The following is a 247,568-nucleotide window of genomic DNA, read 5'->3' as shown; positions in this document are numbered from 1 at the left end:
CATCTACAAGATACAGTGCAGAAACTCACCAAGGCTGCTTGGACAGCACATTCCAAACCCATCACCACTTTCATCAAGGGGAGCAGATATATGGGAACATCACCAACTGAAGGTTTGGCTCCAAGCTGCACACAATCCTGACTTGAAATCATGCAATTCCCTCCCTAATGACATTGTACATGTCCCTACACCACATGGACTGCAGCTGTTCAAGAAGGCAACTTACCAGACATTCTTAAGGGCAACTAAGGGATAGACAATACATACTGGTTAGGCCAGTATAGTCCACATCCCATGAATGAGTAAAATTAAAGTTCCCAGAACGCCCCCCCCAGATTCTCTCCCTCTTCCTAGTCATCCATGATCTCCCACAAGGAGCAAAAGCAGAGGGTTAAGTGTACATTAAATGGTTTGTGATGTCAGGATTGAAGGTTGTTATTTGAGGTGGGTAACTGTGAAGCATGGGAGTGAGATGGCAGCATAGAGTCATAAAGTTATAGAGATGTACAGCAGGGAAACAGACCCTTTGACCAAACCCATCCATCACGACCAGATATCCCAACCCAGTCTAGTCCCATCTGCAACACCCGGCCCATATTCCTCCATACCCTTCCTATTCATATACCCATCCAGATGCCTTTTAAATGTTGCAATCTTACTAGCTTCCACCACTTCCTCTAGTGGCTTGTTCCATACATGTGAAAAGATGCGTGAAAAGATTGCCCCTCAGGTCACTTTTGTATCTTTCCTCTCTCACACTAAACCTATGCCCTCTAGTTCTGGACTCCCCCACCCCGGGGAAAAGACTTTGTCTATTTATCCTATCCATGCCCCTCATGATTTTATAAACCTCTATAAGGTCACCCCTCAGCCTGTGACGCTCCAGGGAAAACAGTCCCAGCCTATATAGCTCAAAGTTTTGTAAGTTTAAAAATGATGGCATTTAGTTTGGGACTCCATTTTTGAGTCTTTTTATTCATTCTTTAAGTGAGTGGGCAAAACCACTTTGCTGTGGGTATGAGGTTATTTTAGGCAGATTTCCTTACCTTAGTGAACTGCTTGGTATTTACAACAATGTTATATGGCCCAACCAGCTTTTAATATTTTTTTACATTAAATTCAATAAGTTTGAATCCATGCCCCCATGGACATTAGTCTTATTAACCTGGTGAAATTACCCCTGTGCCATAGCCTCTGCTACAGTCTGTATTCTTGCCATTAGGTCAGTGAATCATCCTTGGCAACATCCTTGTAAATCTTTTCTGAACCCTTGCAAGTTTCACACCATCCTTCCAAAGGAAGGAGGCCAGATTTGCACACAATATTCCAAAAGTGTACATGACATTCCAATGTCATGTACAGTCCCAACATGATGTCCCAACTCCTGTACTCAATACTGTGACCAATAAAAGAAAGCCAAACACCTTCCTCACTATCCTATCTATCTGTGACTCCACTTTATGCAGCTATGAACCTGCACTCCAAGGTCTCTTTGTTGAGCAACACTCCTGAGGATCTTTCCGTTAAGTGTATAAGTCCTGCTAAGATTTGCTTTCCCAAAATGCAGCATCTCACATTTATCTAAATTACACTCCATATGCCACTTCTCAGCCCATTTGACTGGCATAGACAACATTAGAGATTAGTAATAAATAGAGACTTAAAATTAAGAGCATTGAGTATAGGAGTTGGGAGGTCATGTTGTGGCTGTACAAGATGTTGGTTAGGCCACTTTTGGAATATTGTGTGCAATTCTGGTCTCTTTACTATCGGAGGGATGTTGTGAAACTTGGAAGGATTCATAAACTATTTACAAGGATGTTGCCAGGGTTGGAGGATTTGAGCGACAGGGAGAGGTTGAATAGGTTTAGAGGGATCTGGGCCAAGTGCTGGAAAAATGGGACTAGATTAGATTAGGTTAGGATATCTGGAAGGCATGGATGAGTTGGACTGAAGGGTCTGTTTCCATGCTGTACATCTCTATAACTCAGATTGTAGTTTGCTCGCTGAGCTGGCAGGTTTGTTTTCAGACATTACCTCACCATGCTGGATTACATCATCAGTGAGCCTCCGGTGAAGTGCTGGTATTCTGTCCCGCTTTCAATTTATGTGTCTTGGTTCCTTTAAGTGGATGATATAATTTCTGGCTCTTTTTTTCAGAGGTTGGTAAATGGGGTCCAAGTTGATGTGTCCAAATCAGAACTCCGTCAATAGATCACCAGCGCTTCACCAGAGACTCTCATTGATGATGTTACCTAGTTATGGTGACGAAACATCTGAAAACAAACCTTCCAGCTCAGCCAGCTATTTACATCCATATCATTTAAAAGGAACCTGGATCTGCCCTGGACCAGGTGCTGAAAAGTAGGATTAGAATGGGTGCTAGTTTTCTCAGGCAGTGCAGACATGATATAGACTGAAAAGCCTCTTTCTGTGTTATAACTTTCCTATGGTTCTATTGTTCATAACATTACAGAATCATAAATGGTTATAATGCAGGAGGCAGTTCAGCCCATCTTCATGCCCTCTGCAAGATTAATGTACCCAGTGTCATTGCCCTGTCTTTTCCCAAATCCCTGCACATTTTTCCTCTTCCAGTTTCCTTTCGATAGCCCCAACTGAATCTGCCTCCAGGCATAGTTTCAAGTAGTGCACTGCAGACTGTAAACACTTGCTGTGTGTGAAAACTTTTCCTCATGTCATTATTGCTTCTTTTGCCAATTACCTTAAGTCTGGGCCCTCTGGTTGTCCATCCTTCTACCAACAGGAACAGCTCCTCCATATCTGCTCGGTTCTTCACTGTGGCTGGATCAAACTCCTGGAGCTCTCTCCCTGACATCTGACTATGTTCACACTATGGATTGTAGAAGTTCAAGCAGGCAGGTTAGCACTACTTCTCAAGAGCAATTAAAGATAGGAAATAAATGCTGGTATCCTGTGAACAAATAAAATTATAAATTTATTGACTTATTCCTGTTTTTGTATCAGTAGATCTACAAGAGGTTTGGTTAATGAGGTTTTCCCTTAGTTGCTCCACAGAAGCACTTAAATTTCACAAAAGGTACAATTTACTTTAGTCCCCTAGTTTGGCCCTTCCTGATGTTATTTATCTTTCTTACATCTTCAAGATATGGGTTACTGTTGCCAATTCCATATGGGCAGTGAATACTGTCTGACTAATTATGATAATAATTTAGCAAAATCTAACCTGTTCGTTGACAATGTGTACATTCCAACAAGGCCCATCAGAAGCAATCAGTAAACCCCTCCGTTTTCTGAAGGATATCTAAGTAAGTTATAATCTACGTAATCCTATTTTATTGAGGTCATCCAACAGTATAGGCAGAGGACTGAAACATACTGGTCTGTATAATCGGATATGAAGGACTAAACAGTCTCCATTGTAGACTGGTGAACTATGCCAATAAAGCACAGAATGTTCAACTCACTTGGAGGCATCACTAGGTGAGGATGTCATTCACCATAATTGTGATGTTCAATTTTACCATCACCAAATGGAAATTACTTCAGTTGGGTCTCTAAGATATATTCCAATAACTAACACACATTTGACTTTCATTCTTGAAAGAATAACCGATACTGTGTGCACTAGATCAACCAGCAGTCAAGAGAGCTCCATGAATTATCTTACCAGTTCCTCATTAAACATATCAATTTATTTGTCTCACTGGGTATCAATTAGGGATATGCTACTGATATCACAACACGTCATATCTGTACTTACTTGCAATGTCTTCCTTGGTAAAAATGTAAACAGTTACAATTTAGTTTGGGCTGCACCAGGCGTGGGAAGAGTTTCTTGGCTAGATTACTCAGTGCCTTTTTATCATACCCATACAGTTGTTGTTTTTGGAACAGAAACGTTTAACTTTTGTTTTGGTTCAGGAGTGATTGCTATAACAACTTGAGCCATAACATAGACATAAGAACTAGCAGTCAGGCTCAAAATTTAAAGGAACAGATTCCAAAGTTTTTTTTTGAAAAAAGTACATTTTATTGAATTTGTCACAATAGTACAGTTCTTGAACATCAACGATGAAGAAACAAAATAAAATTAATATTAAATGCTATGCCAAGATCTAAATGCATTTATAGCTGCAAACAATTACACCCAAGGGAATATACTTGCACACTCTTTAACTTCCTTTTTCTCCTTTTTAAGTAATCTGCAGGTTTTTCTTGAACTTTTAGCTGCTTCCATGAAGAAATAAGATCTCAACAATCTCCACAATTCATTGCAGGCTGTTCATAGGCTTCTGGTACAGGCAACCCAAAAACTAAGTTTTGCTCTTCTGGAGCATTTACACTTATTTACTGTAGTGTTCTTTTTTTTAATATAGCCTTTCTTTCAATGTACAGTATAGCAGCAACAAGTGGTAGGATAGCACTTACAGTTGGTATCATATCACCGACTCGCAATCCATCACTTTATGGAAAATAGATGGTGAGTCACGATGTGCAAGGGATGACCAAAAGCCTAGAAAAGAGGTTTCTTCTTTTTGAGGAGATTTAAGTGGAGAATTCGGAGTTTAGGAAGGGATTTTCTGAGGGTACAAGCCAAGTCATCCATCAATTGTGAAGCATTGGGGAGGAATGCAAAATAAACAGGACTGAGTGGAGCAAAGTTTCAAATTCTGGAACAGCTGATTTGAATATACACTGATGCACATGTACTGTCTGTGTAAATGGCAGTCAGCATCTAAATTGATACACCTACGTACATGTGAAGCATCATTTCATAGATCCTATACAGCAAGTTGGCTGGCAATGAACTCCAATACCATATGAAACAAAGTGAATTCTTGAAGATGATGTTGAGTCTCAAGTAATATGGATAGTCTCAGTGTATCAACATAACAGTAAATTATAAAGTATATAATGTCCAAGGTAGAAAGTAATTCCATAAAACATCTTGAAATTGGATTTGATTATTAACATTTTTTTTAATGCAACATAAAACCTGTGATAGGACTACTGACTATTATTAGTCCATTTATCATGTTTTTCTGATGCTTCCAGTATGATTTTCATCCTACAAGTTTAGCAGTATCAACCCGATTGCACCAGCTTCTAAAACATTTTTGTGGGTGTTCCCCTTCAATTGTTATTCTTGCAAAACGTCCTGATGAGCGTAAGGTGAAAAGTTTTGACAAAGTGTCTTCTTCAGCAGTGAAAAAAAGTTTTGATTAGCCATTTTCTTAAAGTACTCTTATTTCTCTTATTTGTATTTCAACATTAACTTTCATTCTTTTCCATTTCTGCAGCTTGGTTGTTGCTTTCTTGTCAACTATTTCTCATCCTCTCTGCTGAAATTGTCAATCTCAGTATCATTCCCTGTTTGATTCCTCAGTGTTGTGAGATAAAGTTACATTATGAACATATACATCTTTATCACATTGTGAAGTTTACTATGATCTGGAAAATCCTTTGGATTGAAATGATCAGCACGAAGAACTTTTTATAGTTTTCAATGTAATACTTTTTGTTCTTCCTACATATCCTGTGCTTCCATCCAACCGCTTTGAGTAAGGATGAGACTAGGATGGACAGACATACAAATCCAGGGAGATCTATGCTGAATCAAAAGACTATTTTCTTTTATTTGTAAACAATTTCAAATGGTCTCTTGCACTTATTCCAATTTTAGCAGCTTTTGTTAAGCACACACTGTGTCAAGCTGGCCAGTAGCGATCCTGCATAGTCTCGTCAGAAAGAAGAGAGGAACTTGGAACTCTCCTACTGAAGCAAGTGGGATGAGGCAGGTATCATCAAATCACAATTTAAAAAATTAGACTCTTGTTGTTGGGTATGGTAAGTTGAATAGATGGAGTCAAGAATGCTAATGAACTAGCATCAAATTGAACAGCAGAACAGGCTCGAGGGGTGAATGATCCATTCCGGTTCCCATATCCCTGAACCCACGAACCTCGAATTGCCAGGGCACTGGATAAATGTTATCATTTTCCCCAAGAAGAGGTTATTTTCCTTTTGCTAGATTCCCAAAGCTCCCTGTGCTATTTACAATCTTTCACTCAGTTTATGACGACAATTGACCTGTTCCCACTCTTCTTTTAAAATGACCAGCAGGATGAATTAGGAAATATTATACCTTTTCAAGTGCAGAATGGTGGCCATCCAGTTATTCAGATTAAGTGGAACAGGGGATAGGGTGTCAAAATTAAACGTCTCATCACCCAGTGTTCACAAATGTGCTCCTGCAATATTGATTGCTGGAACAAGAACAGCAAACCTGGTTGATTTTCCTCTCATGCTAAAGTATCATTGACAATTTTAGTCTTCCTTTTTGCAGCTCAGTTGAAAATTGGATTACTCAGCATTGACTGTGGATTGAACCTCAGACTTTGCAGATCCGAATGGCTCTCCTACTGATTGGCTAAATTAATTCATTCTTCTGCTAGGACATCTTAAAAATAATTTGTTTATGCAACCTATGCTCTGCTGGTACTGCAATATACACAGCAGACAACTAAACAAATCTGAAATGTGTTTTTAAATTGTTCAAAGACATTACCTTCTTTCCTCCACACCCCACACACCCAATCCCTATGTGCAGTTGTGGTTTTGCTGACGTTTCCTCATTATTTCAAATTCTTATGGGTGTCATGGCATTTTACTGAGCACAACTGCACTTACTTCTGGAACACACTTCATATTTACAGCAGGTATAATAAATTACACTTAGACTTAAAAGGAAGATGATTGAGTTTCTAGGAAAGGTGATAAACTGTAATGATCATAGCTCCTCTGCTTGCTGAGCTCTTGTAGGTCCTTGGAACTTTGTGGGTTTCTGAGTAACTCCCTGAAAATGAAAGAATATGTGGAACTCAGACACAAATTGTCATTGTCAAATGTATTAATTAGCTTCTCGTCCCTAAATAAGAAACAATAGATAAGATTATACAAGTGACCACATTGTCTAACAAACCCATGCTCACACTAACTTCATCTCATTTCTAAACTCTTTCTTCATCAATACAGCCAACAATGATAGGGGTTATTTGAAGATATGGACTTGACAGTTTAGATCTCCACAACATAATACATCATGTCACCAGCATGATTATTGGCAGCAATAATTTGTAAAAGATGTTGAAGTGATTTCACAGAATTGAAATATTTTTACAGTGCAGAAAAAGGCCATTCAACTTCTTGTGCCTGCACCAGCTCTCCACGTGAGCAATTCATCTGTTGTCATTCTCCCATTTTCCCCCCGGAACCCCACATATTCTTCCTTTTCAAATAATAGTCCAATTCCCTTTTGAACGCCTCTGTTGAACTTGGCTATACTCAGCCAGTGTATTCTAGATCTTAACCTCTTTCTGCATTAAAATGTGTTTCTTTATATAAATATGTTTCTTTTGCCAATTATTTCAAATCTGTGCTTTCTTCTCGATCCTTTCATAACTTTGAGCAGTTTCTTGTTATCCATCCAGTCCAAACCCCTCATGATTTTGAATATCACCAAAAACATCCCTTCTCAGCCTTCTGTCCTCCAAGGAAAACAGTTCCAATTTCTCTACTTTATCTTCATAACTGAACTTCCTCATCCCTAGATAGGCTGATAGGAAACAAAGGGTAGTGCTAAATGGCTCCATTTCGGAATGGCAGGCAGTGACCAGTGGGGTACCGCAGGGATCCGTGCTGGGACCGCAGCTTTTTACAATATATGTTAATGATATAGAAGATGGTATCAGCAATAACATTAGCAAATTTGCTGATGATACAAAACTGGGTGGCAGGGTGAAATGTGAGGAGGATGTTAGGAGGTTATAGGGTGACCTGGACAAGTTAGGTGAGTGGGCAAATGCATGGCATATGCAGTTTAATGTGGATAAATGTATGGTTATCCACTTTGGTGGCAAGAACAGGAAGGCAGATTACTACCTCAATGGAATCAATTTAGGTAAACGGACAGTACAGAGAGATCTGGGTGTTCTTGTACACCAGTCAATGAAGGCAAGCATGCAGGTACAGCAGGTAGTGAAGAAGGCTAATAGCATGCTGGCCTTCATAACAAGAGGAATTGAGTATAGAAGCAAAGAGGTGCTTCTGAGACCACACCTGGAGTACTATGTGCAGTTCTGGTCTCCAAATTTGAGGAAAGGCATTCTGGCTATTGAGGGAGTGCAGCGTAGGTTCACGAGGTCAATTCCTGGAATGGCGGGATTACCTTACACTGAAAGACTGAAGCGACTGGGCTTGTTTCCCCTTGATTTTAGAAGACTGAGAGGGAACCTGATTGAGACATATAAGATTATGAAAGGATTGGACACTCTGGCAGCAGGAAACATGTTTCCGCTGATGGGTGAGTATCGAACCAGAGGACACAGCTTAAAAATACGGGGTAGACCATTTAGGACAGAGATGAGGAGAAACTTCTTCACCCAGAGAGTGGTGGGTGTGTGGAATGCTCTGCCCCAGAGGGCAGTGGAGGCCCAGTCTCTGGATTCATTTAAGAAAGAGATAGAGCTCTCAAAGATAGTGGAATCAAGGGTTATGGAGATAAAGCAGGAAGAGGATACTGATTAGGAATGATCAGCCATGACATACTTTGAAGTCAGGATGATGCGTGGCGAGGGGAACTTACAGTTGATGGTGCCCTCATATAGGGCTACCCTTATCCTTCTAACTGGGAGTAGTTGTGGTTTTGAAAGGTGCTAAGGATCTTTATTGAATGTCTACAGTGCATCTTGTATATAGTACACACTGCTGCGATATTAAAGGAGATGTAAATGTGTGGCACAGCTGTACTTTTGGCGTAGGTGGGGAGCACATGAGTTGTCAGGCAGAGGGTATACAGGGTAAGTGATATCATGGGTGAGTGGGTGAATGTTGTAGGCAGTAGTGAGAGTGAATGATCCTTTATAGAAACTTGGTACTGTTGCCAAGACAGAGTAAATGCGAAGTGTCAGAGAGAAGCTGATGTCATGCATGTTGGAGGAGTGGAGAAGATCACTGATCTTTTCCCACATCGCTGTGCATTCCTCCACATGTCTGAGACTGCTTTAAACTGGGTGGCAACCTCAAGACTGGCTGGCGTGGTTTTGTATTGTAGCTTCCACAGTTGCTCCTAGAGGAAGAGCAAAAGTTCTGCCTGTGCACCACCTCCTCCAACAGGCCCTCCAGGGTGGGTGATGGTCTAATGGTATTATCCTACTGCTAGACGATTAATCCAGAGAACCAGCTCATGTTCTGTAGACTCTGGTTCGAAACCCAGCACGGTAGAATCAAATTCAATTATAAACTGGAATTAAAAGACCACTAAACCATTGCTGATTGTCAGAAAAAGAAACCCTTAACTGGCCCCTGGGCAAATCAGGGATGGGCAATAAATACTGGTCTAGCTTGTGATACCCTCATTCTAAGAATGCATTAAAGGTCCCTTTTCACAAAGCAAAGCACTGATTTTCTCTACTCTGCCATATCCACAGCAAATGTCAGGAATTAGGCAAAGCACCTCCAGACTAACTGTTTTGTCTTTGGGCACAACTGGTTTTTAAATATGGTGCCATTGTCAGGCTGGTCAGTTCTGGGGTTTCAGCTAAGTGATGAGTTGTTCTGGGATTGGTGTATAAGAGGGGCAGAAATTGGACATGATACACAACATAGCAATGGGAATGGCAAGGAATGTGCCAAGTCTAATAAGATCTGGGCCTCACAGCATGAATCCCTCCAACCGAAGCAAAGCGACTACCACTTAGCAAAACAAATTCAGCCCTATCACTATCATACACAGGGAGTTGGACCTAAGGTAGTATTTGTGCGTCAGTAGTTATATTCACCTCTGTGACTGTTCCTTTAGTGTTGCTGAGTCAAAGTCATAGAGCACCCTCCCTAAATGCACGTGGCCAGTAATGGCTCTTGAAGGCAGCTCATAAATGTCTATTCTAAGCATCTTGGGATGGGCAATAAATGCTACCCCAATCAGTGACCCCCACTGTGGAAAGAATAATTTTCCAGTGGCGAGATTAGAGCTTTATATGAAACTGTTATTCGTCACTGCTGAGAGACCAATCTTCCGTGAGCTCAGGAATGTGATAAGAGAGTTATGGACGGCAGTGGCTGAACAATTATGAGCCTCCTGGCGACTGGATCCAGGAATTCCACTTCAAGGTCAAGGTTGCATCAGAAGACGATTGCAGACCAACAATTTTCTGCTGCTATTATTTAAGTTCACCACCCGGCTGTACAGCCCACCTCCTTTTAGTGGTCGGGATGTGAAAATGCTGCAAGAGACCCACCTGTTGCTAGCAGAAATGCTTTATTCCTTCAATCAGTGCTGTTGAGCGAGTCACGCATTGGGTCAACTGCATTCTTGCTGCTGCCCAGAAGACATCACTTTTGTGAAGCCACCCACTGGAAAAACTATGTGCTGGCGGCAACAAGTCAGCCCAGCAGCAGCAGCACCCATACAGGGGTCATTTTGTTATCTCATACCTTTGGTATGAAGACATTTGATTTTACTACAACGTACCTTTTAAGGGAGTGAGGCAATGGCTTCATTGTATTACCACTGGACTTGTAATCCAGAGACGCAGGAAATATTCAGGGGGTGGAGAGTTGGGCAGGCTGAAATCATGCCACAGCAGATAATGAAATTTGGATTTAATTCTTAAAATAATCCTGGAGTTACATGTCTAATAATGATCATAAATCCACTATCAATTGTCATAAAAACCCACCTAGTTCACTGATGTCCTTCAGGGAAGGAAATCCTCCTTTGGTCTGGACTACATGTGACCCCAGACCCAAAGAAATGTGGCTGCCTCTTTACGACCCCTCTGAAATAATCTACCAAATCAGTCAATTGTATCATTCCACAAAAAAAAAAGCCTCAAAAAAAAAAAGGAATGAAACTGATCGACATAGGAAATGACAACAGCAAACACAGCCCTATCAACTCAAGGTAAGAGTGGTGTTGGAAAAGCACAGCAAGTCAGGCAGCATCCGAGGAGCAGGAGCAGCCTATCAATTCTGCTAAGTCCTCCTTACCAACATCTGGGATCTAGTGCCAAAATTGAGACTAGTCAAACATAGAGTCAAAGAGCCATAGAGATGTACAGCATGGAAACAGACCCTTCGGTCCAACCTGTCCATGCCGACCAGATATCCCAACCCAATCTAGTCCCACCTGCCAGCACCCGGCCCATATCCCTTCAAACCCTTCCTAATCATATACCCATCCAAATGCCTCTTAAATGTTACAATTGTACCAACCTCCACCAGATCCTCTGGCAGCTCATTCCATATATGTACCACCCTCTGTGTGAAAAAGTTGCCCCTTAGGTCTCTTTTATATCTGTCCCCTCTCACCCTAAACCTATGCCCTCTAGTTCTGGACTCCCTGACCCCAGGGAAAAGACTTTGCCTATTTATCCTATCCATGCCCCTCATAATTTTGTAAACCTCTATAAAAGGTCACCCCTCAGCCTTCGACGCTCCAGGGAAAACAGCCCGAGCCTGTTCAGAGTCTCCCTATAGCTCAAATCCTCCAACCCTGGCAACATCCTTGTAAATCTTTTCTGAACCCTTTCAAGTTTCACATCTTTCTGATAGGAAGGAGACCAGAATTGCACACAATATTCCGACAATGGCCTAACCAATGTCCTGTACAGCCGCAACATGACCTCCCAACTCCTGTACTCAATACTGTGACTAATAAAGGAAAGCATATCAAACACCTTCTTCACTATCCTATCTACCTGCGACTCCACTTTCAAGGAGCTATGAACCTGCACTCCAAGGTCTCTTTGTTCAGCAACACTCCCTAGGACCTTACCATTAAGTGTATAAGTCCTGCTAAGATTTGCTTTCCCAAGATGCAGTACCTCGCATTCATCTGAATTAAACTCCATCTGCCACTTCTCAGCCCATTGGCCCATCTGGTCCAGATCCTGTTGTAATCTGAAGTAACCCACTTCACCTCCAACTTTGGTGTCATCTGCAAACTTACTAACTATATCTCTTATGCTCACATCCAAATCATTTATGTAAATGACAAAAGGTAGAAGACCCAGCACCGATCCTTGTGGTCACAGGCCTCCAATCTGAAAAACAACACTCAACTACCACCCTTTGTCTTCTACCTTTGAGCCAGTTCTGTATCCAAATGTATTCTCCCTGTATTCCATGAGATCTAACCTTGCTAATCAATCAGTCTCCCATGGGGAACCTTGTCGAACACCTTACTGAAGTTCATATAGATCACATCTACTGCTCTGCCCTCAATCTTCTTTGTTACTTCATCAAAAAACTCAATCAAGTTTGTGAGACATGATTTCCCATGCACAAAGCCATGTTGACTATCCCTAATCAGTCCTTGCCTTTCCAAATACATGTACATCCTGTCCCTCAGGATTCCCTCCAACAACGTGCCCACCCCGCTGAGGTCAGGCTCACTGGTCTATAGTTGCCTGGCTTGTCTTTACCGCACTTCTTAAACAGTGGCACGTTTGCCAACCCCCAGACATCCAGTACCTCACCTGTGACTATCGATGATACAAATACCTCAGCAAGTGGCCCAGCAATCACTTCTCTAGCTTCCCACAGAGTTCTCGGGTACACCTGATCAGGTCATGAGGATTTATTCACCTTTAACCGTTTCAAGACATCCAGCACTTCCTCCTCTGTAATTTGGACATTTTGCAAGATGTCACCATCTATTTCCCTACAGTCTATATCTTCCATATCCTTTTCCACAGTAAATACTGATGCAAAATATTCATTTAGTATCTCCCTCATTGTCTGTGGCTCCACACAAAGGCCGCCTTGCTGATCTTTGAGGGGCCTATTCTCTCTCTAGTTATCCTTTTGTCCTTAATATATTTGTAAAAACAACAGCCTGATAATTCCATAAGTATGCCTATATATCTCACAGACAGTGCCCCAGGCACCACTGTCATCACCCCTGGGGTATGTTCTGTCCCAAAGGCAGGATAAACCTACCAGAGATGGCACCTGTCCTGAAGCAGCTTAGCTATGGGCATGGCAACTTCTGGAGCACAAGTCTTCTGGACTGTTCAGATAAAAGCAGATTTCAAGCATCCACAGTACTTTGAAGTAAAAACAAAGTGCTGGAGAAACTCAGCAGCTCTGGCAGTATCTGTGGGGAGAGAAACAGAATCCAGTATGAATTTTCAGAACTGAAAAGGGGTGGAATATTGTTGTTTATTCTTTGCTTTTTGAAAAAAGGGCAAAGGGAACAGATTTGCACTGGGTCTCTGCACAAAGACAGGAGGATGAACGAGAAATAAGAGGTGTACAGAATGGGTGTAAACTGGGTGGAAGGGAGAGAATGGGTCTTCTCTACTAAGTGCAGAGCTGTGGGATGGTAGGGGAGGAAGAGAATGTTCTCCATTTTTCTTACACTACGTGTAGTTGCTCCAAGATTCCATGCATGGTGATTGGTGTCAGCATGCCAATCATAGCATTGGCTTTTAGTTCCAGAAGTTGTTGCTACCCAACCCCCATTCTTCAACTGGAAAGAACATTAGAAGGTACGCTGGTTGCTATATCTGGTCAGAGCCGTACAACACAAAGGTGTTATCAGTGTAAAGGTGGGACTTTGTCTCGATATGGACTATATATTTATCTCTTACCAATACTGCCATGGACAGGTGCTTCTGCAGGTGGCAGATTTGAAAGGATGAGGTCTGGTGTGTTTTTCCCTCTAGTTTGTTCCCTCATTACCTGCTGCAGACCCAGTCTGTTCTTAACAAAGTGACCAGCTCAGTTCAGCTAAGCCACTCTTGGTGATGGACATTGAAGTCCCCTCATAGAACACATTTCGTGCTCTTGCCACCCCCTATGCTTCCTCCAGGTGGTGCTCAATGTGGAGCAGCACTGATTATCAGCCAAGGGCAAGGGTGTGTGGTAACCAGCAGGTGGTTTCCTTGCCCATGTTCAGAGCCACACAACACCAGAGAGTTACACTCAGGACCATTTCCTCCGGGCTGTATCCCACTGTGGTGCCATCGATCGAAAATATGGAAAATTGCCCAGATAATTTTTTTTTTTAAATATAAAAATCAGGGCAAATCCAACCCAACCAATTACTGTCCCATCAGTCTACTCAGTTGAAAGTAGAGTGATGGAAGGTGTCATCAACAATGCTATGAGTTGGCACTTTCGCAGCAATAACCTGTTCAGGTTCTGACCTCATCACAACCTTGGTTAAAGTTGGACAAAACAGCTGAATTCCAGAGGTGTCGTAGTGTGATAGTCCTTGACATCAAGGCCACATTTGACCAAGTGTGGTGTCAAGAAGCCTGAACAAATTGGAGTCAATGGGAATCAGGGGATAAACTGCCCACTGGTTGGAGTTATACCTAGCACACAGGAAGATGGCTGTGGTTGTTGGACATCAGCTCCAGGACATCTCTGCAGGAAGTCCTCAAGGTAGTGTCCTAGACCTAAACATCTTCAGCTACTTCATCAAAAATGACCTTCCCTCTGTAAGGTCAGATGTAGGGATGTTTGCTGATGATTGCATGAACATTCAGCACCATTTGCAACTCCTCAGATACCGATGCAGTGCATGTTCAGATGCAGAAAAGTGTGAACAATATCCAGATTTGGGCTGATAATTGGTAAGTAACATTCTTACCATGCAAGTGCAGACAATGATCATCCCCAACAAGACAAAATCTTATGACTGTCCCCTGGTAATCAATGGTATTTTCAACACTGAATCTGCCTCTACCAACATCCTAGGGATTACCAGAAACTGAAATGGACTAGCCATATAGCTATTGTGGCCCCAAGAACAGGTCAGAGGCTTGGAGTCACACAGTGAGTAACCACCTCCTGACCTCCCAAAGCCTGTCTGTTACGTACAAAGTACAAGTCAAGAGTGTGATCGAAAACTCCCCACTTGCCTGGATGAGGGCTGTACAAACTTGACACCATCCAAACAAGGCAACCCAATTGATTTGCACCACATCCAAACATTCATTCTCTCCAACACCTGTGCTCAGTAGCAATAGTGAGTACATCCTACAAGATGCACCACAAGACTCTAAATTTAAACAGCACCATTCCTAGATCACAACCACTCCATCTAGAAATTCAAGGGCAGCATGGGAATACTATTACCTGCAAGCTCCCCTCCAAGCCACTCACCATCCAGACTTGAAAACATTGCTGTTCCTTCAGTGTCACTCAGTCAAAATCCTGGCACTCCATTGTTGAATGCATTGTGGGTCTATGTACACCAAATGGACTGGAGTGGTTTGAGAAAGTAACACACTGCCACCTTCAAGGGAAAAATGCTGGCACAGCCAGTGATGCCGACACCCCTCAAATTAATTAAAAATATGATTAAACTTTCAATTTAATCTAAAAGTATCCCCATAGCCACTTCAGGTTTTTTTAATACACAGAGTCATAGAAATGTACAGCATGGAAACAGACCCTTTGATCCAACCCATCCAGGTTACAGGTTTGTCTTATGTTATTCCTTTTTTAATGCCTCATCCAAGTGAACAGTGCATGGGACAAACTATAGAGTATGTGTAGAACATAGAACATCATCGTAGTACAGGCCCTTCGGCCCTCAATGTTGCGCCGACCTATGGAATCAATCTGAAGCCCGTCTAACCTACACTATCCTATTCTCACCTATATGCCGACCCAATGACAATTTAAATGCCCTTTAAGTTGGGTGAGTCTACTACCGTTGCAGGCAGTGCGATCCATGCCCCTACTACTCGAGTAAAGAAACTACCTCTGATATCTGACCTATATCTATCACCCCTCAATTTAAAGCTACGGCCCTTCGTTCTAGCCATTGCCAACAGAGGAAAAAGGCTCTCGCTGTCCAACCAAACCCTCTGATTATCTTATATGTCTCAGTTAAGTCACCTCTCAACCTTCTCAATCCCTCAGCCTTTCCTCGTAAGACCACCCCATGCAACATCCTAGCAAATCTCCTCTGAATCCTTTCCAAAGCTTCCACATCCTTCCTATAATGTGGTGACCAGAACTGTACACAATACTCCAAATGTGGCCGCACCAGAGATTCATACAGCTGCAGCATGATCTCATGGTTCCGAAACTCAATCCATCTACCAATAAAAGCTAACACATCGTATGCCTTCTTAACAACCCCATCAACCTGGGTGGCAACTTTCAAGGATCTACGTACCTGGACACAGATCTCTCTGCTCATCTACAGTACCAAGAATCTTACCATTAGCCCAGTACTCTGCATTCCTGTTACTCCTTCCAAAGTGAATTAACACACTTTTCTACATTAAAATCCATTTGCCACCTCTCAGCTCAGTTCTGCAGCTTATCCATGTCTCTCTGTAACCCACAACATCCTTCAGCACTATCCACAACTCTACCGACCTTACTGTCATCCGTAAATTTACTAACCATCCTTCTATGCCATCATCCAGGTCATTTATATAAATGACAAGCAACAGTGGACCCAAAACAGATCCTTGCGGTACCCCACTAGTAACTGAACTCCAGGATGAATATTTTCCATCAATCACCACCCTCTGTCTTCTTTCAGCTGGTCAATTTCTGATCTAAATCACCCTCAATTCCACGCCTCCCGTGGAGAACCTTAGCAAATGCCTTACTGAAATCCACATAAACCACATCAATCGCTTCACCCTCATCCACTTGTTTGGTCACCTTCTCAAAGAACTCCATAAGGTTTGTGAGGCACCACTACCCTTCACAAAACAGTGCTGACTATCCGTAATCAATGTACTCCTTTCCAGAAGATTATAATTCGTATCTCTTATAACACTTTCCAAACTTTACCCACAACCGAAGCAAGGCTCACAGGTCTATAATTTCCAGGGTTGTCTCTACTCCCCTTCTTGAACAAGGGAACAACATTTGCTATCCTCCAGTCTTCTGACACTATTCCTATAGACAATGATAGCATAAAGATCAAAACCAAAGGCTCAGCAATCTCCTCCCTGGCTTCTCAGAGAATCCTAGGATAAATCCCATCCAGCCCAGGGGACTTACCTATTTTTCACACTTTCCAGAATTGCTAACACCTCCTCCTTATGCACCTCAATCCCATCTAGTTTTGTAGCTTGTATCTCAGTATTCTCCTCGACTACAGTCTTTTTCTACTGTGAATACTGACAAAAAATATTCATTTAGCACTGCCGTATTTCCTCTGACTCCAGACACAACTTCCTACTACTATGCTTGATTGGCCCTAATCTTACTCTCATTGTTCTTTTGTTCCTGATACAGCTATAGAAAGCCTTGGGGCTTTCCTTGATCCTATCTGTCAATGACTTGTCATGTCCCCTCCTGGCTCTTCTTAGCTCTCACTTTAGGTCTTTCTTGGCTAACTTGTAAATCTCAAGCACCCTAACTAAGCCAGCACATCTCATCCGAACATAAACTGCCTTCTTCCTCTTGATGACAGATTCAACTTCCTTAGTAAATCACAGCTCCCACGCTCGACACCTTCTTCCCTGGTGGACAGGTACATACTTATTTGGGACTACAGTAGCTGGTCCTTGATAAGCTCCACATTTCAATTGTGCCCAACCTTCCCCATCCTATGCATCCTCAATCTTGCTTAATTGCATCATTATTGCCTTTCCCCAAGCTATAAATCTTGCCTGTGGTATATACCTATCCCTTTCCAACACTAAAGTAGACATAACCAAATTGTGGTCACTATCACCAAAGTGCTCACCTACCTCCAAATCTGGCCTGGTTCATTACCCAGTATCAAATCTAATGTGGCCTCACCCCTTGTTAGCCTGTATACATACCATGTCAGGTAACCCTCCTCCACACATTGGACAAAAACTGACCCATCTAAAGTACTTGAACTATATAGTTTCCCAGTCAAGAACGCTATTTAACCACAAGTGGCATAACCTTGAATTTGGTCATCATTCTGCATTTTCAGTGCCAGTTCCAGGATAGAAATCCATGTGTCAGGGGAAATAAAAGCAATCATTTGCTCCGACACCCTCCTTGACTGGGATCACCTCATTATGTATGGACTAAGCATAGAGACTGGCAAGCCTCCTTGCCTGTATGGCTCAGCAACTCATTGCCTTTATTAGGGAGCAATCAGAGTTTCTTTGGATCAGACTTAAAATTGAAAAGCTTTTATAAAATATAAAATGCTTACAGATTATGAGCAGACACTTGGCCTGTCAATGACTTCTGCTGCTGAATGAATGGCAATATTTCAAGGTACAAGCTCCTCCAGTCACACAAGCAAGAACTAACACCACATTAAATGAGTACTGGTCATTATCTTACACTGTCAGGAGTTGTTTTTTTCCGGTCTGCTAATTGCAAGGAGTCTGACTTGCCCAGTTAGTTGGCTTAAGCACTTAATGCACTCTTAATAGATTTCCAGAACTTCACAATAATAGTTTATTTGCCATTTTAAAAATTGAATTTCTAAAATATCTATCAGCTTGGTAATGACCTACCGCCACAGTCGATTCTGAAGACTGCATCTGCTTGGGCCCTTCAGGTGGAGGTATAGATGCCTGTAACATTTGCAAAGACGTAGAAGTCTGATTTCTGGTTATACCTATTAGCGATGATATTCTATTCAGTTAGTAGGGCAAACACTTCTTCTCTTGCTTATGGCTGGCTGTAAAAAGCCTGCATGAAATGGATCAGGTGCAGTCTCAATCCACCTTGTGGTGTGTGCAAGTACACAGGTCTATTGACATAGGAAACAAAAACATTATTCTGGTGCAGAGGGTTGCCCTTCTGAGGCTGGTGTCAAGGCACATAGTCGGCTAGTAATTTGTTAGGACCCACTGAATAACAGAGTCATGGCACTGTTCAAGTTAACTGGCCAATACTTCCTGGCATGCCATGATAGGGAAATTATCTAATCTGGCCATGCTTTGTGAGCAGATGTCGGTTGTCACTAAATCATACACCAATGTCCCCTGTAACAACAGCTGCACTACTTGGCTACATTTCAAGTCTAACAAATGCAATGTGCATCACTCAAATGTTTTTATATCGACTGCTGAAGCAAACAACAACCAATAAACCAAAGCATCCAAGCGTTGCAGAGTTTGGTAGGTGAAAGATTTGATCAAAATATTCACTCCTGTGCTTTTGGGTCAAAAGAAATGGACAGTAAAAGGAAGCAGAACTGCTTCGTCTGGTCAGTGTACCCACACACTTGTGAAAGTCCAGTCAGTTCATCTGCCTTTAAATGATTCGTCAGTCAAGACAGACTGAACAAGCTCTGCTCCTTTGCCCTTAGGCAACAGGTTCCTTTCTTTCAAGTCTTCGAGCAGGTTGCTGATGCCTCTCCATTTCTTGACCACTCGTCGTTCTCTCTGCCTGCTGATTCTTATTTGTTGGCGGAGGTAGTCCACTTCATCCTGCAACTGGAATACCTTCCTCTTGGCCACGACAGGATTAGCCAAACAATAGCTATGTTCTTGGAAAACTTCCGTACTGCTGGTGGTGCAAGGACTGGTGCTGGTGCTAGTGCCAGTAGTCCGAGTGCTAGTACTAATAGTCCTAGTGTTTGTGCCAGTTGTCCGAGTGCTTGTGCCAGTACTACTGCTAGACTTGGATGGGTCCTGTTGGTTACTGATACCTGCAGAGGTCAAAGGGGTTTTCCTGGATACTAATTTCTGTAAAAAAAAACAAAAATAATGTTATAACATCCAGATGTGGGTGGGATGCTATTAACTAGAGTAGGGTCAGCTACAATTAAGGCCAATCCCTGCTTATCCAAGATACTTTATGGACAGCATATAATAAGCAGGAGGCCCAGCTGATTACTATATTTCTATCAAGTTATACTGAGAAGGATTATAGTGACTAGACTGTTAATTGGAGTCCACTGCTCAATCAAGTCAATTCCTCACTGAAAGGGGGACCCAGTTTTGAAGCCTGCCAGTGACTGTTTCATATTAGTTTTCCTTCCACCCACACTGTTGTCTATTGATTCTTTCTCACCACAATCACATCCGATTGCTGGTCCAAGTTTGGAATGTGCCTTGCTGATAAATTTTAATTTATTTTGGAGATGGGTGAAGGAAAAAAGTGACAGAGGGAAGCAAGGGGATGCAACAGGGACATGGATGGATGGAGCATCTTCAACCCCACAAAATCCAGCCAGATATACTTTAGGGATGGAGTAAACTGGGTCCATAATTTCTGGTCTTTTGGGGTCATCTCACTGAAACATGCAAGATTCTGAAGGCAGTATAGAAACTGAGAGGTTGTTATCCCTGCAGCACGCTGGGAAATCTAGAACACAGGGCAGTCAATCAGGATAATGGGCTGGTCATTTAGGACAGAAGTGGAAAAATTTCCTCACCCAGAAGGTTGTGAACCTATGAAATTTTCTGCCCCTGGATTGTGGATTTTCCTTCATCCTATATTTAAGGCTGAGATAGACAGATATTTTCTCTCACAGGAAGTTGTGGGGTCTGGGTAGTGAGCAGAAGAGTGTAATTGAAACTGAAGATTAGCCATGACTTTATTCAAGGAGCCATACAGTCTACTCCTGCCCCTATTTCCTAGGTTTACAACTAGCACAGGACTTTTAAAGTGGAGCACTACCAAGATCCAGGCCTTACATTTTGCATGTGTGGTGGGAAATCAAATATTGTAGGGACAGCATCTTCTCGCAGGCGCCTAGTTTGTCCTGTCCGGTCAAAGCATGTTTGCTCAAAATGTTTCGAGCAAAGGAAGGTGTGTTTGCTTGGCTTGAAGTTTTCACGTCGAACAAGCCGTATCCATTCTGTCCGTCTCCAAGGGTTAGATGGAAACCTTAAAATAAAACAATAACAAAAACATTTTCTTTCTCTGATATACAAATTTGTACATTCAAGCTTTTCAAAAATGTAATTTTTTTCAAATTATGAGGGCCTTTGATAAGAATGGAAATAGAGAAATTGTTTCTGCAGATGTAAGGGCTAGTAAGCAGACAGCACAGATTTTAGACAATTAAAGATGGATTGGAGTTTTGTTGCTTTTTTAATAAAAGCATGGAAAATTGCTGTGATTGGAAATGCACTAAGATTTAAGGAAACAGATTGAATAGCAACTTTCAAAAAGATGAGAGAAAAGTCATTGGACTCGAAACTTTCACTCTGTTTCTGTCTCCACAGATGGTATCAGACCTGCTGAGTTTCTCCAGGACTTTATTTTTATTTCAGTTTCCAGAATCTGCAGTATTTTATCTTTATTTTAGAAAATGAATTGGAGTGTAATATAGTTGCACAACATAAGTATAAAAACAAAACATTTGCGTGGCCAATCGAGTAGACTTTAAAACGTAGGGAAATGATTCACCCCTTCTCACCTGTTCATAACAGATAACAGAGGGTTGATGAGAAAAGTGGTTATGATGTGTGCACATGGACTTCTAAAAGGCATTTGATAACATGCTACATTTGTGACCAAAGTTAGAGCTTATGAAATGATAGACAGTAGCAACATGGATTCAAAAATTGGCTGAGTGACAGGAATCTGACTGGAACAAAATTTACAGTGGAGTTTCCCAGGTTGGAATTCTTGATATATATTCTTGATATATATATGCTTGATATATATTATTGACATAGACATTAGTAGACAGGACACAATATAAAAACTTGTGGATGATACTAAACTTGGAAACATTATGAACCAGAAAGACAATATAGAACTTCAAAAGAAAATATATAGGTTGACAGAATGGACAGACAAGTAATTAATATTGTAAATGTAGAGAAGTGTGAAGTGATTCATTTTGTTAGGAATAACACAGACATGGTCTACAATTAAGGGTACAATTCTAAAGGAGGTACAGAAGGACACAATCCTGGATGTACATGTGCATAAACCATTGAAAATGGTAGGATAGTTTGAGAGCACAGTCAATAAAGCATACAGCATTCCAGGCTTTATTTACAGTGCCACAAAAAGGTAGGAATTTCTTTGTAACCTGCACAAATCGGCACCATACTTTAGAAGGATGTAAAGGCAGCAGAGAGAGTGCAAGAAAGATTTGTGAAAATGATTCCAAGGATGAGGAAATTCAGTTATAGAAAGATTGGAGAGTTGTAATTTTTCTCTTTGAAGTAGAGCTGCTTTGATGTCTTTAGAAGCTGCTTTGATTAGATTCCCTGCAGGATGGAATTAGGCCCTTCGGCCCAACAAGTCCACACCAACTCTCTGAAAAGTAACCCTCCTAGACCCATTCCCCTACTCTATATTTACTCCTGACTAATGCATCTAACACTATGGACAATTTAGCAATGCCAGTTCACCCAACCAGCGCATCTTTGGATTATGGGAGGAAACCAGAGCACCCGGAGGAAACCCACGCAGAGACGGGGAGAATGTGCAAATTCTACACATCGAACCCGACTGACTGGCGCTGTGAGGCAGCAGTGCTTTGGGGAAATCAACTTGATAGACTTAGAGAAATGCTAATTTTGTTTAACTGTAATCGGAATTCCTGATCCCATATCCACTTCTTTATACAGATTTCACCTCTGTAACGTCACCCATGACTTTTATATTTCAGACTTTGTATTTTTGAAATCCATTCTTTAGTCTTCCAAAACCCTACTGGCCACTCTTCCATCTGCCAACTCCTGTCTGAAGTTTGCTTTCAAATTCTGTTATTGTGAGCACCCTGTGTTTTTCAGTTCATGTTCTTTTAAATTTTTTTTTGCATGACTGTGCCCACGCATTAAGTGTAACAAAACACGGGCTAATCAATACTTCAAGCTGTCATCTTCACAGCCTAGCTACAATTTCTCCCAGCTCCCACAATCTCTTTGGCCAAGCCTCTATTAACTCTTGCAGAGTCTTAAAATGATCCGATAAAAACCTCTAATAACACTTGCTAACCTCCCTGATTTGAGTTATGAGTTGATTTAAAGATAAGTAGAGATGTACAGCATAAAAACAGACCCTCGTCCATCCTAACCAGATATCCTAAATTAATCTAGTCCCATTTGCCAGCATTTTAGATGAGATTCTCTACAGTATGGAAACAGGCCCTTCAGCCCAACAAGTCCACACCAACCCTCCGAAGTGTAACCCTCCCAGACCCATTCCTCTACCCTATATCTACCCCGACCAATGCACCCATCACTATGGGCAATTTAGCATGGCCAATTCACCTGACCTGCATATCTTTGGATTGTGGGAGGAAACTGGAGCACCCGGAGAAAATCCATGCAGACAGGAATCGAACCAGAGTCCCTGGCGCTGTGAGGCAGCAGTGCTAACCACTGAGCCATCGTGCTGCCCATTTAGCCTGTATCCCTCTGAACAGATCCTGTTCATGTACCCATCCAGATGCCTTTTAAATGATGTAATTGTGCCAGCTTCCACCACTTTCTCCGGCAGCTCATTCCACAGGATCAAAAGTTGCTCCTCACCCTCCACCCTAAACCTCTGCCCTCTAGTTTTGGCATCCCCTACACTGGGAAAAAGACCTGACTATTCACCCTATCCATACTCTCTCATGATTCCATAAACTTTTATAAAGGTCACCCCTCAGCCACTGAAGGTTCAGGGAAGATAGCCCCAGTCTGCTCAGCCTATCCCTACAGCTCAAACCCTCCAAACCTAGCATAAATCCTTGTACATCCTTATATAAAATGACAAAAAGCAGTGGACCCAGTACTGATCCTTGCATCACAGGCCTCCAGTTTGGAAAATAACCCTCCACCACCATCTTCTAGCTCCTGCATTCAAGCCAATTTTTTAATGCAAATATATAGCTGTCTCTAGATTCCAAATGATCTAATCTTACTAACCAGTTCTACCATGTGGTGGAACCTTGTATGATCCATTGCCTGTCCATATAGACTTCGGTATAGCAAAACATTACATGTTGCAGTGAAAAATTTACGTCATTACTATTGTAACAGCAGTTTCTATTATAATTACAAACATGGTGCCGTACGAGAGGCGCGTCAAGTTTGGGAGACGAGGTGAAGGGTCACAAGGAAGTGCAGAGGTGGGGAGGCATCAAACGGCAGTGATACGAGAGGGGGCGAGGCGAGAAGGGGGCGGCACCAAACTGTCAGGATAATGAAGTGAGCCCCGAGGGGGGCGGGGCCAAGGGATGGCGGCGCGGGGGCGGGGCCGGGGCCAAGGGAGACAGCGAGGGGGGCGGGGCTAAGGGTAGAGGCGTGGGACAGCGGTGAGGGCGGGGTTGTGGTGAAGAGAGGAGAGACCCGAAGGAAAGGGCAGGTCTTGGGGGGGGGGGGGAAGAGCTAAGAAAGGCGGGTCGACTCGGGGTGGGAGACGGTGTTGGGGAAAGGCGGTCTGGGTGTGGGTAGGGTAAGGGCGGGCCCGGTGGAAAGGCGGGGATGGCGCGATATACCCCACTTGTCCTCCTTCCTGCACCTTTCCGTCCATAACCAACGTCTACCGGAAGTGATTCCGCCAAAGCGCGCGCGCGCACCGGGACCTGTACTTCCGGCTGTACCTCCCCTCCCCCACATGCCGTCAGCTCCCCCTCTCTTTCCCTCCCTCCCCCCCCCATCCATCCATCCATATCGGAAAGTGTCAGAGCCAAAAAAAAATTAATATGCCGCATGCGGCGGCAGCGGCAGCAGCGACAGACTTCAATGCCCTGACTGCCAGGTAGGCCCCGCACTGACACTCCGCACGAATTCTAACTCTTGAAGAAGAAAACGGGATAGGGGTAAAAGTCACGCAGAAAAATAATAAACCGCCCTCCTCACACATAGGCAGCAGAACGCAGGCGGCCGCCATGGGAACGCCGCTCGAGATAAACAGGCTGCAGGCCCGGCCTCAACCGTCGTCTGGGGGGGGGGAAGGGAGACCTGCCCGCTCGCCCCTCCCTCCCCCTTCATCCTCAACACGGCAAATCACGTTTTTTTCGGTTACTCTCCTCACCCACCTGTGGAAGCTGGTGTTGGTGTTTTTTCTGTACACCGCTGTACATCCGTAGGCCGCGCAGCTGGTTGGCATCTTACCGAGACGTTTACTTTCAAACACGAAGTCCACCGCCACCTCCCTCCTTTTATTTTCCCCCCCGCACGCACACACTCGCACACACGCAACACGAGCAAAAGAAATGGAAATAACGGCTCAAAAGCGTGAACGATTCTTTGGGCCGGCCGGACTCTTCGCCTCGCCACCACCAAATCCTTTACTAAGATGGCAGATGTGTGAGTAGTTTTGATCCTGAGGGGGCAGGCAGAAAAAGGGGGAGGAAGGATCACGTATCAACGCGTGGCGTCAAAACACACGTCTTCTTCCCCCCCCATCGCTTCCCTTTTCCCCTCCCCCCCCACCCCAGTGGGTGGAACCTTGTGAACGTTCATCTGTTGTTGTCGTGCCCCCTCCTTATCCAGCTCTTGATCTGAACTGCGAATCAATGCACCTGAGGAGACGGGGTGAAAAGCACCTGGCACTAAATTTAAACGTCAACTGGAAACCTACCCCCTCCCCCGAGCTAGTGTCGAAAAATAAAAAAAAAGTTGCTTTTTCAGCTCGTCTGTCGTGTGTGTTGGGGAAATCGCACTTTTAAGGCTGGTGTCAGAAAGCAGCCTCAGGCTCGTTTGAATGTAGCTTCTGAGTTCCTCATGTATCCTGATCAACCCAACTTAAGTATATTTATGAACAAAGAGGAAATCTTTCAGAAAATCACTCCGTACTAACCCATACTGCGATATACTATGTGTTAATTGGTGAACTAATTTGGATAAACATAATTGTTTAGTGCCTTAAGTATTTTGATTTGGAGGTGCCAGTGTTGGACTGAGGTGTACAAAGTTAAAAAAACACACACCAAGTTATAGTCCAACAGGTTTAATTGCATTTCAGAGTGCTGCTCCTTCATCAGGCGTTGTGTGATTTTAGCTTAAGTATTTTGTTTCTCTTAGTGGCCATTTTAATCTCAACCAGACAACAACATAGAATACTCCAAGACAAGAATAGGCCATTTGGCCCACCATCTCTGCACTGACTATGATGCCATTCTAAACAAATCTCCCTGCAGGTGGTCCATATCCCTCTTTGCTCTGTCTAATGTTTTTTAAACATTGCAATCATACTTGTTTCTCCCAATTCCGCTGGCAGTGTGTTCCGGCACCTACTGCCTCTTTAAAAAGAAATTTGTTGCACATATCTCCTTTAAACTTTCCCCCCTCATTTTAAACATGTGCATCCTGTTATTTGACATTTCTATCCTGGGAAAAAGCCTCTTGACTATCCAAGGAACAGGAGAATCGACGTTTCGGGCATCAGCCCTTCTTCAGGCTGATGCCCGAAACATCGATTCTCCTGTTCCTTGGATGCTGCCTGACCTGCTGCGCTTTTCCAGCAACACATTTTCAGCTCTGATCTCCAGCATCTGCAGTCCTCACTTTCTCCTCTTGACTATCCAGCCTAACCACACATCTCATAATTTTATGGACTCCTATCAGATCATCCTTCAGTCTCTGAAGCTCCAGTGAAAACAATCTGAATTTAAGATTTGCGTAAAAATTTGTAGCTAGGATGCTGGTTGCACTTGTTGTGGGTATGTTCGCTGAGCAGAGAAGTTGGTTTACTGATGTTTCATCCCCATTATAGGTGCCATCCTCCGCATTGTGGAGCCTCCTATGAAGCGCTGCTGTACTGTCTCATTTGGAATTTATTTGGTTTTGTTCCCACAGCTTCCAGTTGCTGATTCTACTTGTTTGTTGCAACTAGCTGCTGAACACCATGACCAGCTGTCCCCAGTGGCTTTGTTTTTGTGAAAGGGTTTGTTATGTGTATCTCCAGAGTCTTACCAGACCATACGGGCTGCTCTCTTCATTAGAGAGAAGCGACTGGTGGCGATTTAACCTGAGGGCCACCAGACCTCAGTCGAGGGCAGAGGTTGAGAGGAGAGTTTTTCATGATAATCTCAAACCAGTGATGGGAATTGAGCCCACACTGTTGGTATCACACTGCTCTGCAAACCAACAATCCAGCTGACTGAGCTAAACCAATGCATCCCTAGTGGCTATGCATACAAATTAGACTGGGACAACGTAAAACAGAGGACAGCCAGAGAATTTCAAGAAGCATAACACTCATTCACAGACTCCATCAATAAAAACATTGATCGAGACCCAATGTACAACCAGAACCAGCAACTGGAAGCAGTGGGAAGAAAAGCAAATTCCAACCAGCACAGTACAGCAGCACTCCACAGGAGGCTCCACAGCACTGAGGATGTCACCCAGAAAGGGGACAAAACGTTGGTGAACATACCCACGACAACTGCAATCTGAGTTTGTCTGACCTCCTTATACCTAATACACTCCAGTCGAGGCAACATCCTGGTAAACTTCTTTTGCAACATCTGCAATCTCCGCCTCCTTGTTATAATGTGATGACCAGAGCTGTATGCAATATTCCGAATGTGGCCAAACTGAAGTTCTATGCAGCTTTTATAAGAGTGCCCTGACCAACACAGGCAAGCATGCCATATGGCAGCTTGACCACCTTATCCACTTGCCATTTTCAGGGAACTTGTAGACTTACACACCTGGATGCCTCTATATGTTGATGCTTCTAAAGGTTCTGCCATTAACTGTATGTTTCCCTCCTGCATTAGACCTTCTAAAATGCATTATCTCACATTAAATTCCATTTTCCCACCCAACTTTTCAATTGGTGTCTATCCTGTTATGTGCTTTGACAACTTTCCTCACTATCCACAACTCCACCAATTTTTGCGTCGTCTGCAGACTTGCTAACCAGGCAACCTATATTTTGTTCCAAATTATTTGTATCTATATGACAAATGACAGAGGTCCCAGCAGTGATCCGTGTGGAACACTACTGGTTACAGACCTCCAGTCAGAAAAAACACTTCTCTCTGTCTTCTGTGACCAAGCCAACTTACCAGTTCACTGTGGATCCCATTCTTGACCAGCCTACCATGAGCGATCTTGTAAATGTAGACAACATCCACTGCCCTACCCTCAATCATGTTCATTCCCATAAGACATAGAGCAGAAATTAGGCCATTCAGTCCATCGAGGCTGCTCCACCATTCAATTGTGGCTGATAAGTTTCTCAACACCATCTACTGCTTTCTCCATGTAACCCTTTATACTCAAGAACCTATCTATCTCAGTCTTAAATATACTCAATGACCTGGCTTCCACAGTCTTCTGTGGCAATGAATTCCATAGATTCACTATTCTCTGGCTGAAGAAGTTTCTCCTTCTCTCTGTTCTGAAAGGTCTTCCTATTATTCTAAGGCTGTGCTCTCGGGTCCTAGTCAATTCCTCAAAAAACTCAGATTTGTGACACAAGATCTTCCCTTCACAAAGCCATCCCTGATAAGTCCATTCTTTTCCAAATCTGAGTAAATCATATTCTTAAGAATCTAATAATTTCATTGATATAAGGCTCACCGGACTATAATTTTCTGGATTGTCCTAGTTGCACTTCTTAAACAAAAGCTCAGGATTGGCTATTCTCTAGCCTTCTGGGAGCTTATCTGTGGCTAAAGAAAATACAAAGATCTCTGGCAAGGTGCCATCTATCTCAGTTGTCTCTCTCAGTCTCCTTTGATAGATACCATCATGCTCTTGAGACCTATCTACCTTAATATTTTTCAAGATACCCAATGCCCACTTCCTTAATTTCATATTGCCCACAATACCCGTCCCTAATTTTACCATCACCAATGTTCTTCTCCTTAGTGAATACTAATGAAAAGTACTCTTTAATAACCTCACCCATTTACTCTGGCTCTATGCATAAGCTCTCTCCTTTGTCCATGAGTGGACCTACCCTTTCTCAACTGCCCCCTTGCTCCTAATATACTTATAAAACGGTTTAGGATTCTCCTTAATCCTATTTGCCGAAGATATTATATGGCCCCTTTTAGCTTTCCTAATTCCTTGTTTAAGTTCTCTCCTGCTTCCTTTAATTCCTCATGATTGTTGTCCAATTTGGCCTATTTCCACACTGTAGAGATTCTATGGATGTCAGTTTCCTCAACCTTATTTATGCTTCTCTTTTCTTTTTGACTAAACTTTAATATCTCTTTTCATCCAAGATTCCCAAACCTTGCTATCCAAATCTTTCATCCTCCCAGAAACATGCTAGTTTTGAATTCTGATTTAACTGGCCTTTAAGCAACTCCTGCATGTCATATGTGGATTTCCTCTCAAACAGCTATTTCCAGCCTAATTTTTCCAGTTCCTGCCTAGTACTGTTGTAATTAGCATTCCCTCAATTTAGTGCTTTCACCCAAGGACCAGCCTTACCTTTATCTATAACTACCTTAAAATTTAGGGGATTATGATCTCTGTTCCTAAAATGTTTCCCTACTGAAACTTCAGATACTTGGCTAGCTCATTCACACATGCAAGGACTACTACACCCTCTTCTCTAGTTTGACTATCTACATACTGCTTCAAGAAACCCTCCACGATACATCTAACAAATTCTGGCCCATCTAAGCCTGAGCACTGAGAGAGTCTTAGTCAATATTGGGGAATACCCCAAAATAGTCTTTGCATCTTTAATCAGGTTCCTATTGTATCTTGTAAAGAAACGCTACTAAATCTCCAGTTGACTGCCTTTGTTCTTAGAAATAAGGTTAGCATCTTAAGTGAACCAATGCTGTAGTTTTGCTGTCTTGGAACATTACACTTTGTCATGTAACTGGCCGAGCCATTGCATTGTACAAATTGATCGTGTTTTAACGGTTGTACCCTATGTCCCTATTTATCAGTCCAAAACACAGCTACTCAGAGGGAAAAACCAGCAAAACATAAGAGCTAGGAGCAGGAGTAGGCCATCTGGCCCTTCAATCCTGCTCCGCCATTCAATAAGATCATGGCTGATCTTTTCGTTGCTTCAGCTCCACTTACCCGCCCTTTCATTGTAACGCTTAATTCCTTCATTGTTCAAAAAAATCTATCTTAACTATAAAAACATTTACCGAAGTAGTGTCAACTACTTCACTGGGCAGGAAATTGCATAGGTTCACAACCCTTTGGGTGAAGAAGCTCCTTCTCAATTCAATCTTAATCTATTCCCTCTAATTTGAGGCTATGCCCTCTTGTCCTAGTTTCACCCGCCAGTGAAAACATCCTCTCTATGTCAATCTTATCTATTCCCTTCATAATTTTGTATGTTTCTATAAGATCCCACCTCATTCTTCTAAATTCCAATGAATATAATCCCAATCTACTCAGTCTCTCCTCTTAAGCCAACCCCCTCAACTCTGGAAATAACCTAGCATACTTCCTCTTGTGCCAGTACACCCTTTCACAAACAAGGAGACCAAAACTGCATGCAGAATTCCAGCTGTGGTCTCACCAGCACCTTATGCAGCAGCAACATAACCTTCCAGCTTTTAAACTCAATCCCTTTAGCAATGAAGGGCAAAATTCCATTTGTCTTCCGAATTACCTGTTTTACCTGCAGACCAACCTTCTGTGATTCATGCATAAGGACACCCAGGTACCTCTTCAAAGCAGCATGCTGCAACTTTTTACCATTCAAGTAATAGTCCATTTTACTGTTACTCCTACCAAAATGGACAACTTCACATTTGTTAACATTCCATCTGCTAGACCTTTGCCCACTCACTTAAAGTATCTGTGTTCCTGTGCGAAGTTTCACAGTCCTCTACATGCTTTGCTCTGCCACTCATCTTAGTGTTATCTGTAAACTTTGACACACTACACATAATCCCCCAATTCCAAATCGTTTATGTAAATTGTGAATAATTGTGGTCTCAACACTGATTCCTGAGGCACACCACTCTTTGGTTGACTAATGGGAAGCAATCCTGTGTCTATACTAAAACTTTACCTGTAAAATGCCATGCATCTTTATCTTATGCAGCAGCCTCTTGTGCAGCACCTCTTCGAAGGCCTTTTGGAAATCTAGATACACCATATCTACTAGGTCCCGGTTGTCCAGCATGCTCATAATATCTTCATGCCCTTCGTGAACCCATGCGGCATCTGCCCAACCGGCCAATTTCTATCTAGATGCCTTGCTATTTCTTCCTTATTAATAGACTCAAGCATCTTCCCCACTACAGAAGTTAAGCTAACCAGTCTATAATTCCCCATCTTTTGTCTACTGCCCTTTTTAAACAGTGGTGTCACATTTGCTGTTTTCCATACTGCTGGAACTGCTCCAGAATCCACAATACTTGGAATTAACTTGCTGTAGTTGTATTGAACCTCTATGTTTTGAAGTATAGAAGACAAATTGGATCAGTGATTCTCATTGTCCAGTTTTACTGGTTTCTCCTCATGAGTCGCACTTGCAATTTCAGGAAATTATACACTGTCGTCCTAGATATCTCTTATTGTCCATTTCCTTCCACGTATGATTTTGAAAATAATCTTTACGGCATGGATCCCAAATAACAATTATTTATTGTCCATATTTATTGTCCATTACCAAGTGTCTTTGAGTTGGTGGTGAGTTGCTTTTTTAATATCAAAAGATACTTCAATGTAGCACTGAACGTCTGTTTACCATCACCAAATTGCCCCTGCTATATTCTTCTTTATCCTCTACCACTAAGTCGCTCATGTTTCTGACTCAATTGCCAATTTGCATGCACAACCTGTCAGAGCAGTACAATGACAATAAAAGTGAGGGTAATTTAGAGAGAAAGGGAGGAAGTTAAATCAAACTAAAGCAGACCCCCCCCCCCCCCGCCATGTCTCTAAAGACAACAAGAATGTTGTGAGCTGTTTTCTTGAACCATACCTCCATAAGGACTGTGCGATGGCCACTCCTACCAACATTGTCATGGGCAGATGTATCTGTGACAAGGTAGATTAGTGAGGACAAGTTCAAGAAGGTTTATCCACCCATATTGTTTCCCTCACCATGTGCCATAGGCTCAATTTAGCAGCGGTGTTCATTTAGATCAGAAGTGGTGCCATTGAGCCACAAATTCTGTGCCCTTGACACCTTCTGCATCTTCCAATCCATGTTCAAACTGGAGGGATTCTGATTCATGATAAGGGCTGAGTGGTAACCAGCAGGACGTTTGGATCTGTCCTGATGGTGGAACATGTATCTAGGGATTGTATTGTCTGGGACATTGTAAGATATAATTCTGAGAATGTGACTGTGTCACACAAATGCTTGACTAGTTTGTAGAACTGATGGCCCAGTTTCTGGATAAGCCCCCAGGTTTTAGTAAGGAGGAATTTGCAGCGTCAACAGTCCTGGATTTGCGATTGTCATTTCTGGTCCCTAGTTCAATGCTGGGTGGTCTGTGGCAGAGTTTGAAGCCCAGGGCGTTAGCCTTGTCCTTTTGATTATTATCACTACACCAACACCTCTCTTTCCTTAAATAATTTTGAAAAATTATCAAGCAAATGGAGACTGAGAGAAGCCTTCAGTGATTTGACTTATTTAAATGATGCTGATGGAAAATTGTGTGCTTTTTTAATTTAAAAAATACACTTTATTTATACATAGTCCCTGAAGCAGTTTTGTTCTGCACAACAGTATAAGGAGAAACAAACATTGCTCTATCCAGCAAACCAAAGGCATTTCTTACTTGTACCATGCTGTACTTACGCACATTAGAGACACTGGGAGGGACAAGTAGTTGAATGGGGGCCCATTTTGCTTTAGCTGCAATACCTCAAACGGTGGTCTTTCCCACTGCGTCTTGGCGGCTGCTGCCCCAAGCTTTATTGTGACCCTCAGTACATAGTCTAGGACCTTGGAATGTGTCAGTCTGCTACATTCATTCGAGGTCAACTCCTTGCTCTGGAAAACAGGCAAGTTCTAGGATGAAGAACAGGTGATACGGAATGGTCCAACCACTTGGAACACTCTGTGGCTAGTCTCCTCCTTTGCAGCACCGGGGACAGGTAGAACCTCAGTACATCGTGACATTTGGTGTCTGCGTGCCAAGGGTTGATGCACAGCTTGATGCAGCCACACACAAAGGTGCCCATCAGGATGTGGGTGGGGTAGTTATATTCCCCCCACTTATCCAGAGTTTTGTACATGGTATCTCTGTGAACACAATCTATCTTAGACCTCCTCCACACGATGTGGAAGGTTGTTTGGGTGACTGCGATGGGGCAATTCACAAGTGGACCTTCCTGGCTTCGTCTTCGCCCCGACATCACCGGAACAGGGCAACATCCCCAGGGAGGAACAGAACAGCCACCTCAGTGCTGAGAGTGTCCATCAGTTTGCCCACACAGCAGGGTTGCTGTAACTCCCCCAGTGACTGGGCTGCAGGTGAATAGACATTGGGTCTACGGGAAACTCTCAAAATGGGTTTTAAAATTGCCAGTATTAACAAGAGTAGTGTTAAATCTACAACGCGATGTGTCTCCACGTTGATTTACCTGGCCAATGTCGAAGCGGACCTCCTGTTTCTGCAGGAATGTGGAACATCACACTTCAGCAGCTACAGGAAATGGTCAAGCTTATGATTTGGTTGGGGGAAAACAATTGTCATTCCTCTGGCCTGGGTATTCTGCTCTAAGGAGGCAACTTCATCTCCGAGGTTAAGGAGATGGTGGGTAGATACCTCCTTGTAGCTGATGTTACGTAAAAAAAAGTTCCTGAGACTTAATTAAAGTGCACACCTCTGTGGTAAAGAGTGAGCGACTGGCTGTATTGCAGCACCTCTCACTGATGCTGGCGACATCATGCCAGTCATTCTGACTGGAGATTTCAACTGGATCATCGCTACACATGGATGATTCTGAGGGACTGACAGCAAACTGTGTGCCATGCCATTCCTGATGGAAATGGTTAAAGTCACTAAGCTGCATGATGTCCTCAACGCCCTTGCAGACAATGCACAGTGTAGATACACCTGGTTGTGGTTGGATGGGTCTATCTGCTCAAGGATAGATTTGCTGTTTACGTTCTGCACATTCTCAGTCAGACCCACCGACATCAAGCTGGTGTTCTTGTCTGACAACTGCTTCCTGCTGGCCAACTGTCACCTACAGGATGACCAATGGGCTGACAGGGGAACATGGAAGCTAAATCTGAAACTGCTGACCCCAGAAAACATTGATGAGCCCAAGAGGGATTACATAGATTGGAGAACCATGAACCCTTCTTTGAGATTCCAGCGGACAGGTGGGAAATATCAAGCGGTTCTTTATCCTCAATAGCTTCAGAAGGTGAGTGAGAAATGGAGAAAACTGTCCAAATTCCAGAAAATCATACAGAACCTACTCCTGCGGACAATAGGCGTTGATGTCTTCAAGAATCTCCGGAAGATGAGGAGCTAGTAAGCCTTGCTCTTTGCCTCTGAGGGCTCCAAGATAATCTTCTGGTCCAAGGTCTGCACCATGGAGCAGGATGAGACATGCTTGGTTTTTTCTTCCAGATTGTGCACAAGGAGAACTCTGTGCTCAGCAGTCTGTAGGACTCTGTGACTATATGAGCTTAGCCTTGGTGGACATTTTGGTCGGCATGGACCAATACAGTCCCATGACTATATGCGCCTCAAGTACATGTTTGTACTTTTGGGTAAGGTTGATGTTATTCAATTATGACATTAAGAGTACAAAATCTCTATGGATATATGTCAACCTTGTGAGATGTTTACTTAATCTAAAAGTTTAGTCATTCAGAACCAAAATTCTTAGTTGAAATTTTATTGAAAGAATTCTGAGTAAACTTGTAAATTTATCAACAAATAAAGGGAGGTGATGGCATAACAGTAATGTCACTGCCCTTGCAAGTTAGAGTGCCAAGCTGATGTTTTGGGTACTGGAGTTCAAATCCAAACATGATGAATGTTGAAATTTGATTTCATTAAACAAAACATCTGCGGTAAAGTTATTAGCCAAATGGTGAATGTTGATTGTTGTAAAAACCCATCAAGTTATTTAGTATCCTGCAGAGAGGGAAAATACATTCCGTACCTGCCCTGTCCTATATGTAATTCCAGACCCAAATCAATGTGGTTGACCTTTAACGTCAGTGACACTCACATCTCATGAATGAAGAAAAGTGTGAAAGCAAGTTTCATTTATAGAAAGTTCTTGTTCTCACTTTCTTAAATCATCCCTGAACGCCCACTAATTTTAAGGTTATTTTCCCTCGTCATGGATTCTACCGTACCAGTAGCAAAGGTTTCTCTCTTTAAACTCCTCTGATTCTTAGTGCCTCAATTTCATCACCTTTTAATCCTCTATATCCAAAGGCATACAAGCTAAGTCTGTGAAAACTGTTCTCACGATTTGGCCATTTTTGGTTCATTATAGTTCTGAAGCATGTGCGTTGCTTATTCTCCAAGTTCAAAATATCTTCATTGAGATGTACTAACACTAGATAGTTAATGGGAACTTTGCATATTCATATCCTAACCTCCACCTTTAATATTCTAACCAGTTTGTGATGAAGATAATAATTTCTTTTAAGCCTTTTTTTTGTACTTGTCCAGATTTTGGATGCCTGAGACCCATCAGAGCTATAGGACAGCAAGTGAAATGACTGAGGAGGAGTAAGGTACTGAAGCCAGTAAGACTAAGAGGAAGAACAGGCAGGGAGAGGTTACTGAACATGTTGGGACTGGCAGTCTGAAGTGTTTTGTTTTAATGCGAGGAGAATGAGAGGTAAGGCAGATGAACACAGAGTCAATATTATATACACAGCAGGTCAGGTAGCATCCAAGGAGCAGAAAAACCGACGTTTCTGGCAAAAGTCCTTCATCGATTTTTCTGCTGCTTGGATGCTGCCTGATCTGCTGTGCCTTTTCAGCACCACTCTAATCTTGATTTTAATCTCCAGCATCCACAATAGTTGAACACAGAGCTTGGATTAGTGCATATAATTATAATCTTGTAACTATAACAGACTAGACTGCAGCTTAATATTTTGAGATCTAGATGTTTTAGATGAGTTAGAGAGGGATATAAAAGAGGTGGAAGTGTTGGATGAAGATTAGGAAGAATATCACAGCTGTACTGAGGGAGGATACCTTGGTGGGCTCATCTAGCGAGGCCATAATGGTCGAGCTCAAGAATAGGAAGGGTGCAGTCACTTTGGGTTGTACTACAGGCCTCTCAACAGCCAGCGGTAGACATGTGGATAGATAATGGAAAAGAGTGAAAACAATAGTGTTGTCATAGGGAAAGATTTTAACTTCTCATGTATTGACTGGAATTCCCTAGCTCCAAGGGCATGGACGGGAGGGTAATTTTGTTAGATGTGTCCAGCAGAGTTTTTGGAGCAATATGTAAATAGGCCAACTAGGGAAGGATGCCATACTCGACCTGGTTTTAGGGAATGAATGAGCCCTGCCAGGTGATTCAAAGTTTCAGTGGGTGAACACTTCAGGAAGAGTGACCATAATTCCATAGATTTTAAGTTACCCATGCATAAGGATAAGACTAGTCCTCAGGTAAAAGCACTAAACTGGGCGAAGGTGAACAACGCTAATATTGGGGAATGTAGATTGGGATGACTGTGTGAGCGTAAATCCACATCTATCTCATGGGAATCTTTTAAAAGCCAGAACCAGCATATTCCTATGAAAGTTAAGGATAAGGATGACCAGATTCAGGAACCTTCGATGACAGTAAAAAATGTGAGCTTAGAGAAAAAAGAAACATATGCAAGGCTTAGGAAACTGAAAACAGACAGATCTCTTGACCTAAAGGAAGCAGGAAAGAACTTAAACAAGGAGTTAGGAGGACTAAAAGAGTCCAAGAAATTATCTTGCAAACAGGATTAAGGAGAATCCCAAACTCTTTCATAGGTGGTTAAGGAGCAAGAGTTTGGTTTGGGAAAGGGTAGGTCCACTCAAGGACAAAGGAAGAAATTTATGCATGGAGCTAGAAGGTGTGGGTGAGGTCCTTAACAAATACTGCTTTGGTATTCACAAAGGAGAAGGACATGGTAGATGGTATGTTGATATTCTGGGGCATGTTAATATAAAAAAGGAGGTGGCATTGGATGTTTCAAAAAGCTTGAAGGTAGACATGCCTCCAGGATCCAATGGGAGATATCCAGGAATACGGAGGGAGGAAACTGTTGGGGCCTTGTATAAAATCTTTGTATACACTTCAGTCACAGGAGGAGTCTCAGAGGACTGGAAAAAAGCCAATGTTGTTGTTTGTTTAAGAAGGGCAACAGGATAATCTGGGAAATTACAGTCGGTGAATCTTACATTAGTGGCAGGGAAATTATTGGAGAAGATTCTTTACTCACTTTTGGAAAAATTTAGACTTATTTGGGACAGGCAGCATGGCTTTCTGTGGGGGAGTTTGTGCCTCACAAACTTGATTTAATTTTTTTAGGAAGTGGCAACGATGATTTATGAGGGTGAGCAGTGGTTGTTGTGTACGTGGATTTTAACAAAGCCTTTGTCAAAGTCAGTCATGGCAGGTTGATACAGAAGCTGAAGTCACATAGAGTCCATGGTGAATTGGTTAGATGGACACAGAACTGGCTTGGTCATTGAAAACAGAGATTAGTGCTAGAAAGGTGCTTTTCTGACTGGAGTTCTATGACCAGTGGTGTTCTGTAGGCATCAGTGCCGGGACCCCTATTGTTTATAATATATATAAATGATTTGGAGGAGAGTGTAGGTTAGTAAGTTTACAGGTGGCACAAATTTAGGGCAGGTACTGATAGCGAGGAGGTTTGCCAGGCATACAGCAGGTTATAGATAGACTGGAGACTTGGATGGAGAAATGACAGATGGAACTTAATCTGGACAAATGCAAGGTAATACACTTTGGAAGGTCTAATGCAGGAAATAAGTATATAGTTAGCGGCAGAATCCTTAGTAGCATCAGCGTATAGGGAAATGTTGACAAAAGGATCCATAGTTCCCTGAAAGTGGCAATACAAGTGGATAAGGCATAGAGTATTGCCCAAAACGTCAATTTTCCTGTTCCTCGGATGCTGCTTGGCCTGCTGTGCTTTTCCCACACCACTCTAATCTTGACTCCAGCATCTGAGGTCCCCATTTTCTCCCTGTGTAGAACTTCAGTTAGGCCGCATTTAGAATATTGCATACAGTTCTGGTAGCCACACCACTAGAAGGATGAGGAGGCTTTGGAGAGGGAACAGAAAGGGTTGACCAGAATGTTTGCTTGGTTTTGAAGGTATTAGCTATGAGGAGAAAATGAACAAATTTGGTTTGTTTTTACTTGCACATCAAAGGCTGAGGGGGCGACCCAATAGTTGTTGACAAAATTATAAGAGACATGGATAGAATGGATAGTCAGAAGATTTTTTGCAGGCTAGGAATGCCAATTACTCGGGCACATAGATTTAGGATAAAAAGTGGGAAAGTTTAAAGGAGATGTGAGAGGCTAGTTTCTACACAGAGGGTAATAATGGCCAGGAATGCCCTGCCAGATGAGTTGGTGGAAGCAGATAAATTGTAGCAGTATTTAAGAGGCATCGTGACAGTTACATGAATAGGCAGGAAATGGAGCGATACCGAATGTGTAGAGGTAAAAGGTTTTTAGTTCAGAAAGGCTTCATGTGTCGGCGCAGGCTTGATGGGCCAAAATGCCTGTTCCTGTGCTGTGCTGTGCTGTACATTGTTGGGAAATTCTCTGCAACTGATTTAATTAGATGTAGGTGAGCAAGAGCAGTACTGACTGCATCTTCCCATAGAAAAAAAAATGAAAAGAATGATTAAATAGTTTTTGTGATTGGATTATGAGACTAATGGGTAGAATGCATAGGAGAACATGTTAGACAATCAGAGAAAAGGATATTTGTATTTATCTAGTGCTTTTAATGAAATAATTCCAATTCCTTTCATGGGAGACATAGCATATTTAAATAAATAATTTTGTGGGGTACTAAAACTCACTGTTATAGTTGTGTGCTTTTTATGGTTGTTCAGTGAGCCATATCCAAGTTCAAAAGGCTAGATAGTAATCTTTCATATTTCCATGGAAAACTACTTTGAGCTAAATGTGGTCATTGCTACCCAGATGATCACCTAAGAAGCTGTACTAAGTGACACAATTTGTAAACTAGTTTTTAGTAATTGCTGCAGTTCCCTGATTGGCCTGTGATATTGCTGTTGGCAGATTTAGTTCAGAGTAAGGTTAGAGACATTGTGCATCATTTCTTAAATCAGCTATTCCTCTAACTAACCAAAATAGCACAGAAAACTAGATTTGAAATGCAGGACTTACAATTTAAAAAAAGAAGTTGATTCATGGGATATGGACGTTTCACAGTGGGGCAGCATTTATCGTTTGTGCCCAGTTACTCTTGAGAAGATAGTGGGGAGCTGCCTTCTTAAACCATTTAGATATAGGAGCAGAACTAGGGCATTCGGCCCACTGAGTTGGCTCCACCTTTGATTGTGACTGATGTGTTTCACAATTCTATTATCCTGTCTTTTCCCTGTAACTTTTGATCATCTTACCTAATGAAGAACCTATCTATCTCTATCTTAAATATGCTCAATGACTTGGCCTTCACAACCTTCTGTGGAAATAAGTTCCACACATTTGCCACCCTTTAGCTGAAGAAATTTCTCCTCATCTTGGTTCTTAAGGGTAGTCCCTTCCATCTGAGACTGTTCCCTTGACTATTACTGGAAACATCATCTCCATGTCCATTCTCTATAGGCCTCTCAGTATTCTGTAAGTTTCAGTGGGACCCCCACCCCTCTCATTCTTCTAAACTCCATCAAGTACAGACCCAAAATCTTTAGCCGCTCCTCATATAGAGTCATAGTTCATCCTGGAATCATTCTTGTAAACCTTTTCAATGGCCCCCACGTTCCTTCCTTAGATATGGGGCCCAAAACCACTCGCAGTGTTCTAAATGCAGTGTGAGCAGTACATTCCTGCTCTTGAAATGAATGCCAGCAGTGCATTTACCTTCCTAGTGGCCAAGTGAACATGCATGTTAACCTTAAGAGAATACCGAACTAGGACTCCTAAGTCCTTTTGTGCTTTAGATTTACGAAGTCTTTCCCAATTTAGAGAATAGTCTACACCTCTGTTTTTCCTACCAAAGTGCATAAACTCACTTTCCCATATTGTATTGTACCTACCACTTCTTGAACCATTGTAATCTTGAAGTCTGCCTTGGAGGATACACAACAATGCAGAATCACTGAACAGAGACTGATAGCCAGGTTCTCCACCCATGAAGAGGACCTCAACCGTCATCTTGGGTTCATGTTGTGCTACATGTGACCCCAACGTATTGTTCTGTATCTGTAGAATCTTCCTTACTGTCCTGTTTTGACACCATCACTTTGATAAATTGTTATGATCTCTCTACCTTAATGAGTTTGTACAGTTTTGAATTACTTATTTCTTTGGTTAGACCTCAAGGTGCGACTTTTATACGATTCATGGGTGGCATGGTGGCACAGTGGTTAGCACTGCTGCCTCACAGCGCCAGAGACCCAGGTTCAATTCCCACCTCAGGCAACTGTGTGTGTGGAGTTTGCACATTCTCCCCCTGTCTGCGTGGGTTTCCTCCGGGTGCTCCGGTTTCCTCCCACAATCCAAAAATGTGCAGGTTAGGTGAATTGGCCATGTTAAATTGCCCATAGTGTTAGGTAAAGGGGTAAATGTAGGGGAATGGGTCTGGGTGGGTTGCTCTTCGGAGGGTCGGTATGGACTTGTTGGGTCGAAGGGCCTGTTTCCACACTAAGTAATCTAATCTAATGTTTTTCCAGTCATTTAGTTTATCTCTAGCACCACCTTATTTTTAATTTTTTAAATAATTATCTCTCTGCCTCATTTAATCGGATTATAGATCATCTCTTTGCTGGTTATTCAGCTTTTGATACTTCACTCACCATGTAACATTCTTGGTCACTTACAGAGATTATGATCTGACACTTCACTCACAACATGATCTTTTGATTCCTCTGCCCTTGATCTCTCTGCTGAAAAACTCTGTGCTCTTCTTACTCACTGCACCTGATGAAGGGGCTGCGCTCTGAAAGCTTGTGACTTCAAATAAGCCTGTTGAATTATAACCTTGTGTGACTTCTGACTTTGTCCAACTCTGGCACCTCCACATCACACCTGTTTTAGTGTCTGGTGAATTTTACACACCTGTTATAGATGGTATACATCAATAGTGGAGGGGGTGCATGTTTGTGGGTGTGATGCTACTCAAGCAGGTTGCTTTGTCCATCTGCAAAGCATTTTGAAAGGTTTTGATGACATGAAAAGGTGCTAAGCAAATTCAAATATCATATTTGTGTATTCATTAAATGAAGATGTGTAACAGTGTCCAAAATTGTGAAGTATTGATCCTCCAATCACTACATCAGCTGTCAATGAAACAATTATGAACCTAATTCAGTATTTGCTGTACTTGTCAGGTCATCAGCTACACAGAACTGTCTTAATTCTTCCCGGCACACGTTTATTGTAGTGCTACTGATGTTTATATTTAAAATGTGGTTTTACCCTGATCAAATGGTGCTAATTTACTATTGAACTTATCAGATGTGCAAAATGTAGCAACTTATCTCCTTGAAGTTAGCTGAAATCCTGGAAATGTTTCCAAAGTGGTTGTAGAATGGGGGAGTTAAGCTTACGCCTGAAATGTCGATTTTCCTGCTTCACGGATGCTGCTTGACCTGCTGGGCTTTTCCAGCACCACACTCTCCACTCTGATCTCCAGCATTTGCAGTCCTCGCTTTCTCTGGTAGAATGGAGGAGGTTGTGTCTCTCAAACATGATGGAGGTTTTTTTGAGGAACCAAAGATGGTTGATGAAGGCATGGCAGTGGACGTTGTCTATATTAACTTTAACTAATGCTTTGATAATGACTCTCATGGCATACTGATACAGAAGGTGAAGTCAGATGGAATCTATGGTTAATCAGTAAGATGGATACAAAACTGGCTCAGTTATAGAAGACAAAATGTCATGGTGGATGGGGGTTGCTCTGACTACAGATTTGGGGCTAGTGGTGTTTCACAGGATCAGTGCTGGGTCAGCTGTTGTTTGTAAGATATATAAATGAGAGAGAGAGAGAGCACAGTGATTAGGTAGACAAAGAAATGGGTAAAGGTTAACCTGGGAGCTCCATCTCCACCTATCATTTACTTGTTTCCACTCAACCTTTCTCTACGTACAAACAGTTCTGAAGAAGGATAACTGGACCTGAAACATTAACTCTGTTTTGTTTCTGTAGATGGTGCCAGTGTCATTCTCCACACACACACACCCCCCCCCCGCAACTAAGTCGAAGAAAAGTGCTCAGAGACACGGTATAACAGTATAGTTTTACCTCCTTCAACTTTATTTTGGGCCCTGGAGGGAGGGAGAACGATCGCCCATGTGCACTGAGCCATGAGTTCTCGGTCTTCTCTGGAGCAGCAGTTTCTCAATGAACTATATAGTCATTTTAGAGGGAGGAGCATACATACTAATTGGGTGGCCATTACAATCATAGAACATAGAACAATACAGCGCAGAACAGTCCTGTCAGCCCTCGATGTCACACTGACCTGTGAACTAATCTAATCCGTTCCCCCTACGCTATCCCATCACCATCCATATGCTTACCCAACGACTGTGTAAATGCCTCTAATGTGGTTGAGTTAACTACATTGGCAGGCAGGGCATTCCATGCCCTTACCACTCTCTAAGTAAAGAGCCTGCCTCTGACATCTGTCTTAAATCTATCACCCGTCAATTTGCAGCAATGCCCCTTTCGTACAAGCGGACATCATCATCCTAGGAAAAAGACACTCACTGTCCACCCTACCTAATCATCTGATCATCTTGTATGTCTTTATTAAATTCCCTCTTAGTCGTCTTCTCTCCAATGAGAACAGACTCAAGTCCCTCAGCCTTTACTCATAAGACCTTCACTCCAGATCAGGCAACATCCTGGTAAATCTCCTCTGCACCTTTTCCAGCGCTTCCACATCCTTCCTGTAATGGGGCGACCAAAACTGTACACAATATTCCAATTGAGGCTGCATTAGCATTTTGTATAGTTGCAGCATGACATCACTGCTCTGGAAGCCAATCCCTCTACCAATAAAACCTAATGCACTGCCTTCTTAATAGCACTATCAACCTGGGTGGCAACTTTCAGGGGTCTATGTACATGGACATCAAGATTCCTATGCACTTCCACACTACCAAGAATCTTTCGATTGACCCAGCCTTCCTGTTAATCTTCCCAAAGTGGATCACCTCACATTTATCTGCATTGAACTCCACTCGCCACCTCTCAGCTCAATTCTGCAATTTATCCAAGTGTCCCTGTAACCTGCAACATTCTTCTACACTGTCCAACACTCCATCGACTTTAGTGTCATCTGCAAACTTGCTAACCCATCCACCTATGCCTGCGTCTAAGTCATTTATAAAACTGACAAACAACAGTGGTCCCAAAACAGATTGTTGTGGCATACCACTAGTAACCGGACTCCAGGCTGAATATTTTCCATCAACCACCACTCGTTGCCTTCTTACAGAAAGCTAGTTTCCAATCCAAACTGCTAACTCACCCTCAATCCCATGCCTCTGCATTTTCTCCAAAAGCCTACCATGTAGAACGTTATCAAAAGCTTTACTGAAGTCCATGTATACCACGTCAACTGCCCTACCCTCATCCACATGCTTGGTCACCTTCTCAAAAGAGCTCAATGAGGTTTGTGAGACACGACCTGCCCTTGATGAAACCATGTTGACTACCTCCAATCAATGAGTATTGATAGCAGAGACCCCTTAGTGTTATACAATGAATATTCTTAATCTTGTTAACTGGATTCATACAATGGATACTTTTCTCCTTGTTAGCTGGCCTTGCATACTGAATGCTTCCAATATTGTCAAATGGCTTTACATAATGACTGCTTTTCCACCTTGTTAACCCATTACCCTTGCCAATAGCACCCCATTGTTAACTGTAAGTTCTTATCTGATCTGAGTCATGCTCATCTGAACCTCTTGTTTCACAAAATTCTGAACTTAACTCTTTCCCTGCCTGCTAAACCCTATATATATTCTCACCTGCTGAGTTTTTCCAGCAATTTCTGTTGTTTTGTTTCTCCATGTCTTCCAATCCACGCCTGTCATTATTCTGTAAGTTTCAATGAGATCTTCCCTCATCCTTATAAACTCCAAGGAGTACTGACCCAGAGTCCTCAACCGCTCCTCAGATAACAAACCCTTCATCCCTGGGATCATTCTTCTAAATTTCCTCTGGACCCTCTCCAAAGACAGCACATCCTTCCTTAGAAATGGGACCCAAAAGTGCTGTCAATATTCCAAACATGGCCTGACCAGAGTCTTATACATCCTCAGCAGTGTGTCTGTACTCTTGTATTCCAGCCCACTGGAAACAAATGCCAGGATTGCATTTGTGTTTCAACTGCCAGCCGAACATGTATGTTAACCTTGAGAATCCTGAACTAGGACTCCTAAGTCCCTTTGTGCTTCAGGTTTCTACATGAATGCTTTCCCTGTTCAGAAAATGGTCTACATCTCTATTCTTCCCACGAAAGTGCACAACTTCACACTTTCACCTTTGTATTTCATCTGCCACTTATTCACCCATGCTTCAAGCCTGTCCAAATCCTTTTGCAGCCTCCCAGAGGTGGTACAGTAGCTCAGTTGTTAGCAGCGCTGCCTCACAGTATCAGGGACCAGGGTTCATTTCCAGCCTCAGGCAACCAGCTGTGTGGAGTTTGCATCTTCTCCCCATGTTTGTGTGGGTTTCCTCTGGGTGTTCTGGTTTCCTCCCACAGGTGTTCAGGTTAGGTGGATTGGCCTAAATTGACCATAGTGTCCAGGGATGCGCAGGCTCGGTGGATTCACCATGGGGAATGCAGGGTTACTGAGGTAAGAGATGGGTCCGGGTGAAATGCCCTTCAATGTGGACTTGATGGGTCGAATGGCCTGCTTCCGCACTGTAGGGACTAAATGATCTTCTATGATCTCCCTGCTTCCTCAACACTACCTGCCCATCTACCCATCTTTGTGTCATCTGCAAACTTAGCAACAATGACCTCCGTTCCTTTGACCATATTGTTAATGTCTAGTTTGAAATCCAGGTTATTTAGTCATATTTTTAAAATCATACATTGGGAGTTTGTTGGAAGTAGAGGAGAGAGTGGAGTGATGAGCCTGTAGAGTTCTTTGCCACAGAAAGCAGTTGGTGTCTAAATGTTGAATATTTTCAAAAAGAAGTTAGATCTAGTTCTTGGGCCTAAAGGGATCAAAAGGGTGCAGGGAGAAAGCATGAGCAGTGTACTGAGTTGGACGATCAACCATTATCACATTGATTGGCAGTCAGGCTCGAAGGCCTAAATGGCCTACTCCTGTTCTGTTTTTATGCTTCTAAAATGGAGTCCAAAAATACCAGAACATATTCAGCGCAAATCAGGAGACGTAATGCTTTTGTATTTAGCCTCATTAATCCTAAATATAAAGTAGAGTTGTGTTTAATGATAGTCCACAGTTATTTACATGTTTTGTCGACATGTTTTTAGTTTTGTTAAATAATACACAGTTTGCAAAACAGTTAACATTAACAGCTGTATACAGAGAAACAGCAATTTTACAAGGGAGCGAAACAGCAAAGTCAGCCCCAAACCCTAACAACCAATTTTCAGGAAATGAGGACAAGCCTCAAATCACGTTGTCGACATTTTACTAGTTATTTGGCAATTCCCACTGCAAATGTAAGTCTCCATGATCAGTAGATCATGTTATAAATTATTTTATTTATAGTATTCACATACAATCTGTTTACTGAAAAGTACTAACTGCTAATGCGCCGAAAATAGTACATCATATTATTATGGAGCTCAAATAATTTATAAAGTCTGAAATATGAAATAATTAATGCAAAGTTAAAATATTTGCAGTATGCACTGTGAATGGCTAATACAATAACATAAAACAATGTAAGATTTGGCAATTTAAAATTATAATTAAAATTTTAGTTTCTGGATTTTATGGACATATATGTATCTTAAGACCTTACATGAAGAAAAAAATGGCGTTTGTTTTTCCCCTCAAATTAAGGAGGAAATTATTTTAGAGTCATAGAGATGTGCAGCATGGAAACAGACCCTTTGGCCCAATCCGTCCATGCCGACCAGATATCCCAACCCAATCTGGTCCCACCTGCCAGCACCTGGCCCATTTCCCTCCAAACTCTTCCTATTCATATACCCATCCAAATGCCTTTTAACTGTTGCAACTGTACCAGCCTCCACCACTTCCTCTGGCAGCTCATCTCACACACATACCATCCTCTGTTTGAAAGAATTGCCCCTTATCTTCCAATTAACTACCCAGATTTGAAATCTGATAATTTATCAATGGAGTCTTGTTTTAAACTTGTTTTAGCAGTCCCTAATAATCCAAGAAATAAACTAATGTTTTCTTTTGGCAAAATTATATCTCTGGCTTACTTTATTTATGCAAAGATGGTTTGTAATCGTCCAAAATCACAAGTTACAGCCATTGTAATCTCTTATCCTGTTTGTACCCATTAACCATGTCATCTTTTTTCCTGCCAACTTGAATAGCACTGCCCTTTTTCCATTTCATTCAACTATCAGAAATAGCCAGAAAACTTTCAATAATGGCTTCTCCTCCCAAACAGAACCTATACACTGTTAACTAATGTCCCGTGTAATGGCTATGAGGATTATGCAATTTATATTTCAGAATATGCCTTAAAACCTAGATTAAAGTTAAACTGATCATGAGACTTCTGAAATTGGCCTGGTAATGAACCTATTTTAGTCATGGGACTGGCTGAGCACGGTGAAGCGTCCTCACCTGGGAATAAAGGAAGAGGGCAGCAGTGTTAATAATAAATAGGCTTATTGGCTGTATGTTTTTGGGGCAGAAGGAAAAAGAGAGAAAATAAGAGAACAATTGGTATAGTCAGCAAAGAGAAGAGACTGCAGATTCTTCAGGACCTACTGAAGCCAAATGTGGGTATCAGTGAGGTGCATTCTGCATTCTTTTAAGGAATCTAAATGATTTGTCCTGGCATGGTCTGACAGAAGAGCTTTACTGTTGGTAATGGATTTGGGAAATTTCGAAACTGAGGTAAGTGTCTGGTGACAGTGACTTGAAGTTGCTACTGGATGAAGTGGCAAAATGTGGACTCACTGGAAGCTTGAGCAATTGTGGTCTGTTTATTTTAAGGACTGTAATTCTGTGGAAAGTGCGATGTTTGACAAGTATAAAAGGAGACTCCCCTTTCTGCAGTTTAAAGCTGCCTTCAGTTCACGTTTTTAGTAATTTGTTACCTCACCACTTCTCCCAGCTCCTCCACTACCTTTGTGTTATGATGATCTGCAATCTCTTTCTTTTGAAGCACTGGGATTTTAAACTAGACCTTTGCCAATAGTTCCATTTAGCTTTCTTGAGCCACTGTCTGGCGCGGAACAGAATATGTGCAGCTGTTGAAGCCAGAGCTAAATTTTCAATCTGACAGACAGGTACTATCCACCATAAAGACTGCCCATTTCTTTAACATTGGTGGCCTCCATCCTTATTTCTGTCTATGAACGTTTACCATTTATCTATGCCTTCCTCACCTCGTCTCAATTTTTCAATATTGCCCATGCTGTCCGCATTCTTTCTTCCAACCCCCCCCCGCCTCACTTGTACACACACACACAACTGATCAGTTTATCCAAAGTTCCCACTAATGTCCTATTTTATACAAAATGCTACTAGTTCATCAAATGCTACTAGTTTGTCCTCACTGACCTGTACTGGCTGATGGTCCCCCACCTTAAAATTTTCAACATCTATAATTAAGAACAGCTATGAATCCACACGTCCCTGCTACTTTACCATCATCCAACCTACAAACATGCTGTCTGATCTTTCTGTTCCTTTGACTCTGATGCTTTGTGCATGTTTCCCTCCATTCACTCTACCATTGATAGTTGTGTCTTCAGCCAACTAGCTCCTAGCTTTGAAACTTCATTTCTAAACCCTCTCTACCTCTTTCTTCTTCAGCTTTAAGACAGTCCTTAAAATCCACTTCTAAGATCCAGCTTTGATTACATTTCCTAGGGCACTTGCATTTTTTCCCATAACCTCTGAAGTGCCTTAGAATATTAAACAAACAAGCAAGATAAAAACAAGTTGTGGTCATCATGAATTTTGGTGCATTTAAAATTTGGGTAAAGATTTGTTAAGTTCTGGGTAAAGGTGCCTTGTTACTTTGCAGTAGGAAAATCACACTTTTCAGGCACTCTTCCAAACAAATAACTCTGCTACTTTTAACAGACTAATTTTGCTTGGCACGTTAAGACTGTTCGGAAAGTGTTAACATTAAGTGTCACACTATGTTCTCAACCAGTATGCACTATTCATAATACTAATGATTTCTGACCATTTTCAGATCATTATTAATTTCTTAATAATGTTTGTTTCTTTCATTAGATGAATAAAGCAACATGCTTCATGCTTTTTATGAGAATGAAACTGCAAGTTACATAGCTGGGGTAAGTAATTTGGTGATTTAAGCTGATTCCTAATTATTTTGATCATAAGACCTATGAAGTAGGACATTCAGTCCATTGAGTCTGATCCAAATTCAGCGAGATCATGGCTCATTTGATTACTCAATTTTCTTGCCTTATCCCTTTTAACCCTTGATTCCTTTACTGATTAAAAATCTGTCCAGCTCAATCTTGAATATACTTAACCACTCAGTGTCAACAGCTCTCTGGCGTAAAGAATTCCACCGATTCATTATGTTCTGAGAGATGAAATTCCTCCTTGTGTATGTCTTAAGTGTGCAAACTTCTCTGAGATTTTTCCCTGTGGTCCTCGACTCTCATGCAGGGAAACAACCTTTCCACATCTACCTTGTCAAGTTCTCTAAGAATCTTAAATGTTTCAATAAGGTTGCCTCTTATTCTTCTAAATTCCCATGTGTATCAGCCCAATTTACTGAATCTTTCACAAGACATTCATTTATGTTTGGATCAATTGAGTGAACCTTCCATGGTTGCTTTCAATGTCCGTATATCTTCCCTTTGATTTTTCTGCAGTGTTTTTCCACTTAAATAATATTCAGCTCCTCTATTCTTCCTGCCAAAGTGCATAACTTTACATTTTCCTACATTACATTCCATCTGCCAAGATTTTGCCCACTTGCTTAACCTGTGTTTATCCCTCTGTAAACTCTGTCATCCTCACAAAAATGCAAACAAGGAACAAGAGTAGACCATTTGGCCCTTCATGCCTGCTTTGCTATTCAATAAGATTTTGGGTGATCTGACTTTAACCTCAACTCTGTGTTTCTGCATACTCCTAATAAGCTTTCATTTCCTTGGTAATAAAGAATCTATCTAACTGTGCCTTAAAAATATTTCAAGACTCTGCATCCATTGCCTTCTGAGGAAGGGAATTGCAAAGAGAATCTCAACCCTTAAGAGAAAAAAAAGTGATTTCCATCTCTGTTTCAAAATAAGGAGTGCCTATTTAAAGCAGTGATTCTGAGTTTTAGATTCTCCCACGAGAGGAAATGTGTTTTCAACATCCACCTGGTCATGTACCCTCAGGATCTCCTACGTCTCAATTAAGTCACCTCTGACTCTTCTAAACTCCAGTGGATACAGTCAAGCTTGTCTAGCATTGCCTCATAATAGCCCAGTCCAGCTATTCGTCTAGGGAACCTTCTCTGAATTGCTTGCAATGCATTAATACCCTTCCGTAAGTACATTGACTTGTAAAGTACACACAGTTTCCTCATTTCCCCTTCCCCCACCTCACCCTAGTTCCAAACTTCCAGCTCAGCACTGTCCCCATGACTTGTCCGGACTTGTCCGACCTGCCTATCTCCTTTTCCATCTATCCACTCCACCCTCTCCTCCTTGACCTATCACCTTCATCCCCTCCCCCACTCACCCATTGTACTCTATGCTACTTTCTCCCCACCCCCACCCTCCTCTAGCTTATCTCTCCACGCTTCAGGCTCACTGCCTTTATTCCTGATGAAGGGCTTTTGCCCGAAACGTCGATTTCGAAGCTCCTTGGATGCTGCCTGAACTGCTGTGCTCTTCCAGCACCACTAATCCAGAATCTGGTTTCCAGCATCTGCAGTCATTGTTTTTACCTTGTAAAGTACACAGTACTCCAGATCCAGTGTCACCAATGGCCTGTATTACTGAAGCATAGCTTCCTTCCTCTTGCATTTGATTCCCTTTGCAATAAACCTGTTGCTAGCTTTTCTGATTACTTGTATTTGCATGCAAACCTTCTGTGATTTTTGCATCAGGACATCCAGATCTTGCTGCATCTCAGAACTCTGCAACCTCTCATCATTTAGATTTTTAAAAAGTTTTTTCTGCGACAATGGACAATCCCACACATTCCCATATTGTGCTCTATTTGCCACATCTTTGCCCATCCGCTTAACCTAGCTTTATTCCTTTGTCGGCTCTTAATGTCCTCTTCACAACTACATACCTTCATTCCCTTCATCCAAATCGTTTATATAAATTGTAAAGAATTGAGGCTGCAGCATTGAGCCATGTGGCACACCACTTGTGCTTCCTGTTAGTAAGTCAATCTTCAACCCATGCAGATATGTTAACCCCAATGCTGTGGGCTTTTATTTTCTGCAATAAGCTGTGTCACCTTATCAAATGCCTTCTGGAAATCGAAATACAATACATTTGCTGATTCCCCTTTATCTAAAGCACAAGTTACTTTTCCAAAGATTTCCAATAAATTAGTTAAACGTGATTTTCCTTTGACAAAACCATGTTGGCTCTGCCTGATTATCTTGAATTTATCCAGGTGCTCTGTTAGAATATTTTATTAGCTTCTAACATTTTTGCTATGTCAGACGCTAGGCCAACTGGACTGTAGTTTCCTGCTTTCTGCCTCCCTCCCACACTAAAGCAATCTTGTCTGAATCTAATGAATTTTAGAAATTTAAATCCAACACAACAACTATTTCATTGACTACCCTGTAAGACTCGAGGATGGAATCCATTAGGACCTGTACACTTGTTAACTCATATGAGTTGGGAATTGGGGTATATCTTTACACTGGCTGGAGCCAATCCTAACACGAAAGAAGATGGTTGTGGTTGATGGAGATCAATCATTCAACAAATTAGTCAGTGCTCCTTGCCTAGTGATTGTAATTTTCTTGAGTTCCTCCTTCCCTCTCAATTCCTGATGAACAGCTATTCATGAAATGCTATTTGTATCTTCTGTATTGAACACTGACACAAAATATCTGCTCAATTTGCCTGCCCATCAACTTTTGTGTCATCTACACAAACTTGGCAAAAATACATTTGTATCAGTTATAATAATTGTGGTCCCTAATACTGATCTGTGTTGGTCTCCATCATTTAAAGGTTGCCATCTTGAAAATGCCCCCTGTTTAGATTCACTCTCTGTCTCTATTAGTTAAGCTATCCTCTATCTAAACTAATATAATTCCTCCAATATCATGGGCTCTTATATTATTTATAATTTTTTTAATGCTCGATTAGATATGCTATGTATCTTAAAATACATGGCCGGGCTGGGCTGGGCTGGGATGGGCCATTGGGCCAGCTCCATTGAAGCACTGTCCCCTTTGCTGACATTGGCAGCTGAATGTAGCCAGTGTGACAGAAGCTTTGTGAATGACAACTACTTACAACCCTACCAGGCAGTTCCAGAACAGCTGCAACATGGGTAACCACTACTGATGTAGAAAATTGTCTGAAAAATGCCCTAGCTGTCCAGATCAGGACAAATCCACCGTATACCTTTGATCCAAGCATGGACAAAGAGCTGAACTCAAAAGTTGAGGTGTAAGGAACTGACAGGCAGTGTTTTACAGAGTGTGATGTTATTGAGCCTGAGCTAAACTGAAGTCATGAGGTATTGGGGTAAATCTTTATACTGGCTGGAGCCAGTCCTAACACAAAGGAAGATGATTGTGATTGATGGAGATCAATCATCTCATGCCCAAGATATTGCCAAAGGGGTTCTTCAGGGTAGTCTCCTATGTCCAACCATCTTGAGCTGATCTTCCCAACATCATTACAGCAGAAATGGAGACATTTGCTGATGGTTGGCTAATATTCAATCCCATTTGTGATGACTCAAATACTGAAACAGTTCTTGTCCATGTGCAATAAAACTTGGATAACATTCGCTCTTGTGCTGACAAGTAACATTCTCGCCATACAAGTGTGAAATAATGATCATTGCTATCAAGAGGGAATTTTTAAAAATTAATTCACACGATGAGGGCATCGCTGGCTAGGCCGGTATTTATTGCCTATCCTAGAGGGCAGATAAGAGTTAACCACCATATTGTGTCGAGAGTGTGTTGCTGGAAAAGCACAGCTGGTTAGGCAGCATCCAACGAACAGAATTGACGTTTCGAGCATAAGCCCTTCATCAGGAATGAGCAGTTCCTCATTCCTGATGAAGGATTTATGCTTGAAACTTCGATTCTCCTGCTTCTCAGATGCTGCCTGACTGGCTGTGCTTTTCCAGCACTACACTCTCAACTCTGATCTCCAGCATCTGCAGACCTCACTTCCTCCACATTGCTGTGTATCTGGAGTCATATGTAGGGCAGACCAGGTAAGTTGGCAGTTTCTTTCCCTAAAAGATATGAGTGAACTAGATACGTTTTTCCAAAAATCAACAATGGATTCATGGTCATCATTAGATTTTTAATTCCAGATTATTATTGAATTCAAATCTGTTATCTCCTGTGTTGAGCTTCATATCAGATCCCCAGAAAATTATTTGGGTGTCTGGAATAACAGTTCAGCTATAATACCACTAGGCCACCACCTCCCCATCTATATCTTCTTCACATTCAGTGATATTACCATTAGTTGTTTTGTAGCACAGAACTTGAGTATTGCTGATAAAGGACATTTTGTTGAGGCTTTTTGTCTTGCACCAAATAGGAAAGTTCACAAGCATGTTAGTTCAAGGTGAAAACCAGCATTTATATTGCAAGAAAGGTCAGTGCTGACTGGTTAGCGTTTGGTCTCTGGTAGAAGCATTGCAATGGAGAATGCACCAAGTGATAGTTAACAGCCAGGCTTTGTTTAATTTTAAACTGGCAGGTTGGCTCTGATTGGTCAGAGTATTGATCTAAGCTGTGAATCACCAAATGGCTGTCATCTATTTTGTTGGGTCGATAAAAGGGACTTTCTGTGAAGAACAGGGCCTATGTTAATATATATAGATTCTAATGCATATAAATTGTGCTAAGCTGCAAATGTGACTGATACAATTAAGTTGGTTGTCAGTGTAGACCTTTGCAAATATTGTCTAAAGTTGGACTGAAGACAAAAATGCTGGAGATCACAGCGAGTCAGGCAGCATCCATGGAGAGAAAGCAAGCCGACGTTTAGAGTTAAGTTGACATTTCAACAAAGCTAAAGTGAAATGTGAACGGGGCAGCATTTATTCAATAGTTGAGGGGTTTGAGGGAGGAAGGTTCGGGGGTGTCGGAATCGGAGGGGGGAGCAGTTGGAGTGTTGGGAAGAAGTGACGTTGATTGTTCAGATTAAGTTATTGGAATATGAGAAGAGCAGAACAATGGTATCGAAAAGTATGGCTCTGGAAAAGCATAGCAAGTGAGGCAACATCCGAGGAGTAAGAGAACTGACATTTTGGGCATAAGCCCTTCATCAGGAATGTGGGGGAAGTGGGGTGAGAGATAAATAGGACAGGGAGCTGGGGCTGGGGCGAAGGTAGCTGGGAAGGCAATAGGTGGATGCAGGTGAGGGGTAATGGTGATAGGTCAGAATGGAGGGTAGAGCAGGAACGAAGATGGACAGGCAGGACAGTTCAAGAAGGCAGTGATGCATTGGAAGGTTGGATCTGGGATGAGGTGGGGGGGGAGGGGCGATGAGGAACCTGGTGAAATCGACATTGATGCTGTGTGGTTGGAGTGTCCCAGGCAGAAGATGAGGTGTTTTCTTCCGGGCATCGGATGACTAGGATTTGGCAGTGGAGGAAACCCAGGACTTGCATATTCTTGGCGAAGTGGGAGGGGGAGTTGAAGTGGTCGGCCACGGGGCGGTGGGGTTGTTTAATGCATGTGTCCTAGAGGTGTTCCTTGAAATGTTCTGCGAGTTGGCGTCCTGTCTCCCAATGTAGAGAAGACCACATTGAGAGCAACGGATCGAGTAGATGATGTGTTTGGAGGTGCAGGAAAATCTCTGCCGAGTGTGCAAGGATTCTTTGAGGCTTTGGATGAAGGTGGCGAGGGAGGTGTGGGTGTAGGTTTTACAACTCTTGCGGTGGGAAGGGAAGGTGCTGGGAGTGGAGAGTGGGTTGGTGGGGGATGTGGATCTAATGAGGGAGTCGAGGAGGGAATGATCTCTACGGAATGCTGATAGGGGTGGGGAGGGAAATATCTCTTGGTAGTTGAGTCTGACAGTAGGTGGCGGAAATGGTGGAAGATGATACACTGTATCCGGGGTTTAGTGGGGTGGAAGGCAAGGATCAAGGGGGCTGTATCCTTGTTGCGGGTGTTGGGGTGGGGTTCAAGCATGGAGGTGCGGAGGGCATTGCTGACCACATGGGAGAGGAAATTGCGTTCCTTGAAATAGGAGACTATCTGAGATGTTCTGGAGTGGAATTGCTCCTCCTGGGAGCAGATACAGATGGAGGCAGAGGAATTGGGAGTAAGGGATAGCGTTTTACAGAGTAGGGGGTTGGGAGTAGGTGTAGTTCAGGTAGCTATGGGAGTTGGTCTGTTTGAAGTAGATGTCCGTGTTGACTTGGTTGCCACAATTGGAGACTAGAGATCCAGAAAGGGAATGGAGGTGTCCAAGATGATCCAGGTGAATTTGAGGTCAGGCTGGAAGATGTTTGTGAAATTGATGAACCGTTCACCCTCCTCATGGGAGCACGAGGTGGTGTTGAAGCAGTCATCAAGGTAATTGATGTAAAGGTGGGGAATGGTGCCAGTGTAACTATGGAAGATGGACTGTTCCATGTATCCGACTAAGAGGTGAACACAGCTTGCACCCATGCAGGTGACCACGGCTACCCATTTGGTCTGAAGGAAGTGGGAGGATTCAAAGGAGAAGTTGTTTTGGGTGTGGACCAGTTCAGCAATTGAATGAGTATGTTGGTGGAAGGTTACTGGTAGGGTTGGCAGGAGAGAAAGAAACGGAGGGAATGGTGGCCTTCACCATGATGGATGAACATGTACAGGGACTGGATGTCCACGGTGAAGGTGAGACATTGGGAGCTGGGGTAACGAATGTCATGGAGGAGGTGGAGGGTGTGGGTGGTGTCCCAAATGTATGTACGGAGTTCCTGGACCAAGGAGGACAGGACAGTGTCAAGATATGAGGAGATAAGTTCAGTGGGGCAAGAGCAGCGGAGAACAATGGTGTGTATAACTGCTAGACTTGAAAGAACAGACCGTCCCACTGGGGTGGAGGAAGGACAGAGAGGGTGGCAGAGAATGTAACAAGCAAAGCTAAAAGAAAGGGATGGATTAGTTCAGAATTTGAAGATGTTGAACTCAATATTGAGTCCAGAAGATTGTAAACTGCCTAGTTTGAAGATGACATGCTGTTTGCGCTGTGATTTCCTGAAACGTTGCAGCATACCAAGGACAAACAAGGGGCATGCAAGCGAGACACTGTGTTAAAATGACCAGCTACAGGAAGATCAGACTCATGCTTGCGCACAGATCGGAGGAGTTCTGCAAAGCAGTCACACAGTCTGCATTTAGTTTCTCCAAAATAGAGTAGGCCACATTGGGTACAGTGCATACACACAAGCTTGGAAATGCAGCTTCACCTGGAAAGACTGCTTAGGTCTTGGATGGTGAGCAGGGAGGAGGTGAAGGGGCAGGTGTTGCACCTTCTATTATGTGGGAAGGTGCCATGGAAAGGAGGGGGTGGTGGTGGTACAAGAATGGACTAGTGTGTCGTGGAGGGAACGATACCTGTAAAATGCAGAGGGGGAGTGAGGGGAAGATGTGTTTGATGATGGCATTTTGTTGAAATTGTCTGAAATGGCAGAGAATGATCATTTGAATCCAGAGTCTGGTGGGGTGAAAGTGAGAAGGAGGTCCTGATCACACTGTTGTGAGTGATGGGAAGGGGCAAGGGATGGAAGCATGGATGATAGGCTGGATTCAGTTGAGGGCCCTGTCGACAAGTGGGTGGGAAACCACAGTTGTAGAAGATCTCTAGCACTTTTTGTTTTCAGTTCAGATTCCAGCATCTACAGTAACTTGCTTTTATGTTTAATGTTGGATACTGGTGCAAAATTTACCATTGTGGGGTGGTTGGGTGCAGTCAGTACCTTTTAGATGTTGCAAAGAGCTGAAGCGATATGCTGCTTGATACAATCCACCAGTCTTTGGAATGTGTGGTCTAACTTGGCATCACACCACAGAAATTCTTATACCATATAACTAATTAATGTCAAGTCTATTTTGACTTGATGGCATCATTCTGTTTGTGAGTGAGTAAGGTATTTATTGTCACATGTCTAGACAGATACAGTGAAAATTGTTTTGTCGACACAATCCAGCACCATTTTGAACTTGCAGGAATAGATTTCATCTTTTGTACCAAGATGTTTTCACTTGCAGCTCCAGCATTTCTGCAAGGTCTCTTCAAGGTGTCTCGAGGAGTCCATGCTTCAGGCCGACTGCAGCCAGGAGTCCCTAGTCCAGGCACCATCACTGCAATAGCCAAAGACCCAGTGAGTCCCCGAGACCATGCTCTGGGCCTACCATAGTCAGGATTCCCTGCTTCGGACACTCCATTACTGTAGCCGACGACCTGTCAAGTCCACACTTGGACTAATACAACCTGGAATCACCGCTGCAGGCACTGTCACCACTTCAGCCAGTGACCCAAATCCATGTTCCGGCCTACCACAGCCAGGAGCTCTCCCTCCAGGCATTACCAACACTGCCCCCAATGCCCTGCCAACACTGATCCGGCTTCTCTGTGACATCAGAAGGTGAAGAAAAGAATAAAGAGAAAGAAAAAGATGAGAAAGGAGAGAGAGAAAAGGATGCAGCTGGCCTGGAGTGGATTGACTCAGGAACCTGGGCAGTACCTACCTTGCTGGCGCTGCATCTTCAATTGTGAATTGTGTTGCTACTGCATAGCAGAGTGAAATGGCTCATTTTAGCTGTTGGTCATACTTTTAAAATATCTTTTAATCTGAGGTAGACTGGGCATTTTTCCAACCAAGAATGATCGCCCCTCAGGTTCTTTTTGTGAATTTACATGAGGCACAGCAAGAAAATATCTGATCGGTGTAGCTGTTACCATGCAGGATGGCTTTCATGTGCCCAATTGTGGCATCAAATTTGAAGGATGAACAATTGGCTTGAGCCTGATTTACAAGGGTCTGATAAGGCCAATCTTGTTTATTTCTCTTGACAATGATCTGACCAATCAGAATGAATATGTTTGGTTTTAAATCTAAATGAAGCCTAGCTCTTAACTGTCAGTTATCAATATCTGCTATATTTTCCACGGCAGCACTCGTACCAATTGGAGCTTACTTATGAACCGACTCTCTCAGACAGGATGAATGTTGGTTTTCCCTTTTATTGGTGTCCTATCAAATTGTTCTGATGAATGCAAGATGGGAAGTTTGACAAAATTGGGTGTTCTTTAGCACAAATCAAATTGAAAGTTCAAAAGTTGACCCTCCAGCAATCAGATTGGATAATATGGAAGTGCCTAAAACGGTTGCAATATTATGCTGCCTTCCTTATGGTGAAAGGAAGGTATACAGAAAATGTCAGGACCTTTAGGAGCATTGATATACAGACGTATCTTGGGGTGCAAGTCTATAGCCCCCTGAAAGTGGCAATGCAAGTGGATAAGTGGTGCAGCATGAAAGCGGTACATAAGAAAGTATACAGCATACTTGCCTACATCGGTCAGGGCATTTTGTATCAAAGTTGGCAAGTCATATTTGTAGCTATACAAAACTTTGGTTTGGCCACATTTGGAGTGCAGTTCTGGTCACCATATTATAGGAAAGATATGGAGGCTTTGGAGAGGGTATAAGAGATTTACCAGAATGTTGATTGGAATGGAGTATATTAGCTATAAGGAGAGATTGGTCAAATGTGGAGCGTTGGAGGCTGAAGGGTGATCTGATAGAAGTATACAAAATTATGAGAAGCATGGATAGAGTAGATAGTTTTTCCTAGGGTGGAAATGTCAAATACTAGGGGACATTAGTTTAAGATGAGAGGAGGAAACTTTAAATAAGATGTGCGAGAAAAACTTTTTACAGAGTGAGGTTGTTTCAAGAAGGCAATTCACTACCATTTCCTCAAGGACAACTACAGCTGGGCAACACATGTTGGTGAAGCCAGCAACACCCATGTCCTATGAATGATTTTTAAAAAAAATGCACCAGAAGCATTTACATTTTACTCATAACATGAACAGTTCTATAATTTGTGTATCAGGCTAACATCGAGCTTGTCTACTGTCTTTGGACTGGTATACATCAAGTCCCAGAGCTGCATTCTGCTCAGTTGAAGATCTGATTAAAGAAAGGAGTCCAGCATCTAAGAGTTTAACAGCCAATGATTGATTGAACCACCATAAAATGATGTGGATGACTCCATGACAACAATATAACACAAGGGAGACAAAACATGGGCAGTCTAGTTATTTATTAGTACTTTCCTGTTTTGTATTGATGTCATACATTTTGTAAGCATCTAAAATATGATCACCTTGGTATTGAATTTTATGAAGTAGTATTTGAACTGTGTCTTTCCAAAGTTACGCAAACTAAAATAGATTCTCTTGTGGGCATCATATTTATCAAGTAAACAAGGAGCAATATTTATTTTCACTACCTGTCAGTTATTTTCCCAAAATTTATTTGTAGCATTGCAATTATACTGATTATTGTTAATCAGCTTTTTGTGCTGCCTTTTTATCTTTTCCTTGTTACTCCCCAGTTACATTCAGTACTTGAAGTTTGATGTCTTTTCATTTTAAAGATGAAGATTTCAATGATCTAGGTTGTGCATTTGTTATTTGTTATTTGTAGTATCATAACATATGTAGCACCTAACTTGATGAATTGTGGCTATTCCGTATTCTTTGGTGACTTCAGGCTGAATCTCAACTGTCAAGAAAAGCAGAGCCATATTAGAGGATAAAATGCAACAATCCACTCAGTTTGGGCTTGCAGGACAAGGGGCAGCCACTCAGAAATTGGATTGGTTATTTCAATATATGCTGAAAATGTGTTGCTGGAAAAACGCAGCAGGTCAGGCAGCATCCAAGGAACAGGAGAATCGACGTTTCGGGCATCAGCCCTTCTTCATGAATATTTAAATATATGGTTTAATGGCCATTCTATTTTTAACCAGAGTCAGGTTTTCCAGGCTCTGGCAAACTCAGCAGCTTAAGGAAGGTGAGAATAGCTTTAACCAGGTGTAAATGCCTTTACAATACTGCCTGTTGACCAGAAATATTTCCCAATGTGTATACCCATCCACGTAAACCACCCTCCCATTCCACAATCTGTTCCGATCTTTCACATCCTTGGCAACAATGTGCATCTATCATCCCCCATATTTTTCAATGATCTCAGTTCCTTGCCAATGCATCTTCATACCCACATCATCTTTGGTGCTATAAGTAGGCCTCCTTCCTGGAAAGTGTTGCCTAGTACTCAACAGAAAAACTTGAACTGCTGGAAATACTCTGCAGATCTGGTAGAATTTATAGAGAGAGAGAGACAGACATAGGATTAACATAAGAGTGAAAAAATAATCCTTCAGAACTGAAGGAAGGTAAAATTGTGATGGATTATATTCTTGCAGAATGCCTACCTTGAAGAAGTTTCTCTTTCCATTGGGATTTCCATTTGTCTCTTTAACCTTGTTCACTTTCAGTGCTTTCCATTTTGCTTCTTGTACTTGATGAATCTTTGTCATTTAATCTTTCCTATCTATTCCATAATCAGACTTTATCTTTTGTTTTTCCTCTTCCTTCCTCTTCTAACCCAATAAAATTTCTACCTTCTAAAGAGTCCTATTCAACTGCTGCAGAATCTGTGGAGTATTTGCAGCACTGTTTGTTTTAGATTTCCAGCATCTGTAATATTTAGCTTTTTACCTTATAGGCTCATGCTCTTGTTATATGTTATTCAGCTTTCTATTGGCTTTTATGTTTTGTCCCACCATCGAGATGTTTGTTATTGACGAATGAACCATCACTGGATCTCTTTTTGATTTTATCAGTATAATTGTACCACGGAGATATCCAAAGAATTATTTTTCCAAATTTCTGTCCTTATTAGAACATGTTACCGTTGCAAGGATACAATGTGTTCTCATATCCCCATATGCTTTCAAGGAAACTGTTTGTACTGGGGATACAGGCTTAAGCTAACGTTTGATTGGATCAGTACATGTAGCAATATGGGATCAAGGTATCAGAAATTGTGAAAGTTAAATGTGAGTTCAGATAGGTTGAGCTGAAAGGCATGATTTTAGTGTTTGTATGTTCTATCTTCCGGATGTGTTCTAGGATACTATCAGCCTTATGTGATGGCGCTGTCCTTAGTTGTCTATTCTTGATATACAAGGACCTTGACATCACAGTTATCAAAAATCTATCTAACTTTGCCTTGAATAAACACTGACACAGTGTCCACTGCTTTCTGCGGAAGAGAATTTCACAAAATAACCACCGTCTGAGAAAAACATTCTTCTCGCTTGCATCTTCAAAGGGAGATTTCTTAATCTGAAACTGCATTGCCTTATTAATGCAAGACTAGAGGTTGAATTTAGTGTTCAACATGGAGAACTGATTTATCATTTATTGGAGATTGGGGAAAAGCAGCTCAGTGGTAAACTGCAGGTTTTTTTTATTCACTAGTGGGACAGTGGGCTTTGCTACCTGACTGGCCAGCATTTATTGCCCATCCTAGTTGCCTTTGAGAAGATGGCGTTTAGCTGTCTTTTTGAACTGCTACAGTCATTGTGCTGTAGGTAGACCCTCAAGGCCATCAGGAGGGAATTCAATTTTGACCCAATGATATTGAATGAACAGTGATACGTTTCCACGTCAGAATGGTGAGTGGCTTGGAAGAGAACTTGCAAGTGGTAGTGTTCCCATGTATCTGCTGCCCTTGTCCTTCTAGATGGAAGTGGTCGTGGATTTGGAATATGCTGTTGAAGCTGAATTACTGTATTGTTTCTGTAGATAGTGTACACCGCAGCTACTGAACATTGGTGGTGGAAGGAGTGGAAACTGGTGCCAATCAAGCGAGCTTATTAAGTGGTATTGGAGTTATACTCATCCAGACAAGTGGTGAATATTCAATCACACTCCTGACTTGTGCCAAAAAGATGGTGTACAGGCTTTGGGGAGTCAGGGGATGAGTTATATGTTGTAGTATTCCCAGACCTGCTCTTGTAGCCACTGTATTTATGTGGCTAGCCCAATTCAATTTCAGGTCAGTTATTTCCTTGCCCATATTTGATTTGATGCTGTAAATCTTCAAAGGATCTGGATGTTAAAGACTCCTAGAACAACTTCCTTCCAACTGTATACCGCTGTTCTGTCACCCCTGCTGAGTTTGTCCTCTTGGGGGGGTACAGGACATACACAGAGATTATGAACGTGGTGTCTGAGCTTTCCCTTTAAGATATGATTCCATGAATATGATTATCTCAAGCTATTGCTTGACTAATCTGTAAGTCAACTCTCCCAATTTTGGCACTAGGTATAAAATGTTGGCAGGCAGGACTTTAAAGAGTTGACAGGGCTGGGATTCCAGTGTCGTTATTTTCAGTGACTAGATTGGTGATCTTTCTTTTGATTTAACAATGTGATACAACTGAGGGCTCTCTCGGCCACTTATAAGCCAACCACATTGCTGTAGGTGAGGTGTTACAAGTAAGCCAGACCAGGTATAGGTGACAGTCTTTCTTCCCTGAAGAAGATTACTGAACTAGGTAACTGTTCCAACAAAGTGTCATGGTCAACAGATGGTTTCATTTATTAAATTTAAATTCCACCAGCTGCTGTTTTTACAGAGCATCCTTGGAACTCTGGCTTACTAGTCCAATAACATTAACACTGCAGCATCACCTTAGCTTTTAGGCAAAAGGTATGTATGCTGTAAGGAAAGTACTGTGTTCTTTAGAGATTGGAATTGAGGCATCATTGTCAGTTGTATGTGAGGGCTTTGATCAAATTAGTTCCTAATAATTTTGACACTGGATTTGAAAGTGGTTTAGTATTTTGTCTGCTATCATAGAAAACCTCCAGTGTGAAAGCAGGTCATTTGGGTCCACACTGACCCTGCAAAGAGCATCCCACCCAGACTCATACCCATACCCTATCCCTGTAACCCTGCATTTTCCATGGCTAATCTACCTAGCCAGCACATCCCTCGATATTATGGGCAATTTAGCACAGCCGATCCACCTAACCTGCAAGGCTTTGGACTGTGGGAGGAAACTGAATCACCTGGAAGAAACCCACACAGTCAGAGGAAGTATGTGCAAACTCCACACAGACAGTTGCCAGAGGATGGAATTGAACCCAGGTCCCTGGCACTGTGAGGCACAGTACTAACCACTAAGCCAACGTACGAAGCAGAATACATTTACAGACACCAAGAAACCTGTCTGCCATCTATCTGCAAGGCACAAGCCAGGAGTGTGATGGAATGCTCCTGACTTGCCTCAGATATATCAACTTTATTAAAACATTTACCAACTGAACGAATATGTTGCAGAGTGAGAGTTGAAATGCTGGATAAATGTCATAGAAAAACTAATTTACCAGAGTATGTTCTTTCATTCTGTAAATGGTGAATTCATTCTAAGCTGTCCATGTGCAATTATTGTGAAGAAATTTGGTTTTTTTGGGCCTGGGGTATAGCAGCACAGTCAATGTTGTAGTTTTTATTTCATTGCCTTGTGTTGTTTGTTGAAGGATTTTATTGATTTTAGTTTGATAATAGACCTTGAACTTGAATCAGACTGCACGATACTTCTGCAAATTATTTACTTGTAGTGTCGTTGGGCTCAGAACTTCATTATTGTTTAGTCTCTCTGATATTCAATGTTTTTATTGTGTTTTTTTTATGAAGCATCTGGCTTTCATGAATCATCTTTCATGTCATATTGAAGTGGTTCAAAGCTTCCATTTTTTTAAAGAACATAGTAAATGTAAGTACATTACTTCACAAAGTTTGAAAACTTTTAAATTGAACATGGGAAATAAGAGCAGAGCAGATCCTATTGCTCCTTAAGCCTACTAAGTTATTCAGTATGATCAGTGTCCAAACCTCTCTTTGCTGTCCATTATTTATATTTTTTAATTCACACGTGAATGAGCTGCCAGCGGAATTGGTGGAGGCTAGCACAATTACAATATTTAAAAGGCATTTGGATAGGCGTATGAATGGGAAGGTTTTAGAGGGATAGAGGGCAAAGCTGGTAAATGGGACTAGATTTATTGAGGATGTCTGGTTGGCATGGAGGAGTTGAACTGAAGGGTCTCTTTCTGTGCTGTACATTTCTATGACTGACCCAGTGAAAACAAACTCTGTGTCTCAAAACCTGTATGCTTGATGCTCCATAATCCTTTTGGGTAAAGAATTCCAAAGATTCACAAACCTCTGAGGGAAGGAGTTTCACCTCATCTGCATCCTAAATTATTTTGTTCTGAAGGTATGTTCCTATGTCAAAGATTGTGAATTTGAGCAAATTATGAAGAGTTTTCTTTGATGTTCAGGGAAATCAAACGGACATAGAGACAGATACCCTTGATTCACAAGCTCTTCAATAATGCAAGCCCTGACACAAACAATTCATTCACATTTGAGCCATTTGATTGATGGAATGACAAAATCATTCTTACAAATGTATTACTTGGGCTTGAATGTCAAGCATAATCATACATAGGAGTTGGACCAAAGGGTTTGTTTTCATGCTGTACATCTCTATGACTCTATGAATAATACAATATAGATGCACTTGCAAAAAGTGATGGAACTTTGGCTGGGACTGTTCTTGAGAACTTTGTGTGGATCTGTAAATCAAAGAACTGAAGATGTACAATGGAGCAATTGCCAGACAAAATTTCAGTCATTGTATCTTTAACACGAATCAGAATCAATGAAAATTGAACCTAAATTAACAGGCAAATCATGGTTTTTACAAGCTATGAATTGCACCTGGAATAGCAGGATTCCGGATAGTTTGAAGGCCTAGAAAAATCATCCCTCATAGTTACAGAGATCTACAGTACAGAAAAAGGCCCATCATGGCTGTGCTGGTCAAAACTGACCACACAACTATTCTAATCCTATTTTCCAATGGTGAAGGTTTCTGCCTCTACCATCCTTATAAGCAGTGAGTTCTAGATTTCCATCATTCTCGGGATATAAAAATTTTTCCTCGTATCTCCACGAAAGCTTCTGCCCATACCTTAAATCTAGGTCTCTTCCCTCTCACTCCTTCTCGAGCCTTGAGCAGATGTCCCAAACAGGAGCATTGGACAGGCAATACAGTCTCCTGAACATGGGCTCCTGACAGTGGAGGAGAGTGTCAATTCCCCTCACTATATTGTCCCTACTACTATCATATTCCTTCTTGCTCCCCTCCACTTGAATGGCATCCTGTACCATGGTGCCGCTATCACTTAACTCACTAACTCTACAGCTCTCACTGGGACGAATTTTCCCTCACCCCCACCATGAGCCAACCAACAGCCCTTCTCCCCAACACACTGCCTCCCTTGTTGCCAGCCCTTCCTTCCTAACCTTACCTCATTGATTGCCACCTCCTCTGTTCTTCACCGGCAGCTCTGACCTCAGTGACACACATCCTTGACTCTCAGGCATCTCAATATTGCAAGCCCTCACACAAACAACTGATTCTCATTCACAGACACACAAACACCCACCCCGTCTCCTGCCGTGCCATCTGATACTGCTGTGGCTGAGTTATCCTGTTTAGTGGAGCTCGAGTTGAAAGAAAGATATACCTCCTCCAGTACACATCACCCCCACATTAACATTGTGTGAGAACCATGATTGGTATTAGTTGGTTTCAAGGTGCTATGCTGTACCATCTTGGACCGTCCATGTCGAGCAGGGAGACAAAGCAGTTTCTCTCCTCTGCTGGGGAGAGATGTTTTTCTAAAGTCTACAAGACATTATCTGAGAAGGTGGTGCTTTTATAATACATGTTTTGTCTTAACCGATACAAAGTTAGTACGTTCAACTGACCTCCATAATGCACACATAAATTCCTGTTTTAAAAGATAAAAACTAGCTAGAAATAATGCTGGACTGTTGCTGAGAATTTTCCCTCAACCCCATTCTCCACCCCAGTCTCTTCTTCCCACCCAAATCCCCCAGAAAATTGCTTCTGCCATTGCCCATCTTTAATTACCTTTGAGAAACTGGTGGTGAGCTCCCAAAGATCAGGAGTGCTGGTATTAATATGAACTGGAAATCAAAATAACCAATATATTTTAAAAAACTACATAAAATTTACTTGATCAGTGGACACCGAAAATTGCTAGTCGTTCATCAGGCATATGAGCACTTAGATAAATACATCACGCTGCTGCAACTGAAATCAGTGCATCAATTATTTGTTGCACGGACTGCAAGATTTGCGCAATTAATATATTATAACTGGCATCATATGTTTATTGGCCATTGTGCATGCGAATAATATTTACCTGTTTTGGTGGCACATTGTCACAAACATGGATGGTGACAATAACTATTGAAATTATGGGCACATTCCTAATAGCAAATAGCAGATGGTATGTTTACAATGCTGAAATTACAACCATAGGAAGCAATCAAACAATAAGTGTCAGGTTTTACTTAGCTGTATTTCTTAATATTTACTGCTACTGATCTTAGAAATCAGGTTTTGCAGATTCTCTGTCAGCTGAAGTGCGAGTAAAATAGTTCTCACTTTCCCAGCTTTCAAGGCCAATGCTATCACATTGATAAAACAAATTGCTTACTGAGGATTTTTTTATTATTCATTCCATGGAATGAGGGTGTGCATTTCATGTCCATCCTCAATTGCCTTGGTGGTAGATTAGCTGCCGTCTTGAACAGCTGCATTTCATGAACATAGTGATATCCATAGTCCTGTTAAAAAAGGATTTCCAGGATTTTGACACAGGGACAGTTAAGGAACAGCAGTATAGCTCCAAGTCAGGATGCAAGACCCAGATACCACTGAGGAAGTAACATCAGCTCTGAGTCCTTCCATCAATTAGTTTGATTTGGAAGCAACTGTGACAACTAGTTGAGAAATTGTCTCCTGCTTTGTCATCAATGTATCTCCATTGACCAGTTAAAATCTGGTATGTTTTAATTTTGCTAACTGAAGTTAATAATCTGTTCTTAATGCCTTCCTAGTCAGTTAACATTTCTACAGGTGTTATCCGTACTTTTCTTTGGTCAAACTATTAGGTTTGCATGTTGCAAACTCCAGGAAATTTCTTTGCCCATTCCTTTGCTAGTGTTGCTCTTTTTGCCAAGTGTTGAGAATTTCCAGGGCTTTTATTGAGGCAATATCCCATTTTTCTACACATTAATACAGAAACGATATTGCACGGACTGCAAGATTTGCGCAATTAATATATTATAACTGGCATCTTATGGGATAAGGGAAGGGATTGGCATGATGTTAAAGTGCTCAGAGAGCTAGTGCAGACACGATGGGCTGAATGACCTTCTACCACAGAATAATTCTGAAGCCCTGTTACTATTCAGAGCTATCGTCTACTGAAGAACCTGTGCCATACAAGCAAATATCCCACCTTGTTCACAGGAATCAAATTCTAGACTCTATGTAGTATTGTAGTTTACTTTTTAAGCACTGCATTTTTATGCTTTGAAATTTGCTTTGATTAGTTTGACGCTTAATTAATGGATTATTGGTATTAGGACTGACAGATGGTATGTGATTTTACATGGAACTATATTCCGGTTTTGTCAGAGTAGGGACCTCTCTTGGCTTGATCTTTCAGTTAGACTTGTGAGTTTATGTTTATATTTTAACAGTTTTCATTCACAAAGCTGCTGAAAGAACAGACGCAGCAGAGCGTTTGGGATCTTCGTGTGCAATGGAATAAACTTTTTATCTGAAATGAGTCTTTAGGATTGAGAAATGAACAGGAGATCTCAGAAAGAGATAAATTCAGAGAGAAATAGAGATTGCATTTTAAAAAAAAGACAGAAAGAGAAAGTCAGAAATAATGTGAAGAGTTAAAACTTAAACTTTTAAAATCTCAAACCAACCTAAAATAGTCAGACCCCATTCTTGTTATTGTTCCCTCTGAGTAAGGAGTGTTGGTTAGCAATCGCTGATAACTTTGTTATCAAATGTTGAGGACTTAATGAATGGACATGCAATGATAATTATCACTTCATTAAAATCACATTCGCTGCTAGTTATTAGTTTTAACTTCTCAAGTTAAATTAATGAACAGTTGCTGTGACTTCATGAGAAATCACAGATGCATTTTATGGGTGCATTAATCAGAGAGAAATGGGTCAGGGTGGGTTACTGTTCGGAGGGTTGGAGTGGACTTGTTGGGCCGAAGGGCCTGTTTCCACACTGTAGGGAATCTAATCTAATCTAATTTGCAAGATGCAGAAAAATTTGTGCATTATTAATTGTACTGTTTAGATACCAATGTGTTTTGAACAAAATCTGAGCCATGAAAAATACAATCCAACAACAAGCGATCTGGGCCAATCACTTACTGCTGATGTTAATCATCCACAATTTAAATAAAGGTGTAAAAGTAAATGTAAAGTGCATCTGTTGTTTTGGTAATGTTGATGGAGCACATGATAGTTCAGTGCATTTTCATGTGTAATGATCTCCAGCATTAATTTAATTTCTTGAATCACAACGAATTCTGCGACTTGTATGCCCCATTTTATGGTAATTAGAATATATATAGATTCCCTTTCACAAAGATGGATTGAAGAAGATCTTTTTCATTCTTTTGAGTTATAACCCAAGTTTTCAAGGAAAATGGAATTCTGTCTCTTTATATCTTGAGTTTTACAGTGCATGACAAGTGTAATTTAAAAAGTACAAACATAATTTACCTAACAGCCCTTGCTTGAAAGCTGTCGGCACAAGTTTTTGGTCAGTTTAATTAATCCAGTGATGGCTGGTGTGCTGTGTAATTTTCTCCACTGTCACTTTCCTCTTGATTTAGAGGGGTTATTTTCACTGGTGTCGCTGTCTGTTGATTTAGTGATGGCAAAAGCTAATTTTGACTGGTATGTCGGATAACTGCACTGATTATACATCCTGAGAGATGAGATTATTTAAATTGCACAGGAACAGAGCACTTCTGCTCTGGTCCCTATGCTATTTAAGTTTTTTGTGTGTATTAAAAGGGAAATTTCTTGAATTTTATATTTGATTCAAGGCCAAGCATGTTTAACATGCATCTTGTATCAAACTTTGCTGAAAATCACAGATTCGCTTACAAGTACGGAATGAGACTGATTTATAATTCCACGACTGCCTATTTTTTCGCTAGTGAGGCCAAAGCTGTATGTGATGGGGAGTATTCACCCAAGTTAACCACTGGAAGTAAGCTTGTATAAATTTAGGAAGTTTTATTTTGGGCAGCAGTTTTATTTTGGCTCAAAAATGAGCAAGAACTAAATTAATGTTTAGGGGTTGACGTCAGCTAATGTCGTCAAGATCATATTGTTTGAACAATGTCCAGGTGTATAATTGGGAGGACAGTATCTTTAGCTGCAATGTCTTCTGCAGTTTCCTCTGTATGTTGAGCCTTAAATGCTTCAAATATCCTATCATTATACTGTTTTGATACTGCTATACTGCAATTTGACGGTTTCGGAAAGCAGTTACTTCATTTCATTTTCCAATGACTCCGCCCATCCTCAAGAGATTCTCCAGACCCATGTCAGTCAACTTCCCTGTGTCTGCATCTCTCAACAGTCAGCCTGTCTTTATAAATAACATTGCAAGCAACTTTTAAACAAGCGTCACAGAGTTTGTAGCAGGTTACGATTACATAAAATAAATCTGATCATAACTTTCTTCACATAATAATGAACATGCTTTGCTATCCCCCACAAATGAGTCATTTTGCTAGACTTAATATTTCTTATCTTATATTTGTCTTATTAACAAAACCAAAGATGCCTCGAAATCTTTATTTAATAATATGACAGATGAACTCTGTCTCTGTGTATTCGCATCTGGGAAGGCCAGCTAGACAACTTGTGTAAAGTACTTGGAATTGTAGACTTCATTGTAAGTGATGGATGGGCTTTAGGGAGTCAGGAGGGGAGTTACTCGTTGCAGTATTCTTGCCTTTGACCTGCTCTTGTAGCCACTGTGTTTATGTGGCGAGTCTAGTTGGTTTCTGGTCAATGGCAATGCCCAGGATGTTGATAGTGGGGGATTCACTGATTGTCTCTCATGGGTGATGGTCATAGCCTGGCATTTTTGTGGCACAAATGTTACTTGTCAGCCCAAGCCTGGATATTGTCCAGATCTTTTTGCATTTCAACATGGACTGACTGCTTCAATACCTGAGGAGTTGCAAATGGTCCTGATCATTGTGCAATCATTGGTGAACATCCCCACTTATGACCTTAAGATGGAGGGAAGGTCATTGATAAAGCAGCTGAAGATGGTTGAGCCGAGGACACTACCCTGACGAACTCCTGTAGTGATGTCCTGGAGCTGAGATAACTGGCATCCATACCCACAACCATGTTTCTATGTCCCTGGTATATTAGGAGAGAGTTTGCCCCCCCCTACCCATTGATTCCAGTTTTGCGAGGTCTCCTAGATGTTCCTATCAGACTCAAGAACCATCCTGACTAGGCAAAGTTCCAGATCATTTTTCTATGTTGTGCAAGCCCAGGCTGGTTAAGTATGCCCATACCCTGCCTGTTAAGAACAGCTGAAAGGATATGCTATTTCATACAATCCATCAGTCTCTGGAACATATGGCTTACATAGCTGGCATACAATGGCAGTGAAATTCATGTATCACATTTGCCCAATGGTAGAGTGATTTTCTACAACTAGATCTGCCAACAGTTTCCATATAAACCGTGAATGTTTCCTTCACTTTTGAGAGGACAGTATGAGACCTGCATATCAATAACAGTGACATATCTGTTTATACAACTTTCTAGCTTATTCACTGATATGTTGATCCAGGAACTCTGAGACACTTTAACTCTATCACTACATCATAGTGGTCTAGATGTACTATTGTTGTTTGTGAACAAATTTGAACTGCACCGTGTTCTGGTCGCTATCGAACACTTGTCTGGCTTCTTTCCCCAGAACCAGATACAGCACTGCACCATCCCTAGTTGGGCCTTCTACATATTGATACAAAGCATTGCCTGGAAACATTTCAAGAAATCTGCCCCCTCTAAACCCTTAATATTATGACGGTCCCAATTTATGTGGAGTAATGACTACTTTTAACCAATTATTTCTGGATGTAAGTTATACAAATTCACGAACAGGCTTTCCAAAAGTACTAAATAATTGTTGATTGGGGAGCAAATAAATACAATGACTATCACCAGAGAAAGAAATGCTAGGGAATCTAATGGGACCAAAGGCTGATAAGTTGCCTGAATCTGATGTATTACATTCTAGACTATTATAAAAAGTAGGTACAAAAGTAGTAGATACACTGGTAGCAACTTACCAAGAATCCTTAGATTCTAGATAGCCCCAGAGAATTGGAAAACTGCAAGTGTAATATCCTTATTCAAAAAGGGAGTGAGACAAAAATCAGGTAATTACAGCTTAACATCTGTGATTGGAAAAATGCTGGAGTCTCTTATAAAGGATATAATAGCAGACATTTAGAAATGCATAATGTAATTAAACAGAGTCATCATACCTTCAAGATGGGGAAATCATGTCTCACATTTTTGCTAGAATTCATTTGAAAAGATAACAGGCTGAAAATCTGTAGATGTAATATATTTGGATTTCCAAAAGGCAAAGGATTATATACTGCGCATACTGTTGGGGTAGTACATTCTCATGTTTGGAGATTAGCTAACTAATAGAAGACAGAGTTGGGATAAAGGGGACATCTTTAGATTGCAAACTGTAATTAGTGGAATGCTACAGGAATGCGAACTGGGACCACAATTAGTCATAGTCATGGAGATCTACAGCATGGAAACAGACCCTTCGGTCCAACCCGTCCATGTCGACCAGATATCTCAACCCAATCTAATCCCACCTGCCAGCAAGCGGCCCAAATCCCTCCAAACCCTTTCTATTCATATACCCATCCAAATGCCTCTTAAATGTTGCAATTGTACCAGCCTCCACCACTTCCTCTAGCAGCTCATTCCATACATGTACCACTCTCTGCGTGAAAACGTTGCCCCTTAGGTCTCTCTTATATCTGTCCCCTCTCACCCTAAACCTATGCCCTCTGGTTCTGGACTCACCAACCCCAGGGAAAAGACTTTGTCTATTTACCCTGTCCATGCCCCTCATAATTTTGGAAACCTCTATAAGGTCACCCGTCATCCTCCGACACTCCAGGGAAAACAGCCCCAGCCTGTTCAGCCTCTCCCCTTAGCTCAAATCCTCCAACCCTGGCAACGTCCTTGCAAATCTTTTCTGAACCCTTTCAAGTTTCATACCTTTCCGATAGGAAGGAGACCAGAATTGCACACAGTATTCCAACAGTAGCCTAACCAATGTCCTGTGACGTCCCGACTCCAGTACTCAATATTGTCACCAATAAAGGAAAGCATACCAAACGCCTTCTTCACTATGCTGTCTACCTGCGACTCCATTTTCAAGGATCTACGAACCTGCATTCCGAGGTCTCTTTGTTCAGCAACACTCCCTAGGACCTTACCATTAAGTGTACTGCTCTGCTCTCATCAATCCTCTTTGTTGCTTCTTCAAAAAACTCTATCAAGTTTGTGAGACATGATTTCCCATGCACAAAGCTATGCTGACTATCCCTAATCAGTCCTTGCCTTTCCAAATACATGTACATCCTGTCTCTCAGGATTCCCTCCAACAACTCTCCCACCACCGATGTCAGGCTCACTGGTCTATAGTTCCTTGGCTTGTCATTACCATTGTTCTTAAACAGTGGCACCACGTTTGCCAACCTCCAGTCTTCCAGCACCTCACCTGTGACTATCGATGATACAAATATCTCAGCAAGAGGCCCAGCAATCACTTCTCTAGCTTCCCACAGAGTTCTCACATACACCTGATCAGGTCCTGGGGATTTATCCACCTTTACCTGTTTCAAGACATCCAGCACTTCCTCCTCTGTAATCTGGACATTTTGCAAGATGTCACCACCTATATCCCTACTGTCTATATCTTCCATGTCCTTTTCCACAGTAAATACTGATGCAAAATACTCATTTAGTATCTCCCCCATTTTCTGCGGCTCCACACAAAGGCCACCTTGCTGATCTTTGAGGGGTCCTATTCTCTCCCTAGTTACCCTTTTGTCCTTAATGTATTTGTTAAAATCCCTTTGGATTCTCCTTAATTCTGTTTGCCAAAGCTATCTCATGTCCCCTTTTTGCACTCCTGATTTCCCTCTGAAGTATATTCGTACTTCATTTATACCCTTCTAAGGATTCACTCAATCTATCATGTCTATACCTTACATATTCTTCCTTCTTTTTCTTAACCAAACCCTCAATTTCTTTAATCATCCAGCATTCCCTATACCTACCAGCCTTTCCTTTTACCCTGACAGGAGTATACTTTTTCTGGATTCTCGTTATCTCATTTCTGAAGGTTTCCCATTTTCCAGCTGTCCCTTTACCTGCGAGCATCTGCCTCCAATCAGCTTTTGAAAGTTCTTGCCTAATATCGTCAACATTGGCCTTTCTCCAATTTAGAGCTTCAACTTTTAGATCTGGTCTATCCTTTTACATCACTATTTTAAAACTAATAGAATTATGGTCACTGGCCCCAAAGTGCTCCCCCATTGACACCTCAATCACCTGCACTGCCTTATTTCCCAAAAGTAGATCAGGTTTTGCACCTTCTCTTGTAGGTACATCCACGTACTGAATCAGAAAATTGTCTTGTTCCACTTAACAAATTCCTCTCCATCTAAACCTTTAACACTATGGCAGTCCCAGTCGATGTTTGGAAAGTTAAAATCCTCTATTATTCTTACAGATAGCTGAGATCTCCTTACAAGTTTCTTTCTCAATTTCCCTCTGACTATTAGGGGGTCTATAATACAATCTCAATAAGGAGATCATCCCTTTCTTATTTCTCAGTTCCACCCAAATAACTCCCATGGATGTATTTCCGGGAATATCGTCCCTCAGCACAGGTGTTTGCCTTATCAGAAATGCCACTCCCCCTCCTGTATTGCCTGCCTTTCTATCCTTCCTGTAGCATTTCTATCCTGGAACATTAAGCTGCCAGTCCTGCCCATCCCTGAGCCATGTTTCTGCAATTGCTATGATATCCCAGTCCCATGTTCCTAACCATGCCCTGAGTTCATCTGCCTTCCCTGATAGGCCCCTTGCATTGAAATAAATGTAGTTTAATTTATTAGTCCTAACTGTCCCTGCCTGCCCTGACTGTTTGACTCGCTTCTGTTCTCAACTGTACCAGTCCCAGATTGATCTCTTTCCTCACTATCTCCCTGGGTCCCACCCCCCCCACCTTTAAATTCTCCTGAGCAGCTCTAGCAAATTTCCCTGCCAGTATATTAGTCCCTTTCCAATTTAGGTGCAATCCATCCTTCTTGTACAGGTCACTTCTACCCCAAAAGAGATTCCAAAGATCCAAAAATGTGAGTCTTTCTCCAATACACCAGCTCCTTAGCCACACATTCATCTGCTTTATCCTCCTATTCCTGCCCTCACTAGCTCGTAGCACTGGGAGTAATTCAGATATTGCTACCCTTGAGGATCTCCTTTTAAAATTTCTGCCTAACTCTCTGTAATCTCCCTTCAGAATCTCAACCTTTCCCCTTCCTATGGCATTAGTTCCAATGTGGACAATGACCTTTTGCTGGTCCTTCTCCCCCTTGAGAACATTCTGCACCCTCTCTGAGACATCCTTGCTCCTGGCACCAGGGAAGCCACACACCATTCTGCTTTTTCGCTGTTGGCCACAGAAACGTCTGTCTGTACTTCAGACTACAGAATCCCCTAACACAATTGACCTCTTGGAAGCCAATGTACCCCTTATTGCATTAGAGCCAGTCTCAATACCAGAAACTTGGCTGATCGTGCTACGTTCCCCTGAGAATCCATCACCCCCAACATTTTCCAAAACAACATACCTGTTTGAAATGGGTATATCCACAAAAGTCTCCTGCCCTAGGTGCCTACCTCTCTTACCCTTCCTGGAGTTAACCCATCTATGTGACTATTGTTTACAATATATTAAGAATATTGTTGCTCCATTTTACTACATGCTAATGAATTGGATAAGTGAAGTGAATGTACTCTCCAAGTTTGCAGATGACAAAAGTAGGTGTGAGGGTAAGTGGTGAAGACAAAACAAAGAGTCTACTGTGGAATATAGTCAGTGAGTGGGCAAAAACTTGACATATGGAGTATATTGTGGGAAAATGACATTGTTTGTTTCAGATAGAAGAACAGAGGAGTTGAATATTATTTAAATAAAGAAAAACTGTAGCACAGGGATTTGAGGGTAGCACTGCATGAATCACAAAAAGCTAACATCAATGTTTAGTAAGTAACAGAGATGACAAATGGAATGTTAGTGTTTATTTCAAAGGAAATAGAATATGAAAATAAGGAAATCTTGCTAAAACTGTACAATGCACTAGTCAGGCCACAGCTGGAATGCTGTGAACAATTTTGGGACTCTTTTTGAGGACAGCTGTATTGTCATTGGGGTGACCCAGGAAGGTTCACTAGGCTGATCCTGGGCGTGGATGTAATTTCTTATGAGGAGAGATTGAGTAGTTTGGGCCTGTACACATTCAGGTTAAGGGGAATGAGAGGCAATCTTATTGAAAAGTTCAAGATGTTTAGAGGACCTGACAGGGTAGATGTGGAGCAATTGTTTCCACTTGTGGGAGATTCTAGGACCAGAGGACATAGTGGAGGTTTGCTCGCTGAGCTGGAAGGTTCAGCAAGCAAACCTACATTCAGAACCTCAACCTGAGCTACAAATCTTCTCAAAACTCACCAGAGGACATAGTCTCAAAATAAAGGGGTGCCATTTAAGATAGAGATGAAGAGGAATGTTTTCTTTCAGGGTAGCGAATCTAGGGAATTCTTGAAGGGATAGAGCTGTCAAGACTGTTTCTTTAAGGATAATCAAGGCTGAGATAGAGGGACTTTTAAGTAGTGTAAAGATCTATCTTTTTATTTCCCTGTACTTTTGATTGTTATTACTTTCAAAAGTGAATGTACTAGGAAGTACAGTTTACACTGGAAAGTAGGGGAAATGATGATCTTGTAGTATTATCGCTAGTCAATTAATCCAGAACTTATTAATTGAATTAATTAAGTGTTTGAATGAGATATGGTGAATTTGAATTCAGTAAAAATCTGGAATTAAGGGCCTAATGACGACCATGAAATTATTGCTGATGGTTGGGAAAAGAACCCCATGTGGCTTACTTAATGTTCTTTTGGGAAGAAAACTGCAGCCCTTACTTGGTCTGGCTTACATGTCATTCCAAATCCACTGCAACATGTGGTTGCCTTTAAACCACTGTCTGGGCAATTAGGGATGTGTAATAACAACTGGTTTAGCCAACGCAACCACATCCCATGAATGAAAAGAAAAAAAACTATGTGTACATGTGGATGAAAATAACCAAAGCTATCCCAACAATTTTCAAATCGAATATGTACAAAATTGTCAAAAAAATCCTTTCTCTGATGCAACTTCACAATTCCTTTAAATAACAAAAGACTGGAAATTGCTTATGTATCATTGTATGTGTTCATTAATGGTGAAGTGCTAACTAGGCAGTTGCAACAGATTTCAACAGGTGAGAATTTTCCATCATTTAAGCGTGGAAGATTTTATTTTCAGAATATCTAAATACAGTAGTTTCAATTGTGGTGATGCACAAAATCTTGTTTTAGATTTGGTGATATGAAGTTTTTGTTGCAAACATTTATTATTTTAGATAAATGGACTTGCAGAGATTTTTGCTTTATCTTTAGCCACTTGTGAAGTTCCAGAAGACTGAAGAGTGGCTAATGTTGTTCCATTAAGTTAGCAGAGACAAGCCGGGGAGCTTTTAGAATTTTTTGAAGAGGTAACCAAAGGACACATGAGGATAGGGCAGTGGATGCTGTCTATGTGGACTTTAGTAAGGTCTTTGACAAGGTCCCACATGGCAGGCTAGTCCTGAAACTTGCATGGGATAGGTAGCTAATTGGATTCAAAATTGGCTTGATGGTAAAAAGCAGAGGGTGATGGTTAAAGGTTGTTTGTTGGACTGGAGGCCTATGACCCCTGGTGTGCCACAGGGGTAGGTGCTGGGACCTTTGTTATTTGTTGTTTACAAAAATGATCTGAACATACAAGGCATGATTAGTAAGTTTGCAGATTAGGAGGTATCCCCTCCTAATGCATATTGTTGAGAGTGTGGTGCTGGAAAAGTACAATTCTCGATTCTCCTGCTATGACCCCTGGTGTGCCAGGGGTAGGAGCAGGAAGGCTCATGCCTGAAACGTCGATTCTCCTGCTCCTCGGATGCTGCCTGACCTGCTGTGCTTTTCCAGCATCACACCCTCGACTCTGATCTCCAGCATCTGCAATCCTCACCTTCTTCAAAATGCATATAGTCTTTTCCCCAGGGATGGGGAATTGAAAACTCGAGGGCATAGGTTTAAGGTGAGAGGTCTTTTAAGAAAAACCTGAGAGGCAACTTCTTCACACAACGTGTGGTATGTATTTGGAATGGTCTGCCAGAGAGAGTGGTTGAGGAAGGAACAATAGCAACATTTTAAAAACATTTGGATAGGCACACGTTGGGAAGAGTTTAGAGGGAAATGGACCATATGTGGGATTTGGAATGAGCTGTGTGGGCACCATAGTTAGCATAGACCAGTTTAGGCCAAAGGACCTGGTTCGTTATGTGTTACTCAGTGACTCTACGACTTGCAAATTGCAGTGTCCTTAAAATGCAAAGGTTGTGTAATAATGGTATTCTAACCATTTTTCATTTTAAAAAAGTCACATTTGCCTCTCATACCACTGCTGTGGGGAATATCTGACTTCTACTCTCTAAGAATGATGCAGGGCAGAAGGAGATCATTTGACCATTGTACCTGTGCTGACTCTTTAAAAGAGCTATCCAGTCAGGTCCGCGCCTACTATTCCTACACTATTTATATTTTTCTCCTTTAAGTATTGAATTCCGTGAATTATTATTGAATCCTCTTCAAGCTTCCTTTCAGTCACTGAATTCCACAGCATAACAACTCTTGTAGACAAAAATCTCTGCACCTGGCTTAGTTTTTTTGGTCTTCCCAGTGCTGATAGTTCTCCTTAAATCTGTGTTTTCTGGTTACTGACTCTGCTGTCTCTGAAAACAGTTTCTACTTTATGTAAAAACTATATAAAATAAAAACAGAAAATGCTAAAATTACAACAGGTCAGTCAGCGTTTGTAAAAAAGATAATAAGGCAAATCCCAGGATTTGGTGTTGCAATTATTATTTGGCTTCCTTCAATTTGTTATTTTAAAGTGTAATATCCCATTAACTGGCTCCTAATAATCTTTGCAAATTATCAGTGACAAAATAATTGCCAATGAAACTTATAATTTTGATCATTCGGGGAAATCCTAGAATGCTAAAATCATAGAAAACCACTAAATCCTCAGGGATCCAACAGGATTTGTGCATTGAAACTATCTTAGTAATTCTTTTTCTAAAATGGAAACTTAACTCGTTTCAGGTGTACTTGTAGCACAGTGAAATGTTGAGCGCTCCAGTTGGCAATATATTTTTAAATTACACGCTGTGTTAATAATCTTGACTTGTTCTTTGCTTTTGTATTTCAATTTCACAGATCATTGACTTATTAACAAGTATAATAATTCAGGTTAATGACTGCATTTATTTTGGCTCAATCATTTTTGAAACCATTCAAGTACTTTCATGTGACAGTTTAATGACAAAAGGTAAGCAAAGATGGCGATAGGTTAGCAATCAAAGCATTAAATTAGTCACAAAGTTTCAGTTTTATATTGTTAGGTAGTGTAGGACCTCTCCAAATCAATGTACCTTTGCGTTTGAAAAATACCTTTATTTAACACCATAGATGACTGCATGGTTTATAATAATTCTTAATATCACAAAACAATTGATGTTGATTGAAGTACAACATGTGCAGTTGTAAGATTCAAAATAAAATTGGGAATGAACGGGAATATCAAAGGTACACAGAGGACTTATGAGAAAAGACTGGCAGCCAACATGATGTGGTGACCCAAAGTCACCACATGTGATCATATAAAATAGTAAAAGGGTGGTAAAAGGAGGAATCAAAAACAGACATTCCTGGAGAAATTCATGTGTGGAGAGAAAGCAGAGTTAACGTTTCTGATCCAGTGATCCTTCATTTGAAGTAATTTCTGTTTTTTTTTTCAGATTTCCAGTAACCACCGTTCTTGTTTTTGTTTGGTAAAAAGATATAGGGTTGATGAGGGGCCAAAAAGGGATTTACATCTGGAGATAAGGCACATGTCTAAGGTGTTAAATGAATACTTTGCATCTAGATTTTACCAAAGCGAGAAATGCTCACATGACGACAGAGGAGGGAACTAAATAATTAGATAGGTTCAAAATTGATAGAGCAGAAGTGTTGGATAGATTGTTGTTATGTGTCATGGAGATAGACAGCCAAATTGTGCCTGTAACACCCTAAAATTAAAATAATCTGACCCTCAAAATTGACCCCAATGATTTCTAACCAGACGTTTTGAATAACCAGTACCAGTCTTTCTGAATAATGATACTAGACACAGGGTTTATGACTCAAACTAAGGACTTAACAATTTATTCATAATACAGTAACTTTAGCAAAGCAAAGTTAAATAATAAGGTAATTTAATTAATATCTAATTTCGCCAATCCTCTTCAAGTCTTGCTACCACTCTCGCAGAAAGACCAACACAAACGGATAAAGTTAAGGGATAAATCAAAAAGGAAAAAGAAATGGGATGTAACGGGTCTGTTGACTTAAGCGGACTCCATGATCATGGTTTCTGACAACAGCGATGCATGAAAATATTTTCCAGTAGACTCAGAGGAATATTCATTTAATTCTTATAATGGAGATTGTATCTTCCAAACTTTCAGTAAGCTCACAATAAGAGGACAACCTGTAGTCAAGACGAACCTTTTCTGTTTGATGATGGAATTAGTGACCAGGGATCATAGATTTAAGATAAAGGGGACAGAAAGTTTAAAGGAGATGTGAGGAAAAGCTTTCACCCAGTTGTTATGGGTATGTTTGCTGAGCCGGGAATTTGGTTTTCAGACATTTTGTTTCCTTTCTAGGTGACATCCTCAGTGCTGTGGAGCCTCCTGTGAAGTTCTGCTGTACTGTGTCAGCTGGAATTTATTTGGTTTCATTCCCACTGCTTTCGGTTATCGGTTTCAGTTGTTCATTGCAGTGGTCGGTATATTTGACCTGGCCCATTATACCGACCACTGCAGCGAACAACCGGAAGCAGCGGGGATGAAACCAAATGAATTCCAAAAGACACAGAATAGCAGCGCTTAACAGGAGGCTTCACAGGATTGAGGATTTCACCTAGAAAGGTGATGAAACATCTGCAAACCAAATTCCCAGCTTGGCAAATATACCCACAACTGCAGTCAGGTGGTTTGTTTTTGACCAGCTTGGATGTGATGGTTCAAAAGGCCTTGCTATAGGTCTCTATAGCTGTAATCAGGGGGCAATCAAAGCTCCAACCTGTAGCTTTTGCAGGCACAATCCTTCTGACTTAAAGGCAATTCAAAAACCAGTTCAAACTCTGGCCTTTTCCTGCCACAATGGCTGCCTTTGTATAGAGCCTGTTTATTTTCTTTTAACACACAAGCTACTGCTCACAGTCCAAAGGTCAGCTTTCAGCTCACATCTCAAGGACAATGCACTGTGCTGTCAGGATAATGAAAATGACAAGAAATGGAACAATGCTATGGTTCCAAGTCAGGATGGTGTGTGACTTGGAGGTGCACTTTTGGTTTGCGGTGTTCCCTTTTATCTGCTGCCCTTGTCCTTCTAAGTTGTGAAGGGGTAAATAAGGAGTCTGTAAAGAGTTACAGGTGAGTTAAATATGTAAGCAGAGATTTGCCAAATGGGGTATAATGTAGGAAAATGTGAACTTGTCCATTTTAGCTAGAAGAATAGAAAATCAGCAAATTAATTAAATGGAATTATATGGTACAGAGATATCTGGGTGTCCTTGTGTATAAGCCACAAAATGTTAATCTGCTGGTCCAGGTAAATGGAATGTTATTATTGTTAGAAGGGGAGTGGAATATAAAAGTAGGGATGTTTTGCAGCGTTTGTCCAGCGTATTAATGAGACCACATCTGAGCATTGAGTATAACTTTGGTCTCCATATTTAAGAATCAGTACAATTGTATAATGGAATCACCATATGTGAGAGGATTATACAGGTTAGGTTGAATCTATTGGAGCTTAAAAGAAGGGGAGGTAGAGTTATTGAAAAATCAAAGATCCTAAGGGAACTTGTTTTTAAGACACTTACATAGATCCATGACTAACAAGGGAGTCAAAGGGTCATGGAGATCAAGAGCACAGAAAAAGGCCATTGCGTCAGCATCTGTCAAAAACAACCACAGTATTGGATTAGGCAGGGAAGTGGAGTTGAGGCCATAATCCAGTCAATCACAATTTTACTGAATGGTGGAGTAGCCTCAAAATACTGAACATTGTACTCCTGCTCCTAATTCATATGTTCATACTTAGATGTTGCCTCTCAGAAACAGCATGAAACTGAGGCCTTGCCTGCTAATTCAGTTGGCAGTAAATGACCCCATTACAATATTTTTAAAAATGCAATCAAGTTTTTGTCTCCCAACCAATATGCAGCCTTCAGTCAACTTTACCAATTTGCAGGCAGTACTGTGAAACGGTTTTGGAACATGTATATGTGTTATTTAAATCGAAGTCCTGTCGTTTTATTTCCTCCCCCAGTGAATTAACTAGAAATAGTTTCAGCTTCTTAATATGGCACTCAACTAGCAAATCAAAATACTGAGTTCTCATAGTAGGAGTTATGAAACTGAATTGATTAAATTTATGGACTATGAGGAAATTGGTAAATAAAGCAGCTGGGGTGTTGTAATCATTCAACTGGTTCACTAATGTTGCCCCGAAGGACACTAGTTTTCAACCAGTGTGCTGTGAAATTTTCAGGAAGTAGTGCCACTTTACTTGTGCATTGAAGTCATGTTCATGCTTCTGATATTGAAGGCACTATCTGCTGACACTGGTGCTCCTATTGATTGCACATGTGCTGGCTTCCACAGTTGGGCATAAAAAGACATCAATACCGATACCGTGCATTTGCACAGATTTGACATCTCATATGCGTGGACATTCACATCTATTCAGCTGAAAAAATGAACATTATCCGAAGGGAGGAAATGTACCAGAACTGGTCTGGCTTACACTGGCCTCCAAAACCACATTGTGTGGTTATCTTTAATGACTTCAGATCAACTTGGTACAGAAATAGATATGGTCTTGCCAGTGTCACCCCACATTCCAGTTACATTTGTTTTGAAAACAATGGAGGATGTCCTCTAATTCAAAAAAATGCTGCTAATAATGCTCATCAGCACAGGATCTTTATTTTCATTTGCTCAGTTAATTCCTGCCTAACCCAATACTCTGATATTGTGGTTGTTTTTGACAGGTGCTGACACAATGGCCCTTTTTCTATGATCTTGATTTCTGTCTCTTTGACTCCCGAGTTAGTCGAGGATTGATGTAACAGTCTTAAAAACAATCAATAATTCTGCTTCCAACATTGCCTGGGAAGAGAATTCCTCTACCTTCCAACCCCCCCCACCCCGCCTTCCTGATTAGGCCAAAACATCGACTGTCCTGCTCCTCAGATGCTGCCTGATGTGCTGTGCTTTTCTAGCGCCACACCTTTCGACTGACTGTCCAGCATCTGCAGTCATCAGTTTCTCTCAGATCAAAAGTAGGCACCTTAAATATCTTTTTTGAGATTTTTCACATTTTAGATTTTATTGTCACATGTACTCAAATACAAGTACAGGAGTACAGTGAAAAGTGTACAATGTTGCCACATATGGTACCATCATGGGTACCATGGTATCTAGGTACAAAAAAACTTAAGTAGTAAGAGAAACGAGAGTTAAAAAGTTAAGCATTACTTCGTAGAGTAGTCAGAAAACAAAGGAATAGGTAATAGTTTACATTAAAGTCATTTGTAGATTAAACTAGGAAAATCAAGGAATAAGTTAAAAGTTCTACAGTCTGATGATTCCTCTACTTATCTCACTCTGCTGTCTGTTCTTGCTGCTGCCACTGAAGATATCGTTGCTGCTGCTGAATTACTAATAAATGTTATTGGATATTAATAAATCTAACATGTATAGATCATATCTTTTTATTTTACTTGATTTTGGATTGTGGATGGAAATGGGAAAAGTGTTATTTTACAACAAAGGACTGAGGAAGAAATTGCTATACTTTTATAAAGCAAGTTACTGAAATCCATTGTGGGTAATGTGTACACTTTGCAAGCAGTGGAGAAGGTGTAAGATGAGCTGGTCCAGCACTTGGTGTATATACAAATATAATTTGCCCAGCAATAGGTTGCTGATTGGTTTATGGAATTGTGGATATCATGGGTCATCAGACTGATAACAGTTTTTTGATTCCTGAATAACTGAACAATTTGGGGCGGTGAATGATACAGTGAGAAGCTTTTGGACCTATGGAAGGGAATTAGTGTCTCTCTCTCTTGCTACTGTAAAGTTACTTGCTCCCACTAGTTACTGTAACCAATAACTAAGGAAAGGTTACTTATTACTTATGTCTCCTGTGAAAAAACAAAAAGGACCTGGAGAAAGAGATTGAAATACAGGAAGTCCTAGCAAGTAGAAGGATCATCACAACAAACTCTGTGCACTGGTGCTTTTGATCAGTGATTCCCAATTTTCCCCCTCCACTAAATCACTTTTTGTTTGTTTTTCTGTGTGTGTGTGTTTATGGAGTTTAGAAGGGGTTAAAGTTTCAACTATCGTTGTTGTATGTTAACATTTCATTGTTTACCTATGGTTAGATTCTTATTTATTTCTAATACATAGGTTTCTGTACATAACAAAAACACTATATTAAATTCAATGAACATTGAAAAGTACAGCACAGAACAGGCTTTTTGGCCCACGATGTCATGCCGAGATTTAAACCTAATGTAAAATATAGTAACTTAACCTACACACCCCTCAACTCACTGCTATCCATGTACATGTCCAGCAGTCGCTTAAATGCCCCCAATGACTCTGCTTCCACCACCACAGCTGGCAACGCATTCCATGTGTTCACAACTCTCTGCATAAAGAACCACCTCTGATGTCTCCTTTATTCCTTCCTCCTGATATCTTCAAACTAATGACTTCTCATACCAGTCAATCCTGCCCTGGCGAAAAGTCTCTGACTATTAACTCTATCTATTCCCCTCATTATTTTAAACACCTCGATCAGGTCTCCTTTCTTCCTCCTTCTCTCCAGAGAGAAAAGTTCGAACTTATTCAACCTTTCTTCATAAGGCAAGCCCTCTAGTCCAGACAGCATCCTGGTAAACCTTCTTTGCACCCTCTCCAAAGCCTCTGTATCTTTCCTATAGTAGAGCAACTAGAACTGGACACAATATTCCAAGTGTGGTCTCACCAGGGACTTGTAGAGCTGCAGCAAAACCTCACGGCTATTAACCTCAATCCCCCTGTTAATGAAAGCCAAAACACCATATGCTTTCTTAACAACCCTATCCACTTGGGTGGCAACTTTGAGGGATCTATGTACTTGCACACCCAGATCCCTCCGTTCCTCCACACTGCCAAGAATCCTGTCTTTAATCCTATATTCAGCATTCGAGTTAGACCTTCCAAAATGCATAATTTTGCATTTATCCAGGTTGAACTCCATCTGCCATTTCTCAGACCAGCTCTGCATCCTGTATATGTTGCGCTGCAGCCTGCAGTAGCCCTCAATACTATCGACGACACCTCCAACCTTTGTATCATCTGCAAATTTACTAACCCACCCCTCAACCTCCTCATTCAAGTCATTTATGAAAATTACAAAGAGCAGAGGCCCAAGAACAGAGCCCTGCGGGACCCCACTCAACATTGACCTCCAGGCAGAACACTTCCCATCTACAACAACTCTCTGCCTTCTGTCAGCCAGCCAATTCTGAATCCAAAGAGCTAAATCTCCCTGTATCCCATACTTACTGACTTTAATGAATGATCCTACCATGGGGAACCCTATCAAATGCCTTGCTGAAGTCCATATGCACCACATCCACTGCTCGACCATTGTCGACCGATCTTGACACCTCCTCAAAGAACTCAGTAAGATTTGTGAGGCATGATTTGCACCTCACAAAGCCATGCTGACTGCCTTTAATCACACTATGAAGATTAGATTCCCTACAGTGTGGGAACAGGCCCTACGGCCAACAAGTCCACACTGACCCTCCGAAGAGCAACCACCCCCCCTACATTTACCGCTGACTAATCCACCTAACACTACGGGCAATTTAGCATGACCAATTCACCTAACCTGCACATCTTTGGACTGTGGGAGGAAACCAGAGCACTCGGAGGAAACCCATGCAGACATGGGCAAAAATGTGCAAACTCCACACAGACAATTGCCAGAGGTGGGAATTGAACCCGGGTCTCTGGCACTATGAGGCTATGCTTTGCCATATAGTCATAAATCCTATCCCTCAGAATTCTTTCCACAACTTTGCTGACCACAGACATAAGACTGACTGGTCTGTAATTGCCAGGGATTTCCCTATTACCCTTCTTGAAAAGAGGAACAACATTCACCTCCTTCCAATCCTCTGGTACGACTCCTGTGAGAGGGAGGAGGCAAATATCCTCACCAGCGGCTTAGCAACCTCCTTTCTTGCTTTCCGGAGCAGCCTAGGATAAATCTGGTCTGGCCCTGGAGACTTAACAATTTTAATGTTTTCCAAAATGTCTAGCACATCAACTTCATCAATCTTGATCTGGTCAAGACTGTATCCCAGCTCCGCTGAGTTTTCAATTACCACAAATTCCCTTTCCTTTGTGAAAGCCGAAGCAAAAAACTCATTTAGGGCTTCCCCTATCTGCTCAGACTCCATGCACAAGTTCCCTCCGCTATCCCTGATCGGCCCTACCTTCTCCCTGATCATTCTCTTATTCCTTACATATGAGTAAAATGCCTTTGGGTTCTCCCTAATCCTTCTTGCCAAGCTGTTTTCATGTCCCCTCCTGGCTCTCCTCAGTCAAATTTTGACCTCCTTTCTAGCAAGCCTGTAATCCTCTAAAGCTGTGCTAGATCCTTGCTTCCTCCACCTTACATAAGCTGCCTTCTTCCTTTTGACGAGAAGTTCCTCCATTCTCGTCATCCAAGGTTCCTTAATCTTACCCCTTCTTACCTGTCTCAGAGGAACAAATTTGTGCATCACTCACAACAACTGCTCCTTAAATAGTCTCCACCTGTCTGCTGTGCCCTTTCTGTGGAACAATTGCTCCCAATCTGTACTTCCCAACTCCTGTCTGATAGCGTCATAACTTCCTTTTCCCCAATTAAATATCTTCCCTCAGTAACTGCACCTTTCACTCTCCAATGCTATGGTAAATGTGAGGCAGTTGTGATCACTTTCACCAAAGTGCTCTCCCACCGTGAGATCTGACACCTGTCCTGGCTCATTGCAGGGCACCAAATCCAAAATGGTCTCTCCCCTCATCAATCTGTCTACATACTCTGAGTAAGGAAACCCTCATGAACACACCTGACAAAAACTGCTCCATCCAAATCATCTGCACTTTCGGAGGTTCCAGTCGATATTGGGAAAGTTGAAATCACCCATAACAACCACCCTGCTACTTTTTCATTTTTCCAGAATCTGCTCATCTATGAGATCTTCAATCTCTCTACTGCTATTAGGTAGTCTGTAGAAAACCCCCAATGCGGTGGCTGTTCCCTTGCTGTTCCTAACTTCCACCCATACTGACTGAGTAGACAAACCTTCCTCAACAACCTTAAGTTTTTGTAGCTGTGATGCACTCTGATTAGCAATGCTACACCCCCTCCTCTTTTTCCACCCTCTCTGTTCTTTTTAAACGTTCTAAACCCTGGAACATCAAGCGATCAGTCCTGTCCCAGTGAAACCCACATCTGTTATGGCCACAGCATTGTAGCCCCAAGTACTGATCCATGCTCTAAGTTTGTCACTCTTGATTTGGACAGTCCTTGCATTAAAGCAGACACACTTTAACCGATCCCTTTGTTTCATCTTGTGAGAAACCTTCCTGATAGATTCAGTATACCCTGTCACTGTCCTGTCTGCAACTGACCCCCTCTCAGACATTTGGCTCTGATTCACACCTCCTTCCCCCCCGCCAAACCAGTTTAAACCCTCCTAAACCACAAGAGCAAATTCAGTTCAGGTGCAATCCTTCCTTCATGTACAGGTTCCACCTTCCCCAGAAGGTATCCCAATGGTCAAGATATCTGAAGCCCTCCCTCCTGCACCAACCACGTGTTAAGCTGCATTCGCTGACTGTTCCTCACCTCACTATCTTGTGGCACTGGTAGCAAACCTGAGATCACTACTTTCCTCTTCCTGCACTTCAGCTTCCAACCTAACTCTCTGTAGTCACTTTTCAGATCCTCAATCCCTTTCCTGGCTATATCTTTGGTACCAATATGTACTACGATTTCTGGCTGTTCACCCTCCCCCTTCAGAATCTTGTAAACCCAATCGATGATATCCTGGACCCTGGCACCAGGGAGACAACATACTTTTCGGGAGTCCTGTTCCTGACCACAAAATCTCCTGTCAATCCGTCTAACTATTGAGTCCCCTACCACTAGTGCTTTTCTACATCACGAATTAGGAGTCTAATGATGATCATGAATCCATTGTCAATTGTTGGGAAAAACCCATCTGGTTCAGTAATGTCCTTTTGTGAAGGAAACTGCCATCCTTATCTGGTCTGGCTTACATGTGACTCCAGACCCACAGCAATGTGGTTGACTCTTAACTGCCCTCTGAGCAATTAGGGATGGACAATTCATGCTGGCCTAACCAGTGACACCCTCATCCCAATGAATAAATCATCCATAGCGTTTACAAATGTGTAGGTTAGGTGATTAGCCATGGGGTTATAGGGATATGGTAGAGGTATGTGTCTGGGTGGGATGCTGTTCGGAGGGTCGATATGAACTTGTTGGGCTGAATGACCTATTTCCACACTGTGCGGATTCTATGAAAAAAAACTTCCCTATATCCTTGTGGTGTTTTATAGAGTATTACATAGAATATACAAATCTAATATCTATGTCATTGAGAACTCATGGTGTTTGGGTAAAGTACTGGCATGGAACAAAGGAACTGACAGCATTGTTGCTAAACTTGCAGATGACATAAGGATAAGTGGAGGGACAGGTCGTGTTGATGAAGCAGGATAGCCTAGGAGAGTGGGCAGAGTGACAGCTGGAATATAAAGTGGGAAAGTGTGGGGTCATGCACTTTGATAGGAAGAGTAGAGGTATAGACTATTTTCTGTCTTGAGAAAAGCTCTAGAAATCTGAAGTACAAAGGAACTTGGGAGTCCAAGTTCAGGATTGTCTTAAGGTTAACATACAGGTTCACTTGGCAGTTAGGAAGGCAAACACAATGTTAATATTCCTTTTGAGAATACAAGAGCAGAGGTGTACTGCTGAAGTTATAAAAGGATCTGGCATTTGGAATATTGTGAACACTTTAAGGCCCTGTATCTAAAGTAAGGATATGCTAGGCTTGGAGGGGGTCCAGAGGATGTTTACAAGAATAATCGTAGGGATGAAAAGCTTGTCATATGAGGAGTGAATGAGGGCTCTGCATCTACACTCAGTGGAGTTTAGATGGATGTTTTGTTTTGGGAGGGTGCGTTACTGAAACTTATAGAATACAGGCCTGGGTAGAGTGGATGTGGAGAGGATGTTTTCCTAGTCAGAGAGACGAGGACCCAAGTGAAGTTATGACCATTTGGAACAGAGGTGAGGAATAGTTTTTTCACAAAGGGTGGTCAGTCTGTGGAAGTCAAGTAACTAAGTGTATTTATGACTGAGATAGTTTCTTAATTAGCAAGGGGATCAAAGTTTACGGGGAGAAGGCAGAAGAATGGAATTGAGAAATGTATCAGCTATGATCGAATGCAGACTCAATCAGCCAATGGTCTAATTTTGCTCCTATGTCTTATGGTCTTTTCCTAACATTGGTTTAAAATAATTAATTGTAATAAAGCAACATATAGTTTTATTTTCTATATTAACAGATTGAAGTGGCTAATTGAATGCTAAAGTAACTCCAGTTTAGAAAACAAAATTTACTCAGCTCTTGGATGCACTAAAAAATCCAATCATGTTTCCAAACATTACTGTGTGAAAGGAAACAATAAAATGACAAATAATTATTGTAGCTGATGTGGGGTACAATCGCTAAAGAATATTCTTCAACTTAAATATATGCATAACGCTTCTTTTATGTGACTAAACTAAGTTGTTGTTCTTATTGCTGTTTTGCTGTCAGAAATATGCAGACATATAGACAAATCTCCACAAAATATAGACACCACACTGGAAGAACAGATTGTAAATTGCCCAACAAACAAAATCACAAAAGGAAGGCCAGGGAACCTAACTGTAACCAAGCCAAGGGCAAAATGTTGTTTTCAAAACCTAGGTTATTGGAACATTCTGCCAAATTCTCCCAATTAGTGAAAAGTGGAAGAGTTTTGTTTTCCTCCTAGCCATTTATTTTTTTCTGTCCAGTTCTTGAGTCATCAGTCAGCAGTTGCTTCCTCTAATCCAGGAAAATGTGCCAACGGTTGCCAAATCTCAAATATTGCCAAATCATTGTTCAGTCAAAAACAGTAAGTGGAGGGAGGCAGAAAGTGTAAAAGTGCAGTAGAATTGAATTTTAGCATAAACAAAATTTACTGGAGACAGCAAGTAGGCATGATGGAACGCAGCCTTGTAGAATCAGATGGGAGTATCTAAACAGAGTAGACATAGGGAGGTTGTTCCTTCATATAGGGTGTGTTCATATTAGGATGTGTTAGCAGATTAAAAACAGAGATGAGGAGAACCTCTCAAAGGGTTGTGAATCTGTGGAATTCACTACCCAAGACTGTGGTGCAGGACCTTGAACAAAATTTGAGGAGGAGATAGATTTTTAAAATTACGAATGGGTTGAAGGGTTATGGAGAACAGGTGGAGTCAGAGATTGAGATGAGATCAGCCATGTTAGTATAAAATGGCACTGCAGACTCAAGGAGCTGCATTGCATATTCTGCTCCTTGTTCTTAAATCTAGGTACCACTATCACGGTTCCTCATTTAGGAAGAACCTGACGCAGGAATTCTGCTGCCTGGTAGCAGAATGTCAGTTAATGCTCAGTGAGCTCTTCAAAGCTCACCAGGATTTGATGGTAGGTCGATGATTTAATAGGATTTATGCTGTTGTTCATTCCCTTGGAGGCTCTTAAATGCTGCCTCACATTGAGAAATGTTGCACCAGGAGGAGATTTGAGAGTGCTGAAAGTCTACCCCAACAGCATCTGTGGTGCTTTCCTGCTCACTAGTTCTCAGGTATCTGGTGATAACTCTTGATGAAGGCCTTAGCACATTACCAGTAGCAGTCACAGTGCCTGTTGGTACTGCTAGCTTCCAATTGGCAGCTCTTGGGTGGAATTTCCGTCCCGTTGAGGCCTTGATTGCATGGGATGCATGATGCTGGGGCCAGTTATGTGCTAGAATACACCTAGATGACTTGCTTCCTCAGTGCCTGCCTCCGTAACCAACTCATCCCACACGGACTCCAGACCACCTTTTAAACCAGCAGAGTTCGGACCCGAACAGGACAAACAGTACAGACTACAGATTCAAAAACACCAGCAACAGTTCTCCTTCAAGATCCTCCGCTCCACTCTCGCAGCAATGCGCCGGCACCTAACCTCTCTACAGTCAGCCCTGCCTCAGCTGAGGGCCACACTCTCTCAGAATTGCAAAGGACCCACTCTGTACTACATCCTCAGGAGAATTCATACTCTCAACAAACAGTATTTCAATTCCATCTCAAACATCAAAAACTGTAAATACAACAAACTTTTATCCACCCACCTCCATAACCAGCGCTCCTCAAACATTCCAGAAGATTCCCCTGGCCTCGGAAACGCCATTAGCCATGCGGCTGACGCAGCTACCAGCCCCATGCTGCGTGATGATGTCACTTCCGCACACATCATGGCCACTCCCACAGCCACTTCCGCCCCTCACATCATCGCTGATGCCACACGCTCAGTGACTCCCGCCACCCCTACTGCCATGATCACCACCAATTCCGCCTCCACCAGCGCCACTCACCTACATTCTGCTGACACGCCCCCCCACAGTCCCCACTGTCACTATCCCCACACCCCAGAACCACGAGGGCAACATTACCCCAGCTCATGCCTCCACCCCCATTCCCCCCACCATCACACCCACTCCAGGTACTGGCTCCGACCCCACTCCCAGCTCCACACCCACACCAGATCCCAGCTCCCGGCCCTGCCGAGTTTTCACCATCCCCCCAGACCTCCCCCTCACTGAGGATGAACGATCAGTCCTCAGCAAAGGACTCACCTTCATCCCCCTCCGTCCACGCATCAATGAATTTAATACACGACGTGACATCGAACAATTCTTCCGTCGCCTCCGCCTCCGAGCTTACTTTCACAATCAGGACTCCCGCCCACCTTCCGAGGACCCCTTCGCCCACCTCCAACACATTGCATCCACCTGGACACCCCGCGCTAGCCTATTACCTGCCCTTGACCTCTTCATTTCCAACTGCCGCCGGGACATTAACCGCCTCAACCTGTCGTCCCCCCTCCCCCACTCCAACCTCTCACCCTCACAACGCGCAGCCCTCCAATCCCAACCTCACCATCAAGCCAGCGGATAAAGGGGGCGCAGTGGTAGTCTGGCGCACTGACCTCTACACCCCTGAAGCCAAACGCCAACTCGAGGACACCTCTTCCTACTGCTCCCTCGACCATGACCCCACCCCCCCATCACCAAACCATCATCTCCCAGACCATACAGAACCTCATCACCTCAGGAGATCTCCCACCCACAGCTTCCAACCTCATAGTCCGGGAACCCCGCACTGCCCGGTTCTACCTCCTTCCCAAGATCCACAAGCCTGACCACCCTGGCCGACCCATTGTCTCAGCATGCTCCTGCCCCACTGAACTCATCTCTACCTACCTTGACACTGTCCTATTCCCCCCTAGTCCAGGAACTCCCCACATACGTTCGAGACACCACCCACGCCCTCCACCTCCTCCAAGACTTCCGTTTCCCCGGCCCCCAACGCCTTATCTTCACCATGGATATCCAATCCCTCTACACCTCCATTCGCCATGACCAGGGCCTCCAAGCCCTCCGTTTTTTCCTCTCCAAACGTCCCCAACATTACCCTTCCACTGACACTCTCGTTCGTTTGGCCGAACTGGTCCTCACCCTTAACAATTTCTCCTTCGAATCCTCCCACTTCCTCCAGACCAAAGGCGTAGCCATGGGCACACGTATGGGCCCCAGCTATGCCTGTCTCTTTGTTGGCTATGTAGAACAGTTGATCTTCCGTAATTACACCGGCACCACTCCCCACCTCTTCCTCCGCTACATTGATGACTGCATTGGCGCCACCTCGTGCTCCCGCAAGGAGGTTGAGCAATTCATCAACTTCACCAACACATTCCACCCTGACCTTAAATTTACCTGGACTATCTCTGACACCTCGCTCCCCTTCCTGGACCTCTCCATCTCCATTAGTGACGACCGACTTGACACTGACATTTTTTACAAACCCACTGACTCCCATAGCTACCTGGATTACACCTCTTCCCACCCTATCTCTTGCAAAAATGCCATCCCGTATTCCCAATTTCTCCGCCTCTGCCGTATCTGCTCCCAGGAGGACCAGTTCCACCATAGGACACACCAGATGGACTCCTTCTTTAGAGCCTGCAATTTCCCTTCCCACGTGGTTAAAGATGCCCTCCAACGCATCTCGTCCACATCCCGCACCTCCGCCCTCAGACCCCACCCCTCCAACCGTAACAAGGACAGAACGCCCCTGGTGCTCACCTTCCACCCTACAAACCTTCGCATCAACCAAATCATCCACCGACATTTCCGCCACATCCAATAAGACCCCACCACCAGGGATATATTTCCCTCCCCACCCCTTTCCGCCTTCCGCAAAGACCGTTCCCTCCGTGACTACCTGGTCAGGTCCACACCCCCCTACGACCCACCCTCCCATTCTGGCACTTTCCCCTGCCACCGCAGGAACTGTAAAACCTGTGCCCACACCTCCTCCCTCATCTCTATCCAAGGCCCTAAAGGAGCCTTCCACATCCATCAACGTTTCACCTGCACATCCACCAATATCATTTATTGTATCCGTTGCTCCCGATGTGGTCTCCTCTACATTGGGGAGACTGGGCGCCTCCTAGCAGAGCGCTTTAGGGAACATCTCCGAGACACCTGCACCAATCAACCAAACCGCCCCGTGGCCCAACATTTCAACTCCCCCTCCCACTCTGCCGAGGACATGGAGGTCCTGGGCCTCCTTCACCGCCGCTCCCTCACCACCAGACGCCTGGAGGAAGAACGCCTCATCTTCCGCCTCGGAACACTTCAACCCCAGGGCATCAATGTGGACTTCAACAGCTTCCTCATTTCCCCTTCCCCCACCTCATCCTAGTTTCAAACTTCCAGCTCACTTACTGTCTCCTTGACTTGTCCGACCTGCCTATCTTCTTTTCCACCTATCCACTCCACCCTCTTCTCTTTGACCTATCACCTTCATCTCCTCCCCCACTCACCCATTGTACTCTATGCTACTCTCTCCCCACCCCCACCCTCCTCTAGCTTTTCTCTCCATGCTGCAGGCTCACTGCCTTTATTCCTGATGAAGGGCTTTTGCCCGAAACGTTGATTTCGCTGCTCGTTGGATGCTGCCTGAACTGCTGTGCTCTTCCAGCACCACTAATCCAGTACACCTAGATGACTCCAGTTCTTCCTGCTGGATGCAGGAACTAATTAGAGTCATAGACATGTGCAACATGGAAACAGACCCTTTGGTCCAACTCGTCCATGCCCACCAGATATCCCAACCTAACCTAGTCCCATTTACCAGTACGTGGCCCATATCCCTCTAAACCTTTCCTATTCATATACCCACTCAGATGGGTTTTAAATTACAGTACCAAATGAAACTATTTATCACCTCTTGACCCCAGCACTGGGGGGAAAAAAACACTGTCCAGTTTGGTCCTATAACTCTTATGAAAGTTCTGCATATTTTTCACCTTCACATAGTTATCAGTTTTCTTCAAAAAACCCTCTCATTTAAAAAAATGTCTTATTGAATTTTCTTCATTCACAATGCGAGTGTGTAGCATGCTTGAGAAAAGCTCACATCCAGTGGACCTGTTTCTCCCTATGTACTGCATTAATCTCCTTCATGAGTTTGAACACCTCTTAAATCCTTTAATCTTTTCTGCTATTTCTAATGCAATTCTAACTTCTCGACTGACTCCACATAATTAAGTCTTTAATCCTGGAACTATTCAATTGAATCTCCACTGTGTTCTTTGGTAGGCTCTGACATCCCATGTAGAAAAATATGAAAAGGAGCAGAGTTAGTTACAGTTGTGGAGGACAAAATTGGTAACAGTCTGAATTAAGCAAAATGTGTTTTTGTTTCTATTTGGTTTTAAGAAAGCATTTGGCTTAAATTTATTGTCAATGAAGGATGCTCGCTATATGTTGAAGTAGCCTGAATATTGCAAAGCTTTCTAATTTGCATGCACCATGTGTTACAAAAGGTGGCCAGCTCAGGAGGTGCACATTTTTCTGAGTCTGCAGTCAGTTCTAGATTTAAACATGCACTCTTTTGCATTATAAAGTAACACACTATTCAAAAACATTTCTAGTAGTTCCATTAAAAATTCCACATGAGACAATCTCAAGGTGATTTCACTTTGATTTATGTTTTTAGATCATTAATTTCAGACTTCAATTACAAACATTGAGAAAGTTCCTATGAGTTATTGTGCCTGTCTGAAAATGGTATCTGTGTGAAAAATGCTCATAAATGAGGACCAGTATTCCATGTTTCAATTCAGAGTCAAGGACAAATGTCTGATATAGCAGAGATATTTTACCATGAAATATTACAAAAAATCCTACTACCATATGTGTCAGTCCATTGAAATTGCATTTCTAGAAAATGATTGTCAGAATATCATTACAATAATTACAGTAAAGAAAAATAATTTGATATTGCAGTTAATTCAGTTGCTTGGTAATAGTAGTTCTGTGTCATATTGTAAAAATAATAGAATATATTGTGGAGGAAAAGAAACATGAAGTATTCCGTGAGAGATAAACAATAAATCTGGAGGCAAAACATTCCCACACAGCACTAACAATAGACCTCATACGTGCTTGCATGGTGAGGTAGAAGAAAAGCTTTCAGACAGGAATCTATATATCTGTTCGGTTAAGGAAAAAAACAGTTTTAAATGTATAAATCACATTCAATTTATAATCTGCATCTTGTAAAACATAATACCCATTTTGTGCTTTACTAACTTGAATATCAGTTTAAATTATAATTTACTTGTTTGCAATGTTGAACAGAAAAATGTTCAGAATAGGCAACGTATTAACAAGAGTTGACCATCAGTTGCATGTAAAATTATTCAGTCATGCTGAAATTTTTCAGTCATAGTGGAAAAAAAAACAAATTGAAGATAGTTCTTTAAGCAGAATTAGTGACCTCTGGTGAATTTCAAGCACTTTCTGCTATTTTTGTGTTTCTTTTGTGATGGCATAAGCCATCAATTAGCATTTTGTTTGTGTTTGTTTATATCATTACATGCCAAAGTTAATGTCCCTGCAATGACTTGTGCTCAAATGTGCCAACTACATGTGGAATGAGGCCCCACGATTCTCTGCAGGGGGTGCTACTGTAGGAGATGGTTTTTCACTTGCTATTGTTGAACACACTGAACAAAGGAATTCCTCAGGACTATTTGCTGGAGCCAAGAGTACAATTCTTTCTTCTGAACCTTGAAATTTTAACTGTTTGTGATCCTTTTTTTAAAGTATTATATTAATATTTTGGAAGTTCTGGTGGGTTGGCCAGCCTCAGTCAACACCAAAACAAAAAATCAGATTGAATGCTCACTTTTCTCAATACCTTCTGTGGGACCTTGCTGTGTGTATATTAGCAGCCCTGTTTTCCTGCAAAGCAGTTAACCACTTTGGCCTTTTTTGTCTGACTTTCCCAGGCTATGCACTTACTTAAAAAGTGTTAATCTTTAAAATTGTCCAATTCTAATGAAAAAAATCTAATGAAAGCAACAATGTTGTTTGTTTGTCATGAGGTACTGAATGTTTTCTAATAAATGGCTACTTATTCTGGATTTCAAGCATTTGCAGTATTTGCTTCTGATGGTCTTATCAAGTGGCTGTATAATATTTCAGGAATGTCACAGGTGCTATGTAAATTCAGAATTCTGAATTAATCTTTAAACAATGAGGTTGCACTTCTAGTCATTGGTGTGATGGATGCTTAAGTGTCCCACAATTGTTTCTAAAAGTATGATGTCATGGCAGAAGAAATTTTGCTAGCGATTACAGGAAGTTTATAAGTATCACTGCTTTGCTTACGCAGGCCTGATAAATCATTGATGCAATTTAGCCTGTCAAGAGAGTGGTTTTAATTATATTACAAAAATAGAAATTACTGGAAAAGCTCAGCAGGTTTGGCAGCATCTGTTGAGAGAAATCAGTTAACGTTTCAGGCCGAGTGCCTGAAGTGGAGTGCCACAAGGATCGGTGCTGGGCCCTCTACTTTTTGTCATTTACATAAATGATTTGGATGCGAGCATAAGAGGTACAGTTAGTAAGTTTGCAGATGACACCAAAATTGGAGGTGTAGTGGACAGCGAAGAGGGTTACCTCAGATTAAAACAGGATCTGGATCAGATGGGCCAATGGGCTAAGAGGTGGCAGATGGAGTTTAATTCAGATAAATGCAAGCTGCTGCATTTTGAGAAAGCAAATCTTATACACTTAATGGTAAGTCCTGCTAAGGTCCTGGGGAGTGTTGCTGAACAAAGAGACCTTGGAGTGCAGGTTCATAGCTTCTTGAAAGTGGAGGTGCAGGTAGATAGGATAGTGAAGAAAGCTAGGAGAAAGTGAGGACTGCAGATGCTGGACATCAGAGCTGAAAAATGTGTTGCTGGAAAAGCGCAGCAGGTCAGGCAGCATCCAAGGAGCAGGAGAATCGACGTTTCGGGCATAAGCCCTTCTTCAGAATGAGGAAGGTATGCCAAGCAGGCTAAGATAAAAGGTAAGGAGGGACTTGGGGGAGGGGCGTTGGGAATGCAATAGGTGGAAGGAGGTTAAGGTGAGGGTAATAGGCCGGAGAGGGGGTGGGGGCAGAGAGGTCGGGAAGAAGATTGCAGGTCAAGAAGGCGGTGCTGAGTCCAAGGGTTGGGACAGGGTAGGGCAGGGCGGGGGAGAGAGAATGAGGAAGCTGGAGAAACCTGCATTCACCCCTTGTGGTTGGAGGGTTCCTAGGCGAAAAATGAGGCACTCTTTCTCCAGCCGTCATTGTTGCCATGGTCTGGTGATGGAGGCGGCCAAGGACCTGCATGTCCTTGGCGGAGTGGGAGGGGGTGTTAAAGTGTTCAGCCACGGGGCGGTTGGGTTGGTTGGTGTGGGTGTCCCAGAGGTGTTCTCTGAAATGTTCCGCAAGTAGGCGGCCTGTCTCCCCAATGTATAGGAGGCCACATCGGGTGCAGCGGATGCAGTAAATGATGTGTGTGGAGGTGCAGGTGAATTTGTGATGGATATGGAAGGATCCCTTGGGGCCTTGGAGGGAAGTGAGGGGGGAGGTGTGGGTGCAAGTTTTGCATTTCTTGTGGTTGCAGGGGAAGGTGGTGGGACTGGAGGTTGGGTTGGTGGAGAGTGTGGACCTGATGAGGGAGTCGCGGAGGGAGTGGTCTTTCTGGAACGCTGATAGGGGAGTGGAGGGAAATATATCCTTGGTGGTGGGGTCTGTTTGGAGGTGGCAGAAATGACGAAGGATGATACGATGTATCTGGAGGCTGGTGGGGTGGTAGGTGAGGACCAGTGGGGTTCTGTTCTGGTGGCAATTGGAGGAATGGGAAGTGGCAAGTCCTTCCTCCCTACCTTTTATGTTAGCCTGCTTGGCACACCTTCCTCATTTCTGAAGGGCTTGTGCCCGAAACGTCGATTCTCCTGCTTCTTGGATGCACCCTGACCTGCTGCGCTTTTCCAGCAACACATTTTTCAGCTCTGATCTCCAACATCTGCAGTCCTCACTTTCTCCTAGTTGATTTTAACCTAGTGAAGAAGGCATTTGGTATGTTTTCTTTTATTGGTCAGATTATTGAGTACAGGAGTTGGGTGGTCATGTTATGGCTGTACAGGACATCGGTTAGGCCACTGTTGGAATATTGTGTGCAATTCTGGTCTCCTTCCTATCGGAAAGATGTTGTGAAACTTGAAAGGGTTCAGAAAAGATTTAAAGGATGTTGCCAGGGTTGGAGGATCTGAGCTATGGGGAGAGCCTGAACAGGCTGGGGCTGTGGAGGGGGTTTTCGGAGGCTGAGGTGGTGACCTTATAGAGGTTAACAAAATTATGAGGGGCATGGATAGGGTAAATAGACAAAGTCTTTTCCCTGGGGTTGGGGAGTCCAGAACTAAAGGGCATAGGTTTAGGGTGAAAAGGGGAAAGATATATAAAAAAGAGAGACCTAAGGGGCAATGTTTAAAGGTGGTACATGTATGGACTGAGCTGCCAGAGGAAGTGGTGGAGGCTGGTACAATGGCAACATTTAAGAGGCATTTGGATGGGTATATGAATAGGAAGGGTTTGGAGGGATATGGGCCGGGTGCTGGCAGGTGGGACTAGATTGGGTTTGGATATCTGGTCGGTATGGACAGGTTGGATCGAAGGGTCTGTTTCCATGCTGTACATCTCTATGACTACATGTACCTAGATCCAGTGAGACCAGGTCTATTCTCCACTTTCTGAAATTTTCTCTTAAATACTATATGCCTATTGACGTATCCTTTAATCAAAATTGCCAGTTCACCTTTGCTATTCTGGTTTCATGCCTCAATTGTTGTTTAAAATCAAAATAGTCCTCTCAGACCTATACTTCTCTCCCGTAAAAACTTACGGCCACTACTATCCAGTGATGCGGTCACTGAGCGTTAATGGTTAACCTTTTTTCATTGGTCAAAACCAGGTCTGGTAGAGCCTGCTTTCTAGTTGGTGCCGTAACATGTTGGTCTAGAACATTGTCCTCAAAACATACAATGAATTCGGGTCATAGAGCTGTACAACATGGAAATAGACCCTTCGGTTCAACATGTCTATGCTGACCAGATAATCTAGACGTTTGTCAGCATTTTGCCCATATCCTTCTAAGTACTTCCTATTCATATACCATCCAAATGCCTTTTAAAAGTGTTGTAATTGTCTCAACCACCACCACCACTTCCACTGGCAGCTCATTCCATATGAAAACCCCCTCTGCGTGAAAAAGTTTCCCCTAAGGTCCTTTTTAAATCTTTCCCCTCTCACCTTAACTTATGCCCTCTAGTTTTGGATTCCCCCACCATGGGGAAAAAGACCTTGGCTATTCACCCTATTTATGTCCCTCATGATTTTATAAATATCTAAATTCCTCAGCCAGAGCCTGTTCAGCCTCTCTTTATAGCTCAAACCCTCCAATGCTGGCAACATCCTTGTAAATCTTTTCTGAACCCTTTCAGAAAAGTTTCACAATATCATTCATGTAGCAGGGAGATCAGAATTGAATGCAGTATTCCAAAAGTGGCCTAACCTAATCTAATAACTATACTTATTAGATTGACCAATTAAAAAAAAGTCAGTATTCTGGCGACCTGGGACTCCACTTTCAAGGAACTATGATCTCGTTGTTCAGCAACACTTACCATTAATTGCACAAGTCCTGCCCTGATTTGCCTTTCCAAAAATGTATCACCTCCCATTTATCTATTAATTAAACTCTATCTGCCATCTGATAGAGGTGCCATTGGACTCTGGAGGTAACCTTCTTGGCTCATCTAGGACTAAATTTTTCCCCATGTAAATTCTCATCTATAATTAGATTAAACTCCCCTATAATAATTGCTGTATTCTTTTGACAATCTCCTACTATTACATTACAAGACTGGTGCACAATTCCCACTAGTGACCTCTTGCATTTATCATTCCCAGACTACTTCTGTATCCTGTTTTCCCAAGTTAAGGCTATCCCAACTACTTAATTAACAGAGCCACTCCTCCATCTTTTCCTAGCTTCCTGTCCTTCCTGAATGGCACATACCCTTCAATATTCATGTCCAATCTAGGTCATCCTGTAGCTATATCTCAGTTTTGGCCACTAGATTATACTTATTTATCTCAATTTGTACTACTCGTTCATCTGATTTTTTGAAAATTTTCAAAGATTTGTGTGACATACAAATTGCAAGTATCTTTGGAACAAAGAAAGACAGATAGTGTATTTAAATATTCCATAAGACCATAAGACCATAAGACATAGGAGTGGAAGTAAGGCCATTCGGCCCATCGAGTCCACTCCGCCATTCAATCATGGCTGATGCGCATTTCAGCTCCACAGCTTCCCATGACCTTGCATTACCATGGCTAATCAAACTGGCCTACACATCTCTACACACTTTGGGGCAACTAAGCATGACCAGTCCACCTAACCTGCATATCTTTGGGCTGGGGGAGGAAACTGGAGAAACCCAAGCACCCGGAGGAAACCCATGCAGAGAACGTGTAAACTCTGCATCTTCCTGATGGTCAAGAGTAGATTGATGAGTGGTAACTGGCTGGCTTGAATGTGTTTGGATGTTCGTGCACAGGACATACCCGGGTAATTTGCCATATTGTCAGGTGGATGAAAGTATTGTAGCTGTACTGGAACTGTTCATCTAAGGGCATGGCAAGTTCAGGAACACATCGTTGTTACTTAGGTGGAATGTTGTCAGGACTAATAACCTTTGCAGTTTCCAGTATCTCCAGCAGTTTCTTGATATCACAGCTCAGGAATTGAATTGGCTGAAGAACAGAAACGTACAGCACAGATCAGGCCCTTAGACTCACTGTGTTGTGCCGAGACTTAATCCTAATGTAAAATATAGTAACTTAACCTATGCACCCCTCAACTCACTGCTATCCATGTGCATGTCCAGCAGTCACTTAAATGTCCCCAATGACTTCGCTTCTACCACGTCAGCTGGCAATGCATTCACAACTCTCTGCGTAAAGAACCTACCTCTGATGTCTCCTTTAGGACTTCTGTACCAGTCAATCCTGCCCTGGGGAAAAGTCTCTGGCTATTGACTATCTATTCCCTCATTATTTTGTACACCTCGATCAGGTCTCCTTTCTTCCTCCTCCTCTCCAGAGAGGAAAGTCAGAGCTTATTCAACCTTACTTCATAAGGCAAGCCCTCTAGTCCAGACAGCCTCCGGTAAACCTTCTTTGCACCCTCTCCAAAGCCTCCACATCTTTCCTATAGCAGGGAGGCCAAAACTGGACACAATATTCCAAGTGTGGTCTCACTAGAGACTTTTAGAGCAGCAGCAAAACCTTGCAGCTCTTAAACTCAATCCCCCTGTTAATGAAAGCCAAAACTCCATGTGCTTTCTTAACAACCCTATCCACTTGGGTGGTAACTTTGAGGGATCTATGTACTTGCACACCCAGATCCCTCCGTTCCTCCACACTGCCAAAGAATCCTGTCTTTAATCCTATATACAGCATTCGAGTTAGACCTTCTAAAATGTATCACTTCACATTTGTCCAGGTTGAACTCCATCTGCCATTTCTCAGACCAGCTCTGTATCCTGTCTATCACGCTGCAGCCTGCAGTAGCCCTCAATACTATAGACGACACTTCCAACCTTTATCATCTGCAAATTTACTAACCCATCCCTCAACATCCTCATTCAAGTCATTTATGAAAATTACAAAGAGCAGACACCCAAGAACAGAGCCCTGTGGGACCCCAGTTAACACTGGCAGAATACTTTCCATCTACAACCACTCTGCCTTCTGTCAGACAGCCAATTCTGAAACCAGATAGCCAAATCTCCCTGTATCCCATACTTGCTCACTTTAAAATGAATGAGCCTACCATGGGAAACCCTATTAAATGCCTTGCTGAAATCCATATACACCACATCCACTGCTTGACCATTGACCAGTCTTGACACCTCCTCAAAAGAACTCAATAAGATTTGTGAGGCATGACCTGCCCCTCACAAAGCCTTGCTGACTGCCTATAATCACACTATGCTTTGCCAAATAGTCATAAATCCTATCCCTCAATTCTTTCCACAACTTTGCTGCCTACAGACGGAAGACTGACTGGTCTGTAATTGCCAGGGATCTCCGGATTACCCTTCTTGAAAAGTGGAACATTTGCCTCCTTCCAATCCTCCAGTATGACTTCCGTGGAGATTGAGGAGGCAAAGATCCTCACCAGCGGCTTAGCAACCTCCTTTCTCGCTTCCTGGAGCAGCCTAGGATAAATCTGGTCTGGCCCTGGGGGACTTATCTATTGTAATCTTTTCCAAAATGTCTAGCACATCAACTTCATCAATCTTGATCTGGTCAAGATTGTATCCCAGCTCCTCTGAGTTTTCATTTACAACAAGTTCCCTTTCCTTGGTGAAAGCCGAAGCAAAACAAAAATTCATTTAGGGCTTCCCCTATCTGCTCAGACTCCATGCACAAGTTCCCTCCGCTATCCCTGATTGGCCCTTCCTTCTCCCGGATCATGCTCTTATTCCTCACACATGAGTAAAATGCCTTTGGGTTCTTCCTAATCCTTCTTGCCAAGCCTTTCTCGTGCCCTTTTCTGGCTCTCCTCTGTCTAATTCTGACCTCCTTTCTAGCAAGCCTGTAATCCTCTAAAGCTGTGCTAGATCCTTGCCTCCTCCACCTGACATAAGCTGCCTTCTTCCTTTTGACGAGAAGTTCCTCTATTCTCGTCATCCAATCTTTCTTGTCTCGGAGGACCAAAATTTGTGCACTCAACAACTGCTCCTTAAATAGTCTCCACCTGTCTGCTGTGCCCTTTCTGTTGAACAATTGCACCCAGTCTGTACTTCCCAACTCCTGTCTGATAGCATCATCGTTTCCTTTTCCCCCCAATTAAATATCTTCCCTCAGTAACTGCACCTTTCACTCTCCAATGCTATGGTAAATGTGAGGCAGTTGTGATCACTTTCACCAAAGTGTCTCCCACCATGAGATCTGACACCTGTCCTGGCTCGTTGCAGGGCACCAAATCCAAAATGGCCTCTTCCCTCGTCGGTCTGTCTACACAGAGTAAAGGAAATCCTCCTGAACACACCTGACAAAAACTGCTCCATCCAAACCATCTGCACTTTAGGAGGTTCCAGTCGATATTGGGAAAGTTGAAATCACCCTGCTACAGCTGCGTTTTTCCAAAATCTGCCCACCTATGAGATCTTCATTCTCTCTACTGCTATTAGGTAGTCTGTAGAAAACCCCCCAATGCGGTGGCTGTTCCCTTGCTGTTCCTAACTTCCACCCATACTGACTGAGTAGACAAACCTTCCTCAACAACCTTAAGTTTTTGTAGCTGTGATGCACTCTGATTAGCAATGCTACACCCCCTCTTTTTCCACCCTCTGTTCTTTTTAAATGTTCTAAACCCTGGAACATCAAGCGATCATTCCTGCCCCGGTGAAACCAACGTCTGTTATGGCCACAACATTGTAGCCCAAGTACTGATCCATGTTCTAAGTTTGTCACTCTTATTTTGGACATTCCTTTCATTAAAGCAGACACTTTAACCGATCCCTTTGTTTCATCGCATGGAAAACCTTCCTGATAGGATATATTGAATCTGTCACTGTCCTGTCTGCAACTGACCCCCTCTCAGACATGTGGCTCTGATTCCCACCCCCCATGGCTGGCATCTGGGTTGCTGGAGGAAGTAACTCCTGGCTGGAAAAAAAAGTGTTCCAAATACTTGAGCCTTATCTTTTTCACTGAAGTGCTGGAGTTTTCCCATTAGAGGGTGGTACTATTTATGGAGCCATCTTCTCCAGTGAATTGTTTAATGGTTCATCACCATTCAGGATTGGATGCGGTAGGACTGTGGAGTTCAGATCTGATCAGTTGCCTGTGGAATTGTTTAACTCCACCTATCATGTGTACAAGCAGCAAGTCATCCTGTTTTGAGGCTTCACTAGGTTGACACTACATTCTTAGGTATGGCTTGTGCTGCTCCTGCATCCTCTTTGAACCAGTGTTAATCCCTGGGTTGGTGGTAATGGTAGAGTGAGGATATGCCAGGCCATGAGGTTGCAGATTAGAGTACAGTTCAGCTGCTGCTGATAGCACTTTGTGCCTCATGGATATCCAGTCTTGAGTTGTTGGATCTTTTGAAATCTTTGATCAATTGATTTATTGTCATGTGTACTGAAGTACAGTGAAAAGCTTTGTTTACGAGCAGCAGAGGCAGATCATAGTAAGCAAGGATACACACAGGTTACATTGCAGAGGGTGTGCTAGGTAAGATCAGTGTTATTTGAGTTTCGAGTCCATCCAAGCGCAATTTCGCTTCCCACGTGGTTAAAGATGCCTCCAACATATCTCGTCCACATCCTGCACCTCCACCCTCAGACCCCAGCCCTCCAACCGTAACAAGGACAGAACGCCCCTGGTGCGCACCTTCCACCCTATAAACCTTCACTTAAACAATCATCCGCTGACATTTCCGCCACCTCCAAAAAGACCCCACCCCTTTTCCGCCTTCCGCAAAGACCGTTCTCTCTGTGACTACCCCCCCCTTCCCATTCTGGCACTTTCCCCTGCCACTGCAGGAACTGTAAAACCTGTGCCCACACCACCTCCCTCACCTCTATCCAAGGCCCTAAAAGGAGTCTTCCACATCCATCAAACTTTTATCTGCACATCCACTATCATTTATTGTATCCGTTGCTCCCGATGCGGTCTCCTCTACACTAGGGAGACTGGGCGCCTCCTAGCAGAGCGCTTTAGGGAACATCTCCGAGACACCCGCACCAATCAACCACACCACCCCGTGGCCCAACATTTCAACTTCCCCCTCCCACTCTGCCGAGGACATGGAGGTCCTGGGCCTCCTTCACCGCCGCTCCCTCACCACCCGATGCCTGGGAGGAAGAACACCTCATCTTCTGCCTCAGAACACTTCAACCCCAGGGCATCAATGTGGACTTCAACAGCTCCCTCATTTTCCCTTCCCCCACCTCATCCTAGTTTCAAAACTTCCAGCTCAGCACTGTCCCCTTGACTTGTCCGACCTGCCTCGCTCCTTTTCCACCTATCCACTCCACCCTCCCTGACCTATCACCTTCATCTCCTCCCCCATTGTACTCTATGCTACTCTCTCCCCACCCCCACCCTCCTTTAGCTTATCTCTCCATGCTTCAGGCTCACTGCCTTTATTCCTGATGAAGGGCTTTTGCCCGAAACGTTGATTTCGCTGCTTGTTGGATGCTGCCTGAACTGCTGTGCTCTTCCAGCACCACTAATGCAGAATTTGGTTGCCAGCATCTGCAGTTATTGTTTTTACCTCATAGGAGATCATTACCAGGATGCAATGGGTCTTTGATGGCAGCCTTTCCTCAGCAGCAAGCCATGTAAATGGAGCCCATGAATGGAAGGTTGGCTCCCATGATGGTCTGGGCAGAACAATTGACATACCAGGCCATTATGTACCTGGATAGTATGCTTTCAATGGTGCATCTGTAGAAGTTGGTGAGAGTCCTTAGTTGTCAGTAGTTGTGTCGAGGTTCACTGTTCGAGTTAAAGAAAAACAACAATTTATTTTCTTTAGTGGAATTTAGGAGTCCTTGGTCACTGATATTTCAGCAGATTATGAGGGGAGATGAGCTTTTCTGTGTTTGGTTTAATTAACAGAGCATTTTGATCTGAGTTTGTAACAGTGGAAAGAAAATTTTTCCAGTCTTGGAGACAATAAATACAGTGTGGTTTTACAAAAAAAAAGTGGACTTCAAGGGTTAATGTTTGAGGAGAGATTTTACAAATTAGGCCTGTTTTATCTCAAATTTCAATGGTTAAGGAATGATCTGATCAAAGTCTTCAAGATAATAACAAGACAAAAGGGAAAGATAAACTGTTTCCATTGGGGATTCCAGAACCAAGGGGCAGAGTCTGACAATTAGGATTGGATCAGACCAGACCATTCAGAAGAGAGGTTAAGAATCCCCTTCGCGTAAAAGAATGGGAGATTTGCAATCTTGTTCCACAACTGGCATTGGATGCCTGATCAGTTAGTAATTTTAAATCTGAGACAGGTAATTGTTTTGTTAAGCAAAAGGTATTAGGGGATATGAGCAAAGGCAGGTAAATGGAGTTAGAATACAGATGAGCTACTCACCACCTTGACATAGAAATATATTGCCAATTCTTCACTGTGATTGTGTCAAATTCCTGGAATTTCCTCCCAAATAGCATGATGGGTCGACCTACAGCACATCAGCCTTCTCTGCTCCAAAAAGGAAACAACCTGAATTATCTACTATCTTCAAAGCTAATGTGCTCAATTTTGGGCAACATCTTGGCCAATCTTCTGTACCCCTCCGTTGCAACCCTTCCTATATTGTGATGACCAGAACTATACACCGTTCAGGAAGGTAGCTCACCAACAGCTCCTTCTGATGAGTAACTAGGGATGGGCAATTAACGCTGGCAGGCCATTCAACAAACACCTATGTCCTATGGAGAGAATAAAAACAAACTCATTGAATGGTGGAACATGCTTAGGCATGAATGGCCTACTCCTGTTCCTTTGTTCATAATGGGGCACATCACATGCTGGATGGCACACTATGTTTATGTGAACACTTCCTGTGACCTATGCTTTTTGTTAATGCTGCTCCTCTACCCCAGCCTCAAAAAGGTCAAAACCTCAGGCTTCCTGTTGTTTTGGTCAACCTAGAACTTGGAGGTTAAAAAGAGATTTAGTTAATGTTCCCATTAAACACATTAGTTTCAAAGACATTCAAGATCCATACATTTCAGTCTGTTTCCATACAGTGGGGGAAATCTAATAAATAAATAAATAAGTAAATAAACAATAAACAGAAGCACCCCTTCAGCAGAACAGGTGTTCTGTCAAAGTCCCACCTCAGGCGACTGACTGTGTGGAGTTTGCACATTCCACCAGTGTCTGCGTGGGTTTCCTCTGGGTGCTCCAGTTTCCTCCCACAGTCCAAAGATGTGCAGGTCAGGTGAATAGGCCATGCTAAATTGCCCGTAGTGTTAGGTGAAGGGATAAATGTAGGGGCATGGGTGGGTTGCGCTTCGGTGGGTCAGTGTGGACTTGTTGGGCTGAAGAGCCTGTTTCCACACCAAGTAATCCAATCTACACTAGTCCTATTTTCTAGCATTATGCCAGTAGCCTTGACTGTTCAATATTTCAAGTGTTCACCCAAGTATTTGCTAAAGGCTGAGAGGTTATCTGCTTCAACCACCTTCCTGGAATAGTGCATTCCTGATCCCCTCCACTGAAAATACTTTTCCTCCAAGCTCCCTGCCTTCCACTTTAAAAGTCTGCCCCCTTGTTATTGACCCTTCGATCCTCCTTAACCATGCCCTTCGTGATCTAAAACATCTGTATCTAGATCCCTCTCTCTTCTGTTCCAAAATCAAACCCTGTAGTTATTGTAACGAGGTCAGCCTGGTGAACCTCAGAAGGAAAAACATTGCTGGAAAAGCTCAGTAGGTCTGACAGCATCTATGGAGAGAAAACAGAATGTGTTCCTTGATTGCACCAGAGTAATAGCCCAAATTAGGGAGTCCTGGCTGTTAGATAAGAACAGGAATGTCAGACATCCTGTTTGGAGGTGGCTCTGAGGGAGCTGGATCAGTGTCAAGGACTCTCCATTTGTATATAAAAAGGATGACTCCACCCTCCACTCTGACCTACCACCATCACCCCCCCCCCCCCCCCCCCCCCCATCTTCATCTACCCATTGCGTTCCCACCAAACCTCTCCCATTTATCTCTCAGCCCCCTTGCCACGTCCCCACGTTCCTGATGAAGAGCTTATGTTCGAAATGTCAATTCTACTGCTGCTCAGATGCTGCCTGACTGGCTGTGCTTCTCCAGCACCACATTTTGACTGATGATTTCTGGCATCTGCAGTCCTCACTTCCTCCAAGCTTGGGGAATACCACTTGAGTGAAGGCAACTGCATAGCCTCGCTCAGGACATATCCCGAACAGAGGGACTCTGGGTCAGCCCACAGCAAAACCCCAAATCAAAGATAAACCTTTGCCAAGTGGTTAAAATTCTCTTCAGGGTCCACGTCTACAAGCCATTGTAATTGCTGTCAGTATGCAGACTCGAGACAACAAGAGAGTCCCATTAGATCTGAATTGAGTTAGAGAATTCATAGATTGGTATCCAGGAGAGTGCACTCCCTGGAAAGCCCAATCAAGCTTGGAACAGTTAAATTGCTCAGCAACATCCAAATCAGATAAATCAAAATAAAATGTCTGGTTAAAATGTTCACACAGTTTTACTGTTCTAATGGAGGTCTACACTGGCATGGCTATTTAAGTGATTGCAGAACCAGTCTTTAAAATTTACTCAGGATCCAAACCTTAGGTTAGTGCAAAACCTCAGCTAGACTGAGAACCTATCCTGGGGAACCTTTGCAGATTAAGAGTACAACTTTGTTCTGGTTTATGAGAAACAGCTGATTCAGTTACGTAGTGAAAGACTCAGGTCCAAGCTTGATAGGGCAAAATTGGTTGAGAAAGATTCACCTGGATTGTTTGGGTATTTAATTGCAAAATGCTCAGATATTTTCAGGAAGGTGTAGAGACAGTCAAAGGAGCCAAGGCCACATTGCGTGTTGACCAGGAAGCATTTCTGTGATTCTGCAAGGCCTGCCCAATGCCATTTGCCTTTCATGCAAAAGTAGAAGCAGAAATCAGAAGGCTGGAAAGCAAAAGAATCATCAAACCAGTCCAGTTTGCAGAATGGGCAGCACTGGTCGTACCGATTGTTGATCAACAGTTAACTGCTTTTTACAGCTGGGTGAATACCCAATCCCGGACAGAGAATTTATACAAAACTGTTAGAGGGTGTCCTTCACAAAGCTGGAAATGGAAGATGAGGATTTTCATAAGTATGCTTCAATTAATACCCATAAGGGCTTGTCCCAGTATATGAGACTGCCATTTAGGGTATCATTTGCCTGTGAAATTTTTCAGCAGACAACGGAGAACATTTTACAAAGGCATTTTGCCATCTATCTGGATGATGTGCAAATAACAGAGGACAAATAAAGAGCACTTAGAACTTGGACATAACCTTTAGAACTTTTATCCCCCCAGATGGGTGTACACCTTAGAAAAAGGAAGAGTTTGTTCTGGGTACCCAAAGTGGCTTATTTGGGCTAGAGTCAACAATACTGGGTTATATCCGTTAGAAGATTAAGTGAAAGTGATCAAAGGTGTGTTGGCTCCCAAGTCTGTACTGGAGCTTAGGTCTTTCCTTGGGCTGGTGGATTATTACGGAAAGTTCATACATAACCTGACCTCCATCCTGGCACCTTTGAATCAACTCCTATGAAAGGGCCACCTTGGAAATGCTCTTGTTGCCAAGTCATAACTTTCAGGGAGGTGAAGAAACAGCCAAGCCATCATCCTCTTAAAGTGTTGGCACACTATGGTTCCAAGAGAGCTCTAGTGTTGGCATGCAATGCCTCCACATTGGGCATCAGGGTAGTATTAGCTCCTCGGTGGCCCATGGAGAGGACTGCCCAATAGCATTTGCATCCAAGATTTTGCCTGATACACAGCAAATATATGCCCAGACAGAAGAGAAAGGTCTGGTGATCAGATTTGACAGTGAGGACTGCAGATGCTGGAATGTCAGAATCAATAAAATGTGGAGCTGGAGAAAGCACAGCAAGTCAAACAGCATCAGAGAAGCAGGAGAGCCAATATTTTGGGTAGGACCCTTCAACATATTTGGAGTCAGGAAGTTCCACCAGTAACTTTATATAAAAATAACAGACCACAAAGCCCTGCTGGTCTACTTAAAAAGACCAAGGCAGTGCTGTCCATCGCTTCAGGCTGAATTCAGGTGGGTTCTAATACTAAGTGCATATAATTACAAATTGGAACACCTGTCTGGGAGGCCAAGTAGCAAGTGCAGATGCATGAAGCTGCCTCCTGCTGGCAGATATACCACTGGTGGTACTGCCATTGGAAGAATTTAATCATTTGTTTTACATTTTTTGGACACCCTTCCAGTCACAGCTGTAAGTGTCAAACTTTGGACACAAAAAGATCTGATCCTGGAGGTGATGGGGTAAACTAAAGGACAGTCATAACCAGATTTTAAATCATTTTGGAGCCAGAGAGACCGGATTGTAGTAGAGGATAGCATGTTATTATGGGGATTGCCACGAGCACAGGCTGCCGCTAAATACTGGCTGAACTCCAGGGTCATCCAGGAATTTCCAAAATGAAGATATCGGCCAGAGGTTATGTCTGGTGACTTGGATGCAGACATAGGGTACTACCCCCACCAATATGGTGGAGTGCCAAAGACAAAAAGTGCTGCCAATAGCCCCCTCTATATTTGTTGGAATGGCCAAGTAAACCCTAGACTTGTTTTCCCAACGTGTATACAAACAAGGGTAGGACTTGTACAGTTAATAGTGGGGCTTTGGGTAGTATTGTAGAACAGCGGAACTTAGGGGTTCAGGTACATCATTCTTTGAAATTTGTGTCACAAGGTAGAGAGGGTAGTTAAGGTGTTTAGCAAGCTTGCCCTCATTGCTTAGGCCATTAAGTATAAGAGTTGGGTCATCATATTGAGTTGATACAGATATTAGTAAGGCCTCTTCTAGAGTGCTGGTGTCCAGTTTTGGTCACCCAGTTATAGGAAAGATATAAAAGTTAGCAGAAGGTTCAGAAAAGATTTACCAGGAGGTGGGGGGGGGGGGGGGTGCTGAACTTTTGTTACTGGGTATGGAAGGCTTGAGTTATAAAGGAAGGCTGTGACATTTTTCACTGGAGCTAAGAGGTTCAAATGTAATCTTATAGAAGTTTATAAAATCATTGGGGTATAGATAGGATTAATGGTAGGGTTTTTTTTACTCCCAGGAATGGGGGATTTCAAGACTAAGGCATATTTTCATGGTGAGAGGAGAGGGATTTAAAAAAAAACTTAAGGGACAATTTGTTTTTAAGACACAGGGTGGTTAGTGTGGGGAATAAACTTCCTGAGGAAGCGATGGATATGGTTACAATTACAACATTTAAAAGACACTTCGATAAATATGTGAATGGGAAATGTTTGGAGGGACACAGGCCCTGAGCAGGCAGCTCGATTAGTTTAGTTGGGATTACATTCCAACTCCTCCACAATCACGAGCAGGACCACCACCTCAGCAATTGCTGCTGAGACCACCGCCACCAAAACTGCCACAAAGGCTTCCTGTCATGTCACTTCCACCCCCATGGTTGCCAACCGCCCCCACCGACATCACTCACTGGAATACTGCCACATATGCAGCTGAAGACACCACGGACGTCACTTATGCCCCCACGATGCCACTGAATGCACTGCTTCAGCACCCCCCCTCCCACCTCTATTGTGGGCGGCACGGTGGCACAGTGGTTAGCACTGCTGCCTCACAGCGCCAGAGACCCGGGTTCAATTCCCGCCTCAGGCGACTGACTGTGTGGAGTTTGCATGTTCTCCCCGTGTCTGTGTGGGTTTCCTCCCACAGTCCAAAGATGTGCAGGTTAGGTGAATTGGCCATGCTAAATTACCCATAGTGTTAGGTAAGGGGTGGATGTAGGGGTATGGGTGGGTTGCGCTTCGGCGGGGCGGTGTGGACTTGTTGGGCCGAAGAGCCTATTTCCACACTAAGTAATCTAATCTAATGTGTGCGTCACTTCTTTTGGTGATGTTACCCACGATACCATGACCACACCCACTCCAGAGACAGTCGCCACCCCCACTCCCAACTCCAACTTTACACCAGGTTCTAGCCCCCAGACTCGCTGTGGTTTTGTCATCAACCCAGACCTCCCTCTCACCAAGGATGAGCAGTCAATCCACAGTAAAGGTCTCGTCTCCATCCCACTCTGCTTCCAAGTCAACGAATTCCTCACGTGTTGCAACATAGAATTGTTCTTTCGCCACCTCCATGCTTACCTTTTAAATCAGGACACCCCCCTTCTCCCACCTCCAACATACTCCATCTACCTGGACACCCCATGCTGGTCTGTTACCTGCCCTTGACTGCTGCCTTTAACTGCTACCGCGACGTTGAGAGTCTCAACCTGACAAACCCTCTCACCCACTCCAACCTCCTGCTGTCAACGTGCAGCCCTCCACTCCCTCTGCTCCAAACTCAACCTCACCATCAAACAAGAGTTCATTTGGCACACTGACCTATACATTGCTGAAGCCAAGCACAAACTCCTCCTACTGCCCTCTCGACCATGACCTCACCTCCCATCACCAAACCATCTCCCAGACCATCCACAACCAACCACAGTACCTCAGTGGACCTCTTATACACACCTTAGCTTAAAAAATGTGTTGCTGGAAAAGCGCAGCAGGTCAGGCAGCAAAGGAGCAGGAGAATCAACGTTTCAGGCATGAGCCTCAGAGGGTAAGGGGGATTCTTGAAGGGCTTATGCCTGAAACATCGATTCTCCTGCTCTTTTGATGCTGCCTGACCTGCTGAGCTTTTCCAGCGTCACATTTTTAAGCTCTGATCTCCAGCATCTGCTGTCCTCACTTTCTCCTCTTATACACACCGCCCAGTTCTACCGCTTACCCAAAACTGACCGCCCCGCTCAACCCATTGTCTCCGCCTGCTCCTGCCCAAAACTCATTTCCTCAAACCTGGATACTGTCCTCTCCGCATTCATGGAGGAGGGTGTGACCAGAATGTCTTTTGTTTCCCTGGCCTACAATGTCTCATCTTCACCATGGACATCCAGTCCCTGTACATGTCTGTCTGCCATGGGAAAGCCTTCCATTTCTTCCTCTGTCTGACCCAAATCGGTAGTCCTCCACCGACACATTTGATTGACTGAATTGGTCCTCACCAACTTCTCCTTCAAATCTTTACACTTCCTTCAGACCAAAGGGCACCCACATGGGCCCCAGCTATGCCTGCCTCTTCATTGGAAACATACAACAGTCCATCTTCCGTAGTTACACTCACTATTCCCACCTTTTCCTCTGCTACATTGAGGATTGTGCTCCCTCAAGGTGGTTGAGCAGTTCATCAACTTCACAAACACTCTGACCTCAAGTTCACCCAGACTATCTGACACCTCCCTCCCCTTCCTGAACCTCTCAGTCTCCAATTCCAGTGGCAGACTTAACATGGATGTCTACTTTAAACACACCGACTCTCCCCCTCCCCCTCAAAAAACACTGTCCCTTACTTCCAATTCCTCCACCTCCACCATATCTGCTCCCAGGACAAGCAGTTTCACTCTGAACATCCCAGATGACTTCCCACTTCAAGGACCACAATTTCCCCTCATGTGGTAAACAATATCCTCCAGCACATCTCCACATCCTGCACCTCCACCCTCGAACCCCATCCCTCCTATCACAACAAGGATAGAACACCCTGGTCCTCACCTTCCACACTAGTCTCCGGATACAACGGATCATCCTCCGCCATTTCTGCCACCAACAGTCAGACCCCACCACCAGAGATAATTTCCCTCCCCTCTCAGCATTCTGCTGAGATCGTTCCCTCCCTGACTCCCTTGTTAGGTCCACAACCCTCACTAAGCCACCCTCCACTCCCAGCATCTTCCCTTGCTACTGCAAGGGATGTAAAACCTGCACCCATACCTTCCCCCACCTCACCTCCATCCAAGGCCCCAAAAGGATCCTGCCACATCCGGCAGATTTTTCTGCACATCTAGACACCTCATCTACTGTGTCCTTTGCTCTCAACGTGGTCTCCTGTACACTGGGGAGACGGGACGCTAACTCACAGAACATCTCCGGGACACCCGTATCAAGCAACCCCACCAACCTGCAGCTGACCACTTCAACTCCCCCCTCCCATTCTGCCAAGGGCCTACAAGTCCTGGGCCACCTCCTCCACTAAATTCTAGCCACCCGACGCCTGGAGAAAGAACACATCTTCCACATTGGGACCCTCCAATCACATGGCATCAACATTAATTTCACCAGTTTCCTCAACTCGGCACCACTCTTCCTTCCCACCTATCGGCTCTAACCTAACCGGGTGATAGTGATAGGTTATTTTTGAGATTCTTACACACTTGATGCTACTGCAATATGCCAACTTGTGAACAGCCAAAATTTATGAATGTATAAGCTTTGGAGGATCACTATTCGCAGTGCCTGCGAAGCATGTTAAGAAAAAGGTACGATCACCTTATTGGGATTATATTATATTATAGACACCCTAATAGTCAGAGGGAAATAGAGAAACAAATTTGTAATGAGATCTCAGCTCTCTAAAAATAATAGGGTGGTTGTGATAGGGGATTTTAACTTTCCAAACAGACTGGGACTGCCATAGTGTTAAGGATTTAGATGGAGAGGACTTTGATGAGTGTGTACACGAAAATCTTCTGATTCAGTAGGTGGATGTACCAGATAGAGAAGGTGCAAAACTTGACCTACTTTTGGGAAATAAGGCAGTGCAGGTGACCTAGGTGTCAGTGGGGGAGCACTTTGTGGCCAGCAACCATAATTCTATTAGTTTTAAAATAGTGATGGAAAAGGATAGACCAGATCTAAAAAGTTGAAGTTCTAAATTGGAGGAGGCTAATATTGATAGGATCAGGCAAGAACTTTCAAAAGCTGATTGGGCACAGATGTTTGCAGGTAAAGGGATGGCTGGAAAGTGGGAAGCCTTCACAAATTAGATAAGGAGAATCCAGAGAAAGTATATTCCTGTTAGGGTGAAAGGAAAGGCTGAGAGGTATAGGGAATGCTGGATGACTAAAGAGATTGAGGGTTTGGTTAAGAAAAATAAATTAGCATATCAGGTATAGACAGGGTAGATAGAGTGAATCCTTAGAGCATAAAGGCAGTAGGAATATACTTTAGAAGGAAATCAGGAGGGCAAAAACAAAAAAAAGGGGGACATGAGAGATTTGGCAAATAGGGTTAAGGAGAATCCAAAGGGTTTTTACAAATACATTAAGGACAAAAGGGTAACTAGGGAGACAATAGGGCCCCTCAAAGATCAACAAAGCAGCCTTTTTTGTGGAGCTGCAGGAGATGGGGCAGATACTAAATGAGTATTTTGCATCAGTATTTCCTGTGGAGAAGGACACAGAAGATATTAGAATGTAGGGAAATAGATGGTGACATCTTGCAAAATGTCCAGATTACAGAGGAGGAAGTGCTGGATGTCTTGAAATGGGTAAAGGTGGATAAATCCCCAGGACCTAATCAGGTGTACTCTAGACCTCTGTGGGAAGCTAGAGAAGTGATTGCTGGGCCTCTTGCTGAGATATTTGTATCATCAATAGTCACAGGTGAGGTGCCAGAAGACTGGGGGTTGGCTAATGTGGTGTCACTGTTAAAGGTGGTAAGGACAAGTGAGGGAACTATAGACTGGTGAGACTGACATCAGTGGTGGGCAAGTTGTTGGAGAGAATCCTGAGGGACAGGATGTACATGTATTTGGAAAGGCAAGGATTGACTAGGGATAGTCAATATGGCATCAAGCCATGTTGGCTATCATGTCTCAAGCTTGATAGAGAGTTTTTTGAAGTAACAAAGAGGATTGATGAGGGCAGAGCAGTAGATGTGATATTATATGGGCTTCAGTAAGACATTCGATAAGGTTCTCCATGGGAGACTGATTAGCAAGGTTAGATCTCATGGAATACAGGGAGAACTAGCCATTTGGATACAGAACTGGCTCAAAAAAGGTAGAAGAGAGGGTGGTGATGGAGGGTTGTTTCTCAGACTGGAGTCCTGTGACCAGTGGAGTGCCACAAGGATCAGTGGTGGGTCTACTACTTTGTCATTTATATAAATGATTTGGATAGGAGCATAAGAGGTACAGTTATTAATTTTGCTGATGACACCAAAATTGGAGGTGTAGTGGACAGTGAAAAAGGTTACAACAGGATCTGGGCCAGTGGGCTGAGATGTGGCAGATGGAGTTTACTTTAGACAAGTGAGAGGTGCTGCATTTTGGGAAAGCAAATCTTAGCAGGACTTATACACTTAATGGTGAGGTCCTAGGGAGTGTTGCTGAACAAAGAGACCTTGGACTGCAGGTTCATAGCTTCTTGAAAGTGGAGTCGCAGGTAGATAGGATAGTGAAGGTGGCGTTTGGTATGCTTTCCTTTATTGGTCAGAGTATGGAGTACAGGAGTTGGGAGGTCATGTTGTGGCTGTACACACTTTTGGAATATTGCATGCAATTCTGGTCTCCTTCCTATTGGAAGGATGTTGTGAAACTTGAAAGGGTTCAGAAAAGATTTACAAGGATGTTGCCAGGGTTGGAGGATTTGAGCTATGGGGAGAGGCTCAGCAGGCTGGGGCTGTTTTCCCTGGGGTGTCGGAGGCTGAGGGGTGACCTTATAGAGGTTTATAAAATCATGAGGGGCATGGATAAAATAAATAAACTGTCTTTTTCTTGGGGTGGGGGAATCCAGAACTAGAGGGCATAGGTTTAAGGTGAGAGGGGAAAGATATATTTAAAATAAAAGCGACTTAAGCAGTAACCTTTTCACTCAGAGGGTGATAAGTGTATGTGCCAGAGGAAGTGGTGGAGGCTAGTACAATTGCAACATTTAAAAAGGCATCCGGATGGGTATATGAATAGGAAGGGTTTGGAGGGATATGGGCCAGGTGCTGGCAGGTGGGACTAGAGATTGGGTTGGGATATCTGGTCTGTATGGACAAATTGGACCAAAAGGGTCTGTTTCTGTACAGTACATCTGATTCTAAAGAGGGTAAGTTCTCCAAACAAAGGGACAGTTCTTTTATACAAAAATCTTTACATTACTGCCAGTAATGCCCACAGGTCAACCCCCAGCCACACCTCCCACAGTCACATGCCACTCAAGACAGACAATGCAGTGACCTGATCATCTATCGAAATGATGTAAAGTAGATCACCGCTTCATGGTCAGATCCGTTGTACATAGTTTGTTTTTAAACTACATGTCGTGTCAGATTTCTACCTGCGATGTTCCAGTTGACTTTGGATAGGGGATGGTGGCAACGTAGGTAGTAGGGGATGGGTGTAGGTGTCTGGACGGTCAGGGATAGCGGCATATCGTTTTGTGTACGTTCTACCTGCGAGGCACGGACATACCACCGTATCCCCGGGATATCTGGTCCTCCTGCTGGTCCCGGTCCCGGTCCTGGTCCCGGTCCCGGTCCTCCTCCCAGCCCCCTTTCCCCTTGCCCCCACATTCCCGATGAAAGGCGTATGCCTGAAATGTTGATCCTGCTCCTTGGAAGCTACCTGACCTGCTGTGATTCCCCAGTCCTACACCTTTTAGATTATGTTCAGCATGAACTGATTGGACCAAAGGGTCTGTTTGACTCTAATAAACTATCTGCTACTCTCAATGTATCCTATGGTTACTGATCTAATTCCAAAACAAATTGGTGACATGAAAATTACAAATATGCAGGTAGTTCTTGGATAACATGCCTTCCAGCAGCACAGTTTTGCTATCACACTGCTGAAGAATTACGGAATGAAATTTGAGAATGTTTACTTCTGTTCACAATAGCACGATTCCAGTGGGGTTTGGTTTGTGCGCTTTGTTCTGTGCATGCCCTGGTGTCTGCACGGAAATCTCTATGCCAGAGTGCACATGCACTGATGTCTGCACCAAAGTCCTGGTGGTGGTTTTTGTGGTGTTCTGTACATGTGCAACATCAGCACCAGTCTCATGCACAGAATGACAATCAGTTGCCCACCGAGCAGCTTTCTGAGAGAGATACTGTACAGTCAGCAGCTTTCTTACATTTAAATGCACTGTGTTAAATTTACTTTTGTTTCATTAATAAGTAGGATTTCAACCTTCATTCAGGCTGCGCTATACTTGGTGTTTGATGTTTAGATGATTTGAGTGATCAGGTGAGGCATTCTTTGCTGGTCTGCCCCAACCCCACTTTTTCCATTGGCCCCATTATTTCCATTAAGGGAGGTTTTGTTAGAGCGCAACAATGACATTGAGAAATATTATTAATGTTATTCATTTTCAACCAAAGTTCAAAACTTTCCTGGCTGAGATAACCTGGAATGAACGGCAGATCAAAATGAGGACCTTTCTAGCAGAGTTGCATGCAATACTAGCTTATTGAGCAATCAAGGAAATGAAATCTGTCTTTTTGAAATTGAGAAAAAATATTTTGATCTCCTTACCAGTTTAAAAAGGCAATCAAAATACTCCGATTTAGGTATTGCACAATGAGAGATTTGTGCACTCTGTACATCCAAAGCAAACTGATGAAAGTGAAGTGAAAACAACAGGGAAGGATTGGATAGGGTTTGATATTGACTAGGGGATGCAACTTGGTTGTATAAGAGAGAGAGAGCAAGCAGTAGTTTAGAGAACTTGAATGTGTTAGATAATGAAGCACAGGTAGTTCAGGGGATGAGATGAGAGTTCAGAGAAATGAAACTTCCAAGAAAACTTAGGGTTTCTCTTGGAGGCTGTGAATAAACCTAGGCTATGAATCTAACATTACAAATCTACATTTAAATTATAGAAGTTGCTGATTTAACATCCTGTCACAATTCATATTATACAGCCTTAAATCTGTCCTTTTCAAATATTTTTCCATCCCTTGAGCAGGAGCCTTTTTCTATAATTCAATATATTAAAGTTATAGTTTTTTTATGTGTATAAGTAGAGATCCACAATAGATTTGCAGAGAAAGCAGGATCTTTGATGCAATGATACTGGTTTAAAAAAAAAATCACCATACCAAGCCATTACATTCATGTACTTGGAGTTTTTCCTCTATTTGGTGCAGTTGTTCTAAAAAAAAACACTACTTTTGGGATGTTAGTTGGAAAATTAGATGATTGATTAGAGTAGGCCAGGGGATGTAGTTGAACATGGACTTTAAAGTATTTGACCAGGTTCCTCATGGTAACTGGTCCAGAAGATTAAGTCACATGGGCTTGGTGAGTTGGTAAGTTCAGTACAAAATTAGTTTGGTCTTGGAAGACAGAGGTTTGTGGTGGAGGGTGTTTTTCTGACTGCGATCAGTGGTGTTCCATAAGGATCAGTATTGGGACCTCTTGATTTTATTAAGTATAATTGATTTAGATGAAAAAAGTATAGTGGTCTGATTAGTTTGCAATTGTGGATAGTGAGAAAGAGTGGCAAAGGATCCAGATCAGTTGGAAAGTTCAGCAGAGAAAGTGGCAAATGCGAAGTGATGCAGTTTGGGAGGTCATATGCAAGAGAACTGTATACAGTAAATGGCAAGACCCTTAGGAGCATTGATATACAGAAGGATCTTAGGTTGCAATTGCATAACTACCCGAGAATAGCAATACAAGCAGATAAAGTAGTAAAGAAGGCACATGCATTCTTTCCTTCATTGATAGGAACATTGAATTTAAAAGTTAGCATGTTATTTTGCTACCCTTTAAAACTTCAGTTAGGCCATTTTTGGAGTTGTGTGTACAGTTCTGGTTTCCACACTGCAGGAAGGATGTGGTGCCTTTGAAGAGCGTGCAAAAGACATTTACCAGGAGTTTGCCTATATTTGAGTGTGAAAATAGACAAGTCTCCTGGGCTGGATGGGATCTATCCTAGAATCCTCTGGGAAGCAAGGGAAGAGATTGCAGAGCCTTTGGCATTGATCTTCAAATCATCATTGTCTACAGGAGTTGTGCCTGAGGACTGGAGGTTAGCAAATGTGGTTCTCTTGTTCAAAAAGGGTTCAGACCAGTGAGTCTCACTTCAGTTGTTGGTAAAGTGTTGGAAAAGGTTATAAGAGATCGGATTTATAACCATGTAGAAAATAATAATATGATCAGGGACAGTCAGCACGGTTTTGTGAAGGATAGGTCGTGCTGAATGAATCTTATTAACTTTTTTGACAAAGTGACCAAACAGGTAGATGAGAGTAAACTGGTTGATGTGGTGTATATGGATTTCAGCAAGGTGTTCGATAAAGGTTCCCCACAGTAGGCTATTATACAAAATGCAGAGGAATAAATTTAAAGGTGAAGGGTGGAAGGTATAGGGGAGATGTCAGGGGTGGGTTCTTTACCCAGAGAGAGTGGTGGGGGCATGGAATGTGCTGCCCGTGGGAGTGGTAGAGTCAGAATCATTGGCGACCTTTAAGCAGCATTTGGATAGGTACATGGATGGGTGCTTAATCTAGGTTAGAAGTTCGGCACAACATTGTGGGCCGAAGGGCCTGTTCTGTGCTGTATTGTTCTATGTTCTATGAATGGGATTGTGGGAGACAGTTTGGATCAGTAATTGGCTTGCTGAAAGAAAACAGAGGGTTGTACTTGATGGAATATGTTCATCTTGGTGTCCAGTTACTAGCAGCATACCGCAAGGGTCGGTATTGGGTCCACTGCTGTTCGTCATTTTTATAAATGACCTGGATGAGGGCTTAGAAGGGTGGGTTAGTAAGTTCGCAGACAACACAAAGGTTGATGGAGTTGTGGATATTGATGAAGGATGTAGTAGGTTGCAAAGCAACATAGATAGGATGCAGAACTGGGCTGAGGGGTGGCAAATGGAGTTTAATGTGGACGAGTGTGAGGTGATACACTTTGGACAGAGTAATCTGAATGCAAAGTACTGGGCTAATGGTAAGATTCTTGGGAGTGCAGATGAGCAGAGAGAGATCTCGGTCCATGTATGCAGATCCCTGAAAGTTGCCATCCAGATTGACAAGGTTGTTAAGGAGGCATACAGTGTCTTGGCCTTTATTAATAGAGGGATTGAGTTCCAGAACCAGGAGGTTATGCTGCAGTGTACAAAGCTCTGGCACGGCCACACTTGGAGTATTGTGTACAGTTCTGGTCACCACATTATAAGGAGGATGTGGAAGCTTTGGAAAGGGTGCAGAGGACATTTACTAGGATGTTCCCTAGTATGGAAGGAATGTCTTATGAGGAAAGGGCCATGAAACTGTTATTGTTAGAGAGAAGGTTGAGAGGTGACTTAATAGAGACATAAGATAATCAGAGGGTTAGATAGGGTGGACAGGGAGAGCCTTTTTCCAAGTATGGGGACAGCAAACACGAGGGGACGCAACTTTAAAGTTAGGGGAGATAGGTATAAGACAGACGTCAGAGGTAGTTTCTTTTCTCAGAGTAGCAAGGGTATGGAATGCTTTGCCTGCAATGGTAGTAGATTCGCCAAGTTTAAGTGCATTTAAGTCACCATTGGACAGGCGTATGGACGTACATGGAATAGGCTTCAGATTGGTATGACAGGACGGTGCAACATCGAAGGCCGAAGGGCCTGTACTGTGCTGTAATGTTCTATGTTCTATAATATTAGCTGTAAGAAGTGAAAAATACCCGAAAGAACCACAGATGCTAGAAATCGGAAACAAATACAGAAATTTCTAGAAAAATAGTAGGTCTGGCAGCATCAGAATTAATATTTGGGGTCAAGTGACCCTTCATTAGCACATAAGGAGAGGTTAGACAAACTAAAGTCATTTTCCCCCCCCCAAGAGTGTCTTAAGCTGAGGGTGAGCTGACAGAAGTATATAAGATAGAGGGGTATGGATAGGGTGGATAGTCAATCTTATTCCTAGGGTGGAAATGTCAAATACTAGGGCTGTAGGTTTAAGGTGAGAATGGGAAAATTTAAATGAGATAATGGAGTCTAGTTTTTTTTGACACATAAGGTGGTAGGTGTCTGGAATGTGCTGCCAGTGTAAATGGTAGAAACAGATGCAGTAGCAATGCTTAAGGGGCATTTGAACAGGTACATGAACAGCAGGGAAGAGAAATATGGATCATGTGCAGGGAAATGGAATTAATTTAGAATGGCAACATGGTCACAGATGTGGTGGGCCAAGGCACCTGTTCATGTGCTATGTTATTCTGTGTGGGTATTGTGTGTTCAGGCATCGCTCAAAGAAGTTGCTGTTCATAAATGACCAATCTGACCAGCCAGTCAGGAGAAAACTGCATATTATCAGATTATTATATAAGATTAGAATATTTTTGGAACATAGTTAAATATTGTTCAGATGCAAGAATGTTTGATTAGCATTTGTGACCTGCTATCAAGATAAGGAGCATGGGTATGAACATGGTCTAGCTTGATGCCTGGCAATCCAACACAAGACCCACCTCCCAATATTGTTTAAAGGCCCCCTAAATCTTATCTCTATTTTCATCCCATACCACTGTTCATTCTCCCATTCTATACTGTGCTCTCTACATTTTCCCATGTCACCTCAGATCAGCTAAAAATTTTCCTCATACTACTAAAGTCCCCTTGAACCCTTCCATATACCCTCAGCTACTCACCTAGTACATATATTTCTCAGCAGCATCTAGTAGCAATGGAAATTTATAAATTACTGTAAAAAAAAATTTAATCAGGATGTTGTGGTGCAGTGGTAGTGTCCCTATTTCTGAACATGAAGGTCTAGATTCCAGTCACTCCTGCTATGGAGATGTCATGTCTATGAACAATTTAATTAAAAATACTTTAAATATTAAGCCTCTACCACTTTAAGAAAAACCCTAAACTCAAAACACACTACTGATATTGAAAACAGAAAATGAAAGGGGAAGCACAGATTTTAAGCCTTGGAGGTTTGTCAGGTTTCTGATCAAACAAAATCATTATATCTTTGGCTATTGTGGGAAAAAGACCTGCCACCCTGCTCACCCACAGCATGGCAACAAAAAAAACAAACAAATCAAGCTGCCAATATACTCAAACTATCCAGAGTGCTCCAGTCTTGGCCAAACAGGCTAATGTGAAAACCAGACATGGCCAAGACCCTTCCTTGACTAGAGAATACACTCCTTAAAATAGCTTTTCAGAATCAGCTCCCAGCCTGATTAGCACTGCAGTCTCAACACCTTAAGGGCAGACTCATTTCTCATTGAAACCAATACCACAAATCAAAACAGGCAGACTGAGGTGCCCCAGAAGACATCACATGCAGGAAGAAAACAATGGACACCTGGATGCCAGGAGAAGGGACATTTGTACATATTCACACAGATGGGAAATACAATGAAGAATCCTCTAGAAGACGACATTCTCATCCACCTCACAGGTGGCTGGAATCTCATGTATCAATTATAAATGAATTGCTACTGCCAGACTCTTGATTAATTTCCATTCTGTTTATTCTTGTTTTAATCTCTTCACAATTTTCACCATTGCACTAACTGCTTTACAATGATAACCTGTGTTGTACTCCTATGAAAACATGCCAACACTTCTGTTAGTGTAGAGAATCAGTTCTGTGTCAGCCTGGTTAATTTCTCTTCTGAGAGATCGCTTTGTGTAATAAACTGCTTGTCAATTTCAGTGCAATCCCCATTTGTGGTCTCTGATCAATTGGGCTCAATATTACAGATATTTTCTCAATGTCATTACACATCTCTAGAACAGGAGGGACTTGAAACAGAGTTGTCAGATGTACAGTATGAAAACAGATCCTTTGGTCCAACTCATCTGGATCCAACATGCCGACCAGATATCCCAAATTAATCTAGTTCCATTTGCCAGCATTTGGCCCATATCCCTCTAAACTCTTCCTATTCATACACACATCCAGAGTGTACCAGCCTCCACTTACTCTGGTAGCTCATTCCATTCACACACCACTCTGCAAGAAAGAGTTGCCCTTTGGGTCCCTTTTATTTTCTTCTCACCATAAACCTATGCCCTCTAGTTCTAGATTCTCCCACCCCAAGGAAAAGACTGTCTATTTACTCTATCCATGCCTCATGATTTCTGAGGTCACCTTTCAGCCTCCAATGCTCCAGAGAAAAACAGCTCCAGCCTGTTCAGCCTCACCTTGTAGCCCAAATCCTCCAACCCTGGCAACATCCTTGTAAATCTTTTCTGAACCCATTCAAACTTCTCACCATTTTTCCTGATGGGAAGGAGACCAGAATTGCATGCAATATTCCAACAGTGGCCTAACCAATTACCTCCCAACTCAGATGCTCAATGCTCTGACCAATGAAGGAAAGCATACCAAACACCTTCGCTGTCCGAGGAGAAAGTGAGGACTGCAGATGCTGGAGTATCAGAGCTGAAAATGTGTTGCTGGAAAAGCGCAGGTCAGGCAGCATACAAGGAGCAGGAGAATCAACGTTGAAGAAGGGCTGATGCCCAAAACATCGATTCTCCTGTTCCTTGGATGCTGCCTGACCTGCTGCGCTTTTCCAGCAACACATTTTCACCTTCACTATCCTATCTACCTGCGACTCCACTTTCAAGGAGCTATGAACCCACACTCCAAGGTCTCTTTGTTCAGCAACACTCCCTAGGACCTGACCATTAAGTGTCTAGGTCCTGCTGTGAATTGCTTTTTGAAAATGCAGCACCTCGCATTTATCCAAATTAAACTCCATCTGCCACTTCTCAGCCCATTGGCCCATCTGATCAAGATCCTGTTGTAATCGGAGGTCACCCTCTTTGCTGTCCACTACACCTCCAATTTTGGTTTCATCTGCAAACTTACTAACTATACCTCCCATGTTCACATAAAAGCATTTTATATAAAATGACGAAAAATAGTGGACCCAGCACTGATCCTTGTGGCACTGCACTGGTCACAGGCCTCCAGTCTGAAAAACAATCCTCCATCCAAATAGCTAGTTCTCCATGGAATACAGGGAGATCTAACCAGTCTCCCATGGGGAACCTTGTCGAACACCTTACTGAAGCCCGTATTAGATCAACCCCTCTGCTCTCAATCCTCTATTACTTTTTCAAAAAAAAAACTCAATCAAGTTCATGAAACATGATTTCCCACATACAATACCATATCCTTATTCAATCCTTGTCTTTCCAAATAAGTGTACACCCTGTCCCTCAGAATTCCCTTCAACAACTTGCCCAACACCGATGTTAGGCTCACTGGTCAGTAGTTCCCTGGCTTGTCCTTACCACCTTTCTTGACCAGTGCCACTATGTTAGCCAACCTCCAGTCTTCCAGCACCTCACCTATGACTTTCAATGCTACAAATATTTCAGCAAGAGGCCCAGCAATCACTTCCCTAGCTGCCCAGAGTCCTATGCTACACTTGATCTGGACCTGGGGATTTTTCCCCTTGTGTTTCAAGACATCCAGCACCACCTCCTCTGTAATATGGACATTTCAAGAAGTTACCATCTATTTTCCTCCATTCTATAATTTCCATGTCATTCTCCACAGTAAATACTGATGCAAAAAAAAATACTCATTTAGTATCTCCTCCATCTCCTGCGGCTCCACAAAAAGGCTGCCTTGCTGATCTTTGAGGGGATCCTATTCTCTCCCTAGTTACCTTTTTGTCCTTGATGTATTTGTAAAAATATATTGGATTCTCCTGAATTCTATTTGCCAAAGCTATCTCATGTCCCTTTTTGCCCTCCTGATTTCCCTCTAAAGTATACTCCTACTGCCTTTATACTATTCTAAAGATTCACTCGATCTTTTCTGTCTATACCTTAGATAGGCTTCCTTCTTTTTCTTAACCAAACCCTCAATTTCTTTAGTCATCCAGCATTCCTTATACCTACCAGCCTTTCCTTTCATCCTAACAGGAATATACTGTCTCTGGACTCGTTATCTCCTTTCTGAAGGTTTTCCATTTTCCAGCCGTCCCTTTACCTGTGAACATCTGCCCTCAGTGAGCTTTTGAAAGTTCTTGCCTAATATAGTCAAATATCAGCCTCTCTCCAATTTAGAACTTCAACTTTTTAGATCTGAACTATCTTTTTCCACCACTATTTTAAAACTAATAGAATTATGGTCCCTGGCCCTAAAGTGCTCCCCCACTGACACCTCAGTCACCTGCCCTGCCTTATTTCCCTGGAGTAGTCAAGTTTTGCACCTTCTCTAATAGGCACATCCGCATACTGAATCATTCCTGTAGTATTTGTATCCTGAAACATTAGGCTGCCAGTCCTGTCCATCCCTGAGCCACATTTCTGGTAATTGCTATGATAACCCAGTCCAATGTTCCTAACCATGCCCTGAGTTCATCTGCCTTCCCAGTTAGGCCTCTTGCATTGCTGTAAGTAGTTTAATTTACCAGTCTTACCTTGTTTTTGGTCCTGACTGTTTGACTCGCTTCTTTTCTCAACTGTACTAGTCTCAGATTGATCTCTTTCCTCACTATCTCCCTGGGTCCCACCCCTTTACTAGTTTAAATCCTCCCGAGCAGCTCAAGCAAATCTCCCTGCCACCATATTAGTTTCCTTTCAATTCAGGTGCAATTGATCTTTTTCTAAAAGGTCACTTCTACCCCAGAAGAAGAGATTCCAGTGATCAAAGTGAACCCTTCTCACATTCAGCAGCCCCTCAGCCAATGCATTCATCTGCTTGATTCTCCTATTCCTATCCTCACTAGCTCGTAGCATTGGGATTAATCCAGATATTATACCCTCGAGGACCTCTTTTTAAATTCCTGCCTAGTTTTCTATATTCCCTTCCTAGGTCATTGGTACCAATATGCACAACAACCTCCTGCTGATCCCTCACCTTTGAGAACATTCTGCACCCTCTTAGAGGGACATTCTTGATCTTGGCACCAAGGAGGTAACATACCATTCTGATTCTTCACTGCTGGCTGCAGAAACATCTGTACCTTTGGAGTCCCCAAATACAATTGATCATTTGGAACCTGACATACCCCTTGTTACATTCGACCCTGTCTTGATACCAGAAACATGGCTGTTTGTGCTACACTCCTCAGAGAGTCCATCACCCCCTATATTTTCCAAGACAGCATATTTGGTTGAAATAGGGATATCCAGAGAAGACTCCTGCACTACCTACCTGTCCTGGAGTTCACCCAACCATCGGACTGGGTCTGTGGCTTTTCTCCCTTCCTATGAACTGCCATCCATCACACCCCCTTGCTCTTGTAAATTCCTCATTGCCTGTGAATGTCACTTCAACTGATCTATTCAATCTGATAGGATTCACAACCAAAGATATAATCCTCAGTAACACAAACTCTCTCTAATCTCCCACGTCTGACAAGAACAGCATATCACTCTACCAAAGGTTATTTTTGCTCCTGGCTCAGAGGTAGGGGCGCTACCTAGGCACCACAAGAGTCCCATTTGGATATTATGGGCAAAAAAAAAAAAATCTCAATAGTTCTTGGAACAAAACGATTACTTGCTGAACTGCAACCTTTGAAACCTAGCCTAGCATTCTTAATCAAACATATGTCCTAATCAAAGTTTCCAGCTCCACTAACAGAACAGACATCATTTTTATTTCAAAGCAAAGCAGAGTGGTTGTCCATGAATGGAGTAGGAGCAAACACACTGCTTTTTAAAATAAAGCCAGATGTGCCATTCCAATTAAATTAGTATACAAAAAGGTTGACAGCAGAATATTTAATTTTACATTTTTTAAACATGTTTTAGTACTTTTTAAATGTCAGTTTCTCTAGTAGATGAGGGGCGTTAAAGAGTGATCTGATCAAAGTCTTCAAGGTGTTAACATGAAAAGACAGGATAGATTAAAGAAGTTGTTTCCACTGGTTAGGGATTCTAGAACTAGTGCATATAGTCTAAAAATTAGGGCCAGACCATTCAGGACAGATGTTAAGAAGCACTTCTACGTACAATGGGGATGCAATGCTTATTTAGTGTTATCGCAATCTGAGACTTAGCTAATGTTCTGGGGACATGGTTTGAATCCCACCACAGCAGATGAACTCAGTAAGATCTGGAATAAAGGCTGCAATGATGACCATGGATCCATTGTCAATTGTTGGAAAAACCATCTGGTTCACTAGTATCCTTTAGGCAAGGAATCTACCATCCTTACCTGGTCTGGCCTAGACTCTTAACCACCCTCTTGGTTGTTGGGGATGGACAATGTCCTCATCCCATGAATAAAAAAAACAAAAAAAAAATTAGATGGTATAGGTTTGGAACTTTATTCCACATATGACAGTTAATTCTTGATCAGTTGTTAATTTCAAATCAAAGGTCAATAAATTTTGGTTTAGTAAAGATATTAAGATATGCATTAAAGGCAAGTATACAAAGTTAGACCACAGATCAGCCCTTTACCTGCAGCAGGACAGGCTTGAGGGGTTGAATGTCCTGCTCCTGTTTCATTTCCTAGATGAAAAAAAAGGTACTATAAACACACATTAATAATTTTATACTGCTGGTCAATGAAAAGATCAACTCAGTTTTGTCAGACAAATCTCTATAGTGAAACAAAGTAGTAAAATAATCCATTTACATTGTAAAAGAACAGTGGTATTAGAAGGTGTCTAAACATTTTAGACCTGCCATTTAGAACATATTCAACTCTTCAGCAGGCTTTTTGATTTTCTTACAAAATCAGCTTCCAAGGTCCTGTACCACAACCGAAAGTGGTTTTAGTCCTTCCTTAAAATGGGAAACCTGGTTTCAGTCAGGTGGCTGTGCATTTTGGACACAATAATTCCTCAAACACATAGAAGCCAAAATGGAACAAGGTCAGGAATGTGGAAGAAAATCAGATTTCCTAAGACAAAAAAGTCAAACCAAAAACAGAAATTGCTGGAAAGGTTCAGCGGATCTGGCAGCATCTGTAGACAGAAATTAGAATTAACATTTCAGCTCCAGTGGCCATTCCTCAGGATTCATTGGACCCAAATCATTAACTCTAATTTCTCTCCACAAATGCTGCCAAATCTGCTGAGCTTGTCCAGCAATTTCTAATTTTTTTGTCTGAATTAGAGCATCAGCAGTTTTTTTCTTTTAAAAGTCTAACTCTTTGTGCACTAAAACACACCTCCTCACCCATGTGAAAAATCCAGCCCCACATATCTTTCTCATATTAACCTGAATGATCACAGATTTGATTAACCTTTTTTTTTTCTAAACAACCTTTTCAGAGATGTCACTACATACCTCTGAACAGATAAGCCATAAACCTGACCTCCACATCTTAAGATTGGGATTCTACCTCTACACCAGAAGAGAACACTGATTTGATTAAATAAACCATTACTAATTCCAAACAGTTGTTGGGCAATTTATTTCCAGGCAGAGCACAGTTGGCACCACATTACTTCAATTAACCTCAATTGTTATGCATAGCTTTAATGACTCCACATTTAACTGATAATGATGAGGAACAGAAACTGGTGGTATAATAAATATGAAATGAATTGTTAACAAGAATTTAGATGTGTAGAATTTTAGGCAGCTTCACTAAGATATATGCATGAGAGATTTAATTGTAACAAGAGAACTTTCTCCATAACAATCAAGAAGTTTGAGTTGAAATTTAACACAGGTTTTCCATATTTTGAACAGGTTTGATGGAATACTTAGAAACCTGTTTCACTTTGAGGATCAGTGACCACAGGACACATGATGAAGGCAATTAGAAGAGGAACCTGGAGGGAGTTGAATAAAATTTGTTTAATAGGGACATAAAAAGGAGGGCCCTGTATCGACTGCTGCTGCACACCGTCCACCTCTTCTCCCTCATCCACCGTCCGGACACGCCTTGCCGTGCCCATTTGCCACCGGGCGGTGGGGATCCCCAGTGGAGGGCTCTCTACGCGGGAGTCCTCCCCCTTTCTCTCGGGGATCTGGGGTGGAGGGTGCTGCACGCAGCAGTCCCCTGCAACCGCAGGTTGCGGTGGTTCACGGACTCCCAGCCCAACTGCTTGTTCTGTGGCGCTGTGGAGTCCGTGGACCATGTATATATTCGGTGTGGGCGTTTGCACTCCCTTTTTGATTTTCTCAAGAACCTTCTCCTCTGTTTCTGGCTGCACTTCAGTCCCACGCTCCTGATCTTCGGGCACCCGGTACGGAGGAGGGAGGGCAGGTCCGAGGACCTCCTCGTGGGTCTGCTCCTGGGCCTGGCCAAACTGGCCATCAACAGGTCCAGGCAGCGGGCCGTGGAGGGGGTCGTTAGGGCCGACTGCCTGCCCCTCTTCCGGGGTTACGTTAGAGCCCGGGTGTCCTTGGAGAAGGAGCACGCGGTGTCCACCGACACCCTGGAGTCGTTCAGGGAGAGGTGGGCGCCGCAGGGAGTGGAGTGCATCATTTCCCCCTCCAACTCTATTTTGATTTAGTCCCTACCCTCCCCTTCACTGTTTTGATCACACAGCATTGCCCTTTGATGTGAAGGGCAGTGCTTGTCACTGGAAAAAAAAAAAAAATAAAAAAAAAAAAAATAAAATTTGTTTAATAGGGACATAAAAAGGAGGGCCCTGTATCGACTGCTGCTGCACACCGTCCACCTCTTCTCCCTCATCCACCGTCCGGACACGCCTTGCCGTGCCCATTTGCCACCGGGCGGTGGGGATCCCCAGTGGAGGGCTCTCTACGCGGGAGTCCTCCCCCTTTCTCTCGGGGATCTGGGGTGGAGGGTGCTGCACGCAGCAGTCCCCTGCAACCGCAGATTGCGGTGGTTCACGGACTCCCAGCCCAACTGCTTGTTCTGTGGCGCTGTGGAGTCCGTGGACCATGTATACATTGGGTGTGGGCGTTTGCACTCCCTTTTTGATTTCCTCAAAAACCTTCTCCTCTGTTTCTGGCTGCACTTCAGTCCCACGCTCCTGATCTTCGGGCACCCGGTACGGAGGAGGGAGGGCAGGTCCGAGGACCTCCTCGTGGGTCTGCTCCTGGGCCTGGCCAAACTGGCCATCAACAGGTCCAGGCAGCGGGCCGTGGAGGGGGTCGTTAGGGCCGACTGCCTGCCCCTCTTCCGGGGTTACGTTAGAGCCCGGGTGTCCTTGGAGAAGGAGCACGCGGTGTCCACCGACACCCTGGAGTCGTTCAGGGAGAGGTGGGCGCCGCAGGGAGTGGAGTGCGTCATTTCTCCCTCCAACTCTATTTTGATTTAGTCCCTACCCTCCCCTTCACTGTTTTGCTCACACAGCATTGCCCTGTGGTTTGAAGGGCAGTGCTTGTCACTGGCCACTCGGGTGTCTTTCATATCTTCCTGGTGGTGGAAATTGAATAAAGATTTGCGCACTTTGTGTCCTTTCACTGTGTCTCACACCTGCACACACACACCATGGGAAAAAAGAAAAAAAAAAAAAAAAAAAAAAAATTTGTTTAATAGGGACATAAAAAGGAGGGCCCTGTATCGACTGCTGCTGCACACCGTCCACCTCTTCTCCCTCATCCACCGTCCGGACACGCCTTGCCGTGCCCATTTGCCACCGGGCGGTGGGGATCCCCAGTGGAGGGCTCTCTACGCGGGAGTCCTCCCCCTTTCTCTCGGGGATCTGGGGTGGAGGGTGCTGCACACAGCAGTCCCCTGTAACCGCAGATTGCGGTGGTTCACGGACTCCCAGCCCAACTGCTTGTTCTGTGGCGCTGTGGAGTCTGTGGACCATGTATATATTGGGTGTGGGCGTTTGCACTCCCTTTTTGATTTCCTCAGAAACCTTCTCCTCTGTTTCTGGCTGCACTTCAGTCCCACGCTCCTGATCTTCGGGCACCCGGTACGGAGGAGGGAGGGCAGGTCCGAGGACCTCCTCGTGGGTCTGCTCCTGGGCCTGGCCAAACTGGCCATCAACAGGTCCAGGCAGCGGGCCGTGGAGGGGGTCGTTAGGGCCGACTGCCTGCCCCTCTTCCGGGGTTACGTTAGAGCCCGGGTGTCCTTGGAGAAGGAGCACGCGGTGTCCACCGACACCCTGGAGTCGTTCAGGGAGAGGTGGGCGCCGCAGGGAGTAGAGTGCATCATTTCTCCCTCCAACTCTATTTTGATTTAGTCCCTACCCTCCCCTTCACTGTTTTGCTCACACAGCATTGCCCTGTGGTAAGAAAAAAAAATAAAAGGAAAAAAAAATAAACAGGAGTGTTCAGCATTGCCCCTTGATGAAAAAAAAAGATAAACAGGAGATTACTGTTTTGATCACACAGCATTGCCCTTTTGATGTGAAGGGCAGTGCTTGTCACTGGCCACTCGGGTGTTTTCCCTATCTTCCTGGTGGTGGAAATCGAATAAAGATCTGTGCACTTTGTGTCTTTCACTGTGTCTCACATCTACACACACACACCATGGGTGCTGGGGAAAAAAATAAGCACTACCGCACTTAGGCGGTAGTGTGGGGGTTAAACTAAAAAAAAGAAAAAAAATATATAATCAGGAGATAGCAGGGCAGCAGTAGACAGCCGGTACGTGGCCACTGCTATCCGACACCTTTTAAAAATAAATAAATAAATACAATTTGTTTAATGCAGCAAGTTTTGATCAGAGCTGTTATTTTATTTGTTTAAGGGATGTGGACTTTGCTGGCTAAGCTAGCACTTATAATCCATCCACAGTTGGCCTTGAGTAGGTGTTAGTGAACTGCTTTCTTGAACCTCTGCAATCTATTTGCTATCGATAGACACATAGTATTTTTTTTCATCAAAACACTCCTTTTTTTTTCTTTTTTTTTTAACCCCCACACTACCGCCTAACAGCGGTAGTGCTTATTTTTTTAGACACATAGTATTATTAGGAACACAGGAAAATTTGCATAGGTGTAGGCCATTCAGCCTGTTCCATCAATCAGTGAGATCATACAGATGTTGGTGTCCCTGTTTGTCAGCTGCCCTTGACCTTGTAGATGGTGATGGTTATTGATTTAGAAGGTGCTGTTGAACATGCTGGGACAAATTCCTGTAGTACATCATTGAGGGAGACAATGGCCTAGTGGTATTGTTGCTGGATTGTTAATCCAGTGACCTAGATAATGTTCTGGGAACCCAGGTTTGAATCCTGCCATGGCAGGTGGTGGAATTTGAATTCAATTTTTAAAAATCTGAAAATAAGGCTCTAATGATGACCATGAATCCACTGTCGATTGTCAAGAAGTACCCACCTGGTTTACTAATGTCCTTTAGGGAAAGAAACTGCCATCCTTACCTGATCTGGCCTACATGTGACTCCTGACCCACAGCAATGTGGTTGACTGTTAACTGCCCTCCAGGCAATTAGGGATGAGCAACAAATGCTGGCCTAGCCAGTGAAACCCTCATCCTGTGAACAAATAAAGCAAGATGAAACCTTGTATATGGTACACACTGCTGCTAGTTTTTGTCATTATTTGGGGGAGTTAGTGTTTATGTTCGTATTGGCGGATGTGGTGGCACTCAAATGGCTGCTTTGTCCTGAGTAGTGTCAAGCTTGTTAAATGTTGATGGAGTTGCTCTCAACCAGGCAAGTAGAGAGTAATGCACAACATTCCCGACATGTGCCTTATAGCTGATGGATGTGCTTCTGATTAGCCTCAGCAACCAAGGCCTTCATCCTTTATAGAACATAGAAGAATACAGCGCAGTACAGGCCCTTCAGCCCTCGATGTTGCGCCGATCAAAGCCCACCTAACCTACACTAACCCACTATCCTCCATATACCTATCCAATGCCCGCTTAAATACCCATAAAGAGGGAGAGTCCACTACTGCTACTGGCAGGGCATTCCATGAACTTACGACTCGCTGAGTGAAGAACCTACCCCTAACATCAGTCCTATATCTACCCCCCCTTAATCTAAAGCTATGCCCCCTTGTAATAGCTGACTCCATACGTGGAAAAAGGTTCTCACTGTCAACCCTATCTAACCCCCTAATCATCTTGTACACCTCTATCAAATCACCCCTAAACCTTCTTTTCTCCAATTCCATGTATTACTGCAATCTGTGGAGAGTTTTACCCCTAATTTGACTAGAGTTCCTTGATGCCATACTTGGCAAATGCAAAATTAACAACACCAGGTTATAGGCCAACAGGTATAATTGAAAGCACTAGCTTTCTGAGCACTGATCCTTCATCAGGTGGTTGACAACTCTCTCACTTTCCACTGCCTGAAAGTGTGACGGGAGAAGATGGAATAATAATGTTCAAAATGGAATTGGATATATTCAGGAAAGGAAGAATTTGTAGCACTTGGGAAAAGAGCAGGAGAGGATTGAAAAAAAATTGCTTACATCATTAAAAGAGCTAACACAGGCTCAATGCATTGATTGACTTGTTTCGATACAAATATTTCATATTGAGTAATTCTTTTGGTTCTACTTAAAATTGTTGGTGACTGTGCTACTGTACTATTAATGGAAACTCTTTACACAGATAATTGGGTCCCTTTCCAAGTTCCTGCACTAGAACAGGAGAAACTTTAAGGAACTGGATTAGTGGTGCTGGAAGAGCACAGCAGTTCAGGCAGCATCCAACGAGCAGCGAAATCAACGTTTCGGGCAAAAGCCCTTCATCAGGAATACAGGCAGTGAGCCTGAAGCATGGAGAGATAAGCTAGAGGAGGGTGGGGGTGGGGAGAGAGTAGCATAGAGTACAATGGGTGAGTGGGGGAGGGGATGAAGGTGATAGGTCAAGGAGGAGAGGGTGGAGTGGATAGGTGGAAAAGAAGATAGGCAGGTCGGACAAGTCAAGGAGACAGTAAGTGAGCTGGAAGTTTGAAACTAGGATGAGGTGGGGGAAGGGGAAATGAGGAAGCTGTTGAAGTCCACATTGATGCCCTGGGGTTGAAGTGTTCCGAGGCAGAAGATGAGGCGTTCTTCCTCCAGGCGTCTGGTGGTGAGGGAGCGGCGGTGAAGGAGGCCCAGGACCTCCATGTCCTCGGCAGAGTGGGAGGGGGAGTTGAAATGTTGGGCCACGGGGCGGTTTGGTTGATTGGTGCGGGTGTCTCGGAGATGTTCCCTAAAGCGCTCTGCTAGGAGGCGCCCAGTCTCCCCAATGTAGAGGAGACCACATCGGGAGCAACGGATACAATAAATGACATTGGTGGATGTGCAGGTGAAACTTTGATGGATGTGGAAGGGTCCTTTAGGGCCTTGGATGGAGGTGTGGGCACAGGTTTTACAGTTCCTGCGGTGGCAGGGGAAAGTGCCAGAATGGGAGGGTGGGTCGTAGGGGGGTGTGGACCTGACCAGGTAGTCACGGAGGGAACGGTCGTTGCGGAAGGCGGAAAGGGGTGGGGAGGGAAATATATCCCTGGTGGTGGGGTCTTTTTGGAGGTGGTGGAAATGTCGGTGGATGATTTGGTTGATGCGAAGGTTTGTAGGGTGGAAGGTGAGCACCAGGGGCGTTCTGTCCTTGTTACGGTTGGAGGGGTGGGGTCTGAGGGCGGAGATGCGGGATGTGGACGAGATGCGTTGGAGGGCATCTTTAACCACGTGGGAAGGGAAATTGTGGTCTCTAAAGAAGGAGGCCATCTGGTGTGTCCTATGGTGGAACTGGTCCTCCTGGGAGCAGATACGGCGGAGGCGGAGAAATTGGGAATACGGGATGGCATTTTTGCAAGAGATAGGGTGGGAAGAGGTGTAATCCAGGTAGCTATGGGTCCGTTGCTCCCGATGTGGTCTCCTCTACATTGGGGAGACTGGGCGCCTCCTAGCAGAGCGCTTTAGGGAACATCTCCGAGACACCCGCACCAATCAACCAAACCGCCCCGTGGCCCAACATTTCAACTCCCCCTCCCACTCTGCCGAGGACATGGAGGTCCTGGGCCTCCTTCACCGCCGCTCCCTCACCACCAGACGCCTGGAGGAAGAACGCCTCATCTTCTGCCTCGGAACACTTCAACCCCAGGGCATCAATGTGGACTTCAACAGCTTCCTCATTTCCCCTTCCCCCACCTCATCCTAGTTTCAAACTTCCAGCTCACTTACTGTCTCCTTGACTTGTCCGGACTTGTCCGACCTGCCTATCTCCTTTTCCACCTATCCACTCCACCCTCTCCTCCTTGACCTATCACCTTCATCTCCTCCCCCACTCACCCATTGTACTCTATGCTACTCTCTCCCCACCCCCACCCTCCTCTAGCTTATCTCTCCATGCTTCAGGCTCACTGCCTGTATTCCTGATGAAGGGCTTTTGCCCGAAACGTTGATTTCGCTGCTCGTTGGATGCTGCCTGAACTGCTGTGCTCTTCCAGCACCACTAATCCAGTATTTGATTTTCAGCATCTGAAGTCATTGTTTTTACCTTGAAACTTTAAGGAAGTTCACCCCTTATGAAATTTCCCATGGAAAATTTATAAAATGCTAGCTTTTGAACTGGAGAGTATATCACTTTTTGATAAATCTTTTGAGGACATTTCTCAAAGCATTTCTTATTTTGAAAAGAGTTAATTGAAATTTTTTGCTTATGGTCTGGACTAAAACCCATAAATTCTCATGACAATAGGTCAAACATGGACAAAAGAAACACATGGACAAGAATGCCTTTTGTTAACTTAACCCCCTGACTCCCCACAGCAGCATTCCTATCCTAGATGATACTCTACGGTCAATGTGATCAACACTAAAACTGGACTGGTTATGCAGAACTTACACCACCCAGTTGTCAAATTTCTGTCTGGAGTATTGTATACAGATCTGGGCATCACTCTAAAGGAAGAATATGATGAGAGAAAGAACATTTTTACACAACAAATAGTTCAGGTTGGAAATGCATTACCTAGGAAGTGTAGGGAAGCCAGGTTTAATTAAGGCATTCAAGAGGCCATGAAATGATTATTTGAATAGAACGATGTATGATGGCATGGGGAAAACACGGAATGATATTCAGTCATAATGCTTTATGGAGAGCCGATGCAGGCACAATGGACCTATTGGCTTCCTTTTGCAATGTCGCACTTCTGTGATTCTGAATGGGATGGTCACGTTTCCTGCTCTTTCCACTTAACTTGGGGCCATGTAGTGCAGAAAATTCTGGGCCTGAGTGCCATTTTATAGCAGCCTAAATAAACAACTTTTTCTTGAAAAACTGCTGTTAATAATTAATTCTTTGTGCGTTAATCCTCTGCTTAATGAACTTTGTTCAGTAACTATCTCAGTACTCGAGTGGGATGTTCTGCTTTGACTGAGCTCTGTCATCTCAGAAATAAAGGTTAGATTATTGCAGTGAGATGAAGTTGTAAACATGCCTTTTGATTTTTGTGATGTTTTTCTCAGTATAAATGTATTCAAATTGCTTCAACCACACCCCTCCCCACATGACGACCTATCTTTCTCTAGTGTTAATTCAAGAAAATTTACTATATAAATGCTAGTTGTAAATACTGTTTTTTTAAAATCAGATACTACCTGTATGACAGTATTGACAGTGCTAGCTATTTTTTATTTTGGAAAAAGACTGTTTATTTAATGCTGAATAGTTTGTTCTAAAATAATGTTCCTGTAGTGACTTTTCGGTATGTGAGGAATGATTAATAGTTCTCTTTTCCCTCAGGCTTATTGGGTTGACTCTGTGTGTTGGTTCAGAGGATTTAAAATGGGCCTGTAACGATGCCGGGGATACCATGAGCAGTGTCACACTACGCTATTTCTGCTATGGGTGCCTCTTCACTTCAGTGAGCTGGACACTATTCCTGTTCATCTACTTCAACTTGAACAATGAAGGCTACACCTTTGGCACTGTGCCCTTCGAGGGGAGCCAGCAGGCACAGTGGAGATTCCGGCCACAAGTTACCAAAGGCCCCACACAACTGCTTGAATCTCAGCACCGTGGCAATGTAGACAACCAGTTTATGAAACAAATGCTGAGCAATTCTGAGAAAAAATTGTCACCGTTTTCAGAACTAGGTGAGTAACCTGTTACAAATCAGTTAGAGGTCAGTAATGTGATGTTTAGTTTGTGACTGCTTCTGAAATGAAAATTTATTTATGAAATACAACAGGATCTTGACCAGATGGGCCAATGGGCTGAGAAGTGGCAAATGGAGTTTAATTCAGATGAATGCGAGGTGCTGCATTTTGGGAAAGCAAATCTTAGCAGGATTTATACACTTAATGGTAAGGTCCTAGGGAGTGTTGCTGAACAAAGAGACCTTAGAGTGCAAGTTTTTAGCTCCTTGAAAGTGGAGTCGCAGGTAGATAGGATAGTGAAGGTGGCGTTTGGTGTGCTTTCCTTTATTGGTCAGAGTATGGAGTACAGGAGTTGGGAGGTCATGTTGTGGCTGTACACACTTTTGGAATATTGCATGCAATTCTGGTCTCCTTCCTATTGGAAGGATGTTGTGAAACTTGAAAGGGTTCAGAAAAGATTTATAAAGATGTTACCAGGATTGGAGGATTTGTGCTGTAGGGAGAGGCTCAGCAGGCTGGGGCTGTTTTCCCTGGGGTGTCGGAGGCTGAGGGGTGACCTTATAGAGGTTTATAAAATCATGAGGGGCATGGATAAAATAAATAAACAATGTCTTACTGTCCATTTTATATTAATTGCTGGTTTGTCCTCAGTTTAACTTTGTTAATCATCTTTTGTTGGCTTTTAAAACTTTATACACTACATTACAATGGGATGGGCAATAAATAGTGGCCTAGCCAACAATGCCCTCATCCCTGAATGAATTTTTTAAAAATACAATACAGCACAGGAACACCTTCAGCACACCAAGCTTCCGCTGATTCCTAATTCTTATTTAGACCTCCCCCCACACTTACTGCCCAATCTTGAATTAAGAGTCTAATGATGACCATGAGACCATTATCGATTGTTAGAAAACCCATCAGGTTCAATAATGTCCTTCAGAGAATGAAACTGCGATCTTTAACTGGTCTGGCCTACATGTGACTCCTGACCCACAGCAATATGGTTGACTTTTAATTACCCTCTGGACAAGTCGGGATGGGCAATAAATGCTGGTCTAGCCAGTGATGCCGCCATCCCATGAATGAATTATAAACATATAAACACGAGGATTCTGCTCTCATCGCTCTCTGTGGTAGGGAGTCCCAAAGACTCTTCTCCATCTGAGTGAAGCACTTTCTCCTCGTCTCAGCATCTCAGTCTTAAATTGGCACCCGTTAATTCCGAGACTATGATCTTTGGTCCTAGACTGTCCCATAAGGAGAAACATGCTCTCAACATTTACCCTGCAAAACTTCTTAAGAAGCCTGTATGCTACTTGCAGCCAAGGGGACAGCCTCAGAATGATGGAATGACCCTTGAGAAGTGAGATGAGTAGGAATTTCCTCAGCCAGAGAATGGTTATTCTGTGCAACTCATTGCCGCAGAGCTCTGTGGAGGCCAAGTAATTGAATATATTTGAGACAGAGATAAATAGGTATGTGATTATTAAAGGGATCAAGAAGGCAGGAGAGTGGCATTGAGAAACATACCACCCATGATAGATTAGTGAATCCCAATTGATGGCTGAATAGCCTAATTCTGCTGTTTATATTTTATGGTCTTGATGAGATCACCTTTCATACTTCTAAATTCAAATAAGTAGTCTCAAGACTGTTTAACCTTTGCTGGTAGCACAATCCCTCTAAGCTGGGGATCATCCTCGTGAATCCTCCCTGGACTGCCTCCAGTGAAAGGAAAATAAGGGGACCCTTAACTGCTCAGAGTACTCCAAATATGGTTTCCAGCATCTTGTATAGTTACAGTAAGTCTTCTCTACTCTTATGCTCCAAATGACACCCCCCCCCCCCCCCCCCCCAAGCAAAATAAGGGCCAATATTCCGTTAACTTCCCAATTATCTGCTGTACCTAGGTGTTGGCTTTCTGTGTTTCATGCGCAGTTACCCCCAATTCCCTTTTGTTGCAGTTTTTCTCCATTTAAATAATACTATGTTCTAAGATCTGGGCTATCTCTTTGATATATTTTGAAGAGGTTTGATCTGGTCTATAACATCAGACACTATTTCCCTGTCATTAAGCTATGCTGACTCTGCTTGATTATATTATGATTTTCCAAATATTCTGCTTTACTTCCACAATAATTGATTCCAATACTTTTACAATAGGTGTTAGGCTAATCAGTTTATAGTTACCTGCTTTTTGCCCCTCTTCCCAGTTTTGAATAGGTTTATCACATGGACAATTTTCCAGTCCTCTGGTATTTCTCCTGATACTTCTGCAGATTCCAAGGATTTGTGGAAAATGGCAAGAAATGCATCCACTATTTCTGTTGTTCCTACTTTTAGGATCCTAGGATGCAAATCATCGGGACCAGGGGGCTACTCTACCTTTAGCCCTGTTGGTTTATCTAACACCACTTCTCTAGTGATAGTGCTTAATTCCTCCCCCACACTCTTTAGTATTAATGGGATGTTCAAAGTCTTTCAAATATAAACTCCCCTGTCATTTTCTTATTCCCCTTAACTGCCTTCCCAGATCCATTTTCTAAGGGGCACATGTTCACTTTGACTTCTTTTTGCTTGTCTCGTCACTTTTTGTATTCCTTGCTAGTTTTTCTGTTTTTATGATTTTGTTTTTCTATTTCTGAATTTATCCCAGTCTTCATGGCTATCATTTGTCTCCATTTACATGCTTTTTATTTCAAATACTCTTCTTAAAGTTTTAACCATAGTTGTTTTATCCATTTCTTAGAATCTTTCCTTCTTACTAGGATGTACCTTTGCTGAGAGTCATGAATTATCTCCTTAAATGTCAGCTACTGCTTGCTTACTGTCATTCCTGCTCTTCTATCAACTCAGTTCACTTTAACTAACTCTATTCTCATTTCAGTGTAATTAGCTTTATTTAAGTTAGACAGGTTATTTCTGAACAGAGCTTTTCACTTTCAAGCTGAATATTAAATTCTATCTTGTTGTGATCACTACTTCTTAGGGAATCTTTTACTTTTGAGATCATTATTTAACCTGCCTCATTACTCATTACCAGATCCACAATAGTCCGTTCCCTAGTTGACTCCATGATATATTGTTCAAGGAAGCTATGCCTAATGAATTTGTTGTTTGGGCTACCTTTTCCAATTTGATTAACTCGATTAGCATGAAGATTAAAATCACCCACAATCATTGCTCTATTCTCTTTACATGGTCCAACTGTTTATTGCTTCATAGCCTTTCCTACAGAGTGGCTACTGGTTGGGGGTCTGTATACCATTCCTACCTACGTCTTTCCCTTGCTGTTTTCTTTTTGCCTCCACTCAATGGACTGTACATCATCCAAGCCTAGATCATCTTTCACAACTGTCCTCATTTCATCTCGTATTAACAATGTTAGCTCATTAACTTTTCCATTCTTCCTGTCTTTTCAAAAGATTAGATATCTTTGAATGTTAACTTCTGAGTTTTGATCTACTTGTAACCATGTTTCAATGATGACTATGAGATCACAACCATTTACTTAGATTTGCACCGTCTTCTATCTTATTCCAAAAACTTATAAAATAAAGGTGCAAAGCCTTTAAGTCTGTTCTATTATCAAATTTCCCAATACTTAAATATTCTTTGGCATACAGATGTTCTGTCACTTCCTTTTTTCTGGTAACAATCAGTTCTATCACTAATCTGCAATCCTATTTTCTCCATTACCTTTGATTTTCTAATTTTCCATGCAACTGAACTCCCTCCCAGTCCCAACCCACACCATTTAGTTTAAAGCCTTAACCCAAGTTATGCGATTCACCAGAACTCTGGTCCCAGCATGATTCGGGTGTAGCCCATCCCATCGTAACATTTCCTTCCTTTCCCAGTACTGGTGCAAATGTCTGAAAAGGTCGTGACATTAAATGTCTTCAAGGCAGAGATTGATAAATTCTTGATCTCACAAGGGGCTATGGGGAGAGTGCGGGTAAGTAGAGTTGAAATGATTGAATGGCAGAGTGGACCCAATGGGCCGAATGGCCTTACTTCCACTCCTATGTCTTATGGTCTTAATTCAAATCCGTTTCTCCCACACCAGTCTTTGAGCCACACTTTAATCTTGTTGACCCTGTGCCAATCAGCAGGTAGTTCCGTGAAACTCAATAGTACTCCTCCTCAATTTGGTTTAAGGTCCTGATTATGCAATTTGCCAGGTCTTTGGTCCCAGCATAAAACTATAAGACAGAGAAGTAGAATTAAGCCATATGGCCCATCACGTCTGCCCTGCCATTCGATTTTGGAAGTTATCTTTCTCACCCCCATACCTGCCTTCTCCATGGAACACTGGATCCCCTTATCATCAAGAAGCTGTCTATCTCTGTCTTAAATATACTCAAAGACCTGGTCTCCACAGTCTTCTGCAGCAATGAGTTGCACAGATTAACCATCCTCTGCTGAAGAAAATCCTCCTCATTTCAATTTTAAGGGGTAGTCCGTTCACTGTAAGGCTGTGCCCTCAGGTCCTAGTGGAGTTGAAATGATTGAATGGCAGAGTGGCCCAACATTTCAATTCCCCCTCCCACTCTGCCGAGGACATGGAGGTCCTGGGCCTCCTTCACCGCTGCTCCCTCACCACCAGACGCCTGGAGGAAGAACGCCTCATCTTCCGCCTCGGAACACTTCAACCCCAGGGCATCAATGTGGACTTCAACAGTTTCCTCATTTCCCCTTCCCCCACCTCACCCTAGTTCCAAACTTCCAGCTAAGCACTATCCCCATGACTTGTCCAGACTTGTCCTACCTGCCTATCTCCTTTTCCACTTATCCACTCCACCCTCTCCTCCCTGACTTATCACCTTCATCCCCTCCCCCACTCACCCATTGTACTCTATGCTACTTTCTCCCCACCCCCACCCTCCTCTAGTTTATCTCTCCACGCTTCAGGCTCACTGCCTTTATTCGTGATGAAGGGCTTTTGCCCGAAATGTCGATTTCGAAGCTCCTTGGATGCTGCCTGAACTGCTGTGCTCTTCCAGCACCACTAATCCAGAATCTGGTTTCCAGCATCTGCAGTCATTGTTTTTACCTCACTGAATCCAGAATTGCCTGTTCTTTAGTGGGCTCACCACATGCTGTTCCAAAAAAAGCATTTCGTTGACATTCCATAAATTCCTTTTCTTGCAAGCCCACCTGATTTTTCCATCCACCTGCACATTGAAGTCCTGTATGATTGTTCTAATAGAACAGGCATGTCAGAAAGGAACTATCTCCTTATTTATTTTCTTCTCCACATCCTGACTACTGGTAGCAGGCCTGTACACAACTACCATGAGGGGTCTCTTTCCCTTTGCAGTTCCTCAAGTCTACCCAAACAGGTTCTATACCTTCTGACTCTATGTCACCGCTTGCTATCGAATTAATTTTGTTTATTACTAACAAGGCAACCCTGTCCCCTCTGCCCATCTGCCTCCCCTTCCAATAGAACATGTATCTTCAGATATTTAGTTCCTAGCCCTGATTTCCATGCAGTCATGTCTCTGCGATAGCCAGAACATTGTACTTGCCTATTTAAATCTGCACAGAGGAGAAGGTGAGGACTGCAGATGCTGGAGATCAGAGCTGAAAATGTGTTGCTGGAAAAGTGCAGCAGGTCATGCAGCATCCAAGGAACAGGAGAATCGCTGTTTCGGGCATAAGCCCTTCTTCAGTATTTAAATCTGCACTACAAGCTCATTTACCTTGTTTCATATACTCCGTGTATTTAAGTGTAACACCCTCATGTGTTGACTGCCCCCCTTCTCATTGTTGTCTCCTTATTTTCTGTGCCTGAAGTTAGATTCCTGATCCCTTTCATACTCAGTGCCTTATTACTTGTTTTGGAAACTTTAGTAACCTCTGCCGAATGCCCACCCTTAACTTTTTCAATAATTCTCCATGCAACTGAACCTACCCCCTCACTATTTAGATTAAATCCCTATCCACAGCAATTTGCAAGGACTCTGGTCCCAGCATGATTCAGGTGGAGCCAGTCCCATCATAACAATTTTTTCCTTCCCCTGTACTGGTGCCAGTATCCCATGAATTCAAACCTATGTCTTCCCATGCCAATCCTTGAGCCAAACATTTACTTCTTTATTCTTTTTGACCCTATACCAATTTGCTTGTTGCTCAGCTAATCCAGGGATTATTGCCTTTTTATTCTGCTTTTTAATTTAGGCCCTAGCTGCAGAATGTCTTTACTCATTCTGTATTTATCGTTGGTTCCTACATGGACCGTGACAGCTGGATCTTTCTCCTCCAACTCCAAGTTACTCTGCAGACCAAATGAGATATTCTAAACCTGGTCACCAGGCAAGCAACACAGCCTTTGAGATACTTATTCTTGCCCACAGAGAACAGTGTTTATTTTCCTGATTGCAACCACATTCCCTTATCTACCCTCTCTTAAATGGTTCCCTGTGCTATTGGTCTATGGTCATTCTCCCTACAACCCCCTGCTCATGTTCACACAATGAGCAAAAATCTTAAACCTGTGTGAGAAGCTCAGGACTGAGGATCCTGCTCCTACCTTCTGGATTCCTTCACAGTCATACCGTCCTGTTCCTGACTAGTAACTGAATTCAGTGTAGTTAAACTGAGGAGTGTGACTGCCTCGTGAAACATAGCATCCAGGTAACTCTTCCCCATTCTTGCTGTGTCGCAGTGTTTGAAGCTTGGACTTAAGTTCATTAACTATGAGCTGGAGTTCTTCAAACAACACTTACTGTACGTGGTGTCCACCATCTCCCATATCATACAACACATCACCTGGCCCTGCATCTCAAATGACAGATTCCTTAATTTTTTTCTTCTTTAAGTTTTGTACTTGTCTTTTAGTTTAAAATCTGTATAATATTTCTTCTATTTACATTTGATCTGAAAGTAACTTAAAAGAGTCAAATTAGCAGCTATTACCAACCAATGAACTTATGGTTTTCCTGTGTTAGCAGTCTTTGTTTAGTGCTGGGCTTCAAGTTATCCTGTAAAAATGTTGAGAGTGTAGTACTGAAAAAGCACAGCCAGTCAGGCAGCATCCAAGGAGCAGGAGAATCGAAGTTTCGGGCATAAGCCCTTCATCAGGAATGAAGCTTGTGGGCTGGGGGTGCTGAGAAATAAATGGGAGGGCATGGGACTGGGTGAAAGCTAGCTGGGAATGCAATAGGTAGGTGAAGGTGGGGGAGAAGGTGATAGGTTGGGGAAGAAGGTAGAGCAGATATATGGGAAAGGCATTGGACGTGTCAAAAGGGTGGTGCCTAGGTTGAGGCTTGGGACTGGGATAATGTGGGGGAAGGGAAAATGAGGAAACTGGTGAAATCCACATTGATCCCGTGTGGTTGGAGGGTCCCATTGTTGGAATTTAGGTGTTCTTCTTCCAGGCATTGGATAGTTAGAGTTTGTTGATGGAAGAGGCCCAGGACCTGCATGTCCTTGGCGGAGTGCAGATGCTGGAGATCAGAGTCCTCACTTTCTCCAAGTTGATTTCAACCCGATTGCAAAGAATCTACCAAAAATGCCTACCTTGAAGAAGTTCTCCTCTTAGTACAAGGATCTCAGTGAGTTCCTCTCTCACTGCACACCCCCTCGTCATCTCTTCTGCCTTGAAGCTCTTCAGCCATGTCCTGAAACAGACTCGCTACCACAGCCACATTTCCTTCCTCAGTACCTACCTACTTGTGAATTGTTTCAGAGAACACCTCTGGGACACCCGCATCAACCAACTCTAACGCCTTGTGGCTGAACACTTAAACTCCCCCTTCCCACTCCGCCAAAGACATGCAGGCCCTGGGTCACCCCCATCAACAAACCCTAACCACCTGGAGGAAGAACACCTTGGGGCTCTCCAACCACACAGGATCAATGTGGATTTCACCAGTTTCCTCATTTCCCTTCCCTCCTCCACTTTATTCTAGTCCCAAGCCTCAATCTTGGTACCAGCCACTTGACCTGTCCATTTCCTTTCCCATCTATCTGTTCCACCCTCTTCTCCAACCTATCACCTTCTCCCCCACCTTCATCTACCTATCGCATTCCCAGCTACCTTTCCCTCAGCCCCACTCCCTCCCATTTATACCGCCCTCGGCCCACAAGCCCCATTCCTAATGAAGGGCATATGCCTGAAACGTCGATTCCCCTGCTCCTCGGATGCTGCCTGACCGGCTGTGCTTTTCCAGCACCATACTCTCAACTGTGATCTCCAGCATCTGCAGTCCTCACTTTCACTTATCCTGGTAAAAAGCCTCACAAACTATGAATGAAAAAAGCAAGCACAAGGCACTTGTTCTCCATTTCAGTAAAATCCCACACTACTGCAAAGTCCCAGAAATACACAGTCACCCTGAGTGTGATCTTCCCTTCCTGATTGTGCAAAACTTTCTGATCACAGTAGGTTGAACAGCCTCTGCCTATACTTTAACTGTGTCTGAGGAATGGGTCAGTTGGACTGTTTGAGATGTGAAAGAAGAAGGAAGTGAAATTTTGATAGAAGCATATCGACAAAGATAAACGCATTGTTTAGTAGGTTTTCTGAATTTGGAAAGTATTTGCTGTAAAACATGCTAATGTTAGTGCTAAAATTACCTTAAACGCATTTTAATATGAGTATTTTTCTTACAGGTATGATTTTCAATGAAGTAGATCAACAAATTCGGGATGCTGGATACCAGAAACATGCTTTCAATATACTCGTCAGTAATCGTTTGGATTACAGTAGAGATGTTCCTGATACCAGAAACCAAAAGCAAGTTCCAACATTTAAGTTATCACCTGATTTAAAGATGCATACCGCATGTACACTTGTATGTGGCAGTGTATATTAATACCAAATTCCAAAGCTGTCACCATATCATTTTCACTGTTAGACCTGTTCTTGGTCATGTCCTTATTGCTACCCTCTTAGAGTCATAGAGTAGTAGAGATAAACAGCACGGAAACAGACGTACGGCCCAACTCATACATGCCGTCCAGATATCCTAAATTAATCTAGTTCCATTGCCAGCATTTAGCACGTAACCCTCTAAACCCTTTCTTTTATATACCCCTCCAGATGCCTTTTAAATGTTGTAATTGTCCTAGCATCCACCAATTCCTCTGCATGAAATATTTACCCTTTAGGTCCCTTTTAAATTTTTCCCCTTGCACCTTAAATCTATGCCTTTCTAGTTTTGGACTCTGCTACCCTGGGAAAAAGACTTTGACTATTCACCCTATCCGTGCCTCTCAAGATTTCATAAACCTTTATAAGGTCACCACCCAGCCTCCGATGAGTCCCCTGGGCCTGATGGCATTTATCCTAGGATCCTCTGGGAAGCTAGGGAGGAGATAGCGGAGCCATTGGCCTTGATTTTTATGTCGTCGTTGTCTACAGGAATAGTGCCAGAGGAGTGGAGGATAGCGAATGTGGTCCCCTTGTTCAAGAAGGGGAGTAGGGACAGCCCTAGTAACTATAGGCCAGTGAGTCTCACTTCTGTTGTGGGCAAAGTCTTAGAGAGAATTGTAAGGGATAGGATTTATGAACATCTGGATAGGAATAATGTGATAAAGGATAGTCAGCATGGTTTTGTGAAGGGCAGGTCGTGCCTCACAAACCTTATTGAGTTCTTTGAGAAGGTGACAAAGGAAGTGGACGTGGGTAAAGCAGTAGATGTGGTGTATATGGATTTTAGCAAGGCGTTCGATAAGGTACCCCATGGTAGGCTACTGCAAAAATTACGGAGGTATGGCATTGAGGATGCATTAGAGGTTTGGATTAGGAATTGGCTGGCTGGAAGGAGACAGAGGGTAGTAGTTGATGGTAAAGGTTCATCTTGGAGTGCAGTTACTAGCGGTGTTCCACAAGGATCTGTTTTGGGACCATTGCTGTTTGTCATTTTTATAAATGACCTGGAGGAGGGGCTTGAAGGCTGGGTGAGCAAGTTTGCGGATGACACGAAAGTCGGGGGAGTGGTGGACAGCGAAGAAGGATGTGGCAGGTTACAGCGGGATATAGATAAGCTGCAGAGGAGGTTTACCAGGATGTTGCCTGGCATGGTAGGAAGATCATATGAGGAGAGGCTGAGGCACTTGGGGCTGTTTTCATTGAAGAAAAGAAGGTTTAGGGAAGATTTGATAGAGGTGTACAAGATGATTAGGGGTTTAGATAGGATTGACAGTGAGAACCTTTTTCCGCTTATGGAGTCAGCTGGGGGACACAGCTTTAAATTAAGGGGAGGTTGGTATAGGACAGATGTTAGGGGTAGATTCTTTACTCAGCGGGTTGTGAGTTCATGGAATGCCCTGCCAGTATCAGTGCTGGACTCTCCCTCTTTATGGTCATTCAGGTGGGCATTGGATAAGCATATGGAGGTTATTGGGCTAGTGTAGGTTAGGTAGGCATCGGTCGGCGCAACATCGAGGGCTGAAGGGCCTGTACTGCGCTGTATTTTTCTATGTTCTATGTTCTATGATGCACCAGGCAAAATAGCCCCAGCCTATTCAGCCTCTCCCTATCTCAAACTCTCCAACTCTCCAATCCTTGTAAATCTTTTCTGAACCCTTTCAAGTTTCACAACACCCTTCCTATAGCAGGGAGACCAGATGGCATGCAGTATTCCAAAAGTGACCTAACCAATGTCCTGTACAGCCACAACATGACCTTCCAACTCCTATACACAATGCTCTGACTATTAAAGGCAAACCTTCTACACTGTACTATCTAACTGTGACTCCACTTTCAAGAAACTGTGAACTTACATGCCAAGGTCTGTTTGTTCAGCAACACTCCACAGGACCTTACCATTAAGTGGATAATGCCCTGACCTTCCCTACCAAAATGTAACACCTCACATTTATCTAAATTAAACTTCATGTGCCGTTCCTCAGCTCATTGACACATCTGATCAAGGTCCCGTTGTACTCTGAGGCAACCTACTTCACTGTCCACTACACCACCAATTTGGTGTCATCTGCAAATTCCTAACCTACCTCCTATATTCCTATCTAAATAATTTGTATAAGTGATAAAAAGCTGCGGACCCAGCACTGATCCTTTAGTCATGCCACTGATCCCAGGCTACCAGTCCGAAAAGTAACCTTCCACCACCACTCTCCTATCTTTGAGCCAACTTTGTGTCCAAGTGGCTAGTTTTCCCTGTATTCCATGTGATTAAACTTTGCTAACATGTCTATCATGTAGAACCTTGTTGAATGCCTTACTGAAGTCCATATAGTCAACGTCCACCACGTTGCCTTCATCAATCCTCAATGTCACAGGCCTCAAATAGCAGGAGAATGCACTTGCTGCTGTCAGCCTCCTGTTGTTAGGAGAAGCCACCTCCACCACTCTGCATGTTGCCCGCTCTTGCCGCCACGCCAGTGCTGCTGACAAACCTGTCACAGAAGGGGAGAAGGACAAAAACACCAAAAGTAAAGGAAAATAAATCAAAGGAAAAGAACAGAAGCCAAAGTAAAACAAAGAAGGAAAGCAGATTGGAGTGGATGGGTCCCTGGCAAGAGCCTGCACGCCGTCCTGTTTATCTGCTGCCATCTTGCAGATGTTAAAGGATGTGATTGTAGAGATACTGGAGGCTTTGGTCAAAACATTCTAGAGCTCACTAGATTCTGGGAGGGTTCCAGTGGATTGAAAAACGGATAATAAGACATCCCTGTTCAAGCATCTGCCATTGGAAAAATACTGGTATTCATTGTTAATGCATCTAACAGAGTCAACATGGTTTTGTGAAATGGCAAATCTTCTTGAGTTCTTTGAGGGTATAAGAAACAGAGTTGATAAAGGGGAAATGGTAGATGTGCATTTGGATTTACAGAAGGGATTTCATAAAGTGGCACATCAAAGATTATTGCAGAAGATTGGAGCTCACTATATTCGGGTAATGTATCAGTATGGATTAAAGTTTGATTAACACACAGAAGACAGACAGTCTGGATTGATAGTTTTTTTTCTCATGATGGAAAGGTATAATAGAGGAGTGTCACAAGTATCAGTCCTAAGGCTCCAATTACTTCCTATGTTATTGAATTGGAGGAGGGGGCAGAGTACAAAAAATAATTAGGGGCTCATGATGAGAAGATAAAGAATTTACAAGAGGATATACATAGCTTGAGTCAGTGGAGGTTAATGCAGTAAAGTGTAAGATACTTTGGTAAGAAGAATGAAAAGTCAGACTATTATTTTAAATGAGGAGAGACTTCAAAGAGTGCTGCATAGAGAGATCTGGATGTATTGTGCATGAAATACAAACAGCATGCAAGTACAACAAGTAATTGAGAAGGCAAATAGAATTTTGGCTTTTCGCTAAGGGGTTTGAATTTAAATACGGAGCAGTCTTGTTCCTGGGTGTTGGTGAGGCTGCACCTGGAGAATTGTATATTTTTGATCCCTGTTTTTAAAAAAAAAGGATATACTGGTATTGGAGGTACTTTGTTTTAACCGGCACCTTATGAGCTGGTGCTTTCAATAAATCGACAAAAATGATGTATCTCAAATACTGGAAATTTATTGTATTATCGCGATCTCCATGATGTCCAAATAGTCAGTTAAGGTTGCAAGTTTTTTAAAAATTCATTCATGGGATGAGGACATCGCTGGCCAGGCTAGCGTTTATTGCCAGTCCCTAATTGTCCAAAGGACAATTGAGAGTCAACCACGTTGCAATGAATTTGGAGTCACATGTAGACCAGACCAGATAAGGATGGCAGATTTCCTTCCCTGAAGGTCCTTAGAGAACCAGTTAGAAGGCTCTCTGCAGGTAAGTTTTAATTAAGGCAAGATTGCAGTATTACTTAAGTGAGTTATACTGTAAATAAAGCATAACAGTAATGTGTATTCTCCCTGCATTACATCTCTACTACTTGTGTGTGTTTTTACATTCATTCTGTGGACTTCTTGATCAACCGGAATATTAGATTAACCAACACACTCCTGGTCCCTTAGGTACCTGTTAATAAAAAGTTTGCTGCAGTTGAAGAGTTTCGCTAGGCTGGGCTAAAAGGACTGACATATCAAGAATGGCATAACAGTTCATATTGTTAGGACTTGACATGATAAGTGCAGGGAAGAATGTTTCCCAGATCCAAGAAGTCCAGAAATAGGAGTCACAGTTTAAGGATAAGCAGTAGGCCATTTAGAATTGAAGTAAGGAAAAATTCCTTCATCCAGAGTGAGCCTGTGGAATTCTGTACCACAGAAAACAGTTGAGACCAAAACATTGAATGTTTTCAAGAAAGAGATAGATATACTTTTTCAGGCTGAAGGATTAAAGGGTATAGAGGAGAAAGCCTGAATAAAGTATTGAGTTAGAAGATCAGCTATGAATATATTGAATTGTGGAGCAGACATGAAAGGCTGAATAGCCCATGCCTGCGTCTGTTTTCTGCATTTCTATTCTATTAATCATTTAATGCCGCCTTAAGTGCCAAAATTGAGTCTGCCTCAGTGCACTGCCAGGCAGTGCACGCCAGACCTGAACCATTGGTTGTATGAAACATGTGCCTACATCTGACTCCAGCAAAGTGATTGACTCTTAACTGCCTCTTCGGCAATTAGGGATAGGCAATAAATGCTGGGCTGACCAGCAACACCCATATTTGTGAGTGAATTACAAAGATAGCATGACACAACAAGCGAGGTACTTACCCAGCCTGTGCTTGCAAATCTCACAATAGTGTACAATTTACATATAATTCCACGATTGGACAACATTTGCTAAACGATCCTGAAAGTGCAAAGAAATATGCTGGCAACCCAATATAGAATGTTTTCTAGGCCTGCAGTGTTGTGCACTTGCATTTACTGGAAGTTGCATGTATTGATATTGTTTTGCAAGGTCTTAAATATTAAGTAGCAGAGTTAATGCATGGTTTTTCATAACTAGAAAGTGACACCATTGAGAATGATTGAGTACAGTAGGAGTAAGAATTGAACATTGAGGCAGTTTGAATAAGTGCAGAAAGGAGATGAAGGAAGGTAGGCATGCTTAACTGTGATGGCTTTAACATTTAAATTAACTAGGAATTATCATTAACTAGGTACATTAATCTTGAGCCTCCAATGAAAGAGTAGAAGATAAGCAAAAACACAAAAACTAAGTTGAAGATGCCAAATGGAAAAGAGATATGTGGCAATAAAACTAAAAGAATAGTTTAATGAAGATTGATGGCCATGGAAAGAAATGCACTAGCAAAGTGTACTGTTGAGTACACCATGGGAAGGGAATGTATGGCAGGGGAGGTAAGACAGAAAGGGGAGGTAAGCAATTGGAATACAAAATACAATGTAAATGATGCAAAAAACTTTGGAGGTGTGGTCTGCAGCCTCTAATGTCCATCTCTATCACGTGACCTAACATCACATGCTCAAAAAAAAAGCTGCAAAGCAAACAAAGATAAAAGGATCATCAGAGGAGATGACAGATGCAGGTGACCATGGGTGAATGAGATCTACTATGCTAATATACCATGAGGAACCTGATCAGAAACGTCCTAAACTAATTAGGTTTTATAAAGAAAAACATTGTCTCTGTCACAAGGAGAAAGAAAAAGTACATAATACTTTAAAATGGCACATGCATAAGATGATACTATTCACAACACAATGACTTATTTGGATGCAAACAGCAGACTCTTAATGCAGTATTTGTCGAAACAAAATGAAAAACAATTAGAACATATTATTCAGACAAGATAATTTTGTTTTAGCAATTGAAATTTTATTTCTTTTATTTTCAATCCTAATTATCTTTTTTTGTTGTCAGGTGTAAAGAAAAGAACTACCCAATGAATTTACCTTCTGCTAGTGTTGTTATCTGCTTTTTTAATGAAGCTATATCAGCTCTGCTGCGGACAGTACATAGTGTGTTGAATCGTTCTCCAGCAAACCTGCTGCATGAAATTATACTTGTGGATGACAATAGTGATTTGAGTGAGTCACCTTAAAATTTCTTGAAACATTTCACTTCTTTTCATCCTTCCTGGTGCCTCGGTGGCTTTTGAATTACATGGGACAGTATGTAGGCCACTTTTGGAATATTGCGTGCAATTCTGGTCTACCTCCTAAAGGAAGGACGTTGTGAAACTTGAAAGGGTTCAAAAAAGATCTACAAGGAGGGTTTGAGTTATAAGGAGAGGTATAAGGAATAAGCTAAGGCTGTTTTCCCTGGAACGTCAGAAATGAGGGGTGACCTTATAGAGGTTTATAAAATCATGAGAAGCATGAATAGAGTAAATATACAAGGTCTTTTCCTTGGGATGGGGGAGTCCAGAACTAAAGGCCATAGGTTTAGGGTGAGAGGGGAAAGATATAAAAGGGACCTAAGGGGCAATCTTTTCATGCCGAGGGTGGTGCGTGTATGGAATGAGCTGCCAGAGGAAGTGGTGGAGGCTGGTACAATTGCAACATTTAAAAGACATCTGGATGGGTGCATGAATAGGAAGGGTTTGGAGGGATATGGCCCAAGTGCTGGTAAACGGGACAAGATTAATTTACGGTATGTGGTCGGCATGGACCATTTGGACTGAAGGGTCTGTTTCCATGCTCTATGACCTGTCTCTATAATCCTCCTTTAACTAGAAGCATAAGTGAGCAGATACAAAAGGATGGATCTCAAGGCCACCTGGCCAGTAAAGTTAGGCTTGTCCCATCCCAAAAATTAACTTAACTCAATGTTCTAGTATTAAGTCAAGTCTTGAATCTGGTAGTCGGCTCCTTATTGAATTGTAACTTGCATTTATATGATGTTCATGAGTCTTTAATTTTCATTTTATTATCATATCATGCTCCATAAAACAATGCAGCCTGAAAATGAACAGGGTCACCTCACCTCTACAGTTAAATGACTAGCTCCTTCATGATTAATGTCTGTGCTGGCCTTATCAATCAGCATCTAACATTTCGACTGTAAACCATCATCATACGTGCTTGTAAAAACAGTCTGTTTCTCCTTTTTTTTTGTCAGTTAATCTAAAAGGTGAGCTGGAAGATTATATACGAAATAACTTGCCTAAAAAAGTGAAGCTTGTTAGAAACGGTGAGCGAGAGGGATTGATACGAGGTAGAATGATTGGAGCATCCCATGCAACAGGTATTGAATTCAACTTCTTATAGGTGAAATTATTTAATTGTACAAAATTATTGCATTCATTATTAGAAATATTATTTATTGAATTGAAGATTCTCATCAAGATTTAGAAGATTCAACTTTTCTTCCCATAATCACTCAAAATTCTTCCATGTCTTTCATGACGATCTAGAGTTTTAACATGGCACAAATATTATGATACAAATTGATAAAAGTAAATAAAAATTTGGATAATGCTGTGTATCCAGCCTCAGTGATTGAGAGGATTCAGATTCAGAAGCTTAGCTTCAAATAAACAAATATTACCAATATTCTGCTTCAGCTGGGGAGAAGGATGGGGACAGTATAAAGGGAACTGGAGTTTATGGTAAGGACAGAAGACAGTTACTTCAGTCTTCCCAGTTTTTAATTGGAGGAAATATGTTGTCATCCAAAACTGAAAGTTAGATATGCTGCTTGACAAAGGGGTGACTAAAGGGATTGAGAAGTAGTATTGAGGTAGAAATAGAATAGAATTTCCTTTTATTGTCATGTGTATTCCATTGTAAAAGAACAATGAAAACCTTATACAGTGTCTGCCTCTTATGACACCATCTTAGTTACAAGTACCTAGGTACGAATCTTGGATACAATAGGGGAATAAACGATAGTTGCGGAGGATCCAAGATGGCAGCGACCCAGCAAGTCTGAGTCTATAGTGCTCCTCCCAAGACTTGACCGCCACACTCACCAAATCATTTAAAATAGTTTTTACGTAATGTAATTAGTTGCTCAGCACTGAATTTAAATAATCTAATCTCCTGTAAAAATGACTAAAGGGAAGGGAGCCCGCAGTTCTCAGCAGGCCTCCCGCACCCTCCCCAACTGCAGCTGAGGTGTCCACAACCGCCCCGGGGGACTTATCTACGGTGGCGAGCCTCGTGGAAATAATCTCCAAACTTGAAGCGAAGATCAACGCCTTCATCGAAGAGTCCCGGAGCCAATGGGATTCACTCTCAGCCTCACTACAAAAGCATGACCAAGACATCAAGGAAATAGAATGCCGAGTTGGAGGGGCGGAGCTAAAGGCCGTGACCTCTGAGACTATAACAGAATCGGCCGTGGATCGGGTCCAGACTCTCGAACAGTGACCCGGACCTTAGAGAATCACATCGACGACCTTGAGAATCAAGGTCATCGGAAAAATATTCGTTTGCTGGGCCTTCCCGAACGGGAAGAGGAAGGCCAGCTTTTAGCATTTCTCGAACAGTGACTTCCACAGCTTTTAAATCTGGAGGCTGGATCAGGCCAGGTAGGGGTAGAATGGGCCTACCGGGTTGCAATACGCAGGCCCGGCTCGAACCAGCGCGCCCGGCTGGTCCTATTCCGGCTCCAGAGCTATAAGGAGAGGCAGATATTCTTAGAAGCTTCCAGAAATCTTGGGAAAGACCCCCAAGCCATGATTTATAAAGGATCCAAGATTATGTTATTCCAGGACTTTTCCCCAGCTCTGGTCCGAAAGAGGAAGGCGTTTGACGAAGCGAAGAAGTGTTTAAGGGACTTAAATATTCAGTACTCCTTGCGCTACCCAGCAACGCCACGCTTTAACCATGAAGGATCCATGTATAACTTCGGATCACCGGAAAAGGCCAAGGAATTTTGGGACTCTCTTAGATAAATTGTAAGAGTTAATTGATGTTGTTTTGCTCTCCCCCCACTCTGGTTTACACCCCTTTTTTTATATCAATTCCTTTCTTTACCTTACTGTTTAATATTATCTTCGGGGGGTGGGGAATGGGGTTTATTTATTTGTTCTCTACTTAGCGATTTTCTCCCCCTTTTTTATATATATATATGTATATATATATAGAGGCCGGGTGGGTCTAGTTAATGTAGGTGGGGGGAGGTGGTTACCTTATCCTATTTTATTTCTATTTTTAGAAGCGGGGTTGTTTTCCCCTGTTATTTTGTATTACTATATTTAATTATTACTTGTTGAGGCTGTAATTTTATAGTTATATATGTTTATACATGGTATTAACATTACCAAATATATCCAGGTGTTGATGTGGGTGGGGGGAGGGGGTGGTGGGGGCGGTAGGGTGCTCACTGTTAACTCTAGCTCTGTAGTATATTTGAATTTTCTTCATCCTATCGTGGGGTGCTTGGGTCAAGGGTGGGACACTGGTTTGAAGAGGATATGATGAACTTTTGGAAAGGAAGTGATGCCCCCTGGGAACAAGGGGGAAAATGTCCATTTAAATACGTTTTATATTTTTTAAATTTAGAAATAGTTTTTTATTATATTGATGTGAGTGTATTAAAGAGCCTTTATTTTTGTGAATTTTATATGTTCTATGCTCGGGATGTTCTGGATAGGGTTTCCTCTTCCGAGGGGTCTCAGACGATTATTGTTAATCAATCGGTTAAATGGTGCACCTGGAATGTCAAGGGGAGTAATTCACCAGTCAAAAGGAAGAAAATATTATCAAACCTCAAGAAAGAAAGGGTTGACATAGCTCTCCTACGAGGTAAAAACTGCGAATCCTCTTGCAAGGATGCCTGCCTTGAAGAAGTTTTCCTCCTCTCTCTACAAGAATCTCAGGGAGTCCCTCTCCCACTGCAACTCCCAGGTCATTTCCTCTGCCCTGAAGCTCTTCAACCATGTCGTGAAACAAACTCGCTACCACAGCCACATTTGCTTCCTCAGTGCCTGCCTCTGTAACCAACTCATCCCACACGGACTCCGGACCACCTTTAAACCAGCAGAGTTCAGACCCGAACAGGACAAACAGTACAGACTACAAATTCAAAAACACCAGCAACAGTTCTCCTTCAAGATCCTCCGCTCCATGCTCACAGCAATGCGCCGGCACCTAACCTCTCTATAGTCAGCCCTTCCTCAGCTGAGGGCCACACTCTCTCAGAATTGCAAAGGACCCACTCTGTACTACATTCTCAGGAGAATTCATACTCTCAACAAACAGTATTTCAATTCCATCTCAAACATCAAAAACTGTAAGTACAACAAACTTTTATCTACCCACCTCCATAACCAGCGCTCCTTAAACATTCCAGAAGGTTCCCCTGGCCTCGGAATCTTCTCAGACGCCATTAGCCATGCGGCTGATGCAGCTGCCACCCCAACGCTGATTGATGATGTCACTTCTGCCCCCATCATGGCCACTTCCACCCCTCACTATTCCTCATGCATCACACGTGACATCACTTCCGCCCTTCACATCATCGCTGATGCCACATGCTCAGTGACTTCCGCTACCCCTACTGCCGTGGTCACCACCACTTCCGCCCCCACCAGCGCTACTCACCTGCATTTTGCTGACATGCCCCCCACAGACACCACTGTCACTATCCCCACCCCCCAGAACCCCGAGGGGAACACTATCCCTGCTCATGACTCCACCCCCATTCTCCCCACCATCACACCCACTCCAGTTACAGGTTCCGCCCCCACTCCCAGCTCTACACCCACACCAGATCCCAGCTCCCAGCCCTGCCGAGTTTTCACCATCCCCCCAAACCTCTCCCTCACTGAGGATGAACGATCAGTCCTCAGCAAAGGACTCACCTTCATCCCCCTGCGTCCACGCATCAATGAATTTAATACACGCCATGACGTCAAACAATTCTTCCGTCGCCTCCACCTCCGAGCTTACTTTCACAATCAGGATTCCCGCCCAACTTCCGAGGACCCCTTCGCCCACCTCCAACACACTGCATCCACCTGGACACCCTGCGCTGGCCTATTACCTGCCCTTGACCTCTTCATTTCCAACTGCCGCCAGGACATTAACCGCCTCAACCTGTCTAACCCCCCCCCCCCCCCAATCCAACCTCTCACCCTCACAGCACGCAGCCCTCCAATCCCTCTGCTCCAATCCTAATCTCACCATCAAGCCAGCGGATAAAGGGGGCGCAGTGGCAGTCTGGCGCACTGACCTCTACACCGCTGAAGCAAATGCCAACTCGAGGACACCTCTTCCTATTGCCCCCTCAACCATGACCCCACCCCCCATCACCAAACCATCATCTCCCAGACCATACAGAACCTCATCACCACAGGAGATCTCCCACCCACAGCTACCAACCTCATAGTCCGGGAACCCCGCACTGCCCGGTTCTACCTCCTTCCCAAGATCCACAAGCCTGACCACCCTGGCCGACCCATTGTCTCAGCATGCTCCTGCCCCACTGAACTCATCTCTACCTACCTTGACACTGTCCTATCCCCCCTAGTCCAGGAACTCCCCACATACGTTCGAGACACCACCCACGCCCTCCACCTCCTCCAAGACTTCCGTTTCCCCGGCCCTCAACGCCTCATCTTCACCATGGATATCCAATCCCTCTACACCTCCATCCGCCATGACCAGGGCCTCCAAGCCCTCCGTTTTTTCCTCTCCAAACGTCCCCAACAGTACCCTTCCACCGACACTCTCATTCGTTTGGCCGAACTGGTCCTCACCCTTAACAATTTCTCCTTCGAATCCTCCCACTTCCTCCAGACCAAAGGGATAGCCATGAGCACACGTATGGGCCCCAGCTATGCCTGTCTCTTTGTTGGCTACGTATAGCAGTTGGTCTTCTGTAATTACACCGGCACCACTCCCCAACTCTTCCTCCGCTACATTGATGACTGCATTGGCGCCACCTCGTGCTCCCGTGAGGAGGTTGAGCAATTCATCAACTTCACCAACACATTCCACCCTGACCTTAAATTTACCTGGACCATCTCTGACACCTCCCTCCCCTTCCTGGACCTCTCCATCTCCATTAATGACGGCCGACTTGACACTGACATTTTTTACAAACCCACCGACTCCCACAGCTACCTGGATTACACCTCTTCCCACCCTACCTGTTGCAAAAATGCCATCCTATATTCCCAATTCCTCAGCCTCCGCCGTATCTGCTCCCAGGAGGACTAGTTCCACCACAGAACACACCAGATGGCCTCCTTCTTTCGAGACCGCAATTTCCCTTCCCATGTGGTTAAAGATGCCCTCCAACACATCTCGTCCATATCCCACACCTCCGCCCTCAGACCCCACCCCTCCAACCGTGACAAGGACAGAACGCCCCTGGTGCTCACCTTCCACCCTACCAACCTTTGCATCAACCAAATCATCCACCGACATTTCCGCCACCTCCAAAAAGACCCCACCACCAGGGATATATTTCCCTCCCCACCCCTTTCCGCCTTCCGCAAAGACCGTTCCCTCTGTGACTACCTGGTCAGGTCCACACCCCCCTACAACCCACCCTCCCATTCTGGCACTTTCCACTGCCATCGCAGGAACTGTAAAACCTGCGCCCACACCTCCTCTCTCACCTCTATCCTAGGCCCTAAAGGAGCCTTCCACATCCATCAAAATTTTACTTGCACATCCACTAATATCATTTATTGTATCCGTTGCTCCTGATGCGGTCTCCTCTACATTGGGGAGACTGTGCGCCTCCTAGCAGAGCTCTTTAGAGAACATCTCCGGGACACCCGCACCAATCAACCACACCGCCCCGTGGCCCAACATTTCAACTCCCCCTCTCACTCTGCCGAGGACATGGAGGTCCTGGGCCTTCTTCACCGCCGCTCCCTCATCACCAGACGCCTGGAGGAAGAATGCCTCATCTTCCGCCTCGGAACACTTCAACCCCAGGGCATCAATGTGGACTTCAACAGTTTCCTCATTTCCCCTTCTCCCATCTCACCCTAGTTTCAAACTTCCAGCTCAGCACTGTCCCCATGACTTGTCCTATCTGCCTATCTCCTTTCCCACCTATCCACTCCACCCTCTCCTCCCTGACCTATCACCTTCATCCCCTCCCCCACTCACCTATTGTACTCCATGCTACTTTCTCCCCACCCCCACCCTCCTCTAACTTATCTCTCCACGCTTCAGGCTCACTGCCTTTATTCCTGATGAAGGGCTTTTGCCCGAAACATCGATTTTGAAGCTCCTTGGATGCTGCCTGAACTGCTGTGCTCTTCCAGCACCACTAATCCATAGCTCTCCTACAGGAGACACACTTATTGGATAAAGAACACTTGGAATTATGACAAGGTGGATTTGATCAGGCCTTCTTTCTTCAGCTCAAAAAGTAGAGGAGTTGTTATTCTTATTCGGAAGAATTTCCCTTTCAAAATCTTAAATCAGATAAAAGACGAATCTGGACAATATATTCTGATTAAAGCCCTTATAAATGGAGAGGAATATGGCATCTTAAATTTGTATTGCCGGCACATCCTTTTAAATTTATAACGGAAGCCGTCTCAAAATTGATTGCTCTTGGTGCTCATCATACAATTATAGGGGGAGATTTTAATTGTATTAAGGATCCGGAAATAGATAGGATTCCCAAGAGTACTGCAGGCGTATCTCCCAGATCTAGACAATTGGTAGATTTGAACTAAGAATTGGGACTAGTAGATGTATGGAGATGCCTTCACCCACAGGACAGAGATTTTTTCTTTTTACTCCAATCCACATAAATGTCACACCAGAATGATATGTTTTTTGCCACCTCGATTTTTAAAAATTCCATATCATCCTGTAAAATAGGCAGTATAGCAATTCCTGATCACGCTGCTGTATATATGGAAATCAAGGCGAAGAACAATGAGACAACCCCCCAGCATTGGCGTATGGGCCTCTTCCTGATGAAAGATAGTAAATTTGTAAAGTACTTCTCTCAAGAATTTAAAACTTTTTTAGAAATTAATTCAGGTATGGCTAGCAACCCATCAGTGATGTGGGAGACCATCAAAGCTTACGCTCAAGGTTTGATCATTTCCTACTCAGCGACCCAGAAAAAATTAAAGGGAGAACAACAGCGTCTGTTCGAAGCTCGCTTAAAAGCAGCTGAAACAGCATACGCTGACAGACCTTCTATTATCAAATTACAAAGGATTATGGCCCTTAGGGTAGTTCTAAACACCACGCTTACCCAAACGGCTAAGAGGGAAATATTATTTGCAAAACAAAGGTTATATGAATTTGGTGATAAACCTGGTAGATACTTAGCATTTCTCGCAAAGACAAAAAAGGCCCCTCAAACCAACACGCCTATCAAGGAAAGTACGGGTATTCTGACTCATGATCATAAAAGGATTAACGCAATCTTTAGAAAATTTTATTCTGATTTATATAAATCGCAGGATTGTGAAGACAGAACTAGGAGGATGCAGTTACTTTTTAAAAGCCTGATCTTTCCGGACCTAAATTCTGAACAGGTATCGGTCCTGAATGTTCCCTTAACAAGCCAAGAAATACTTGATGCAATCAGGCAACTTCAGAACGGTAAGGCACCTGGCCCAGATGGCTTTCAAGCTGAATTCTATAAAGAATTTACAGGAATATTGGCTGGTCCATTTATGGACATGTATAACTACCCATACAGTCAAGGCTGTCTCCCACCTTTGCTGAAAGAGGCGAATATCTCTTTTATCCTCAAAAAAGGAAAGGACCAATATTCTTGCTAAATGTTCATTTTAAAATCCTCTCTAAAACGTTAGCTTTGAGGCTAGAAAGGGTATTGCCACACATCATAAAGGAGGATCAGACGGGGTTTATTAAGGGCCGTAGATCATCCAGTAGTGTTAGAAGGGTTTTGAATGGGCTTCAAGCCTGCCGTCAGGGAAAGATACCAGGAGTAGTAGTCCTCATTAGATGCGGAAAAGGCATTCGACAGGGTTGAATGGTCATATTTGTTTTACACATTGGAAAGGTTTGGCGTTGGAAAGGTGTTTACCAAATGGGTCTCAACACTGTATAATGATCCCAAAGCAGTTGGATTTCCAATGGATTAGGCTCGGATAGCTTCAGTGTGGATAGGGGCTGCCGTCAGGGATGTCCTCTTTCGCCATTGCTATTTACGCTAATAATTGAGCCACTAGCAGAAGCTATACGGGCTGACCCTAATATAACGGCCCCGAGGATTGGTACAGGTAAACATAAAATTACCCCTTATGAAGATGATGTTCTTCTATTTCTCAGAAATCATCTGATATCCGGTGCCTCACTTAATCCAAGTTATTAATACATTTAGTGTATTTTCAGGCTATAAAATTAATTTTTCAAAATCAGAGGCTATGCCAATGGACGGCCTTGCTAGTATATCCCACTTATTGGACAGATCCCACTTTCCCTTTTGGTGGTCCCTAGAGGGTTTCTTATATTTAAGCATTTTTATCACCCCAGTATTTGGTCAGTTATACAAGGCTAACTTTGTGCATTTACTGGAAAGGTTAAGGCAGGACCTCCAGCAATGGGGAGACCTTCCAATTTCCCGGCTATGTAGAATAGTACTAACTAAAATGAGTGTCCTGCCCCGGCTCCTATACCCTATGAGAATGCTTCCGGTGATGCTGCCAAGGCTGGCACTACGTAAATTATATGGCTGGCTGAGTTCCTTTATCTGGAATCATAGATGGCCCCTCATTAAGCTGAAGAAGCTACAGCTTCCACAAGCAAGGGGAGGATAGGATTTCCCAGATTTTAGGAAACATCAGTTAAGTTCCCTATTAAGTTACATAGCCGATTGGATCTTGTCTGACCCGCTATCAATCTGGCTGGACACTGAAGCTTCTCAAGTAAAATGCCCACTTATTAACCTCTTGTTTTCAGACAAAAGGAAAATCATCATGGATCAATGTAAAAACCCTATAATACTAAACACAATTAAAGCTTGGAATATAATGCGGCAAAATGAGGGCAACTCACATAAAACATCCCTCTATGCTACGATAGTGGGAGCATGGGGATTTCAACCAGGGCTTACAGATGCCACTTTCAAACTCTGGAGATCCAGGGGTATCTCCTGTTTAGGGGATCTACTTAAAGAAGGGGTCCTGATGTCTTTTGAACAGCTGCATCAGAAATTTGGATTACCAAATGGAGACCTCTTTTGATACTTCCAAATTCAAGATTACATACAGAAGAAGACTACGCTATTAGATAGTCTTTATAAATCAGATAGAGAACGTAGAGTGTTATGGCCAATGGGGGTATCTTCCGTCAGCACTATTTATCATTTATTACATGATGAAGTATCGGGAGATATGGACAATCTGCTTAAAACATGGGATCAAGATTTGGGACTGGAAATCTCTCTAGAAATGTGGAATGACATTTGGGAAAATACCAGAAGAATCTCCATCTGCAACAGAACTCAGGCCATTCAGTTGAAGATATTTCATAGGGCCCATATAGCACCGGACCGATTTGCAAAATTTAAGGCAGGAGCATCTCCAATGTGTCCCAAATGTAAAATAGAGGTGGGCACTCTTGTACATTGCCTATGGACCTATCATAAGATCCGTAGATATTGGACTAAAGTAGCAAGTGCTCTGACAGAAATCTTAGGAAATTAAAGTGGATCCTGAATCTCTCCTTTTGGGCTTTTCGAACTTACCCTCCCTGGATATGCACGGGAAGAGATTATTCTCTCCTTCTGTGCAAGGAAAAATATTTTGGTAAACGGGGTGGCTGAGGGCCCCCCTGGACTTTCAAATTGGCACGGAATAATCATGGAATGTATTCCCCTTGACTTCCTTACAAATATGGTGCACCAAAAGACCAAATTATTCCATAAAATATGGCAGCCCTTCTTGAATTATATAAATACAGATATTTCGGCCATCCTAACAAGGGCTTTTATTTAATTGAGATGGCAAACCTGGCTGGTCCGGTCCCCTTGGGAGAGGAATCCCGCACGAATACGGGTTTTGTTACATTTGATGTTAACACATTCCGAGCATATATCTCACTACTCAATTTCTGTGTTATCCGCCGTTTTGTTTTCTTCTCTGAATAATGTAAGAGATTTAATCATACACTCTGGTTAGTTGAGTTTTGTTTTTTTTTCTCTCGGTACCTTTTTTTTTCTGTTTGATAAATTTTGGTTATTATTTATTTAAGATTTAATTGTATATCCATGTTTATACTTGGGTTTTTTTTTATTTGTAAACTTGTAAAAATATGTTAAATTTTCAATAAAAATACCTATTAAAAATATTTGCATTACTTTACACAGTTTAAGAATAAAAGTTAGAAATAAAGCACTGTTAAAGGATTGACATTACAGTCGAGCAAAAATTTTCAAATATCACATGCTTGCCAGCTTTCAGCTTTCCCTCTCTTAAAATACAGTACATGCCTTCACCTTGTAGTAACAGTAACAACATCTGAAGTTAATTAGATCTGACATTAATGAACCTAAGCCTAGTTTTCACCATGTCACCAGTAAGGTGCTAACACTGTGAAAATGTGATGCCAGTTTACTCAATCCTAACATTTCTTACCATGGCAGTCATTCATTATTAGAAATAGCTTTCTTTGGAATATGTGCTCCTCAATTTCCTTGTGACCCACTCTTTGTGAATATATTGTAGCAATTAAGCCTCAGCAAGACATTTAGAAAATCAAGCTGAGTCAACATGATTTTTTTGGAAGAGAAATTATATTTGTCAAGTTTATTAGAGATCTTTGAGGACATAGTAAGCAGGATGGATAAAGAGTAATCAGTAAGTGTGGGATATTTATATCTCTAAAAGACATTTAATAAGATGCCGCATATAAAGGTTTGTCACAAACTTATTGCTTTACGGGTGATATATTGACATGAAAAAAGAATTGACTAACAGGAAACAGAGTCTCGGGATAAATGATGCATTTTTAGGTGGCAAGCTATAACTTGTGAAGTGCCACAGGGATCAGTGACTATTTACAATCTTTATTTGTGAATTAGATAGAACATCTTCATGTATTGAAGCCAGATTTGCTGATGATTCACAGATACTTAAGAAAGCAAGTAGTGCGAGGCTGCAAAATGCTGCAAAGGTGTACAGTTAGGTTATGTGAGTGTGCAAAAAATATGTCACGTGAAGTATAGTGTTTGAAAATGTGTGGTTGACTCTTTGGCAGGAAGAATAGAGAAGGTATTTCTTAAATGGTGGGAGACTGCAGAGTGCTGCAGTACAGAGGAATCTATATGTTCTCGTACATAGAGTCATACACCACAGAAACAGACCATTCAGTCCAACTTGTCCATGTCAACCCAGTTTCCCAAGAGAAACTTAGTGTGCATTCAGAGAACATTTGAACTCTGAAGGGCTGGCCAGGGACAACTTCCAAAGGTATGGCAAATCCAAAAACATTCAAAAAGCAGGCAACAGTTAATGGTGATCAAAGTTCTAAACCTGTTCCAGGTAGAGGGAAAGAGAAAGGTGCAGGCATTCCATAACCCAATGCTATGATTCATTACCAGTGAGGTAGCAAATAAAATTAAGATTCGACTAAACAGCTCGCATCTTACATTTAGAAAACAGTAGTGGAAGTGAGTTCAAGAATGGCATCACTAGTGAACAATATGTTTGGTAAGAAAATTCAATATTTTTAATAAAAGATTAATTCAGATGGAAGTAGAAGTGTCAGCTTTTTTAAAAGCAACTTTATTGGATTGCATCACTATTCATTCAAGGTAACTGTCAAAGATGTCATAATTTGATCAGCTGAGAGCCAGAAGATCCAAATTCACCCTCTACACCATAAGTATGCAGAAAAATTGGTCACAAGTCAAACCACAAAAACTTACAGCTCAGATTCTAAAATAGACATGCCTCAGCCTCATTCAGGAATGGTGCATGTCCTAAGTAAGCAGCGACTCCTGGAAAGAGACTAAAAATCCTCAGATGGCATTCAGTCCCGATCAGTGCAAGATAAGGTACAAGTTTAGATTAAGTGACTCATCAAGGTAAGTAATCCATCAAGCATTAAAAAGTGCAAAATGGAACAGGGTCTCATTGATTTAATAGTGTTCATTTCTTTGGTATAGATGCACAACTCTGAACTTCCAAAATAGTTCTGATTCTACACCTTGTGATGCAGAGGGGATTCCAAGCTCCTTGATTGAAGTAGTTCTTCAAGAAGAGTTTCCCACCCTCCAGAAAGGAAAGTAAATACTGTACATATGGAGCAGACAAGAAAAAAATGAAATTCTGAGTTCAATTTAAAAAAAGTGAACAGGCTAGTTTTCAGGCCAGGCCAAAATATGTGCTGCAATTCCAATGTTAAGTTATTTGAAAGAAATATGTTTCCACGCGTATTCATGGAAATAAGTTGAATAGTCATAAATGACTAGGTTGGTAGTTGAACCCCTATTTACTAGGTGACCATTGGGAAGAAGGTTTCTGTGTCTGGCAACTCAAACTGATTTTGACTTTGTTCAGCTAAAATCTCAACAACAAGTTCAAATATTACCTCAGAATTGATAAAGTTTGGCACTGGAAAAAGCACAGCAGGTGAGACAGTATCTGCGGAGCAAGAACGTTGATGTTTTGGGCTTAACCCTTCGTTAGGATTGCGTAGGGGGAAGGGGGCTGAGAAATAAATGGGGGAGGAGGGGCTGGGGTAAAGGTAATTGGGATGGCGATAGGTGGGTAATTGTGGAAAAGGCCCAGAATGGACACGTCATGGGGAAGTGGGAGGGGGAGTTGAAATGGATGGCTACAGGAAAGTAGAGTTGATTGGTGACTGCCTAAACAAAGTCACTCATAAACTGAAGGAGGAATACCTCATCTTCCACCTCGGGCGCCTACAACCACACATTCTCAACATTGAATTTACCAGTTTCCAAATATCCCTTCCCTCACCTCATCCCAGATAGGTGGTAAGGAAGATGGACAGGTAGCTCAGGTCAAGGGGGCGGAGCTAAGTCAGAGGTTTGGATCTGGGATGGGTTGGCGGGAGGTGATTTGGAAGCTGGTGAATTCAGTGTTGAGACCATGTGGTTGTAGACTTCCAAGGTGGAAGATGAGGCACTCCTCCTTCAGTTTATGAGTGCCTTTGCTTAAGCAGTCACCAATCAACCCTACCTTCCTGTAGCCATCCATTTCAACTCCCCCTCCCATTTCCCATGACATGTCCATTCTGGGCTTTTTTCACTGCCTAAACAAAGCCACCTGTACATTGGAGGAGGAAGAACACCTAATCTTCCACCTCGGGAGCCTACAACCACACGTCCTCAACATTGAAAATTTACCAGTTTCCAAATATCCCTTCCCTCACCTCATCCCAGATCGAACCCTCCAACTCAGCTCCTCCTTCTTGACCTGTCCTATCTGTCCATTTTCCTCCCCACCTATCCGCTCCACACTTCCCACTGACCTATCAGAATCACCTTCTATCTTTGTCCACCTATCACCATACCAACTACCTTTCCCCAGCATCACCCCATCCCCTTGTTTATTTCTCAGCCCCCTTCCCGCCCCAGTCCTGGTTAAGCCCAAAACGTCGACTGTCTTGCTCCTCAGATGCTGCCTGATCTGCTGTGCTTTTTCCAGTGCCACACTTTATCGACTCTTGACTTCTATGGCATCTGCATTTCTCACTATCCTTAGTTGCTGCAAAGATTACCTCAAAACACAAAGTGATTTGAAAACCATGTGCTTTCAACGAGTTCAATTATTAATGATTTCTTGCATCCTACAAGTCATGTAGCCAGTTTCCCAACTGGGTCACATGAATGATAGGTTAAAAATATAATTGTTCAACTTAATAATATTTAAACATCCAGAGTGTGGTGAAGCAAAATTCTTCTGTAGTTTGGATACTAGACGCAATCCATTCAAGTATAGTACCATCTTCCTCCATGCTTACACTGGAGGTACATTGTATTTCAGTCTGAGAAAGAGAATGTCTTGTTCTCAAAGTCATTTTGTTACCTGTATTGGCACAGAAATTAGTTTCACAATATCTATACAAGATAGCAAGATTAATCATCGGTCACCTGCACTGATATCCTTTAAGTCAAAGTTGGATGCTTACTAGTTTGAGACCTTTGGTTGCTTCATCCTTTAACATGCCAGTCTTCAGAATCCTTAAAACGCTTCAAATTGCAAAGAAGAAAGGAGTAGAAATGCCAAGTCAGCAACTAGAAAATTAGACCTAAATAGTGGATATTCAGTGGCCAAATCTAAAGTTGGGCACTTAAGGGAAATGTAAAATTCTGCTGTTATTCCTGTCCTGATTTATTGTTCAAGTATATAGTTCTAACATGGAGTCAGAAAGTCTTCTAAGTACTCTTAAGAATTATTCCTGGAGTAGGAATTGTGGAAGGTGTAGACAGAAACAAGAGAGCAAACTGCAATCAAACTCTGCCACCACCTCAACACACAGTAAAGGCAGTTGAAGCATTTGTAGGGGAACAAAATGAATTCTTGGTGTTGATCTTGAAATTATAGAAAAGTCACAAAATAGTTCAAGTGAGAGACTTTAACTAAAGCAACTGGAGTTGCTTCCCAAAATGAAGGTAATAAATCGTGGAAGTGCCACTGTGCTCAAACCAGTGACTCAGATTGAATTTGCACTGAAGTGTTGGCGGCAAAACAGGAAGGTTGGTATATCCAAGGATGAAATGATACCACAAGATAAAATATCTACGAATGTATTCCAAGCAAATAGAAGCCAATAAAAAAGAGGGCAGGAAATAGCTTTGGCAAGTAGAATTAAGGAAAATCCAAAGGGTTTTTACAAATACATTAAGGACAAAAGGATAACTAGGGAGAGAATAGGGCCTCTCAAAGATCAGCAAGGTGGCCTTTGTGTGGAGCCGCAGAAAATGGGGGAGATACTAAACGTGTATTTTGCATCAGTATTAACTGTGGAAAAGGAATATGGAAGATATAGAATGTCGGGAAATACATGGTGACACCTTGCAAAGTGTCCATGTTACAGAGGAGGAAGTGCTGGATGTCTTGAAACATATAATGGTGGATAAATCCCCAGGACCTGATCAGGTATGCCCTAGAATTCTGTGGAAAGCTCGAGAAGTGATTGCTGGGCTTCTTGCTGAGATGTTTGTATCATCGATAGTCACAGGTGAGGTGCCAGAAGACTGGAGGTTGGCTAACGTGGTGCCACTGTTAAAAAAGGGTGGTAAGGACAAGCCAGGGAACTATAGACCAGTGAGCCTGACTTTAGTAGTGAGCAAGTTGTTGGAGGGAATCCTGACGGACAGGATGTACATGTATTTGGAAAGGCAAGGACAGATTAGGGATATTCAGCATGGCTTTGTGCGTGGGAAATCATGTGTCACAAACTTGATTGAGTTTTTTGAAGAAGTAACAGAGGATTGATGAGAGCAAAGCGGTAGATGTGATCTATATGGACTTCAGTAAGGCGTTTGACAAGGTTCCCCATGGGAGACTGGTTAGCAAGGTTAGATCTCATGGAATAAAGGGAGAACTAGCCAATTGGATACAGAACTGGCTCAAAGATGGAGGACGGAGGGTGGTGGTTGAGGGTTGTTTTTCAGACAAGAGGCCTGTGACCAGTGGAGTGCCACAAGGATCGGTGCTGGGTCCTCTACTTTTTGTCAGTTACATAAATGATTTGGATGCGAACATAAGAGGTACAGTTAGTTAGTTTGCAGATGACACCAAAATTGGAGGTGTAGTGGACAACGAAGAAGGTTACCTCAGATTAAAACAGGATCTTGATCAGATGGGCCAGTGGGCCGAGAAGTGGCAGATGGAATTTAATTCAGATAAATGCGAGGTGCTGCATTTTGGGAAAGCAACTCTGAGCAGGACTTATACACTTAATGGTAAGGTCCTCGAGAGTGTTGCTGAACAAAGAGACCTTGGAGTGCAGGTTCATAACTCCTTCAAAGTGGAGTCGCATGTAGATAGGATAGTGAAGAAGGCGTTTGGTATGGTTTCTTTTATTGGTCAGAATATTGAGTACAGGTGCTGAGAGGTCATGTTGCTGCTGTATAAGACATTGGTCAGGCCACTGTTGGAATATTGCGTGCAATTCTGGTCTCCTTCCTATTGGAAAGATGTTGTGAAACTTGAAAGGGTTCAGAAAAAATTTACAAGGATGTTGCCAGGGTTGGAAGATTTGAGCTATAAGGAGAAGCTGAACAGGCTGGGGCTGTTTTCCCTGAAGCGTCGAAGGCTGAGGGGTGACCTTATAGAGGTTTACAAAATGATGAGGGGCATGGATAGGGTAAATAGACAAAGTCTTTTCCCTGGGGTGGAGGAGTCCAGAACTAGAAGGCATAGGTTTAGGGTGAGAGGGGAAAGATATAAAAGAGACCTAAGGGGCAACTTTTTCACGCAGAGGGTGGTATGTGTATGGAATGAGCTGCCAGAGGAAGTGGTGGAGGCTGGTACAATTGCAACATTTAAGAGGCATTTGGATGGGTATATGAATAGGAAGGGTTTGGAGGGATATGGGCTGGGTTCTGGCAGGTGGGACTAGATTGGGTTGGGATATCTGGTCGGCGTGGACGGGTTGGACTGAAGGGTCTGCTCCCTTGCTGTACATCTCTATGACTCTATGAGTCTTAAATGGACATGGCATTTGCAGTCTCCAATTGTCTCAAATTGTAAAATGATTTTCCTAAAGGATTTCATGCTTAAAAACTGAGTTTCAAGCTAAGCAACCAATAACATGCACATTTGAGATTATTCAGTTATTTAATCCAGCATTAGTTTCCCAATTTCTAGGTGAAATAAAACCTCAGTGGGAATAAATCAGATTGGATCTATTTATGTTTAGTATAACTATGGGCAGTGTTATTTTAAAAAGCTTTCAATCGTCATCTCAACACTATTAGTTGAGTCTAAGCACTAATGAATTTCTGTTGATTAAGGAAGAAAAATCCTCATGTTAGTAGGATGCAGTTATGTCTCCATTTCAGCTTTTGTCAATATTTTTCATTGCTATGTAGAACGGGTGGAAGGCAAGTGCAAATGAGACAAAACCATATTAGAAGAGAAAATAGTACACAGTGATCTTTACAAATGACAAGTTTTCCTGGGGCAGTTTAACTTACTTTGCTGATTGCTAAGATGTATTTTACATATGTATTTTATGATCTTGCAATGGAGATCTTTGAAATAACGAGTAAGAACTTACATTGTACAATGTTTTGGCATGTGGCTGCTCAGGAAGAATTAACATGTTGCTGCTGTCACATCCACCCAATGATATTGCAAGGGTGATAGCAAAGAGAATAAGGCTAAAATAATGCTAGCCAGAAACTCACTCAAATTGTGAGTTTGACAAATCTAGAATTATACTGCTTGGTCATCATATTTAAGAGACCATTTAACAAACTTATTTAGGTTTGGATTTTAAGCAATTAAGGGTTCTTAAGTTTAGTCCCGAGAATTATTACTTGTCATGGTCCAAAAGGCCTAACTCCTGTGTAAATTTTGTAGTTATGATGGTACCCAGACTCCCTTGGAGTATATGTTGAATCATTAAAAGTTAGCTTGTCAATACAACCAGTAATTAAGTAGCTGAATGGTTTATCTTTTATGCAAGTGAAATGTCATATAATAGTAGAAAAGTCCAATAGGCAAACAGAGCATTGGTGAAACTGCATCTGTGGTGCAATGTACAGTTTTAGACTCCTTTCTTTAGAAGGAATATACTTACGTTGGAAGCAGTTCCGAGAAGGTTCACGATGCTGACTTCAGGGATGACATGTTGACTTATGAGAAAAGGTTGAGCATGTTATACTTGCACTCACCGGAGTTTAGAAGTCTTGGATGTGTTTATTTGCCGCTCTCATCAGTTCATGCTCCACCTCTTGGACACTTAGACAATGCTGACCTGCTTTCAGTGGGTTAAATGCCTTTCTTAATCTGCCTGCTAACTCTTGTTCATCCTTTCTCAAAGTTCTTAGAATTTTCTAAATTGTTAAAGAATTTATCTTTCAAAACTTCAGGATCCCAAGTTCCCTTTTTTTTAGTCAGTGAAGTTTTTGAAATCTAGCTACTGTTGTAATGTGGAGTCAATAGAGTGTGACACTAGAAAGAAAACACAGTAGGTCAGGTAGCATCTGAGGAGCATGAGAGTCGACACTTTGGGCTTAACCCATTGGAAAGGTTGCAACTGGTTTACGCACAGAAAGCATCCACAAGCAACAGTTTTATAATGGTAAGATAATCTAACACATGTGGCAGGGGTGTATTATAGCAGTGCAGTGGGGCTGTGCTAATTTAGGGAAAGGCAATATGTCGAGTTGGTCACAATGAACCACTGGGGTGTCGACCAGAAAAGCAAGATCAGGTTATCATGAAAAGGAAAGTACCAGCTGGACAAATAAGATAGTGGGTGGGGAACTAGAGAACTGGTTGGGTAGGGAGCGGGAAGAAATAATGAATGGAAGAGGATATGAATGTAAGAAGGTGACAGGTTGAGATGGTCTTGTGATAGGGGGTGAAATTGAAAAGTTCAAGAATCAAATTAAGACACAAAGAACAGTGGTTCAGTGCAAAGTAAAATTATTGTGTAGAAGTGCTAAACAAGCTGGAAACAACAAAAGTTACAATTTGCTGTGAGCACAAACTGAGATCCTCTAGTGGATACACAACTCTAATTAATTTTGTGGTATGCAAATGTATTAAAATGTTACACTTTTCCTTACTTGTTGTATCTATGCAGCCCTCAGCTTCCCAATTCTGTCTGTAACTAACTCGGATACTGGGGTCATTTTCAACTTTGCTGCCTTAGTTGTAAGCATTACCAACCAAATTTGCTTCCCACTAATGGGATAAATGTTGGATGAGTTCTACAACAGATGGGCAACTTGCTCCATTAGATTGTTACCTAGGTGATTTTTCATGTTCTACCTGGCTAAATGCCACAAGGTTCTGCATGACTCCTACCTACCTCTCTGATCTAACTTCATTAGATCTTCTGTAGGTTAAAATCATGCGAGGTACTTAGCCTTTTTTTAAATTAAACTCAAAATAATTATAAAAATTTCAGTTCATTAATTAGCAAATGAGGTGTGATTTAGGTATTACTACTACCAGAGGATCTTAGATACACTTGGAGATCAGTTTTCTCACCTAATTTTTAGCATTTCTTTCCACAGGAGATGTACTAGTGTTTCTTGACAGTCACTGTGAGGTGAATGAGATGTGGTTACAACCGCTTCTGGCTCCAATTAAGCAGGATCGCAAGACAGTGGTGTGTCCAGTGATTGACATCATCAATGCTGACACACTAATCTACAGTTCTTCCCCAATTGTGAGGGGTGGATTTAACTGGGGTCTACATTTCAAGTGGGATCCAGTGCCTGCGTCAATGCTGAATGGACCAGAGGGACCGACTGCCGCAATCAAGTAGTAACCCAGTACTTTCTTAACTTCACAATGCAAGATATATAATTTTGCTTCACTCAAACAGCAGCTAGCTGACCTGCTTTCATCAGTTGAGATTTGTACCAAAGATTTTAGTATTCTGCTTTTCCAGTTCTAATCTTTTTCCCTGCTTCCTTTTGATGATCACATATCTGGTCCAAGCCAGTTAGGATAAAAGATTATATGTTCCAATCACTCTTGGAGAAAATATAGTCTTTAATTTTCCCTTTATTACTTTGGTGTTAAACTTCATTATTCAGTTTAAACAGTCTTTCACTATTTAACGTATCAAAATTGTCATCATTTTATGGTGTGATCCTGGTTTAATCGAAACTCTAACTTAACATATCTATTCTCTCAACCTTTGTTTCATAACTATAACCTTAACTTCTTGGTATTGTTCCAGTGAACCGAGTTGAAATCTTTTACTTTTCCAATAATGGGTTCTCAGACAACATTCAGCATTATTTCCAAAAATCTTGTTTAACTCCAGTATTGTTTCCAGTTTTTTATATTTCATGCCTTTAAATGTAAAACCAACAATTCTATTTGCCTTTTTTATAATCCTCATCGAATCTTGCATAACGTAAGGTAGTGCATCAGCCAAGCAAGGCTGTGGTGGCTGTTTGAAAAAGCTATTTATTTAGTCATTGAAAGAGATTTTTACTTAGTCCCTTCATTCTCCTATTCCAAAGTCTCGCAAAACTAACATTGAATCAGCTTCTACCATTCTTTAAGAAAAGGCATTCTAGATCATCGTAACTCTCAGCAGGAGAAATTTCTCATCAAACCTGGTTCTTTTTCAAGTTATGTTAAGAAATTAGTCTTCTAATCTTTAAATTCTATCTACTTGCACTCCTATATTTATGTGTTCCTTTGCCATTTTAGAAGTCTTATAATTTAGACAAACGTTTTGTGCAGTTTTGTTCTCAAATTGAAGTGCTTTAATTTCTTTGTTTTGAACTGCAATTTGTCACTTCTCTGCCAAGTTTTAACTTGTCTATATCTGGCTGTAATTTCTAATAATTCTTTTTCCCTCAGTCCACCATGCCACATAATTTGTTCTTATTGGTAAACTATTGGTTTAACTCCACATTTGTCTCTGCTGGAAGCATATACAGGTAGTTCTCCGATAATGCCATAGCTGTGTTCTAGCAAAACCTCGCTTAATAGAAATAATGGGGCCTATAGGAAAAGTGGGTGAGGGGCAGACCAGCAAAATGTATCACTCACGATCGCTCAAAGGTCACTCAAAATTCTAATACAAAGTTTGCACAGCCTGAATGATCGTTGAGATCATATTTATTAGTGAAACAAATTTAAATTTAACATAGTACATTTTAAAAATGTAAGAAAGCTGCTGTCTGCACAGTGTCTCTCTCTCTCAGAAAGCTGCTCTGTCAGCAGCTGACATTGCACATGCACTGGACAGCACGAAGACTGGCGCTGACATCATGCATGTGCAGAACGGTGCTGTGACTTTGACATGGACATCAGCGCATGCGCAATATGGCGCAGAGATTTCAACATGGACATTGGTGTATGCGCAGAATGAGACTTGTGATCCTAGCTGTAATCATGCTATTGCCAATGGAGGTAATCGTTCTCGAGAATGCCATTATAGCCAAATTGTGTTGCTGGAATGCGTGTTATCCCAGAGCTACCTGTATATAAATGCCTATACTTTTTGTTTTCCTGCTCCCTACATTATGCTGGGCATCTCCTTTCTCCTTTCCTCAATCCATGCGTCTTTCTACTCCTCCCTAATCCAATCAATGCACTAATTTATTTGACATTCCCTGTTACCCATTCTCATAGCTCCTGGGTGCTTTCCAATGTTCCTTCTGTTCTAAGCAATTGAATGCTACTCCATGCTATGGACAGAAATGTGCTATTCCCAGTAGGAATTCTTGCCCACTGTGTGGCGAGGCTTTTAATTGTTTATAAGCAGCAGAGGGAATAGAAGCTAAGAGCAGCACTGGGGGGAGGAGTTGGAAACCATGCTAATTTTCATCTTTGAACACAACCATGTGGACACTATCTTGGAAATACTAGCTGTGCGCATGAAAATTGGCAATTTGTAAGAAAAAACAGGAAATGAGATTACAGGTATTCCCAGTGTGGAGCTTGAAAAGGAATGATGGGCAGAATCCAATGGTGCTATTACAATGATTAACTGTTTTGCCTTTCTAACCTTTTTGCCCTAGATGACTTCGCTCTTGTATTTTAGATTTCTCTTGTGCTTTAGTCTCAGTCTTCCAAACTTTCCACAAGCTTTCTCTTTGTTTGTAGATCAAGGGTAGCTTTCCCGCATGTGCATGTGCCCTGGGAAACCCTGTACTAGTGATGGTATTTAGGTACTAGATTTACATCCCTCTAAGATGTTCTTTGAAACCAAGGGGGCATCAAAGCTAAACCAGAGTGCAAAAAACTGTCACATAATATTGATTTTATTTAACAGTAAATAACGTTCTTCTCACCTACTGAATTAAGCAAAATAAATAAAATAATTTTAAGAATGAAGTCTGTGCAAGCAACTTTAAGATACATAAGTGTTTCCCTCTCTTTAAAGAATATTCAGTAAGCTGCTTGCTTCTCTTAAATTCAAAAGTGTGTCCCTTCATAGACTTTCTGGCAGACTGTGATTTCAGCAGAAGTTTGTTTTATCACATATAAGAGATACCAGAGCATGCTGGCTCTTGAATATTACACCAGTCAGATTGAAAAAGGAACCATTGAGCATACAGGAACTGAATCAATCATGCATATTGTTTAAGTTTCAATTATTTCTCTTTCTAGAATGTGATTGAAAAAAAAGGACCAAAATAAGTTTGCTGGGATTTGAATTAAAGTACTTGTTAGGTAACTTGATTCAAAACAATATTTAATGCTACTAAAAAAAACTCATTTTTGTCATAATTATTTGATTGGTTCTCTTCATTATTTAAAAATTGTGGATTATATTTTCAATCTTCACTTTTTTACCTGTTGCTTTCAGAATGGGAGGAGGAAATTGTATTTCAGTCAAAACATTTTGCTATGTAGGTGGTTGCTTCTTAAGGTCCTCCTAATCAATTTTGCTCAGATCTGCAGTAGTGCTTTGTAGTTGCCTTAACAAATGTTTCTTTTTCCATTCTTGTGTCTTATTCAGGTCCCCTACAATGGCAGGGGGTCTATTTGCAATGAACAGGAATTACTTTATCGAACTTGGGCAGTATGACAGTGGTATGGATATTTGGGGAGGAGAAAATCTGGAAATCTCATTTCGGGTAATATTTTTGAGTTGTATGAAGTTCCTCTTTACAAGAGATTAGGTCTTAATTAAAAATAAACACAGAAACAATTATTAGAAATTACAATATGGAAATAAGCTATGTGTACATGTTCATAGGTCCCGGACCCAAAGTGTTGTCCTGAAATGTGTCCATGCTTCTCCCATATGTTTTTCTCTTACTCTTTCATTCAAATACTTATCGGTGATATTTAATAGAAGTGATGGTGGGGTCTTACGCACTAATTGAGTTGCCCCTTTAATAAGGCCTGCCAAATTATATGCCACTGAGGTGGAATTTTGACCTGCCTTCCATTTTACCACCTGGAGCAAATTATGCTATGGTTTAACACTGTTTGACATTGGTCTGTTCAGGATCAATTTCCTTCTAGGAGGTAGGCTGTGTGATTAGAATGGAAGTATGTCCCCTCCCCCGACAAAATTCAGCTCGTGGTTTCTGCTTCAGGCATAAGCTTTGAGAATGCATTTCATGGCATAGCATAATATTTCTCTTGCTCTCTATCCTAACCTTGAATGTAATATATTCCCATATTCTAGACCCATTCCTTATTCATTGCAGCTGTTACTTCAATCTTTCCTGTCCTAGCCAATCTCTGTCAAATCACCTTTCAATCTCATCTGTTCTAATGTAATAGCCACAATTTATTTCTCATTGCTAGTAAATGTGTAAAATTATTGTGTGAGGTTTAATTGAAAATTTCAAGTATACTACATTATATTTATGGATGTGCAACCCACTGTCACATGAATTAGTTGAAGCAAATGATATCTGTGCATTTAAGGGTAAGATAGTTAAGTAAATGGAGAAAGAAATAGAAGTTCATATTGATAGATTTAAATGAGGAAAGATGTGAAGAGACCCAAGAGGAGCAATAACAACAATTTGGACTGATTAGAAAATATGGGATAGAAACAGGCTATGTGGCCCATGTGATCAGTAAACTTCAAAATATAAGAGTCCTAAAAGGCAGAAATGAGATTTTCTTTTATAAATGACCAGAAGAGAATGGAAACCCAATATTTGTGGATGGGATCAAAAGCAAGTTCAGCGCAAATATTTTTGGAAGATTTCTAAAAGCATCAGAGAAGTGAGAAAATGGAGGGATTTAAGATGAGTATTCTGGAGGGTTATGTGAACACAGTGGTGAAGAGATTAGACGTCAATGGAGAAACATTGGAATAAGGGGAAACCCAATGGAGGAGTGGAGATTGCATGTAAATAAAGGGTGAAGGAGATTGCTGGTGCAGTTTAAGGCATTTGAAAGTGGAACAGGGATTATCTAGCTAATTCATTGGAACATGGTGAGACTGAAATATGGAGATTTGCTGTAGCAAACTGGAGTAGCTGGAGTTTATAGAGAAAAGAATGCATAGAATAAAATAATTCAGCATGTAAACATTTCAGTAATCTTTGCAGAAATAATATATATAGGTATTATAAGAAATAGGAACAGGAGTAGGCCATTCAGTTAATCAAGTCTGCTCCATCATTCAATAAGATTGTGGCAAATTTGATTGTGCCCTTAAATTTCACATTCCTATCTACCTTTGATAATCTTCGATTTTGTCTTCAAGTATCTATCTACATCTGCCTTAAATGTATTTAATGAGTCTTCCTCCATCAATCTGTGAGGCGCTGTCTGCTGAGAACAAAGCAAATAAGACAAGGTGCAATGAGTGGGGGAACATACAAGAAATTTGGAGGACAGATATCATGGTCAGGCTCTGAATTGTAGAATTCAGTATTTAATCCAAGAGGCTGTAAAGTGCCTAGACTGCCAAAGAGGTATTGTTCCTCAAACCTATGTTATGCTTCATTGGAACATAGCAGCCAGCCAAAAACAGAAATGTTAGCATGGGTGTGGTTTATAGATATGGCAACACCTGGAAGGTTGGGGTCATTCCTCCAAACAAAGCGGAGGTGTTCTTCAAAGGGATCACCCAGTCTGCGTTTGGTCTTGCACATGTAAAGGAAACTGCATTGTGAGCAATATATAAATTGGAAGAAGTATAAATTAAACAGTGCTTCATGCAGATGGTATTTTTCTGGGCCTTTGACAGTGAGGAGGGGTGACGAGGATGTTACACTTTCTGTGTTTGCATGGGAAGGTGCCACAGGGGAGTGAGGAAGTGTTCGGAGTGATGGAGGAGTGGACCAGAGTATTTTGGAAGGAGCAGTCCCTATGGAATGCTGACACTGAAGGGAAGGGAATATGTGTTTGGAGGTGGCGGAAATAGTGGAGGATGATCCTTTGAATACGAAGACTAGGTTAGAAGGTGAAGACAAAGGGAATTATTTTGCTGTTCCAGGAAGGACGGAGAACAGAGGTACAGGATCAAACACAAGGTATGGGGTGTGGAATAATCCTCGCTTAAGAAAAAAAAATCATGTTGGGAGGCAGCCAGTGGAAGTGGGATCACCAGAACAAATGCGACAGAGGTGGAGAAACTTGGGAATGGAATCTTTGCAGGAAGTAGAGTGTGAAGAAATGTAGTCCAGGTAACTGTGGAATTTGGTGGGCTTGTAATGGATATTGGTGGATAGCCTATACCAGAAATAGAAACAGAAGTTAAGGAAGGGGAGAGAAGAGTCAGAGATGGACCAGGTCAAGGGGAGAGAATGATGGAAATTGGATGTAAAACTGATTGCTTTTTCCAATTCCAGATGAGAGCAGGAAGCAGCTTGAAAAAGTTGTGGGTGATGGCCCAAGTAGGACTAGTAAAAAATGTTCCATCTACCCCACAAAATGACAGGTATTGCTGCAACCAGCAGTGGATATCCACATTCATATCGTTTAATTGGAGAAGGTGGGATGGGTTAAATAATAAGTTGCTCAAAATAAGATCTAGCTCATTCATTTGAAGGATGATGGCGGTGGATGGAGACTGTACAGGCTGCTTTTCAGGGAAGAAGGAGAGTGCCTTCAGACCATACTGATGAGGAATTGATGTGTAAAGGAATTGTCTATCTCTTATGAAGAGGAGTTGGCTAGGGCCAGAAAACTGGAAATTGTGGAGCCAACATAAAAGTCTCAGAAGAATCATGAATATATTTGTGTCAAGTCGGAACAAGGGAAATAAGGGAGGAAGAATAAGTTTATTAAGTCAGGAGCAGGCTGAAACAATGCCTGAACAGTCCTGTTTCTGGATTTTGGAAAGGACATAGAAATGGCTGGGCACTTTTGGGAGATGATAAACTTGAAAGATATGAAGGGGAGATAAGGTAATTGACAGTTCTGGAAACAGCAGCTTGATGCCCAGGGTCATGATCCTGGGGGGAGTTAGGAGGAAGTTGAGATTTGACAATCAGCCTCTGCCAAGTAAAGCTGACAACAGATGACAACAGCACCACCCCTATCAGCAGGTTTGGTAAAGTCAGGGCTGGAACTGAGAGAATGGAATGCAGCAAGTTCAGAGAGAGACCGGTTAGAGAGAATACGGTGGCCAATATCACGTCAACATAGAATCATAGAATCCTTACAGTGTGAAAACAACCTCTTCGGCCCAACAAGACCACACTGACCCTCCAATGAGTATCCCACCCAAACCTATTCCCCTACCTTATTATTCTACATTTATCTCTAACTAGTGGGCCTAACCTACGCATCCCTGAACACTATGGGCAATTTAGCATAGCCGATTCATCTGTCCTGCACATCTTTGGATTGTGGGAGAAAACCAGAGCACCTGGAGGGAACCCACACAGACACAGGGAGAATGTGCAAACTCCACACAGATAGTTGCCCGAGGCTGGAATCGAACGCGGGTTCCTGGTGCTGTGAGGCAGCAGTGCTATCCACTGAGCCACCGTGCCACCCCAAAAGCAAGGACTTAACCTGCCTCTTCAGCTGCACCCTTATGCAGAGTTTTCTTACTTGACAGGGAGCCAAGCTTTTAATTAAGATGGTTTCCAGGTAGTAGATACTTTTGAAGAAACAAATCATAGAATCACTATAATGTGACAGCAGGCCATTCAGATATCAAGTCCACACTGACCCTCCAAAAGACATCCCCCATCCAGACCCACCTCATTACCCTACATTTCCCATGGCTAATCCACCTAGCTTACACATCCCTGTGAAACTATGGGAAATTTAACATGGCCAATCCACCTAACCTGCATATCTTTGGATTATGGGAAGAAACAAGAGCACCCAGCCACAGGAAGAATGTGCAAACTCCACACAGACAGTCACCTGAGGAATCGAACCCGGGTCCCTAATGCTGTAAGGCAGCAGTGCTAATCACTGAGCCACCATGAGTACTCAATGAAGAGATGAAGGTCAGTTGACAGGGTATACTGGAGATGGGTAAAAAGGTCTGTACGGTGGGAAGAGGACACCTGACGGAAGAAGTTGGGCATGGACGTCAAGACGACGGCAGAAGAGTTCAGCATCATGTTGTGCCCCAAATCCATTGATGTGTGGGCATTAAGGGATAAAGCTAAGTCCTTTGCTGATCACAGATCATTCAGCATCAGAGAATGAGAGGTCAGAGGCTCTCACAAATGCATGACAAGAAGTGGAATTAGATGAAAATGCACTGTGAGGCATGGGGAGGGTAGAAGGATCCATAGGGTGGTGAACCCTTTGAATTTTTGAAGCTTGTGTTCCTTAACAACTGGAAGAAGAGAAAAGTTTCTTGTTAAAGTTTCAACTGAAAAGAAGAACAAAATGGAACTGGAGACCGTGATAGCTTTGAGATAGTGTTTGTTTGGAGAAGAGGTCTGCATGTGGCGGTGCAAGGCTGAGTGTTGGCCTCAGGGTCTGGTGGGAATACCTATCTGAGGAGCATTGTATATCTAGGAAATATCTGTAATCTCAATTAGATATCAAACACAAGGATGGAACTTAAGTTGGAATTAATGCAGAGAAAGGGGGAGCAAGAGGCAGTCACTGAAGAAAGAGATGGGACTGTGAAAGCGAGTTTTAGCTAACAATTTTTCAAAAACTAACAGAGTTAGAAAGCACTGAAAGTAAACAAACTGAAAAATAAAAACAGAAATCCTGTCAGAGAGAAGAGCAGAGCTATTTCAGGTTGGGTGTACCTGGAAGAGAAATGACACTGAAATAAAAGCAAGATACTGCGGATCCTGGGAATTTGAAATGAACACATGAATACTGGAGAAACGCAGCAGATCTGGCAGCATCTGAGGAGATAGAAACAGAGTTAACATTTTGATTTTTAGTTGCATTGGTTTCCTGGTACTTTTTCTCTAGCAAGTGTCAATATTTTACATTTTTCTCTTCCTTTTTCTACTATGCTTGGGATGCTTTCCTGTGTTTTAAGATAGACCTCTCAATTGAGAACTCTTTCAGCTGAACAAAAACTTCTCTTTTTTCAGCTCTGTCTTTTCAACACATTCATTAACATTACTTCTGCCTCGGAAAGGGAGAAATTCGTAAACAGTTATGTGACTTAATAAGAAATTGGTGCATGACTAGACCATGTGGTCCCTTAAGGCTGCTCTACCATTTCATAATATCATTGATCTTCTATACCAACTCCACTTTCCTGCCTTTGTTTCATATCCCTTGATTTCCTTAGTGTCCAGAGTAAATTCTCTATCTGGAATTTACTCAAGGACTGAGCTTTCACCGGCCTGAGGTACACATCTTCAAAGATACAGAAGAGTAGAAATCTCTCTTTTATCTCAATCCTAAATCATCATCCTCCTATATATTATCCAACTTGTCTAGGAATGGTTAGATATGTCAGCAGAAGTGTTTTCTGAAAGTAGAATCCTTTTCTCATCTCTACATCTCAAAGTTTCTTTAAGAGGCTCTTTAAAATCATCCTCTTTGATCAAGCTTTTGGTCATTTGTCATGATAGTTCAATGTGTGCCTTGGTGTCAGATTTTGTCTGAAATGCTTCTGTGAAGTGCTTTGGGACATTTTACTAAGTTAAAGGCATTGTAAAAATGCAATTAATTGTTAGTGTGTGATATAGTTTACAATTCAACAATCCATTAAAAATTTAAGTTTTCACCGTAATGTAAATATTTGGCAGTATTTCCTCTAAACTGCATGGTTGCACAGTTGAGCAGCAATGCCGAGTATACCTTGCAGTGCAACAACAGGTCACACATAACCAGTTTTTCATTAAGATGCACATGTGCATGGTTGCACAGCAATCTTAAGGGGACCATACAGAGCTTAAAAAAAAAGGCTGTGAGCAACAAAGAAAAATCAGGGGGAGCATTGTAAGTGCAAAACAATTTCCAATCAGTTATTTAATCAACTGTTAAAATTGTTATTTTAGACCAAACACCACTTTGACCTCTCATTTGGGGCTTTTCATCTGAACTTAGAAATTGAATGTGGAACCAACATAGTTCGCATATTTGCAACATAGTCAATAATATACACCAACAGTGAATTTACTGGAACAGCTGGAACATAAATCTTGATAAATGACTATCACTGGAACCAAAGTAACTAGTAAAAATCAGTTTTATATATATCCACACTCATTTCATTTTTTTTATAGATTAGATTACTTACAGTGTGGAAACAGGCCCTTCGGCCCAACAAGTCCACACCGCCCCGCCGAAGCGCAACCTACCCATACCCCTACATTTACCCCTTACCTAACACTACAGGCAATTTAGCATGGCCAATTCACCTGACCTGTACATCTTTGGACTGTGGTAGGAAACCCACGCAGACACGGGGAGAACGTGCAAACTCCACACAGTTAGTCGCCTGAGGCAGGAATTGAACCCGATCTCTGGTACTGTGAGGCAGCAGTGCTAACCACTGTGCCGCCCAGTCATATTCCTCTTTGTAATTAATAGTTGTAGTACCAAAGCAATTAAGGTTCTAGCAATGTCAAACAGTACTTGCATTATGCAGCATCTGTTCCTTTCTTAGCATTGCTTTGCTTTGGATCTCATTGTAGGATTCATAAGTGCTCCTCAGATTATACTTCACATTCTTGCTCTTTTATTACTTAGCTGACAGTAAGAGAACCTAGATCTATGTTGTTTGCCAGTAAGAGATTTTCAAAAGGATAGTTCCATCATACAAATAGTAGGACATTAAAATATTAGTGTCATTTTCGCTAAGTCAAATTTTTAGGGATAACTGATGCTTTTAGAACAGTACATGTGAAATTTTATAGCTGCAAATAACCACCTCTTGTTTGCTGTAGCTAGGTAGAACACTCAAAATGATGTCAAATCAAGGTACATTGCCTCAGTTTTTATTTTTTCTGACTTCATGACCTTGCCTGCTGATTTCTTCATTAGTTGCATTGGGCACTGGCAGCTGCCTTACACTTCTGCCCAGTTAAATGTCACAGATTTTTCTGGCCTTTTGTGTGGATGTAAATTATACTGTGGCACTATATTAAAAGGATAGGAGAATTCTTCTTGATACCTACTCAATATAAATCAGTCAAATGACATCATTTTGCTGTTAGTGAAACTTTCTGTGTGCAAACTGGCGTCTTGTTTCCTGCATTATGTTAGTGACTACACTTTAAAATACTTATTTGGGTATAAAGTACTTTGAGATATTTAAATGTATCAAAATATGCAAGATAATCTTTTATAGTAGACTACATTCCACCTACTATTGAGTGAATATATAATGGAACAAATTGACTTGCAAGAGATTATAGCTAGGTCTCTTATTTGTAAGGACATTTTAATGCTCTGTTAGATGCAGGATTTAATAGGTTTATGGGAACCAAGTTTACAGCACCAAGCCGGAAAATACACGTAAGAACAGACAGGCATAATGTGCACTACATGTCAAGTACTAAATGAAAGCAGGCAGGAACCCGCATCCAGATTTTCCCAGTATCACTCAAGTGGTTGTCAAGATAATTTTGAGAATCTCTGGCATTGCTGCAATTAGAATTTTCTATTTGTCTCCATAGGAAAGCACTTGGCTTCTGTCTGGCAGCTGCTCTCAATGGGCTTCCTGAGATTAGGACCTCACTATTTGAATATTTGCAATTCATTATTAGCCAGTTGAGTTGGGCCACTGCAACCTGTCACTCTTCTATTAGTCAGTTAGAGTAATACATTAAGTTAATTTTTACAGTTGTGGCTGTAGCTCCCTATGGCCTAATGTGGGGTTGGGTGGAGGAGGTGAATAATCAGAGACAAACCACTCTTTTAAAAGAGAATTTTACCTTTGGTAAACTATAATTTGCAAAATTAAAAATGCTGTGAAGCCAGGAAACTGAACTTTGTATATTACCTTACCTTTCTTCTTATTCTTCGCTCTGTATCTTTGAATCAGATTTGGATGTGTGGTGGCCGTCTGGAAATAATTCCATGCTCTCGGGTTGGGCATATTTTCCGTAAACGCCGACCATATGGTTCACCTAGAGGACTGGATACAATGGCACACAATTCTCTTCGACTGGCACATGTCTGGATGGATGAGTATAAAGTATCTTTCTTATGTACTAAGGTTACCGCCCACTCTACAAATTAGAGCAATTCTGTGATTTTTCAACTGACCGGATGCCATGTTTTGTTTTTTCTCAAAGTAGGAGAAGAGTTTGCAAAACCAATGCCATCACCATCAATTGGTGAATATTTACCTTTCTTTGATGCAGTTATATTTTCTTTGATCGTTTTGTTTTCTCCTTCTGCATGACTATGTCCTTTTAGGTCAATCCTAAATTTGGTTATTCTCTAATCTCTGTTTATTTGCATTCAAAACAATGAGGCATGAACTAGCAGGCATCTGCTGTGACTGAAATTTATGAAATTGTGTGCAAAGTAAAAATGTAAGTTATCTTTGAGAGAAATTTTTACACAAAATGGCTGTGGCAAATGTCTACCCTATTATCTTTTAAGCAAGTGGCACAATGGAAAGGTTTGTGGAACTTTCGCTTGTGCTTCTGATAGCTTCAACAGGTATAAGAAAACATTCTTCCAAGAGGCAGCGTAACTCAGGCTAATGCTGCAAATCTGATTTATTACCAATAATTCTGGATTAGGTTTGAATACCAGGTTCTTGAGTATACAAAATGACACTTTGCCATCAAATCGATTACAAACCTAAGCGATAGTTGAGGATAGCACAATACAAACTGGCTCAAAAGTAGAAGACAGAGCGTGGTGATGGAGGAATGTTTTTCAGACTGGAGGCCTGTGACCAGCAGTGTGCCACAAGGATTGACGCTGGGTCCACTGTTTTTCATCATTTATATGAATGATTTGGATGTGCACGTAAGAGGTGTGGTTAATAGGTTTGCAGATGACACCAAAATTGGAGGTATAGTAAACAGTGAAGAAGCGATATAACAGGATCTTGTTCAGATGGGCAGATAGGCCAAGGAGTGACAGATGGAGTTTAATTTAGATAAATGTGAGGTGGTGCACTTTGGAAAGGCAAATCAGGGCAGGCCTTATACACTTAATGGTAAGGTCCTGTGGCGAGACCTTGGAATGCAAGTTCATAGTTCCTTGAAAGTGCAGTCACAGGTAGATAGGAATGATTAGATTAGATTACTTACAGTGTGGAAACAGGCCCTTCGGCCCAACAAGTCCACACCGACCCTCTGAAGAGCAGCCCACCCAGAACCATTCCCCTACATTTACCCCTTCACCTAACACTACGGGGCAATTTAGCATGGTCAATTCACCTAACCTGCACATCTTTGGACTGTGGGAGGAAACCGGAGCATGCAGACACGGGGAGAATGTGCAAATTCCCCACAGGGGAGGAATTGAACGCGGGTCTCTGGCGCTGTGAGGCAGCAGTGCTAACCACTGTGCTACTGTGCCACCCAATAGTGAAGAAGGCATTTGGAATGCTTTCCTTTAGTGTTCAGAGCATTGAGTAGAGGAGTTGGGGGGGGTTATGTTGTGGCTTTACAGGAAATTGGTTAGGCCACTATTCGAATACTGCGTGCAATTCTAGTTTCCCTGCCATACGAAGGAAACTTGAAACTTGAAAGATTCAGAAATGATTTTACAAGGATTTTGCCAGGGTTTGAGCAATAGGAATAGGCTGAATAGGCTGGGGCTATTTTCCCTGGAATGTCGGAGACTGAGCATTGACCTTATAGAGGTTTATAAAATCATGAGGGGCGTGGATAGGGTAAATCGATAAGGTCTTTTCTCTGGGGTGGGGGGGTCCAGAACCAGAGAGCAAGAGTTTTAGAGTGAGAGGAGAAAGATTCAAAAGAATCTAAGGGGCAGCATTTTCATGCAGAGGCTGGTGTGTATGGAATGAGCTCAGAGGAAGTCGTGGAGACTGGTACAATTACGACATTTAAAAGATGTCTGGATGGGTATATGAATATGAAGGGTTTAGAGGGAAATGGACCAAGTGCGGGCAAATGGGACGAGACCAGGTTGGGATATCTGATTGGCACAGATGAGTTGGACTGAAGGGTCCGTTTTCATGCTGTACATCTCTATGACTGTAAGTAACAATCTGGATAGGACAGTAAAAGTGTTTTCTATATTCTCCCCCTCCCACTCTGCCAAGAACATCCAAATCCTAGGCCATGTCCACCGCCAAATCCAAGCAACCCGACGCCTGGAGGAAGAACGCATCATCTTCTGAAATTGGGACCTTCCAATCACATGGCATGAACATTGACTTTGCCAGTTTCCTCATCTCCCATGCTCCCCCACCTCATCCCCCATCCCCCCACCTCATCCCAGATCCAACCCTCCAACTCAGCACTACCCTCTTGAACTGTCCTACCTGTCAATCTTCCTTCCCACCTATCTGCTCCACCCTCCCCACTGATCTATCACCATCACTCTACCCCATGCATTTACCTATCGCCTTCCCAGCTAGCTTGCCCCCCAGTCCCACCCCACCCTCCTATTTATCTCTCAGCACCCCCCACCTCCCCCACATTCCAGATGAAGGGCTTATGCCCAAAACGTTGACTCTTCTGCTCCTCGGATGCTGCTTGACCTGCTATGCTTTTCCAACACCCCAGTTTTCAACTCTTTTAGATTCTTGCTGAGCAAGGAGGGTGAAAGTTCTGGGGTAGTTGGGAATGTGGAGCAGGCTTGAATAACCTGCTCCTCATTTGTATGTGTAATATATGTGCTGTTATAAACAACTATAATAACCCTATTTCCTACCCTGGAATCTAGACCTTATGGTTATTACTTATTGTTGGTTCCATAGCAAATTGCCTTTATTTTCTGTGGAGATAATTAATACATCTCATACATGAATTTCACTTTTCTGAGACTTGAAATAGATATTTATCTTAAATATTAACTATAGGATATTTTTTAAATTCCAGGAACAATATTTTGCCCTGAGACCTGAGCTGAGAATCCAAAATTATGGTGATATCAGTGAACGAGTTGAGTTGAGAAAAAGGCTCAATTGTAAATCATTTAAATGGTATCTGGACAATGTGTACCCTGAGATGCAAATTATTGGACCAGGTGGAAAAACCAGGGTGCAGCAACCATTGTTAATTAACAAAGTTGTGAGACGGCCAAAGGTTCTCCAACGTGGAAGGGTAAGGTTCAATGTTATGACAAATCAGCTGATTTTTTTTAGAAAACTGAAGTGAAAGCTTCCTAGAGCCATTTTTGAGAAAGTTATCAATTTAGTGTGCATTACTGTCTACTATAAATAACTTTATTATAAATTCCTGACTTTAATTTCCTTAAACTTCACAACCTGATATTTATGCCAAATTTAGGTTTTTTTTTCCATTTGCAACTATCTGAAATTCCCTGTGAACTTAGGGGAATGATCCAAACCCAAACAAAGAACACCTTTAAACATTTGGGACTTGGAGAAAGCATGCAAGTTAGACAAGTTTCCTTTTTAATATGTCTGAAGGTGGGAGTTTTAGACCTGTGAACCATCCTAAATCAGACTTTCCTACCCTCTGTTTTCCTGCTGATCAGTACAAGCGTTGCATACTAGGGACATTAATCAATAGGAATCAAGCATCTTTTACCAATTCTTTGACCAACAGTATGTAAACACCCTTGCAAAATCCTTTGCTACTCAGTGCCAGAAAGGCAGGACTAGACTGCCCTTCCAAATGTTGAGGTGAAGCTTGAATCTCTAAGGACCAACCTCCTAAGAAGATACAACTATCAACATCTCAAGGTTTAATGATACAATATAAGCTTTCTGTCTGCTCTGCTGTAGAGTCTGGGCTATCATCTGATAGGAACACTAGAGGATATAAAAGATCATTAGGGACTCACTGCAAGATGGTAATTAATGTTAGCCATTTGTATATTGCAGTAAAAGTAATAATCTATTCTGCAGTTTTTTGTGTGCAGAGTTACTGCAGCAGCTGGTGACCCTGTGACATGAGGTGACTTGAACACCACCATGCTTTTTATTAGAGGGTAGACAACTGGAAGAGATGTTGGACATGACTGTTACTGCAGCAGTATATGGATTAATAAGGTGATAAGTTCTTCAGTGAATTACAGCTGCAGTGGGCCTGCTGTAGACAAATATTGGAGCCTATTTATTATCCAGATCAGGCAGGAAAGTGGAGTTGAAGTGCATGATCAGCATGACCTTAATGAATGGCAGAGTAAGCTGAAAGGGCTGTGTTAATAGAACATAGAACATTACAGCACAGTACAGGCCCTTCGGCCCTCGATGTTGCGCCGCCCTGTCATACTAATCTGAAGCCCATCCCACCTACACTATTCCATGTACGTCCATTTGCCTGTACAATGACGACTTAAATGCATTTAAACTTGGCGAATCTACTACCGTTGCAGGCAAAGCATTCCATACCCTTACTACTCACTGAGTAAAGAAACTACCTCTGACATCTGTCTTATACCTATCTCCCCTCGCTTTAAAGTTGTGTCCCCTTGTGTTTGCCGTCCCCATACTGGGAAAAAGGCTCTCCCTGTCCACCCTTCTGTTGTTACTTATGATGTTATTTCTTATATCTTCCTGCTTTTTCAGCATTCTCTAAGTCATCAATGTCCTTTTCTTTCGTTGTACTGTCCAAGTGTAATCTTTGCAGAGCAGAATTGAATAGAACACTGCAAAGGTTCATAATTCAGGTAAGGGGACACTCATTTTGGGTTGCTTAGCAAGAAAACGCCTTTATATTTCCAGACATCAGAATAATTAGCTGAGGACTCCCAGTGGTCAGCTTCAGAAGGGCTCTAACTGGATCATGAATTCAACTCATGGTCAGTTCAGTCACTGAACATAGGGTTCCAGGAAACATTATAATCAAATTGTGCAGCAGATTATTTTTGTCCCAAGCAGCCAGGATGTCAAACTTGCTGTACATTTTTTTTTTAAATTGCAGGTGGTGGTGTTTCCATACGTTTGTTTGGAAGGTACTGTCCACAGAGCCTTGGTGCTGTGGATTTGTAGATGGTACACACTGCTGCCAGTGTGTCTTAGCACTGGTGGAATGAATGTTTCTGCTAGGTGATGGGTCATGAATCAAGCAGGCTGCATTGTTCTGAATACTGTGGTACTTCTGGACTGTTTGGTGGGGCTGACCCTGGCAAGGGAGCATTCCATTCACGTTCCTGATTTGTGCTTTATGGATGGTGGACAGTTTCTGGCAATTCAGGAGGTCAGTTAGCAGTCACAAACTTCCAAGCCTCTGATCAGCTCTTGAAGCCACAGAATTTATATGACTGGCCAAATTAAATTTCTGGTGGTATATATTTCCAAGAAAGGGTGGTGAATCGCTTTCAGGGTGAATATACTATTAGTGACATTCCTTCTTCTGGTCATATTTTTGGAAAGTGCTTTCTAAGGACCCTTAGTGAATCTTTGCAGTGTATCTCGATAATAGTGTTGGTGGTAGAGGGAGTGAATGTTTGTAGATGTTCCGATCAAGTGAGGGGAGGCGATTGCAATGTAATATTATTTCTAGTCTATTAATGCAGAAACTCAGCTGATGTTCTCGGGATGCGAGTTCGAATCTTGCCATTGCAGATGATGGAATTTAAATTCAATTTTTTTAAAAATCTGGAATGAAGAATCTACTGATGATGATGAAACCATTGTCAATTGTCAGAAAAACCTATTTTACTAATGTTCTTCAAGGAAGGAAATTTGTCATTCTCATCTGGTCTGGCCTACATGTGACTCCAGACCCATGGCAATTTGGTTGACTCTCAAACTGCCATCTAATTCTTGAATCAACTGCTACGAAGTCTCAACGCTTGTATCAATCGCTATGGTACCAAAAATGAAACCAGATTGACCACATGGCGTCAGTCTAGACACCAGAAAAGACAATGGCAGAAACAACCTTGACAATCCTCGAACGTCCTCCTTATTAACATCTGTGGCCAGTGCCAAATCTGGGAGAGCTCTCTCTCGTAGTCATGCTTACGGAATATAGGAGAGTATAGATAGACTGGAAAGGCGGGCAGAGAAGTGGCAGATAGAGTTCAATCCAGGCAAATGTGAGGTGTTTGCATTTTGGCAAGTTTAATTCTAGAGCGAATTATACAGTAAACAGAAGAGCCTTGGGAAAAGTTGATGAGCAGAGAGATCTGAGAGTTCAGGTCCATTGTGTCCTGAAGGTTGCTGCACAGGTGGATAGAGTGGTCAAGAAGGCATATGGTATCCCTGCCTTCATCGGACAGGGTATTGAGCATAAGAGTTGGCATGTCATGTAAAAATTGTACACGACATTGGTTCAGCTGCATTTAGAATACTGTGTACAGTTCCGCTCGCCACATTATTGAAATGATGTGGATGCTTTGGAGAGGGTGCAGAGAAGGTTTACGAGGATGTTGCCTGGTATGGAAGGTGCTAACTATGAAGAGAGGTTGAGTAGTTTAGGTTTGTTTTCATTAGAAAAAAGGAGATGGGGGGGACTTGATTGAGGTTAACAAAATCATGAAGGTAGATCTTTCCCAGGGTGAAGGATTCAATAACGAGAGGTCACACTTTCAAGATGAGAGGTGAAAAACTTAAGGAGATACACGCAGCAAGTACTTTACACAGAGGGTGGTAGGTGCCTGGAACGCGTTGCCAGCAGGGATAGTAGAGGCAGGTATGGTTGATTCATTTAAGTTGCATCTGGACAGATGTATGAGTAGATGGCGAGCAGAGGGATACAGATGCTTAGGAATTGGGCAACAGGTTTAGACAGTGGCTTTGGATCGGCTCAGGCTTGGAGGGCCAAAGGGCCTCGTCCTGAGCTATAAATTTTCTTTGTTCTTAGGTAAAAGACCTTTACTATTCACCTTATCTAAGCCCCTCATGATTTTATAAACATCTATAAGGTCACCCCTCAACCTTCTATGCTTCAATGTAAAATGTCCCAGCAGCCTCTCCTATAACTTAAATCCTCCAACCCCAGCAACATTCTGGTAACTTTTCATACAAATACCAGATGATGGTCATTTCTAATAAGAGACAATCTAATCACAGGCCCTTGCTATTCAATCGTATTACTATCATTGAATCCCTCTATCAAAATCCCAGGAATTATCATTGACCAGAAACTCAACTAGACTGACCATATGGCTGCAAGAGCAGGTCAGAAGCTAGGAATACTGTGGCAAGTAACTCACTTCCTGACTCCCCAAAGCCTGTTCACCATCGACAAGGCACAAGTCAGGAGTGTGATGGAATACTCCCCACTTTCCTGGATGGGTGCAGCTCTGACAACGCTCAGAAGCTTGACATTATCCAGGACAAAGCAGCCCATTTGATTGGCACCACATCCACAAGTACTCACTCAGGTGGTGGCCTAATGGGATTATCACTGGACTGTTATTCCAGAGACCCAGGTCATATCCAGGGGACCCAGCTTCTCGTCTTGCCATGGCAGATGGGGGAATTTGAATTTAATAAACATCCTTACCTGGTCTGGCCAACATGTGATTTCAGACCCGCAGCAATGTGGTTGACTCGTAACTGCCTTTTGGGCAATTAGGGATGGGCAATAAATGCTAGCCTGGTCAATGCTACCCTAATAAATGAATTAAAATAAAAACTCTCTCCTCTATTGATGCTTAGCAGCAGCAGTGTGTACTATCGACAAAATGCATGACAGAAATTCACCAAAGTCCCTTAAACAGCATCTTCCAAAGCCATAGTCACTTCCATTTAGAAGGACATGGAAAATAGATACATGGGACAAAATTATTCACCATCCTGACTTGGAAATATATCACCATATCTTCACTGTTGCTGGGTCAAAATCCTTAAGGCATATGTATCAACCCTCAGGATGTGGACTGCAGATGTTTAAGCAGGCAGTTCATCACCTTCTCAAGGACACCTAAGAACAGGCAATAAATACTGGCCAGCCAATAATGTCAATGTCCCACAAGTGAATACATTTAAAAAGTGGACTGTTTTGTCTTGGATGGTGTCAAGCCTCTTGAGTTGTTGGAGCTGCACTCATTGAGACAAGTGTGGAATATGCCATCACACTCCTGACTTGTGCCTTCAAGATCATGGACTGGTCTGGGAAATCAGATGGTGAGTTACTTGTTTCAGGACTCCTAGCCTCTGACCTGCTCTTGTAACCACAATGTTTCTATAGCTAGTCCAGTTCAGTTTTTGGCCAATGGTAATTTCAAGGATGTTGACAGTGGTGTATTCAGTGATAGTAATACCGTTGAATGTCAAGGACAATAGTTATGGATGTTGCTTTGCTTGCTGAGCTCGAAGGTTCATTTCCAGATGTTTCGTCACCCTACTAGGTAACGTCTTCAGTGGGCCTCAGGCTAAGCACTGCTGATAAGTCCTGCTTTCTATTTATATGTTTGGGTTTCTTTGGGTCGGTGATGTCATTTCCTGTGGTGAAGTCATTTCCTGTGGTGAAGTCACTTCCTGTTCTTTTTCTCAAGGGGTGGTAGATGGGGTCTAACTTAATGTGTTTGTTGATAGAGTTCCAGTTGGAATGCCATGCTTCTAGGAATTCTCGTCCATGTCTTTGTTTGGCTTGTCCTAGGATGGATGTGTTGTCCCTATCGAAGTGGTGTCCTTCCTCATCCGTATGTAAGGATACTAGTGAGAGAGGGTCATGTCTTTTTGTGGCTAGTTGGTGTTCATGTATCCTGGTGGCTAGTTTTCTGCCTGTTTGTCCAATGTAGTGTTTTTTATAGTCCTTGCATGGTATTTTGTAAATGACATCCTAGGATAAGCCAAACAAAGACACATACAAGAATTCCTAGAAGCATGGCATTCCGATCCGGAACTCCATCAACAAACACATCGAGTTAGATCCCATCTACCACCCCCTGAGAAAAAGATCAGGAAGTGACTTCACCACAGGAAATGACCCAAAGAAACCCAAACATATAAATAGAAAGCAGGACTTATCAGCAGTGCTTAGCCTGAGGCCCACTGAAGACGTTACCTAGTAGGGTGACGAAACATCTGGAAATGAACCTTCCAGCTCAGCAAGCAAACCTACATCCAGAACTTCAACCTGAGCTACAAATCTTCTCAAAACTTGCTAAGATAATAGTTATATTCTGTCTTGTTGGAGATGGTCATTTCATGTCACTTATGTGACACGTATCTTGCTTGTTACTTGTCAGCCCAAGCTAAGGTTATGCTGAGTTGTTGCATTTAGACATGGACTGCTTTCGATGAAAATGTAAGTGGTCTGATTAGTAATATGCAGACAACATGAAGGTTGGGTAGTGAGGAAGCTTATTAAAAGGTGCAGCAGGATATAAGTAAGTTGGAAAGGTGCGCGTTAAATGGAAGATAGTTTTGAGTTTAAGGTGATGCATTTTGGGCAGTAAAATGGAAGAGGGAAGTATACAGTAAATAGCAGGAGTGTTGATATCCAGACGGATCTTGGGGTACTCCATGAAAGTGACAACACAAGTGGATAATGTGGTAAAGAAGCCATAAAACATGCTAGTCTTCATTCATCTGGGCATTGAATATAAAGGTTGGCAAGTCATTTTGGAGCTGTACAAGACTTAAGTTAGGCCACATTTGGAGTATTATGTGCAATTCAGGTTGCCACGCTATGGGAAGGCTTTGGAGATCGTGCAAAAGAGGTTTACCAAGATGTCGCTTGGATTAGAGTGTATTAGCTACAAGGAGAGGTTGAACAGTCTTGGATTGTTTTTGCTAGAGTGTCGGAAGCGGAGGGTGACCTGATGGACATATATAAAATTATAAGAGGCATGAGTAGAATGGATAGTTGCAGCCTTTTTGCCAGTGTGAAAATGTCAACACTGGGGGTATTAGGTTTAAGGTGAGACGGGGTGTTTAAAGAAGGTGTGTGAGGCAAGTTTTTTTTACACAGAGGGTTGGAAAATGCTGCTAGGGCGATGTTGGAAGCAGATACATTAGCAAAGTTCAAGAGGCATTTGGACAGACACATGAAAAGGCAGGGAATAGAGGGATGCAGACCATGTGCAAGTTCAGAATAGCATCATGATTGCCACAGATATGGTGGGTTGAAGGGCCTGTTCCTCTACTGTAATATGTTCTATATTGTACTTGCAAATATTCTTTTCCCCGCAAACCTATCTTTCCATGAATCAATGTAACTGAAGAACAGTTAATTTGCTGTAATGAGATTCCAATTAATTTAGAACCCTTGAGACATAAAAATGCTACACTGTTTTGCAGAGAAGTAAGTAACCTTTAGCTGAATTAAAATATTTGCTCTTGCTGTATTCCCTGAGTAACTTTTCACTGCTCCTTAATCCTATCCAGCACTCAAACGTCTGTAAATCTTTTAGCACTAGCTGCAGCATTTTACTAGTGTTTCTGTTATCCACCTGCTCAGATACTGCAAACTTCATGTTTTCAACTGTGTATCTTTATCAAAGGTTATTATGAAATACTATTATGAAGAGGAGAATCGACAAGATAGAAAGGAGAAATTGTTTTTTAAAGTTTGTATATATTGCATTTAAACAGATTTCATACCAAATGCATTACTCATGACCTTTGAGCGAAATTGCTTTATTTGCTGTTTGAGAAAAGGCATTTAAATTATATAGATTCAATTCTTTTTAAAAGAAAAGCTGAGTCATTTTAAATGAACTTTTCAGATCTCCTGTGGCACTGTTTGCTGATTCGAAGTGTTGTGATGCTTAACTATTAACCTGGACTGTCCTATTTGAGGCTGACTGCCTCTGATAAAGAAGTCTCAATACCCCAGCCCAATTAATTACAGCTGTTTAAATTTGTAAATTTCTGGTGTAGATCAGAAAAATTATTGACTTTCTATCTTTTTAAAGATTATTTTCTCATTTGCAACTAAGTGTGTTAGCCTTGCATTAGATTTGATAAACTTCAACAAAGTCAATATTAGCAATTCTCTTTCAAATCATTGGAATCTAACCAAAAACGCTCTACTTGCTGTTTGTTCCTAGTCTTGCTAGTAAATGATCCAGACTAGAGTCATAGTCATGTAACATGTAAACAGACCCTTCGGCCTAATTATTTCATGCTGACCATGTTTCCTACCTGAACTAGTCCCATTTTCCACTGTTTGGCCCATTATCCCTCTGAACTTTCCTATTCATGTTACATTTGCAGCATTCATAGTTGCTGTATGGCTGGTCAAAATCCAGCTAGGGTGTCACTCACAAGAAGATATGGAACAAGTAAATGTATTTGCAGTTAAAGCAGTTGCAGCACTGTTGGAGCGAGGCCTGAACATTTGGGGTCATATGCAGTTAGTGACAAAGTAAGCCAAGTCTCCTAAACAGCAGGTCATGATCCCCAAATCCCAAAATGTGGAGTTGTGAGCTGTGAGACAGCATTGCTGTTGTGGAGCTCTGGTCCAGTCCTGGCAACTACGTGGTCCCTTAGAATCTCTCAATTCCATTCATAATGGAAGTAGTGTACCTTGCTTATTTTTAAAGCCTGAATCTATCCAGAAAATCCCAGTGGGAAAGTAGCTACCTTTTTTAGTTAAATTCTACACTGACATGTCTCTCAACCACTTCCCCCAACCACCCTCCATACCTCAAGTCTTTCAACCTTGCACATACCCCTACAGGTTCCCACCTTCCACCTTCTACCCTCCTGCAAGTTGGGTCTTGTAAATTTTCCAAGCGCTAAAAGGAGATAATGATGAGAAAAACATCTGGGGAAGCAGCGTTTGAAATGATTTGAAGAATGACAATAGAGCCAAGATGTACTGAAGCTGTGATAGCCCCACACTAGGTGGTGATCTGAACCCATCTGATCTAAAGCTGCAAACGTGACACCAGACTTAACAACTGCATACCAAGAGGATTGATATGTCACAAGAAACAAATTCACCAACAAGCTTGCTTCCTTGGTCTTGCACCTACTGAAGGCATTGAAATTGAATCCGAATTTATCAGGGTTTTCACATTTCCTGCCTTCACATTGTATTGCTGATCAAGCTTGTAATATTCTGCCAAATTTTCCTCGACCATGTTTACAAGACTCTCTGCATTATCTTCATAAGCCCTGGATCCAGTCACAAAATACATCAGAATACCCACTGACAACGAAAAGATGATCTAAACAGCTGATCGTACAAAGACTAGAGGACGCAAATTTAAGGTTTTAAGCAAGTAATGCAGGGAGTGATGTGTTGGAATACTTTTTATGAATTAAATGGATCTTGCTGTCTGGAAGAGTGGTGGAAACAAAGGAAATTGGGTGGGCTGTTAGGAGAAATAAATTTGCAGAATTCTGCGCATACAGCAGGGGAATGGGATTGACTGGATTTCTCTGCAGACAGCCAGCATAGGCCTGATGGGCCAAATGATCTCTTTCTGCATTATAATTGCCCAATAACTCCATGATTGATTTAAATCTGTGACAAGAAAAATGCGAATCTTTAATAGATGACATTAATAACACCTCAATTTTAACTGAGCTCACATGGACTACATTGCAGTAATTAAAAGCAGTAAACCAAATTCCAGGAGACATGATTCTGTCTGACAAACTGATGGAGTTTAAGGAGGTTGTAGGTATGGTATTACAATGGATGGAGTGTACATAGATTGTTTCAAAGCCATTGACAAGGCACCACATATGAAATTACTGCTGAAGTTTAAGGTTTATGAATTCGAGAGAAGATATTAAACACTGACTGAAAGGGATGAGCTACTATGTCCTGTCATGATTTTTGCTGTGCGACTGGTTTTGTTCATCCTTCAGTGATTTGATATGATCAGAAAAAGCTTTTCATGCAGGAAGTGTGGTTAGGGACTGGAATGCGCGGTGGAGGTAGATTCGATCAAAGCATTCAAAATGCAGTTAAATATTGAAAATGAAAAATGTGCAGTGTTGTAGGGAGAAGGAAGGGGAATGGCATTAAGTGATTTAATGGTGGATTAGACTCAGGGTCAAATGGCTCAGTTTGCTCTTATAGGTTGTGGTCTAAAAACATCCACAGGTTTTAGGCTTGATCACAAGTGAAAACATGTCTCTGTACCTTGTCAAAATCTTTCAGCATTCTCCTTACAATATAAAGAACTACTTTAACACATTTGACTCACTTTATCAGTATTGACACTCTGAATGAAGTGAAATGTTCATTCAGTGTCAACACCGACACAATGGGTCAAATGTGTTATATTGATTCTTGATATAAGGAGAAAGCTGGAAGATTTTGACAACGTACTTGGAGCACAGGTTCATAGCTCCTTGAAAGTGGAGTTGCAGGTAGATAGGATAGTGAAGAAGGTGTTTGGTATGCTTTCTTTTGGTTAGAGTATTGAGTACAGGAGTTGAGAGGTCATGTTGCGGCTGTACAGGATATTGGTTAGGCCACTGTTGGAATATTGCGTGCAGTTCTGATCTCCTTCCTATCGGAAAGATTTTGTAAAACTTGAAAGAGTTCAGAAAAGATTTACAAGGATGTTGCCAGAGTTGGAGGATTTGAGCTATAGGGAGAGGCTGAACAGGCTGGGGCTGTTTTTCCTGGAGCATCGAAGGCTGAGGGGTGACCTTATTGAGGTTTACAAAATTATGAGAGGCATGGATAGGATAAATAGACAAAGTCTTTTCCTTGGGGTCAGGGAGTCCAGAACTAGAGGGCATAGGTTTAGGGTGAGAGGGGAAAGATATAAAAGAGACCTAAGGGGCAACTTTTTCACACAGAGGGTGGTACGTGTATGAAATAAGCTACCAGAGGAAGTGGTGGAGGCTGGTACAATTGCAACATTTAAGAGGCATTTGGATGGGTATATGAGTAGGAAGGGTTTGGAGGGATATGGGCCGGGTGCTGGCAGGTGGGACTAGATTGGGTTGGGATATCTGGTCGGCATGGACGGGTTGGACCGAAGGGTCTGTTCCATGCTGTACATCTCTATGACTCTGTGTTTCCACTTGTGATCAAGCCTAAAACCAGTAGATGTAATTATAAGATAGCGACTAATGAGTCCAATAAGGAACCCGAGAGAGTCCTCTTTGTCCAGAATATGGTTATGGTGTGGAACTTGCCACCACTTGTAGAGATTGTCGAGCATAATAATTTCCTAAAATTTGTCTGGACTCAAATTTGTTATTGTCCTACCTGTATTTCACAATGACATACATATATGTTGTGATCTCCAGTAATGGCATGAGCACAAACTGTGCAAATTGGGGTCAAACAAGGTTGTGTCATTATAACAACCCTTTTCTCAAATTACCCTAGTGGAAATGCTGTAGAAAATTACTCTATGGAATGGAAGTAATGTACTGACCAGATGGGAAATTGTCAAAAATTCTCTGTTCAATCCAAGACCTCTTTGACCTCAGTTAGGGAGTTCAGAATGCAGATGATACTTATGTTCACACTCAGCAGTAACTTTTTCATCACCTCCGTGCATTGATGAGAGTATTTGAGACCCAGGATCTCAAACCCAGGACTAAAGTCATGATTTTACTGGGCAGCAGTGATCCCTGTGCTCCTAAATACTTTAAAGACTTGAATTACCTACAGCAGGCACTGGAGAAGTACCACTAGCATTGCATTCACAAGATACTCCACATTCAGTTGGAAGAGAAATTGTCCAACAGCAACCATTCTCCCCCAAGCCTACATGTACAGTGTTGATGTGCCAATCAGTCAAAGTCACCTTGCTGAGGAGGACGTTTTTTTTGTATGTGGGCTTTGCTGGCTGCATTAGTATTCATTGCCCATCTCTAATTGCCCTTGAAGAGGTGCTGGTGAGCTCTCTTGTTGAACTGCTACAGTTCATTTTGTATAGGTGTTCAAAAATGTTGTTATGGAGGGAGTTCTGGGATTTTGATCCAGTAGGGTCAGAATGGTAAGTAGCTTGGAGAGGAACTTGCAAGTGCTGGTGTTCCCTATATCTGCTGACTTTGTCTTTCTGGATGGTCGTATATGAATTTTGGTCCGTGCTGCCGAAGGAACTTTGGGGAATGTCATGTAGTATTGTTGTTTAGCTGGACACCAAAGGAAGCAATTGCTCCGCTCTGAATTCGGTCACAGTAGTAGACTCAGGAGGATAACAAATGCCTTAGGGATGTTATCAAAGCATCCCTGAATAGATCAAATAGATTTGTGGAAGATCCTGGCTTGTGACTTTGAAAGTACAGTGAAAGTACTTTGAGCTAGGTACCAAACACCTTGAGAGAACGTTCCTGTGCCAAGCACACATGAGAACATGCCCACCTACATGTTGCACAGTCTGCAGATCATTCATTGGACTTAGAAGCCATTTCTGAACCTATCAAACCAGAGCAGAAGCAATTCACCCCTAAATCCTGGGGGCTACCTGTGAAAGAAGAAGAACATAATTGTACTTAACTGATATCTAGTTAGGGGCATGGAGAAGAATATGCTGAGAAGATATGAAATAAGGTGGGCAGAGGCACATGTGGAGGATAAGCTCTAGCGTAGGTGGATGATCAAGTGGTTTGTTTTAGAACTGAAAAGTCTGTATAATTCTATGAATGTTAAAGCATTGAGCAAGATCTGAGTAATAAGATAGTCATGTTGAAAAATCATTTTATGTTGTAACTGACCTTGCTCTCCATCTCTGCAGATACGACACCTGCAGACAGCCAAGTGTATCAGTGCCCAGAACCATCCCAGCCAGAAAGCAGGAATAGTGGTGCTCAAGGACTGTGACTTAACAGATCCAGATCAGGTGAGCAGCTTCAAGAAGTTTTTGTTTCACACCAAATTCCTGGATTTTCATTCTGGAGTCAGATGTAAGTTTCCTCAACAAATCTACAACTTTATTTCAGCAAATGAAATATAATTTTTGGAGGATGAGAAATGACAGTGATTTTCAAGGGAAAATAATTGACATTTCTAATTAACAAATAAGTTTAACTGGCTTAGTTTCAAAGAGTACAGCCTGTGGATGACTAACAGGAGTAGGTATATTTGTCATGGCACGTAATCAGTGAATGAATGCCAGCCTGCACAAATAACATATGTTTCAAAGCACCACTACAGCCAATTAAAGAGCTAAGATAGAAGTTACATATACTGCCCTTGAGGTGGAAGAAATGAGAGAAAGGAAGGATGGCTTCTGAAGAATACCTATGGCAGAAGTACAATTGCTAAGTGCCCTTTTCTGTGTTGTATCATTGTATGATTCCATAAGAGTGACTTGCAATGCTTAGAGTCATAGAGATGTACAGCATAGAAACAGACCCTTTGGTCCAACCCGTCCATGCCGACCAGATATCCCAACCCAATCTAGTCCCACCTGCCAGCACCCAGCCCATATCCCTCCAAACCCTTCCTATTCATATACCCATCCAAATGCCTCTTAAATGTTGCGATTGTATCAGCCTACATCCTCTGGCAGCTCATTCCATACACGTACCACCCTCTGCGTGAAAAAGTTGCCCCTTAGGTCTCTTTTATATATTTCCCCTCTCACCCTAAACGTATGCCCTCAACTGATAAATGCTACTGGCAGCACTTATTTGGGATCAAATGTAATATTTCCAAGTTTACTTATATCAGACGACATGATGGGTATGAGAGTTGTAAGGAGGATGCAAAGAAAATTTGCACGAGGTAGACTAAGTGAGTGGATATGAATATGGCAGGTAGAATATAGTATGGATAAATTTACATTTAGGAGGAAAAGCAGAAACACTGAGTATTTCTTAAATTGTGAGAGTTTTGAGAAATGCTGGTGTCCAAACAGAACTGGATTTCCTAGTTCATGAGTCACTGAAAGCTAAGATGCAAACACAGCAAGCATTTAGGAAATTAAATTGAATGTTGTCCTTTATTGCAAAAAATCTAAAATATAAGAGTAAAGAAGTCATGCTGGAATTCTGTAGCATATTGGTGGGACTGTGCCTGGAGTATTCTGTACTCTTCATTACCTTAGGATATATTTGCCATTGTAGGAGTGTAACCAGGGTTTACCAGATAGATTCCTGAATAAAAAGCCCCAGCGCTGTCCTACAGCAGAACATAAAGATATTTCTGTATAAATACTATGTATTAAGACAAAAATATTTTAAGAATTTAGTTATAATTCAGACATAATGTTTGTTTTCCTCTCAACATTTCAAAGCAACTCTATATGTTAACCTTTCATTTCCTGCAATCACTGCCATGATGTTTACAGATTTGGGTTTATGATGAAGAACATGAACTGATTCTGGCCAATCTTCTCTGCTTGGATGTGACAGAGACTCGTTCGTCAGATCCTCCACGTCTCATGAAGTGTCACGGGTCTGGGGGATCCCAACAGTGGACTTTAGGGGTAAGACTGTGATGGTTGGAAACTGAACAGACTGTGTCAATTTTGATAGTCTTGAATGCACAGCCAATGACACACCTAATGCATTAACGACTGCTGTCAAAAAGTGTTGCACTGGAAAAGCACAGCAGGTCAAGCATTAACAACTACTAACAATCTGACCATATTTTTTTAAACAAAAGCAATATTGTGCTAGAAATCTGAAATCAAAAAACTAAAATGTTAGGAAAATTCAGCAGGTCATTGAATACCTATGGAGAGAAACAGAGTTAACATTTCAGATCCAGTGATCTATCATCTAAATTGTTTTTAAATGTTTGTTATGCTACTAGCTGTTAAGGAATCTCTGGATGACACTAAAGAGTTATAATGACAGGGAGCTGTAAGATGTATGAAAATATGACAGAAATTTTGCAGTTCAAACTTGTGTGTTTTAATTTCCTGGCCATGAATCACTTTGCTGTGGTTTTTTTCTTTCTCATCTCTTGCAGTCTCTGACCTCGTCTCATTGTTGAGACCCACCTCGCACTCTTTTCCCTGTTTTTCAACATTAGCTCCAGGTGAAATCAGAACAGCTAGACTTATTGCCTTTATTGCTCAACCACTCCATTAACAAAAACTGCAGCCCCCTCCCCACCTCATTTTCTGACCCTGTATTCTTTCAATTAGAAATGACCTCCTACTTGCCCATCTGTACCATTTCATTTTCTATCCCAATCAAGTGAGGGGGAAACAGGAAATTTGACAAGATTCTCGTTTTGTGGTTTCTAAAATTAATCTTCCTAATTTCCATAAGTTCCTTGCTCTGTTGTTGCTTACCTGTTTTAACTGCAGTGTTAATAGCAAATCAGGTTATTTAGTTTATGCATCAGGTCTCCCTGACCACCCCACACTGGATATACAAGGTTCTTGGGGTCTTGAGTGATCTGGTAGGTGCTAAACCTTGCTGCACTTACAAATAACAGGCCAGTTGATAGAGAAAAACACACAACTCTCTTCCACATAAAGCAGTAGTCCTCTGACATCGACAGCAGTGTTGGATATCCAATTCCAACTCAGTCAATCACTGAAGATACATAGTTCCACTGGAGCCAATTGGTGAACCTACATTAATTTATTCAGCAATAGAAAATAATTTAGAATTGCTGTCTGGACCACACAGCACAGGAACTGGTATTCCCAATTCTTTCAAAGAATTGTCTCAAAAATAAGTAAGAGCAGGATTAAAGAGCAGAGTTCAGGAGTGGAGGAGCCTCAGCCCTTAACCTTGTCCAACAGGTACGAGATTCTTGCTCCCTGTTCGGATGAGGAAAAGGGCTCTGGACAGGATGAGCCAACTGACCAAGGCACCATGGTGCAGAAGGCCATTCAAGAGGGGAGAGCTAATAGACAAGTAGTGGTTATAGGGGATTCTTTAATTAGGGGGACAGATAGTATCCTTTGCAAGCCGGATCGGGAGTCTCGCATGGTGTGTTGCCTGCCCGGTGCCAGGGTGCGAGACATCTCTGACCGGCTTGAAAGGATATTGGAGCGGGAGGGGGAGGATCCAGTTGTTGTGGTCCACGTTGGTACCAACAACATAGGCAAGACTAGGGTGGAGGACCTGTTTGGGCATTACGAAGCACTAGGCAGGAAATTGAAGCACAGGTCCTCAAGGGTCATAATCTCCGGATTACTGCCCGAGCCACGTGCCAATTGGCATAGGGACAAGAAAGTTAGGCAAGTAAACACGTGGCTAAGGGATTGGTGTGGGAAAGAGGGATTCCACTTCATGGGGCATTGGCATCAGTTTTGGAACAGGGGGGATCTGTACCATTGGGACGGACTCCACCTGAACCGATCAGGTACCAATGTTCTAGCGAAGAGGATAAATAGGGTGGTCAGTAGGACTTTAAACTTCTGAGTTGGGGGGAAGGGAAAGTGAAAGCGACAGGGAGTATGGAGGTAAATGGAAAGATAAGCAGCAGGATAGCATGTTTCCAGGCGGATTTAAAATTGAGGCAGACTGAGAATGCAGAAAAAAGCAAGGATAACTTAGGACATATGACTTCCAACATCTCTAATGATAAGGAAGTTAGCATTAAGGCACTTTACCTGAATGCTCGTAGCATTCATAACAAAGCCGATGAACTAATGGCACAGATAATAGTGAATGATTATGATATAGTAGGCATCACAGAGACTTGGTTACAGGGGGGTCAGGACTGGCAGTTAAACCTCCATGGTTTTTCAACTTATCGAAAAGACAGAGAGGTGGGCAGAGGGGGTGGGGTTGCCTTGTTAGTTAAGAACAAAATTAAATCTATGGTATTGAATGACATAGCGTCAGATGATGTGGAGTCTGTGTGGGTGGAATTGAGGAACCACAAAGGCAAAAAAACCATAATTGGAGTTGTGTACAGACCTCCTAACAGTGGTCAGGACCAGGGACGCAACATGTACCGGGAAATAGAGAAGGCATGTCAGAAAGGCAAGGTTACATTGATCATGGGAGACTTCAATATGCAGGTGGACTGGGTAAATAATGTTGCTAGTGGATCTAAAGAAAGGGAATTCATGGAATGCTTACAGGATGGCTTTTTGGAACAGCTTGTCATGGAGCCCACAGGAGAGCAGGCTATTCTGGACCTAGTGCTTTGCAATGAACCAGACTCTATAAAAGATCTTAAAGTAAGGGAACCCTTAGGAAGTAGCGACCATAATATGGTAGAGTTCAGTCTGGAGTTTCAAAGGGAGAAGGCAAAATCGGATGTAATGGTGTTACAGTTGAATAAAGGTAATTATGAAGGCATGAGAGAGGAACTGACTAAAATAGACTGGAAGCAGAGGCTAACCGGGAAGACAGTAGAGCAAAAATGGCAGGAGTTTGTAGGTATAATTGAGGACACTGTACAGAGGTCCATTCCCAAGAAAAGAAAGATTAACCGGGGAGGGATTAGACAACCTTGGCTGACAAAGGAAGTCAGGAAATGTATTAAAGAAAAAGAGAGATCCTATAAAGTGGCTAAGAACAGTGGGAAATCAGAAGATTGGGAAGGATACAAAAGCAAACAGAGGATAACAAAGAGTGTAATAAGAAATGAGAGGATCAAATATGAAGGTAGGCTAGCCAGTAATATTAGAAATAATAGTAAAAGTTTCTTTCAGTACATAAGAAACAAACGACAGGCAAAAGTAGACATTGGGCCACTTCAAACTGATGCAGGGAGCCTAGTGATGGGAGATAAGGAAATAGCAGGAGAACTTAACAAGTACTTTGCGTCAGTTTTCACAGTGGAAGACATGAGTAATATCCCAAAAATTAAAGGGTGTCACGGGGCTGAGTTGAGTATGGTTGCCATTACGAAAGAGATAGTGCTAGAAAAGTTAAAAAGTCTTAAAATTGATAAATCTCCTGGCCCCGATGGGATACACCCTAGAGTTCTGAGAGAGGTTGCTGAGGAAATAGCAGAGGCATTGGTTGAGATCTTTCAAGAGTCACTGGAATCAGGAAAGATCCCGGATGATTGGAAGATGGCTGTAGTAACCCCCTTGTTCAAGAAAGGATCAAGGCAAAAGATGGAAAATTATAGGCCAATCAGCTTAACCTCAGTTGTTGGTAAAATTCTAGAATCCATCATTAAGGATGAGGTTTCTAAATTCTTGGAAGAGCAAAGTCTGATTAGAACAAGTCAACATGGATTTAGTAAAGGGAGGTCATGCCTGACAAACCTGTTGGAATTTTTTGAAGAGGTAACAAGTAGGTTAGACCAGGGAAACCCAGTGGATGTGGTCTATCTAGACTTTCAAAAGGCCTTTGATAAGGTGCCACACGGGAGGGTGCTGAGCAAGGTGAGGGCCCATGGTGTTCGAGGTGAGCTGCTGGGATGGATTGAGGATTGGCTGTCTAACAGAAGGCAGAGAGTTGGGATAAAAGGTTCTTTTTCAGAATGGCAGCCGGTGACGAGCGGTGTCCCGCAGGGTTCGGTGCTGGGGCCACAGCTGTTCGCATTATATATTAATGATTTGGATGAGGGAACCGGGGGCATTCTAGCGAAGTTTGCTGATGATACGAAGTTAGGTGGACAGGCAGGTAGTACTGAGGAAGTGGGGAGGCTACAGAAGGATCTAGACAGGTTGGGAGAGTGGTCCAGGAAATGGCTGATGGAATTTAACGTGAGCAAGTGCGAGGTCTTGCACTTTGGCAAAAAGAATAAAAGCATGGACTACTTTCTAAATGGTGAGAAAATTAATAAAGCCAAAGCACAAAGGGATCTGGGAGTGCTAGTCGAGGATTCTCTAAAGGTAAACATGCAGGTTGAGTCTGTGATTAAGAAAGCGAATGCAATGTTGTCTCTTATCTCAAGAGGGTTGGAATATAAAAGCAGAGATGTACTACTAAGACTTTATAAAGCTCTGGTTAGGCCCCATTTGGAGTACTGTGTCCAGTTTTGGTCCCCACACCTCAGGAAGGACATACTGGCACTGGAACGTGTCCAGCGGAGATTCACACGGATGATCCCTGGAATGACAGGTCTAGCATATGAGGAACGGCTGAGGATACTGGGATTGTATTCGTTGGAGTTTAGAAGATTAAGGGGAGACTTAATAGAGACGTACAAAATAATACATGGCTTGGAAAAGGTGGATGCTAGGAAATTGTTTCCGTTAGACGAGGAGACTAGGACCCGTGGACACAGCCTTAGAATTAGAGGGGGTCATTTCAGAACAGAAATGCGGAGACATTTCTTCAGCCAGAGAGTGGTGGGCCTGTGGAATTCATTGCCACGGAGTGCAGTGGAAGCCGGGACGCTAAATGTCTTCAAGGCCGAGATTGATAGGTTCTTGTTGTCTAGAGGAATTAAGGGCTACAGGGAGAACGCTGGTAAGTGGAGCTGAAATGCGCATCAGCCATGATTGAATGGCGGAGTGGACTCGATGGGCCGAATGGCCTTTCTTCCACTCCTATGTCTTATGGTCTTAAATCTTATGTCCCCTTTAGAGCTTGATCTGCCATTCATTCTGTTTACAGCTGACCTTATGCCTTAACTCCACTTTTCCACCTTCTTTTCATATCCCTTGTTTGTGTTAGTACCCAAAAGGTTATAGTGCCCAGTCTTGAATATACTCATCAACTGAGCAACCAGAACCATCTTGAATAGAGAATTCCCAAATACTCACAACCATCTGAGGAAATAAATTTCTTTTTGTCTTAAATCTTAAATAGCTATGACGCCTAGTTCTTCAGCTCAGTGAAACAGTTTCTCAGCACACACTTTAATCAAGCATTTTTGCACATTGTGTGTGATCTTTGGATGGTTCCAAGTTCAGGATGGACACACTGTTCATTCATCCATAATGTAGCAAACACTGTTTATATATAGTTTAATAATGAAACCATTCTATTATTTACGATACGCTGCTATTGTTAGTGAAGCTAATTTTGGAAAGTGACTTTTAATTTTTTTTTCACAGAACAATAACCGCATATATCAAGTGTCAGCTGGACAGTGTCTTCAAGTGGTAGATCCTGGTGACATCAAGGGATATATCATGATGGCAATTTGTGATGGCTCTGCAGGACAGCAGTGGCAGATAGAGAGTTGATATTTGGAGGGAACCTTCGGAAATGTTTATGAAGATTGACCTGAGAATTATATCTTCCACTGAAAATGTTACTCAGGAGCAGGGAAAGCTGACAGTTCCATTCTTTAACAGAAAAGCAGGAAGCTGGTGGCAGGTCCTTACCTCATTGTCTCAACTTGCTGATTATAATAATTTACAATAGTAATTTTATCATAAAATATTTTTCTATTTTAGCTTCAGATTTGTTCTATGATTCTCTGACATCACAAGGAGTTTAGAATTGTATAAAAATCAATATTTTATTATTATTTATGATTTTACTTGTTCCTTCCAATGATTGTTCTACACTTGACAATGTTGCATTCATCTCTATGCATGTCAAGTATTGCCAATTTTTAAAAAACTATGAAATATTTACAGTAGATAATGTGAATCATGTTTATTGAAGCTGTAATCATCTACCATGGTTATGTCAATGTTATCTGTCATGAAACACATTTTAAAAAGATCATATGAAACCTTTTACCTGTAAACATATGTTGAAAGTTCTAAGGTGATACCTGTGTAAATGTAAAACTATTTGTGTATATAGTCTCATAACATATGTGAGCAAAAATTTTCATCATAAGCATTTTGTTTCCAATTTTAAAAGTAGTTATTTAAATCCTTCAGATCTATTTAAAATTGCAATTCAGAAGAGAAAAGGAGAGCCTTGTTGTATTTGAAAGTGATGGTTTTCTGATTTTCACCTCATCATTATTGAGCTGCTAAATGTTTTTGGTGTGATGATCATTTCAAAGAAAGGGAACTACAGAACTGATTTTGAACAGCTGCACAATATATTTCTTTTGAATTAGAAAATTATTTGCTCCTTCTCATCACTCAGCATATAGACTGTTCCTGATGGTCAACACTCACCATACCTCTTCGTATTTCCCTTCAGAATGTCACTTCATTAGCAAATAAGGTCCTTGCCACTCATGATCTTGATGTGAATAGTTGCATTGTTATCATGGCCTTGATGGTAACTTGACTCACAGGCAATAACTGCTTGGATCTTACCAAAGCCTCCCTGCTATAGTGGATTGATCTTCGTCTTAGCCTGGCCCCTACATTTCTCATATTTGCATTGTATTTCAGTACCTCGCCTTGTTCTTCACTTCAACCTGTCTTTTGAAATCTGTTACTTGCTACCAAGCTTGAATTTTCTATTCCAGTCACACAGGAAGTCTGCCACTCCTGAGATTTCCTCACCATTTTCCTTCCCTATCCTCTTCATTAGGCAACCTCTCAACCCTGGTGATTTCAATTTCCATCTCATTGTTCCTTTATTTCTTTCCCTCATGATTTGGAGATGGCGGTGTTGGACTGGGGTGTATAAAGTTAAAAATCACACAAAACCAGGTTGTAGTACAACAGGTTTAATTGGAAGCACACTCCGAAAGCTAGTGTGCTTCCAATTAAACCTGTTGGACTATAACCTGGTGTTGTGTGATTCTTAACTTCTTTTCCTCAGGTTCAATGCCCAGCTGTCCTCCCTTAATCTTAAGTAAACTCTTCTAAGCTTATTCACAGCCAATCCCTCAAATTCTGACACCACATTCTCTACTCCCATTGGCTCAAACACAGGCAAGGCTATCAGTTTCGCTTCCTTGTATTCCTTACCACTCCCATTCCTTATGTGTCAGCCTTCAGAATTAACTCTCGCTTAAGCCACTTAAAACAGAACTCTGAAGCTCCCAATCTTACTGCTCTTTCAATCTGCTCTCCTCAGCTTGATCCCAGTAAATTGTTTACTCCTTCCTAAACTGGCATCTGGATTTCATGATTTCGTTTCACTCCCTACAGTGTGGAAACAGGCCCTTCGGCCCAACAAGTCCACATCGACCCTCCGAAGAGTAACCCACCCAGACCCGTTCCCCCCAACTAATGCACCTAACTCTATGGGCAATTTAGCATGAGCAATTCGCTTGACCGGCATGTCTTTGGACTGTGGGAGGAAACCGGAGCACCCGGATGAAACCCATGCAGACACTGGGAGAATGTGCAAACTCCACACAGTCGCCCGAGGCTGGAATCGAACCCGGGTCCCAGGTGTGACGCAGCAGTGCGAATCACTGAGCAACCGTGCCAGCCCCAGTGCTCACTGTCTTATGTTTATGGAGTGCAGTGCAGGATGCATGCAGCTCCCAGCTGATTTAGTCATCTTCACGAGAGTTTGCTGAATTACATCAAGCATCGTATTGTCTTACTCCCTTCTTCCAAAGTTACTCATGATTCCAGGGCTATCCATAAGAGTCTCCTCTCTAAAAGCAGCTGTCTCCTTGCACCACTCCCTCCTGCCTTTCTGCTTTGATTCCTAAAGTGTGAAAACTCCACACTTTATCTCCCAAATGCTTCACCCTTGCGTTTGTCGAGATTAAATTCCATCTGCCATTTCTCCGCCCACATCCCTAACCTATTTATATCCTGCTGCATCCTGTGGTAATCCTCCTCATTGTCTGTAGCTCCCCAATCTTTACTAATCAGGCTACCTGTGTTCTCCTCCAAAGCATTGATCCCTGCAGAACATCATTTGCCATGTATCTCCAGTCAGAAAAAACACCCTTCCAACACTATGGTCTGTCTTCTATGACTAAGCCAGTTCTGTATGTCTTACCAGCTCACCACAGATCCCATGTGACTTCAACTTTTGTATCAGCCTTGTCAAAGACTTTGCTAAAGTCCATATTGACACCATTTACCATGCTACCCTCATCAATCTTCTTTGTTGCTTTTTCAAAAACTTAATCAGACACAACCTTCTCCGATCTTATCTATCCACATGCTTTTCAAAATACCCCCTAACAGCACAACCACTTTTATTTTGACATGCCCTAAAATATCAATATTCACGTCTCTAACTCCCTGTCCACCATGTCATTCTCTTTTGTGAATAAAGAGAACATCTCTGGCAACCCCAGTGCCCCGTGGCTGAACGCTACAATGACCCCTCCCACTCTGTCAAGGACATGCAGGTCCTGGGCCTCCTCCACCACCAAACCATTACCAGCTGATGCCTGGAGGGGGAACGCCTCATATTCCACCTTGGGACTCTGCAACCACACGGGATCAATGTGAAATTCAACAGCCTCATTTCCCCTCCCCCCACATTATCCCAGTCTCAAGCATCCAACTCGGCACCATCCTCCAGACCTGTCCATCACTTACCCTCTGACCTATCACCTGCTCCCTCACCTTCATCCACCTATCACTTTCTCAGCTACCTTTCCCAAACCCCACCACTCTCCCTTTTATCTCTCAGCCCCCCAACCCACAAGTCTCATTCCTGATAAAGGGCTTATGCCTCAAACATCAATTCTTCTGCTCCTCCGATGCTGCCTGACCTGCTGTGCTTTTCCAGGACTTCACTCTCGATTCTGATCTGCAGTCCTCACTTTCTCTCAGTCTCAGAGTCCTCCTTGGTCATAATACTTACTGACATACTGCTCTGGTTCCTGCAACCCACCATACCAGTTGAAACCCTCCCAAGTTGTAGTAGCAGATCTCCCTGCCAGGAAATTGGTACCCCTCCAGTTTAGGTGCAACTCACTCTTCTTGTACTGGCCCTACCTCCTCCAGAAGACATCCCAATGATTCATATACCTTAAGCTCTCCCTTCTACCACTAGATCCTTAGCCACGTATTCAACTTTACTATCTTCCGATTTTGAGCTTCACTGGCATGTGGCATAGGAAGGAAGCGAATATTACAAGCCTCTCTTTCTCTCTATGGGCTGGCCCACTCGAGCATCTTGACCGTGGCACCACTACCATTCACCAACACTTGGACGCTCCCTGCTGTTACAGTCATAGAGATGTACAGCACAGAACTAGACCCTTTGGTCCAATCTGTCCATGCTGACCAGTTATTCCCAACCCAACCTAATCCCATTTGCCAGCACCCAGCCCATATCCCTCCAAACCCTTCCTATTCATATACCCATCCAGATACCTCTTAAATGTTGCAATTGTACCAGCCTCCACCACTTCCTCTGCCAGCTCATTCCATTCACGTACCACCCTCTGTGTGAAAAGGTTACCCCTTAAGTCTCTTTTATATCTTTCCCCTCTCACCCTAAACCTATGCCCTCTAGTTCTGGACTCCCCAACACCAGGGAAGAGACTTTGTCTATTTATCCTATCTGTCCCCTCATGATTTTATAAACCTCTATAAGGTCATCCCTCAGCCTCCGACGCTCCAGGGAAAACAGCCCCAGCCTGTTCAGCTTCTCCCTGTAGCTCAAATCCTCCAACCCTGGCAACATCTTTGTAAATCTTTTCTGAACCCTTTCAAGTTTCACAGCATTCTTACGATAGGAAGGAGACCAGAATTGCACACAGTGTTCCAAAAGTGGCCGAACCAATGTCCTGTACAACCTCAACATGACCTCCCAACTCCTGTACTCAATACTCTGACCAATAAAAGAAAACATACCAAACGCTACCTTTGTTATCCTATCTACCTGTAACTGTACTTTCAGGGAGCTATGAACCTGCACTCCAAGGTCTCTTTGTTCAGGAGTACTCCCTAGGACCTTACCGTTAAGTGTATAAGTCCTGCTAAGATTTGCTTTCCCAAAATGCAGCACCTTGCCTTTATCTAAATTAAACTCCATCTGCCACTTCTCAGTCCATTGGCCCATCTGGTCAAGATCCTGTTGTAATCTGAGGTAACCTTCTTTGCTGTCCACTACACCTCCAATTTTGGTGTCATCTGCAAATTTACTAACTGTACCTCTTATGCTCACATCCAAATCATTTATATAAATGATAAAAGGTAGTGGACCCAGCACCGATCCTTGTGGCACTCCACTTGCCACAGGACTCCAGTCTGAAAAACAATCCTCTACCACCACCCTCGTGTCTTCTGCCTTTGAGCCAGTGCTGTATCCAAATGGCTAGTTCTCCCTGTATTCTGTGAGATCCAACCTTGCAAACCAGTCTCCCATGGGGAACCTTGTCAAACATCTTATTGAAATCCAACAAGTGCACACTTGTTTGAGGGGGAAATGGTCACAGAGGACTCCTGTACTATTTGCCCAACCGTTCTCATCTTCCTGGTGGTCATCAAACTCTTGTCTGTCCGTACAACCCTTACTGGTGTTACCAGTTCACTAAAAGTGCTATCCATGACATTCTCAGCCTCATGGATACTCCATAATAAGTCTAACCAAAGTTCCAGGCACGCCATGCGGCAAATCAGAAGCTGTAGCTGAACACACATCCGGTATATGTAGCCACCATGGAGACTTGAAGTGTCCATAATTTCCAAGGTATCGGAGGAGGAGTATTCCATGGGGTCAGAGAATTATCCAGGAACTGAATGTAAAACCTTACCCATTAGTCATCAAACTCAGGTCTCTCACTCCCACTCTCTATTCCTAGCAGGTTATAACTGCAAAAAATAAGTACCTTATCTCTCTCCGGGCACTACTCGCTCAATCTGCAAACCTGGCTTCCTGAGCAGCCAATCCTTTGCCCTTCTCAGCCCTGGTGACTGAGTCAACTTCTCCCAGAATCTTTCTCAGTCACTTCTCACCAGCACCCTCTGTTCAAAGGTAAAGTTGCCAAAGTCCTATTGTCTCATTAGTGAGAATTTCATCTTGATGTCTGAAACTCAGTTGCTACAGATATTGAGAAAGGCCCTCAAGATTCTCTCAAACTTCCAGCCATAACCCATCTTGTTCAGAGTTTTGGAAGATTCCAGCCCAAGTTTTTGTGGACTTTTAAAATATTTATGATCTGTGTGTGTTGCTGCCTGGGTCAATATTTATTTCCCATCTTAGAAGACAGTTAAGAGTCAACCATATTGCGTATAATAAAAACAGAAAGTGATGGAGAAACTTGACAGGTCTGTCAGCATCTGTGGAGAGAGAAACAAGTTAACATTTTGAGTCTGATACAACTCTTCAGAACCCAAGACAATGTTGCGGGTTGGGAGTTACACATAGACCAGAGCGGGTGAGGTTGGCAAATTTCCATCCTAAAGGATGAGTGAACAAGAAGGGGTTTTATGCAAATGAACAGTCATTACATAGATACCCTTAAGCTATAAATGGTTAGCACTGCTGCCTCTCAGTGCCAGGGACCCAGGTTGAGTTCCACCCTCGGATAACTGCGTGGTGTTTGCACCTTCTCCCCGTGTTTGCAAGGGTTTCAACCGGTGACGTTACCAACTCGTTAAATGTGCTCCAGTTTCCTCCCACAGTCCAAAGATGTGCAGATTAGGTAGGTTTGACCATGCTAAATTACCCGTAGTGTCCAGTGATGTATGGGTTAGGTGGTTTAAGTCATTGGAAATGCAGGGTGATAGCATAGGGGGTTGTGACTGGGTGGGATGCTGTTTGGAGGGTGGTGTGGACATGATGGGTCAAATGGCCTGTTTCCACACAGTCAGGATTCTATATTGCTATTCTAGGTTTTGTTTTTGTTGAATTCAAATTTCACAATTTACTACGGTGGGATTAAAACCCATGTCCCAGAACATTAGCCTAGGGTATTGAATTCTAGACTTGTGACATTGTATACCGTGGCCTTCCCGATATAATATTGGACTTGTCTCAAAAGGGCACAGAATAGTTTATTGGAGTTGATCTGTTACCCTCTGAGGCAGTACATTATTCCGATAGGGTGCTGTGATCCTGAGGATGTTCTGCCATCGGAGCAAAAGGAAATGTTTATTAATCACACTGTGTTTTGATGCATTTTACTAAACAAACATATTACTATACAAGTATGCTCTCATCAATCAAGACCTCTATCAAGATAGCCTATTCTTATTACAAAAATGCACTTTTGCATAAGCTCATTGGAAAGTGAATGAGACTTGAGGTAATTTCAATGGTCAAGATTCCTATTTTGTTTTGCACTCATTGCTACATCATAGCACATTTTGAGTATTCATTATTCAACCAAGGTATATTTTAAAGTAAATCAACTGGATGAATTCAAATTTGAATTGTGTGTGTTGCTGCTCTGATTACATAGAGTGTGCCATATTTGTAATGTATAATTAAAACAGTGTGCATATTAGCATTGGTTGCATTCTTTGACAAAAGATTAAATAACATTTGCTATAAATTAAGAGACAAGAGTGAAATACAGGACATTTAAAAAGGAAAACAGAAAACATTATGTGCATTTACAGAAAATGCCATGCATCAAAAGGATGGATTATCTGTCATGATTCCTTAAGTGTGAACTTCTTAATTTTATCCAAATAAAAGATAACCAACAAGTCGAGCTGTGGGATTGCAGAGGACTTAAAGAAAAGTTTGTTTCAATGTATCCCACTGGTAACACTTAAATATTGCACCATAGGAACTAGGAGCAAATGCAGGCCGAATGATCCATCTCCCCTTCTCCTCTTATAACATTTTCCCCACAGTATCCACATATCCTGTAATTTCATTGGTATCCAGAAATCTATCAATTTTGGTCTTAAAGCCTATTGAGTGATTGGAATTCTCCATCCAAGAGGTCTGTGGAAACTCAAAGTTCACCTCCCTCAAAATGAAGAATCTGAGAATTGTTACAGCGCAGGAGGAGGCCATTTGGCCCATTGTGCCTGCACCATCTCTTCAAATGATTTCACTATCTACCAGTCTCCTGCCTGTTCTCCATACCATTGAACACTATCTACTTCCAGCCTCCTGTCTGTTCTCCATACCATTGTACACTATTTTGATCTAAAAATATCACCCAATGCCCTGTTGAATGCCTCATTTCCAAGCAGTGCAATCTATACCCTAACTACTTTCTTTGTAAAAGTGTTCTTTCTCACATCATCCATGCTTCTATTGCACATCACTATAAATCGATACCATCTCATTCTTGTTTCTGTTACAAGTAGTAACAACTTTTCCCTATCAGTTTTCAATTCTTCCACATTCCAAGTCATCTGCAAACTTTGAAATGATCCCTACGCATCAAGATCCAGACCATTCACTAATTTATATCAGGAAAAGCAAAAGTACCAATAGCAACCTCTTGGGAGGGCGATGGTTTACTGGTATGATCACTAGACTATTAATGCTGAAACTCAGCTAATGTTCTTGGGACCCAGGTTCAGATTGCACCATGACAGATGATGGAATTTTAATTCAATAAGCACCTGGAATTAAGACCATGAAACCACGAGTCAGAAAGACTAATCTGGCTGACTAATGTAAGCCCTTAAAGGAAGGAAATCCTTATCTCATCTGGCCTACATATGACTCCAGACCCATAGCAATATGATTGACACTGAACTGCCCTCTGAAATGGCCTAACAAAACCACCCAATTGAATCAACTATGAAATCTGAACAACGAACTGAAACCAAATGGACCACCTGATATTTACCTAGGCATCAGAAACCAAAATGACACAAACAGCCCGGTCAACCTTGCAAAGTCCTCCTTTCTAACATTTGCCAAAATTGGGAGAGCTGTCTCTCAGACTAATCAAGCAACAGCCTGACATGATCATACAAAATCATACCTTACAGACAATGTCCTAGACATCATTATCCCTGGATATGTCATATCTCACTGGCCGGACAGACCTAGCAGAGGTAGTGGCACAGTGGTATTCAGTTGGGAACAAGTTGGCCTGGGAGTCTTTAACATTGACTCTGGACCCCATGAAGTCTCATGGTTTCAGGTTAAACATGGGCAGTAAAACGAGTTGCTGATTACCATGTACCATCCTCCCTCAGCTGATGAATCCATACTCCTCCATGTTCAACAATTGCCACATTATCATATATTCACTTTTTTAGCTAAATGTAATTATTTTTTCTTTATTCTTTTATTTACTAGAATGGATGAGGTAAAGGATTATTGTTTACAGCAAATATGTATTCCAGTGTGGAAGCAAGAAGTTAAGCCAATTATGGTTAATCAGAGAAATTAAGGATGACATCAATTGATGGAAAAAGAAATGCCATGTGGCAAAGTTGAGTGGTAAGCCTGAGAGTTGGGCAAGTTTTAAAAAGCAATAAAAGGTGACCAAAGAAATAACAGGATAAAATAAACTTTTAAGTGTTATGAAGGTGTAGAGGTCCTGTACCTTTAAGAGAGTTGAAAAGTTTGCAAGGACAAAGCAGAGTCCAGAACAAGGTAACAATGTAACACTTGGTCAAAACAGCAGCAGATAGGTTGCCATGAAACAAAAACAACTTCAAATTTGGGTAATCAGTTTAAATTATGCCCCAAGATACCAAACTCCAATTAAATTTGAATTTAGTATTTTGATAATGTTAAAACCAACGAAATGATCCAATGTTTTGGGGTATACAACTGGACATTTTGAACAGCTAGGAAGAGAATTGCCAAAAGACCAACAAATGCAGGCTGCTAGCTCAGAGCTCTCTGAAAGATACCTGTCTGTGAACATCAAAACCGACCAGGGGAAAATCTACAATGGAGACTCGACAAAGCTGACTGGTTTTGAAATGTGTTTTATTTGGTAACTTTTAATCGGGTTTTTTTTTAACCGTCTAGTAGGTAAAAGATAAGTTTAAGAGAAAGAAGTTGCAAGTAGTTTTTGTTTGTAATATTCTCTGTTGGACTTAAAGAGTAAAGCTGTTAATTTTTACTTTAAATTGTGACCTCTGGGATGGTTCTTTGCCTCTTGAATTTTAACAGATCCAGCAGATGTTGTGTGATTTTTAAGTAATTTTAAAATAGACAGCAAGACCTTCTATAAAAGGAGTAAAGCTTAAGTGTACATAGGCCTCTTAGCAAACAAGGCTGGGAAATAATAATGGGGAACCAGGAATTGGCAGAGGTGTAGAATATTTACTTTGCATCAGTCTTCATAGTAGAAGACATAATAACATTCTAAAATTACTAAATAATCAAGTGATGAAAGGAGCAGATGAAATAAATCTAACTATCAGTAGAGAAAAAGTGCTAGGGAAGCTAATAGGGTTAAAAACTGATAAGTCCTGACAGGGTAGATGTGGAGAGGTTGTTTTGTGGCAAAATCTAGTCTAGTCAAAGGGCATAATTTCAGAATAAAGGATCACACTTTTAAGACAGAGAATGAGGAAGAACTCCTTCTCTCAGAGGACAGTGAATTTAGAATTCCTTACTACAGAGGCCTGTCAGTTTGGGCTGTTAAACATATTCAATGCAGAGTTAGATTTTTATGGGGAAAAGTCAGATAAGTGGCTTTGAGGATTATCAGATCAGCAATAGATTAGATTACTTACAGTGTGGAAACAGGCCCTTCGGCCCAACAAGTCCACACCGCCCCGCCGAAGCGCAACCCACCCATACCTCTACATCTACCCCTTACCTAACACTACGGGCAATTTAGCATGGCCAATTCACCTGACCTGCACATCTTTAGACTGTGGGAGGAAACCGGAGCACCCGGAGGAAACCCACACAGACATGGGGAGAATGTGCAAACTCCACACAGTCAGTTGCCTGAGGCAGGAATTGAACCCAGGTCTCTGGCGCTGTGAGGCAGCAGTGCTAACCACTGTGCCACCGTGCCGCCATGATCTCGCTGAATGGCCTTCTGGTACTTAATGATTTACGGTCTGATAAAATAAGTGACCTATTTAAACCTATAGCCATTATGCAGTTAGTACAGTCTTTATAAATTCCCATGCAGCCATGAGCAAATAGCATGATGGTCCCAGACCAAAACCCAATTGAGTGTGCTGGAAATCTGAACAAAAATACTTCAAATATTCAGGTGTGGCAGCATCTAGAAAGAGAGAGAGACCACACAGAGTTAATGTTTCATGTTGTGACCGTTCATGTGAAGTTCCCATTTGGTTTCAGATGGCAGAAAACAACAGCCACCTTACATCTGCATTTCTGTTCCTGAAGATTTAAATGATAGATGGGTTGCTTGAATTGTGGAAATTTTTAAAGCCCCTATAGCTTCTACTAAGCTGTGACATTATACTTCATTGTAAATCATAAAAGCAAAACAAAATATAGGGAGCAAGGAGATTAAATTGGCAGTGGGATATTCCTGCAAGGAGTATGATGGGAACCCATTTTTCTTTAAAACATCATACATATTTCTCCTGAAAATCCTTTCATGCACACTTCAAAATTCCTAAGCATCATAAGTTCAATAAAAGCTGTGAATCAAAATTCTTATCCCCATTCCCTGACACAAATGTGCCAAGGAATTCAGTTATATTTCAGTTATTGATCATACAGAACCATTTCTGAATTTACAGATAATAAATTGTTCATGCATTTTTCGAAATTGCATACCATGATGATAAAATCTTGTCTCTGAAATATATAAATTTACTTAAGTTACTGATTTTTAAGGAACAACATATTGGGATTCAATTTGCATTTTTGTGGTCTCCCCCATCAATGAGGACAGAAATATTTATGGAGCTTATTCCTCCAGCAAGTTAATTGTCAGCCACAGATTGTGGATTCAAAAACTATGTGACAAGACTGCAAAGCTTCTAACTGATCTACTTTTCTGGAATCATTTAGCTGTCTATCAATTCTTGCCTTTGCTGTTTTATACACAAGTCATTCTGTGTTATAGCTTCACCAACTTGAAATTTAATTTTCAGGTATGCCTCGTGCTGTTCCTGTCATGCCCTTCTGCACTACTTGCTGAACAAGAATTGATTTCTCAACTAGATACTAAAAAAGAGTGGCAAACATGCCAGACCATGAGATCGGGGGATTGTATTGGAGTACAATTTTGCTGATGGCACACAGCGTCTCAGGAGTGCTCTATTTTGAATAGCTAGATCTGTTCAAAGTTAATCCCATTTAGCATGGTGGTAGCATCACAAAACACAAATAAGGGTTTTCACAAGGACCATGCAGTGGTTTCTGCTACTGATACTGTCACAGACCCATGTATTTGTAGCAGGCAGATTGGTGAGGATGAGGCCAAGAATATCTCTCCATCTTGCTGGTTCCCTCACTGGCTGCCACAAACCCAAGCCCGCAGCTACAGTTATATCTCTTAGGATGATCAACTCAGTAGTGGTACCACCAAGCTTCCTTTGATGAGTAAAAGCTGCACTACTGTCACCCTCAGTAATTCCTCAAGTACAATTCAACATAGCATAACCAGGCACTTGAACCAAAGGCTGGTGCTATGCAGTGATCTGCAGGATGGTTCCTTGCCCATGTTTGACTAGACACGATGAGACTATGTGCGAATCAATGACTTCAATGTTGATGACCACTTCCACCCAAATATTTAACATTGTGCTGCCACCTCTGCTGGGTCAGTACTGCCAATGTGACAAAACAAATAGGACACAGGGATGGTGGTAGTGTCTGGAGCATTGCCGGTTTAGTATGATTTGCTGAGTATAGCATGTATGGTTGTTGCCTTATGAGACAGTTCTCCAAATTTTGTACTAGTCTTGAGACATTAGCAAGGAGGACTTTGCAGGTTGGACAGGACTGACTTTGCCATTGTTATTTCCAGCAGTTAGGGTGATGCCAGGTAGTCCATCTTGTTTCAATTCCTCGTTGGATCAAACCACTACATAGGCTATTTCAGAGAGCAAATATAAGTTGACCACATTATTGTGAATTTTGAGTCATACAAATGTCAGACCAGATAGGAATGACAGTTTTGCTTCCTTGAAAATTGGCAAAAACAGCCCTTGCAAAGTTCTTTTTACTAGCATCTGGGGTCTAATGCCAAAATCCAGAGCACAGTCTCTCAGGCTAGTCAAGCAACAGTCTGACATAGTCATACTCATGGAATCATACCTTACAGTTTTCTAGATACAACCACCATCCCTGGATATACAAAGAAGAAAACAGCATAGGAACAGGTCCTTTGGTCCTCCAAGCCTGCACTGACACATGCTCCTCTTCCATCCAAAAACTGTCTTCACTCACAGGATCCATATCCCTCTATTCCCTTCTTATTCATGTATCCGTCCAGGTACTCCTTGAATGCTGCAATTGTGTTTGCTTCCACCACCACCTTCTCTGGCAGCTTGTTCTAGGCACTCACCACCATTTGTGTGAAAAACATGCCCTGCACAAGTCTTCTAAACATCCCCTTTGTATATTGAACCCAAGTCCTGTTCCAACTGCAGGACAGATCCAGCAGAGGTGAAGGCACAGGAGTTAACAGTCAGGGAGTTGCCCTAAGAGTCCTCAACATTCACTCTGCACCCCAAGTCGTCTCTGGCCTCAGGTTAGACAGGCAAGGAAACCTCCTGCTGATTACCACTAATCTCCCTCAGACTGATGAATCAGTACTACTACATGTTGAACACTTGAAGGAAACGTTGAGGGTGACAAAGGTGCAAAATATTCTCTGGGTGGGGACTTCAATGTCCACCACCAAGAGTGGCTTGGTAGAACTCCAGATAGGTTCTTTAGGATCCAACCAGCTCTAACTGCTAGAACAAATCTGTGAGAACCAAGTGGGGGTGGGGGTGGGGGGTGGGGCGGAGGTGGTAAAAAAAATCTTGACTTCATTCTCATCAGTCTGCCAGCTGCATGACAGTATCGATGAGTGATCACTGCATAGTCCTTGCCATCACATTGAGAATACCCCCCCATCATAGTGCCACACAACATCACCACTAAATATCCTTCAAACCTGATCTAGTTACTTAAGACTGGACATCTATGAGATCAACAGCAGCTGAATTGTGACACAACACAATCTGCAACCTTAACACCTGGCACATCCCTCATGATCATCAAGATCAATGCTGGTTTAATGGAGAGTGCAGAAGAAAATGCCAAGAGCAGCATCAGGCAAACATAAAAATTAAATATCAACCTGGTGAAGCTATCAAACAGATTTACTTGCATGCCAAGCAGCAAGTGATAGAGCTAAGCGATCCTGAGACAAACAGGTCAGATTTAAGTTACATAGAACACAGAATATGGAACAATACTGCACAGAACAGGCCCTTCAGCCCACGATGTTGTGCCGAACATTTGCCCCAGCTTAAGCACCCATCCATGTATCTATCCAATTGCCACTTAAAGGTCGCCAATGATTCTGACTCTGCCACTCCCACAGGCAGTGCATTCCATGCCCCCACCACTCTCTGGGTAAAGAACCTACCCCTGACATCCCCCCATACCTTCCACCCTTCACCTTAAATTTATGTCCACTTGTAACACTCTGTTGTACCCGGGGAAAAAGTTTCTGACTGTCTATCTATTCCTCTGATCATTTTACAAACCTCTATCAAGCCACCCCTCATCCTTCGGCGTTCCAATTAGAAAAGGCCGAGCACTCAACCTATCCTCGTATGACCTATTCTCCATTCCAGGCAACATCCTGGTAAATCTTCTCTGCACCCTCTCCAAAGCTTCCACCTCTTTCCTAAAGTGAGGTGACCAGAACTGCATACAGTACTCCAAATGGGGCCTAACTAAGGTCCTGTACAGCTGCAACATCACTTCACACCTTTTGAATTCAATCCCTCTGCTAATGAACGCTAATACACCATAGGCCTTCTTACAAGCTCTATCCACCTGAGTGGCAACTTTCAAAGATCGATGAAAATAGACCCCAAGATCCCTCTGCTCCTCCACCTTACTAAGAACCCCTACCGTTAACCCTGTATTCCGCATTCTTATTTGTCCTTCCAAAATGGACAACCTCACACTTGGCAGGGTTGAACACCATCTGCCACTCCTCAGCCCAGCTCTGCATCATTTCTTAAGTCCCTTCGCAGCCGACAACAGCCCTCCGCACTGTCCACAACTCCACCAATCTTCGTATCGTCTGCAAATTTACTGACCCACCTTCGACTCCCTCATCTAAGTCATTAATAAAAATTACAAACAGCAGAGGACCCAGAACTGATCCCTGCGGAACTCCACTTGTAACTGGGCTCCAGGCTAAATATTTACCATCTACCACCACTGTCTGACTTCGACCGGTTAGCCAGTTTTCTATCCAACTGGCCAAATTTCCCTCTATCCCATGCCTCCTGACTTTCCGCATAAGCCTACCATGGGGAACCTTATCAATTGCCTTACTAAAATCCATGTACACTACATCCACTGCTCTACCCTCATCCACATGCTTGGTCACCTCCTCAAAGAATTCAATCAGACTTGTAAGGCAAGACCTACCCCTCACAAATCCGTGCTGGCTGTCCCTAATCAAGCAGTGTCTTTCCAGATACTCATAAATCCTATCCCTCAGTACCCTTTCCATTACTTTGCCTACCACCGAAGTAAGACTAACTGGCCTGTAATTCCCGGGGTTATCCCTATTCCCTTTTTTGAACAGGGGTACAACATTCGCCACTCTCCAGTCCCCTGGTACCACTACCGTTGACAGTGAAGATGAAAAGATCATTGCCAACGGTTCTACAATTTCCTCTCTTGCTTCCCACATAATCCTAGGATATATCGCGTCAGGCCCAGGGGACTTGTCTATCCTCAAGTTGTTCAAAATGTCCAACACATCTTCCTTCCTAACAGGTATCTCCTCTAGCTTACCAGTCCGTTTCACACTCTCCTCTTCAACAATACTGTCCCTCTCGTTTGTAAATACTGAAGAAAAGTACTCATTCAAGACCTCTCCTATCTCTTCTGACTCAATCCACAGTCTCCCACTACTGTCCTTGATCGGACCTACCCTCATTCTCGTCATTCTCATGTTTCTCACATACGCTTAAAATGCCTTGGGGTTAATCCTTGATCCTATCCGCCAAAGTTCTGCAGTCCTGCTACATCTAGTTGTAAATAGTGGTGGACAGTTAAACAAATCAATGGAGGCAGACACTTCACAACTATCCGTATCCTCAATGATGGAAGAGACCAACACTCAAGTGCAAAAAAATAAGGCCAAAGCATTCCAAATGCTGAATGGATTGTCCATCTTGGCTTCCACCAAGTCTGTAGACAATTTGACTCACTCCGTATGACATCAAAGAACAATTGGAGGCACTGGAAACAGCCAAGGCCAAGGGGTCCAGACAACATTTCAGCAATAATACTTAAGACATGCACTCCAGAACTTGCTGCTCCTCTTGCTAAGGTATTCCAGTACAGCAACGATACTGGCATCTATGCAACAATATGGAAAACTTCTGTCCTGCACACAACAAGTAGGACAAACCCAACTCATCCAATTACTGCACCATGAGTCTCCACTCGATCATCATTAAGGTGATGGAAGGTGTCAACAGTGCTATCATGCAGCATCTACTCAGCAATAACCTACTCTCAGATGCCCAGTTTAGGTTCCATTAGGGCCACTCCAGTTCCTGATCTCATTACAACCTTGGTTTAAATATGAACAAAAGAGCTGAATTCCAGTGGGTATAGGCGAGAGTGACAAGGCCACAGTTGAACAAGGGTAACATTAAGGAGCCCCAGCAAAACTGGAATCAAAGGGAATCAGTGGCAAACACAACTCTGTTTGGAACTGGAGGTCAGTCATCTCAGCTCTAGGACACCTGTGCAGGAGTTCCTCAGTGTAGTGCTCATGGTGCTTTTAAGCTGCTTCATTAACAATCTTCCCTCCTTCCCAAGGTCAGAAGTTGGAATGTTTGATGGCGATTGCACAATGTTCAGCACCACTCATGACACTTCAGATACTGCCCAAATGCAGCAAGACCTGGACAATATCCAGGCTTGGGCTCAAATGCAACAATAACATTCTTCTGTCACAAATTCCAGGCAATGATCATCACCAATAAGAGCAAAAGCAACCGTCACCTCTTGACATTCACTGGTGTTACCATCACTGAATCCTCCTTGAACAAATCTTGGAGTTTACAATTGAAAAGGTGCTTTTCTACCTAAATAGGAGAAAGTGAGGACTGCAGATGCTGGAGATCAGAGCTGAAAATGTGTTGCTGGAAAAGCGCAACAGGTTAGGCGGCATCCAAGGAGCAGGAGAATCGACGTTTCGGGCATGAGCCCTTCAAGGTCCAAGGAGCAGGAGAATCGATGTTTCTTCCTCCCTCATTTTCAGCTCTGATCTCCAGCATCGGCAGTCCTCACTTTCTCCTAGAAGATTTTAACCTACTGCAAATCCTCTTGCAAGGATGCCTTCCTTGAAGTTCTCTTCCTCCCTCTACAAGGGTTAAAACCTGAAGAAGGGCTCATGCCCGAAACGTCGATTCTCCTGCTCCTTGGATGCTGCCTGACCTGCTACGCTTTTCCAGCAACACATTTTCAGTTCACTACCTAAATACAATGCTACAACAGCAAGTCAGAGGCTAGGAATACTGCAGCAAGTTACTTACCTCCTTACTTTCCAAAGCCAGAACTAGAGGGCATAGGTCTAAGGTGAGGGGGGGAAAAGATATAAAAGGGACCTCAGGGGTGACTTTTTTCATAGAGGGTGGTGAGTGTATGAAATGAGCTGCCAAAAGTGGAGGAGGCTAGCACAATTACAGCGTTTAAAAGGCATCTGGATGGGTATATGAATAGGAAGGGTTTACAGGGATATGGGTCAAGTGCTGGCAAATGGGACTAGATTAGGTTAGGATATTGGGTCAGTATGGACAAGTTGGACCAAAGTCTGTTTCTGTGCTGTACCTCCCTATGACTGAGCATCACCTCAATGTTGACACACAGGAAAAGAACGATTGCTTGTCAGGTCAACCAGAGTCAACTTACCAAGTGATCAGGACCATTTTCTCATGCAGTGAGAACCGTTCTTCCCTTTGAAATTTTTGTATTTTTGCATCTATCCAGGGCAAGATGAAAAGCTTCGAAAGCACCATTTTTTCTAGCTATTCTTATTTCTCTACAGCAGCTAAGCATGTAGTTATTTACATGAGGGGTGTTGTTGAATAGTCTTCATTAGCCTGGATGAGTGCAGTTCCAATAACATTCCCAAAACTTGGCCATCCAGAACAAAGCAGCTCACTTGTTTGGGACCTCATTCACCACCTTTGACATTGAATGTCATCACCACAGAAGTGCTGCCTCCAAGCTACGTTATAGCAACTCATCAAGGCCCTTTTGACTGGGACATCGATCATTGATAAGATCAAAGGGCGCAGATACCACTTGTAATTTTCCCCTTCAAGTCACACACAAGCCTGACTTGGAGCTATATCACTGTTCCATTGTCACTGGGCCTTTAAAAGCCTTAACTAAAACAGCACGGAGTGCATTAACAGTGGTTTACCTTCAAGGGCAACTGGGGATGGGCAACAAATGCTGATGCTTCACTGATATCCACACCATGTGAATAAATACAACTTTTGTTTAGCACGTTTCATTTAACCCCATCTGCTGACTGGTATGCCACTGAAAATGCTTCCTTCTTTCGGTTTCCCTTGTCCCGTATTTATTTCACGCTAATCCATTTACTGTGAAACTGTACGCATCCACCAGATTACAGCCATACGATCTTAGGCATTGTGCAGTTTGTCCAAAGGTTTGGAGATGACTAACTACATAAATATTTGAGATCATCAATTGCTCCAAGTTGAACAAAAGTAATATCTCAAGATAAACACGCATTTTGGCAGCATGAGAAGACAATTCTATTCACAACGAAAACACTGTTCATAGATGTAAAATATTTTATTTGTAAATGCTGATCTAATCTGGTTGCACAAACTCCAAAACCCAATAACACTCTTTATACTTCAAAAAAAAGCTGCTTTTTTTTCCCAACATTAGATACTATTATACAGGACAAAAAAAACTGTAGGACAAATACTGGTAGGATGTTGGAATATTATTGTACAAGAGAAAAAAAAATCCAAGAAACAAATTCATACAGCTATTTATCAAGAACTATGTACATTTGATTTCTTCTGCAAGGTAAAAAATACAACATGCCATATACATTACATTTTATGACTGTTTCATTGAATATAACAGTTTACTGATAATGTGCACACAAACTTCATTTGAACTTAATAATTGTGAAGTGTCAGTACCAGTTATTTCTTTTCTGTAAGTACAAAATAAAGCTAACCTGGTTCAAAATGCATATTTTAAACCTCTATAAGCCAACACAAAACAGTGTTTGTTTAAAGAAATGTAAACAAAACAATCCATACAAATAATATTTTTGTGCCTATTTTCTCATTTATTCCAAAACCCTATTGTCAAAAATCCTGCAGTGTTAGCATAATTACATCTCATAATTTTGCTTAAAAATAAAAACTATTCTTTGAGGCTACAACTCTTACATGATTTTGCTGAATATTTTATGTCAGCAATCCTCTCCCTTTATATCTAGGTTTGCTAAAGGGGCTCCTTGTCACTACCTGGGTGTGGTTCTGAACCTAATTCACAGTTGGTTAAAATTATATGCCATGGAACCTGACTCAGGGGACTCCACTAAAAGCAAACAGCTGCAGCGTCAGGTAGCATTTGGTCATTTGTTTTTATACTGTTTATTCATCATTCTATTTACACTTTGTACAAAGTAACAGGATTTTATATCTGCAGGTAACAGCAGCAGCTTGGCTTTCTTCTACATTTATTTTTAAAAATAGCTTCATTCACTTATCCAATAAATACAAAAATGTTTCTCTTTTATCATACAGAAATCAAAAAACTACAATAAACTGACTCATGGAATCAAGTATTTTAAATGTTTTTTTTTAGTGCAAGTTATTTCCCTTAGCTGTATCCCTAAGGAAGTCATCTCAGTACATTCCTTGTTCAGTGGTGTCTACTTTTTTAATTATTTATTTATTTTTAAATTAGAGGGCCTGCCCCTTGCAAATAAGGCTGTGGCCAGCACTGTTGATCCTTCCCCTAGCTGGTGAATTCAGTCCTACATTCATAAGTGCCTATCCTACTTGAAAGCAGGTTAGCCATTGGTTCTTTTCCTAATAAAACCATTTCTCATTTTTAGTCAATACAGGACAGTAACTCCAGTGCGAGACCATTTAGTAATCTGCTTCCACCTGCATTATAATTGAACAGATGGGCAACTGGCGACTTAGCCAGTCTTTAGTTTATGCTTGTTACAGAATTCTGTGCTGCTGCTGGAGAGGAGGAAAATCATTTGAGAGCTCCAGGCTTATTTCTTTATAAAAAAAAACATGGTAAGCATCTTTTCCCAGGGACAAGCGAACCCCAGAAATATTGCAAGGAATGCTGTTAGTTCATCCATTTGCGGCAGTTTACAGCTCCACAGTGACATGGGATCTTGTGCTGGTCATCTTCAAAATCAAACTTGTAGTCATATGATAGCTGCAATAGAAAAGGCTTCTCATCAGTGACTGAGTTAGAAGAAACAGCTACAAAAGACTTAATAAAGCTGAAAAACACATTCCTTTGCAATTATAAACCAAGCCACTGTACAGATTTAGAATTAAGTAAGCAAATTCCAGCAGTGTGATGTTGATTCTAGCAAGTATTTTCACTAGAATGCTTACAATTAACAGAAAATTCACATCTACAACATTTTCTTCAGATTTCCCAAGCATGAGTTTGAAGCAAAAAGGGTGGCTCAAGGCCTCCTGACAATAACCAACTGTACTGTTATGTAACTTTTACGTCAATAATGAAAAATGCAGTACCAAACATAGCACTTACTGTGAAATAGCTCACTGTTTCCTGAATATTACAGCACTAATTTTTTTATTATATTTTAAAATATTGTTTGCAAGATGTGAGTTATGATTGCAAGGGCATATTTCCTGCTGATCTCTTGCTTGCCTAACTATCTCCTTGAGTCTGGATTAGTGGTGCTGGAAGAGCACAGCAGTTCAGGCAGCATCCAAATAGCTTCGAAATCGACGTTTCGGGCAAAAGCCCTTCATCAGGAATAAAGGCAGTGAGCCTGAAGCGTGGCTCACGCTTCAGGCTCACTGCCTTTATTCCTGATGAAGGGCTTTTGCCCAAAACGTCGATTTCGAAGCTATTTGGATGCTGCCTGAAATGCTGTGCTCTTCCAGCACCACTAATCCAGAATCTGGTTTCCAGCATCTGCAGTCATTGTTTTTACCTCGTTGATTATCTCCTTGAGTGTCTAGTGGGTTGCTTCCTTCTATGAGTGCAGTTCTTGTTGCGAAGGGCATGAAATCTGAATGTGGTCACTATTACAATTCAATGTTCATTTAGGAAAATAGATCTCTTTCAGATCCTTGAAGCATATTATTGGGTTCAGGTAGGTAGTTTATGTGAGTTAAAATGCTTATTTGGACAAAGTGAATGAGACAAAATGTTTCCCCCTGAACTAGAATATGTTGCTCTTAATCCATTTGCTCTAAGGGAATCAGTAGAGTATCTAATTTAATAGAATTCTAGAAATAGCTGAATGATAAATTCCCTACAAATATACATTCCTGGGTGAATAAATATATGCATTTATAGTCAGACCAACCAACTGATTAGTACCTCAATTCCATTCACTCTGATCAAAATCTCTCAATAACCTTACCCAATAAAAATCTGTCCATCTTGCTCTCCAAAATTTCAACTGACCAGCATCCAAAACCTTCCTATAGGAGGTGGTGATTCTGGGATATTCACTATACACCTGGAAAAGTGCTTTGTGATTTCATCCCTTAGTGCTGTATTTCTAATTTCAATATTATCTCCTCTAGTCATATTTTCCATCTCAAAGAAAATACAACAAAATACAAATTGGGAGCGAGAGTAGGCAGCCATCCAGTGAGCTCTCTCCCATAACCCTTGTCAATCATGAATCTATCCTACTTAGCCTTAAAAATATTCAATGGTACCGCCTCCTCTACTCATGGGGAACAGAATGTCCAGCAACCTTCAGAATGAATTTCATCTCAAACCAGTTTTTTGGTACCAATCCTATTAAATCTAATTATCCTTTTAACCAGCTTCATGAAATCACCACCTTGCATCAAATTTAAGGGAATACAAGCAACAATTTGCAGCTTGTTCTTGTAATTTAACCCTTTAAACATTTGTAGTATTTGGATGAGACATGGGCGGAGTAGGCAAAGCTGTTTAATCCACATGAGTTTTAAAAATTAAAAAAAATCTACTTTTCCACAGGATTTTACAAAACAGCAATCAGACCTTGAAGGACCGGCCAGTTAGATCACACACACATTGTAACAAAAGAGACCACGGAACTGGTTACCTCATTTATAGTAAATTCTGTGCCCTATGAAGGCCACTAGCTACCTGATGAAGGAGCAGAGCTCCAAAAGCTTGTACTTCCGAATAAACCTGTTGGATTATAACCTGGTGTTGTGTGATTTTTAACTTTGTCTACCTCAGCCCAACACCTGAGTGCACCTCCATTGTGGGCAACATTTTCAAAATAAAGTGTGTCAAATGCTTTTCTAAAATTCAAAGTTTCACACAGAAAGAAATTGAGGAGTATGAAAGTTGAACAGAATTTGAGTACAACTGAAAAGAGAGATATTTTGCTGAAGTCTTTCTGTTTGCACTTTATCAGGACAAGGAGGGCGGCACAGAGGCTCACAGCGCCAGAGACCAGGGTTCAATTCCAGCCTCGGGTGACTGTCTGTGTGGAGTTTGCACATTCTCCCCGTATCTGCGTGGGTTTTCTCCGGGTGCTCCAGTTTCCTCCCACAGTCCAAAGATGCACCGGTCAGGTGAATTGGTCATGCTAAATTGCCCGTAGAGTTAGGTGCATTAGTTAGGGGAATGGGTCTGGGTGGGTTACTCTTTGGAGGGTCAGTGTGGACTAGTTGGGCCGAAGGGCCTGTTTCCACACTGTAGGGAAGCTAAATCCAGGAATGTCAAATTTCAAACAAGACAGGAGAAAAATGTATGCAGGTTTGTCAAGATGAATGTAAAATGAAAATTTTGGCCACATGTCTCTTTGCAGCAATATTCAAGGCTGAAAATTGTACACTGTTGAACGAAATCAAAAACTCTCTCATTAACAGCAAAACATGGTCACAAATGGAAAATGTTTCAAGGGATAGCATTTGATTTGTTGACAATTGAATTGTTCTGTTCTTGTAGGTCATACTGTTCATTAATAGATATAATATTTTAAACTTTTTATTCCAGATGTTAATTAATTTAAAATACCAGCGATTTGAAGTCTCAGCCACAGCGTCTGAGCAGTGTTCTGGATTACGAGTTCATTGACGTATGTTATTCATGAACAAACTATTCAGGAGCAGGAGTAGACTACTCTGTCTGTTAAGTCAGCTCTAACATACAATATGATCATAAAAGCAAATATGATCATGGTTGATTCATCACTCCACATTACTGCTTATTCCTGATCAATTCTCCATGAGAATACGTTATCCATCTCTGCCTTAAAAAAAGATTAAAAGACTGTTTTCACCACTTCTCACAGCACCAGGGACCCAGGTATGATTCCAGTCTCAGGTGACAGTCTGCATGGAATTTGCACATTCTCCCCGTGTGTGCGCAGGTTTCCTCTAGATGCTCTGGTTTCCTCCCACAGTCCAAAGACATACAGGTTCGGTAGATTAGCCATGGTCAATTGTCCATAGTGTACAGGCTAGGTGGATTAGCCATGGTAAATATGGGGTTATAGGAATAGGGTGGGGCACCGGGTCTGGGTGGGACACTCTTTGGAGGGTTGGTGCAGACCTAGTGGGAAAAATGGCCTCTTTACACAATGTAGGGATTCTATGTTTTTTTTAAGCCATCTTTTCTGGAAGAAAGTTTCAAACATTCATGACCCCCTTAGAGGAAGAAATTCCTTTTCCTGTTGTAAGTGGATGGCCTCTTGTTTTTAATCATCTGACCCCCAGTTCTAGATTCACCTACAAGAGGAAACATCCTCACTACACTCATCATGTCAAGACTGCTCGGGATCTTATGTGTTTCAATTAATCTTTTAATCTTTAACTCTAGCAGATACAGTTGACCTTGTTCAAACATTCCTCTGAAGATAACCAACTATTCCAGATATTTGTCCAGTAAAACTTCGCTGAACCACTTTGCGCATTTCCATCCTTCCCAAAATAAGGAGACAATTCTGTGCACACAACTCCAGATGTGCGATCACCTGTGCAACTGAGAAGCATAACCTTGCTATTCAATTCCCCTTCCAATAACTGATAATATTCTATTAATGTGCCTAGTTATTTGATGTATGTGCGAACTAACCTTTAGCAAGTCATACATTATGACATTCAGATCCTTCTGCATCTCAGAGCCTTGCAAGATCTCACCATTTAGATAATATGCTGCTTTTTATTCTGCCTGCCAAAATCGATAATTTCACATTTTCCCACATTATATTCCATTTACCAGGTCTTTGCTCACTCTCAGAATCTCTCTGTAGCTCCCTTATGTTCTCTTCATAACTTCTTCTGCCCAACTTCATATCAATAAATTTAGCAGTCAAACTTGCAATTCCTTCATACAAATATTTCATATAAAATTGAAAAAAGATGAGAACCCAACACTGGTCTCTGAGGTACACCATTTATCACAACTTGCCAAAGAGAATATGGCCCATTTATGCCTTCTTTGCTTTCTATTACAACATGGAACATCACAGCGCAGTACAGTCCCTTCGGCCCTTGATGTTGTGCTGACTTGTGAAACCAATTTAAAGCCAGTCTAACCTACACTATTCCATTATCATCCATATATTTATCCAATGACTATGTAAATGCCCTTAAAATTGGCAAGTTCACTACTGTAGCAGGTGGGGCATTCTACATCCTTACTACTCTGAGTAAAGAGCCTACTGCTGACACCTGGCCTATATCTATTACCCCTCAGTTTAAAGCTATGTCCTCTCTTGCTAGCCATCACCATCCGAGGAAATAGGCTCTAACTGTCCACCCTATTTAACCCTCTGATTATCTTGAATGTCTCTATTAAGTCAGCTCTCAACCTTCTCTCTAACGAAAACAACCTCAAGTCCCTCAATCTATCCTCATGAGCATTCCCTTCATACCAGGCAACATTCTGGTAAATAAATGGCCAGCTGATCTCCTATTCATACCAATGTGTTACCCTTTACACTAGGAGCTTTTAGCTTCCACAATAACTTTTGATGTAGCTCCTAACCAAATTCCTTCTGGAAATCTAAATACATTATACCATCCACTGGCTCATACGTCATTCCCTGAAAGAATTCCAATAAATTGCTTAAATATGACTTTCCTTCCACAAGAACATGCTGAATCCCCTTAATTCCACTGATCTTTTCTAAGTGCCCTGCTATAATGTCATTTGTAATAGCTTCTAACATCTTCTCTTGGGCTGGTGTTAACTTGCCTGCAGTTTACTACTTTTTGTCTCCTTCCCTTTTTGAATAAAGGAGTTGTATTTGATTTTTCACCTGAGCAGAATCATCTTCAAATTGAGAGAACTTTGAAAAATTTAAACCAACACATCAACAATCTCACTAACCACCTTTTTTTTAAGACTCACCCCCACCCCTGGATCAAGTCCATTAAGATCAAAGGACTTGTAACAGGAGCTCCATCACTTTACACAATGCCACTTTCTTGGTAAACGTAATTTTCCCGCGAGTTCCTCCTTCCCTTCCATTTCCTGATTTGCAGCTATTTTTGTTACTTCTATTCTGTTCTGTGAAGACCAATGTTTCATCTTATGTTCAGATGGCAGTTAGGAAGGGAAATGCAATGTTCATATCTATTTCAAGAGGGCTAGAATACAAGAGAGGAGTTGTACTGCTAAGGCTGTATAAGGTTCTGGTCAGACTGAATTTGGAATACCATAAGCAGTTTAGGGCCCCCTATCAAAGAAGGGATGTGCTAGCCTTGCAGGGGATTCAGAGGATGTCTGCAAGAATGATCCAGAGAATAATGGGGAACAGTTGAGCACTCCGAGTCCATTTTCGCTGGAGTTTACTAGGATGAGGGGAAATCTTACTGGAACACAGAATGTCGAGAGGCCTGAATAGATGTGGAGATGATGTTTCCACTCGCAGGAGAGACCTTGACCCAAGGGCTTGGCCTCAGAATGAAGGCAAGACCTTTAAGAACTACGGATGAGGAGGAATTTCTTCAGCCAGTGGTTGATGAATCTATAGAACCCACTGACACAAAAGGTTGGGGAAGCCATTGAGTGTATTTAAGACAAATGATAGATAGATTCTTGATTAATAAGGGAATCAAGAGTCAGGGGAAAAGGCAGCAGCATGGGGGTTGAGAAATATATCAGCTATGATCAAATGGGAGAGAAGACTCGATGGCCAAAGGCCGAATTCTGCTCCTAAGTGTAATGATCTTATAGCCTCTGGATGGTGTGTGCTTGAAAGGCCTAATCTCACTAATGACGTGCTCTGCACGTATCAAATAGGGGTTCAGCTGATCATTGAAAAAATTATATGCCAAATTATAGATTTAAATCAGAACTTGGTTCTTCACTATTACCAACTACAATTACTAGTAAACTAGTACAAATGGCCTGATTTTATTTCGGGTAAGCATTAGTCAGGTTATACACAATACAGTATGAAACCATCTTAATGATGCAGTTTGTTGACAAAATGGACCCACCTCCTCTCCTTTTTGAATCCGACGGCTGGAGCTGATGATTATTTTATGTCCCTTCTCAAAGGTCACCACCTCAGCCACACAATTTGGTGCACAGGAATGATTAATATATCTGAGAGAGATTATAAAGCACATCAGGTTACCAGAAATGATTAATGAACATGAAAGAAAGTACAAAGTTCTTAAAGAGAGGGGGAAAAAAAAGAGGGAAAAAAAGAGGAGGGGGAAAGAGAGAGAGAAAAAGAGAGGAAGAGAGAAGGGGGCGCGATAGAGGGGGGGCGCGAGAGAGGGGGGGGCGCGAGAGAGGGGGGGATGCGAGGGGGGGGGCACGAGAAAGAAAGAGAAAGAGAGAGAAAAAGAAAGAGTGAGTGAAAGAGAGCGAGTGAAAGAGAGCGAAAGAGAGAGTGAGAGAAAGAAAGAAAGAAAGGGAGAAAGAAAGAGAGAAAGAAAGAAAGAGAGAAAGAGAGAAAAAAGAAAGAAAGGAAAGAGAGAGAGAGAGAGAGAGAGAGAGAGCGAGAGAGAGAGAGAGTGAAAGAGTGCAAAAGAGAGAGAGAGAGCGAGAGAGAGAGAAAGAAGGAGAGCGAAAGAAAGAGAGAGTGTGTGAAAGAGAGAGAGAGTGAAAGAGTGCAAAAGAGAGAGGGGGAAAGAGAGAGAGGAGCCAAAAAGGAGAGAGTAGAGAAAAAGGAGAGAGGAGAGAAAAAGAGAAAAAGAAAGAAGAGTGAAAGAAACAAACACACACACACACAGACACACACACACAGTGTGACAGACACAGAAACTTGCAGCACTATCTGCAGATTGCTAAGTTGCAGATCCATCTTCAATCCTGTAGGAACTGCAAATATTTGGGCTCTTCTTCCAGCTCGTCAGTCAAAAGAAGCATATCAAGAACAGCTTAAAATTTAAATGGATGCTTTATTCAGAGGGTTAGCTTTGAAGATGAACTTCGACAGATCAAATGACATTTTCTTATCTTGATTGTTCTTAAGCGCTAAAATGAAAAGGGTTCCATGTCATAGAATCACAGAGCTGTACAGCATGGAGAGAGACCCTTCGGTCCAACTCGTCCATGCTGACCACATATCCTAAATTAATCTAATCCCATTTGCTAGCACTTCGGCCATATCCCTCTAACCCCTTCCTATTTCATATACCCATCCAGATGCCTTTTAAATGTTGCCTCCACCACTTCCTCTGGCAGCTCTTTCCATACATGCATCACTCTCTGCATGAAAAAGTTGCCCCTTAGGACTGTTTTACATCTTTTCCCTCCTCATCCTAAACCTATTTCTGGATTAGTGGTGCTGGAAGAGCACAGCAGTTCAGGCAGCATCCAATGAGCTTCGAAATCGACGTTTCGGGCAAAAGCCCTTCATCAGGAATAAAGGCAGTGAGCTTGAAGCGTGGAGAGATAAGCTAGAGGAGGGTGGGGGTGGGGAGAAAGTAGCATAGAGTACAATGGGTGAGTGGGGGAGGAGATGAAGGTGATAGGTCAGGGAGGAGAGGGTGGAGTGGATAGGTGGGAAAGGAGATCGGCAGGTTGGACAAGTCCGGACAAGTCAAGGGGAAAGTGCTGAGCTGAAAGTTTGGAACTAGGGTGAGGTGGGGGGGGGGGGGTGGAAAAAGGGGAAATGAGGAAACTGTTGAAGTCCACATTGATGCCCTGGGGTTGAAGTGTTCCGAGGCAGAAGGTGAGGCGTTCTTCCGCCAGGCGTCTGGTGGTGAGGGAGCGGTGGTGAAGGAGGCGCAGGATCTCCATGTCCTCGGAGTGGGAGGGGGAGTTGAAATGTTGGGCCACGGGGCGGTGTGGTTGATTGGTGCGGGTGTCCCGGAGATGTTCCCTAAAGCGCTCTGCGAGGAGGGGCCCATTCTCCCCAATGTAGCGGAGACCACATCGGGAGCAACGGATTCAATAAATGATATCAGTGGATGTGCAAGTGAAACTTTGATGGATGTGGAAGGCTCCTTTAGGGCCTTGGATAGAGGTGAGGGAGGAGGTGTGGGCGCAGGTTTTACAGTTCCTGCGGTGGCAGGGAAAGGTGCCATGATTAGAGGGTGGGTTGTAGGGGGGCGTGGACCTGACCAGGTAGTCATGGAGGGAACAGTCTTTGCAGAAGGTGGAAAGGGGTGGGGAGGGAAATATATCCCTGGTGGTGGGGTCTGTTTGGAGGTGGCAGAAATGTCAGCGGATGATTTGGTTTATGTGAAGGTTGGTAGGGTGGAACGGTTCTCCTTCAAGATCCTCCACTCCATGCTCGCAGCAATGCGCCAGCACCTAACCTCTCTCCAGTCAGCCTTGCCTCAGCTGAGGGCCACACTCTCTCAGAATTGCAAAGGACCCACTCTGTACTATGTCCTCAGGAGAATTCATACTCTCAACAAACAGTATTTCAATTCCATCTCAAACATTAAAAACTGTAAGTACAAACTTTTATCTACCCACCTCTGTAACCAGCGCTCCTCATACATTCCAGAAGATTCTCCTGGCCTCGGAAACTACTCAGACGCCACTAGCCACGCGGCTGATGCACCTATCACCCCCACGCTGAATGATGATGTCACTTCTGCGCCCCGCCCCCCCCCATCATGGCCACTCCCACAACCACTTCCGCCCCTCACAATTCCTTTTGCATCACACGTGACATCACTTCCACCCCTCACATCATCACTGAGGCCACACACTCAGTGACTTCCGCCACCCCCACTGCCGTGGTCACCACCATTTCTGCCCCCCCCCCAGCGCCACTCACCTGCATTCTGCTGACACGCCCCCCACAGACCCCACTGTCACTATCCCCACCCCCCAGAACCACGAGGGGAACACTACCCATGCTCATGACTCCACCCCCATTCCCCCCACCACCACACGCACTCCAGTTACAGGTTCCGACCCACTCTCAGCTCCACACCCACACCAGATCCCAGCCCTGCCGAGTTTTCACCATCCCCCCAGACCTCCCCCTCACTGAGGATGAACGATCAGTCCTCAGCAAAGGACTCACCTTCATCCCCCTGCGTCCACGCATCAATGAATTTAATACACGCCGTGACATCAAACAATTCTTCCTTCGCCTCCGAGCTTACTTTCACAATCAGGACTCCCGCCCACCTTCCAAGGACCCCCTCGCCCACCTCCAACACACTGCTCCACCTGGACACCCCGCGCTGGCCTATTACCTGTCCTCGACCTCTTCATTTCCAACTGCCGCCGGAACATTAACCACCTCAACTGTCGTCCCCCCTCCCCCACTCCAACCTCTCACCCACACAATGCGCAGCCCTCCAATCCCTCTGCGCCAATCCCAACCTCACCATCAAGCCAGAGGATAAAGGGAGCGCAGTGGTAGTCTGACCTCTACACCGCTGAAGCCAAACGCCAACTTGAGGACACCTCTTCCTACTGCCCCCTCAACCATGACCCCACCCCCCATCACCAAACCATCATCTCCCAGACCACACAGAATCTCATCACCTCAGGAGATCTCCCACCCACAGCTTCCAACCTCATAGTCTGGGAACCCCACACTGCCCGGTTCTACCTCCTTCCCAAGATCCACAAGCCTGACCACCCTGGCCGACCCATTGTCTCAGCATGCTCCTGTCCCACTGAACTCATCTCTACCTACCTCGACACTGTCCTATCCCCCCTAGTCCAAGAACTCCCCACATATGTTCGAGACACCACCCACGCCCTCCACCTCCTCCAAGACTTCCGTTTTCCCGGCCCCCAACGCCTCATCTTCACCATGGATATCCAATCCCTCTACACCTCCATCCGCCATGACCAGGCCCTCCAAGCCCTCCGTTTTTTTCCTCTCCAGACGTCCCCAACAGTACCCTTCCACCGACACACTCATTCGTTTGGTCGAACTGGTCCTCACCCTTAACAATTTCTCCTTCGAATCCTCCAACTTCCTCCGGACCAAAGGGGTAACTATGGGCACACGTATGGGCCCCAGCTATGCCTGTCTCTTTGTTGACTACGTAGAACAGTCCATCTTCGGTAATTACACCGGCACCACTCCCCACCTCTTCCTCTGCTACATTGGCGGCATCTCGTGCTCCCGCGAGGAGGTTGAGCAATTCATCAACTTCACCAACACATTCCACCCTGACCTGAAATTTACCTGACCATCTCTGACACCTCCCTCCCCTTCCTGGACCTCTCCATCTCCATTAATGACGGCCGACTTGACACTGACGTTTTTTTACAAATCCATAGACTCTCACAGCTACCTAGATTACACCTCTTCCAAAAATGCCATCCCGTATTCCCAATTCCTCCGCCTCCGCCGTATCTGCTCCCAGGAGGACCAGTTCCACCACACAACACACCAGATGGCCTCCTTCTTTAGAGACCCCAATTTCCCTTCCCATGTGATTAAAGATGACCTCCAACACATCTCGTACACATCCCGGACGTCCGCTCTCAGACCCCACCCCTCCAACTGTAACAAGGACAGAACGCCCCTGGTGCTCACCTTCCATCCTACCAAACTTTGCATAAACCAAATCATCCGCTGACATTTCCGCCACCTCCAAAAAGACCCCACAATCAGGGATATATTTCCCTCCCCACCCCTTTCCACCTTCCGCAAAGACTGTTCCGTCCGTGACTACCTGGTCAGGTCCACGTCCGACAATCCACCCTCCCATCCTGGCACTTTCCCTTGCCACCGCAGGAACTGTAAAACCTGTGCCCACACCTCCTCCCTCACCTCTATCCAAGGCCCTAAAGGAGCCTTCCACATCCAAAGTTTTACCTGCACATCCACTAATATTATTTATTGTATCCGTTGCTCCCGATGCGGTCTCCTCTACATTGGGGAGACTGGGCGCTTCCTAGCAGAGTGCTTTAGAGAACATCTCCGGGACACCCGCACCAATCAACCACACCGCCCCGTGGCCCAACATTTCAACTCCCCCTCCCACTCTGCAGAGGGCATGGAGGTCCTGGGCCTCCTTCACTGCCGCTCCCTCACCACCAGACGCCTGGAGGAAGAATGCCTCATCTTCCGCCTCGGAACACTTCAACCCCAGGGCATCAATGTAGACTTCAACAGTTTCCTCATTTCCCCTTCCCCCACCTCACCCTAGTGCCAAACTTTCAGCTCAGCACTTTCCCCTTGACTTGTCCGGACTTGTCCTACCTGCCTATCTCCTTTTCCACCTATCCACTCCACCCTCTCCTCCCTGACCTATTACCTTCATCCCCTCCCCCACTCACCCATTGTACTCTATGCTACTTTCTCCCCACCCCCACCCTCCTCTAGCTTATCTCTCCACGCTTCAGGCTCACTGCCTTTATTCCTGGTGAAGGGCTTTTGCCTGAAACGTTGATTTCGCTGCTCGTTGGATGCTGCCTGAATTGCTGTGCACTTCCAGCACCACTAATCCAGAATCTGGTTTCCAGCATCTGCAGTCATTGTTTTTACCTCGTTGATCTAAACCTATTTCTCTCTAGTTCTGGACTCCCCCACCCCAGGTAAAAGGCCTTGTCCATTTATCCTATCCACGTCCCTTATGATTTTATAAACCGCTATAAGGTCACCCATCAGCCTCTTCCCTATAGCTCAAATCCTCCCATGATGTAAATCGTTGTAAATCTTCTCGGAACCTTTTAAAGTTTCACAATATTCTTCCTATAGGAGGGAGACTGGAACTGCACACAATGTTCCAAAAGTGTCCAAATCAATGCCCTGTACAGCTGCAACATGACCTCCCAACTCTACTCAATGCTCTGACCAATAAGTTTCCTTTCTCATTAGTAACATGGTTGTCCAGTTTTGAGGGGATTAAAGACAATTTTACTTCAAGGCCACTGTATACCTGAATGTTGACAGATTTACTCCTTTCAGTGTGAGCTAATTGTAAATTACTACTCGCTTCTTACAAGGTTGGCATGTAGGAGAGAACAGCACCTTATTTCAATAAAAATAGGTAACTCATACAAAAGTAATCAGAGCTCTAACAACGTACTGAACAAGGAAACTCTGAATAATGTTACGAATTAGAACACCATAATGAAAGAGAGCGAGGGAGAGCAAAAGAAATAGAGTGAGAGAGAGAGATAAAGTGAGAGCGTGAAAGAGAGTGCATGAAAGAGAGCACGCGAAAGAGAAAGAGAAGAGCGAAAATAAAGAGCCAGAGCTCGAAAGAGAGAGCGAGCAGGCGAAAGAGGACAGAGAACGAGAGAAAACAGAGAGAGAAAGGAAAAGAGCGAGACCGCGAAAGAGAGAGCGAGCGCAAAAGAAAGAATGAGAGAGAGAGAGAGAGAGAGAGAGAGAGAGAGAGGGAGAGAGAAAGGAAAAGGAAGAGCGCCATCTCCACTACCAATAGATTTCTACAGCTACAGTACGAGAAGTGGGTTAAAGAGGACTTACTCCAATTTTACGTTGAAAAATACCTACCTTGCAGGACCTCCTGTCAATGTTGCATCAATAACATGATCACTGTCAATGCGAAACATGTATACTCCACGATTCTATGAACAAGGCAAGAAAGAATAAGAGCTGTTTGAGATTTTACATACAACTTGTAATTTAATAGTGCATTCAATGTAGTAAGCCATCCCAAAGTGCTTCTAAGAGCATTGTCAAACAAAATTTGACATGACCTAAGGAGATGATGGGTTGTCAGAAGCTTCGTAAGACATAAATCTTAAAGGAATGGAGAGGTTTCGAGGCTTAGGGAGAGAATTCCAGTGAACATCTACATAGCCAAACGCATGATCACAAATAGTCAGCAATGAAAATCAGGTTGTGTAACAAACTGAAAGTACATAGATCTTGGAGAGCTGAAGGCTTACTGAGCTAAGGGCAGTGTGAATATGAAAGCATTTGAAGTAAGGATGGAAATTACAAATTCCATTTTAAATTTCTTCTGCTACAACATGAGCTGTCTACTAAGAAATGTACAAAGATTTAGCAAACCTTTAGCTACTACAGTTTCAGAAACTTTCAAGCAGGCAATGAAAGCTGAAGAAAAAGCCATTAGTTCTGTTTAGGTTGACGCACTGTTGTAATAACTAGTTAGAGACACTGCATTTTTGCACAAGAAAACCATATTTCAAAATTATGTTCAGCTTAATGAAAATGTGGCAGCAATTACTACGGAGAAATTGTTAGTGGCCTCTTGCCATCTGACAACGATGTGGTACTGCTAGATGAAACTACATAGAAACATTAAGCTTTACTTGAACATCTTAAAATTTTTATTTTTAGTTGTTCTACTTTAGTGCAGTATTGCACCTATACAGAAACTGCCTCATCTTACACATGTAAAATTCAAAAGGTACTATGAGACAGAATAAAGTCCAACCTGATGACTATTTCAAGTAACTGCAGGGCTAGAGAGCACAGAGGAAACTGAAAGAAATTTCAAGACTGATGATGGTCATACAAGAAGCAAAACAAATGTCTTATGGTTAAGACATTTGGAGCAATACTCTGAAGTCTTTCAAATAGGCAATTAGATGCTGCGAGCAGAACAACATCTGGATCCATGTTAGAATTGGAGCAAAAGTCTTTGTTCACCTTTACTTGTGTGATAAGTCTATTAGTGTTTCTCATTGGGCACGATTTCTCCAGTATATTTGAGTTTAGAGTGTAAACTAGTGCAATAGAAAGCTAGTAACAGTCATAAAGTAGGTAGTGGTTATGCTCTGTGAAGTATATAAAAAAACAAGTTTAATGAGCTACAAATCAGCACAGGCAAATGTACAGGTCCACTATTAGGAAGATAAGGCTTTGAAAGTTAAGAAGCTGATACTAACAGCTAAAAGCTGTTTTCTGTTTCTCCTTTTCTTATCCCCACCCTACCCCAGCCTTTCAGTTCTCATTTGAAATAACAAAGGTACATGCATTTTTCCAGGGTCTGACCAATAATCTAGGTTGACAATCCATTATATGACTGAGCTACGCTACATTAATACAAATGTCATTATATCATCCATGAGAACCACAAGAATAAATGTAAAATGTAAAATATCACAGTGCAGTACTCCTGCAGGGACACAGAAATCTGCTCATGCACTTGCCTCAGATCACAAAAGACAGGTTGGCTGTTAATTTTCTGTCCACATGATTTAGTTGAGTTATCACATTAGATTGCAGTAAATGAACTTCAAGGCATATTCATTGAACTTTTGGAATATCTGAAAACATTTAACTATTATACAAGCTTGACATAGCCCAGGAGCATACAGGATTCTTAAATAGAAGATTAGCTTGACAATATTTTGTATGTGGGAATATATTGGGAGGCACAGGGATGAAGGTCTGTGGATCCTCCAGGATTTCCTGTTCATCGGAAGTAAGGAAACTTTCTTTTAAAAGATATGATTATGTATTATGGGCATCACTAGCACAGGCAGCTTTTATCACCCTCGTGAAAATGGTGTTGAGATATATTCTGAACTACTGCAGTCTGTCCAGCACAGAGTACACCCACAATGTTGCAGGTACAGCATTCCAGGATTGTGACCCAGTGATAATCATAATATGGCGATATATTTCCAGCTCAGGTAGTATGAAATTTGGAAAGAAATCTGCAGGTGATGTTACAATGCACCTGCTGCTGCTCCTCTTCAAGATGGTGAAGGTCATGGGTTTGGAAGGGGTTGTCAAAACAGGCTTGAGTTTCTGCAGCACGTCTTGTAGATGACACACTGAGGTTTGTAGGGCTGAGTTGATTCGTTTCCAAGTATAATTATCGTCTTTATTGCAATTTAACCTATTTCACTGAAACAAACAGCAAATACATCCTGTACCCCAGAGTGGAATCTACACATTTGTACACTATTAAGACAGATTAAAAAATATAGGCCCTTGTGGTGCAGCACCTATGTCCCTACCTCTGGGCCAGGAGGCCTGGGTTCAAGCCCTACCTGCTCCAGAGGTGTATCATAATATCTCTGAATAGGTTGATGAAAAAAAACCCAAACCATCTCTTTCTGGAAATGTTTCCAAAACTTCCAGATTGTCATGAGATGTAAACCAAGATTAGAACTATAGGGAGTAATCCAGCATCATTGAACAGAGGGGGGAGGTAACTTTATTCATCATCCCAATCTTCAATCAGAAAACATTATGGTCTGTTAGACATTAATATTGAATAGCCATTCATCTGGCTACTACTTATTCATACTCACCTGATGAGATGTGAGCTCCATAGCTACATCTGAAGGAACAAACGGATAGTTTACCTGTGATTCGTAAAGTTTCTCCCGCCTGTTAGCCACTTCATTACGGATGATTGTTCCAATGTACTCAATAACCATAGTATGCTTCTCAATGTCTCGGGCAGCATACAAACCAAGACCCTGAAAGAAAATTTCCTGCACTTAAGCATTCTTGCAGATCAGTTAATGCATATATCATATGAGGTACTGTAATGTCAACCACAAATAATATCTGCTTGAATAAACAGCTGATGGAGTCAAATGTACAGAAAGGTCACGGAGTATTTTTGAGACTCAGTTTTGATGTATTCAACACATGCACCAAACATTGCTAAGGAAAGAAACATGCTGTCGAAGCTTTTTGTCTTGCACGAATTGGGACAAGTGCAAGGTGGCTAAATTTTAAACGACCATAGTAATGTGTACAACAGTCAGCAGACTGATCGGCAAATTGACGTTAACCAGGTTGGCCAGAGTTGAACTGTAAAACAATCAGTACTCTTTCCTCCTCAACTCTGATCAGACTGACCAATACTTTGGCCAAGTGGAGTCGACTCGGCAACCAATCAGAACCCTGTTGTATAAATTGTGGTCACTTAAAATTTAGCATTCTTCTATTTGTCCTGATAAGGGAAAGACAAAACCTGCAACGACACATCTCTCTATTCAAGCACGCACCGAATTAACAGAAAAAAAAATTGGATGGGATGTAAAATGGGCAGCCAATACAATATGAGTGCATTCCACAGCAGACTGGCCTACACTTATTTTATCTTATGTCTTTCCCAATAAGCATAATTTCTATTTAAAGTTTTTCAAAGAAAATAATAAATAACAATTTCAGAATTCATGTTGCCTTGATAACTAGTAATGGATAATATGGAGATTTTTATTGGAACAAAATCTTCAAAGATGAATTCCCCAAACAGTTCGCCAATGAAGAGTACTCTCTCATCTCATCGCTTTTTCCTTCTAGGCATTGTTATCCCAATGCAACATATCACTGGGATCTCCATAATCACAGCATGTTTTTTCACTTTATTCACGAAGAAAGAAAAATTGTCACTTTTCATTAACGAACACTGACCTGGATTCGAGAACGAGCCAGGTAAACATTAATCTTCCATTCGGTCTTCATTTTGCGATATTGAGAGGATTTGGAATGGACAAATTGCTTGCTATAAGGTGCATTCAGCTCTCCCGTAACGGTGCTCTGAAAAGACTTGGATGTACTGGTACTGTTCAGAGTGTGCGGCCTAGCAGGATTCGGCACGAAGTAGAGATGAGAAAAAAGGGGAAGGAAAAAAAATTCTGAAGTTCCTTTTGGTCAATAGGAATAATAAAAGCAAATAGAAATTTTTTTTCTTTCTTGGGAAGCAAATGGGAAGGGAAACACAGAACATGCAAATGGGCAAAGCTGAGCAACTCAACCAGCAAGGACACATACACAACCATGGCAAGCTGTAAAGGGTGCAACAATCCAGAAGCAACCATCATTTTGGTAAGAATGACTTAAAGTTATTAATTAAATATTTATTTGTTGAAGGAGAGAAATGTCTGTTTACAATAATGTGCCAATATTTTCAGCTATGGCAATTAAATAGTCATATTTTCTTTTCACCCCAATTTCTTCCTCTCCTTCTTTAAAACTGATTCACAACAGTAAAAACAGAATTTAGGTAAACACAAAGAAGCAAATTATTTTGTAGGTAAATTATTTTTAGATAAACACAAAAAAGCAAAACCTAGTAGTCACAAAGGTTTAATGAGCTAAAGAAAGCTCTTTTTCTGCTTTCACATGATTTTATATTGCAAAGTCATTATTTATGGCTTTGATCTTTAACATATTAACAAGGAACTCAGAAACTGGAAAAAACTATAAAATATTTTACAATAACAATTTTCAGTACAGATAGATTATTAACTTGTATTTTGCTGTTGCACCACTTAGGAAACAGTAGGCGAGACACTGGACAACGAGCAAGCAATGCGACCTGCAACCCTACAACTATGTGAAGTCGAAAACGAAAATACCTTAACACAAACCTCTTGACATGGGTACTCATTTTGGGTTCAGACCGAGCGCTGCCTGAAGGATTTATTGCAAGTGGAAGTTCCATCAATGGATTGCGACCGTAACGGAAGGTGTAGTTTTCACAGTTCTCTACTCCAGGTAGCTGTAATGAAGAATTCAAAATCAACACCAGATTGCATAAACATAACAATTCACAATTAAGTGGCAGATACACTGAATGTTTGTAACACACGAGGCTACTCAGCCCATCACGTCCATGCCAGTTCCCCAAGACTTGCCTATCTTTCTCTCTCTAGGTAATTATCCAATTCCATTTTAAAAACCTCAACTAAATTTGCCTCCAATACACCCTCAGGCAGTGCATCTAGAACCTAACCAAACACTTGAAATTGATACCCTCTGGTTCAATGGGATGTTTCTCCCCATCAGCTCAGTCCAGACTCTCATCATATTATGGCAGAATTTATATCCTTATAAATGCAGAATGGTGGATGTACATTCACCTTGTTCCATAATTATTATTTGGTGAAGTTACCTATTGTGTGATTTTCAACTATGCCATGCAACCTTAATGCAACAAAAGATCTTCAGAGGAAGAGGTTTTTTTAAATCTCCTTTTCAGAACTTCTGAAGGATCTCTGGACCCAAAACATTGTGCTTTCTCTCCACAGATGCTACCAGACCTGTTGAATTTTGCAGTAATTTCTGTTTTTGTCCCCAGACCATTAGCCTGAGTTGGTGCATTACCAGAACAGATGATTGTTGCTGTCGCAGGCACAGTCAGAGAGTCATTGAAATGTACAGCATGGAAACAGACCCTTCGGTCCAACTCGTCCTTGCTAACCAGATATCCTAAATTCATCTAGTCCCATCTGCCAACACTTGGCCCATACCTCTCTAAACCCTTCCTATTTATATATCCATCCAGATGCCTTTTAAATGTTGCACCACTTCCTCTGGCAGCTCATTCCATACATGTATCATCCTCTGTGTGAAAAAGTTGCCCCTTAGGTCTTATTTAAACTTTCCCTTCTCACCCGAAACTTATGCCCTCTAGTTCTGGAGTCCCCCATCCGAGGGGAAAGAACTTGTCTATTCACCCTATCCATGCTCATGATTTTATAAACCTCTATAAGGTCACCCCTTAGCCTCCAACATTCCAGGGAGGACAGTCTCAGCCTATTCAGCCTCTCCCTATAGCTCAAACACTCCTCAAACCGGATTTAAAACAGGGAATAATGGTGTGAACCGATAGTGGGAATAGCGAAAATGCGAGATTGATGTCCAAACCACAATGTCAGTTGTCATCATAGCACATGCTTCGAACGCACATGTCAATGAACTGAAGAGCTTTAACTAAGTGAAGACATGTATTATTAAATTTGGCAAAAGGTCATACAGTAAAAAGTTAACTATTTGGGTGTTTGGAATATCCTGCTCAGGTCATGATCACAGGTTGACCTTTCACTAGAAAGATCAAAGCATTTTGGCAAAATCAGAGCACAGTAAGCACATGGCTCTTGTAAATAAAGAACTCATTTGAAGACATTTGTTGCATGAAAGCATCACAGGCCATCCATACCCCAAATGTGGCAGGAAGCAAAAACCATTTTAACTAGGATATCAATTGCCTTTGTTTGCTAGCATAACTTTTGTTGTTTAATACATTGCCTTAATAGCTCTGTATAAAGTTCCTCTTCATCCCAAATTTATTGGGCTGGTCTCTGAACTTCTTAAAAACTTGAAACAAAATGTTGGCGAGAAATTGGGTGAAATTAAAATTCCTTTTCAAACAGTGCCATGAGGACAAGCAGATAGGATTTTGCATTAACATCTTACCCGATGAAAGGCACAACCTCATGGTGTGGAACTCCTGTCAATAATATATACAGTACAAGCTGTAGTGCGTGCCTAAGGATCTTAAAACGCTTGATAAAAAGAAATCTTCTGTCACAAGTTGTGTTTTTTTCCTCAACTTATATTTTCTTCTAAGGGAAAAAAAGCTAATTGAAGAATAGGTGAAGTCTTCTACAATAGAAGGGTCACGCACCAAAGCTTTGGTTACCTTTAACAGGTACAATTCACGATAAAAACCACATACCGATTCTGCTATCCTTGTGACTGCAGAAACAGTCAAGCCGAACAGATCATCACCCTTAAGGTAGTCTGGAAAGAGTTTCAGCATGTCAGCATCTTTTCTAAGGCGAGTGATGGGTTCCAGGAGCTTTTGCCACACCCCTGAAAGAGAAAACCAGTAATTTCCAGTAAAAAAAGTTAAAAGTTTGGTATTCTAATTTTGTAAATTTTTCTAAAGGTATTTTTATGCTTCCCCTAGTATCTCCATTTTGCTGAAAAGGGAGAATACTGGCAAAGCTGTGTGCGTCTCACATCAGGACTAAAACAAAACAAAAATACCAAATTTCAAGTGATCATAAGTTATAAAGGAGGTTGTTGTAATCATTTGAAATTGAATATTCTTTTGTTGGTTTATTAGTATCCTTTATAACTCTCAACCAAGCTTGTGGCATCATTTGAATTCATACCTGGAATTCATATTTCTTAACTCTCCTCAGCCCCGAGGCAACAAACCTATACCTCTGTGTTCAAATCGTGAATTCCTTTTCCAAACACTTCATCCAGATCACATTCACGGCATAAACAGAACTCAATTTTAATCTAATTAACATGTAAGTTATTAAATTAAAACTATCAGTTCCTATGAGAAGTTCAACTTAAGACAGTCAAGAACTGATATCTATAGCTTGTTGGAAATTCATTTTCACAGAATACAATGTTCCTTGACTAGGAATATTTTAATAGTGTCTATTTTATTATCTTATACATTTATCATATTTTGGTTTTCAGTACATACAAGTTACTTGAGTTTTTCTTTAATGAAGCAACATCAGAATAATGTACAGATAATTAAACAAACCATTTGCATTACCACTGACCACAAAGCATGTATACATCAATTAAAATAATGAAATATATTGAGAAGGTGGTGCTCAAATATCACAAACTGATTCATTTTTAGAGGAATGCAAATACTGT

The 247,568-nt window shown here is 42.3% G+C and overlaps 3 protein-coding genes across 17 annotated transcripts in view; 1 reads left to right on the top strand and 2 right to left on the bottom strand.

Annotated features, from left to right (window-relative positions):
• Positions 1-4,013: 4,013 nt before the first annotated feature.
• LOC140480823 (THAP domain-containing protein 2-like) lies at positions 4,014-25,094 on the bottom strand. Of its 2 annotated transcripts, none has more exons than XM_072576265.1 (4): positions 24,911-25,094; positions 20,613-20,805; positions 18,480-19,658; positions 4,014-6,841 (listed from the first exon to the last, which is right to left on the bottom strand). In XM_072576265.1, the coding sequence occupies exons 1-3, from the start codon at positions 24,979-24,981 to the stop codon at positions 19,215-19,217; spliced, it is 708 nt and encodes a 235-aa protein (XP_072432366.1). In that variant the 5' UTR covers positions 24,982-25,094; the 3' UTR covers positions 4,014-6,841; positions 18,480-19,214. The 2 variants fall into 2 exon arrangements, with proteins under 2 accessions (XP_072432366.1, XP_072432367.1); XM_072576266.1 differs by lacking the exon at positions 24,911-25,094 and adding an exon at positions 24,368-24,427.
• Positions 24,527-207,771, top strand: galnt11 (UDP-N-acetyl-alpha-D-galactosamine:polypeptide N-acetylgalactosaminyltransferase 11 (GalNAc-T11)). 7 transcript variants are annotated; one of them, XM_072576263.1, is made up of 13 exons: positions 24,527-24,630; positions 48,381-48,442; positions 136,865-137,217; positions 145,846-145,969; positions 151,980-152,146; positions 153,180-153,305; positions 172,197-172,446; positions 175,616-175,733; positions 184,010-184,162; positions 186,999-187,223; positions 199,654-199,758; positions 201,211-201,348; positions 206,800-207,771. In XM_072576263.1, the coding sequence occupies exons 3-13, from the start codon at positions 136,935-136,937 to the stop codon at positions 206,929-206,931; spliced, it is 1,821 nt and encodes a 606-aa protein (XP_072432364.1). In that variant the 5' UTR covers positions 24,527-24,630; positions 48,381-48,442; positions 136,865-136,934; the 3' UTR covers positions 206,932-207,771. The 7 variants fall into 7 exon arrangements, 6 of the variants coding, with proteins under 6 accessions (XP_072432364.1, XP_072432362.1, XP_072432363.1 ...); XM_072576261.1 differs by having other exon boundaries at positions 184,010-184,183; XM_072576262.1 differs by having other exon boundaries at positions 172,182-172,446.
• Positions 207,772-225,421: 17,650 nt separating this feature from the next.
• kmt2ca (lysine (K)-specific methyltransferase 2Ca) overlaps positions 225,422-247,568 on the bottom strand; it is a 506,051-nt gene continuing 483,904 nt past the window's right edge. For 6 of the 8 annotated variants that reach the window (XM_072576251.1, XM_072576256.1, XM_072576250.1 and 3 more), the window contains 7 exons: positions 246,616-246,752; positions 244,514-244,656; positions 243,567-243,735; positions 242,504-242,620; positions 239,709-239,782; positions 233,302-233,410; positions 225,422-227,068 (listed from right to left, as the gene is read on the bottom strand). In XM_072576251.1, coding sequence (XP_072432352.1) covers positions 226,976-227,068; positions 233,302-233,410; positions 239,709-239,782; positions 242,504-242,620; positions 243,567-243,735; positions 244,514-244,656; positions 246,616-246,752 — 842 coding nt within the window. In that variant the 3' untranslated portion in view covers positions 225,422-226,975. The remainder of the gene's footprint in view (positions 227,069-233,301; positions 233,411-239,708; positions 239,783-242,503; positions 242,621-243,566; positions 243,736-244,513; positions 244,657-246,615; positions 246,753-247,568) is intronic. The other 2 variants (XM_072576253.1, XM_072576257.1) reach the window with 1 other exon arrangement.

The sequence above is a fragment of the Chiloscyllium punctatum genome, chromosome 8, assembly GCF_047496795.1.
Source record: "Chiloscyllium punctatum isolate Juve2018m chromosome 8, sChiPun1.3, whole genome shotgun sequence".
NCBI classification, from domain to species: Eukaryota; Metazoa; Chordata; class Chondrichthyes; order Orectolobiformes; family Hemiscylliidae; genus Chiloscyllium; species Chiloscyllium punctatum.
This window is presented reverse-complemented; position numbering and strand designations above follow the sequence as displayed.

Bases quoted from the DNA above. Each gene is read 5' to 3' on its own strand.
- LOC140480823 (XM_072576265.1), bottom strand. From the start codon at position 24,981: ATGCCAACCAGCTGCGCGGCCTACGGATGTACAGCGGTGTACAGAAAA. The intron at 20,806-24,910 runs GTGGGTGAGGAG...TTTTATTTTAAG, and splicing joins ACCAACACCAGCTTCCACAG to GTTTCCATCTAACCCTTGGA. The intron at 19,659-20,612 runs GTAAGGCCTGGA...TTTTTTTTACAG, and splicing joins TCCCACCACACATGCAAAAT to AAATTAGTATCCAGGAAAAC.
- galnt11 (XM_072576258.1), top strand. From the start codon at position 136,935: ATGAGCAGTGTCACACTACGCTATTTCTGCTATGGGTGCCTCTTCACT. The intron at 152,147-153,179 runs GTGAGTCACCTT...TTTTTTTGTCAG, and splicing joins GGATGACAATAGTGATTTGA to TTAATCTAAAAGGTGAGCTG. The intron at 153,306-172,181 runs GTATTGAATTCA...CCTAATTTTTAG, and splicing joins TGGAGCATCCCATGCAACAG to CATTTCTTTCCACAGGAGAT.